The sequence below is a fragment of the Adelges cooleyi genome, unplaced genomic scaffold (genome assembly GCF_023614345.1).
Source record: "Adelges cooleyi isolate 19-005CV unplaced genomic scaffold, UGA_ACOO_1.1 ACOO_flye_CR_arks_rails_tigmint_CR_PRNA_108, whole genome shotgun sequence".
NCBI lineage: Eukaryota > Metazoa > Arthropoda > Insecta > Hemiptera > Adelgidae > Adelges > Adelges cooleyi.
The window spans coordinates 8,217,604-8,498,336 of NW_026095761.1; the positions used below are offsets into that span (position 1 = coordinate 8,217,604).

The window sequence follows — 280,733 nt, forward strand, 5'->3', positions numbered from 1 at the left end:
AAAAATGAATATTATTTACTATCAGATTATTAATATTGTTTATGCTTACTATAATATTGCGTATCATTTGTTTTGTTAAGACCCGGTCATGACCGGTTTTTGCCTAACAAACATAAACACTCACACCCTATAGGGCATAGGCGCAATTAGGAGGGGAGAGTAGAATGTGCTTAGCATTGTTTTGAAATGAGACCCGGGGTTTCAGACCCTTAAAGTGTTTTGTACTTTAAATTTTAGCGAAATTGTGCTAGTAGATCTGTCGTAGAATGGTTTGATTTTGATACAATATGTATGTGTATTTTTTTATAGGACTTTACAATTTCCCATCATATCCGATTTAAACATTTTAATTTTATGTGTTTATTTACTCTACACTCGGAAAATTAAATCATTCTTAACCCGTTAACTATAAAATTGTTAAAGTTATTTTAACAATAAAAAAAAACTTGTTGATGTTGTGTGCATGTAGTGGGTAGAAGCAAGCATAATCAATATTTTATAAAAAATTCGAACTGACCCGACCGTTTTTCGCGAAGATATAGCAAATCAAAGTTGACGGTTGAAAAACCAGTTCATTTTTTTCGGGTTTTCCCGGTTTCGGGGCTGAAGGAGTTGACTTTTTTTCCTTATGACCCACCAAAATATGCATATGAGTATATATAAGTATATAAGTATGTAAGTATCCATCTGCATACGATTCCGGATCTAATAGAGTTGCTACACGAGTAATTCGGTCCCCAGGAAAAAAACATCATTATAAAACCAATAGCTTCTTGTTATCGCATCGAAACTAAAATGTGTTTTTTTTTTTATTTGCGACTTTTTGTCTATACAAATTAATGTCTTTGTTATTTATTTATGCGGTTTGTAATGATTTTCATTATATTTTTAACATCTGTGATCCTGTAGTTTGACGTGACTACTATGTGCCATTTATTAATTACTATAAATTGGATAAATCTATAATGTATAATCAAGTTGGGGAAGGAAAATTTGTCTTTATTTGTCTCTCCAGTCCCCACTATATAAAAGAAAAATAATATGCAACACTAAAATAAAATAAAATTGTCTATTAATTGGTGTTAACCGTTACATAAACGTATCGAAATTGTTCTAGAAAATAATTAAATTTATTTTAGTAAAAATGTATACTTATAATATATTTTTTTAAGATATATCCTGATTTCTCGTCAACGGGGGTTTTCATACAAATCTGTTAAGTAAAAATTGAAGCTTTACATATATTATTATAAAATGTTGCCATAAGTATTTATTATTTATTAAATTATATTACAGTGTAAAATAGGCAATTCACAAAAGGTCTAACGGTTGTTTCGAAGATAGTCTTGAATCGTTCAAAGGATCGAGATCTGCAAATATATCCGACCAATTTAAAGAATTTGCTGGTGCCTGGAAATTAATAAACAATAATATATTAGTGAATATTATAAAAAAAAAAAAAACAATAAAACCGTTTAGCTTATAACTTCAGTATTGCTAAACATTATTTAATTTTCAATCTGAACTGATAAGAAAAGACCATAATAAGTGGTGAAAAAATTCCAAATAGATAAATTCAGAGCTTTTTCTCTATTTATTTTTCGCCGTCCATTAGGTATACTTTATTTCACACCATATAGTATTTTATTATGATCAACAGCTAACTTACTTTGGTGTCTTTATTCGTAGACCCCGGTGAACTGTATAGTAAATCAGACAAAAGTTGGGACGGTAAAAATTCATCTGGATTGTCGTTTTGTTTAAGCTCTGCGTTATCTTCATCTTGTCCGGTTTGAAATGGCGTCGACAAGAAATCACCGTAAGTATCTTTTCCGTCGAACAATGATAAAAGAGTTGACTCTTTATTTTCATCTTCCTGCGGTGCGGACGCCTCGAGACCCAGTTCAATATACGAACCGGAATCGTTATTCTTGTTTTCTGTTTTTGTGCATGGTTTACTTGTATCGGCTCTCAGTTCTTTGATCGTTTTAAAATCGTAATGCTGGTACTCTGTAAAACACAAAACAAAGATTATACAATAATAATTCTTCAATCTGTAAAAATATATCAATAGACTAATAAACATTTTTCTAACTAGATTAGTAATTTTTATTTTGAGTGATGTTTAGTTATAATTTAATTTTTTAATATATTAGTGTAAAAAATAGAAATTTATCTTGTTCTGATCATAATCATTGAAATAACAAAACGAAATAATTAATTTTTAATAAGAAACAGGTTTAATTGCTTATGAATAAGGTATGTGTGCGGTTGTGCCGTCCCAAAGCTTCCCAAAGTTTCACCAGTAATCCTTTAGGTGGTGGCTTTTTTTTTTACATTTATAAATAATGATTTGATTAAAAATTAAAACTCCACCATTCATGTCCCATATCTAATATTGTATGAGTTAATGAAAATTGCCATTGATGTTGGCATAGTTATGTTGGGACAGTTATCATTTAGTTCGGCAGTGCCATATGGAACGATGACTAAACATTACACTCAATAATTCGATTGAAAAAATTGTATCGCAAACAAGAAAATGTTGTATTTTCCAAACACTTTTTTGAGTATTTGAAAATCAAACTGAGAAGAAATAGTTTACTGTATTATGTCAATTATACAGAACAAATTTTTTAAACAAATTTATACTTGCCATTAATTTTTAACTGAGGAAGAGGTAAAACCAAGAATGCTGAATATCACAGAAATGGATAGAGCTATTTATTGTTGTGTAAAAAGTAGGCAATATTTGATCTAGGAAGAATTTCAAGTATGACAATTTATTCATTAAGAGTACACGACAGTTAATTATTGTGCGTTACGTTATTATTAAATTCGTTTTTCTATGAGTTATAGCAAATGTTTCATAAAGTATCACTTTTGTTGAGGTTTCTGGTGTACCTAATAAGCGGACTTCAAAACTCTTTTATGCAGGCTGGAAATTCGATAAAAAATGTATTTTTAATAAATTAATTAAATTTATTAAACACAAACGTTCATAACGCATGTTTCAAAACAAAAATTAAAAATCTACCTTGTATAGTCCCTTATAAGGTAAGATGTAAAGATGTTAAATATTAAACTTAAAAAAAAAAACAAAATATTTTGAAATCGGTCAGGTAAACACTTTAATAAAAGGTTATAGTCTTTATCGAGTCAGACCAAGTTGCTTATTAATTAGTTGACAAATACTTGTACTAACAGTCCGCACTTACGTTGGATGTCTACAGTAGCATGTTCGAACGAGGCCCCTATGGTTTCGGCGAATCGTTGCAAACTTTGTTGATAAAAAATCAGCACGTGCGAGAACATATTGCATCGCGCAGCCGCTAGCAGGTCGACTTTTTGCAGGCAAATTAATTTATGATGATCGAATTGCTTTTTGGACTTCTTGACGTTGTTCTGCACGCTTTTGTATCTGTCCAAATTTGCGTCCGGGTCCAGTTCCTGAGAAATGTCCTTCATCCAATTCAACGCAGCTCTGTAGTCTGTCCGTGCGTTTTCCATGCGCTTTACATCACCGTGGGTGTCTTCCACTGCTCTCAAGCAAAACGTTTCGATTTCCTAAGACCGAAATATTTGAAAATCTACGGCTCAGCTTTTGTGTGTGTTTATCCGCTTACCTGATGCAGTCTTGCTAAAGGCGAACGCAACGTGACTCGCTCTTGGCCAGACATTGTCATACAAGATCCCAGGATTTTTAACATTTCCCCAGCTTTTGTTGTGTCTTTGTTTCCCGCCTTTTTCATGAACACGCCCATTTGGTTTTCTTCATACGCCAAATCTAAATTCAAAAATCGTTCGTTAAACCGTTACTATTACCGAGGGTAAGAGCAAGTGGCAACAAATTCGAGGAACGAACTCGAGGCCTAACTCTGGTCTACAATAAAGCCCCACTTTCCCAAAGTCGAGACGCCCGAGGTAAAAATATATACCGAAAGCAAGCGGTCAATTAAAGGCTATCGTCATTTAGTAATTCCTATTGAACTGGTTCAGGACATCATTTTGGACAATTATGAATAATCATTCAAATACACATAATGTTTTCAATTTTTAAACGTAATTCTTGACGGCTTGAAAACTACCTTTGATGAAAAATTTCCGAATTATTAAACAATAGTAAATACCGAAAGAGTTTTTCGGTGGAAATTTATTAAAATCCAATTTTCTGAAATATTGTCTTTATAACACTCCTTAAAACCCGCCCGCTTACAATCTTGTAGTTGGTAGTCAAAAATTGCTCCTTTAATTTAATTATTTAAAATTTATGCATGTAAGATGAAACGTTTGTTGCATTTTTTTCTACTCGAGTACAATATAAATGTATATATTATGTATATCATAATATTATATATTAGACGTCCTGTAATTTATAGCTAATGATACACAAAACAAAATTAACTTTTGGTAACAGTTAAAACTTCATTCTAACGAGATTTTTTTTAATTTACATATGACCAAAATAGAAACTAACTGTACAACTTTTCGTCGTATTTGTTTACGATCCTCTGCAAATTTTGACAGCTTCCTTTAATCGATTTAAACAGTTCGAGCTTGGCATCGAGTTCCGCATCAGAAGCTACTACAAATTCGTCATCCTTTTTTCCCAATTTTTTACACACTTGTTGCTTGGTCACCCAATATTTATGTTGCATTTTCGATACAGCCGAGCCATTCGAATTGTTTTGCCACCGATTTAATCCAGGAGCGTCGTACGAATTCCTAATAAAATACAATAATTATTATTATTTATAATGTTCAATAAGTATATAAAAATATTATGGTTTAAGTGTAATATATATTTGTGTTTTATTTATAGCAATTACTGTTTTTATTTTATTATGAGATAGACAAATTAATTTAAAACAAAAAAATGGCCGCTTGCAAAGAGACCTATTTATGTACAAAAGGTACGACGAGTGTTTCCGTTTTCCGCCAAAATAAATCAAAATTTGTTACCTTATATTTTTGAAGAACCCCTGAAACTAAATCTATAATATTATTTACTGCTTGTCGATTACAGGCCGAATTAATCATTTTTCTATCTATGATACATCTATCTACAGCACTATGTTCTACTATAAGACTACCCTATATTCAGTATTCTGACGAGTTCATAATTCTTATTTTTTTGTGAACATTTTAGCCTTACATTTTTTGTCGTAGCACCTCCATCGTGTAATGTCATTTTTAGCTGTATACTCGTGGTCAAATTTAAATTTTTTATAAATTAGCATAATATGCTCACGGTTACTCGTAATTACTTAATTTTTTACCAAAATAATAAAAAAAAAGGCACTTCATATTTTAATAATTAATTTTAAAAATCACAATAAACAATCGTGTGACATGTTTATTATTAGGTTGACAAAATAAATATTAGTTTGGGATATTTTTAAAAAATACATAAATTCAATTTAGAATACTAAAAAAAATGTTAATATTATACATTAGATTCAGAGGTTCTTAAAACATACCTACTAGGTAACAAATTTTTATTTTGGAGTATAACATTTGGCGGAAAACGGTGACGCCCGGTACGAAATATTAAAATATTGGTATCGCTGAATTCAAGAAAAATCAAATGTTGTTTGACAGTTGCTTACAGATAAGTGTTTTGCGTCAACTGAAAAATTAGATTTTAGTATACATAGATGTGATTTTCTTTGGATGAGAAGAACTTTTTGTTTAATCATAAATTTAAAATTCGAAATTGTTCATGGTTAGTGGAATAGGTCATTGAAAATACATTTAATAGATAAGACGAAAATCAATACATGAATGGTTATAAATTAGAAGGGATTCAGGTTTATATTTATATATGTCTATTGCTTTTAATTTGAATATAACATTTAGAAAAAGTTTTTTAAAAATGATGCCGGATTACGACAGAATAAAAAATCGTGTGACATAAAAAGGTTACTCAAACTATAATAAAATATTATTATTTATTATCATGATAATTTTTCAAAACATATCGATAATTAAATTAAACATTTTACGTTATAAAGAACACGAAAACAATTAAATATATAATATACATGAATATATAACCAATTATGTATCTACAATTTAGAATTTAGTTGAAGTGGTAGGAAGCATACAAGTGATTTTTTTAAAATTAAAATCGAATTTTTAACATGCGTTTTCAAGGGTGATATTCATTAGTTTTTTCAAGATCTACTTGAAAAATTCACGAAGGAACATTATAAACACGATTACATATACCAAAAGGCATCATTGCCAGTTAATAATGTATGACGGAAATGTTTTTTTATTGGTCACTTGTATGCTTTTTGCTCTCATTACTTGAATTAGTGTATAAATCATACTACTTACCATCCCGATTCCGAAAGACTCATGTCAAAACACCGAAGAAGATCTTGACGAAAATGATATATTAGACTTTTTTTTTAATATTTTCGTACGTGCACTACATAACGAAGTAAGCGAACTCAATGGCGAATAACATTTTATCGTTTTTTTTTGGAATTATGATACGAAACGATTGACGTTAAAGTACAACTTGGTAAATAAAGGTATACTTGTTGTAGACTCTGTACGAATATTTCCACCGTACTCACGTTAACGCGGGTCGACCATTAGAAGAGAAATCAAACAACACGATAATTCTGTTGGGTAAACGGACAAAGTGTCTACGTAGAAAATAAATAAATTTAAGGAGCAATCGCTTTTGAAAAACCCAGTTCTAATACTAGTTGTAAGTGAGCACGTTCGTATAGCACCGTCACAACTCACACAACACTTGTACAAATAGTAACGCCGAGGAAATCAATACTCGTATCTCGTAACCATACGAACATATGCGGGTGGTGTGCAGCTGTTTTAAAATATGTCATGCGCATCGTTTCCAAGCTATAATTTTCATAATAAAAGAAAATTTTGATTTTTTTTATGTAGATATATAACTTTTAAGTCATTGCAGACTTTGGTGTATATAGTTAATTTTTCAGGAAACGAGACTCAATCTCTTTTTTCCCCCTCACCCTCGAAATAATAGGAACACAAGTATGTCATTAATAAGAAGTTGAGAATAATCTACTGAAAATATTATGATAGTCTATCGAAAAATGTATAATATTGTAAAAAAAAACAACGAAACTACAAAATTACTATAAATGTTAATAATGAATCATTGTTAAAATTTCTCAATATTTTTCGTTATAAGTGTAGTCTTCATATCGACGTGCCCAATAAAAGACGTAACTCGATTTATTCGTTTTTGTTATAAAATCTATTCTTTTTTTTTTTTAAAGTTAGGCATAGATGAACTTATGGTAGGGCAAAGAAATATGTATTCCAAAAGTTAAAATATAATTATAAAAAAGCACATCGACGTGTCCAAACAAAGAAGGACGTAACTCGATTTTTAAAAAACAATTGTTAAACTGATAACAGTTGTATTACCGGCGAAAAAGGTAGTTACTCAAATCGACCAAAGAGGTTTTGAATAAAACAATTGAGTTACTACGTTTTTCACCGGTAATACAGAAAACAAGTGTTATCAGTTTAAAAACTGTTTTTCAAAAATCTAGTTACGTCCTTCTTCGTTTGGGCACGTCGATATGCATTTTTAACTATATTTGTAACTTTTGGAATACATATTTCTTTGCCCTACCATAATATGCGGTTCATCTATGCGGTATGCCTAACTTTAAAAAAAAAAGAATAGATTTTATAACAAAAATCAATAAAACCAAATTGATTGTTCTAAGATATTACGAATTCTTTTACTTAATGGTACTTTTCGATTTCCTCCTACGTTTTACATTTCCATTCACCGTCAAAATTATAGTTTTAATACTCCAATGGACCGACATGATGACATGCAATTTGTTGGAGAATATAGAACGAATTTATGCCACACTCATTTAACCCGATTACAAAATTGTTTAAGTTAATTGTCAATAAACTTATACAATTTGGTAATCGGGTTAAATAAGTAATAATTAATTATTGAGTTAATTTTTCTATTGATTTTGTAATTTTCTATTTGTGTAATTTGTCTATTTGCTAATTACCTATTATCATCATTTTACTAATATTCAACGTATTTTACTGTACTCCGTGCTTTGGGCGTTAGTTAAAAAAAAAAAGTTAATCAATATTGTAAAAAATAATGAAGTCAGAACCCCCGAGGGCCTTCCCCTGACAACCGGTTTTTAAATTGATTTTTGTAATAGTATATAATAGATATTAGTTGATACTAATTGCATAAAGTGCAAACAACTATAGTTGTTATTTTAATGAGTACATTAAGTGTGGGTGCCCATATTATAATGTCGATAGAATTTATACATTGTGGACAAACCGTATCAGTTTCAATAGGGCGTCGCTGGTTTCCGCTAGCATGACCTCTCCGTTTCCACCAAAGCAGATAACGCTACTAACTACTTACGTTATTTTATATACAAATGTGAGCGTTTAAAATTCGGAGAATCTCATTTCGATAGAATAGAAAACGGGTAACTTTTTTTCATCAAAACTATAAACGTTAACATTGACACTGGATGAACCGCGTGACAGCTGAGGTGTGTCTACTGCCCACGCCATGACCTGTATTATTTTTTATTTTATACGTACATTTTTTCATAAAAACCACGAAACTATACATTTTGTTTTCAGATTTAAAAAAAAAAAACATTTTCATTACTAAGAAAAAAATAAAAATAAATCTCTGTCCATTCCCGGTATTCAACGAAAAAAAACTGATTTTGATCTCTGATTTAATAATGAAAATTTCAGATATTTAAAACTGGTTTTGTGAAAAATAACTTTACTTCTATTTTAGAGGTAAATATGAGTGATAAAAAAAATTAAGTCTTATATTAAGACTAAAAGAAGTTTAAAACCAAATTTCGAAAAAAATTGAGTTCAGGCCGATGACCGCATGGTTTGACTGAGAATGTTCCATATATGTAAACTTATATGTATTTAACAATTATTGTTTTAAAATAGTAACAAAATATTTAAATATATTTAAAAATAACCTTAACCAAATAATTCTTTCGTGGATATATGAGTTTATTTTAATTATTTCCCTAATAATATGTAATAATAAGACTTCATATGCCCTTTCTACAAATAACAAAGTTTCTTAGAGGACGCCACATCGCCCATTTTTAAGGAGTAAAGTATAGGCAATTTTTTACAAAATCTTAACTTAAAGGTTAAACTGTGATGTGTAACTATGAGTTCAGTAGTTGGGACTCTTTTGTAGTAGTTAAATTATTTTTCGGACTATCACAGCATCCTTGACAGCGATTTAAAAATAAAATTCTGTTGAGTTGAGTTTTACGCGGATTAATTTTTCTCAGGCTTCATATATTTAAGGAAAGAAAATATATATTATATTATATTTATATAAGAATATATTTATATTGAGAAAAGAAATTCATTTATGACAAAATTATCTGTGTTTCATCATCTGTATTTTATCGATATACTTAATACAACCAACGCTATATCATTTTTAAAAAGTCAAAAAAGTCCTCTCTTAATTAATTATTCATTAACTGGTTGAAATTTAAAAAAAAAAGGCGATGGTAGAACACAGACAATGTTGTTGTCTATATTATGTGAAAATTTGGTTTCTTAGTTTTGATTACAGCCTTTGTAAAATTAATCCGCGCAAGGTGGGTTTTTTGAAGAAAATAATGGGTGTGGCGCCCTCTTAAGGCCCCTAGGTACCGACCATTTTTAAGGAGTTTTGTATAGGCAATATTTAAAAAAAAATTGGTTTTAATAAATTTCGACCATGTCAATTAATTTACCGGTTAATTTGTGTATACTTCATAGTTCATGGTATTATTTTTAACTTAAATCATTTTGTCTATGAGTAAAAGTCCATTTTAGTTAATATAATTTACATTTTTTGTTCCATCGCACAGGCTAAACTAGTGGCATAAAAATTAGATCAAATACATTAATGTATTATAAATAACATCAAAATGAACAAAATAATGATTACTTTTTACCAGATATATTTTATTATGGCGCTTCATTTAAAATATCTGGAATAAAAGGCATATTGATCAATCCTTAGTCCGGAAAACGCCATTTTTATCACCGGAATAGTTGTCACAACTTTGCTTGGAGATATCACAAGAACAAAACTTTTTACCTGACATATATATCATTTGACAATTTAATCAAAACTCTCCGGAAAAAGGTCAACCAACGGAGCACTTTGTACAGAGGACACTCCAATTGTCATTTATTAACTTCATCTAGTAATTTTCAAGTTATTAATGTTCAAAATATGAACAATACACAACAGAATAAAATCAAAAGGATAACTAAGGTTTGAAAGATAAAACTAAATTCATATAGTTGTACTTGAAAATAATTTCAAAATTTAATGTTGTAAAGCTATATTGTTCAATTATTATAATTCAAATAAAAAAAGCAGTGTAATTTTAGTACGAGAGGAATTTTAGATGGAATGAATAAAGCATAAGTATAAAAAAAGTTAATTTACAGGATTTCCATTAAAAATAATAGTAACAAAAATTGCATTTTAAAGCTAATTAATACATGTCTAGTTTTCATCAACTTCTTGTTCCTGTTCCTCGTCAAATTCAGCTTCTTCGTCAGCGGTGGCTTCTTGGTATTGTTGGTATTCAGAGACAAGATCGTTCATGTTAGATTCAGCCTCAGTGAATTCCATTTCATCCATACCTTCACCAGTGTACCAATGTAAGAAAGCCTTACGTCTGAACATAGCCGTGAACTGTTCGCTTATCCTCTTGAACAATTCTTGGATGGCGGTCGAGTTACCAATGAAGGTGGCAGACATTTTCAATCCTCTCGGAGGAATGTCACAAACAGCTGTTTTAACGTTGTTGGGAATCCATTCAACGAAGTAGCTAGAATTTTTATTTTGGATGTTCAACATTTGTTCATCGACTTCCTTCATGGACATGCGTCCTCTGAATACAGCTGCTACAGTGAGGTAGCGCCCGTGTCGTGGATCACAAGCCGCCATCATGTTCTTAGCATCGAACATTTGTTGGGTGAGTTCAGGTACAGTCAACGCCCTATATTGTTGGCTGCCGCGAGAGGTAAGAGGAGCAAAACCAGGCATGAAGAAATGTAACCTGGGGAAAGGAACCATGTTGACGGCGAGTTTACGGAGATCAGCATTTAGCTGACCGGGGAACCTGAGACAAGTTGTCACTCCGGACATGGTCAAGGAGACTAAATGGTTTAAGTCTCCGTATGTTGGTGTGGTTAGTTTTAATGTACGGAAACAGATGTCATACAAAGCTTCATTGTCAATACAGTAGGTTTCGTCTGTGTTCTCGACCAATTGGTGAACCGAAAGGGTAGCGTTGTAAGGTTCTACAACAGTGTCAGACACTTTTGGAGATGGAACAACAGAGTATGTGTTCATAATTCTGTCTGGGTATTCTTCACGAATTTTAGAGATCAACAATGTTCCCATACCAGAACCGGTACCACCACCCAACGAGTGAGTCAGTTGGAAACCTTGGAGGCAATCGCAACTTTCGGCTTCTTTCCTAAAATAAATAAAATGAATTCATTAACAAACTAACATTTCTTTTTCAATTTATAAAATATAAGAACAAGTGATGATAAATAAAAAAAAATGCATTTTTTGTTAAGCATCACTATATTAATTTCAGAAAAAATTTGTAACCATGATTGAAATATACAAGGTTATTGCACATAATATACTCTTTCATCAAATATTTGATGATAAAATCTAATGTCAGCATAACGGGCAGCCAATCAAAAACGGTAAAATATATGGTAATAGTAAAGTATATAGTAAAATTGATATCCCGTTGCCGTCATTTTATTTCTGAAGATAACCATTCGAGACGATGTGCAATAACCTGTATTTTCAACCATGTTCACAGCCCAGAATGCATTAGTGTTTTTGTGACTTTATGTGAATGTGACCCGGAGTAATTTTGTGAACATTCCATCCAAACACTAACCAGAAATAACATGACGTTTTTTGTAATTAACCTTTTCAAAACATTAGGAAATTTATTTGTAGTGAGGTCATATAACCAAATAAATAACGGCAGTACCTATGTTCATGTGCAATAATGGTAAATTACATCCTTACCGAAAAAATAAATGTAAACAATTTTTTTTAATTTAATAAGATTTGTTAAAAATTTAGTATCGAGTACCTAAAATAAAAAATACTGCCGAATGTTCAAGATATGCAAGTATTAAACACCAAGTACGGAAAACCTGATTTTTTCTTCACAAAACTGCAAATATAATTTGGTCATGGTAGCAGCGACATCACATGGAGTTAACAATTTATATGTTAAAATATACAAACATATTGTTTTTTTTTATAAATGCAAAACATTTTAAGTGAAAACATTTCACAAGAGTTCAAAGATATTGCAGTTCAGAACATAATATTAAATTAGTTCTTACTACAAAAACTATTTTAAAATAAAATGTATTATTAATCGAATCTCACCTGACTACATCTAACACTGAGTCTACAAGTTCAGCACCTTCAGTGTAATGTCCTTTGGCCCAGTTGTTACCAGCCCCAGACTGTCCAAACACAAAGTTGTCTGGTCTGAAAATCTGTCCAAAAGGTCCAGATCGTACGGAATCCATGGTACCAGGTTCCAAATCAACCAAAATAGCACGAGGTACGTATTTACCACCTTAAGACATGTAAATTATGATACAATTAATATTAATTCATAAAGGAGATTTTTTTTTTTAATTTACTGAACAGATGTTCAGTTATGACTAAACATACCTGACGCTTCATTGTAGTACACATTGATACGTTCAAGCTGGAGATCGGAATCTCCGTGGTATGCTCCAGTTGGGTCAATTCCATGTTCGTCAGAGATGATTTCCCAGAACTATAAAGTAAAGAACAATTAAATTAGTAAATCAATTTAAAAAATAAATATTTTATATACCAATCAAAAATAGCGAATTCTATAATAATATTCACGATCAATAAAATGTGACAAATTACAAATAGATAATAAAAAGAATTTTATAAACATAAAATAAAACCTTTCACTATTAAATGTGTTTAAAAGTTATTAAACTCATAATTATATTCATTAATGAAATCTTTAGCTATATTCATATGTAATTGTAAAATAATAATTAAATTAAATCAAATTATTAAATTATTATTAAATTAAATTATTATTAATTCGTAATAATTGAAATTTAAGAAATTCATTAATACAATTTTACTAAAACAAAGTATTTTAAATGTTTATTTATTATTTTTTTTTACTAAGAAAACATTATTTGGATTAAGTTCCAGCCAAAAATTACACTTGGATCTATATCTAAAAAATCAAAAAATTTGTTCTGATTAAGTTTAATCAAGAAATGCCATCAGAAAAAATAGTTTTTTTTATTGTTAGAAAAAAAAATTCAAGTTGTTGATAAAACAAATTTATTAAAACTATAATAAGTAAAATATACTTTAACGATATATTCAGGCAAAATATGCGATTCAGAAAATGTCTTATATATTATAAACTATAATAAAGTACAAGACAAAAAAAAAACAATCTAGTTGAGCGCTTAAAAGTATATTAGTTTCCCAATATTCCACTTTAGAAATAGTCGACTACATTAGCTTGAAATATTACAAATACTTAAAAAAAAAATTATCTAACGGTTTTCCATTGTTATAGCAAGCGTCATATTGGCGGAAACACCGGACGACCACGCTATCCATAATGTAAATTTGAGTATAAAAGTAGTGGTAAGTCTTTAATAATAGCCTGCACGATTCACGAAAAAATAATAAATCGAAATAAATGAAGAAAATCAAATTCAATGATAGTTAATACTATATTATTTGATTTATTATTCAAAACTAATAAAATTATAACTAACGGGCGCTACTTCACAGATTCGGTCAACAGCCGACCGGCCGGCCGGCCGCCATATTCGAAACGTTTACCGTTTACAAACTGCACACGGTGGTATTGTTTAAATTGAATTGCGATATTACCTTGGCTCCAATCTGGTTTCCACACTGTCCGGCTTGAATGTGAACAATTTCCCTCATGGTTGTGTTTTAATTTAATTTAAATGAAGAAATGTGTAAGTTATAAAATGTGTGTGTAAGTCTTGTTTATTTCGTCAGGAGCACGACGACCGTCTCAAACGATACAGAGAAATAAAATGGCTGCAGCAGGGTTTTTGTCGGATTTGTGGCGTTGGCGATACACCAGCAACGAGTCGGTCGACGCCCTTGCGCCATTTTCATTGGTCCGACACTGGCAGTACAGCCAACTTAACGCTGAAAATAACGATTTTTCGTATATCCGTTGGTTTTATTGTTTTGTTTATTCGATTTTGAATTTGAATAGCCCAATCATTAATCGCGTGCCCGTTAGCCGTTTGGGCGTCGGCCAAAATATCCAACGCCAGTCGCTACGCAGATTGCAGTAGAAAAAAAATGTATATACATAATATAACATGCAAGTTGCAGAACACCATATGGTGGCTTATGAAAATACTTATTACTTGGGAGTTTTAAACAATCAATAATTTTTACTATTTAATATTTATACATATTTTATCTAAACAACTGTGGAAAACGCTTACAATGTATGTACAGAACTGAAAAGTCTTCAATTACTCATAGCTACGGGAAAGACTTATTAACATCTATTTAAACAAAATATTACGACTGTAATGGAAGTTTCAGTTCTAAATTGTTTAAGGGGTAGTTAATTCTAACGTCATGCCGAATCCCAAAAAAAAGTTCCAAACGAGTAAAAATCCAAAACAGTAGAAATCGTTTTGCTTTCATAATTTTTAGATTTAAGCTAATTTTTTTGTTCAAACCGGAAAATAAAAGGATTCAAATAAATATTTCAGAAAATTGGAGTATTATTTTTTTACTCGTTTTAAATAAATTTGCAATGTGTTCCCACCTAAACATTTTCGAAAACCCATATCTGGCCCCTAACCTAACAGGAATATACTATTCGAATAATCACACAAATTTTTAAAAATAAAGTACACTAATCTAAATATTTTATTTGAAATTACAACTATGATGTTATGTAGGCGTTTGTCAATAATATCATTATGCATAATATATATACATAACACAAATATGTCAATACTTTTGTTGTCGACGTACCTATACTACATTTTTATACTCTTTACATTATCCAAAAAGAAACCATTAAAAGTCAACGAACGGGTTTATTTTCGTAGCATTATGTTGACATTTACGTTTTTTTTAATGGGTTTATTCGATTGTGAACTGATATATAAAAACTAGAAATTACTTAGCTAATCGTAATAATATGGGTATTTACTCTGATGAGTCTGATATTCACCTACAAAGGCTACAATACCTATTGGTATATTATTTATTACCTGTAAAGAAAAATTAATTATTAAGCATCATTTTTAAATCGCTATTCAGTTATTTTTTTAGTAATCATTTATTTATGCAAGACCCATTCTTTAATTTAAAAAATATACAAATTAAATTAGAAACCAACCAAATAGTATTAAGTAAAACATATTTTTGAATAGACGATGTACATAATGAACTTTCGTATAGTATAATAGTTATCTTTTTGATTTTATAATAATTAAAGTATGTACATCATATTTAATAATAACACATCGTTGAAAAACGCCAATTAAAAAAATATATTATTATTAAATGCAACGTAATTAGATAAATATTAATTTAATTTACATTAGCTAACATAGAAACAATATCCAAGTTTTATGTGAAATTTTAGCTCAAATGACAGGAACTCAAATACTAATTTATATGATGTATTATATAATATTATATATGTTAATATATAATTGAATTAAACAATGTTCCAGACGATGTATTTTTAAGATATTTTATTATTACATAATTATTTGCTTTATTTATTGAAGTGTGTTATTTCCTTATAATAATTATGATTATTGTTAAAAAAACACACATCGCACTACAGTCTATACTCTTTATGGATCTGCTTTGTATGTTCTATATTAATTCAAAAAATTAATTGAGCGCTGAATAGCGATAACTATTTATTACGTTGATTAATCTGGTCGTTCTTCCTGCAATAACAATGATAAGTGCTGTTTTTATCAAAATACGTTAGAAAACGCGGGATAACCCTATTTTTTGTGAACTGTATTCTGTAGCGTCTCACGTCTGTAATTATCACTGTCCTCTGGGCTCTGGCCTCTGATAATAATTTGTGTTCAAACGGCAGACTAGTAGGTATAATCGGCGGCCATAATAATAATTAACACACAATATCCAGTCCACAGAACAAGTTAAATCTAATAGATCTACCTAATAGATTTAACCTATTTTGTGGCCAGTCCGTCGATATATGTTTTCTTAAACGACATATTCGGTTTATAACATCTGGTAACAAATTGCAGCTCAGATATTTTTTTTTCTTGAAAAATAACCTATGCTAGGCTGTATTTTGTCTGCATCTGTTAATGGATCTAAAAACAACCGATAACAGTTAAGTATAGAAAGATGTTTATGCTCGCCATTATACTCGAGAACAAATTTCGTTTCTTTTTAAGCTCTGTCTGCCCTTAACCACATTTCGGAAACATTATTGAAGTTTAAAACAATTTACTAAAAATGTAACTGGTTCATTTAATTATTATATTTTATTAATTATTATTTTTTATTTATTATACATAATAATATAAAAACCTTAAACCGACATAAAATGTTTTTAAAAAATTGAACTTCAAAATTACAACTATTTTTGAAAAAACATGGCTTACGTTAATTTTTTCAATTTAATAATTGATCACCTTATTTGATTGGATTTTATGTGTAAATAAAATTAAGTATAAACAAAAATAGCAATTAGAACATATCAACAGATAACAATATGTATACAGGCTTATAAGTGTTTTTGATATTAATAATCGTGTTTACAGGTTTTTAGGGTTATTTTAATAAAAAAAGTTTGATTCTAGATTTTTGGCATACAATTTTTTGAGTACGATTTCTAATCCATAGACTTTCTACATGAAATAAGTTCTAAAGTTAAAAATTATCTTTTCAGCTTCGTATCGATTTTAAAAAACATGATATGATGCTATTTCAGTATCTAATATCTGTGTACACGTAAATTATTAGGCATAAGTACATACTATTTTATAACAATTGAATTGTATTGTATTTTATTATTGACGCTAAATGCTGACCATTGTTCTATTTATAAATTGTTTATCAAATAGAAGATAGGTACGTGAAGGATGTCATGAAGAACATATAGTAGTTATCGGTTTCGTTTTTTAGCGAGGCACTCCTTATTCACCACGGAAATTGAACAATTATTTTAACTTATAAGTAGGAGTCAAATCACCGCCTATACAATTCAGAAAACAACTTAAACGTTGTGGGCGAGGACCTTGGTATTCAGATGTTACTTGTTAGCCTGACTCTAAAGTGTTTAATATATACACCATACATTATATTGTACTCGCACCGCACACGTAATATTGTCATTTGCAGTAAATAAAGAATACACGTTATATCACCTTAAATGTTTAAATACAAGTAAAAATTAACAAATAAGTAAATAATTTAACTATATAAATGTATCTGTTGTTATTATTGTATAAAACATGAGAAATTCAATGATTTCTCAGATCAGCAAATGACTAACAAGAATCGAGATATTTTTATAGTTGATAGTTAATCATAGATAAAAAATCATAGATTTAGATTAAAAAAATAATTTTAAAAAGAAGTATATTTAGCTAATGTACTTTCGTAGTCTAATATCTATCTACTTCTCCAGACGCTATTCAAAATAAAAAATTAATAAGAATTGGAAAGTTAAGTCCCACTGTAATTGTATAATAATTAAAGCTACAACTTAGGAGATAATGGTTTGGTTAAAAAAAACTCATATTATTTATTAATTATTTATGAGTAGATACGGTTTATTTGTCTACTCTACGTGAATGATTTTCAACTTTTTTTTAAAAGCAACCAAGATTTTATAAGCTTGCAGCTGTCATTTATCTGTCTAATACCGGATGGCGGTTTGTAGACACTTTTTATATAACCAACAACCATAAAGGCAAGATGTCTATAAAAAAAACACTCCTTTTCTTGTAACGGATATGCAAACCTTAATCCGTAAAAACTTTGTTTCTTGTTCGTCCAATATACAACGTTCTGTCAACGTTGTATTTTTTAGGTCATTGTGTAACACATATGGCATACCTGCTATAGCAATGTACTTTTTCCACTTCAACTAACACATATAATAATTACCCAGAACTGTTGCTACTTACACATGAGTCATAAATTGTTATGCATAGCTCATAATATAAGTCTTATACTGGTATCTTAGTAATTCTTTATCAAAATTAAAAAAGTATTGAAGATATAAATAGAATGCCTATTTTTTTAAAACTTCGGCTAGCAAAGCTATAATCTATCAAAAATCGCCATAAATCATAATTATATTCTTATTATGTCGACAATTATTTTTTGGGTTCTCTTACTAAACTTGTGTGACATGTAATAAGTAGGCACACGCCCATTATATTCGTCCGGAAAATCGATTATAACTTATAACCAAACACTATTATTAACTTACGACTAATTATTTTTTTAATGTTGCCTATATCTACATTGTCGACAAATTGTTATAATCTAGTCATCATTAGGTACAGGTTTTAGTAAGTTACTAATATTATAACAATATTCATTCTTAATACGGCGACGTGCAAAAGTGATTTTTGGTAATTATAATAAGATTATAATTTCCAATAAAAAAAACTTAAGGCGACATATTTTGAAGCTCAAAATTTTAAGTTATAATAAATTAATTTTTAAATATTGGTATGCAAAAACATTTTGAGATAGTGTGAAGGAGTATAGGAGTAAGAAATTCAACTAAAATAACGATGTTCACATATTGGTGCAAAGAATGTTCAACCACAGGGTGATATTGTTACGGGACTTACCTGTACCAAAAATATTATAAAGCCCCCAAATTTGTCAAAAACCTAAAAAAAATTGGAGGTGTTAAGCACATCCAAGTTCTACTCAAATTGCGTCTATGATTATTTACTTATTGCTAATGCACATGTTCATTTATATCTATATAAATAAACCTTGTTAATTTTTTGTGTAAAATGTAAAATGTACGCCATTTTCAATTATACAAATTATGAGGGTAGATTTAAATAGGGGGTAGCGAATGCAATGCTATAAGTAATATACAAATATTATGTTCCCTAATGGCTAACGCGTTTTACGCCATCGCCCATTTGAACTTAATTTCTACACCATAACGACGACATAGTATCTAAATAACTTTTACAATAATAGCGTCCATTAAATAAACCTAAAAATCCGAATAAATGTTCAAAATAAATTTACTGGTATCTGAACCGTACTACATCAAATTTATATTCTAAATTAACAAATATTTGTTATTTGAAAAATGGTTGTTTTAATTCAAACTTGAGTTAACGCCGTTTAATACATTTAAAGCATACCCGTGTAGGCATTATAATTCAATTTTTTTTTTCTTTTATAGAAATTTACCCTGTGCTACATTACTACGGACAGTAGTTTAACGGTACATAATTTTATAGCAACAGCGATAGTCCGGAATAAGAATAATGTAAAAAATTGAAACACGACTGCGCTCTACAGTGTATGTAACCATATAAGGCTACGTTCTCGGCGCTGTTCTATAGCGTCAGCATTATCACATCTGCAGGTAAACGACCTACGCACACAGCCAATTCTGCCCACTTGCCTCCAGCTTTGTCCATATACGTACTGACCGTCATCCTCGGTCTTATTTTCGAAAAATACTTTCGCATTTCGTTGAGCACACACAGTACTATAAGTATATTATATACTTCGTACGTTTGTAATGCATCCAAACCATATCATTTTTAACCGTTGTAATCTCCATCTAGTTTAGTAGTCCATAACCAGCAATGTAAAAAAGTTAGCCTAATAGCTAGTATACTGTATACTGTATAGGATCAGGGCATAGTGGCTAAAGCAATATTATAATAGGAGAGTTTTCAGGAAATATACTATCAAATATGAAAATAACCGAAAGAGATAGAATAATGTTTAAATTAACACTTTTAACAAATTTGGAACTAATTTGACTATTTAAAAAAAAAAAATATTAAAAAAATTGTTGAAAACACATTGTTGTAAAACCAATACCTTTTCCAAAAAGCTCCGAAAAGAGCTAAAATTCAAAATTTAAAACTAATAATAGAATCAACATCTTGTTAATTTGTTGCAATGAGTGTTTATAAAATAAACATAAGTCCAAATCTGAAATGCTGTTTCTAATATTGTTGGTACCTAGTAGCTAGTTGTTATTATACAGTCTACTATCTACTATTAGCAACGCTTAACAAATATTATAAATTAAACACTGCGTTTTCCCTATTTAAATCATACTAAGTTTCAATGATCTTTTTAACAAGGTCTCGTCTTACGAGGTTATGGTTAGCAATTAAAATCCGTTAATGTAGGTATGACACCGATTGTGACGAATGACTAACGGTAAAATGAAAAAAATATTTTAGCTAAACTTAAACTTATTTCCTAGCTCGCCATGAAAAAGAATATAAATATGTACTTACTTTTGTAATAAGCTCCAAGGCTTATCGTTTAGAATTGTAATTATTTTAAGTATGATTGAAAAAAAACGTGTTTCCGGACTTTACAATAATACATTTTAATTATTATAAGTTTTTATAAATAGGCTTAAGCCTTTGTTTTGCACTTTTTAGTTATGAATAATTGGTCTACAAAAAAAACATCAACGGTAATTTTATTAAATCTTAGTAAATATTGTTATTTTTAATTTGGGTGAAAAAATTATTATTCAAGCCTGATGAAAATTATTATTGTACAACCAAATCAGAAGTCAGATACAGTACAGATGCTGTAACAGTTAAACAATACATTTAATAAAATAGAAACATTTTTATTTGTAAATCGAATTATTTAGAAAAAATTGCCTGTATGAAATTCTATACTAAACAGATTTCGTGCGTATTTTAAAATGTTTAATTAGTATTAACTCTGATATTAACTATGTGCATTTTTATAAGTTTTAAATTAATTTTAGTTTTTAATTATTTAACCTACTAGTTAAAGGAGAGAGTTAAAAATATGTTAGGTAGTGTTTAATGATTTTATTTAAAAAGGTCTTATTCAATTAGTCTTGATAATTTTAGGTTAAGTCTAAAATGGAATGAAATTATCGCTTGTTGTTAGTTTCTAAAATATTATTAAGCATAATCTAGGTACGCAACCAATTCCTAATTTGTAATATTGGCAGTAGGTTTATTAGTTGTTAATTTATTATTGACAATAGAATGGTGACATGAATTATAGTACCGTTTACTGGGTACAGGCGTACAGCTTTTATAGCTTTTATAGCTATATATAATTAGGTATGACTTATATTTTATAGAAGCTAATGAGCATGAATAATATACTTTAGGATAATAAAAACTAAGTCGTTTAACTATCAGAAGCATTATGATAGTTTAGGTACTTAGCGTATTAATTTTACAACTCATGCAGATTGGTTAGTTGCTATTTTATTTGGAAACACTAATCATAATAATTGGTAACTAATACTGGACACTAATAAAAATGACAACCTTGTCTAAAAGAAACAAAAAAAAGATTACAATGTATAAAACATTGTATGCTATTAAAATCTATCTAAAATAATATGTTTTTTTATTGTTTGCTCTTCATAAATTTAATACTTAATATTCTCCTTCTCTTGTAACTCCTTACAAGGACACCCGCGACACGTTCTACTGAATTTAAATTTGACGAACAGTGAAAACCATAACCATTGGTTTTAAAATAAATGCTATAACTTATTGTACAAATTATATAACAAAATAATTAAAAACAGCAGCTTTACTCTAATGATTATGAATACGACGTTTTATTTTTTTGTTGAGTCATAGGCAAAATTTGAGAGTAACAAACATTATTCTAACCTTATTATCTTTATTTTGAATAAAGCTAAACTGCCTAGATATCTAATTTCTATATATATATGAAACCTGAAGGTATAGTTTTTATATGATAATTCTACTTGTCTAGTTATTGATTTATTATACTTAAGAAACATATTGATTAGACTTGTTTTTGGAATAAAAAAAATATTACATAAATATACAATATTTGTGCAGTATTGTAAAAAATACTTTTAAAATGTGTTTTAGTAGTGCTTTAAAATACATTTTAAAAATAGTATTCACTACTCATACAATTAAAAGTATTATTCTAGATTTATTTATTTTTTATTAAGTACTTTATTATGCAAAAATAATTTTCAAGTATAATTTTATCATTTCATTAAAAATTAAATATTATTAAACAATTAGCATTTATTCTGGCATTTATTTTTAATAAAATATCTCATAGTCAATCTATCTGTAAAACCTATTTTAAAAAGTATTTTTTAAAAAGCTAGCTACATTTGATACTTAAGAATATAATGTATGTACTCAAATACAGAAATAGGAACTAGACCACACTAAATATTATGTTTGGTAAGCTACATATTAGGTATAACATATGCATAATCAAAACATCATACATATACGTGTCATAGTTTGTAGAACACAATTCGCGTTTCAAACATGTTATACTTCACTTTGGGTGAACTTTATAACATTATCTCTAATCGTGTTCGTATAAAGGTAGCATGCCGCATGCGATATTATTATTTAACCAACACAAGTAGACAGCGGTCGGGACTGTTTATGTCGCAGGGTGAGTCATCGTTTTACAAGTCAACCTATGACTAAGCTTTGTGGTTCCGGTCCAAACGAGTCCTAGCAACAAAAATAAAATCAATAGTTTTTATGTGGCGCCTACGAAAAGCATCAAGTGTAATGTAGGTATATAACTACTGTCTACTACTACTAGTCTACTACTTACTGCAATTGCACATATTACACGAATATTATTAATACGTTTAAATTATTTTTCAAAACCACAATAGCCGCATTTTGAGAGTGTAACAGAAAGACACAATTCACGACCGCTGTATACAATTATTATAATTTATATTATTTTCAAAGCGTGAACGAATACGTAATATGTGTGAATTTTTTATGTGTTTAGAATTGTTGGCGAGTAAAATATTTCAAATGCAGTGAATAGCTTTCAAAACGTCTTTAATGTGCAAAAATAATATTTTAAATACCGCATTTACATATCCAAAAATCTCGCGACACCCTAAATATTTTAAAACTAAACTTAAATTTGTTTAAATAAAATCTGTAAAATAACCCATTTCTTGAAATGTCATTTTGTGTGTCCAATTCACGAAATTGTCTCAAAAGTGCCCATTTCGTGAAAAAGACTTTTATAGTCTTTTTATAAAGGGCACAGTTCATGGACTGGTCAATCTTAATTTTATTTAGATATACTTTATGTTATTAAAACAGTTACTTCTGAAATCTGAGGTATGTTCTCTGCGTCCTCTTAACCATTACTAGTGTTTTTGACTATCTACTAAAATTTAAATATAATTGTCGAATTTATACTTCTTATGTATAATTTAAATACTTGTAGTACTTACTTCACAGTACACTGAAAATATGTGATAAACACATTATTGTACAAATTAAAGTAAGATTGTTTTTAATTGTAATTGTTTATATCTAATAATTTAAATGCATTTAAATTACTTTTTTATTTCCGTCTAATCCACGTAGTGAGCTAAAATAATTGTGAAATTTGGCTGTTTCGAGAATTTATCTAAATTCATCTATCAGATCTTCTAAAAATATATAACTTCGCTGTACTGAAACTGTACATAATTTTACCTATAGTTTGGTTACTAAATATGTTTCTTCAAAATTTTATTTTAAATATTAAAGTAAAATATACAATTCATGTTACTAATTTAATAAGTACCGACTACAGCTGTATGTTGCATGTTATTAAAGTATATAAACGAACATATGGTAAGAGAAAGGCATGAGTATTTTGAAACTCTAACCATGGCCGTTGTTTGGTTTCTTATGTCGACCATATTTTGAGCTTGGAGAAAGTGGTTACAATATATTATTCCAACGGTATTTACTTGAATGTACCTATTAAATTTGTTTTTCCCTCCCACGCAATATGGTGCTGATCCACGTACTCAAATATTATTTTCTTTTTCAATGGCCAATTTATACTTCAGATGTTAGGAGTTTACAATTAAATTTCAACGGAAAGAACAAATAATGCTATTAACACTACCCCCTGTCAATTTTTTTTTTGGTGAAAGTTAATTACAAAATTTGAATTTTCTATAATATTCCGTCTACTACACTATAATTTAAATATTGTTTGTATTTATCTTCTTGTCCACGTAAATATTACTTTTATACCTACCCAAGGCTTAAGGGTCAACAGTATTTGAATAAATTGAGTAATAGGTAATTGGTCATTAATTACTGTTTTAAATGTAGTCTTCAGTTACAAATTACTTTTAAGCCATATAGACTGCTATTAACTATAGATGATTAAAAAATGTACAAAATCTAAGATATTCCATATTGATAACATGAGTGTCATTTTAGGTTTTTAATGTGAAGGGGGAAGTATATTTATTATTAATAAAATAATATTGTACAATACGATTTAGAACATAAAACAAACATGCACTTTTATGCTGTAACCGAACCTGGCCAAAGATATTTTTTGCACAATAAGTTGATTTTAAAATCAAAGTGATTACCTACATAAGTACAACGTTTAATGCAACTTTTGACGTGATCTGTACGTTTTATTCGTTTTATAATTTGTTGAATCCAAAACTAGCCGTGAGAGTTGAGATTTATTTAATGTTTTTTGATTTTATTTTTAATCAAAATGAAATTCTCATTATTATTTTGTAAGTTTTTTACAATTAATAAAAAAAATTGGGAAATGCTAAGAAAAACTCCCAAGACTAGGAAACAAAGGCAATTTTGATGTATAGTATTTCCTATTAATAAAATAAATATATATTAACTAACACTATAAATTCCTTCTCCAGATTTTTTTTTTAAATGAACGCCCTTGGGATCCTAAAGACGTCTGAGGTGTAGGAATTGGTAAGTGTAAGTATGAAATTCTCAATTAAGTAAGAACAATGTTTTTTTTTTTTTTTAAACTAAGCAGGACATGGGCATGACAAACTATGTGAAACAGGACTTCGGTGAGAGGGTGTGCACAATGGACCTGTAGGTCTGAGTGCATGGGCCCATTCTGGGTCCACCAGTTAACTAACTAAAACTAAAACTAAAAAGAACAATGTTTATATACTTGATTATGTTATTTCTTAGTCGCGGGAGTTACTTGTGGCAATTCTATCTACACTTGTGCCTGTTTGGTAATTGTCAAAGAAATTAGAACTTACAATAAGATACCGTGATTTTTTTTTACTACACCTTCTACCACGACTGCCTCAAGGACAATCCTAGTGATAATAGATAAATGATAGCCTGGTTTGATAAAAAAAAAATACTAATAAAATCTACTTCGTGTTGTAATTAACTTTTATTTTTCAGTGGCAACACGATAAACATTAACTTTAAATAATATAGTTTGTTAAAACTATATTGATGTATTGATTGACTTATGGACGTAAACATTTGTTCGTTAAATTATTATATCCGATATAATTGATCCCACGATTTTATTTTATGCAATTTTTATGTTTATACTTACATTTTTACGAAGTATAAAATATTAAAATGGATTTTACTCGAATAGGTGCTAAAAACTCACAAGATGTGTTTGTCTATGAGAATTTTAATATGTAAGCATTTCATAATGTCACAAAAGTACATATTTTTTTCGCAAAGAAGAAGTTTTGATGTTTGAAATTTTGTTTTTAGGTATATCTGTCCGGACAACATTTTTATAGAGCCAGTGCAAAATACTAATGTAGTACTAAGTTTTGACCGTGTAGACTTCACTTGTCAAAAACAAGGTAACTAATTATGATTAACAATTTACAAAAAAAGTAACTACCGTTTTATCCTGCCTTCATTATCAACGAATTAATCAATAAACAATTATTCTTATAATTGTTTAGATATTTGTATAACATAAATGGTTTAAATAGGTAATTTGTAAGATAATATTTTTATTTATAGTAAACAAAGGACAAATACCGAGTAAATGTGGGCATCAGAAAATTGCTGGGATATTAGGTATCGTACGGCTTTTAGTTGGACCATATATTATTATAATTAAAGAAAAACAACTTTTGGGTAAAATAAGTGGTCATGATATTTGGCAGTTGAGAGACATTGATTTGATACCATTACCCAAAACAAAGTTGCATTTAAATGACACACAAGTATTAAACTTTTTGGGAGTTATTTATAAATTATGAATAATTTACTATTAACTATAAATAATTAAAATTTTTACCAGGTACAAATGGATTTGGAATACATGAATATGGTTAAACAAACATTCAGCACGCCATATTACTATTTCTCCTATACATACGATTTAACACATACAATGCAGAGGTTATATAATACATCGCCATCATTTTTAGATGTAAGGGATATTTAATTTCAATAAGCACTTGACTTCTTGACCTAGTCTGACCAAGGTCAACAATTTTATATTTCATAAATTATACTATTAGTTCAATCTACTGTGTTAAGCTGTTATTCAACAGCACAGAGTTAGCTGAGTGGCTCGAGACTCGCAACATTTAAAAGCCAAGATAATGGTCTGGCTGGACTCGAATTGGCCAATACTTGCCTTGGCTTACACCTATTTGATTTATGACTGTTTTTGTGGAAAAGAGCACTTTTTCCCTTTAACTTTTCATGAGTATACCACTCCTATTTTTTAGTCAATTTAATTGTTTTCAGACGCCAATGTATGAGAGAGCCGATATCAGATTTTTATGGAACCATTATTTGTTGACAAATTTTTGTAAAGAAAACTCGGAATTCTGCGTTTCGGTAATTCATGGATGTAAGTTGATCAGATTGTAAAATATATGTATAAAATAATGAGTATTGAAAAGTAAATGAATAGATAATGAATATTATAGATATATGTAGGTACTTAATCTATTAAATACTAGTCAATACTTTGTATTAGAAACACCACTACACCTTGGATAAAGAAGAGCTGAATTGATGTTTTTCGTTTAGCAAATAAAAAACGTGCTGTAATTTTGCTAACAAAGTAAACTTGCTTTTTAAAAAAAAATGTTTCTTTTTTGTTCCAAGTCATTGCTATAAATGAATGCAAATTAAATGGAAAACCTTTTATTTGGACTCTCGTTTCAAGACGATCCCGATATAGACATGGCCCTAGGTTGCTGAAGCGTGGTATAGATCACAATGGAAACGTAGCAAATTTTGTTGAAACTGAAATGATTGTAGAATACAACAATACCCGAAGTTCTTATGTTCAAGTAGTTACTTTATTTTCATACCATTAATTTAAATAATATGTTAAAATTAGACATTTTAATTTTTAGACCCGTGGCTCTATACCTTTGTTTTGGTCTCAATATCCAACTCTGAAGTATAAACCCGTTGTACAGATATCTTCAAATGAAAATCATTTTGATGCTGCTACTCAACATTTTAATGAACAGATATCGTTTTATGGGCAACAAATTTTAATTAACTTGGTAGTTTAAATGAATATATTTATTGTTTTCGTATTCATAATCCATTAAACGTGTATTTTTTACTTATATAAATTAGATTGACCACAGAGGTGCCGAACAAGAATTAGAACGTAAATACCATGACATTGTTAATATGATAGATAATAATAATATTAAATACGAAGCTTTTGATTTTCATTCCGAATGTAAAAAAATGAGATGGGATAGACTTTCTATTCTGGTTAACAGAGTAGCGCATGAACAGGATAATTTAAAATATTTTCTTCTCGGGTCTGACGGAAAACTGTTAATATCACAAAAAGGAATATTTAGGACAAACTGTATCGATTGTCTGGACCGAACAAATGTCGTACAAAGTTTATTAGCCCGAAGAATGTTAACAATTATGTTACAGGTATGTAACAAAATATATATTTTGTTTGGTGAATTTTAATATTAATAATTTATTATATAGGCATTTTTTTTAATTGTTCATTAATACTTCATTTCAGAAATTGGATATATTAAGCTTAGGACAAAAAGTAGAAGACCAGTTTGATTTTGAGGCATTATTCAAAACGGTCTGGGCGGATCATGCCGATACTATATCGATTCAATATTCAGGCACGGGAGCACTAAAAACTGATTTTACCCGAACTGGCAAAAGAACTTATAATGGCATGTTGAGGGATTTAAAAAATTCTTTAATGCGCTACTATAAGAATAATCTACGAGACGGTGTGCGACAAGTAAAAAGAACATTAACTTTTTTTAATTTCTTTTTAGAAAAATTAGGTTTTTAGTTATCAGTGGTGTTGTTATAGGATATTCACTGTGTGTGTACTAACTTTCTATGTATGCAAGACAAGTAGGTATGTCAGCAACTTTTGTCTTAAATTACAATATTGTACAGTATGGTAGTCGGTTTTCTCGGCTTGGTCAAAATTGATAATACTAGTTTCTCACATACCTACTTATTTTGTAATGGGCGTAGTCATAAGTTAAGTATCTGAGTTAACTATTTTCTTTTAACAGGATTGTATTGATCTTGTTTTGGGAAGTTATAAAGTAAATACAGAAGAGAGTGCATCATTACCATGTCCGTTAGAAGTCAAACCTGCATTAAAATACTTTATGGTAATTAATAGTTGATATATTTTTTGGGGTGAATTATTGAGTGTACGGCACTAATGAAATGGGATTGAAGTTTTCTTTTTGGAAACCTTTAGGTAAAAATCATTCTACATTTTACCATTTACAATTTCTGTATGAAAATCTTTTTTTAATCTCAACTTCCACATTTTATTAAAATAAAATACTCAATGAACTTTAATCTGTATGCACTTGTTATTTTCCAAAGTTAGCAATAACTAAATAGTATTTGTTTAAAAAAAAGACTGACTCAAGTTTATTTGGGTTTGCGTAACCCAATCTAACCTATATTCTTGGATAATTACTTTAGCAAACATTTGATGGGCTAAACAAATAAAAGACTAGCTAAGTCTTTTGAGTTTGTGTTCATTTTACCAACTCTATTATTTTCTGTACACCAAAAGTGATATTTGTATTCAACTTGAAAAAATGAAAATAAAGTTTACAGAATAAAAACAGTTAATTGTAAATATTGAAAATTAGTGTCGTTAGTATTAATAAAACACCCAGATAAGATAGAAAAAAAAAATGTCATAATTACTAAAATAATTTTCTTCTATTTTAGTATCCAATTATTTTAATGATTGCACTTGCGATGTTCATGGCCAATGCAGTGTTTACATCAGGTTTGTGTAATAATAATTAATTAAAAATTAATACTTTTTAAGTGATGTTTCTTAAAAAGTATTATATTTAAGTGAAATGTGTAAGAGTTTGAGAAAAATAAACTAGCAGATGTTTGCTACTCTTTCAGCGGTTCTCTGGCAATTAAAAACAAATTTTTATAAAATATTCTAAGAAATAATAGGCAAGTTACGTAAAATATACTTTTTTTATCAATACATTATTAAGTATAAATGAGTTGCAAACCGCGTCAAGATATTAATTTTTGGAGTGATCTAAATATATTAAGTTTTTTTTTTAAAATTGTATTTATTTTTATTCTGCTATGTCTTTTTGGCTATCTTTGCATACTAGCTGCTAACCATAGTAAAGTTAATGGTGAGAAGCTTCGGTTAGCGTTGTAAAGATTAAGTAAGCAATTAATATTTTTTTATTCGGTTTGTCTTTTATTTTTTTAACTGTATTGATAAAAAATTCGTTTTTTATGCAACTTCTATATTAGATAACAAGTAAAATGCTAAGACACTTTTCAATAATACATTTTTATTATAAATTTAATTTAGATTGTAACTAAAAATAATTTTAAAAAATGTAATTATTTTACTCAAGTCAATCGAGTGTAAACTATTAAGTGTTAGGCTTATAACTATAAAGTACACTTATTACTGTTGTCTGTTTAACAATATAAGTGTAAATTTATTATATTGAAATATTTCTATATTTATTGCTTGCAGAGTACAATACAGGAACATACCTTTTCCTACTTTTCTGGGGTACAATGGTAATTTGTGTATTGTCACTAATATTTTACTACGGCAAGGAATTTGTTAATTATCCACGATTGTCTAGTTTTGATAACGGAAAACGTCTACATCACCATCATGAATAATACATTCCTTACCACACACATACATATATATATGTATTACTATTATTAGATGAAATTTTAAAGTTAATATGGTGCATTTGTTATTTTATAAATAAAAAAAATTGTTTTTATATATGATTTTAATTCAAATAATATTTAAAATTTTTATTGTAATATTTTTGTCAAATATCTCTAGGCTGCTGTATAGTGTCTTTTAAGTTTATTAAGGCTTATAGGTAACTGTAGTTAATAAATTATTGTCGTTTTTTTAACCAATAAATATTCCATTTGTTAAAGAATTACAATTTTATTCTTGTGTAATATCTAGTTTGTGTTAATTTATATTTTATTTATTAATAATTTGTACAAAATTACAAATCAATGTTAGGTTAGGTTGTACAAAATGATAAATGATTTATACTTAACAACATATTATAAGAATGTCTATTGTAATCGGTTTTTGTAAAAATAATTTAAAGTACAATTAATGCATGTAAAACCACATAAATTCTACTCACATTAAAATATAAATTGAATTTTGCATTTAAACAATGCAAGGTCAAAAATGTTATTTTATTTTTAAAAAAAAAATTGTCTACAACTTACAAAAATAAATTGTTCTCATAAAGATAAAATATTGGTAAACTAGTGACATGTTTTTTTCTGATCACATTGATTCAATTTCAGACTTATGAAGTATTTTAATTAAACACTGCAACACAATTGCCAAAACAACTTTTTTAATATTCTACCAAAAGTAAATGTAAAAAAAAAGTTTCACTTTTTAAATAAACAAATAACATACTAAGTAGGAAAGTGAAAAATACCACTATATTTTACATATAGTGCCAAACAGCACGTATACATTTTAATTGAAGATATTATTAAAATAAAAATTATGTTAAAAATATTAGATTGTTTGCTAACGAGTATACAATAATAATTTGACCCGTGGTAAAATGTCAACAAATTGATGTACGAATACTGATAATTTTAAACTGACTATTTTAGCATGTTTGTCATGTGAGCTTCTACTCTCCATCTGGCATCTATCTCTTGTACAGATTGTTGAGTATATTTAATGATAAAATGAAAAGTCCTATTTATATCAGTTAGTCGTCGACCTTCGATTGCGCAAAACCTACATCGACGAAGGTTAATTTATCAGGGATGATTTCAAATAACACAAAATATATTATACTTATTATTTAGTTATATTTTTATATTTATTTTATATTAAGAAAAGAAAACAATCAAATTAATTTTATTTATTCATGTACACTTCGTCAAATCGACAAATGGTTAGCAATAAAAGGGTAAAATAAGGTTAGGGTTAAACAAGTAGATACTTGGAATTTGGAATCAAAAACTATTTAGAAATTATTCTAATATCGCTATACTGGCAGTAGGTTATCATCTGATAACGACAGAGTGAGAAAAAGTTCATTAATAGTCTTACATAGGTTGTGTCCTAAATTATCAACTATTATGATTGATTAAAACTATATTATTACTTTTTAGTGAAAATATATACCAATTTGTAATTCGGTACAAATTACTTAAATAATTCAATTATAGCATCTTAAATACTAAGCCCAACTCTGCAGATATAGGTACGTTGAAAAAAGTGAAAAAGAGGGAGTGGGGTTCCTAGGGATGAGCTTATAAATATTTAAGACAACCTAGAAAGTAGTTTTTATATGAGATGCGGTAACGACATGGAAATCAATATTATTCATTTAAGGTAGTTTTGATTTTTGAACTTCGACTTATTACTAATTTGGCGCCAAAAAAATATTTTTGATAAAACGTTCCAGTTGCTGAAGTTAGAAACGTTATATTAACAGGTAAACATATTGATAGAAACGAATAACTAAAATATAAAAAATTATTCCCGGTAAAAAATATTTTATATTTATAAATTAGACTTAAGTAAATAATTACAATTGGTTATTATTTCGACTGATTATATGTAAATTAATATAGTTAAAATTGTGATATACAATGATTATTCTTAAACCATCATGGATTTCTCACAACGGTATGCCGATATTTTCTATCGATATTCATCCGGACGGTACTCGGTTAGCTACCGGGGGACAAGGAAGAGACTCTGGTTTAGTAATGTTGTGGAATACTGCTGCAGTATTAGATGAAAACAAAGAAAATGATGAAAATGTGCCAAAAATTCTGTGCCAAGTATGTTTATTTGAACAAATATATACTTTTGAACTGCACTGGTTTTTTTTAAATGAAATATTTTATTATACTTAGGTGGACAGTCATTTAGCTTGTGTGAACTGTGTTCGTTGGAGCTCATCTGGTAAATATTTAGCTTCTGGCGGAGATGATAAAATTATTATGATATGGTCGTTGACTAAGTATCCTAATAGTGGAAATGTCGTATTCGGTACCAAAAATATTGTAAACATTGAAACATGGAAATGTATGTTTACATTACGATCACATTCAGGTGACATTCTTGACCTGGCTTGGTCGCCTCACGATACATATTTAGCCTCGTGTTCAGTTGATAATACAATTATTATATGGGATGCTCAAAAATTTCCTACCGTTCATAAAGTACTCAATGGTCATACTGGACTGGTTAAAGGTGTATCATGGGATCCGATTGGAAAATATCTTTCATCACAGTCTGATGATAAATCATTGAGAATATGGAGAACATCTGACTGGCAAACGGATACTATTGTCACTACACCTTTTCAAGATTGTGGTGGAAATACAGCCGTGTTAAGACATAGTTGGTCTCCCGATGGCCAATATTTAATATCAGCCCATGCGACAAATAATACAGGTCCAGTCGCTAAAGTTATAGAACGAGATGGTTGGACGTATGAAAAAGATTATGTAGGACATAGAAAAGCTGTAAACTGCGTGCGATTTAGTAATTCAATAATGGAACGTAAGATCGGAAAGAAAATACTTAAAACGTGTTTGTGTGCTTTGGGCTCAAGAGATTCTAATGTATCAGTTTGGCTAACTGGGCTTAGTAGACCTATTGTAGTTCTCGAAAGTTTATTTCAAGGGCCCGTTTTAGACTTGTCTTGGTCAAAAAACGGTTTAAACCTCTATGCTTGTTCATTTGATGGTTCCATAGCAATATTTTTGTTCAACCAAAAAGATATAGGTAAAGCACTAACAGACCACGAAAAAAATTCCATATTCGAAAAAATGTACGGAGTATCTCTGTTTCAACGTCAGAACAACACAGTGTTAATTGAAAACCCGGCAATTTTGAAAATGAATGGTGTTCAGTCTCAAACTGCAACAGAAGAACGTTCATTTATAAAAGAAATTAAATTACCTCCTAAACCATTACCTCCAATACTAAAAAAACAGATTGAAACCCGAACCTCAGACGGTCGTCGACGTATCACTCCAATTTTCATACCACCAACTCCAGATAATACAGAAGAAATCAGTGTTTTACCATTCTCATCGTCCTGTGAAAGCAAAAGTCAAGTAGTCGTTGAAAGGATTGATGACATTATTGAACCTAATATAAGTAACAGTTGTAGTAATTTTAGTAGTCAAGAATCTCAAACACCGAAAATTATTGATTCAACAGTGCTAAAAAATCCACCAACATCAGTATTGCAAATATCTCCTAACAGAAATGATTCCAAAAAAAAATCAGAAACACAAACATCAAATTCAAATGTATTTCCTATCAAGAAAATAAAATTTAATGTTGTTGATGAACAATCTGAAGATGTTCCATTATTCAGATCTGAACCCAATTTTAGTCAATGTAGCGCACAACAACGAAGATTTACTATTTCCAATCAAGGAACCGATAAAGTCATTGTAGAAAATGACAAATGTAGTACGAAAAGTGGTCCGATTTCAAAGATAAAAGTATATGCTAATGCCTCTGTCATTTGGGAAAAAGTATTCAATTCTAATGTAGTTCAATACTGTACTAATAAAACTTTGTCAATATTAATTGTGGCATTACATAATGCTACAATACATTTATTAGAATCAAAAAATGGTATCCCTATATGTCCACCTTACGTATTATCATCACCTGTAACTTCAATAAGTTCAAACAACAATCATTTATTATGTATAACGCAAAATACGATATCCGTTTGGGACATTTGTGAACAAGTATGTATTTTGTACGAAGAAAAACTTAACACTTTAGGCTGTTCTAATAAAAATAAACCAGTTAATGTACAAAAATGTATGTTAACTGAAAACGGAACGTCAGTAATAACATTAACTACAGGCAAATCCTATATGTTTTCTTCAAGGACAAAATGTTGGATGATGATTGGAGACAGTGGAGATCCGATTTATTCTAACTCTGCTCAAAAAAATAAACACAATGAGTTGAATAAAAACAATTCAAAGTACCCGTTAAGCGTTATGCAATCTTATAATTCAAAGTATAAATCCAACTTGGAGTTTAACGATTGCGATGGAATGAGTGCTCTGTGTTCAAAAGCTTTTTTGGAACAACAGATGGCCGCATCTCTAGCTTTGGGCTCTGATAAAGAGTACAAGTATTGGTTATTGGCATTGGTTTCGTTTTTAACTGAAAGAGAAGATGGCGATAGTTTAAGATACTTATGCCAAAGTCTATTAGGAAATTCTCATGGTTATCCGAAACTTAAACAAAATCAGACGGTATTAGGTATGTCTAAACATGAACTATTAAAAGAAGTATTGATAATAGTCGCTGGCTCGAGAAACACTCAAAGAATATTTACTGAATTTCACGATCAACTAGAACAACTTTCTTGATAACATTTAACAAAATAATAAATGTTTCTATTGGCATAAAAAATATATGTATTTTTTATGAAATCAAACTACATTTTTAATATATGAAAATCAGATTATTTTTAATATTTTATGTTACCCCTTCCATAAGTCTAAATATAGTTAAATATAATTATTTAATAAAAATTAACCATGTTTCAATAAGTTTCTATTTATATATAATAAGCATTGTTAAAGGTTTTCAAAATCTACATTACATTGTCGTCTGTTATAAATTTATTATTGTATTTACTTATACTCTTTTCATTTAGACTAAAATAATTGTATTTTACTATATAACTAACTAATTTTTGTATAGCTTATAATACTACAATATATTTTTTTAGGTTTCATCAAGCACTCTATAATATATCAATTACCATAAATTAATCAGTTTTTTTGTTATTAGTACATATAAAAAGAAACCATAAACGAATGTTAAAAATATATTAACTGTCTGGTGTAATATAATATTAAGGTACTAAGAATTTTATTTTGTATTATGTTTATACAAAGAAAAAAATATTATAATGTTAATAATGTGCATATTTTTAAAATAGTGTGATAGTTTTGATATTAACTTGTAAAATGGATCTATCATAATAAATGTTACATATTATGTATATTATTAATAATGTAATGTAATTTATAGAAGTGTATTATTATTTATTAATTTTATGTATGACATGAGGATATTACTTTATTCTTGTACAAATTTAATGTGTTATGTTAAATAAATTCGTATTTTTATTTTATAGTATGAAACTGCTTAATATTCGTTAGCTTAAGTTCATTGGGGGTAAAATGACTAGCGTCAGTACCACCCCCAGTTCGCGATTATATGTAAAAAAAAAAAAACTTCAATTAATTGAATAGTGTTAATCTTGGTCTACAAATCAGTATTGAACCAGTAATGTTAATGTTTCTTTTTACAGCCGGGCTTAGCTTTATGTTTTATGATAATTGTTAAATTAATATTATCTAGTCATTAATTAAAACTAAAATGTTATTCTAAAAAATTAGGGTTTTTAATAACATGGAAAAATTACTTAAATGTTTCAAAAATATAACCATTTGAAGTTTTTTACCTTCAAATAAGTATGTTATACACGTTCCTTAATGGTACTGCAGGGAATCTATAATTTATTACTAAAATAAGGGAGTCTTTTTAGCTCTATCCAAGTGCCGTTTTTACGCTAGGGAATAAGCCATTGGCCACACATGGTAGGTGTAGACCTGGGTAAATTTACTTCTAATTTTTGTATTAGGTGTCTGATCATGTCATAGCTTTTAAAGTATTTTCTTATATTTTTGTTTGAAGATTTTAAATAATGATTGCTCGTATAAACACAAGTTGCAAAACATTTTTTTTTTATTAGTCTCACCATAACAGTAGTATAAATAATATATCTTTTACATTATTATTTGATATAACAAAATTAATTTACTTTAGAAAAAATTAAAAATATAGCTCAGAAATTTTAATAGACTACAAAAGCTAATCATCCCAATCGCCCTCCGTGTCATTGCTTTCATCAACTTCACTTTCAGACTCTGGATCAAGTGGTAACATTTTTGAGGCCATGCGATAAATTACGCCTTCTAAACCACTGTCATTTTGTTTATTGGTACCGGATATCCCTTGTCTACGCATAGCTAATTTTTTATGTAAATCAGCCATTAAACCCTCAGTGGGTGGTACTTCATTATCACTTTTTTCCCTTTCAAATACAGGTCTTAACTTAGCTTTTTGCATTCCTCCAGCGTTTCTTATTTCATCCATAAGTACGCTATGTGTGTTAATATTATTATGATAGTTTGCACTGGGGTTTTGTTCGTTTTTATTTGGTTTAGTATCAATAACTTCTTTATTTTCATCAGTTACTAAAATGTTTGTGGGCTCTTGATTGGAAACAATATTTTCTTCTACGTTAGAAACAGAGCTTTCAGATGTATCATCATTTTTCAAATTATCTAATTCATCAAAAGTAGGAAGATCGACTACAGATGATGGTTCACAAACTACTGGCAAGTCTGTCGTCACATCGATTTCTCTATAATTTATATCACCGGCGATTCCAGGCAAATCTGGTAAATCGGCTGGTACATCAATGGAAGGTATTTCTTCATAAATTGGAGTATAAGAATAATTAAACTGATTTTCAGTTTCATTTAAAGGCAGTGTAAAAACTGGTCTATTTAAATTATTGACATAATCAGTTTTTTCATCAATTAATGTCGTGTTTATATTGCCCAATGGTTTAGATAGATTATAGTTTTTATATAAATTTTCATTTGAGTTAAATAATAATAAAGAATTTATATACTTAGCGTCATCTGGGATACTGCCTATACCTTTTCTGTGTATGATATCTTTGTTTTTAAATGATCTTTTAACTGGCAAATCGATATTGTAAAATTTGAGTTTATTAATTGGATTAGCTGGCTGATACGTATTATGAACAACTTCAATATGGTCCACAACATCAGATTTAATTTCAAAATGATAACTGTAGTTATAATCTTTATGACAATGAGTTGCAGGATATTTAGAACTAGAATAAACCTGAATTGATTTATTAATTTGTGACAAATGTTGCACTTTGTTGGTTATGGTAGACAACTTATTATTCAATTTGTCAATTTCACATTTCTGTGATCTTATATTACCTCGTACGTGGTCATATACAGATTCAACAACTTTATCTAAATAATCCAGTGATTTAATTAATTGTAATAAGGTCTCTTCGTACCCTAAGTCATATGGGATTAGAGGTACATCTGCTGCTATATTAACTTTAACCATTTTTCGAGTATCTACAACAAAAATATTTCAAAAGATTTAATTAATAAAAATACTGATTTTTAATATAATCACGGAAAGTAATAATTATTAAATACTTTCGCTTGTTCACTAAATAATTATTAATTTTCTTTGAACAATGAAATTACTTTGTAATAGTAATATTTAGTATAATTTATAGTTTTTAAACAAGAACTGATAATATGTGATAATTATTATCATTTGAGAGAAAATGTGAGAGATAATGAAATAATTATAATATTGCATGGTACCAACGCCGGTTACCACTTAACAGTGCCGGTTAACGCGTGGGGCTAGCTAACCATAAACACTATTATCTATTACAATTTTGCTTCGTTTGTAAAAATGTGGTTATCAATTATTAGTTATTACTTATTACTCATCAAGATTTTAGTAGGCAAATCAAAGGTACTAGTTTTGATTTAAGTCTTTCTATAAATTGATTTGTACACTTTTAATAACTATAATTTGATATTTATTGAGTTGAAAAAAATTGGTGTATTTCTATAGAATTGACAACGCCGGCTTAATTCCTATACGTCTTCAGCAAACCTAAAAAATGGTAAACATTGTTAAATTTATGCATTTTAGCTTCATTTCTAAAATACAAATCGTATATAAAAAGTTGTTTTCTTAAATTATAAATAGTTTCTATTTACTTGTCAATTTAATACATTTATATAATATGATAACTAAAAAGTAATAATACATTTTGAGATTCACATGTCTTGTCATATTGCATATAACACTTTTGTATTTGTACAGTTCAATTATATAGAAATTAGAGGTACCTACATAATTTATTTTATGTAATTGGACCTTTGTTAAAGTTATTTTATTGTTATTTAAATATTGAGCCTTTATAGCTATTTATCATAAATATAAAACCTAGGTATGAGTTATTGTTATGGTAAAATATAAATAAGTATCTCTCTCTAGCTAATTAATATAATTTTTGGTAGCAATATTATTATTATTTTAAATATTATTTATCAATATAGTTAGATACTATAGACACTAATGGTACAACATATTAACAATTTAAAGGGTTGTTTATGCTCTTTTTATAGCTAATGCATTTAACCCATTTCTGGCCAATGGTGCGTACGGGCACCATAAAATAATTATATCCTTGGCCGGAAATAGGTTAAACAAACAAATTCTTAAATTTTTTATTTATTATATCCACAAATTAGTTATTAGAAAATATTTGCAATAAATTAATATATTAGTAACAAATACAAACAGTAAAACAATGTTAATTTCACTCAGTATATTATACAACACAAAAATTGTAACGGACAGTATCATATATTAGTACCAACAATACTCGATTAGTTAGTTGGACACTGGCCTGATCACTGTCGGACCAGTGTTGCCAATGTTGCTAACATAGTAGATTCATTTTTAATGTTAGGTATTTTTTTTTTAAAACTATAAGGTTTGAAATTAAGTAGCTTAAATCTATTAAGATTTTTACTCTTTTCATCATAGAGATTTTTGTTAAGTTTAAATTTTAATTAAAAATTTACATCTAGGTAAAACATTAATTGAATTTGTGTTTTAATAATGATTTTTATTTTTAGATGTTACAGTTGTGACTGATAGCAAACTATTTTTGAGTTCATAAGGTTATTTGGATAATAACCTCCGTAATGCTTGAACCAGAAAATCATGAGGATGGTATATTAAACCCACCTGGTGAAGAGGTAACCCTTCCTCCAGCTCTTGAGCAAGCTTTGAATTTTAAAGAAGTGAGAGCTAAAGAAGTTGGAACCAGTGATGAACAGGCTGAATTTATACCTGAAAATGGTGTTGAAAACTTGCAGAATATAGTTGAAAATGATGATGATGATGATGATGATGATGACGACGAAGATGAAGAAGAACAACAAATGGTTAAATTGTCATCAAAAGATCGCAAAGTAGCTAAAAGAAGAAAGAAAAAGTATAAGAAAAAAAAGAAGAAACAGTTGAAAAATGAACAAAAAGATAAGGATACGGCTTCATCATCATCAGACAAGGAGAACAAAGCTCAGCCTTTGGATATTGAAGTGGAATATATACAGGAAACTTTAAGCGTTTTTAATCTTGTACCTATGTACAGACAGTATGCTAAAGTATTTGAAAATTTTAAAATTCCAGAACCAGAAAAAAAACCTATAGACCAAGTTGGTACCCAGGAAGCTGCAGTACCTAATTTAGACTTAAAAAAAGTACCTAAACTTCTTGAACAAGAAGATGATGATGATGACGATGATGATAAAAATAAAGATGGAGAACAACAACCAAAAGGTCCAGATAAGTTGTCGAGAAGACAATTTAAAAAAGTAACACGTTTAAGTGTGGCTGAACTTAAACAACTAGTAGCACGACCAGATGTTGTCGAAATGCATGACGTAACCGCGAGAGACCCTCATCTTTTGATACAGTTAAAAGCACACCGTAATACAGTGCCTGTGCCACGCCATTGGTGCTTCAAGCGGAAGTACTTACAAGGTAAACGAGGTATTGAAAAACCTCCATTTGATTTGCCAGATTTTATTAAACGTACTGGTATCATGGAAATGAGAGCTGCTCATCAAGAAAAAGAAGACGAGAAGTCTTTAAAAAATAAAATGAGGGAAAGAGTTCGGCCTAAAATGGGAAAAATTGATATAGATTATAAAAAATTACACGATGCATTCTTTAAATTACAAACAAAGCCGAGATTATCTTTACATGGGGATTTATATTATGAAGGTAAAGAATATGAGACTAAACTCAGAGAAAAGAAACCGGGAGATTTGAGTGCTGAACTACGAACAGCTTTAGGTATGCCAGTGGGCCATAATGCTCAAAAAGTTCCTCCGCCGTGGCTTATTGCAATGCAGCGGTATGGGCCACCTCCTTCTTATCCGGCACTCAAAATACCAGGTCTAAACGCTCCAATTCCGGAAGGGTGTTCTTTTGGCTATCATGCTGGTGGTTGGGGTAAACCTCCTGTTGACGAACGAGGTCGACCACTTTATGGAAACGTATTTGGTACCCCATCTGATTATGACGAATCCCTCGTTGCTGAAGAGCAAATTGATAAATCTATGTGGGGAGAACCAGATTCAGAATCTGATGCAGAAGAAAGTGAAGAAGAGGAAGAGGAAGAAGAGGTAAAGGAAGCTGAAGAGGTAGCTATTGATGCAAGTGGTATTGCTACTCCAGTTGCCGAAGGCTTGGCAACACCTTCTGGTATTATGTCTGGATTGCCGAGTGGTTATGAAACCCCTGAATACATTGAGCTAAGAAAACGAAAGATTGAATCTGAAATGGAAACTAGTGAACAACAACCACTTTATCATGTTTTACCTGAAAAAAAGGTGGATACAGTTCGTGGCTCAATGATGGCATCCACTCATATGTACGACATTCCTACTACTGTTACGAATAAGCCTGGTGAGGTTGAAGTCAGTTTAGACCCATCCGAGTTGGAATTGGCCGGCGATGTTGAAGCTATGGCTGCAAGATATGAGCAAAGGATGAAAGATCAACAAGGCAGTGAAGACGATGGAACAGAATCGGAAAAGAAGAAAGGTCAAAAACGAAAAGTGGCACAAGAGGCCAAAACTAGCAAAAAATATAAGGACTTTAAATTTTAAGAGGATAAAAATAAAGATTGTATTTTACATTATTAAAGATTAAAATTACATATTTATTTTGATTTCAACGTTTTGTAAAAATACCATTAACAGAGAAGCTAAATATTTACCAATAGTTAATACTAAAATAATAATAATAAATTATTTGATTATTATTTTTGAAAATGATAACTTCTTGAAGAATATACATGCACTGAAAAACTTAAATAGAGAATTTTTTTTATCATTTTAACTTTATTTATATTTTTATTAAACCTTGTTTGCAATAAACATTTATGATCTCTCAATTTAATTACCTATCAAATTAAATTAAAATTATAATATTTACTTTTAAACCATTAAAAACTGTAAAGTGATTTGATATGAATATACTACTTATAAACCTATATTTCTTATCTTAAATATAGTAATTACTGGATTTTGAATTTCTAAAACAAAAGAATAATAGAGGTAGACTGAAATGTAGGTTAATTAACAAACGGAGTTAATAAACAAGTTTATGTATGCTGTAAAACTAAGTAGCTCAAGTGCTTATAAAATTAGATAAATTGTATCAAAAATATATAAACTATAATATGGTGTGTATTAAATATACTAATCACGGTACGATCATACAAGCATTTTAATACAAAGCAAAGACTTGAATTTAAGTAACTATGTTTATACGTATAATGCATATCGGGTTGACAAAATAATAAAATTATTATTCTAAAGTATATCTATGGTTATTATTATTTTGAATTTGAATCACAGATATATATAATAAACTAGATTGCTAACTAGCGAGTTATGAATTGAAGCCGACGATCCGCCATTCCGGTGGGATTTATGCGTGTTATCAATGCATATTATATACATCTGTATATATTATTATATCAATATTATATATATCTGTGATTGTTAAAAACATATATTATTCTCACGTGGTAAGGTTCTAATTCCCACCAAGATGGCGGAAAGTGGCTGCTTCAATCTTCTCTATTGGTGGCATGTACAGTCAGCAATCTATAAAAAAAACAACCAACAATAGTGGCAACCGCAGTTGTTCAGTGGTTTTAACCAGATGATAACAGTTATACGTTAACAAATTAACTGTCTAACAAGTTCTCTGCTATCGTATGATAAAATATCTTTTATGGTAGGTAAACCATCATCGGTAAACCGGCTACTTAATGCACATTAAATTAAATGGACTGTTCACGTTAAAGTTAAAAAAACGGGTAATGTTTAAAATTTACACAAGTGATAAGACTTAAGATATAAACACGCTGAAAGAGTTAAAAATTAAGTCATAATAATAGTTTTGCTTTGTCTAATTAAGTTATTGGAAAACTCATTTTATTATTCAAGTAAGTGTATGTTAATTTTGGGTTTTGTTTATAATAGCAATAAGATACCAGTTAGTTAAAACACAGAATAGATTATAAGAATAAAATGCATATTTTTGTTCATCCTCTTTAATGTTTTTTTGTCTTGTCTTAAATAAGTAAGATATATTAAAATGTCGTTACTTAATCATAGTTAAAATCGTAGAGTAACAATGTACATAGATGGTCCACAGACATATACAATACAGCACTGTAATGCAGCGCCTTACATCTCCAACGCTCTATGTAACCCTCTTAAACATGAATCGTGTATCAAGTATGATATTGTGACAGAAACTTTAACCTCTCAACATATTTAATTTATGATCATCAATTATTTTATTTTGATATAACATATATTTGCTTTTTTGATTAAAATATAGATTAATTGTGTTGAATAATTAACACATAATTTTGCCACAAATAATCAATTAATAAACGATTATTTTATTTTGTTTGCTTCATTTAGATAAAAAAAAGTATATGTATAATGCCAAACCCTGACTATAAGCATTAAAAATAAATTAAATATTGTTGACAGATTTTAATTTTTGGTACCGTTTTAAACTACTTCTCTTGTATTGCTCAATTATACTTGCGAATTGCAATTAATGGTAATTTGTATATAAATTTAAAATATAGTTAATATATTCAAACTTTTATCTTTAAATTTGGTTTTACCATTTTAGTAATTTTCTTAAAAAAAAAAACCGAATACCATATATTTGATTAATACTGTTTGAAACTGTTATTTTTTTTAATATTATTTTTAATTTTGTTTTAGAGAAATGGCTACCGATAATCTTTATCTACCGTCTGTTTATAGACAAGTAGTTACTGAACACTTTCAGTCAAATAGTTGGCGAGAAATTCTAATAAATCCTGAAGGGGCTTCAACGACTCTACGAGATGAAAGTACATTACCTCGATCAGGTGGACACCGTTTTAAGGATATTCCTAATCGATTCCTATTTTGGCGAGTTCTGTATGACAAACTGGAGTTGATAGAACATAGTTTGGATTCCAATTTAACTGAAAATCAAGTGCGTATACATTTTCGTGATTCACCAGTTTTAGATAGCGGAATCTCAGTGTACGAGACTTCGGATTCTGTTGTTTTACTAGTACCCACTGCGTGTAGTTGTCACAGGTTTTCATTTTCACGTCCTGTTCGACACAATAATGAAACGCAAAACGAAAATGTATCAATGGACGCATCTATATTTTCAAATTTTAATATCCCTGCGATCGACGATCCAGCTACATTTTACTCGTATAATGCTGAACTCAGTCATCCATATTCTGCTGCGTCTTGTTTAGACCAAAAAAATGACGCCATATTTATTATAGCGTTGCAAAATAACGTAATGCTTTATATACGCTTAGAATATATTTCAGGACTTCCAACTTTAAAAGAAATATGTCAAGAATCCGCTGTACCACGAATGCTGTCGAACATAACAAAAGTGTTTTCGACTCATGTTGAAAACCCAGTTATTAACAGTTTGGCGGTTCATCCGTTCCAACAAGACATATACGTTTATTCTCTTGATGAAGCTTGTGAATTAAAAGTTTGGTCTATTGATAAATCAGTTTATATTTATATAATGGATATGAAAAAATATTACGCAGCTTCGGCTGAAAATGGTTCAAGACCACATATTATTCACAAACGTTTTGACGACCAACTTTTGCTAACAATTTACCTAAGCTTATCAGAAAGCTCAAAATTTGTTGTTTTAGAACCGTGCACCGATCACGGTATGTTCAAACTTCAACAAAAATTTGTCGTTTGTTCGCCAATGAGCCATCGACTAGTCGATATGGCGTTATACGGAGATGATATATGGTGTATTTGGAGAACAGGAAAAGACATCGCGTGTATAAAATCTGTTAATGTGAGAAGTGGCGAATGGAAAAATTGTATATTAGATTCAACTTCGTTTGAACAACCTCTTTCCTATTCATCGAACCCCAAAGAAACATACTTGGATAAAATATTTTCTTCTCCGACATTTTTTACAGAAAATGATTTAAAAAATGCTATAGCTGTTTATGATACTTCGGACAACTGTGAATTAGTTACCGATTATCGTTCTAAAATCAGCAATGCAATTGATACCAAAGTTTCTCAAGAAATGGATAAATATGAATCTACGGATATCGAGTCTCAGTGGCAACTTGTTGAACAGTGCAGTGCTAGTTTCTATAAAAGTTGTTTGGATTATCGGCGTAAAAGATTAGCTCCACTCGGTCTTATATGGCTTGGCCAGTCTTCTAATTTACTCGTAGTCATTACCAATTCGAGTTTCTGTTTTCTACGTCCTACCGATATTATTGAAGACAAGGTATTTTTAGTTCAAACTTCTATGCAAGAAAATGAATTAAACCGCTTGATTAAAGTATTGATGTTGGAAGAAAAAGACAAATCTGGATTACTTTTAGACATAAATATTACTCCGAGTAATTTAATTAATTTAATAAAAGAGTCTTATAAGTTTGACAACAGTAATCCAGACATCACGTTATTTTTAAATGGACGTAATATTGGTGATACAGTTCGTTCATTAATTATAATGCTTTATACAGATGTGGAGAAAACATTTGAAACTTCCATAAACAACAATAGTTTTAAAAGTAAATTAGGCCTTAGTGTTGTGTCTCATAGTTTTCACCAACTGGTCGTAACACGCTTTGATTTATGTTGTCGGCTTTTTGCGTTGATGGAACTAAATACCAGATGTTACGGCCAAACTAGTGAATTTGTCATTGACGCCCGTACTCTTTTATATAGTTACTGGATTTTAGCCGTATTCTCATATGACATTAAACTATGTGAAAAACTGTTTTTTACCTATCATACAAATTTGGCCAAAACGCCTTTTATGGATTGTCTGAATAATTTATTGGAATATACCTGGCCGCTCATTAACGGGTCTACACTGGCGAATTTCTTACTTGATGAGGGACGTTATAATTATATACAGCGTATGTCTCAGTTACTAGATTACAGTAAATGGGATGAAACATTAGTTATGTCATATATGTTAAACAATGAACCAGATAAAGCACTCGATGTGCTTAAAAATGACATTAATAAGGATATTTCCCATTTTCTCAAAACTATTACATTATTTGAAAAGCATAGTTATTATGAGCACGCCATACAACTTGGCAAACACGTTCTAGAAATGTCTATGCATAGTGGCGACGAAAGTATGACGTCCATGTTTCATTCAAATATTTTTCTCAACAATCTGAAAATAAAAGCATATAGCGACGCTTATAACAACATTTTATGCCTGAAAGATCAAGATAGAAAATTGAACTGTTTACACACATTTGTATTGACATTGTTAGAGAATGGAGAAAAGGAAAAATTGCTGAGTTTCAAGTTTTCTGGACTACAGAGCTCTGTAGAAGATATAGTATTGAAAAAAGCCCGTTCTCTGTCCAATGCTGACGCTGAACTGTATTACATGTTTTTGTGTTCCATGCATGACAAGTATGGAAAGTACAAAAAACTTGCTACGACTTTTTATGAATTGTACCTAAGAGCAGACTCATGTATGGCACAAGAACAGTACTTAAGATTGTCTCTCTTGTATTTAGAGAGTTTGAGTCCTGAAAAGGCATGGTTTGTTACAACAAAATTACCTTTTCATTCCAAATCAGACGACTTATATAACAAAAATAATGGCTTGATACAAATAGAAGATTTGAAAAAATATTGTTGGCTGGCTCGTGCTCGTCAACAAATTGAAGAATCCACAACAGATATGGATGTGCTAAGTGTTGTATCCGTTTTGATAATGAAACATAAATACAAAGAAGTAATGCGTTTATCGAAGATGTGGAACCTACCAATGTATTACCCGTTGCGGGAATTGGTGAAAACTTGCTTGACCTTAACTGATCCTAATGAATGCGAAAAAGCTTGGCTATGGTTAGCCGACAACGAAGTCATTGGTAACGGTATAGATAGTGGAAAGATTGCTTGGCAATTTTTAGAAACATTAGTAAACAGATATGAAGAAAAAGATCAAACCTCACTACACTTTCATGTCGCTGATGAAATGTTAATGAATAAAGCGTTTTTGCCTAGTTGGCTTGTCAAAAACTATAAAGAAAGAAACATAGGGGAGTTATTGCAACTTTATTTGAGTTACGGCGAACTAATCAACTGTGCAGATTTGATTTTAGAACTTTTTGAAATTGCTAATCAAGATAACAACTTAAACAATTATTCACTTGGCAAAACTGTACCGACAGATATTATTGAGTGTCTAATTGTTAACCTAAAACACCATAAATTGACACTTGGGGATGAACTTTTAAATAAGTATAGAACATTCTGTGATCAAATTGTTACTCTTGAAAGCAAAAATTATATAGAAGAAAATCAGTTTATGAACTACTAATATATTGTAAATTACCTCTCAATTATTATATTCTCTGCAGTAAATACATTTTATTGTTTATTACATTTTATATATTAAACTATGTGTCCTTTCTTTTGTGTAATATTAAGTAAACTAATAAACATGTTACTTTTTAAGAACCAACACTTGTAATTATTTAATAACATTTTTTAACACACTTTATGAATTACAGAAGTTGTTCCAAGAATGCCGTTGTAGTCTTACGACATTATAAATCATAGTTTGGTGCTCACAATTTTAAGATAAGAGCTAGTTTTTCTAAATGATTTTACCATTTAATGTGTATATAGAGTGTGTTTATTTTCAATAATTGTATTAATAATACTGATGTTATTGATCAATCAAATTATTAAGAGATAGAAACATTGAACTGTTTAGTATTCGTAGAATAGTTTATTGTATGCTTGTAATTGAAATAAATTATGTATAATATAAATATTATAAAATACGTAAAAGTAATTTTTTATGGCTCAATAATGAGCACTAATAGGACGGTTTTATAATTTATCTAACAATGTTATGTATCTCTAAAAAGAACTGTACTATGTAATGACGGATTGGATATAAAGTAACATACATATAGGTTATAGGAATCATTATTTTCTAGAGTGAAATCAATGGCTTCTGTTTTTGTACTTTTTAATGTCAGAAGCCATAACGAAATAAAAATCCAATCAAATTATACTCAGGTAATGTATAATGTGTATAAGAAGCCTTTTAAATATTTAATTCATTGGATTTGTGTAATATTACAATTATTCCGATATACTTTAGTAACACATTTTTAAAGTATAAATCTGTATCATTATCACGGTACTATGTACAGCACAATTTTGAAACAACGACCAAAAGAAATTTATACTTGGTAGTTTTCTTCGCTGATTCTGAAATCTGAATCTGGCCTCAGAATTTATTTAGCACATCTCGTTATTTTTTCAATCCTAAGTTTAAAATAAAACACCTTTTTGTGTTGTGTTCATATTTTCAGTGTGTTCATACGCTTAAATAAGTACCTAATTATATTCCAAATTGAGTTTTTTGTTCTATTTCATATACTATATCTTATGGTACCTATTGTCAATTAATTTAAATGGGAAATTTCTTGAAATTATATATAATTTTAAAAAATTGTTATACTTTTTAGTTTGGTTTGGTTACTGTAAATTGACTTTATAAATTTGTTGAGCGTGTCTTATGTTTAATACTTAGACACACTTTATTTTATCATTCAAATGTTAAAAATTAATATAAATATATAATAAACATTATTGTGTTTATATTTTAGCTTCGATACAGAGCTGAGAAGCTATTATTTTTACAAAGATGCGTTTTTATTTTTGTGCCAATCCACGATATATTTTAAACCGCCGAACCGATTTCTTCGTGTAGACACTCTATAGATCAGAAATCGTACCTAAAAGGCTCTTTCCATGCCAAGTCACCTGATGTGTGTGCGAGTAGATTTTTTTAATGCCTCAAACTTATTTATCCTATGCAAATAGTACCATAAAATCGAAAAAGTGCAAAAAAAAATTTGTTTTGGACTTGAGCGATGCTATATTCTGTAAATTTAAGAACTTGAATAAAAAGATGTTATGCGTAGTCTTAAAATACAAAATTTGAAAAATTCCATTACCAAACTTTTACCAGATGTTTTATGTATATATGAGTAAGTGTTGTACAAATTTCAGAAATTTCTGTTCAAGCCCTCAAAAGTTATAGGCTCTTAAATATTGCACTTTTTAGTAAACTTCCAAACTTTGAAATTTCTTAAACAATATAAAAAAAACATTTTCCAAAAAAAAATTATAAATCAAGTGTAATTAGATGACAAAATAAAAAGCATACAAATTTAGTGAAATGTATAAAATCATGAATTTTTTTTCAATTTTTAACTACTTAAAAATTAAAAAGAAAAGATTGTTTACACGGATATTATGAAAAACAACACTTAAATTAAAATTGTTCAGTGAAAATTCCATTTCGATATCATAATTAGTCATTAAGTAACGTAGTCGTGAACTTAAGGTCTTTTTACAATAACTTTACAGAATATAGCATCACCTAGTCCAAAATAAAAAGGGTTAATATTTTTTCTTCGCTTTTTCGATTTTAGGGAACTATTCGCATAAGATATATAAGTTTGAGGCATTTAGAATCATACATCATTTTGGCATCGATTTGGCATGGAATGAGACAACAATTTTAAAAATTCACTCCTTCCCCTTCAAATTTGAGGGAAACACCCAACAAATATATTTCTTAAAAATATATTTGTAAATGTAACTTAAAATTACGATGCTCTATAACTTTTTTTAAAAATAAATAATAATTCCATTATTCAAAGAACATGATAAATAAATAAAACACACTTTTTGGTGCGTCCTCACAGTGAATTATCGAGGATTATCATTTGATAGGTTGCAACGTTTAATCCGAATTGCGCCCTTTCGATACACGTATGTACCTATATATATATATAATATGTGATGTACATATATATATATATTTATTTATTGATATATGAGCGTATAAAGTTTGTGCGGCTTAAAAATGGCGTGCCTGTTTCGGACGTACAGTGTAGTGTGTTAGTTGTCCGGAACCGCCAACATGTCACCACCAAGAATAATGGACTTCAACCGAACTGTATCCAGACCTTTGCCACTCATACTTAAGTACGCTATATACATGTATAAGTACCTATATATTACCCAGTATTGGCAAAACCCAACGAGAATTTTTTTTAAGCCCAGCGAATGTTTAGTATTTACGCAAAAATGTGTATTTTATTCGGTTTTATTGAGTTTATTATGTACACCTAAAAATACATAACTGGGTCGGTTTTTTATTAATATTCATTTATTGACAACTAATATTAACGAGTGTTAATATATTCAAATTGATGAATAAATTAAAAAAAATTCTAGAATTTTGTTTGTCAAATTACGTGTGTTTTACATTTCAAAATATATTGATATAATTTAAAATTTTAGTTTTGCGGACGGCGATGGTGAGACACGCTCATTGGGATGGAACGTTCCACCCGAAGAACTCGTTTATATACCAGAACACTGGCTGGCATATGAGGATATAAATCCCTATTACCACATTTCATTAGTATTTCTCTATGCATTTCTAATGTTTTTCTCGTTGATCGGAAACGGTTTGGTCTTATGGATATTTAGTTTGTAAGTAAATTGTATTAACATGAATACCATTAATATAGTAGGCATTTTAAGTATAATAACTAATTAAAGGGTATTTTAATTTATGGAAAGCTGACAACTTCTTGGTGCTGTAGAGCTAACTTATGATGTAGTTATTAAATAATTGATTAGATAACCAATAGATGGATAAAAATTAAAAAACAATAGATAATAAAAAGTAAAAAAATGTAAAAGCTATATCTAACTCATGTTTAAAAATCGGCTAATTAGCCCAGGGACAAAAGATGGTAAATCATAAAGATAACGATCATATTTGTTTAAATCGGTTTAAGAGACACCTTGGAAAGTGACTGCCTATAAATCTTCCTTTGTATACAATTTTGTTTATTCTGTTCCCCTTAACGAACAATGAACATCCACATAAGAGGAGCCAAACCTTTTATTTAGGATCGATATTCGATCATTTAAACGATAATATTTATTTTTATTTTTTTAGACCGCTAAGTTAATAATATATTAGGACTGACCTTTTAACTAAGTTCTAAATATTAATACCAGTTACTAATAAAAATATATAATTGCATAATAATCAGTTTAAAATAAAAATATATCTTAATATCTTAAGGCTACTTATACTTATTATTTATTTTAGAAGTAGATTTATTGTTATTGGCAAGTCGGATCCACATTTTCTTCTATTAAGATTTTTGTTGTGCTTATAAGTTCAACTTTACACATCGAAGCTAAACAAGTTTAGTAAAAACTAAAGTTACTGGCCTGTAATTGTACTTAATAAGCCATTATATATTTTTATAACAAAACGAAAATTTTAATAATTACAATACTACATATTAAACAAGTATTTTAAATTTCAAAAACTACCGACGTATATAATAATTTGTCTTCATTAATTGTTTTAACTTCTAGTTCTACGAACAATTTACTTAATATAATAACATATTTTTTTTAATGCTTAATTTCATATCAACTAACAATAATAATTGATTTGTCTCCGTACTCGTTCTGACGAATGAATTGAATTGTACCAGACAAAATGTTTTGACTTAATACACTTTACTCTAAAGTATGAATTAATCATTAATTAAATTCCATATAAAATAGGGTTAAGATATCAAAAAAAAATTCGATTTTGTTATGTAATACTCAAAATATTTGCATAAAAAGTTAAAACTGCATAGGGAAATCTATAAAATTCAACATTGAACAATTTGAATTTCATCAATTTTCTTGTTCACTAAACTTATATAAAAAAAAAAAAATTTTTATTTTATATTAATTTTTATTATTTGTTGTTTGATTTTTAGTACATCGTTTTTATTTTGAACCTGAATTTTGATAGTCCTGCCTCTAAGCTTAAAATTAAAATTTTTTGTTAAAAGAAATTGTAATTAACAAGTATCGTAATTTATGATTCATGAATTACAATATTTTTTTGTTATTTGCAGAGCTAAACCATTACGAACTCCGTCTAATATATTTGTAGTCAATTTGGCATTTTGTGATTTTATGATGTTAACAAAAGCACCACTTTTCATACACAGTACACTTTTTGTTGGATACTTGGAACATGTACATTGCCAGGCTTTTGCAGCAATCGGAGCTATCAGCGGAATTGGAGCAGCGACTACAAACGCTGCAATCGCTTATGATAGATATAAGTATAATGTCTATTATAAATATTATCATTTTTAATATTTGTTCTTGCCAAATAAATGAATACCTAATCTAGTGAGGAGAATTAAGTTAAAACTCGAAGTTTTAAACTCCCTAGAGTAGAAAACTAAATGCTACTGAATAGTAAATTAGGTATGATAAAAAAAATTACCTTTCCGCTTTGTTTTGGTTAACACAAACGTAACTGAAATCTAAATAGATTACTGCTGCAGCCCCCCCCCCCATTTTAAATAAATGTTAGTTATAAATTATAATGTACCTTTTAAATAATTTGAGAGGGTGCTTAAATCTAATCTATGGGCCGTAAAACTCATATCGCTAATACAGCGAGCATAGTTAAGAGAAAATTCACATAATTATTATTAATATTTTGTTTGCGTCAAATTTAACGTTTACATTTCTACTTTTACTTTTTTTGAATTTCCGATAGACATTGTATGACATTATTTGTTTTTATTATTTGTATAGCACTATAGCGAGACCGTTTGATGGACGCATGACCTATGGTAAAGCGTTTTTCATAGTCATTTGCATATGGTGTTATGCCATTCCGTGGATTTACCTTCCTTTGTCGGAAACATGGAGTCGTTATGTACCCGGTTTGTATATAATAATTAAACAATTTAGTTTATGTTTATTGTTTACGTAAGCTGTTAACAGCGTCAACTTTAACTTGAAAAGCCTACAATATATTATATAACAAGAGAGTGGCCAACCAGTTTTATCGCACCTTCACGGGCCGTCATTTTTTATCCAGTTAATAGGAAAATATAGATTTTTAAGATATAGATTTTTACAACAGTTACTACAAACCTAACATTTACAGTGGTATACATATTGAAACGTTTATATATATATATATATATATATATATATATATATACTTGCAAAAAAATGTAATGCAATTATAATCATAGAATCAAGTGAAATAATACAAAGTATTAATTTCATATTCACTACTTAAATTTAAGCTAACCGGGTTCACACGACTCGTCTATTCGCCGAATGTGTAGCATACAACATTTGGCATGTCTTTGACTCGTGTCGCATTTACCTCGAATCCGCGGGAAGAGGACGAATACCAAATATTCGGCGAATAAACGAATCGTGTGACCACGGCTTTAGTCGGTCCTCGAAATTAAGGAGGGTCCTTCATCTTATTCTGGAAATCCAATATTTTATACGTAAAGAAATAATAATGTATAACAAAATTTGAGATTTTTTTTGAGAAAAAAAAATCCAAAATACATAGGTACATTTTTATGGATTTCTTCGGTAAAGCATAAAGTTTATATTTTTATAATATAAATGTGCAAACATTTAAAAGACTCGACGATTGATTATGTTTTAGAGGGATTTTTAACAACTTGTTCGTTCGACTATTTAACACCGACAAACGAAATCAGGACTTTCACTGGAGTGATGTTCGTAGTCTGTTACTGTATACCAATGTCATTTATAATATATTTTTATTCGCAAATCGTCTCCCATGTGTTCAGACACGAAAAAGCTCTCCGGGAACAGGTAATTTCGGTTTGATATTATCATTACCTTTATCTCACGTTTGTACAGCTCGTAACCACTTACTACGTTCACGTGCGATTTTCCAAGTTTTTTTTAAGTAACTATTTTTTAGGCTAAAAAAATGAACGTTGATTCGTTACGGAGCAACCAAGATGCAAACGCTCAATCGGCCGAAGTGAGGATCGCAAAAGCTGCTATTACTATTTGTTTCTTGTTCGTAGCCGCATGGACCCCATATGCAGTAGTAGCTTTGATCGGAGCATTCGGAGATAGGTAAATCCTGTATTTGATTTTAAATTAACACATAACGCCATTAAATTATTTTTCACTTGTATACCATTTATAAAATGTAGGTAATTTATAATATGTTCCGGGTAAACGGCAGAACCATATACGGTTAAAGCTATAAACTATTAGGCGACCCAAGTTCGGTCCTGCTGTTTTATTAAGTACGACTTCAAAATGTCCACTCTTTCTGAGCGATGGAGTAAATGTTTTTTCTCTGTCTAGTATACTAATTATACCCCGACTTGGGCGTTATGGAACTGACCATGTGGTCTAACATATTCTTTAAACAAACGATTTATAAATTACAAATTGTTCGTTACTATCTAAATCTAATCTAGTTTTTAATTTTTATTTGTACAAAGATCCAAATAATAGTCTTTAATATATTTTTTATTTAAACGAATTTAAAGAACAAACATTTATGTAAATACATTTTCTATTTTTATTTTTAACAATTTGTAATTTAAATTGAAAAAATTATTTAAATACAAGTAATAAAATCAGCTAATTAATTCGATTATCTACTTCAAATTTCGTATTTGCATTTGTTATTTAAATAAAAATTGTCCAGATTACATAAGTATGTATAATTTTTAAAAAAATGTATTTTTTATTAATTTAAGGTCATTGTTAACTCCTGGTGTTACAATGATACCGGCAACTTTTTGCAAAACCGTGGCCTGCTTTGACCCATATGTGTACGCGATAAGTCATCCTAAATACAGGCAAGTTTGTTAGAAAAAGATCAAAACACAAAAAATATTATTAATTATTAACTTTTTTTAAACAGGATGGAATTGTCCAAACGAATTCCTTGTCTTGGAATTAAAGAAACTCCTCCAGCGGCAGCTGAGACCCAATCTACGACCACTACTACTGCTTAACGTGTTTAAATATTTAAAGGTTAAAAAAAATGTATTGATGGTATGGTTTTTGTAGAAAAATTACCTAATGTGTGTCTTATACAACAACATCCGAAGTGACTTAAATATAAAATTTATCAGTTGTCTGCTGATCTTTCCTGATATTTTAATATACATGATATAATATTATCCGAATATACAGGTTTTATAAAAAACTAAAATCTTTGTTTGTATTAAATGTTTTAATTAAACGAGCAGATTTTCTATTAAAATGCTTAGCTTGTAGTTCAATATACTTCAAATTATAAAATGTTCAAGAATATTAGATCTAGTTATTATTAATCACATGACAAAAATTAAACTCGACCATAAGGTCTTAATTTTATTTTATTGTAAAAAAGAAAATCGTTTTAAATCTGATATATTAAAAAAAATATTAGCTTTTTAGGGTCAGACTGAAAGTCAACTGCTGTTTATACACAAAATCAATAAAGTTAAGTTATCCACAAAAAACTTCTACCATTTAAATAAATTAATAAATACATTTTAAGTTCAACATTTTAAAATATTATTAATTGAAATGGCACTTGGGGATACATAGTTTGTTATTATCATACATTACTAGAAAATACACAAAAATATTTAACAATACATAATTTATTCATAAATATTTTTTTTCTTTAATCGACAACAAATATACATTATAAAATTACAACATTCATGCTTATTTTACAAAATTTATAAAATAATTAAATAAAAACATAACTAAATAAATTATGTACATATACAGCATTTGTGAAATATTGGACTTCTAGATTTTGAGGCGCCAAATCCCATACAAATAACAAAATGCATTATTCCATTTTAAACAGTAACAATAGTAATTTAAACAAGGTTTTATTTTTCAAGTGATAAGCCTTAATGAAAGTCAATTCCAATAATATTAAATAAGCATAAATTACGTGAAGACAAATTATATAAAGCTCGTATTTGGATACATACTAAAATGAACATACATAGGTCTTTTTATGAAAATTAACTATTTTGATAATAAGTAACAGTAGTTTAATAATTATTTATACTCAGGGTTTAGTATGAGTGCAATTTAAAAAATTATTGTTGCCAAAAAAAATAATAACAATAACAATAATATGTTTAATGAGAAAATAGCTGGAAAATTATTTAAAAAAATACATATATATATATTTATTTATTTAGCATCTTTCACTTTCGATAAAAATACAATAATTTAATTTTAACAGTAAATCTATTATTTCGAACACAGTAGAATAAAAATATATATTATATTACATATAATAATATACATAATTTATTATTTATACTTGTGAACTATACAGGTAACTAATCATCTTTTTGATGTGTCAATTAAAAACAAAAAATTTTCCATTAAATTACCTACATAAAAAAAATACTTTTTTAAATATGTAAATAATAATGATATTTAAAAATTTTAATATTGTAATATTAAGGAAGATACGGTTAAAAAGTAAGGTAATTTGTCAATAATCAAAAGGACTTTTTTATCGACTAAAGACCAGTTCATACGATAGAAACACAATAAACAGTCCTAATCAGTCGATAAATCACAAGAGGAAAAAAATGTCTGCACTGACAGATGATATAAGATACGAGTAAGTCGTTTAGAGCGTATTTGCAACGGGTGCGGTGACTAGAATGGCTAAATTAAAAATACTTTTTATAACACAATTTTTGCTATTATTGCCGATAATAAATAATTAATATTCAACAAACACTAACAGCGTTTTAAATGTTTAAATTCATTGTGGCTAAAAATTCTGTTCAGTTGGAATTAGCCATCCACATCAAATTCCAATTGACATTCTTAAGATTTCTTTGTAGTAGTTATAAAACAAAAAAATAAACCTTTTCAATCATACTTATAATAGTAAGTTAATTCCAAAAATAGTCAAAAAAACTAAAATATCAATTTTTGGTACAAAATGAGCATACAAGAATTTTTTTTAAAAATTTTAAATATCACGGTTAAGCATGCAATTACTGTCAAATCCTGTATGATTTTTCTTCAACACACACACGGATGCTTATAGATTAGCCTTTCTATTCAGTCTTTGTTTGGCAATAAAGTTCTTTTAAAGTTTTTAGTTCTTCAATTAGAGCTTTATTTTGGTTTTCCAAAACGGATACTCGGTTTTCTAAACACTTGATATACTCTTTCTTTTTCCGCCTACATTCTCTTGCGGCCTCCCTAAAAATTAAATTATTTGTTCGTTTTTAATACCGTTGGTTTTTGTTGTAATTACTGTTTTACAAACCTATTTTTTAAGAGCCTCATTTCACGTTTTTTTACTTGGTCTTCAGGTACCAAAGAGTTTGAATTCAGAGTGGAACCTCCTTGGGTGACAACTACAAGTACATTGTAAACAAGCAATTAAGAATAAAAAATAATAATATACACATCATTTTATACAATTACCAGGCACGAAAAATTGTCCGTCTTGACTCGCGTACTGTAAAATGGTACCACCAGTCGATGTCGCATTCGACATTGTTAATGTCGGCATATTGTGCATTTCTCCTTGACTATTTAACTGGATGGTATTAGGTACTGGTAAAACTGATAATATTTTAATTAGTATTGGCCTTTAACACAAACCAAGAGCACAAGAGCTCAATATAAAAATAAAATTGACACTTCTAAATTTAATTTAAGGGAAATAAGTAGTTAACGGGAACGTAATAGTTGAAGTTAAAAAGAAGATAAAAAGGGTAGGTACTTGAAAGTTGTATAAAACTGTTTGTTATATTTAAAAAAAATTGCGTGTAACGAGTACGCGTGGATGAAGTGAAACTTCTTTCAATTCTGATGTTGTTACGATGAACATTAACAAATGAATGGTGGAATATTAGCAAAAATAACCTTAGTGAACTATTGACAAATGTTGACAGTAAATCTATTAAGGGCAGATATTATAAAACTAATTAAACATGAAACATATAATTGTACCTCATAAAAAAAAGTCATGGTGATTATACGGACCGTAATGCTATAACATTTTGATTCAATGTTATTCCCGGGAGCAGAGAAAATAAGTAGGTTTTTTATTTTTTATCATCGGCGTATAAATGAAATTCTTTTATTATTTATTATTTTAATATGAGTGGTTACTAATGTATTTTCATAGCCATACAGGATATATAGTTAGTGTCAATTAACAATAAATAAAAGATATTTGTATTAAAGTAGCTTCATTATTGGAATCTGTCACTATGACTTTAATGCTAAACGTCAAACTAATTACAACAATTATTATTGACTTTGATTTATTAGTTACAACAATATTATTGACATAGTTATATTTATTTTAAGTGTACAAGTACAATCAGATGTGAGATAAATCAAACTTTTACATTTTAAAGAGATTTCCTTAAAAACACATTATGAAGATCGGTGACCAGTATTTGAAAAATAAATGTGTGCACTATCGTACACGGTACATCACTAGTTAAGAGTTAACTCAAAAGATATTAATAGGGTTGACATTTCATAGTGTGATCAAACTGTGATTATTTATATTTTATTTTATTCTACAAACCATTTTATTCACCTGTTTGATAATGAGCAGAGAGAGAATTTGAAGATAATTCACTATCAAGGTTTGAATCACAATCTGAACCCGAAGATTCGACTTTACCACCTAAAACAATTTTAAATTTCAATAAATATGTTGTTAATAAGTTGTTAAGACTAAGTAAAAAAAAAAATAACCTGCAATATCATTTAAGATCTTGCGATATGATGGCCTCCTTGTTAGAGCATCGAGTCGACTTCGTTTTGGGCTATCTTCGTTTGCAGATAAGCTTTCATCGCTCCCAGCTTCCACGACCTTGAAATTATATTTTACATTTAACAACAATACACACGTTCAAATCACAAAGAAAGCATAATGGCATGCAAAAAGTGGTGTTTAAACTTTTGAGTATAATAAACATGTGAAAAATGACAATATAGATTTAGATTTATAAGCAATCCAAGTTGAAACTCGGTCAAGTGTAAATGCTTAAAAAATATACTACTACCTGAAGAGTTTGTAGATTGCCTTGCGTCGTTTGAATGACAGAGTTAGGTTTACTTAAGAGAATGACATTGCCTTTGGTAAGCATAGTGCCGGGGTTTGCAGTCTGTATAACCGACTGTTGGTTTGCTTGAATGACAGAATGCACCTACAATAATTTAAAATAAAAAAAAATTGTTATTATCATTGTTAGATTAAGAAAGCTGTTTCAAAGTATGTACCGAAGTGACAACGATAGGACTGCCGGAACCCTGCGACACGAGCGTATCGACTGAACCGTTGGTTGCATTTTCTTCTACCATGCCGTCCATAGCACGATGGATCGTTTCCGTACCCTGCGCAGTCGTATAATTTTTAAAAAAATACATCTTACAACGTTTGCAGGTATTACGATAAGACTTTCAACACTTTCTGACAACGACTGGCAGAGCATCTGTGTAATCACGGTCAGTGTGCAAACGATCAACTACAGTAACATACGATAGTACACAACTAAGACGATTTTCTTTTAAGATGATTTCGTGTAAATTTTAAACATTAGACGATCATTTTTTTTTTTTTATCGGTCTATGGGCAATTTGATTTGGACGTCCCGCCAAAATAAAGGAAGTAATAAATTAATATATTATTCGAAATGGCGTTTTTTTTTCGAAACAGTTCCTCGCAAGTCCGTTTTCTAGATGTATGTATTGTAATATTTTAGTTTCAAATCGATGATAACAATTTGCAAACTGCACAATGTATAAAAATTTAACCTTTATTTCATTATATTGATACCGAGGCGGGTAAATGAGTCGAACTAAGGAAAAAAAACAATAATAACATAATCTAATCTAATCCAGCATAATCATCATAATATTGTAATGACGTTCGTTAAAAATATTATCCTATAATATCTCAGTTTGGATTTTCGCGGTAAAATCACGACAGTCTATTGTCGCGGTACGCGATCGTCACTGAAAACTGCGGTGGCGACGACATCGATAAGGAAAACGGCGTTTAAAATAATTATTATCCAAGCAATTATTGTTATTGTTATTATTATTATTATTATTATTATAATTCGCGTCCGACATGGTTATTATTTAATAGATTTTTCTTTTTTTTCAAGATACTATCAAAAGTAAAACATTTTTTATTATACTATTGATGTTATTATTAAACAAAATACTGTTTTCGCCTTTGTAATAGTAATGGTATATATAATAATAATAATATTGTACGCAGACAGCGGGACAACAGACAGACAATGACAAGGTAGTGCGCGCCGTAAGCCCGTTACTTACCAGCAGTCACAATGTTACGTCGTATGAGTGCTTGGTCCTGCGATCCGACTGGCTCGAGCGAGTGCTACGTAGAAGCCACGTCAAATGACGTCTGATGGCTGAGTGGGGTTCGGGCCGCGGAATTCTGCGTCATCAAAACAGGAACACGGCCGCACCGCTCCCCGACACCACCACCGCACCTCTCCCGCTACGTATGCCGCCGACGACGACGACGTTGTTGAGGGGCACGCAACGCCGACGATATAATATAATCGACCCGTGACTCTATACGCGCAGTGGTCGCCTCCCTTCCGCCACTCCACTACCTCCTCCATGACCGGTATGACTCGCCACTCCATTCGCATTTTCCACACAAACAAGCTTTACGTAACCGTCCGCCGCCGTTACACACATAATACATTTACTATTATATTTATTTTGTTCAATAATTATCTATTTTATTTTATTCGATGTACATTAAAGGTACAGATGTGCAAATAGGGTTGAATCCAGATTCAGATTCAGTGAAAATAAACTCTACATGAAATTATATAGGTATAATGTAAAATCAGAATTTAATACATAAATAGATTTTTTATTCTAAAAAAAGGTCAACATTTTGTCTTAAAATAATAAAAAATTATAATATTACATATTCTAATTTCACGTCCACTTTTATAATGGAGTTGAAATGATCATTTAAGTTTTTTTCTATTTAAGATTTATTTGACTGACGATCCCTCCCGGTTAGCGAGTCACCGCTATCAGGCGTTTGGCCTTCAAGACCTGTTAAGCTACAAGGTGATTTATTTGATATTTAAAATTTTAAAACAATATAAAAGATATTTGAAGTATGTAAATTATTCCACTAATAATGTTAATAATTGATATATTAATAATTTAATTAGTAAATTTAATATACTATTAATATTGATTTTCTATAATTATTCTGTTATACGATTATAATATAATGGTGCATCTGGCATCTATTTGTACGAATTGCGAGGTAAAAAACGAGCAATCCCACATTCTCATCGCTAATCCAAGATAACGTCAAAATAATAATTTAATAATAGGTATTTATTTAATATCAACTATTAAGTTCAAACTTCAAATGATCAATATTGACTTACTTCAAACAGTTGAACGCAAGAAACAAGTGGAACGAAAATTCGATAATTATTAACTGCAGTTCAAATTAAATTGATCAATCGAAAATCATTTTTCGATAATTAATAGATCAAAACATTTTTAAAGATTACAATACTTATTGTATACAATTTGTTATTAGTTATAACAAACACTTGTAATTGTGATCATAATTAGTATTTTTTAAGGCTGTTTAACAATACTTAAATTTTAGGCTAAACTTAGAGATGAGAAAGAAGTGATTCCTAGAACGAGTTATTTTTGTTGGAGCTAAACTTGGAACTGCATTGTTTTAAAATTAAAATAAATGAGGAACTGAAAATAATTCTTTTATTTGAGAAACATGAACGAAATGTATACATATTTCCTATAAACAATTTGTTTTTATACATATTTTTCATTTTTGTATACATATTTTCTATTACTCACGGCCGTAATAAATAAGTACTATGTATAATTTACAGTAATAAAGTAATAAGTAATATTATTCGTAGTCAATATTTATTTAAATTTGTATTGAGTTCATACGGTTCATAACAGCATCATGACATGAGTCGTGATTATACTTTTATCCTATTAGGTGCTCATCAGTTATGAAGACTGCAATAGTCGCGCCAAATCTATTAGATACACGGCTTATTGTTTTTGTGATAAAACATTCGCGCACACTGTTATCAATTTACCCATTTGTCTATTCCTCAGACTAGGTATAAGGTAGATGACAGTTGGCCGGTAAATTTGTCCATCATTTGGGTTTTAGGTTTAGGACATCACTGTACCTCACAGATACCACGCGATGTATCATCAAAACAGACAACTTTTTATATACATTATACATTATTTATGTCGTTTGTATACAGTGATGTCTTCCAATTGCATTTATATTATTCTTAAATGATATTTCGTTAGGTTAGGTAAGGTAAAATTAGGTTAGACTAGGTCATTTTACTCCAATAGTCGCGTCGTATCTCACAGTTACACACGATATATAAATACCTAATTGTATAAGCAAATGTGTTATGTTGCTAATGATTAATTCAATATATATGCTGTTCAAGTTTTGTGTACTTATCCACTCCAACACTTGAAGTCAGTTACAGGTAATTATAAAAAGTTAATCGTGTATCCCACAGATACTGCGCGACAACCGGTGTTACACCAAATGACGCGACTATTGCAGTGTTTCAGTAACCCCTTTTTTTTAGCTTCGATGTGATAATTTACAAGGTATTGTACTTACAATGATGTGTTATTATTTTTTTTTTGTGTCTGTACCCACGATATCTTTGAAGTGGCTGAACCGATTTCTTCGTGTAGCAGAGCTCTTAAGATCAGAAATTGTACCTGTAATGTACTTTAGAAGACCAAAAATTTAAAAAGTTCATCCCTTCCCCTTCAAAATCGAGAAAATTTTACATTTTTTTCAACTTAAAATTACGGCGCTCCATATCTTTTTTCAAAATAGTCCAATTAGTTTCAAATTTGTATAAAATATTCTCAAGACATAGAACTGCCGACAAACGTCGACAACCTAAACAATTATCGTACACACTTTTTCCTAGAAGGGGTGGATTTTTTTTTCTTTCTTTCGCTTTTTCGTGCAAAATTTTAGGGGTGCTATACAATTTTCTCAAAAATCTGTAGTCGAGCATTTTTTTATTAACCCACCGTTAGTCACGGTTCACCCGGGATAAAAATGTACCCTAGTCACAGCCACACTGTGACTCATGTAAGAAATGTACGCCATCAACACATTTGAGCATGACCGAAAATTGGCTGACAAACGGAAGGTTAAGGATTTTAACGAAATGTTAAGTGAGACACAGCTATGTTTACTAACTACTAGTTAGTAACTAGGTTTCGTCACCGGGAAAATTTGTTGTGAGTAAAAAGATTAAATATGACTAATTCGAAAAAACACTATTTATCCTTTAAATTATATGATATTTGTATTTTATATTAACTCGTCCCTAGTTTATTTCCTTTTTTAAATTTAGCCAAGTTATTTTGGAAATTTTAGTTTTAATAAAGAAAAAAAGCCTATACAGTGAGGTCGGGGCATAGTGGGGATGTAGAGGTCACAGGTAAACAGAAATTATTATAACTAAAAGTGATAACATCATTTTGAAATTAACGCTTTGATGCGAATCTGTGGGTAGTATGTATAAGCCACACGTAGCAACCTAAAAACTGAGACTACGGTCAAAGTGTAATTTTTCCTTAAAGCCGTTTTCAAAATAAAATATATAATTATGTATAAATTGTGTAATTATTAGTCACTGAGTAAATTAGGTTATAAGAACAAATTATAAAATTAAAATAAACAATACCACGAGATATTCTAAAATATCTTCTCAACTCTGCGCTGAAGCTGATAAATTGTATGTTTATAAATGGTAATTTATTGCAATTTGTTTCAACAATAAAACAGTTTTCACCAAGTTTGATGTAGGTATGTGAGTTTGAGACTTATTAATATGACATTGAATGGGCAGTTAAGCTCCTGCGAGCCGTCTCCCTCCTGACTTTACGCAGCATTAAATAGGTTGCCAATAAATACCTATTGTTGTTGTCCTGACTCCTGTTTAAAATTATACCTATGCATGTGAATTATGATGTATCAGGCGATGATTCGACCAAATTACTATTTACAAGTAATATTTTATATTCAGATGACAGATCATTGATCATAATTGTAGCGCTGATACAGTCTGATTACAGAATAACATTATTAACAGTAGTTTATTGGCGGGAAAATTAATGGAATAGTGCGTAGTTTTGGAAAATGAGTTATGTATGAGTTACCTATTGGAAACCAGATATTCATAGTATTGATATTAAGGACAGACATTTATTAAACAAATGAAATGCATTTTTTTTTTTTTATACTTTTTGACTTTTATTGAAAAACATACAATCTGTAAATTATATTTTACAATGAGTATTTTTATAAACTATTTACAATAAACTATACACATGATTAACACGAGGAGGAAAATGTGCATGACTTACAAAATAATGCACTAAAGAGAACAGAAAGACATCACCAACACGGCCGTAGAACAGGTTCAAAATTATCGAATGGGAACTGGATCAAATGATAATGCAATACTTATATAAACTGATGTTGTTTAATATAAACAAAATCAACAAATTGTTTGTTTTATACAATTGTCAATTATGCCAACTGTCTAATAATATGTTATACACATAAAAAATGAATCCTGATAATTAAAATGTAAAATTGTCGATTATTTTATTTTAAAAATCGCATTTGTTTACAATTATTGTTCCTTATGGGACCGAGCGCATTTGACTCTGTATTAGTATTGCATTGAAAATTAACCTAAATCTAAAATATCTATTAATAACACTATACAAAAACTTGAACGTTTTTTTTTGGGAATATAATATTAGAATTGGCGATATTTATTTACACAGTTCGTTTCTTCGTATTAAAATAATCTATTTTATTATTATTGTTATTTTTTTTTTATAGTACAAAAATAGTTAAATTCATGGCCAGATTTTCGACAAGGCTATCTAGGCTATAGCCTAGAGGCGAGCTGGGTCTCAACGATTTTTTTTTTTAATGGCTTCATTACATCTAAAATTTCTCTTTTTACAGGGGGCATTATATTGTTCTTTACTTTCCTAAGTTGCGTTAAATAAATAATTTCGCCTCTGATGTAAAGGACTTTTCTGAAGACCGAAATCGACCTTTGCTTTTGTGCTTGACGTCTACGAGTCCAATGCAGACATTTTCTTGAAACATATCAGCATGAAACCAAATAGAAGTTTAATTACACTTGTTCTTAGAAATAAAAACCAAGTAAATAGCAAACAATTTACTCTTGCTGCCTATGTTATTTAGTATCGGATTATTTGTGTTCATATAGGTTGTATGCTAAAGCGACAAGCCCACGCCAGTGCTACCGAAATAGATTCTCATTATACAATACTGTTCGACAAACGGCAAAGTGGACACAACTCGGAATAAGGAGGGCATCATAAGGATATTTATATTATTTTGATTATCGTTATTTTATTTCGAACGCAGTCGTCCGTCTTTAGAAACCACTATCAGTAGTAGTAATTTTTTTTGCAAATTTTTTAAACTCATATTTTTTTCCGGCTTAAATAAATTATATTAGGGCCTATGTATATGCATGCAGGTACTTGATTTGTATACCGGAATAACTGGATGTGTGCATACAATGAAGCTTACTATCACCACGCGGAAGGTCTTGACTCTTGACTAAAAAAAAACAGTTTTGCTTTAATTTACAATTCAAATAAATAGTTGAGCATTCGAATTTTCTTCGTAAAAAAATACACTTGCATTATTCCAATAAGTTATTTACTATCACGATTTATTGATAACCGTGTTCGGTACCCACGGTCTGATGCTTTATTTTATCTAAGCCTCAAATTAATGTATACATTATACAGTAAATACTAAATAGGTAATATTATATTGAATGGAATCAAAATTTGATCGGGTATTTAATGGATTTATGGTCTGTACAAGCGTTACAGTTATTGTCCCTGCTATTCTACTAGGGACTACTACCATCTCTTACTATCCACTACTGTAAGAGATAACTGTTCTGAATGATTTTTTATAGGTATTTTATCTCATTGGCTCATTCTACCACTATCTCTCTCTCTCTCATATTTTTCTGCTGTTGAAGAATTAAATAAAAGTTCAATCCATTAAGGGGGATTGGTATAGTGGTATGTTTTTTTTAAACATTTTAAACCAAAATGTCGACTACTTATAATGGTCCGATTTTAATGCTGTAAAAGGATACGAGTTCGTTGGCCTCTTTGTTTTTACTTTTCTTTTTTGCTTTTTCAGACTAAAATTTTGCTTAAATATTGAAAATGTAAATTTGTTTTGTTTAGTTGCAAGAATCGGTTTTTTTTAATGAAAATCAATTTATAACAAAACCTAGTAAAGAAGCCAACGATCACCGACCACAAAACCTCTTTATGGAATTGAAATCATAGTTTTGTAAGACATTTTAATCTTAAAACAACGCAAAATACGTCAAAATGCCTTTTCAATTCATAATATAATGTAGCTCTACACTTTTTTAAAAATAATATACTATTATACAAAAACTACATAGATTATAATATATACAATAAAGAAACACAATACCTAAAGTTAAACGAATGAGAATTACTGTATAGTATTTAGTAAACTAAATTGAATAAAACTTAGTAAAAGTAAATGTGTGGGTGACCATAACAAAAAGGTTGGGCAATACTGGTATACAGATATGGCATTTATATATTTTTTTAAATTTTATCAGACAATTTGTTTTTATGCATAGTGTATAATGTAGACAAGGTAAAAAGTGAAAAATATTCCTTATCTTAATTCTTATGAATTATTTAGCGATGTATTCTAAAATAAGCTCTTATTTCTAAAAATGTTGCAAAACTTTTGCCTATACATTAATACTGTCATACTAGCAATATGCTGGCTGCATACACCCATTATGCTGCCCATCACAACTGCTTACATTAGTCAAAGTCAATTTAAAAGTTAAAACTTGTATTGTGCTCGTCCTGTTATAGTACACTTATGTCAGTTACTGCGCAACACACTTCTTAATACAAATTGCGCGCGTGCACTGTAAAATTAAAACATGCTTTAGCAAGTGAACGTTTTAAAGATTACAGCCATAAATTCTATTAGCGCAGATTAATCGACAAATACATATTTAAAACATCCTAAAAGTCATTTGAGCTAACTTAGTGATAAATAACATGTATACATATATAATATATATGTACATATATTGTAGCACCTGGCCTTTTAGTAAGGTCGTCAATTAAATTCAAAAGAAAATGTCTATTGTTTAGCCTCCACTCTGAAATATCTAATGAAATAAAATAATAATAATAATAACCACACAAGTATTGTGTGTATTAGTGTATGTGATGGTATTCCAATGTAAACCTCAAAACGCAGGTTCCTAATTACTAATTCATGTTTTAATTATTCGTAACTAGTTATCGACTAATCATGATGTTCAATACGTTACTCTTGTTTTAAATAGTTAATAAGTAAAATAAATAAACAGGTTACCATTTAAAAAAAGTTGATATTACAAACATGGTCCATTGATATAATAAGTAATTAATTTTAATTATTGATTCGGTTTTGTACAATTTATCTATCTATATTTTTTATCAAGGTCGAAAATTAAATTGAGAAAAACTATACTTAATCTAAACACAAAAATAAACGAAAAAGTCATAAAACTATGTATTCTTGTATTTTATTTAAAGAATAAAAACTTAAAGAATTTCATTAATTTTTCAACAATTATTACCTGTACGGGTTATGATGAGGAGGATATTATAACATATAATATTCCAATATTATATAGTTTTAATTTTCTTAGATTCAGATGGACATTATTATAGCCATTGGAAATCATTCGTGTTTGGCCATGAGTTAGTTTTTTTTTATACTATAAAACATATTGTCATTATCATTTATAAAATACACTTTTAATGAACTTGTTGCAGTTAACAAATAAAAAACAAACTTCTTAATAATCAAAATGCACAAAAGTTATTATTTATTACTTTATACTAGTATTATTTTTATTACTATTAATAATTGTTTAACTTTATTATTTTATTTTGATTACACTTTTTCTTATTTTCATTATTGTATTAGGAATATTATAATGATAAATTAAAAACTGCATTTTTCAGCCAGCTTCTCCGACTTTTTAATGCTATTATGGATAAAAATCACCTTGAACTTATTTGATACGTAGATATATCTACGTATACCTTATTTTAAATGTACAACTATAACGTTATAATTAGTTACGTCATTAATTAATACCATATTTGAGTAGGTAAATAAACAATAGTACCAAGTGAATTAAAACATTATGATTGTTATAACCAAAAGCATAATATGGAGAGAAAAAAACAATTAAATTCGAGAAAACACTATGTAAATTCGACATTACAATAATGATAATAGTATACGATTTTCAAACTAATAAAATTCATAAATATTCAAACAAAATGTACGTTTATTTGGACAAGGACAGTATTTAATAATATAAATTAGCAATGATTATAATATTATAACTTTTACAAAACAATTCGCAGTAAGTACCTATTAGGAAATCATTATTAACACAAAAACGCTTAACTTTTTTATGAATTGTGTGATGCGAAACTCCATACTTTAATACACTTTAATCATTTTAACTACCCCGAGTACTAAAAATCAATTTAATACAATTACAGAAATAAGCCTCTGATAAAATTAACTAACACACGTATGTTTATTAACACCAATTTTCCTTTTAAGTTTAATTATAAATTTCAATGCCTTTAAAATATTTTGTACCTTTTTTTGTATTTAATTTAAATTAATTAGTATATATATATATATATATAAATAAAGTTTAGCATTTTATTAAAAAGTGCTATACTTAAGAGACTATAACTTTTTATGTCACGAACCAAAAATTCTGAAATTTTTACAGCACTTATTTATGTGTATGTAGAACATTTGGTTAAAGTTTTGTAATGGAGACTTTCATTTTTACTAGGAGCTATGAGACTTTGAATATCTCAAATTTCGTATTGTAGAACTATAATGAGTAAGTGCTGTAAAAATGTCAGCATTTTTGGTTCATGTCATAAAAAGTTATAGGTTAAATTTTTTCAAGTATATTATAAAAAAGAACATTAAAATTTAAATTGTTTTTGAGAAAGTCCCATTACGATATCATATTTAATCATTAAGTAACTTGATTGTGAACGGTGAACTTAAGGTGTTTTCACAACAAATTTCCGGGGTATAGCATCGTCTAAGTCCAATTAAAATTGAAAAAAAAATGTTTTCTTCACTTTTTTGGTTTTATGGAACTATTAGCATAGGATATGTAAGTTTGAGGCATTTCAAAAACCCACTCGCACACACATTAGGTGATTTGGCATGGAATGGCCCTTTTACTATTTCTTAAAACAACTTTAGTAGTACAACTTAATTTATTGACAGACTAAAGAAAAGTTGATTTACTCAATAAACTAGAAAAAAAATCATTTTTATTTAGTTATGGTATTTAATGTATAAACTTATGGATCCCGAATGAAGTATCAATTATACTCAAAGCTTTGTGTTAAAGTGAAAAAGAACATAATTTATTTTTAGAATAATGTTGTTCACATTTTTTAGGCTGTGTTCGAGTTGGCCGCTTTCTTATAAGTTAAGTTAGTTACGGTGCTACTTATTTTTTCATATTCGTTTACCAATACCGACATATATTTAAATCTAGTTTGATGGTTTCTTTTTAGTTTATTTAGATTTTGTAATTACAATTGGACCCAGCGATTACATTAGTAAATAGAAATATGAAACAAATTATTTATTAAAATATTAGCATAAACTAAATTTTTATTTATTTCAGCCACGAATTTAATTTCACTAAAATCAAAATTGAATTTGCCCAACTGAAAGTAATATGTTATTGAATAAATATTTTTAGAAACAAGGGATTTCGAGGTACATTAAAATAATACACATTTTAAAATACAATTGGAGTCGGATTAAGTAGGGAATTCAATTTTGTTTAATGCATTATTTTTGTAATGCAGTTACTCTTTGACGTGAACATATTATATAAGAAACAATAATCAAGTACAAATTTCTACATTTCTTAAGTTTTTTAATGCCACCCTCCCCAAAAATTTTTTTTGTTTGATTTACTAACTATAAATATACATATACATATTATAAGACATTTTTTTTAACTAGGGGCTCCAGAATGGGTCAGCTCTGGACCACTAGTTTCATTAATCCTACTCTGGATACAATTATAGTGGTGTCCAAATCTTGTGTTTGTGGTTGTAGAAAAATAATATTTGTTCTGTGATTGGGGCTAAAAATCGATTTTTTTCCCATCCCAACTATAATATGTACCTTGGGTCTAAAATTGCCAAAGTCGATATTTTACAAAATGTTTAGACTACTTTACTTTATTTTAACCAGTGCTATATTTACTAAGTCGGAAGTAGGAAAAAAAAATTCGACTTCCGGCCAAGTAAACTAAATTTTCATTTTTTTCATAACTGGTTTAATATGTAGACAGATTTGTATTTGTTAGCAACAATATATAGTACATATAATATAATATGGTATTTACTTAGTTCCTATATTATATCACGTATTTTAAGGCTTATGTTGAAATACTTATATTTTTTTTTTACTTAGCTACCATTTACACTGAATTAACGAATTGTTTTTGTTGGGATATAATATTCTCGAATTGATTTCATTGTTTTAGAACGTACAATTTTAACAAATAAACAACTCTTCAATAAACATTTAAACATTTTTTTGTATGTAGAATGTATATTTATAAATATATATATTATATATTTTAAAACACTTTAAGCCAGACAATGAAGGGAAAAAATAATATTTTTTGTAGGTAAACCTGCATATATTCTTTAAACATAAATAAATAATGACTAATGTGTATAGTATATTATAATATGGGTTTATATACAGGGTGGTTTTTTTATCATGAACAATCAATATCTCATAGGGTTTAATAAGAAATTAAAATATTTTTTTTCATATTGTTGTTATACAATGTGATCTCAATTTTTCACAAACAATTTTTTTTACCCCCCTTCAATCTTAGTTTTTTTGATACCAACTTTTATAACTAAAATGGTAACATATATATTTTATCAACTTTTTTATTTGAGAATAATGTACTAAACATTTTGACTGGTCGATAAATAGTTTCGGATAACTATTTTTGAAGTTATTTAAGTTTGAAGTTTAGGGCAGGAGGAAAGGTGGAGTGTAGTGTTATTTTTATCTGCGCACATTTCCCAACCGCACTTCCCCTCCCATCCTAACTTGAAAACTCTTATAATTTTAAAAATAGTTATCCGAAACTGGTTATCGAACAGTCAAAATGTTTAGTACAATATTCTCAATATAAAAAGTTAATAAAAATATATACGTTACCATTTAAGTTTCAAAAGTTGGTATCAAAAAAAACTAAGTGGGAGGAGGGTAATATCAAACAAAATTGTGAAAAATTGAGATCACATTGTATAAAAACAATATGAAAAAAAAAATTTTAATTTCTTATTAAACCCTATGAGATATTGAGTGTTTCATGATAAAAGAATAACCCTGTAGTGACTAGTGTGCTGTGTGCATATTGATTTTATAGATTATGTCAATTAAGTATGATAAGTTGTTTCATAAATCAATATTTAGCAATACAAAATGGATTATGTATAAAAATACAAATGTCACCCTTTTTACTTCAATTATTAGGCAAAACTCTCGTACACTTGTTTATTCCTATTTATGATTCATTCAAATCCGCGTTCTACTGATGTGACATCATTTTATTAGGCAATTCATCGAAAATTTGAACTGTAATTTTTTTGGCGGAAAAGGGAAATTACGGTCCTGGCGGAAAAGGGTCATGTCCATATTATAAGTTACCTTAAACCAGCAGTCGGTTCGGGTGCGCAACATTTTCCGGCATTATTTTTTCTCTTACCTATTATAGCTGTTGTATGAGTGTATGACTATTGTACCTACAGCAGATATCTGTCTACGTTTTTTGTATACACACAGAATATCCCGAAAACGTAGCGCAAGTTTTACAGCAAACGGCAGGTAAATGCAACACTTTGTTCCGAATAATAAGTAAAAAGTAAAAAAAAATGCTTCAAGTAATAATGTCAAACGTGGGGAAGAGTATCAAGTATGTTGGTCGCTTACGAATCACGGGATTACGTCATCAGATGACGTCATTCATACAGCCGACTGTGTATATTATACTGTACTACTCACACAGCCGCAGGGGCTCGCTTATGGGTGGAGGACATCATATACATACACGCATAGTAGTATAATCGGCGATACGTGCACAAACACGGTATAAAAGTATTATATAGGTAATGTGTACACTGTGTAAAAGACATATAGGTATATACCTATCATTATCTAAAATATATTATTTATAAGCGCGGGGAGAGGACGTTTTATCGCGGTATTGATCAATTTTCAAAACATCTTTTTATTTACTATAAAGTATAGTAGGTAAATAAACATTACACGTGTATCAAACCATTTTTACAAATTACATGTCACAAGATTATTTTTTGTATTGGTGATTGGCGACTAACAACCCAATAGCGAACAGCCGTTGATGCTTATAAACAATAACAAGAATCATTTTGCTAACCAGAGCTATCACAGAGGAGCACATATACTAAACTTTTGGTATTCCAACTAGAAAACAAAAAAAAAAGAAGCTATGATAATCAGAGATGGGCAGTATCGATAATTGATACTTAGATGTATTTATGATATAAAATAGAAAAATATATCTCTATTAACTATTATGTTAACATAATATGTGTTGTGTAAAATAATTATTACACTACTATTAAAAATAAAACAATAGTACATTTAATTAAATACCTACATAATTAGACAAAAATTACAACTACTTATGTTGTAAAATATATTACAAAATAATACGTCAAACACATAAATAAATAAAATTATTAATTAATGCTGTATTAAAGATATATTTTAAATAGCATTTACTATCATTAATTTTTCGGAAATATCACCTCTCTAACAGCGATGAGGTCATATTTTCAAATAATAAACAGTATTTTAAATACAAAATAGCTTGGACCTCCGACTTATGTATTTAAAATAATAATTTATATCAAATTGTCCCACTCTAAAGATAACACATACCTGAAATACAAACTATAAAATATTTTACCTTAACTACCTAAATACTGGCTATTTACCACACTTGGGTTACTCCGTTTAAATTAAAGCAAAATTTACCCATAGACCCAAATGTGTCTCAAATTTTAAATATTTATTTTAAATACTTACTTACCTAACATATATATTAACATAGTTTTTTAGTTTTGACTCTATCAATGAATTTGTCCGTGTATTGTAGGTATGTTAATTTTTATTTTTACCGTAATAGATTAATTACAAGTAAAACTACCTTCATATTTTCGGTAACAACTCAAAATTGTTGAGATAAAAATTGTATTATCAATTAAAATCAAAAATTAATACTAGCTATGTTGTACACTAAATTTTGAAATTTTACCAATTCAAAAATAATTTTTTTGAATTGGTAAAATAATATATGGTATAATTCTTTTGTGTTCTCTTTCAAAACCAACCGTTAACTTGTAATTTTTAAATATGGACCAATTACTAGGGGGCTAAAAATTCGGTAGCAAATTGACTTCAGCTTTGAATAAATCATAACAGGGGAAGGGAATTAACCCAATCATCCTCGATCTGCGCCTATAATGATAAAAATAATAATTTTTATTTATAGAATAAATCTAAGTACATAATAGTTATAAATTTTACCTATAGAGCAATACATTAAAAAAGTGTAGAAGAAAAAAAATCAGTAAACAATAAAGTAGGTATATACATGTAGGTGTATGTGACTCACTTAAGATATATCATATATGTCAGTATTAGATATATGATATACTACTTTCAGTATAAGTTCATCTACGTTGCTCGTAAGGAAAAATTATGAATAAGTATAAGATATCTATTCATTATTAAAATTATCACAGATTCACTATTTTAAGAAAACATTTTTTTTATAATACAACAAAGCCATCGAACAAGCACAATGAACTATAAGAATACTACATCTCTCGGCCGTATATTATTTGTCAATATTATAATTTATAACGCAGAAAAAATCCACGCGTATATCACTTATTTATAATACAGGTTGAATTTTTCTTACAAGTTCTATGTCTTATATCTTATAACTCTAAAAAAAAGAACCTTTCTCAAATCATATAAATTTCATAAGTATGAATCAGGTACGATGCGTACTTGATTTAAGTATGGTGAAATATTTATCAGTTTTCTGTACGCCTATTTTATATACTTGTATTAACCACATTTTAGTGGCTCCAAGTCTTGAATTTCGAGTTATTCTAGTTAAAACTTAAATCACAATAATCTTGTTGAACAATATTTATTTAAGTGTAATTTTTAGTGACACCACACCCAGTGGTTTTAAAAAACAAATCAAAAGTCTGGTATTAATATACAAATGTAATAAAATGATACATCCAAGGATAGATTAATACGTTTTTGAGTTATTCGCCTCATGTAATTAAGTCAATAAATACATTTTTGTAAAGTATAAAGTAATTAATATGATAAAATAAATATATAAATACTTTTAGTTTGTTTATATTTTTTAGGTTGTGGGGGAAATGTGTAGAAGGTATGTAAAAAACACACCTGAATAAATGAAGAAAAACTTCACCTATTAGCTTGTTTCAGCTCCTTTAGTTGAGAGTTTTCAATGTCTTGTACATATTTATTTTGTTAGGTTTGCACAATAACCTAGTTAACTATGAAACAATTAATTTTGTTAACTTATAGGAAGCGTGATATTCAACCTGTGTTTTAGTTATATTTTATTATATAGACCGATTTATTATTATTTGTTGATTTTCATACGCAAAGAAGGTCGATTTCATTACATCAATATCTTAATTTTTTTTTAACGCGTTTTCTTTAATACCGGAGAAAAAGTTATCTCAATATTGTGCTCATCAGAACCCCTCCTTAGCCAATTCGAGATACTGCCTTTTTTACTGGTAATACAGAAAACACGTGTAAATACATCAGTAACATTTTTTTTTTTATTGAGATACGACCTTTTTATGTTGCGGACTGGGGTAGATATATTAGTTGTATTATTATAATAATAATAAGTAATAATTTAATAATATATTATGTACATTATTATGATATTGTATTATTTATATTTGTATAATTTTTTTAATTTTCCTACAGTTTACCTTTTCAGTTGACCAATGGTAGCTTATTCAAATAAGAAATCCTCAACATTTATGATATATTAACTATTATGAACTATTTATAAATAAAATATGCAAAATGTCGATTAATCAATAGTTTTCATTAAGAATTACATACATCTTAGCCAGCATACTTAAATGTATGTTTTTACTAACTTTTATTTTTAGTAACATACAATTTAAACGCAACATTTTTGAATTGATAATATGAAGTGTTTTACTGTAAATTATCATTATAAATTAACTAGTTTTTTAAAAGGATATCATACACTTGTTAAAACATAAATATATATGTATAATCATCTATTAAAATAATTACAGAAATAAATATTACCTTTTCAACTCCTAACTATATATTACAATAGAATAAGGTAAAGTTTTCTATTTAAAACTACAGGGTTTGGATTTGAATAATTGTTAAGATGATATTTAAGAAAAACGAAACCCCTTAATTTTATTTATACCAATTTTATTTTTATGTACACATATAAAACAAAACGAGCTTAGATCATATTTTGTAGTATAAATATAAAATATAAATTAATTGTACAATATTTTTAATTAAAACTTAGTTTATGTACATATTAAAAAAAAAACACATGCAAGACAGATTTTTTTATCATGCCAGTATTTACAAGCATTTAAATTATAAGTCAGTTTTTGTGTATATTCAGCTCAAACTAAATTCTTGTTCACCAAGTAACGCCACAATAATGTAATTATAAAACAAACAATCAAATCAAGATAAAAACCATTATAGTTGTTTTTGATACTACTATTCAATAAATGGTTATTATTTTTTTTTATAAAACTAATTTTATTATTACCGATAAGATATAATGAATGAAAATCAACATACAATCACTAGTTATATTGTTACCGTTAAGAAGTCAGTTTATAAAAATAATATACAACATAAAATGACTATTTGAAATATACATTTATATTATTTTAAAATTTGAAAAACAAAACAACATTGTTTTGTTAATATTGAATCAGTCACACACAAAAGGTTTAAACATCTTACTTTTTAATACAAAATCTTAAACTATATAAAATCAGTATTATCCAAGAACAAAATAAAGTAGGCATTACTTAACTGAAATAAATATATAACAATATGTTTTTACTATCGAGTTATTCTACAAGATTAGAATATTTGATAATCAAAAAAGTAGTTATTCATGTTACCATTTAATAATAAAAACTGTTATATTATTATATATTTACACTATTTATCCATTTCGAGAGCAGCAAACTGTTCTTCGTCCATTTCGGTTACCATTAAATTACCATCCGGTAATTGTAAAACGACCCTACGCGGACCGCCTACAAGAGGAAAAAGTTAGTCAGTCATTGGTTCCACAATAAAATTAAATAAAAACAATTGATATGAATAAAAACTTACCTCCAGGAGCCGGTTCGCCAGCATCGACTATTTGCGCGACTAACTGATCTTGATCTTCCTGTACTAACTGAGGAGGTTCTTGCGAGAAGTTTTCACTCGGCTGTATGACAACTTGACCACCTTGTTCTGTTGCTGATACAGGAACGTATTGACCAGTTTCGTTATCCTTCATGTACATGTTACCAGCATCGTCAGTTACCAAATTTCCTAAGTCAATCTAAAAAAAAACAACCATTTAATTTTGTTAATTAGTAACATAGTCAAAATATATAACAAATCGTAATTTTAATTTTAAAAAAATTCTCGTACCTGTTGGGGCATAATTTGCCCTACAGAATTGCCGAAATCGTCTAAAGCAATCATTCCTTCTTGATTTGAATTTCCTGTTTGAATTATATTATTTCCGTCTTCTGTAAGGAATACGCACTGTTGTCCGTCGGTCTCACCATTGCCTGCTAAAAGCACAGTTCCACCACTAGCAGCCAATTGCGCAGCAGAAACCTAAATTCATACATTATGTGTCATTTGGGGAGAAAAAAATTATTTTTAAAAATAAATATACGCCTACAAAATAGTACTAATTTGTTTTTTCAACTATCTATCATTTTTTACATAGTGTTTGGAAAGAATATGTTCAGTTTGAAAGTGCTCATGAATGCTTTCTATTTTTGTGAATAATTGCTCTGTGAAAGCATTCACTAAATAGAGATAAAAATGGGTTCAATTTTTGTAGAAGCATGTACACGATTTTAAGGGGGAAAAAATGAAACACAACTGAGAAGCCATTCGTTTTATGAGTTAACGCTCAAACAATGCATTAGCGCTGTTAAATAAAATACATCAAATTAATTTCTTTGAAGAAAAAAAAAACTAAAATTTAAAAATAGACTCTAAGAACAAAACTGTGAGATTTATTATTATGTTCATCTTTTTCTCATTATATTTACTTGATACAGCATGCCATCATCTCCAGTAATGGTTATCATACTATCTGCATCGTCGGCAGATAAAATTAGGCGTCCCGATTCATCAGTTAGAATAGCTTGTTGTCCAGCAAACTGTTGACTGGCTTGTGTCTCTTGCTGCTGCTTTTGCTGAATTTTGCGTGCCGGAACGTTTAATGAACTGTGTGATTTTGAAATACTGGAACTTACGTGCAATGACTTATTTCTGAAACCGATATAAAATAAATTTATATTATTAGGAAGTTATATCCAGTTAACAAAACACACACACACATTGATTTTCTTTGTTTAAAATAGCAGTGAAAACTATTATATATTGACTTTTACTTACGAATTATTTGGTTTTGGATTTGTTTTCTTCATGCGTAGACCTGAGTTAGAAGCGGCTGGAATGTCTTTGTAATTAACATAACTTTGTCTCGATTGAGTTTGTAATTGTGGTTGTGGACGACTGGTGTTAACCTTTTCTGGTTCGCTCATGGACACTATTGAACTTTGATTTCCGATACCACCAGAATTTGGTTCCAACTAGAATGTACAAGTGAGTGTAATTTAAAATAATTCAATCAAGCACATGAAAAATCTACTTACTTTTACAATTGTTGGTAAATTTTCATTTTGCCTATTCATCAGAGATTGATCGTCCATATTCATTAAAGACTTTGGACTTGATGGCGGTGTAGGCTCAGGCGTTTTTTCACCTTCAGCTTTCATAAGTCTTTTCCCAGTGGTGGGGCAGAGAGTCAACGGCCTGTTTGGACTATTTGGTGGTATTGAAATATCTGAAATAATTAACACAAATAAGGAATTTGTTTATTACAGCCATGACAAACTTTTGATGACAAATGTCATGATTATATTTTATACAAAAGTGTTCATTGTTATGATACGGTTCGAACCGCTGCTGTTGTGACCATTATAACGAGTTATTGAAAAAAAAATTATTAATAGTACATATTCACTAGGTATTTTTTTACTTTTTATTTCTGAATCAAGATATAAGTCATCAAAAATCTGTCAAGAACTAAGAAGAAATTTTTTTTTTTTTTTTAAAGAAAATTTAGAACCTTCTGATGGGAAATGGTCCGACAGGCCACCGTCATCGGGGTCGGACGCCGTGTCTTCCCAAAATTCTAACTGCTCTGGGGTGTTATTAGCGTAAGCACCTGGAAAATATTGGCCATGAACAGCAGCGATTAATTTCGCATTTATAAGAATTTATAACCGAAACACCCATAAAAGGCAAAACGTTATATTTAACTTAAATAGGCTAATTAATCAAAATGTGTACATTAGTAATTAATAAAAAAAATTTGTTATTCTATTAAAATTTAGTAAATAACTAAAAATAATATTGTTATACAGACTAGAAAGTTATTTTTTAATAATATAATCATACATCAAGCACAGATTTCAAAATAACCTGGTAATTAGTGACGTGGGAAAAAAGGTAATAGAATTCTTACTATAAACAGTGTGGTACCATTTCATAGCTTAGCACGACAGACAGTAGAATACACATCGGTGCTATCTATGCTATGATCAGGCATCCTACTGTTCACGGTAGATTCCGACGAGAAATCTGTTACAGCTTTTGTTGACGATGATTTGCTTATTATAAAAATACATATAAAATCTTTATGTTTTATACTAACAAAGTTAAAACAAACATCCGTCTGGTGGACAGTCACAACCGTACGTTCATTTGGCCCAGACATTAGTCAAATTTAAATACTTTGTTATATCAACACCTCCAACAAAATAGGTCATAACTCAGTTTAAAAAAAACATTTTTTTTTTAAACTGATAACACTTGTTTTCTGTATTAATGGCGAAAAAGGTAGTACCTCGAATCGACCAAAGAGGCTCTAGATAACACAACTGAGTTACGTCCTTTTTAGTTAGACGTGTTGATATGTTAATAATTAAATATTGAATTCTTTTAAACACAACCCTTTTTACTTATTTTTATTGACTACTTTTTTTTTTTAGTCAAAGCTTTATTTCAACTATTAACAATAAATAACTTTATATGAATGTAGTTATTATATTATTATAAATTAAGTTAACAGAATACAAAAAATTACTACTATTTATATAAGTTTTGTTCATTATCATTTCATGTTTAAAATATTTTTGTAAAAGTACTTTTAAAAAGATTTTACGTGGCAATCGGGTTAAACAAAACTATAAAATTAACCATATATATGAATAAAGATAAACAAATAATTGTTTTGTTATAAATCAATGCTACTATTGGTTTGTTAGTAAAAATACTCATATTTTATTTATAAATAAATAGTAACAGACATTAATTATAGTGAAATCTTTCTTTTTTCAATACTATTACATTAAATTAAATAATGACATATATAAACAAATAGAAGCTTGGTAGCAGTTAGTAAATTTTGATAAGATAAAAATTGACTGGTCTTTAAAATAAATTATGTTAATATGATGATATACATAAGTAAAATAATTACCTTGTTGGACTCTGTTGTTAAGAGTACGCCTAGGAACAAATGCCATATTACTTTGAGGTTTTATTCCGGGAGAACCCTGATGATGTTTCTATAACAAAAATATTGCATTCATAATTATTACATTACATAACTTTTATAAATGTTGAAGCAAAGGCGTTTATTTTTTAAATGTAATTTTGATATTGATACAAAGAATTATTGCCTTAAAATAATATTTAAACCTCTATTTAAAATTTAGAAACGTCAGACCTTTCTGTGTTATAATAATTATATTGTAAAAAAACATTTAAAACACAATTTTTTTTTAATAATTTAAAACAATAACATATTTTTCAATTCTTTGTTTATAATAATACGAGAAAACGTTTTAAACATTTTAAAAGCTTATCATTTGTCTAGTTTTTGATTTAAATATTAGTTTTCATTTCAAAAATTTCACTCGTTATCATTTTATTTTAACTACAGAAAATCAAATTAAAAGTCATTTTAAAGCAATTTTAGATTTATAGACCAAATAATTTATTAATGTTTAGAAAGGAATATTGTTGAGTTTTTATAAGCGCTGCTATATGAATAAGTTAATTAAATTAACTGTTATCGCTTTTTAAAAAATTAACACTTCATTAATGTTCATTTTTAGGCATTGCATGTGAACAAGTTCATAGTTTGAGTGAAATTTTTAACATTTAAATTTTCACCATTCAAAACTAACAAATATGTTATTACCTTCAAATGAGAAGGTATTTTTGCACAAAATCGATGAGAGTATTCATAACAACACCAAATTGTTTTACAAATAATTATTTATAACACAAAAAATAAGTTTAACTATGCAAAATAAAATACCTGAAGTAACGATTTTTCAAATTCAGGATTAGCAGCAGCTACTTTATGTAAAAATGGCCTAGGTTTAACAGCAGCTTGGATTTTCGTAGGAGGAGTAAATGGTCTGAAAAATAATAATAATAAAAAAAATTATCAAAAATTAATTGGTTTGCTGAAACACAATTTATTGGCTTCATCATTTACTTTTTAGCGTAGGATTTCATCAGAGGAGACGATTGGTGCACAGATTCTCTCGCTTTTGCTAAATCGAGAGTTCGTTTTTGTGGTTGAAGAGCTTGAGCCCCATCGGCATAGATGACTTTGCCTTTCTTTGGCTCGTCTCTATGTTTCATCATCATCATCATGCTCTGCGTTTTATCACTGTCGTTTAATCTGGTAAATCCATCGACACCAGAAAATAAATACATTCCCGACTGTGGAACTTGATTTGTTTCAAGTTTAACAAAACCTTTCATAGCTGCTAAAGTAACCTAAAAAAAAAAAAAAAAAGAATACAAATTAAAACATGCAACACATACATACATATATATAAATTACATACTTGTGTTAAATGAGGAGAAATTTGTAGAAGACCGACATCAGAATTTCTGTGCAAGTTATTAAAATGTGATAAATGTGTTTTAATCTTTTTAACACGTTCTTCTCGTTTTAAAACAGGATATACTGATGGTCGAGTAATACTTCTTGAAATATTAAACTTGATACGTTCTTCCATTGATAAATTACCTGAAAATTAAAATGTTATTTATTGTGGAACACAAATCAACCTCTTTAAAAATTAAAATCTTGTAGTTTTTACTTTTTAGATTAAAATGTATTAAAATAAACAACTTTTGAGGAGACCAATTTATAACAATAAAAATATGTAATATTTATTAAATGATTTAAGCGACACAAGATTTTTATGTAAGTTAATAATGTCATGGTAAATTCAAACGTGTTAATCATAATTTTTTATATAAAAAAAAATAGCCTACGACTTACTTCTAGATATTATTTTTCCTGAATTCGGATTGATATCATCATTTTCACTAACAGAAGCATTCAGTTTACTGTGCAACGATGGATCGTCCCAGTCTTCATCTTCAGACTCCGGATGGAAGTACTTTTTCTTTAAAACGGGAGTATCTTCATCTTCAACCTCGTCATCCATCATTACATAATCTCGCTTTAATACATTTTGTTGCGTTTTATTTTCCCCTGGGACTTCTTCGTTAGCTTTCATAGTACCACACCAATACTTCACATTATCCATAGCTTTTTGCTTACTACTACGAACTGGTCTCCTAAATAATATAAAGTAGAAATTGAAAATCTAAAATACATTTTTTTAATTATATATTTGTAGGTATTTAAAATATTTATTTATTGGAACTTTAGGAAATAAAAATGTTCAAAGCTTAAATGAGATAACATGGTCTGACAGTCATAAGTTCCAATAAGATGTTTCATAATAATAAAAAAACATTAGCTTAGTCTCTTGAAAATAGATTAAAGGTCAAACCAAATGTTGTTATCAACTTGTTACCAAATAATCATTTGGTCATGATCATAAATGGCTATCATTATTCTACTATTTTTTGGGATAAATAATACTCTGATAAGTTAGTCGGAATAGATATGTGTGACATTAGCCACTTGTTACTGTTTTCAATAAGTCAATAACAAATAAAAAAAATATAAAAATGTTTTTCCTGTATTAAAAATAATATTGCAAATCTGAATAGATATATATGATTATAAGAAAACTGCGCTTTAAGTCTATTACACAACGCAGTATACTTCAGTAATTATATTCTTCAATATCTTTATTTTATTAAAAAAAAAAAATCTAAGATAATGTTTTCCCTTATAATCAACTAAAATTGAAAATAATATTCTATTACAGTAAAACCTATCCAAGACAGAATAAAATCTTACCCTCCTGGTCCAATTTGCTCAACAATTTGAGGCAATACTTTGGGTTTGATCACACCAATATTTTGAATCTGTTCAATTTTTCGTGGACGTCCTGGGCCGGGTCTCTTCCCTGGTGTTAAAGAAGATCCGTTTTTGACCAAAGATTCTTCATATTGTTTAATGAGGTGTGCACAAGCAGACATATTATCTGCTGGTTCCCAAGTGTTTTGCTCGGGAGGATAACCTTCCCATTTTAATAAATACTCAAATTGTCGTTTCTTTTGATTAAAACGGCGAGCTACAACTCTTTCAACTATAAACTCTTGGCCAGATGGAAATTCTCCACTAGGTTTCATGCTTACAGGTTGTTGTCCTTCAGCCAAACTACCATTTGGAGACAGAGAACTTTGACCTAGCTTGATTATCTTGAGTAAAAAAAAAACACAAATAACATTTTTTGTTTTAAAATTCAATAGTAAAATATTCTTGATAGGTAATATTTACTTTATTAGGAATAGTTTTGGCTAACTCATCGTAGGTGTTTATAGTTTTTCCTGCTTGTATCCAACAATTTTTAACGGTATCCGGCAACAAACACCACATTTGATAAACTTTCCAAGCTTCTTGGTTTTCCGCTAGTAAAAAATTCAAAATATAATACTAATATACTTTTTTTTCTATGAGATTCAGAATTATTTTAAACACATACCAATTGTTTTGGTTTGAGAATTTTTCCATAATAAAAATCCAAGAATTTGGGGTTTGTTATCCTAAAATAATAATAATACAAAATGTATAACTTAAGCAATACATAAAAAAAAATTTTAAAAAAAATATTATTAGTGTAAGTGTATAACTAGGTTACAATTGAAATATTATACAGAAGAAAGGTAAATAATTTATCTACCGAAGTATTTTGGTCCCGAAATGCTGATACTTTTTTGCACGTTCCATTGACTTTGTGGTCTTGGAACTCCTCTACAAAATGAAATCCAACGTGGCATACGCCACATACTAAAACGTCTACATTAGACAACTCTTGTTTAATAGCTATAACAGTTAATAACAAATTTAAAATCAAATTACATTAAATAATTATCCAAAAAATTACCTGTTCCATCTGTTTCAGACTCTTCAATTTTCGTAACTATTGGTTCATCTACTTCTTGGCTCATTATAGAATTTATATCTATTAGTCTATCTTTACATAGAATCAAAAATCTAAAAAATAAAACATACAGTTAAGATATTACCTACATTCTTTAATGAGTTATTAAAAAATAAATTATCATTAAGAAAAATTCTTATCTACATTCATATTTTATTTGTCAGCGACATATTGTCATCCCAACAATTTAAACCAGTTAAATATACAAATTACATTAAACAAATAGAATAGTGTTTTATTATTTTACGCCAACAACTAAATTATGTAACAATAATTTTAGACCTCATAAATATATTTTTTTCTTAATATTAAAGTACACTATAGATGTATTAGTTAATGGCTATATCTACTTAAATTTAATTTTAAATATATTATAACATAATATAACATAACAGCATAGTAAAAACAAAATTAAATATTTTACTGATGCTTATGGAAACGAAAATTATTTTATATGTGTAATTTGTAAGAGTATTATTGACTCTTTTAGAACGACTTGAAAAATGAGTCGTATGTACCTTATCAGTTAATTTTTCATTTTCATATCTAAATTACACACTGGCTATTACCATGTATGAACGATTTGTGTACTAAATAATTTCTAAGGTTTTTGTCGGAAATTTAAAATCGAATGTCTTATCACGGATCATTGATAGTTATAGACAATTGAAAATAACATATTAATTATAGCTCAAAACCTTAAATATGCTGTTGCATTAGCAGTAAACTGGTAATAAAAACAGCAGTACTTTACAAAATTAAAAAACAAGGTATTAAATTTGCGAAAGGTGTTTTGTTGTTCCTAAGCCAAACAACAATACGTCGGTATTTAGACAAATAATGTTCGCCGTTCGTATGCGTATGCACGCAATATAATTAATAGCTAAACGCATAATTACCTTGTCGTGTATGGAATCTTTTGAAAGGGAAAATCAGAAATCACATCCGAGTAACAGAATAGCTTTGTACACAGCGCAAATATGTGATGTAAAATTTCCGTTTAAACTAAACGAATGGCGCCATATTTACAACGGTATAATACACAAACCCAGCGTACGTGCAAATTTTATAAGTGGTGACACATTTTGAAAAACGCGCATAAATCTGTTATCAGAAAGTTCGGAAGTTCGAGGAAAAAAACAAACAAAACAAAAGACAATTATTATTACTAAACAATTTTATAACCTAAATGATATTCCGGACAATATTTTAAAGAAGATACACCGCATACAAAATCGAATAAGAAATGCGCGCACTCACACGCACGCACACGCACATACAACACCAACGCGTCTTTTTCGTTGTGCCTGCTTGCAACTACCGTAAAACGGGACGCTCTGTGCTTAAGTTGGTGCCTACTTGTTTCGTTCGAACGGGGATGAGTAAAAAAATTTACTAGAAAAATAAATTATCGGCCACCTTGGTGGGCTCGAACGTACTTACAAACGTCTACTTACTTATCTGGCAGAAAGCGCAATTTTCGTAGACAAAAATATATTATTTCAAAATTTTCTCTATAATACGAAACCGACGTCAAAATGGTGGACAAGGGCGGTTGCGGTCGTTGTACATAGGTAGCGCCTGAACGCGGAATGCCGTTTGTACGTTTTGACGCTTCCCATTGGCCGGCCGCGGTCACGTGGCTGCTGCATCGATTGCTTCCCACCTCCGACGCCACTCCGCCGACTACCGGCTGCTATCGCAATAACATAATATTGTAATTTATAACTGTAGATTGAAGTACAATATTTATGTTTTATACGAAATTCGTGCCCGTTATTACAGTAATGCTGTAGGGGGTTTAGCATTTTTTCCCCTAGGGGCTTGGGCCTACAAAACCCCTACACGGCCCTTACAGTCAGGGTCCATTAATCGGCAATAAGTCATACCGCACTATAATAGAGCCTAGGTCTAGCCATGTAGGTCATTGCGCGGGAAAAATTATTGACACTAGTCAAAATAAAATTGTTTAAGAGTAAAAAAACAAAATTCCAATGATGATTTTTTTTTACTTAAATTTTATTATGAATAATTACTGTTATTTACTTCTCATAATTCATAACAAAATAATGATTTTGTTACACATTTTATTACTGTTATTAGCTTATAAAAAAAGCACACTTTTATAATATATTATTTTTTACAAACAAATATTGTCTACTGTCTACTTAATCAGCCTCCATTTTTCAAAATTAATAAAGTTATTTCTCCCGTAATGTTATTCATTCAGCTAACGTACGAACAAAACTTAAAATGCTTTTAACAAATATTTTAACAGTCAAAACATTAAAAAAAACACTTAATTTTTCTTATTAAGACCGTTTTTACCAGTTTGGCTCAACATTTTTTATTAGTTAAAAAAATATTAGAATTATGGGCTTAATAAAATATTAGCTAGGCCAAATTTGTGAGAACGGTCATAAGTTTATACATTTTGGACACTTCAAAAACACTTGTATTGCATGAAATCAAATCGACTATATAAGAGTGGAAACATGTGATGGACTGAGTACATCCCCAATAAACGCCTCGCTTCTACCACACATGTTGAGAGTATGTAATTTTCAAATTATAACCTAGGTAGTATACACATTTAAAAAAAAACATCAATTTACTTTTATAAAACTGGCTCATGCTGACGTTGCGTCGCGTATGTTATATGAAGGGTAAACGTTGGCAATATATGATTAAAATCTATTGTTTTGAAAGCAATTTTAACTATGCTAACTTGTTTTAAAAGGACAAAATTATATTAATTTACTTTTATACGATACAACTATATTATGTTTCTTTTTTTCAGAGTAATGGGTTCAATAACCAAACGAGCTAACTCGAAAAATGATCGGAGAAAATACAGTTTTAGTAGGTATCAAGTTACTACGAGCCCAAAAGTCCATACTATGTGTGACTTGGCATAGCCCTCGGCCCACTCTCCTTAATACTTAATAGAGTAAATTAATAATTATTATTTACCTATTTAATAAAATAGTAATAATAAATATGTAAATGAATATTATTAATAAATAATAAAAATAAAATGGTAACACAGGATATCTGATTTATTAAATTTAGTCTATTTTGCGGTAACGTTATTTTAAATATTTTATGATTACAGTTGTTATCAACAATTCCTGATTTTTGAATGATAATAATTGATAATACATCTGGGACGGGGACCGCTATTTGAATTTTGAAACATATTTATTATTTAATATTATTTTCATGACGCCATTTGCAGGACATTAAAGTGGCCGTCGATCTTAAAATTATTTTTTACTAGTAGTTTTTTTAGATTAAAAGGGAAGGAAACTGAAGGAAAGCTGATCATTAATTTTTTCTTGTTCGCAGGTGATCATTGATCGCAATCTACAGCCCACATTGAACTTTATTATTTAATGACAGATGATATCAGCATTCAGCCTATTCTACTTATGTTATTTCATCTTTATTAAAAAATGACCTTCGGCATAGTTATAGCTTCAACATTTTAAGTTAAAAAACTTGTTACTGTGGTAATCGTCAATTTTCGGCGTGACATATTTTTATATTAACAAAATCCTGTTTTGTGTTGTACCTACTATATACATATATTATATACGTTGTTACCTAAGTTACAGCAACTATTTAACATTTTTCAATGATCTTAAAACAAATTTCTTTGTATACTAAGTATATTCTTAATGTTTTTACGCACAATTCGACATTTGACATTTCGAATTTAATGTACATAACACTTTAATTGAAGGGCTGCGGGGAAAAAAGTTCAATGTAATTTTTTTTTTGAAAATGAGATTTTGGTATCAAATTATTTATGTATTGATGTATTGTATCTTTTATGCGCTCGAACCAGGGAAAAAAATAGATTAGTCGAGAGTAACGACCGCCGGAAGTTTAGGCGTACAGGCAAAATGTATAACGTTTTGAAATTAAAAACATGATTTTCTCAGAATGCTAAAAAATTGACATTGATCTTTTTTCCCCGCAGCCCTTCAATTGTATACCTTCTGCGTGGCTAGTAATTAACACTCAATTATTATAATAATATTTGTACTCTCCCCATAAGGGCGTCATTAATAAATAAATAAAACACATATTAAATGATTATTAATATAATGATACCAGTCGTATAATCATTTTTATCGCCTTTATAGAGTAACCGTCGGTTCTTCTTCGCTAATTTACAAATATTATTATTATTAATTATTAAACATTTAATTTATACACTCATGGGTTGTGATTTACCATACCACCTACTTATACGTAATCATTCTGTACCTACTGATACTATTTTATTAAAAAAAATACCGTAATAGCCATATGTAATATATGATTAATTAATTTAATGAGTTAGTATTTATTAGTTAAATCTAATAAAAAATTATCATTACTTAAAAAAAAATTGTTCGTTCAATAATAATTATTCACTAATTAATTATTATTTAACTATTATACTGGTGGTTCTCTTAATAGATTATTAAACCCATCTAACAAGTATACTTATTTCTACGTAGTACATTGTCAGACATATTTAGAAAAGACTTAAATTATTAGTATCAACTAATTAATCTCAGAGCGTTAGAAATTTGAATTTACAAAATGATAAGAAACAATATTTTTTAAGAATAAATTCTGTGATATGTGTTCTGATAAAAACTTTTGTGTTCAATATTATTACATTAGTTAAGACTTAAGATTTACAAGTAGGTATTGTTTTATTTACACGTTCTAAAGAATTTTATTATTTCTAGAGTGAACTGTAGTAATATTTAGTTTTTGTCTCTGTTTTATAGAATTTACTAACAAATCGAAAAAATTATAAAAAAACATTGTAAAACCATTAGCTTAACAGCTTAGCATCGAAGGTAAAATACTTTTTTAATATATTTAAATTATTAGTGCCTTAACTCACTGGTATGGAGTCAGTTTTAAGAGCTGAAGTTTTGCTAGATTTTAACCAACTTTGTACATTTAATTTATGTACAATACACAATTCTTCTTTATTTTTTTATTAGGGTTTTCAATTTTCATACACCACGTAAACAAAATAATAATTTTACGTAGTAGTTTTTTATTATTATTTTACATACCATTAAAAAAAAAAAAATTGTTAATTTGGTATTTATTTATAGTTGGTATATATTAATATTTTACATTAATCGTAAGCATTACTCTAAATATTACATCGATGCAAATAATATAAAAGCTATGTAGTATACATTTTTATAGTTAAATAATTTATATTAAACATAGTAGCATTTTAAAGCATCATGAATGGGATTTTTTTAACTTGTCTACAGCTTCTAGTCTTGCATTTAACGACTGCAAGTTGGAATTCATTTTCGTCATGTTTTCGGCAATATGTGTTTTAATACTTTTTAAAAATACATTATTTTTTTCGATATTTTCTGAGTTCTCTGTGTATTGAGCATCCAGATTACTTATGGTTACAACCAATTTACTAACTGAAATGAATAATATACAGAAATTATAAATTAATTATAAAACAAATGTTTTTATGTAAACGTATTACAATAGTTTATAGTTGTTTTTATTAAAAAGCTACAAAACAATATCTCACCTTTTTGATGAAGAGATTCTAAAGCCACCATTCTTTGTAAGACGTCTGGTAATAAATGAGATTCTTGTTTCGCTTTTAAAATGATTTCATAGAGTTCATTGATTTTTTTGTCTTTTTCAACATCTTGAACATCTAGTTTTGCTGCAGCTTGTTCGAGTTTTGGTAATAAATTGGAAACTCTAGTATCCACAGCGTCGAGTTGAGAAGAATTTAGAACTGAGAGTTGGCCTACTAATAATCGGACAGCTTCAATTAAACCACCGCTTTCACAATAACCCAATCGTTTCTGTGAAACAAACCACAATAAATATTAAACATTAATATACAAAATTATTTTGTAATACAAAAAAAAATTTGCATCTTAAACCTTTGAACGCTTACGTATTATTTTTTTTACTTTGAAAGTACATAATATTTATGTGTACTACTACTTAAGTAGATTCAACAATGAGTCTTGTGCAATAGAAGGTCAACGACTAATTGTTAACAATAAGTTATACGACTTTGTTATTTTATCTTTAAATATACTTAACATTATGTATGAGATAGATGGAGGGTACAAAAGCATACGACAAACATGCAAAAAATAGTATAAATGTATCAGTGTTCGTTGCATCGAGTGGTAAGCGTTCTAGCATTAAGTGAAAAAGGAAAAACTATTAGATGTACAATAGGAAAAAAGCATGACATTTTAATTTTTTTATTTTTATCGAGACAATAAAAAAAAACTGCATAATGAATATGTGCTATTGAGTGAGTTAGAATTTTTTTGAATAAAAAAAAAAAAAATACACGTATATTTTTTTGAACAAAAATTTGTGTCATCAGCCGAAGCTTTAATTGCTATAAAAGATGGCCAAAATGTATAGCAGAATGAAAAAGGCAATACAACTTTTTCAAATGAACAAAAACTTGAAATTACATATCTCATCCAAAAGTTGATAATCTTTAAGCAGCCTGTGCAAAACTTATTATTACTTAATACTGCGTTGATCAAAATATTAAATTGCAGTTTATGCAACTTTTCTATTCTGTCATGTTTCATACCCTACCAATGCCAATCCGCCCGATCCAATGATTGACTCTAATTTTCTTAAACGCTCTTCTAGTCGAGAAATGTGTGACACTTGTTCTAGCTGAGCTTTCTTCGGTCTGATTAAAGCTTGAAAAATTAAAGCTTGCGATGAACTTTCATTTTCATTTTTATTCTTATTTTTGTCTTTTTCATCCGGTAGATTTTTTAACATATCAGTAACTGAAGCAATGTATTGTCTGAAAGTAAGAAAAAGAAATATTAAAATAATTATACCATTGATTTTATAACACACAGATCAACCACTCTAAGCATAAAAACGGGTTCCGATCTCATGTGAATTTTCCACTTTTATCATTTAAGATTTTCTTCGTCGATAGGTTGGTAATTAAACCAACATGAAATCGGTTGCCGTTTTGTGTTTAAATGGTTTATCCGACCTCTGGACTTTAATTAATATATTTTATACTTATAAATTTCAAACTATTTTCATAAATTGTTATTTATTGTATAACTTAAGAGTACAAATGGCTTACTGAATGGCATCTATCTCAGAAGTTCCTAAATTTCCAACTTGTTGTTCAAAAGACTCATCCACGTTTATAGTTGACAGCTTTAGCATAACATCTTGAACTTGAGATCCAATACTAGCACATAACTGTTCATCGGGTTCGTTTTTAATCTCCTAAAGAAAATGACAAGTAGAAAAATAATAACATATATATATAAATAACAATAAATTACACACGACTAACTTTTAATGTATTTATTTCCTGAACTAATTCTTCAGTTTCTAACTTAAGTCTATAATACTTTTCTAAAGGTGTTTCCTTTTCTCCTTGTGCCCCTAACTCCCAATGTTCATTCCTGTAAATATTTAAATCAATAATTAAAACATTATTTAATAAAAAACAAAATATTATAATTTACTTTGATCTATAACCAGTTTTTAATTTCTTTCCCAGTTTGTCTGAAAAATCAATGTTATCTGCACCTACAATTTGATTTTTGAAACGGTCATAAGCTTCAGAAGTATCAATATGTACTCGATCAATATCTTCATTTTCCTATAAAATAATAAAATAATTTTTAAACGCTAACTTTTTTTTGAAGTTAGAAAACTAAAAAGATGGACAATTTGTTGTTACCTCTTCCATATAATCAAGTTGCTGATCATCCTCAGGCAAGTCGGACGTCTCATAGACATCTGGCTGGTCATAAGCCTAGAAAACAAAAATTATAACAGTCAAATTTTGGTCGGTAACAAATGTTTATATTTTTAAATATAAATATTATTAAAAGCTATGGATTTCAAGAAGTTATTTATGCGTGTGAAGTATGTTGGATAAATTGAAAATAAGAACTATTGGACCATAATTATGTATATTTAACAATCATACATTATACCTCCAATCAGTATTTTAAATAGAAGTAGGAGGTTAGAAATGCATTCTGACTAAAATTTACAACTTTGCTATAAACCAAAATTTGTGTTTACACCATTAGAAATAATATGTTCTAAAATAGTTCAACATCTTTTGATCTGTTAAAAATTAAAATTTTACTTTAATAAAAAGACAGTATAATATTTGTTACGTATCAGCAGTTTAAATATATATGGTGGGATTGTCCACCATACGCGAGTGCTATACCGGCACAACTTGTCATTAGTGTAATTTTTACTTTCATACTAAGGTATAACAATATTATTGTATTGTTACAGTTACACAAAATACTAAGATGGTCTTGTATTTTTTTTTAACACAATCACTGCGCGGAAATTATATGATACCACGTTAGATGCATGTTACAATTGATAATCATACGGGAATGGCGGCAACTTTTTTTTTTTGTTTTTCTGTTCAACAAAAACCCAACAATGCTATTTAAAAACAGATTGGACCAAAGTAACAAAGAATTTTTTAAGCAATGCGTGTGTAATAATCAAATTTTTTCCCGCAGTGCGTTAACATTTCATATAATATACTTGATGTCGGATATAGCTGACAGATGCACTCCTGAAATATCTAGGTGTCGGGTATAGCCAACAGGTACAGTGAATGTGTTAATGTCAATAGGTGTTTCTAGTATGGGCAAATTAAGTGTACTATAAAATTACCTATTCAAAACCTATACAAAAATAAGTATAAAATGCTATAATTATTGCTTGACAATCAAACTTCAATAAAATTAATTTTTCATCTCTAAAAATAGCAAGGGTACTCCAATTATTTTGAAATCGGCAAACACATTTTCTTTGTACACCCTGAATCCAAACAATCACTAATAGTTACATTGCATTAGCTTTAAAATACAATATTATTATTTCCCATTGACAAAATATTACGAATAAGATGAAATTGGAATCTAAGTATAATTTATTAATTGAAATACCAAAAATGAACTATCAAGATTGGTAACTAAATTTATCTGACAAATTTCAGTTGCTCAATCGGGTTTTACATTAAAACGCTTGCTAGAAATAAAACAAGGTGTCTTAAAAAGTGTATTAGGTTTAAATAAAAAATGTAGCTATAAACTTACGATACCGCTCAGATGAGCGTATTTGGAATCGACAGTCATCTTAAAAACTGTAAAGCGATGACGAAATTTAAAAAAAGAAAATTTACTATTAAAAATTAGTTGTAAAGTTATAATTTAAATATTAAACAACTTATTTTATTTTAATTAAATTAAAAAAATTTAGTTTAAAATTATTTTTTTATAAAATCGATTATTGAATGTTTTTACTTATTTTTGCCAATCTCTGATAAGTGTAACTGATAAGTAATTTAATACGTTTCATAACATTGGTTCTCAAAATAATTATTTAAAACTGACCTATTGCCAACTAAAATAGATTTATTTAATAATTATTAATATGTATTATTATTAAATAGTACACAATATATAAAATAATATACCGTTTATTAAAATTCAACCATAATTTAGCTGGTTTTAATATATTACGAATAATTTATTAACCAAAAAGTTACATTTAAATTGTGATAATAATAATGTGAAATATCAATATTTTTAAGCAAGTGTAAACAATACACAGCTGCTTCCTATGAAGAAATATAAATGGATCAGTTATCACTTATCACTTTGTAAATTGTAAACTGTAGTTCTATGAGTTCGTGCAAACAATATTTATAAAGGTATTTTTTGTATTAATTTAGTTCTTATTATTTGAAATTCGAAAGATACATATTATTAGTAATGAATACAAATTAATACTTTATAGTATATACTACTAATAATAATTTATTGGTTTTTGTTTGATAATTTTAATACTAGTGTTATAATTTATAAATCTGGATTAGTAGCTTTCATTTTTGGCGCTAATAATTTTGTTTTAAAATTGACAATATCAAAATATGACATTATAGCGATTGACGTAAATAGTAAAAATTTGTGTGATTAAAATATACTAAAAACATCAAATTTATAATTTATTTCATTTTTATTTACAGGAAGGACAGTTTAGTCATTTGGGCGTTAAAATGAGTGGTGGGCGGCAGCGATCATCATTCAACGCTCATTCAAATCAGCCAACAGCTGATTCTGGTATACATGGCCAAGCGTATTTACTCGAAACTCTGACTAATTGTACAGATCCTTTGAAAGCTATTGAAGAATTTCAAGTCGACAATGGCATTCATTTACCCTCACTCCGACAAATGTTGCCGCTTCTTGATCTGCATGGTTATCGACGTCTAGATTTTCATAACTCTATATTAGAAGCCCTTCGTGACAAACTGGTTGCTCACATTGAAGAAATTGGTAAAAAAGAAGGCCGCGATAGAGATCGTAAGCTCAAAGACATGTTAGCTAAAAGTTTTCCTTCTGTTCACATTAAACAACTGAGACCAATAATCATGGCTATATTAAAAAACATTTCTCATATAGACGATAAGTATTTAAATGTTTTAGTTAAGGATACTGAACTATATAAAGATACGGATACCGAAGTAAAACGTCAAATTTGGAAAGACAATCAATCGCTGTTAGTCAACGAAGTTTCTCCCTTACTTACACAATACATTAGAGAAAAAGAAAACATACTGTTTGATCATAATAATTTGACAAACTTGTTCTTTACTCCGTCTCCTAAATTAAGACGTCAAGGAGAAGTTGTGCAAAAGTTAGCTCATATGATTGGTTCAAGCATAAAACTCTATGACATGGTTTTACAATTTTTAAGGACATTATTTTTGCGTACACACAATGTACATTATTGTACACTTAGAGCCGAGCTTTTAATGGCTCTACACGATTTGGAAATCCAAGACATCATATCCATTGATCCCTGTCATAAGTTTACGTGGTGTTTAGACGCTTGTATACGAGAACGTAATGTAGATGTCAAACGGTCACGTGAACTTCAGGGATTTTTGGACAGCATTAAACGGGGTCATGAAACTGTACTCGGAGATCTGTCCATGACATTATGCGACCCTTATGCTATTAACTTTTTAGCGACATCGACTATCCGTATTCTTCATCACCTAATAAACAATGAAAATCTACCTCGAGAAAATCACGTTTTAGTATTACTTTTAAGAATGTTATCCTTAGGACTTAGTGCTTGGGTGATGATTGATACTCAAGACTTTAAAGAACCAAAACTTGATAGTCAAGTAGTGACCAAGTTTATGCCGGCGTTAATGTCATTAATAGTGGACGATCAGGTTAGATCGTTAAATACTAAAATGCCTCTCGATGAAAGAGAATCTGCTATCACAATTATCGAGCATTCTGGACCCGTTCCGGACGCTGTACAAGCATATATTCAAGAAAGCAGTGTTGCTTGTACCGTCGCTATGTACTACACATTGCACGTAGCTAAAGCTAAAGATAGATTAGCGTTAATGAGAATTTTAGGGTCGTTGGCTAGCTGTGATCATGACCGTGCGTTCGAAGATCCGTTCCTTCATTTTCTTGTAGCTTTATTGATACAGCAAGTCGATGAGTTTGCAGCAGAAGACTTTTGTACCGTTATATTTGATGAGTTCTTTTGCACGGGTCTTAACAGAGAAAACGTAGTTAGACACGTTTTAAAATTAGTATGGCATGTTTATCCTAAGTTACCGCCTAGTAGACTGAACACATTGACTAAAGTCTTACAACCGAGTCCTTCGCATGATGAAGCTGTGCACAAGCTGTACAATGATTTTGTCGAGAAGATAACCAGCGATACAGAACCACCACCAGAGCCACCCAGTTTTGACTATTTAGAATCGCCACTGATGAGTGTACCAACGCCTTCACATTACTAAGAATAAACGAATAGAATACGCATAAATATTAAGAAGTTTTAAGTTTTGTACACTAAACAATGTTTTGATATTTATAGATTTTAGCATATGTGCCAACATAAATAAGTATTGTTGATTTTAACTTTAAACATTTAATACAAAATAATAATTCACATACATTTGTAAAGAACGAAAAAAAAAAATATATATATATATAATACTGTTAGGTATTTGATTTTTATTTTATAAATTTATATGAACAAAATATATAATGATTTATGCAATTTCTAAAGTGGTTTTATTTTCTTTTGTATTGAGTTGAACAAGTGATCCGTTTGGAGGTCTTTCTTCATTTTTGATCCATTTTGTAAACAACCTAAAAAGCAAACAAAAATGGTAAACCAAAGCTTTGCAGCAAATCTAAACTATGATTGAAAATGTACTACCATTGAGTATATATTGAGTTCAAAATATATAATATATACTCATTGGCACTATTAATAATTCATAAAATACACACACACATGCGAATTATACTTACTCAGCTACAAATTCTAATGGCGTCCATGTAGATGTATCGGCTTTGGGCATCCACTTTCGATTCATTGGTGTATCTAGAGTAACTGGTAGAATAGAATAAGCTTGTGCTCCAGCAGGTAACCCACCATTGCTATCGGCTAATGACTTCGTTAACTGATGAATTGAAGCTTTAGCCAAACCGTACCCAATCATTCCCGGTGTTGTAGCTAGTGCAGCTTTGGCTCCGGTCAACACTAATATACCACCAGGTTTTAAGTACTTGGATGCAATAGAAGACGCTAATACTGAACTCCAAACACTTTGTTTTAACATAAGATCAGTGTTCTTTACAAAATCTATATTAAATACAAAAACAATTTGAATTATTTTTTTTTAAACTTTATCATGGAGCTAAACAGTAGCACAACTACTCAAGTACTAATATTAATAGTCATATGGAGAACCTTTCAAAAGATAATAATAATTTTTTTAACTACCCCATTTATAAGATATTTAAGAAATTCTTCACTTACCAGCCGAACTGGAGTTGCCACCGGCCCAACCGCCGGCTACACATATTACGGCATCCAATTTTTCTGATCCCAAAACTGAATCAAGACTTTTCAAAATTGAAACCTCCTACAACAATACAATTATATATAGATTATGACTTAAAAAGCAAATAAAACTTTATTTTTTTACTTGTTCGATTAATGAAGCATCACGATCAACTAGTATGTTTGCGTTGGCAAAATCATTTTGTTGTAAGTCAATAGATCCAACCCACTGTAAAAAAAAATGTTGAATATTTTTTATTTCCTCGAGTACTCAAGTACTTAAAACAAATAACCAGTTAGCAAACAAATTTGAATATTTTAATTTATTAATTTATCTAATAAATATTGCTTACAAAATATTATATTAATATTGTATGGCATATGCCAACTAAAACTTACAAATTTTGTAAACTAAAAATGATTCATTAAATGTTTACATTTTTTTTTCAAAAATATAAATTAAAACAATTAAAATTGAACCAGATTTTGTATTAAACTTTATTAGGAACCCAACATTTTTTATTAATACTTGTCTGTTAGTTTAGGCTATTTTACCCCTGTTGGAATTAACCTCTGTTGTTTTATTTATAAAAAACGGTAATATTATTATTTTTTAATAAACATTTTAAACTGTTTTTTAATGTTTTTTTACATTATTAAATCCCAAATAAAAAAAAATTTTCTTTAAAAAATAATATTTTAACTATTGACTATTATAACTTATGAACGATGAAAATAATCAATAAATAAATTATAAACCATGGTCATAGAGGAGGATGCAACATTCAGAGCAAGAAGGGGATGTTTAATGGTATAGTTAATAAGTAAGTTTAAAGTGTTCACAAAGATCTACCTAATTTTAATCTAATTTTAATGACAAAAGTAATAATAACAATTTTATTACAATTTGTTGTACATTTACCAGATTTAGGTAAATAAATAAAAACATACAAGTTTACACCCTTCAGTCGTAATAAAGTTTAACGTTCACAAGAACTTAAAAATATAACTAAAGTAGTCACTGCATGGTTCAATATCCATCAAAATTATAATTTAATTAATAATTTTTGTCAAAACTCTCGTTATATTAAGTTATTAAACAAATATGTACATTTTCTGGTAAATAATAAATAATAATTAGGATTAGAAAATAGTGGAATTTTCACATATGAAGGGTACAGGGAAAAAATCAGCAGTCACTTTTTAAAAATGGCAAATTTGTTGTTATAAAATTCGTTTTGATACAAAACGAATCTGTTCTTTATTTAGAGCACGATTAAAAACGAAAATTTAAAAAAAAAATTTAGCATTACATAAACATGTTTTTCTTAGATTAGAAAAAAGTGACTGCTGGTTTTTTCTCCTGTACACTTCATATTTATAAATAACGTGATAGAAATATGTTAATACTATTTAAATACACCAATTTGAGAATATTAATTTGGTAATATATTGTTAATTTGTAATATAAATTACCATCACAATGTGTTTGTACTTTAAATAGTTTAAAAAAAAACAGGTAATATAACATTATTCATACTTACAAATTTTTGAGAAAGGAATGAAGTAATACACGTCGATCCTAATGCTCCTTTTCCTCCGTACACGAGAATTTTGCCAACAGTAGCAGCCATGTTACTCTTCGGTTTTAATTAACTAACTGCAGCTTACAAAATAACACTTTTACTCTATAATGACAATTACTGGACGGGTAACAATAAACGTCCAGGGTCAGAAGTGCTATAATATGATTTAAATATAATATTATGTAATATTCGAGATTGTAGTGAGGCCCGAGGTAATGGCAAAGTTACTTTGACTCCCGCCAGGTAGCATATAACATATATATATATATATATATATATATATATATATATATATATAATATACATAGGTATATTCCTGGAGATTGGTGAAGGGCCATGGGCGTATGTACACACAACAGGTATTAAGGAATTTTAATGAACTTGTACAGATAACATTAGATCGATCTGCCGTTGGAGTTTTGCCAATAACGATATCTCGCTGGCAAAAGGACCATATTTTAATTCAGGATTGTCATTATTATCAGCGATTCGTATTGAAATTGCCGTAACTTCATACTTTGAAGTCTGTGAACTCATATTGTAATTTTCTATATGTATACGATTTGCACTGTAAGTTAGGTCACGAGTCACGCCATCGAGTATCGGCTTGCATCTAGATTACGATTAAAGAGTAAAGATATTTTAAATAATAAATAGGTATTAAATATTATCTTAATTCGTAATCTGGATGTCAATTACATACAGGTAATTCATGGAAAAATAAACGGGTATATCAGTGACTTGAGTAATCACTATTTTCTCAACATGGCTGCCGGTGACCTCCCGTACCAATACACGGCCGCCCAAAAATGTCGGCAGCTGTTTTGTGGTTATCAAATGCTTCCGACATACCTGTCTTTTTTTCGTTATGTGAGTTACTACACAGAATACAAAAAAATATAATTTCTAACATAAATTTTCTGAGTTTTTATGAGATCCCTGCTGAAACGTACAATATTTATATTGGCGGAAAATTAATTTCAAATTAGGATTTTACATATAGGTAGAAGGTAGATTATTCTAATATATTTAATATTTAATTTTATTTATTCTATGGAACTATATTGTGATAACAGCTAATAAGACAATGACAAGTGTCGACTAATTAATGTCATAGATTAAATATACATAATAGCATGACAAAATAAACTATTTTGTCATGCATAATAGTTAATACCATAGATAATAAATACACACACACCACGGTTAATAATACATAGATATTAATATAGATAAAACTATATGTTATCACTTATCATTCAATCGGACAAAATAATTAATTTTTTTTTATATTCGTCTATATATCATATTTCAAAATATTGTTATTATTTGTAAAAGCTGTAATGGTTTTGTTAGTATAAGTAAATATTATATGTAAATGTAATGTATCATCTATGCTTAAAAAACTTGAGAGGTTTGCCAACTAGGTATTTATAGTGGACATAACAGTTGGGTCAATAATATATTAAAATAACAATTTATAAATAAAATTATAAACATTTAATAATTTCGTGCTAAATGAATATATACACGGGTAAGTCGTTCTAGAAAACAATCTGTATTGTTCGTTTTGTTCATGAATGCTCCAAATATGATATTAAACATTTAAAAAGTATTTGACGGAACTTAAGTGTTCATGAATTATATCATTTGTTTCAGATTATACCAAGAAATGCCCTGATTGCAATAAGAGTTTTCATTCGGCTACATCTCTGTTAATTCATTTCTTTAGTCATGTCAAAGAAGAAAAATCAGATAGCATCAATGTTGACCAAAACGATGTTCTCACGAAAAACACTGATAAGAAAATATATAAAAACGAATCATCTGCACCATTAAACTTAAGTAAATGTGGTACACTTTATCCATGGAAGTATTGTTTGACGACATTTGAAGAAAAGGGTATTGACAACCCAAAAAATGTTTTTATAAAAACTAAGTCTTGCAAAACAAAAGTCAATAAAAATAAAAATTACAAATGCCACTTATGTGGAAAAAAATTTGGTTGGTCCACTGATCTCAAAAGACATATACTAATTCATACAGGTATTTAAATGTATCACTAGATAATTTAACACTTTTTATAATTGTATTTTTGTTTTTTTTTTTAAATGGATGTTACTGAAATAATTGTCTGATATTTTGCTAAATTATTGAGTTTTTTATTCTGATTTAAAATCTTTCAATGAAAATCTGTAAACTATGCTCATGGATATTATTTTTAGTACGAATAATAAAAAAATAAAATTACAATATGAATAATAAACAGTTCTTTATAAAAAAGAATTATAGATGTCTAATTATTATAATTTGCTTTTTTGCGGTTTAACAATAATTTTTACTGTAATAAATAATTTTGTTTGGTTCTTATAGGAGAGAAACCGTTTAAGTGCAGTATTTGTCAAGCAGCTTTTACTAGAAATTTTTTACTGCAGAAGCATTGTGCACGAATTCACAAAACATTGTCAGAAGATGAGTTAAAAAATCTAGAAAATAATGTTTTTGCCAAAGTTGCCGAAATCAAAATGAAAATGGAAGAATTAGAGTGTCAAAAGGAACTTGGTAAGTCTGATTCTGATGAAAAAATAAAATAAATATGTATTCCTCATAATAAATATTTTAATGGTAAGAAATAGCTTATATTTAAAGGGTTTTTTTGTAACTGCAGTCTTCGTTTCTAATCTAATTCCATCTAATCTCTTATTAATAATTTTTTTGTTTTTAAAACTTCACTAACAGTTGACATTTTATTATAAAAAATAAAAAAAAGTTTTAATCAAAATAGTTTATTAACAAAAATTAAATCTTGACTTAGTATTATTTCAATGATTTTTATTTTCTAATATAATAACATGATGAGTGCATAAGGTGGCAGTGTGCAATGCTCACTGTCACAGCACACAAAAAATTGTCTAGTATAAAGCGGTCGACGTGTCCTTTTACGATGACGGATCAACGCCGCCTCATTCAAGAATAATTTAATGTATTCAGAAACCTATTCCTCTAGCGAGGTAATGGTGACCTTTAACAAGCCGCTCGTATAGACAAGTAGATTTATTTACATTTGTTTAAATTACGTCAATTCACTACCTGTGTAATGACAATACTTTTGTATACAATAATAAGGAACAGCTAATTTTTAATGTATATAAAAACTTGTAACCAGACAATAATTTTAATTTTAATTCTTATATAATGTAAGTAAAATAAAGACATTTACAGGTAATCAAATAGTCATTTTAGTAGTAACAATACAGACTTGTGTTGCTGACAATAAAATATATTATTATTGATTTTTAAGACAATATGTAAAACTGATTATTGGATTTGTCAAGTTATTGATAATTTTTCGAAATCTGTATTGTACCTGTTATATCTTTAATTACAAAAATCAACAAACCGTGTATTTCATTATAAAAATTTAAGTGAAATTATATATAATTTATGTATATTAATATAATTTAAGTTTATATAACAGTTGTGTCATAAGTTTGTAGCTTCTCAATGTCGTTTGTTTCAAAACTTTGAAGTACAAACTAAAATGTTTTATTTTTGTTAATTAATATGATAAATATCAATAATATTTATTGCAAACCTGGGCATCATAAAAATATATTTATTTTTTAATATCAATTATAATAAATACAATGTTATTTTTATTTGAACGAATTTAAATAAAAAGTACAAAATTATTTAAACAATATTTAGGTTTTAAATAAATAACTTTTTGTTTAATCAAAATTTAAATAATAAAATCAAACATATTTGTATCAAATCAATTATTTAGAATCATGTTATTTAAAATGTTTTAAAAAATATATTAAAAATACTGTAAATTTAATTAATATCTCATTAATTTTAAATTATTAGCTTTGATGCATGAGAAGGTATTGTTTGTTATATTAAAATAAAAAATACCAGGTTTGATTTTTAATACATTGTAATCATATTTTTTTTTTTTTATAAAGTAATTCAATAACGTGACAATATTTATTTTAAAATTTTTAGAGTAGCCAAATATTATATTGATAATTTAGTAATAATGATGACTATTATTTAAGAAGAGTGAAACAGAAAGACAATATAGTTAATATTATAGTACTGGTTTGCCATTTGTATTTCTTTTATTGGTTATTGAATATGATGTATTCATTATTTTCTATACTTATATATGTTTAATAAATTATACATATATTTACTATTGATTTTACATGTATGCTATTTGTTAATAAGTAATTTTTGAATTTATAATTTAATATCACGACAATAATGTTAGATATGATTAATACTATATTTCAATCTTAGTCTAGTACTTGTACTCTAATTTTTAATTACCATTTACTTAAATAGAAGTTGTACCATTAAGACCAAGACAATTTTTCATTAAATAACGAACAATGATTTACAAAAAATAAATTATTTTAAATAATTACTTATTAAAAACAAAATAGTATTTGATTAAAATTCATTTTTTATTTGCCTGTTTCTAATAACTTTTTATTTAAAATAATTTAATATTTAAATAAATAATTATTTCTATTTGTATTTAAATAAGAAAATATTCGTACCTTAAGTTTATAAGCCTCATATATATCGAGTAAATATATTACTGCAACAATTTGTATTCATTAATTGTTAGTTCATTTTTTATAGTCTCGTATAGTCTTTTTAATATCTAGTCTTTGTGTTAATTTTTTTGTGATTTTAAATTGTGAGTGTTTATGTATAAGACAATAATAATAATAATAATGTAACATTGACAATAAAAATAAAATGTTTTGTTTGCTTAAATAAAGTTTTATTAAAAAAAAATAATATTATAGTGACTAAATTATTTATAATACAAACTCGTTGTTCAACATGATAACACAATATTAAAAAATTATAAATTATTGCAATATTAAGATACTTACACTGAATAATTTGGTATTTGAGGGGTATGCGAGTGTTACCTCGCTAACAAAAATACTAGTTTATCAAATCTACTATAATAATAAACATATATTATATTTCTATATAAAAAAAATCACTATTACATATTGACTTCCCAGAGTTTTAAATTATTGTCCATGACTTCGTGGAACCACGCTCGCTTTTGATCGTCTTTGAACGCTGGTGCCAAAGTTTTGAGTCCAAGTTTTAACAGCGCTTCGTTGCCCAGCATGCCGTTTAGCTCACTCAGTAGCTTCGGGTCTCCGTGCAACTTCAACAAGGAAGCGTACGTAAAAAAATAGAACTTCACCCTAAGCCTGTGTAAAGCCCAATTTTCCACGGTTTCGTTGCCGCTAGCTGACTGAATTTTTCCCACGTGCTCTGCGTACCACGGCGAGAAGTAACCTGTCAATTCTTGGTTAGAGATCTGAGACACTCCTTTTGATTTCAGCCGTTCTTTGATTACCTTGTAAGTATTTGCGTTATACACGTAAACCTTAAACATAAAACAAAATGGGCGGTTATTTTAGATTCATTGCAAGGTTTCCTACAGGGAGGGGCAGGGGGAGACAACTGCTCCCTCTAACTTCTTGGCAAGTTAAAAAAATAATAACATACACTGTACATGTCATCTAATGCATAATATTTAAGTGTATTTAACGCATTTGTTTGCCTGCCTTAACAGGGTTGAATTTAGAATTGTTTTCTAGGAGGGGCACTGTGAGGATAGAACTTAACTTAAAATTTTACGATTTTATAAAGTACTTTAGCTAATATATAAAAAAACACAATTGAAAATTTCTTTAAATCGTATACGACGGGTCTTTTTTGTTGTATATAAATAAATACATACATTTTTTATGTTACACGCATAACGAATTCTTCCAATTTTTTCAGTTATTCATAACCAATATTACTGATTTGTAGTTTCAAACATGAACACCCTTCAATAGACAATAAATGTTAAATCAATTAAATTAATTACGATTTCTTTCTTTTATTGTTTCTTTCAAAAATGTTAAAAGGCAAGAGTTTCTTTAAAAAAATCGTCTTTTTTCAATAAATTACGTTTTTTTTTAAATAACTTTAGCGTTTTCGATGGTAGTACTTTTGTCCAAAACATCTAGTTTCAAACTTTCTAAAATTGTTTTTAAGTGATTCAGGTCGTTAATCAGTTAATACTAATTAAAATGTAACCATAAATAAGGAAAAAAACACGTTTAAATTTTAATAAAAATTGCTGAGTTTTGCGATAAAAATAAAACAATTGAAATATATTTTAACGATATTAACAATATTATAATAGCTATTGAGATTCTGCGAAAATCCGCCTATGCCGTGCCTCTAAAACGGTTTTCGTTGTACTTGTTCGCGCTCTATGATGTTTTTTGAACAAGGTCGTCAACCAAAGGTATATATACACTGAAACACTGTTTAATGCGTTTCTGTTTTTTAGGAATTGTACGGGTAATAACTAAAAACAAATATAAATAAAATACACGATGATTATTGTTGTGCGTGTTTTCGACGACTTTGTCGACACAACGTCGTAGAAAATGGGTAATAAAAAATATTATGCGGTGTATAGATTTTTTTGAAAAAGAAATATATTATTTAGTCATTTTAAATGTGTTGTGTTTTTTTGACACGAGGCATACATAATATTATAATTAGGTACCTGATAAAGAGAATTGCCGGTGATGTATGACGTCACATAATGAGATCCAAAACTTTTGACGAATTCGATGACCGACACACTATCGCCGACATTAACCGAGGCCGCTTGTTTGGCCACCGGTTCGTGAAGGTCACTGTTGTCCATGTCCGTCGCCAGATTAGCTATCTCCCTGTGCCTAGCCACCCTGACGAGCACATAACAATAATCGCCTGTTACGTAAGACATTTCTAAACCTGCAAAAAAAAAAAAAAACGTTTTACGCGTCATGTACTTTTAGTGATGATTAAAAAAAGTAACAATAAATATAACTTTTCGACCATCACCCAATTGGTATTTTCAAGTACATACGGCATACCTACACCATATAGATATATGATATATATATATAAATACATCTTAGGAGTCTAGGTGAAAATGTCCAGAGTAAAAAAAATAATGTTCGAAAATTAATACGACCAAATATGCAAAAGTACCCGAGTCAATTTTAAATTTAATATCCGTTTTTTTGCCAATGCCTATACATAAATCACGTATTTAAATAGTATAAAAATTACAAATGTTTATAAGTGACAATTAATATTGTATATATACTCGTATGTCTTATTTTTATTAGGTTAATAATTACATCAAAATGCTATCGACCGAATTACAAAAAATCGTAACGATAAAAATTAGAACATGATGTTTCAGAATTTCTATAGGTTCTGAAATATATTCTTACTATTCTTATTGCCTGTAGGGCGAGCAGGGGCGGTCATATGCCCGATGTTATGTTCCACACAAAAACCTCAGGACCTCCTGAACACAATGGTGTTATTATTTTTTTTTTTTTGGTACGAATATTAAAAAAGTCGTAGAATTTTCAAAATGTGGCTGCTTTTAGGAATACCCTATATAACGATATTATAGATCTTAACGATAGATATTATTAGATAGATATTAACGATTCATATGCCAGTATATCATAAAATTATAAAACACTGACGTAAAATGTATTATACAAACAAACGAAAACGCCAAGTATTTTGGGCATGTTGTTAATTTTCATTTTTTTAGCAAAGAATTGAGGAGGCCGGTGCAATAAGGGCTTTCAATCAAAAACGGTGTTCTGAGAAAATAGGCTCCAAAGTTTTACTACACGGCGCACTGCACGCCCATTAAAAAATTATGAATAGTATTACAAAACAATCGCAGAAAAAGGTATCATTGACATATTATATTGTATTATTAAAAAGTCGTTTAAGACAAATTATATAACTTGTACCCTTTTGGTTCTCATCGGTTAAACTTTAAGTATAGTTAATATACATGAAACCTGGGCAATTTATAACTAAATAACAAACAATTATTCGCATAATTATTTGGTAAACCACACTTACCGCTTGTACAACATTTTGGAGCAATTTTTAGGAAAACATTAGCGATTCATAAACGTTTATAATACTATTATATACCAACCTAAATTTCTGGCCAAAGTAGATTTCGTCCAGCTTCCGGTAAACGCCAACCACGGCTTATCCAACCTTTCTACCGAAAAGTCTCGAAAATAAGCTTGCATCAGCTGTTTGACATTGTCACAAAATTCCATGTGAAAGTCCCCTTGGAAAACTTGACCTCCGCCGATGCTTCTCTTCAGGCTGTGTATAAAATAAAACCATCAAGTCAGTATATTATTAACAAGGCGCGCAGGCGAACAAAAACTAAATCGGTATATTTATGTGTATATTGTTTACACTCTCAACAGGGTCGATAATTAATTATGACGGTAATTTCACGTTACGTAAATTAACCGCTATTTATCATAATAGAATTAATAACAATAATAATTAATAATAACCCGTTTCCTATTGATTTTGTACAACGTTAACAAAGAACAACGTTAAAAAAAGTTATACATTATTAATATATTTTTTTTTATAAATATGACGAATGCAAAACACCATTATGCTTTTCTTTCTAATATTTTTATTGTTCATAAATCGTAAGGAATAATTTATTAATTTAAAAACATTTTAAAGTTAAATTTAATCTTATATCTAAATATTTCTGCTGAGTGTCAAGTTTATATTGTTTCAAAGTACATAACTTAACTTCAAAATGTTAAAAAAACAAGATTGTTTTATATTTCTTTTAGTGAATGTACGACAAATTTGTCAGAAGGGAATTAGTATTCATTCAACTTGATTCGAGTAAATTAAAGTAAAATTTAAACCGTTATTGTAAATCTTCAAATAAATTTCGTTTCTTTTTTATCACAAACTTCATTTTATTTCGCATATTTTTTACTCTAAAATATATTCTTTAAAATATATATTTAAAACGGGTTTTAACTAATTTTTCATAATTTTGATGACTGGTTTCCTACTGATAAATGCCGTCTGATTTACAAAAAAATAAGTAGAAAGCGTCTCTTGCCTTTGTTTTCCCGCCAAATTCGTGAAAACGTCGACTGTAGGTTCTCTGAATATCCACGAATGGTCCGTGTCGTTCCTGGGGACAACCCTCATACTTATACTGAAGTATCCATAACGGTTGAAGACGTTAATGGCGTTGCCCACTCGAATGTCGGCGTTCGCCTTGTGTTGAAGTCTAAACGCGTACAGTAATAACACGACCACTGCCTTGGCCCCATCGAGGCCCATTGCTCAACCTATAATGGAAACACGACAAACAAAAACAATATATATTTATTAATTATTATTACTTATAATGTTTAATTGCTGCACATTCTCCGTACCTAACTATTGCGCGTCACGTTTTTTGTTAAAAAAAATAATTAAATAAAACCTAGTAAATTCGATCCTTTTGGCTTTTGACACGAACGGATCAATTATTGTTCGACTCATACACAATATAATGATACATACATGTATTTACGTGTAATCTGTACCCACCAAGTCTAAAAATGGAATAATCTCAAGTATTTTCCGTAGGTAATAAAAATTAAGACTATACTAAGAAATAATTGTACGTACAGACGGCTGTGTGTCACGAGGATTAGCCTGCAGCTTGATTATTTATTTATTGAAAATAAATATTTTCTCATTTAGTAGTCAAATTAACCGAAAAACAAGCTAATAACAATTCCAAAATTCATAAATACTTATGAAGATTGGATGCGGTCTGTTTTGTTTTTAAACCAAAAAGCCAGAAAATATTTCGACTACTTAGGATGGTCCGATTTTAATTTTGCAAAGACATACGAGTTCTTTGGCAACTCTAATAGGTAATCTAGTAAACAGATTTTTGATTTGGTGCTTTTTTAATAGAAAAAATTGTATATTTCATTTATTTACTTACAAGAAGCTGACATTTTTAAATGAAAATTGGCTTCCTACATAACATAGTAAAGTTAGGCTAAGAACTCGAATCTCTTAATAGAATTTAAATTGGAACATCCTATATAGTCGAAAATTTGTTTGGCTTTTGGTCTAAAATAAACCAAAATGGCTTTTACTCATAGAAAAAATTATTTAAATTAAAAATACGAGTAATATCTTGAAGCGTATACAAATTAACCGGTAAATAATTTAATATGGTTCAAAATGATTAAAATTTATTTTTTCTTAAATATTGCCTATACAAAACTCCTTAATAACAGACCGCATGCAACTTAAGCAAATTTACTTAAAATATTTTTTTATTTCCAGTAGATTTTTTTCTCATAATTTCAATGGTATTTTTAGATAATTCATGAATAATACTTCCGAGTTAATTTAGTTTCTAGAAATCTTAAATGTGTTTCTGATTTACTAGGTTAAACTGTGATGTGTAATTATTAGTTCAATGACTAGGACTCTATTTTGGTAGTTAATTTATTTTTTGGACTATCACAGCATCCTTGAAAGCGATTTAAAAATGTTTTTTCATCTCAACTTGTTTAAGCAGACTGAAAATAACTCGCTTAATTTTAGTTTTAGAGTAAAAGTACCCATTATAAAATTAAAAGACAACAATATTCCGGAGGGCAAGACGGTGCGTTTATTTCATTATTCTAGGTATAACTCTCAATACATAGTTTAGAAATAACGACTATTTTAACATTTTTAAATGACTGTAACTTTCCAAAAAATTAATTTTTTAAAAAAAACGCACCGTCTTGCCCTCCGGAATATTGTTTTCTTTTAATTTTATAATAGGTACTTTTACTCTACAACCAAAATTAAGCGAGTTATTTTCAGTCTGCTTAAACATGTTTTTACCACTGAAAATCATCGGTGCGACGCCCTCTTAATAAATTATTATTTTCATTTAAATCATATCAGTTTTAACAAAAAAAGATCTTCACATTATACATTTTTGATTTTTCAAATTTTCTACAATTTTTGTAAAAACAAACTGTAAATTTCGTTAAAAAAACGCGAATTATTCAGAATGAAAACATCGCTTATCACCTTCAAACCAACTAGTGATGGTCAACTTTTTATTATTTCTACTATATTTTATTTTTTTTACAACTGATTTAGTACTATTATTAATTATTTGTTTGATATCCATAACCGATGATTTTGTGATTGAACGCACGACATGACACGGTTATTAAATATTAATAGTCTTATTTACTATTATGAACGGAGGCCAGCGAAGGTGTCACGTACATATTACAATAATAATAATATATCACCATAATAATGTCATGGTAAACTGATTATAAAAATATTTGTCACTACTACAATTCCGTATAGTACAGTGTTATAAAAGATGCGCTTTTTTTTGTAGTGAAAATCGTTGACTTGTACATACAGTGGTTAAGGCGATATGGTAGTGAAATTACTAACTTTATTATTTTTCAATGGTTTGAAAAAAAAACTCACACTGTTCAACTATATAATTTTCCACATAGAGTAGTTACAGGTTACTAACTGATATTGTTTTAGCCTGTAGAAAATTAAAATTGCCGCTTATATGAATTATACAACAGTGAAGTTTATTTCAATTTCGCTTTATAAAAACGATTAAAAATATTAGAATATCTAATTTCAAGAATGAATCATTAAATACTTACCGGTTTCGTATGTATGTTATACAAATTAATGGGCTATTTTAAGTAAAATGAATGATGAAGTCTAACCAGATTGCCCATAAAGTGTAAGAAAAGAGGACCCACTTCTTATATTTGATTACCAAGTATGTACTTTCACATAGTATTTATTTACAAGTACACAATTGTCGCTGAATTTAGTTTTACATATTTTAGGAAAATATGTTTAATTATAAATATATGCAATTTTAAAATACTAAAATAAGTTTTATCACTAGGTATAAGTAATTTATAACCGACAGATGATATTTTAAAGATACAATTACCTACATATATAATATATATGTATATTAACTAAAAATTATTACGGTTAACGAAAAACATGTTTAAAGTAATTCAAAGTAAAATAGTTTCAATTCCCGTATTATTTTTTTTATAATTTATTCTTGCACCGTTAAAACAAATTATAAAAAAAAAACAAAACGCCAAAAAATGTATATTTTAAAAATATAACGACACATCTAATCTTACAATTAGATAACACTGGAGAAAATCAGCAATGTCTAAGAAATATATTTTCTTCTACATACATATACACATATAATTTATATTATTACTCTGGGTTTTCTTTACAAGTTTTTCAAGTTGTTTTACATTTCTCAATTATAACTATGATTTAAAAAATACTTTGTAAATACGTGTACTTATCAAACTAACTTTCTAAACTATACAAAATAAAACAGCCAATAGACATTTACGTGTAATCATAATGTAATAAAATCAAAAAAGGAGTTATCTCTCTGCTATATTTTTTTAATTTGAAATTCGTTCATTCCTGCCATAACGACTATTACATTGATTTATTTTATGGTATACAAAGTAATATTATTTTTTTCAATTATTACATTTTAATAAAAATAATTATAAGTAAACATTGGGTTTTTAACAATTTATGGAGTTTGTTAATATTTCTATTAGCGCATTTCATAACAATTGTATAAAACGTGGAATTGTCGTTCCAATATAATAAAATTATATAAAAATCCTCGTTAATAAAAAGTGACAACAATCCATAGTTCCGCAAATAAAATTTCCTTTTTCAAATAGGAATAGTACCTATTCCTAATACCACCTGTGTATTCTTAGTTTTGATGCAAAACGTAAAAAGCCCAAATAAAAATATTTAATATCTGGAAAATATTAAATTATAATTTCCAAATGACATTATTCAACTTTCTAGTATTTCAAAGTCGATTTATATAAAAAAAATAGCTACTATTACATATATTTAATATATTCTAATACATATAATTACAACGTGAACGAATCGCAAATAAATAATACAGGAAACTACTAATCATGCATTCAGTAGCCAGTACTATTTATAAAATATAATGTAAACTTGTTATCAGAACGGATTATTAATTGTGACAGCGCTTAATGACGATATAATTTATATCATGAAATTTGCAGCACTCTCTAAAGCGACTATCTCTCATTATCTTGTCAAAGCGCTGAGAAAAATCTAAACCTAAAAGTACTACAGATGTTTTTTTGTATATTTGACGAGATTTCCGAAAACATAGTTTTCCAAAATTGTTAAAAATAAATATAAATTTAAATGTAGTTTTCAGGGTACAGCCTTGAAATTCGGTTAGCAGACATATTATTATTATGCCATAAGTGCTAGTTATAAATTATAATTTAACAATTCATTTATTCAAATATAATAACAAATTTATTTATTTTATTATATTATAATATTATGTAAATGTCGTTTAACGCTCCAAATACTCGTATATAAACGTTTTTCATGTAGGTATAAGTTATTTAATCACATTTAACTATTTTATTGACCGACAACGATAAACACCCTGACCTCTTATGTAACTCCAAAATTTCACAGTAATTAATTCTTATAGTTTTAACTTTTATTAAATTTTTAAAATACACCTTATTAAGTCTCACATTAATTAATTATTAGTTAACTCTTAAATCCACTACAAAAATTTGAAACGACAATATTTCAATTTTAACATTCATATACAACCTTGGTACTATTTTAATAAAAATTCAAATAATTTTTATACATAAAAATACATTTAAAATAAAACTCAAATAATAACAATCATAATTACAATTTCTAATAAATTTGTACTTAAACAAATTTTTAAAACAAAAAAATTGAAATCATATGTATATTTTAATTTTTAGTTAGTTAAATCAAAGCTTAAAAAAATTAGAAAATAAAATAAATATTTATTTTAAAAAATATTTCAATTAACAGGTTTTTTTGAACAGTCACATAAAAAAATAATATTTAAAACGACATATAAATACGACGTATGAGACTCGTCGGTCGTTAGCGCTGAAGATGACAACATTATTGCAGTAATACGTCTTATACGCGGAGAGTATATAATTTTTTATAAGTTGCTAGAGTTTTTTCCAGACATATAAATTTATTTAAACATATTACAAATTGCATAAATAATTTTTCGAATTATCGTATGCTTATAACCTAATTTTTGGCAAATAATCCTAAGTTACTGAGAAAGGATCAAAACAGAAAATGGTTCATACAACATGCAATTTTGTGTTTTGAAGATTTCTAAGTCATTAAACAGAAAATACCTTAACAATAATTTTTACAGCTATTTTTGTTGTTTCAATATTAATCAAATCAACTAAAAAAATTTATTTTTGAAAATGTGGTAAGAAATATGTTATATATATACATATATAGTATACATACATACATATTACAATGAACATTTATTGTAAAGTTATAACTTGTAAAGCCTGTCTGAGTTTTTTTGACCAGGTATTTCGATTCTAGGTGTGGTAGAAACGACTTTTTAACGTTTGACCTTTTAAAATATCAGCTAAGTACGTATGCCGTATTTTAGAGGCGCTAATCAAAAAATGTTTGTTATAGCCTTTCCTAATATGTATCATGATTAGTACATTTTGAGCGGTACATCTAAGCTATAAAATTATTACCACTATTACAACTGTCTACTATTACTATATTATACAAACGGTGTATTATTACTATTAGGCAATCGAAAAAAACTCAAGGTAATATTAAGTATATTTATACTAGAGGAAAAAAAAAATGTACGAACTTGCATCGTTAACCGGTCGATTTCGAGAATATTATAAATCTAAACTAGTTCCAACATATAACGGAATGATTTTTTATGGGTCAGCTGACCACATTATTAAATGGGTAGCCTACCTACTTCTATTTATCAAAAGTTTTAAAAAAAGTACGTTTAAATTCACGCGGTTAACTTACTTAAGTATGCTCGATGTTGAGTAGGTTAAGTAATTTTATAATATTACAATTTAAAACAATATTATTAAAATCAGCTAGCTTGAGATAATTGTTTTAATTTTTACATCATTTTTAATAAAAAAATCTACCATATAGATAATAAATTTTTAACATTTTTTTAAATCCAAAAAGGATAAATAAATATTGTACAGTTATAGTAAAAAAATTAATATTTTAACCCTTCGCCATAAAAATAATACACTCTATGCGTATACGTATTTCGGCAACAATGTCCTCTTCAGGGCTTAAGTGTATTATTTTTATGGTTAAGGGTTTAAATATTAATTCCTTTACTATGAATATAACCATAAGTTGCTTAAAGTTTTTTATATATTGTACAGTTAACTTAAAAGGGTAAATACTTAACATTATTTATTTATTTGTAAATAAAAAAAAAATGATTTCCTAAATACTTTTGTTTTACATAATAAATAACACATGATAATTATACATTTCTTACATAACAAATAGTATTTAATCGTCTAAAAGTAAAAGCTGTTTTTTAAAATCTATTTTAAGATGTCTAAAAAACGCTGATTTATAGCCAACATAAATATTGTAAAAAAGTAGGTACTAACCTTCTTTTATTCATTTATATTTATTAAAACATCTTAAAAGTCATTAAACAATATTTAAAAACGTAATATGTATATTATATATATATTTTTAATTTTAACTAAGTATAAAGATTAATTAACTGGGCATGTTCCGTATTGTATAATAAGTTATGATAATACAAATAATGTTGGGACGGTAGGTATGTAATGTACTTCTATTTAAATATAATATGCAACTTTAAGTGCTTATAATATAGCTCATTGTCAGTCTTGTATGTACGAGGGGTAAAGACTTAAATAACCACAGTTTTTAAATAGCTATTAAAGAAAAATTGCCTCTTATGTTCTTATACAATTAAACAAATGTTTACGAACCTTGATAAAAATTGCATGTTTTTTTCAACTAATAAATAGGAATTGTAAGAGAGCTCTCATAACAAATAATACTTTTAATACGTAATAAAAAAAACATAATTATTCGCTTCAGAAATGTCTATCTTTTTTAAAATGTTTTTTTTGTTTATTGTCATTATTTTATTAGTACTTTAGGATTCATACAATTAAAAAAACATACAATATATGCATATTGGAAATGTTAAAAACAATTAAAACGTTGAATTTAGATTTTTTTGTGCTGTACTTCAAATTTGAAGCATTCATTTTCCAGTCTTATAGTCATAAGTCTATACAATAATAGTTATACTATTTCCTAGGTAATAGGTTTGTACATTACACCATTGGTTTGTAATTTATTAAATACTAACCAGCATTATAATGTTATTTCTACAGTAAAAATATGATATTATACATAATTTAACAAAAAAAAAAGGTGGTTTAATTACCTAATAAATTATTATAATTTCCATATAATCAAACGATTTAGTAAGTAATAAAATATATTAGTTTATGATGGACAACAGACGATTATGATTCAAATTTCATAAGATACATTGTTTCAAAAGATTAAACAAAGAAGTATCTTCCTGTATACAACTTCTTAAAATTCAGACAATTTTTGTTTGAACAATGAGTGCAAAAAAAGTTTGACCTTAAGAATACGCTACTACTTTTGATAACGTTGTTACTCATTCAAAAGATTGTAGTGCACCCATAAAATACGTTAAGTCACGTAAGTACCTAATGCTTATCGCGTTAAGTTTTAAATTAATGTTATCTTCGCGATTGTTCATACTCTGTTTTATGAAAAATTCCACGCAAACAGCTAAAATGTTTTTATACGAAAATAGTAGCAGCATTTTTGAATTCAGCATTTTTTTTTATTTGTACAGAACGGAAAAAGATAAAAACGTACTTAAATTGTATTAAAAAAGAATACGGCGAATAAAATTTGATAAACCAATAAAGCGTTTAATCTAGCTCAACAAATTATTTCCATAGTCTATAAATTTAGTATCGTATTTTCTATTGAACGCCAATTGAAACGCTTATCTGTAGTTAATAATAACATCAGATGTACTCCTATATTATTAATTTTAGCTATGCAGTGTGAACTATTAATTTTTTTTTTTTTTTTTTGTTTGTTTATATGATAAGGCAGTGTGCTAGTTTATTAGTTTATTTTAATCAGCACTTATATTGGCCAAGAATCGTACAAATTGCAAATGGTATTTGAACAACTATTTGAGAGTTTTTAGAAACTGGCTGTAATTAAAGGAGTGTGTTTAGAACTAAAACTAGGTATCAAAAAGTATTTTTTGCTTTTAATCCTAAATATTTCCAATTTAACTTGTACTTTTACCCAACGAATTATGATAGATTCAGATATAGTCCAGAGGTTAAACATATGCTCATTCCCTCCTCCTAAAATTAAAAAGAAACCTGTAAAATTGACTAGTTGTTTAGAATTTGTTTGGTAATAATTCTTTTGTTTTTTTTTCTAAATAAATAAAAAAAATGTTTTTTTCTCTACAATCAAAAAATTGCATATTAGGGTTTTAGAATAAGTTTCTCAATAATGAAATTAATATTTGGGTCAAATATTATCAAATAATTTCAGTTAATCAATTTATTTCACATTTTATTAATCTTTAGCTATTAACGTATTCAAAGAGTAAATAGTTTTTATCAAATTTCAAATTAAATAAGTAATACTGAAAAGCGTTACATGACAGCGTTTTCAAAGTTACTGATTCTCATGTCTGGTAAAAATCAATACATATTTTTTGAAATTTCAACAAATTACATTCTGGAATTCCTTTTTTTACATATTTTACCACACATTATAACCATGAAAATATTTGCATTTGCTTCTTAAACGCATTATCCTGTAGTCAGCCCCACCAGATTAATTTTTTACGAAAATTGTGTACGAGTAACCTTTTTGGTTCTCACCATTTTAAATATTAAATTATAATTTGTTATCTGGTTATAATATTATAATCTTTTCTACCTTAATAAATTAACTTTTAAGTATAAATAATGTACACCAGATTTCTAGATTAATTCCTTGTTGTTTTAGTATCACAAACGCTGCGTTGTATAACCCAATTGTTTGGTCCGAATTTATAAAGAAAACGTTGTGTCTATTTTTGTTATTTCACGACATACCATGGATGCATCCTCCACTAAAACAGTAGTTATCAGCACTGCCCTCATAAGCAAAAATGTCTTAATTCGGAAAAAAATGTTTTTTGTAAAAAACCGAATAAACAAAGTATAAAGGTTTCTTACTTGGTTTAATCGGCTTTTAAAAAAAAAAAATGTTTTTCGAGTTACGGAATTTTTGCTTAGGATGGCAGTGCACTGGTGTATAATAAATGATTTATTATATTATTTTCAAACAAAAATGTACTATAATTATATTTCAACGCGCCGCATGGGCGTTGCGGAACTAATGAACTAATAACCCGAAGGATTTTTTTCCCCTCAGCGTGTTCATTGATACGAACCGAAAACCATTGGGAATTGTGGTAGAAAAACAATTAAATATCTATACAGTGACATTTCGTCCACCAGTAATGTGCGATGACGCAATAGCTACTCTTAAATAGCAATGATACGGCCGGATGATTTTCGGTCCTGGATCCATGACACACGGTTTATTATAGCAATAAACAAAAAGTAAAGTAAAAAAAAATATTTAACCCGACTACAGCTGCAGTATTGCTACGAATGCTCGGAAATAAATCTTCTTTTCTATATTTTCAATTGCCAAATAATATACATAATACGTTCTTCGAAAACAAAACACACAATAAGACACACCGCCACTGTAAACATAAAACATTGACCCAAAGAAAATAATAATAATAATAATAATAATATGTAAGCCAAGATATTGTAGCGGTTTCGTAATAGACTCGCGGTTCTATTTTAATATTGATAATAATAATATAATATTATGTTTATATTATACAAAGAGAAAACATAGAGATTAGTGTAGTACGTCTATGTATAGTATATACAACAATTAAGTAGGTACAGCCAAGGCTATCGGTACGATTAACAAAGTAAGCACGTGAGTATAATTACAAATTACTCTTATCGTGAATCGTCTGGTTTACACGCCAAATCGCCTAAATTGTAACATAATTCAGTATTAATAATACCTTACACTTCCTAAAATGAGTTTTAAAGTTTTTACTCTTACAAAAATCTGGAATATTCGTAATTCGAATTTTGAGCTTGAATTAATAAACTTGAACCGATTGAAATGTCATCAAATTTCTGATCGATTGTTGTGTTGATCAAAGAAATTTGTCTATAAATCTAAAGTATAATAAAAATTAGTAATTAACTTTATTACTTTGAATGGTAATTTTTTTAAATTACAAATAATATTATCAAATTAAACTAACATTGCAATAATCGAATAATGTCCAACTCTGAGTATGTTATAAGTTATCCTATTTAAAACACAAAATAAGATAATATTATATTATATATTTGTCAAATGAACATTTTTAGAAAATGGAGATTGACCTTTTAGTTTTCATGCTAGTTTGCACTTTGTCGCTGCACACAACAAATTTTATTCATTTTGTATTGCACATTTGGGATTTCGTACTGCATAAAAGTGTTTCATAATGCACGTAAAAATAGCGACAGGACTGTTAAAGAAATGCGTAGAGTAAAAATACAATTCTGGATAGTTAAAATTAATAGATATAGATAACACTGTTTTTACAACACACTAAATAGGCATACAATTTTGTTATATTTTTTTACTATTATAGCTCTACGATAATTTTAAAGTGTAAATGAGGTAACGTTTAATGGGGGCCGTAAGAAATAAACACATTTGTAAACATTATAATTTAAACTTGAACTAGGTCAATTGAATAACGCTAATACTGGGAGCTTAGCTTCCCCAATATCCCCTTAATTACAAATAATATATGGTTTAAATGAAACTAGCATAAAGTACAGTTACACTGCACAACAAGGTTACGACATAAGAAAAATAAGTACATTGATTTTATAGGAATTGTTATTAGCTAAATCTGAATCAAGAGTTGAACAGTAATGTTAGTTTTCTCACTAAATCGCTTCTAAAGGTTTAAAACACCGGTTTATGTTTTTTTTACAAGTTTGTCTATACTGTAAATAAATCAATGAAAGTATGAAACTTGTTTAAAATATGGATCATCAAGATAATTTTTTTTTAAATTAGAACTGGTCTTAAATTGTTTACTTTGGAATTTGGAAGTTAAAAGAATATATGAAAATGTTGGAGTATATTATGAAAGACTGTAGATATTAAAATGTTAATTTACAATTCTACATAGCTAAATATTTATTTTTAGGTGTGTTAAATATCTTCGTTTTTTAAACAAATACTACATTGTAATAATATTATATATATACATTGTAATAATAATTGTATAAGGAATAAAAAATGTACATTTTTTAATACAGTAAATGAAATTCAATAATCAACATTTAAAATAAAAAATATGTACACATATGAAAAAAGTGCATAGCCCGTCAAAACTTAAATAAATAAAAAAATAAATATGTTTTTAATAAAAATAAATAATTCTGGTATATTATGCAGAAACTTCCTCTACTATATTATAATAGAACAATTTTTCACTGCAACCTGATATAAAAAAATCATAAAAGTGCATTCGTTATACTATTACTATCAAAGTTTATGTATAAAAATAAATAAGTACATATTGTTTCTAAATTCTAATGTATATATTAATATATTTTTTAAACTAAAATAATTGTATTGACATCGACAACAAAATATTTATTATTTAATACCACGAATGTTACTGTTTTTTTTTTTAGTTGTAAGTTGTAACCAGTTCACAGTAATTGCGGTCAACAATGAGCAGGTAGATAATATCAACACGAAATTATTACTAAACCGTACGAGGCATCATAGGTACCGCATGATATATCGTACACGAGTAGTAGATTTTAACAGATATGAACTAACACAGAAAAAATATCAAAAACGTAAAACGAATACAATTGTTTTGGTCTAAACAAATAATACCATTAATAAAAGCTGGCCACTTATTATTGTAATGGTTCTTAATTTTTCTTTGATCATGAAAAAGTGACATGTGTGGAAATTACCGTGTTATGAGACTGCACAACTTATTTTTTACGGAATATTAATTGGCTCACGGACGTACTAAACGTCTATATTTACTCAAGAGTTATATTAAAAAGAAAATATTTATAATTTTCTCACTACTATTATACTATTATAATATTATTGATTCTTTGATTTTCAATTTCTCGACATACAACCAAAATCGTATTCGTCGTTGACCTACATATAAAATGGTAAAGCATACATTATTAATTGCAGTTATGATGATTGCCAAATGTTCGTATCGTCACATATTACCCACGTCTCACAAATAAGGTTGTTTTCTACTGTCGGTCTGATGAATATTAAAAAAAAAAAGTTAAGAAACAACCACAACAATAATTATTATTCTTTCGTCCATAAATAATACATGTTTAATGTAAAACCAACTAAATTTATTCATGTGACTTCATAATACGAATGCAAGATCACTAAAGTGTGAACACAACACAAAGTTAAGTATTTACAAAATATTCTCATTAATATCCCAACATTTTTCTATTATCTTTTTGGAGTTTGTAAAAACAAATAAAATAGGTGTAGTTGATAAATTCGCTGTGGTTAGAAGAATGTAAATCCAAATTTCGGTCAGCAAAGAAATGCAAAATACAAGTGTGAATTCGAAAAAAAACTACAAAATACACATCATCAACTTAATTAAATTTATAGTACTTTGTACATCAAATAATACGATTGTTTACCCTTACTTGTAAACAACACCAAGTCCTAACCTAATATATTATAGGGTTTAATGCCAATCACAATTGAATAAAAGCTATTTCGATTTCTTATAATTTCTAATTATTAGCTTTCAGTCACACCCTACTATTTTCCAATTAAGTACTATTGTAACGTCAATAATGTTTGGAATAAAACTATTTAATATTATTATTGTTATCAACACATTTAACATGGCTACAAAATATTGTTAAGAGGGCGTTATTTTATTATTAAATTTTAATATAATGTTATCTATGAAAACATGTGTGTTAAACATAATATAAGCCGATGAAGAAACCATGGAGATATTTGACCTTTTAGTCGAGGACCTATAGTAATGTGATTCAATGGTGACACGTCCATGTAAAGCAATGTTGTAGAATAATTACAATGTCATGTAGGTATACCTCAGTATACTGTATACACCGTGTTAATGTTGTTTTCAGTCCCAATATTTGTTATTTAGTTAATTAGTTGTAACAATAACAAAATAATAAATTACGATCAATGATAACATTTTCTACTACAGTATCCCGTACCTTATATACCGTACCCGTTAATTTTACAAATGCCATTATAAAGTGTACATCATCAAATTATAATATCTTAATATATGAATTTAATTTATTTAAATACCGACAAAAACAATAGTCATTTCCATTCTATTGTTGTAGATATAAAGTATAATATATAATAGCAGGTAATTTTTTAAGAGCCACTCACAAGACACGGTTTACTTCTAAATAACAATTACAAACAGTATAGTTTAGCTTTATTCGGATATTTTTATTTATTTAAATAAATAAATGATAAAATAATTGTAAATAGTTCGAATAGTTATTAGAATTGGGCAAAGTATAATAAAAAAATTAATAGTAGCTATAACAAATCGGATAATGCATTAATTATAAATTTTACTCAAATAATTTTTTTCCTAAAATGTTTAATATAATATTACTAATAGACCACTAACATTATTATTCTAATATATTACAATGATATTTGTAATTTTAACTTTTTACTATTTTAACTTAGGTAATCATGTTATCATAAACTTATAAAAAACATTTATTTTATTTTATTTTAATTATTTAAATAACTTAATTAGAATAGTTGTATTATAAATTAAAAGGTTATCGATTTGTCTTAGTTGCTAATTATCATTTAATTAAATTTTGTCCAACTATGATAATTATATAGATATATAACTATGATTTTTAGATTTTATTGCTTGTATTTGTTGTTATAGTCACAATTCGTTTTGTGAACACCAAAATCAGTGATAGGTATTGCAAAAACGATTATAATGAATAGGGTGACAGATGTTTAGTTGCTTTACCTACTAAGTTATTCTTAAAGTACTTAGTGTGCGTTTCATAAGTAAGAGGTTGTAAACATAAATATGTCTTTCTTTTGAGGTTCGTTCCAAAGAAAAATTTCACCTTTTTAAATGTTCCGGAACACGTACAAAGATATACTTAAAGCACAAGTAAAAATTAAATCGGTAACAGTATGCCATTACATTGTACGTAATTCTTAGACGAGTGACGATTATATTAATATAAACGATTTATTTGGTTTTCAATTGTTTCCATAATTTTATCATATCCTTTTCTAGGATCATCTAATCGTAATAGCTATTCGTATTATTATTTTTTACATACTATCAGCAGTTGCATTGTTAATTATATTGATTAAAGAAATAAGCATTTTACTACGGAAAGGCTTAGGTAAACAAAATAGGTGTATTCCGAGATCGGATTACATACTATAATATATTATTATTATAATAATGCGTACCTATTCTGTGATACTTTTGATTAGATACGGCGTGTTCGGCACGTGTCTGAGTGAACTAAATCCGTTAAATGTTTTGTATTATCAAATGTCAACCTGTATTTTTTTCTTTTATCTAATCACACTGCCAACAAAACGATCAACATATTGGGATCGTTTTTCCGGGTTTCGCATGAAATAGATTACCTAGGAATTAGCTACTAGGTTAAGTATTTAGATGGGTAAGTGTACAAAAACATAAATATAAAAAACAATATACGCATAAATGATAAAAAATATGAAACGTATGTCGTTTGTTAGTATTTTTCTTGTTCATTCATCCTAAGCGACTCTCTATAGTACTATTTTTTATAAATAAACACAGGTAAAACAGCTTATAGGCTTGTCATTATTGCCATCATTTTTTTTGTGAACCGCTTGGCGCTTATTAGGCATATTTTACTTTTTCCTTCCGCCTTAGGGTCAATTATATTATGAATAATAATTTATAAGATTTAATATAATAAAAAAAACCTATCACACCGGTGTAATATTTAGTCGATGCCCACCAAGATTACGATAACAAGAATATAAACTAAGTCAATGACTGTTTTTTTTATTTAACTCTGCCTGAAAGTTCAGAAGTGGAAACAGGTATAACTAAGACCGGTTGAAATGACCATTTCGTGATTTTTCTAAACGTAACGTAAAACGTAAGAAAAGCAATGTTTAAATATTATTGTTACCAAAATCAAAGTAACAGAAAATAAACTATAAATCGATTTTTTTAAATAAATGCAATTTTGAAGTCTGCGATTATTTATAAGTTATAACCGATTATGAGAACCGGAAATAACTAGATTCGCGCAATTGGTTTTATTGAAACCGGTTAAAAAACCTCAATTTATTCGGATAACGTCCTTGTTTAAAACATATTCCTTTTAATTTTTTTTTTCAATTCCCAATGAACTAGACGTGGTAGTTTTACAAATTACACGATTACCGCAGTTTTATAGGTATATTGAATAAGACGTCTAGTTTTACAACTATTTAAATGTATTTAAAAATTGTCTCCTGATCGGTATGTAACCGTAAATAAGACAATACGAGTGCAGTTAACTCTAATACTAGCAAATACAGCGGTTTCTTAATATTAGTATAAATCTTTACAAAAAAAATTGATGTACCAATGAAAAGTGAAATTACGATTGATAAAATGCATAGTTTAATCAACTAATGATTTGTTTATGGTTTAATTTAATGTTTTACATCTCGCGTTATAAGTCGAACAAATTAAAAAAAATTTCTCACTTAAACATTCAGCTGGGTTAATTGATTTTGAAATTATTAGACGTCTGCATCTCTTGAGCGTGTGTATCAATGTTATTCAAACTGGTATTACTTAGAACGGGATTTCTAAATCCGCGCTACACTACGTATTAATAAGTAGTTTTTATAACGTTTTAAGTTGAAATTTGACATGTATTGAAATTACCTAATACAGGTATATTATAATGTAATACTTTTATTGATCACGTCCTAATTTACAACGAAGTAATTACTCAACGATCGTTTTTTCTTTCTTCAAAATGAGACTACCCTCTTGATTAACAACTCGAGGTTGATGGTAATGTTTTTGAACACGAGCTTAAAAATCATAGATAATAACTAATAAGTAAGCTGTTGTACACATATGATTCGTGATACACATAATAATATTAAGTTACACCATTATACGGTAAATAAACAAGAGAATGTGTAAAATCTATACACAGGTACACACCGATGATCGTTTTACAGACGGCGGATAGCACAATAATATTATCATTAACAATTTAAGGTCACGATTATAAAACATATTATACAGATGTTATGTAAAAAAATTAAACACCAGAAATGATGAAAAATTATATTTTCTTAGAAAAAGTTATATTATTTAATTTTATTATTTTAAGATTCCATTCTTTTATTTGTTTTTCGGTGACGATTTGCAAAATACGTATTGGCAATATTATTATACCAACGCCTTTCGGTTTTCAAGGTTATCTCCTTAGCCAGAGGCATTACCTATAATATAGTACCTACACACGTATATACAAAAACAATTATAAAAAATCTAGCCGTAGCACGCATGTTGAGGTTATTATAGTAGGTACTTTTTGATCCAAAATGTTACGATAAAAAATTAAGGTCACTGAAGGCTATTCAGATAGTGTGCACCGGTATATTTTTATGCATATTAATAAATAAAATCGCAACATCTTTAGCAGAAAAAAAATGTTTTTATAATATCATCAGAAAGTTGTTTTAACATTTTATAACAACATTTTGGCTATAAATACAATTTCCTAAAGAAATATTATTTACAAAATGTTACTATAGTATTATTTAAATAATGATAGTTATTAGAATATTCCAGAATGTTTCTAGGTTATTAAATTATTGATAAAAAAGTTATTATAAAATAGGTAATCATTAACCTTAAAAAACTTTTTGGTAACATTATGAAAATATTTAATTTTTCTTCTGTAAGAAAATGTGTTAAAATGTTACACATATGTTGTATTTGATTTTATTCGACACGAAATAAAAAATGTTTAATTAGTTGCAATTAAGCGCAATGTTTAATGTTTTGATGCTCGACATATTTTCAATTAGACTATTTAAGTACAACCTTATAAACCTTATATTGATACTTAATTAATTACCGCTAATCGAAAGGAAAGTTAACTAATTAATTTAATTAGAAAAATAACTAAATTACAAGAAGAGCTATTATATTATTCTAATAAAATCTATGCAAATATATACCAGTTATTGATCAATTGAATATGTTTTTTGGCTATAAGTTTAATATTGTAGCGGTGAGAATCATAAGGGTACATGTGACATATTTTTTCAAAAATAAAGATATTGAAGAGTTTTAGTGTTTTTAGTTTTAATGAACACCGTCCACAAAATACATTGAAAATATTTTCATTTTGCCCTCTTGTAGAAATGTGTAAAAGGTTCCTTACATCATTTTGATAAGGTAGAAAATTACTTTAGGGTGGACAAAATCAAATATAAAGGCAAGTAAAATATAAAATGAAACGTCTAAATAATCGTAATAGTTAATTGTAAACCATTAAAAAACAACCAATACGTGAGATATTATGGTTTTCAATTTCAACACTTCGCAATCAGGTTCGTACGACGTACTCAAAAATTAACTTATGTTAGATAAGAAAAACGTAAGAAAACAATTGGTGATAAGTGATAACTACAAAATAGTAAAACAATCGAAATTCACAAGGAAGTAATGTCACGGGACGTACATTAATAACAACTAACACGAGTGATTTGGTATGTAGGTAATACGACACCCCTTTCATAAAATATACACATTTTTCGGTTCCATTTATAAAAATAAGGACATATCTCAAACATATTGTATTTAACACACACTAGTCATGAAAATTAAAGCGCCACTACCTAAAATATTTTATAATACAGTATGCCATTAAATACATAGAAATAAGAAGCATAGCTTCAATATTCGTATCGCAATATTGTCAACTAACGAAATGACCTCTTTAACGTGTGTCCCTTCAGATTTTGTACCTAAATGTGTTAATGGAAATTTAATAACAACGCCAACGCAGAAGTGCTGCCGTCCCTGACTCAAAATAGAAAACCCTTAGTATATTATTATAATATAACTATACAAAAATTATATCTAAAATTTAATTTTATAGCAATACTTAATCATATTTTTATGTTAATTATTATTGTTCATGGAAATTGTGGCCATCCGCCATTGATTCGTGTTTGGGCCATATTATTATATGGAACTATGGTCCGCTGACTACTTAAAAGCTACACGATTTAATACATTTCATAGTTTTTAAATGTACCTATCTATATATTATAAAACACAGTGAATGGGTTATTTTATTAGTCTTTATATTTAAAAAAACAGCCGGACGTTGAATTTAGGATTAACTATCAATCCCTGTTAAATACTTAAATGGATGATATTGATAATACATTTTTAATAGCTCAGTAACTTATGATAGATGATGGTTTATATTATGTGATAAATGATAATTCTGACAATTTTTAGTTTTACATTTTTATATACTCCGGCTACGAGAGATCATTACCGTTTCGCGCATGTATACTGACGGCAGTAATGGTTAATTTGTATTCGAAAAAAATTCTCAGTACCCAGTTACCAACGTGATAGTTAAAACAAAAAATTTTAAGTTGATAAAAAATACCAAAAAAAAATACTTTAAAAAATGAATGCTCATACAAACACATCCCATCTAACGGCATACAAATGAATAACTGAATTATCGTGCATTTGACTAGCTATTAACTACCCATTAGCTCGCACTATTATCATTGTATGTATACAAATAATAATGTTTATTTATCATAATAATTATTGTGATGCCGAGGGAAACCGACCGGGGGAATGACATATTCTAGCCTAGAAGAGTATAAAGAGGCGCAAGTAACCAAATGTAAACTAACAGAAATCATGGTATAATATGAGTACTATTATTATTTTCTCTATTTTTTTCACGAACACAAAAAAAAATGTATGACATAGCACATCGATAATGCGACTTACAATTAATACCGTTCGCGTAATAACAATAATATTACACATTATTCGCAACAACGAAACTCGCAATTGTACCATCTTCTAAATCCTAGTATATCAACCGGTACTTACCTAATCTACAACATGTACGGATATTTTCTGGTACTCAAAGTAATCCATAAAACTATAATAAATGCGTCGAATTTCGCGGGCACGTACTTACGGCCACCGCCGCGTCCGTTGTAACGATGCAAACCAAATGTTTAAAAAGTGTTAATAATTTAAAAAAAAAATATTAATATTGAAAATAATAAATATATTTATGTATAATCAACGATATTTTTTATTAATATTAAATTATATATTTAAATAAAACTATAACAAATCAACCAACGTGAAACTCAATACCGTTTTGAGAGATAAGAACAAAAATTATTATCAAAAACGGCGTGGGACATCGTGCGGTCCGGTTAAAGCGTTGCGGGCGCGCACAAAAAGTGGTCGACTTGGTTGCTGCACCGTCACTGGACTGCACAAGAGTGGCGCTGAGGCTAATAGGCCAAAAACATGTTTCAATAACGCGGTAACGGCAGAGCGATTCCCTTCCACATCGTGACGATGCGCCGGTCGCTACTCGCGGAAAACCAGTTTTTCTCATGTCAAATTATTGTTAATATTATTATTATGTGTGTGTATTATTTAAATCGCTAATAAACATCAGACAAGACGAGATGACAGTCCTTGGGTCTACACAAATTACAACCAGTCTCCTAAACTAAGTGCATAATATAATATATGTAATAATACTTGTATGGGAAAACGCAATAGTAAACATCGAGCAAGTATTATGTACTTATGTCGTACAGGCCGATTGAGCTGTACAGTTTACTGTATTGTGGCTGTAGGGTCATACGGCTGTAGTGGACCCTTGCCCAGTGGGCCCAAATTTAAAAACGGCCCACAAAATTGAACCGGCCCTCGAGACACGAATATTATAGTATAACACATTACACAAATCGAAGAGATAGAGAACCGAACAAGAAATATAAGACATTCATACAATTTTACAGAGCAAAATAAAAATAAATTTTCTGTCTAACCCTAATTTCCTATTGTAATACCTACACATAATACATTTTATTCGCTTCTTGATTGATTTAATTAGTAGATGACTCTTTGGAATAAAAAATAGTCGATTTACTTTCAAATTTGAATGGGGTAATTATTAGGTTAGATATTATAAATAAATAGTTAGTACTTAGTCATTTTCCAAATGTCTTAAATCCTGCGTCCAGTAGGTTGGTGGAATACTTACTCACGCAGCTAACTTCCCCGTGTGAGAGTTCACGCGCTATATAATTTTCCGTAACGGTTGTTTTTTAAAATAATACAAACAAAAGCCTGGATTTAGGTTGTGATAATAATTAATAACATTATTATAAATACTATGTTTTGTTGTTCAATGTTCACTTAAAGAAATAATATTTCACGCTCTACAAAACTGTAAATATAAGAACCGTTGTCGCCAAACCCATTCCCTTACACAGCTGTTCTTTAGACGAACATTCTATAATGTATAATATACACTACAAACATCTGTCTGTTTTAAAACATTTTAAAAATTATATGTCATTAAAAAAATTCTATTATAACGTTAAATACATTTTATAAATTCCATTCAGAGTAGATTTTGAACATTTGCTGTTCTATGAGGACACACCAAAAACAATATTCATCACTACATTTATGGCCACCAAAAATAAAAGCGAAATCCGAAAAATAACCTAACAAATTAGTACCTTTCAAATCGTTTTTGGGTAATCTGTCACTGCTTGTTACACCGTGTGACGTCTTAGTCCAATCAACACGTGTCTGATCGCCAAACTGTTCTTAGTTCTATATGATATTGTACGTGCCATATGGTGTGCAATTTTTTTCTAGATTTGTGGACCATACTGTGTATAATACTATTAGGTAATATATATATATATTTATAAAGTATTATGAATAATGATTTAAACCCCTATTATAGAGTATAGTCTATAGACCATTTATTTGACAACGTTATTGTCATCAAGAAACGATGTATTATCTTCGATGACTATAAGAAATTTGTGTTTACAAAATTTAAAAAAATAGATTATTCGTCCAAATCTCTTAAAAAGTTTTCTTTACATTTTTAAAAATTAGACTTTTATCACAAATAAATAAAGCAGAAATATAACTTTAGGTAAGGGTAGATCCCATACAAGCTTCTCAAATTATTTATACAATATTTAAATGTAGCCATTTACAGAAAAACATAATATGTGAATTAATCAACAATTGATAATATCTTGATAAACTTGTATGACTTGACTTTTAAAAATTGACTCAAAAGATTGTGTTAAGTCTGGTCGACACTATAAATAGCTGAGAGGATGGGTTGGCTAAGAATAAAAAAAATGTATTTTTATAATTGGTACTTTGGAGAACGATCTAAAGACTGTGCAATACGTGTAAAATAATGGTCCTATAGTTAAAAACCGAGATCTAGACACAAAATTTAAAAAAAAACACTCAATTGTAAGACCAATAGGAATCTACAATATTTCATGGAAGCCATAATTAAACGCTGGCAAAGAAAAATATGTAATATTATATTTGTTATTATTTAAGTATTGTAAAACAAAGGTTAAATCCTATTCATTTGAAAAACTCAATATACAAGTAACGTCCAACTGTGAACACAATTCCGCCACGCATACTCACAATCATACACATTACACATGTAGCTGGACTACATATTTTAATTTATACTTAACATTCAATCTTAGCTTTTTCATTTTTTTTAATTAACTTCTTTTATTATTGTTGTAATATGTTTTCTATGGCTATTGTTATAAGGACCCATCTAATATTTCACACAATGGAATTTATTTATTAAAGAATTCGTTTTATACCACACCCCATCGTGAAAGCGTCATGGTATGATATCTAATGCATTTATCTCAAACGCTCCATAATTGTTGAAATGTTTTTAATACCTTTAATCGACTCTTGTAAATGTTTACACGGTCCTGCCAATTCTGTTCACGCAGACATATTTGAATCAGACTAACCTAAACTATATCAAAACAAAAAGTAAAAATTCTACTAAGACATCAATATAAACAAGTATGCAATGATTTAAACCTCCCAAACTGCGCGCTTCTAATATTATCACTCCAAACTAGTCCTCCTTGGAATAAATATATAATTATACTGTATACAATATAATATACATATAATTTCAAGCGCGCAGTTTGGGAGATTTAAATCACTGCATACTTGTTTTTATTGATGTCATAATGAGAAGTTTTTCTTTTTGCTTTGACATAAGTTAAGACTTAGGTTTACCTGGCTCAAATATGTTTGTGTGAATATAAGAAAATGTAGGATTAATAATAATGCAGTTTTTGTGTATTTGAAGTAAATGTTCGAGTATTAAAAAAAAAAGTAAGTTTTGATGTCAAGTTGAGAAGACCTATTGATTTAAAAATTTAAAAATTGTACAAAAACTCCAAAGTTTTTCTGGAGACTTTTTGCGGATTTTAATTCTGAAGATTTGATTGAAAATAAACCAAATGAATATGTATTTTATAATAATCTTAAAAAATTGTAGTCGCAATTTGATCATTAAAGGAAAATTGCCATATATCAAAAATCGCAAATAATATGTCAGTACAGTGGACTCTTTGTAATCCGGCCATGTGATACGTCTGACACGTCCAGTAATCCGGCACTATTATTTTCGCAATGCCAAGTTTTTTTATAGAAAAATTATGAACAAAAATGATTTTGAGGCTTAATGTTACGACGTTTTCAAGAAAAAGCGATACAAATATAATTTCGCGTGAAAAGGCAACAAAAAATTGATATTTTTTTTAGACGCTGTATAATACAAATATATAATAACACAATTAAGTACAGTATAAACATTGGTTTTGCTATTAAAAATCGTTTTTTTTTTTATGAACCTCCGCTAATCCGGCGTTTTAGTTAATCCTGCAGTAGCTACCCTGGTCTGATATCTGCAAGATCACCGAGAGTCCACTGTACTGACTATAAAAAATGTTATCTTGTTATCGATATTTTTCATTTTTGTTTAAATCAGTTGGCCTTTTTGAGTCAGTCTGACGCTGGATTGTATAACAATTGTATTCGAGAAAACAGCGGTTATACGCGTGTACATGCAAGAAGTGGGTTTAATAAAAAATTGCCTGCCTAAGAAAATTGCTCCACCATGTCCGTAACTCCATCCCCTCCTTAAATGCGTCCCTGACGGCTGACGTAGTGGTTCAGTCTCAATGTGCGTTAACTAAATTCTGCATATTATTTTTCTTTATAAATGTTGTATTTGTTCTGTACCTAACCAACCGTCTATGTGTAAACTGGAGATTGTGTTTTTTTTATTTATCAACGACTTCAAAATGCACATAAAACGCTCAGCACTCGCAGGTATAGTCGAAAAAGAGTATTCATGTTGAAGGTCGCACACTACGATAATTTTACAATGTTTTAGGTAGGTGTATTGGGATTAATGGCTGGTAGTCGTGTTCGACACAAGGGCGTTGTCTTTCTCTTTAAAATATTATGGTCTCTTAAAGTAGATGGATCGCACGATTAAAATGTGACATTAAAAAAAAAATCAAAGGTAAACAAAAAAATCTTTACATTAAATGTTGGATTTTACATAAAAAAAAAATACTACTAAGCACGCTGAAAAAAAACTATTATAATGTATTGTATTTTTTTTCGCATCCCATGACTGACCAAATTAGAGCCGTGTAATATCATCAATTACCTTGAAAGTATTATATTTACAATGTTACCTGTACAATTTACAGGCCAATAACAGGGTAACTATTGTTGGAAGTATACTGATTTGTCTCGTAATTATGATTTTTAAATTATATGAATTATGACGGTTCAGGGCGAGAACAGGTACAGATTCAAACAATGGCGTTGTAATTATATTTATGAGTTATATGTATATAAATGGCCATATTATGTGTACGTTAGAAAAAAATATATAATTTATAAATCAGTAAATTTTATTAGAATTACAATAAGCCTGTCTTTTTTGGAAATTTTTAATGCAATATTAAAATTTAAAACTTGATGGTAGAATATAAACAGTTCAGTACATAGTATTTGTTTTTTTAAGTATTGAAATAAAATATTTAGAATTCCAAAAATACTTCTTCAGCTTTGCCTCTATGTTACAAATGTGTTTGGAATCAGGAATTGGGCGTGAATAGGCAATACACAATATGCAATAGTATACTATAGTTTAACAGGAAATATTCAAAGCGAACCTGTCAATATTTTGGATTTAAGTGGCCAAATCAAACCTTGAAAACATGGTTACTATTTTTTTGTATATGGTCTTTGATAAATTACTGCGTCATTGTAATATCAATAATTCGAGAGACTCGAACTCGTTTTTAAGTAGCTTCGAGAGTCCTAGATAAAATGATTGGTGAACAATATAAGTATTGGGTAAAACTTTTATAGGAACCTTCAGGTCTATATGACCTTAAAAATCCATGTAATCTAAACAAATCATTATATAGTTCAGTCATTATAGTCTATAGCAAACCAGTTAGTTCTTATAATTTATATGACTCATATAGTGTAATGGGTTGGGTACCGATTATTTGTATGTTTTGTTAAAATGTCAAGTCTAATAAACATTTATGGGATATCATAATTCATATTTTATAGGAACTACATATTGAGATTTATGAACCGATTGAATTCAAACGTAAACATATTATACGTAATCAGGAGAGGAATGGGGCAATTGCTTGAACATACACTTACATTAGAAAAATATACTATTTAGCCCCTATCTCAATTATAAATAGTGAAATTGAAGTATAATTTGTATTATTAGTTTAATAATATTATCAAGAAAACTTGTAGGATTATTAGTTTTTAATGTTATCTTCTTCTTACTATATAATCCTTATTATATCTATTGAAAATAATTTGTTTTCTTTATACTTGAATAAAACAGTAACTATTTTAAAAGGCATTTGGCATATTGTGTAGGCGACATTTTGCTTAAATTTTTCTTTCTACGAGTATTTTTATTTTTGTTATTCCATTTAAGATTATCAGGGGTCATCACAAAACTCTTAATAGCACTTTCTTTCAGCTCTCGTTCAAAACCAATTTTTCTTGTAGACTGCAACATTCCAGCTTTAACGGCAGTATTTAATATAATCAAGAAATTTTGAACACCTTAATTATTATTGCTTATTGTTAAATCATAAATAAAAACACAGAATTAAACAAATAATTATTTTACACTTCATAACATTTCAATACAATTAGATAAATTATTACACTCCATCAGTCCTTTAGTGTAATATTTTAAAAATAATTTTTACATAGTAATGTTTTTAATACTAAAAATATAATATTCAAATTTAAATAGTTAAAAATATTTCTGTGTAAATAATTTAGAATGGACACCATAAGAATGTTCTGACATAACATTTTTATTGCTAGCCAACAGAGAAGTAATTGTTATAGAAGTGTCTTGCTGTACTTGACTTTCATCGGGAACAACGGTAGAGGAAATCTGATTCTTTGCTGTTTCCGACGAAGGGTTTGTTACTTTTTCAATGTGAACATTTTTTTGTGAAGCTATTTTTTGAGTATTAGGTTTTTTTTTCTTCAATGGTACAATTGGGTTCTTATCGTCGCTAAATGCGGAATACTCTGAAGTATCTATTCCTTTAGTCAAAAGTTTTTCTTCAGTATCTAGAACTCTCTCTTTGAGTTTCAAATATTTAATTTGGATATCTTGTAAGTCTCGTACAGTAACCATTAGATTTTGAACCCTAGAATTTAACCGCCTGTTTTTCTGGTGTAATGCTTTCATTTTTTTTGCCATTTTCGATGGCACCGAATGCTTGAAGTGCACTTGAGGCATATAAGGCTGAGATATTGAAGGTGTATTAATTTGTGTACTACTGTTAATGTTTTTCTTCATTACACCTATGCCGGTACTTGACTTATTAGTCGTATTAACATTACTCATAAACATATTATTTGGGCCCTTCAGCGGCGTTGATGTTACAAAACTATTAGGTTCAGCCGTCTTTTTATCTTTCTGGACCGCTTTCATCAACTGAACATCATTCGGCAAACCGTTTTGGTCTCTTTTGGTACTGACCAATAAGTACATTTGATTCGGTACCACCGGTCCCGTTTGTTGGCGTACAAACATTTTTGTTGATGTTTGGGGAGCTGTGACTGTGTCATTTAGTTTCGGTTGTATCTTTTTCAATACTTTATGGTTCAAAGGTGGTTTATTAGCACATACCGAAATTGGACCTCTAGAAATTTCCTTGATTATCATACAATCGTCATTATTACTTTTAGTGATGTTATTTAAATTTACCAAAGAGGAAGCATTTGAACCCTGAATATTCACAATGACAGGTAAAGAATCGGATACACTTTTTGCCCAGGTCACGTGTTTAGCATACGGATGATCCATGGAAGATTGACCGGATGACTTTTTATTTGCAGTTTTATTAATGTAATTTTTTGTGGCTGCTTTTTCAACAACACTTTTTTTAAAATTATTTGGAGATTGTTTTGGAAATTTTGAAGGTATAGCTGATTGACGAATACGTACACACCCATCCTTCAGATAATAATCACTTGGTGTAAAATGAGCACTGCATATCATGGTTTGAGTTGTCGGTTCAAAATTTGCTTCATTTCCCATAGCATTCAACCAACTATTAAGTAAGGTTTGATTACTGAGCGGCAACCTAAAAAAAAAAATTTGCTATAATAAGAAATTTGTCTAAAAATAAATGAGCAACAAGTTATAATACCTGTAAAATTTTCTACCGCCGGGTTTAAAAACATTTTCACAAGAACTGACACAGCAAGAATTACAATCCATGTTATTGAAAATATACAATCTAATTAATTGTTTATGAATCTTACTTGTAAAAGCAGTAATTCTTTTGGAAAAATCTGAAAGTTATAATTACGACATAATTAAAATATATGTAAGTACCAAACATAATTTATTTATTTCAAAGAGCATTAAAAACTTGAGTATAATAACATTAGCTAACAATTGCATCATTTAGATACTTTTCATACAAAAAAAATAATAATATTACCCAAAAAAATATGCATAAGTAAAACGGTAAATGTAAACTATAGTATGAATAATAGTAGGAAAATTACCTTATAATATGATATTGACCATAAAGTTGACTTTTCATAGTAAGTATAATACAAGTTAAAATATTTAACTTTTAGTTTTATGGTATTTGTCATCAATCTTAACTCTCCAAGTACTAATATGAATACTGGATATTATTTTGTTCGCACTAGTTGTGTTTATAAATAATAATACTAGTAATCGAATTCGGTATGAAATTAAACAGAATAATTTGCGAGCCAAGAATTATGAGTGATAACAACATTTGATAAAATGATAAAAGAATAACAGTGTAGGCAATTGGTAGAAGTTAAAATATTTACCATGTTTTCATAAAAATAAATATATTAATTTATGGTTTTTTAAGCTAGATCTTATGCTAATAAAAGCCGAAGTTGTAAGTTGTAACTTTTTAGTTTTAAATAATTATCAATTCACAGTTTATTACGTTATTTATGTTATTAAACTATTAGATAGCATATTGTGGGAAATTAGTAATCACATTGATAAAAAATATGACTATAAGTTAATAAATAATATTTTATATTACCTATTTATAGTATAAAATTATAAACAAGTATATTTCTTCTTCGCTTAATGTGATTTTTATACTCCAGTTTTAAAATCTGGTGACCCACTCAACATAATAACTACTGTCCTATTAGCATCTTACCTCATTTGTTTAAGCTCTTTGAAACTAGTAGCGAATTTACGGGGAGGGGGAATAGATCCCCTCCCTTGACCTTTTTTTTTGTAAGACTAGGTAATAGGTATACACAGAATAGATCTTCATTGATTCATCATTATCTGTTAGGTGACCCGTGATATAAGTCGCATCATGGCATTTAGAGCATTTAACAAATTTTTGGGGGACTATAAATAATTTTGGGGTAACTTACCCCCGAAAAACTTGAAAAGTCTATAATACTTTAGGAAAAATTAAGCTAAAAAAAAATACTTCATATCCCCCTCCTCAAGAAACTTTGTTTGAAACCCTAGTCCTTAATTCTAGTTGTCCTTTCCTAAACCACATCCTCGTTGATGAATAAAATAATTGTCGTCTATTTAAAACTATTTATTTGCAAATGTTTTATTTTTAAATAACCTCTGATCTTCGAGTGTTAGCAATAAACAAAACACGTTAATGTTGCAAACATAATGATAATGTGATATAAATTATAAATCATAATAATCATAGCGTAACAAATAATATTACAAATTACAATGAATTTAAACTAATAAATTTAATATTAAACCATAACCGTTATCGATGTTCAATAAATAAAAATTATTAATATAAAATAATGTGTACATTTTTTTTTGCCTATTGAGCCACCCAATTTTTATTTCACCACTAGCTGTGTTACCCCTGCTTCACCCGGCTGTTATCCGACAATGTTATTATCACCATTGTTATTATAGTAAATGCTCTGGCGTAAAAAAATCCGACCATGAAATAAAGTTAAGAATATCCACTCTTCATGCAGATACATCTATAACAAAAGTACAAAAGTCGAGTTTGAGGCCAGCCTTTTCAAAAAATACCATGCCAGAAACCTTCGCGGGAGTGTACTCAACAACTTCCCAAAGTTCCATGCCGATCGGATGAATGGTGTAGTAGTGCATAAAGGACAAGCAGACATACATTTGTTTTTATATTATGTATAGATTATCACACAATAAACGTCTGGTGTTGATAATTATTTCACCGCCACATATTTGATATTATGTTTACTATAGTTTTGTATAGATCACTGATCATCTTAGTGTTAATGTAATAATTAGCATGCTGTATGTAATATAATAGTATTAAATATTTAGTTGATCAGACATGTACGGTATAAGCATGTACTGCTAGAAAAAATCAAATGCAAATATTTACAATCATTAAGATTAAATTAAAAAAGTCAACCAATTGTGAACTTATTAATCTGATCTTATTTTTTTCATACTATTATAATACAAATAGGTATAATAAAAAACAAATAATAGAAACGTTAAAACCCTTTTACAGGATCGGCCGTACTGCGTACATATAAATATATAATTAATAAATATATGTGTTAACCTGTTGTAATATTATGCATATGCACTGCGATCGCACAGAAAACAGATTGGAGTCTAAAGGAAAATGTGGAAATTCTATTAAACATTCATAAGACTAGAAAGTAAGTAATAATATACAGCATAGTTTATTCAATAAAATTAATTCGTGGTTTTTAAATTGACCAACTCGAAGGAGTTAAAAGTAAACAAAATAAATTCTATATAATTTTCGATTATCGATAAATAATTATATACTTATAAGTTATAAGTAATATAATTTTGTCTTGTCTTTTCATTTTTTCGAAGTTATTATTGTAATAAATTCTGAAACATAAATAATTTTTTATTTTAACAAAGTTCTTAGTAATAAATATCGCATTATAACAATGATGTCACAACGTAAATTATGAATTGATTAAATTGTTTAATGAGGCAATTATCCATAGATATATAGATACATAGATATAATAATTAATATATATTACTATATTACATAGACTTCATTTTTTCTATGATTTTTCCATAGAAGCTTGGCGACCATATGCAGTGTGGTCAATGTTTATACGGTGTTATCAATATTTCGTTGCGATATAATAATAGTAATTCACCTTATAGTAGTGTTCCTTATACTAAGTAAACCTTATATCTCATTACCACAATGAAATATTGACCACACGGCATATTATGACCACCAAGCTTCATTTTTGAGAATACATCTAAATACATAGTCGACTATCTATAGTAATATCACCTAAGTTTATTGCTTAAATCCAACTTATTTTTAAATATGGAAATTGTGTAAATATGAATACAACAAAAGCCCCGAAGAGTGTTACAGAAAGCTCTCAAAACATTTATAAATGTTTTTTACTTGAAAAATAATAAAAATTTTAGATTAAGTTTTTCTTTATTATTGCATAAGTATTAAATCTGACATAAGCGTAGTATTTAACATGGAAAAATCATTCGGGATCTTAACTGCATTTATGCTAAACTTTTGCTCAAACAAAGAAAGAAAATAATTTAAAATAAAAATCTCAACAAATTAGAGTATTACTTTTAGTCATTTGAAACCGATTTACAACTTTCCAACACAAAAGTCTCCATAACCCATAATAGTGCATCCTAATGTTTTTAGAGATATTCCAATTTCATGTTACAGTAATTTTGTTTATGAAATAATTGTTTTTTCTAAAAAAGCTTCAAATAAAATCGTGCTCGCGTTAAATAATCAACAATTGTATTTAATAATTAAGTAAAAAATTTTGGTTTAAGTGGTAGTTTTTTCAATAGGAAATTTTCGAATGCATAAAAATCTGCATCATATATTTCTGTTTAAAAAGTAGAGTGATATCAGTTTTGAATAAACACTTTTTGAGATATTAACGATTAATGTGTTACATGAGAAAAATGAAGGGATGAGTGGATGTAATTTATCTTGACCTTCAAAAAGCCGTTGCTCGCGTGAGCTACCCAATACTTTTCTATAACCCTATGTATATAATACATATTTTAAACAGATCGACGTGGATTTTTTTTTAAATACTTGTCATTTTCAATAAAACTCATCATTATTACCTTTATAATCTATTTTTTTGTCGCCGTTGAGATCCGCTTCTTTAATCATGTCTTCGATTTCTTCATCGGTAAGTCGTTCTCCTATACTATACATAACACGTTTCAATTCATCAAATGTTATGAAACCATCGCCATTCTTATCGAAAACGTTAAAAGCGTGATGCATTTCTTCCTCCCCGTCCGCTGACTTTAGTTTTCTAGCCATCATTAGTAGAAATTCGTTAAACTCAATACTGCCGTTTCCATCTTGGTCTACTTCGTTGACCATACCACGTAAATCGGTTTCTTTGAAAATACACATGTAATACATCATTTAAAATGTTGTTTACCATTTAAAACTAGTTTTATTACAAATATTATATAAGTGTAATTTTTGTTTTACAAAGGAGTTCTATCTCTTGAAAAACATGCGTTATAATAAAATATAAATATATAAAAATATAATAAAATAAAAATAAAAAAAATTGGTCGTCATCCAAACAGGTAAAAATATAAACATTAAAATATTATATTCAATATTATATAAGCTACAATTAATGCATTAATTGTTTCTTACTTATGTATACAATTAGTTTGTTACATTAATGTTTTTTAATAAAGGCTTAAAAATAAAGATTGAAACCTATACTGCCCTCTTAAGCAAAAATGCCGTAATAAAAAAAAAAATTGTTTTTTAAAAAACCGATTAAACCAAGTAAGAAACTATGGTATAAATCTACTTTACCGGACACCCTTTTTTTCGATTTTGATAGTATTTTTCACGCTGATTACGAATATGTAAAAATTTTGCGCCGCTCGCACTTAGTTTGGAAGTTACAGAAGTTTAAAGTTTGCCGATATCGACTTATGCGCGCGCCCAGCGCCGCACGTCTACTTGCGGCCGCCGGGTACATCATTCGACGATCGCCGCTCTCGACATAGCGGGCGCGCAACACTGGGCTAGGTTTTGTGTCGTTAGGTCGCTAACCGCTTCCAGGGTAGTTTCAGGTTAGTTTTTTTTATTCCCTTTAGGTGAGCTATTTTTTCCTCTGGGGGTTTGGGGGCGTGAGCCCCCATCCTAACGAAGCGTCCTGAAGGGACTCGAGTCGGCTCCCGGAGCCGGCAGGCGTAGGGAGTTGCTTTATTTAATTATGAGTTTTTTTAATTAAAACTAAGTTGACTTAATTGACTTATTTGATAGAACTTATACTAAATACAAAAAAAAAAAGATTACGACGGGCGGGAGGCAAGTAGACGAGGGGGGTAATTAGTATAACGAACGCCTGCTATATCGAGAGCAGCGATCGTCGAATGATGTACCCGGCGGCCGCAGGTAGACGTGCGGCGCTGGGCGCGCGCGTAAGTCGATATCGGCGAACTTTAAATTTCTGTAATTTCCAAACTAAGTGCGAGCGGCGCAAAATTTTTACATATTCGTAATCAACGTGAAAAATACTATCAAAATCGAAAAAAAGGCTGTCCGGTAAAGTAGATTTGTTCCCAATTAGGAGGGCAGTATAGAAATATAATATGTCAGTTGTTGCATAACATTAATTAGTATTCAAATTATATTATTAGCATGTTTTCTAGTACTATTCATTTGTGGTATATTTTGTGTTATTGAAGCGAATATAGAGTTACAATATATTTTAAGGGAAATAATAATGAAAGAAGTATATTTTTAAGAGAGAATAAGCTACGTAAAAGCGCAATATATCTTATAGAATTAAAATTTAAAGCCCAGCTACATCTTTAATATTATAACATGTATTATAATAATTATTGTTGTTCTAATATTTACTCACGAGTTGGCCTCTGTCCTAAAGATCTCATAACAACTCCAAGTTCTGCTTCGGTAATTTTCCCGTCATGATCTTTGTCGAATAACATAAACGCTTCTTTGAATTCTACATCAAGTTTTAATACACGCATACATAGTATAAACCAATAAACGTTATTACGGTATATATATATATATATATATATATATATATAGTATACAAATTATATTTTATAAAGCAAAGATAATTAAGAATAATGACCTGAAAAAGAGTTAATTAGATAGAAAATAAAGATAATTACCTGCTACTTGATCTTCTGTCAGACCAAACTCATTCTGAAACAAAATATCAAAATCATTTTTTCGTTATTCGTAATATTCAATAACAAAAAAAATATATATATATATATATATATATATATATATTGTGAAGAATTATTTTATTAATTACATCAAAACTAAAACAATAACAATAGTGAATAGAGTATATTATATGGTGTACATTGTACTTACAGAATGTGTCCTAATGTCGTATCTACTTGTCAATTTTCTTATTCTAGAATATTCATTTGTGTAATGATCACTGTTTTCGCTTTTTTTTGTACTCATCGTACGACTGTAAACAATTATATTTTAAAAACTTCTATAATTGTACAATATTTTCGTTCAATTAACAGAGCTGAGTAATATTTAACTATTTAAAATGCACGATAAAACTTAAACAGCACATACACATAAGACGGAATATGTTATTTGGCACTTAACGTCGACTTGGAACTTTATGTATAATAATAATAATAATATTATTATTACATATACTCTCCCACTTTATTATTTCATATTTCAAAATAGTGGAATGTATATTTTTAGACAGAAGCGTTAAACAGCGCAAAACTGAAAATAAGGATTAACGTTGGAAGGGTAAACGGTATCTTATACTTTAACTCATAAGTTATCAACACATTTTAGAGTTCGGTTAAAATTTAAAATATATTAAAGAGTTTTATTTGTTTTCTAACTATTTTTCGTTTAATTGTTGAGATAGTTTAAACATTTATATTATTATACATCTTAATGGTTATAATTTCCTATTGATGTATTTTATCCGTGTTTTTTTTTAAAGTAAAAAGACTTTTTTTTAAATTACTTAGTTGCAAAATGTTGGTATTAATAAATTTTCAAGACTACTTAGATGATGCAAAAAACATTATTGAAACGGAATACAAAATAGAAGTGAACTATTATTTTATTGATAAATTGACAATCATATAACGTGTATTTACGACCATTTTGATTGTTATTAAGATGTAAAATTTTCGAAATCTAATTTTTGGTTCTAAAATAGCAGGTAAATATAGGCAGCATTATATGAGCATAAATAATTATAGTTGTGCAACAGTGTTACATTCATGCACATGTAGTAGTATGATTTTGCGCCTGATAAGGAAATTTTACAAGTGGTTTAAATCCTACAATGAAAAAAAAAAACACCGTTTAATGTTTTTCATCCCAGATTCAACTTTCAGGAACAGAAAGTACAATATATTTAAAAACATATTGTGTATCGATTTTTACAAACTTAAATTAAAAAACACACAAATAAGCATAACTATTAAAATATGTATAATATGTGTAATAAATTACAAATTGTTTATCAATTGCAGCACACTATGTTTTATAGATTAATCCAGATTCCAGTGTAATAATATAACACTATGGGTTTGTCGTTGGTTGTAGTCTGTGGCTTACTCAAGTCACAGTTGTTCGAGAAACGTTGCACTGGACATTTATTTACCATTTAATGTTATCAATAACCAGGTTAAAGGTTGACAATTACCAAATGGTAATCATTTTCACATTTTCATTTTTAGTTTTTACCAAAGCAGAGCACAATATTACCTGTGCAATATAGTTACAATATTTTATACGTTTAAATTTCAATTTCAGTTTATTATTATAAATTGTAAATTATTGAATAAGTTAAAACTTAACTTACGTTAATAATTAAGCGATACGGTAAATCAGTTCGAATATTTTTATTTTTGGGGTTTATTGTTTAGGATAAGATTATATTTGTTGTGGTCCATCGTGTATTTATATAATTTGATTTACATTGTTAAACAATTTTTTTTTTTTTTTTGACTTCGCTTATAAAGGCGAATAAAAATTTGCTAAATGGTATTATTTGCTCGCGTTTTTTTTAGAAACTTTTTACCCGTAAACCCAGGTAAAATGATGCATAACAAATTTTATAAATAAATTGCTGTCGATCGAATTGAACATTTTTATTAGTTTATAGGAAATCGTCGATTCGTCCTTTAATTAACGTACGTACAATGGTGTCCGATCCAATACTCCCACAAAAACATGCGTTGTCTGAAGATGATGAGTCGGTTTCCGCTAAGAAACAGTGTATAGAACCTAGGATCAAAAGGAAGAAATGTGCTATATTGTTGGCATATTCTGGACTAGGATATTTAGGTTTACAAAGGTATATATTCGTGTACTATTCTTAAAAATGTTGTTAACGTGTATAGAAAAAATAAACTATATGAGGCTTTTAATATTCTTAGTGGCAACCCATGGCATGATGGTTTCTAGCTTACTCAGTCAAAATCCATCCCTCAAGCTAATAGTCATAGCTAATGTAGCTTTAACAAAAACCAAAAAAATAATGACTTATTTTTAAAGAGGCTTCTCTAAAAATAATTATAATAATATGTCATGTCTAAACGACATTTACAGATTTTTTTTTCCTTGTATAATAACACTACAATATTTTATTAAAGGAATAAAGGAACAAAGACAGTAGAAGAAGAGTTGTTACTAGCGTTAAAAGTCAATAACTTAATAACTGATGAGGGTTTTGAACAGATTCAAACGATGCAATTTCAACGAGCAGCTAGAACCGATAAAGGAGTTTCAGCCCTGCGTCAAGTAATTTCACTTTTACTACGTAAGATGGTTATTTTATATTAAAAAAAGTATTGGCTTTTCCAACTTAAATTGTAATCAATTTTTTTTTTATAATCGGACAGCTGAAGATGTACAAAAAGAAATGATAAATGCATCTTTACCCGACCAAATTAGAGTACTAGATATAAGAAGAGTAACTAAAGGTTTCAACAGTAAGAATTCATGCGACGGACGAACATATTCATACACATGTCCAACATTTGCATTTGCGCCACCAGAAGCATCGTTAGATCTTAACTATCGTATTGATTCGACTGTTAGTAATAGAATTAATGAGATTGTAAAGAATTTTCTTGGATGTCATAACTATCACAATTATACATCTAAAAAGTAATAAACAAAAAAAAAGTTATTAGAATGTTTGTTTAATAAATGAAGTAAAATCTATTTAAACACTCCCATGTATGATTCGTAGAAAGCCAGGTGATCCCAGTGCTCAAAGATATATGGTTAGTTTTTACTGCGATAAGCCTTTTGAAAAAGATGGTGTTGAATTAATATCTTTATATGTCAGAGGTATTCTTTGTTTATATTATCTCATAACAATATTATTTGTAATCTTATTATCGTATTTATTATTATTATTTTTAGGTCAGAGTTTTATGCTTCATCAAATACGCAAAATGGTTGGAGTTATTATTGCAATTTGTCGAGGCGTGGCCAAGCTTGATGTAATAGAGCGTTCGTGGAATCACGATCGTTTAGATTTACCCATCGCGCCTGGTTTAGGTTTAGTTTTAGAAGAAGTTCACTATGACAAATACAATGAACGATTTGGCAGTGACGGTATACACGACCGGCTAGATTTTGTTGAGCTCAACGAACAAGTTCAACAATTTAGAGAGAAACACATTTTACCTACTATAACAAAAGTAGAAAAAGAAGAAAGCTCGTATCCTTTTGTAATGTTTTTGGCAGTGTTTGTAGACATTTTGACATAAATATCTTAAATGTTTGGAGTATTCGGTCTCTAGGAAAAAGCTTCAGTTATTTTGCAGTTAAAAGTTGTTGTCATACCATTTTATTACGGCTCTAAGTATTTTAAATTATGAAAACATTAAATAAAGTTAGCATTTTACAATTGACGGTCTTGTATTATTTCTTATATTTTAAAACTAAACATATTATTTTATTTAGATGCTTATACTTTTTTTTAAAAATCACTATCAAGTATTCAACTTGTACAGGGGAATGTCCAAAATCCAAAACTAAAAAAAAAAACTAATTCAGTCAGTAAATACATTTTGACAAAATTTTAATTTGTTTTCTCTGAGAATTTATGTTAAATAAACATTTTTAAAATTGTTTATGTTCGACAAGAACAATGTGGTCAAGAGCTTGTTCTTTAAAAAGAACACATTAATAATTTTTAATACTTTCTTTCCAAACACTGTTTTTGTTTGATTTATTTATTTAAATAATATTTGTGTATTATATTATTTTATTTTAATTTGTTTGGAAGTTATTCTGCCTTAATCGTTATTTAAAAGAATGCTGTTATGGTTGGAGCAGCTGCCACTACATACATTTGATTTACGAAATGAACATCGTCACATGAAGTCTGATACTAACAATGACACTAACAGTCCAGGATTGGCGACTTTACAAGCAGCCGCAGAATTAATAGAAAAAGAAGAATTAGACTCGTTAGACACAAGCGGAGACATACCCCCTGACAACCTTTCGACCCTCGCTGATGCCGCACAAGCTCTAAGCTCTGAAAATAAAGTATAAAGTAAATTGGACAATTAAATAATACATTAATATATATCTTTTATAACATGTATATTGGCTTTACATTTTTTTTCTTCTAAATACCTATCTGTAAATGGACTGTACTGTACTCTTTTGTTCCATTTATAAGCATATTATTGCTTTACCTAGTTCCTCATTTATTTACGATAATTGCAAAAACCATACAAAATAGGTATCAATATCTACAAATATAATTACTACTATACTACTGTTTTAACTTTTTTTCTCTAACTATATTCAAATATTGTTGTAATTTCGATAATACATCTTTTAATAAATTGCTTAGGAGTCTTAAATGTTCAAATTGTAATTTCATAGAATTATTTAATTGCCACTCTGTCCCAATGATAAAAAAACATTACTTTTTCATAATATTGGGATTATTAAAACTTGTTTAGGATCATTAAATGGATTGTAATTACGCAATTTTTTTTAAATATTTTATTTGATACAACAAACATGTATATATATAGTATATTAATTAAATATTAGCATATATTTTGACTATTTGTTGTCTGCTTAAAGCAAATAAATAAAAAATAAAATGCTATTCGTTTATAATAACAAAACAAAAATGCTAACAATACAAAGAATCAGTCTCAACAATTGAGCTATTAAGAAATAAATATCACACAATATATTTTTTTAATAAGAAAATAATTTTATGTAAAAAAAAAAATTAGGATTTGAAAAAATAGGCTTGAGTACACAAGATGGAAGATCAAGAAATATTTTTTTGAGAAACTCAAATCAGTCTAAATACTATTAAAGCGCCATTCGTTTTGCCGAAACAACATCCGTAGTATCGGTATAACTTCTCCTCTTTTTAGTCGTCACAAGAACAGGTGATTGGAAACCAGGCGAAGAACTACGATATCCTTCATCCACAGACATATTATATTTACGATGCTGCATAACATTCCTTCTGCAAAGTGGTATTTTTCCATGTATTTCATAATTAGAATTAATTAATTAAGTATATAGTTATTTACCCTAGAAGTGAACAACATTTTACGAGATCTTTTTTCAAATACCCCGTTATGCTACGTAATTTTGCCGTCCAACAAGGTACCATTTCAAGCGTGTGTCTGGTAGTCAGAACAATGCTGGCCGCTACCATAGAAGGATTATATGAAATCAATTTGGTGTCTGCAATAAAAAATATAAGGAAATTAAAAAAAATTACATGAATATATTGATTAATTATTAAGTACTATTTTTAGTGAGGAGATTTAGCACAAAACCAAAATTTTTGAAATTGTTTGTGAACCTGAAATACAACAACTACAGCCTATTGAAACTCTCATGTTATTTAAACGTAAGACTTTGAATCGATTTTGTCACTGGTTAATATTTAGATATAGTTATGAAATGTTGAATATTTTTTACATTTTTTTTCAACATATCAAAAAATATAAATGTATACAATAATAAAATTAAACAAAATACTGACTTTCTAACGATAAATCCTGGTAAAAAAGAATCATGGTCTGAAATTTTTCTTTTATCATATCTGCTGCGGGATGATTGCAAAAATCTCTGTCGGTGTAAAAATATTCTTTATAAATTTCTATAAAATGTGCAACCGTTGGCACAGTGACACTATAGTCGAAGAACATCAGAATTTTCATTTCCACCTTTCGAAAATGCAAATTAGTAACATCTTTACTAATGACATTGCGCATGCTATTCAATTTTGGTATACTTAAACAGTGCTCCTCAATTTTTGCTATCGACAAATGAAACAAAATGTAGGCAATAACAATTTGTGAAATACAATTAAAAACCCACACTTTAGCAATTATCACTTACCGGCTAATGTTAAACAAGCAAACGATACTAACATGATAGTGTCAAATTTTAAATCGTGATGATCCATAAAGAAATCTAATAAGGTAACAGCTAAATGAATACTGACATTTGACATTTCACATCTTTTGGAAATATTTTTTATGGTTTTTAATAATATAGGTCGCATGTGAATCTGAAAAATTGTACAAAGCCTTTATGACTATTTGCGTTTAATTATTATTTCATTACATAAATAATACAATTATAAAACCTACTTTGTAGTAAATGAGGGACCTAAACCAATTGAAAATCATGATTTTCTTAAAAAATATTTTAAAAAACAAATGTAGACACAAAAATGCTTAACTTTTGCCTACAAGTACTTTGTATCATTTTTCGACCCAAAAATATTTTATAGATTTAACAACCGTTAAAACAAATTTTTTTAAAAAATTATAGGTATTGTAGTACATTTAATAAAAAACAAACGTTTGCCCTTTTTCGACTGAATTGTAAGTTAATTGATTGAATACTTTTTTTAGTTAATAAAATAAATTAGATATAATATTATATAAATATAGAAGTATGATTTATATGTTGATTTGACGCTCTTTTTTTTTAAATTTTATAATTGTATTTACCATTTTTAAATCCAGGAACATGTAGGTATTAGAAAGTGTTGCATTATATTAATATCGCCTATGGATAGTATAATATTTAATCTACATGCCAATAATAATATTAAAGCTACAAAATATGGTTGAAATTATAAATTACCTGCGGTGATCTTGCTCCATAGATCATTCTCCATTTTACTTCTCGACATTGAAGGTACGAATGTATATTATAACTATATTCAGTCTCCCACCATTTGTCAGTATGTTTCTGGTGGTTTAATGCCTTGAGTAAAATAATTCAATATAATTAGAACGATAAACAAAAAATATATACTTGTATAAATCATAAATAGTAAATTGTGTTGAAATATGTTCTATCGGATTACCCAACATTAAAAACATTTGTTTAGGGTTAAAGAATTTTTTCAAATTCCTTATTTTTAGCAAAATACTTATAAAAGAATATAATGTGTTGGGGACCGTAATATGGTTAGGTATTCATCACTACACGACTTATTATTACAACTTGCTTGGTATTTCTCAAAAAAAATTTTAAAGACTTTTTTGGCAGTATTATTTGTACAATATTAGTATGTTGAGAGGTAAAAAGTTGTAAAATGGTCAAATAAATAATAAAACTGTCAATTGATAAATGATTGTTAAAATACAAATTTGAAATCACTAGAATATGGAAAAAAAAAATTCACTTATTTCAAAGTAGAGTTGGTCAATACTATGAATGTAATTTAATTATTTAGTTTATTGACAATAAATGCTAACAAAAAATATTATTGGAATTAGTAAATTACTAGTTCCACAGCAAAATAAAAAAAAGTTGATAATGATATTTTTAGCTTTAAAAACGTTTTAAGAAACTGAACAGCACAACCAAACGAAAATTACCTAAAAAATTGTTACATCGAGTTTGCATCATTTTTACACTTTCTTTTATCTAACGTCAGCAAATTGTGTTATTTTGATTTTCCTACTAATGTTTTTTTTTTCTAATAGCTGGTTTATAGTTCAATAAACTATCATTAAGTGTTACCTAGGTGACTTTTGTAAAGGTATATTGTGATTTGTGTCAAGTATACTTTTTATCAGAACTAAAAAAAAAGTGTACGGAAAAATTAATTGATAGAACCGTGCGTGCTCGTTGTTAGCTCTTACCATTACTTCTTGTGTACGTAAGTCGGCCCTGTGCTTGAAACTTCTCTCTTGGCCGTTATTCGAAGTTCAAACGTGCGAAGTGCGATATTAGACGATTAACGGTCGTACTGTTTTGTTTTCAAACGGTTCCCGTGATAAGCGTGTGCACGTTCGGTGGTTTTTAGACGTTTGAAATAATAATAATTAATTCACTAATATAATAATATACTGTTTACGATAATATTTTACCGAGTTTTAACGTGAAAATTATTTCGTTCAAAAGCACACAACCGGGGGACACATCACACAAGTAAACTTAAGCCGTATAATGTAATGTAAGTTGTAACAGGTCTATAATATTATTAACGTTATAGACCCGTCCACCGCTCTGTGACAAGCTAGAAAAATAAATCACAGTATAATTTTTATATTACACATGTAATAATATATATATATATATATATATACACATGTAGTAATGACAATAATAAAACCTACAGTGTTAACCCCCCTTGTCGTATAACCTATCGATTTTCACGGACATTAGATAAATATGTTGAATATAATAACTACTAATATAATTACTATGGGAAATCCTAGGGCCCTGTGCCGACACCTAAAAAATTATCAATTTCATTTCGCTAATCGACTTGCATAAACTTAATATGTAAATAACAATTGTATATAATTAACTGTTTTTAAAGATAATTGTACTAAATAGGTACTATTCAATAGTATGTAAGATAACCTGTAATTTATAGCCAATGGTCCGTGTAACTGAGGCTTTCGATCAATAAATTGTTTTTATATATATATGTAATTACTTATTTCAATTTTACACCACTATCCTTTTTAGATTTTGTTATCGTTAACGATTATTTCCATTTTTCACAGTCAATATCACCTGTGAAGTACCTGCACTAAAAACGACTAGACATTAGACCATCGTCCGTCTTTTCGTGATTTCAGATTTGCGTCGGCACTTGGCTGTAGAAAAAGTTGTTTTTTCTTTATTAAATGTCAAATAAACACATTGGTTATTTATAGATAGTCACACTATAGAAACTACTCTAGCTGTAATATTATTATATTGCCAGTAGCATTGATTTTATAATAATACACAGATAATAAGTGCTATACACAAAAATGGTAACATTTGTATGCGGAATTCCCGCTGGTAAGAGGAGATTCTACCTACGCTCGTCTGTAAACATTGACGAGGGTACCTCTGCTGGCATCAATATTCGGGAAATAGTTTTCTCCAAAGCATGCATGTATAATTAATCTAATTATTATTGTTGTCTATTATTATTATTTTACTACAATAGTCAGACCGCAATTACAATTTTAAAGCACGGTACGCCCAATTTTTACCGTCTTCTTTTAAAATTCTGTTTCTCCGATCTCAACTTCAACTTTTTTCATAATCTTTTTTTCTTCGTTGTTTCATAAACCCTCATGTTATTTCTGACAAGTGTTAATGTTATCCCCCTTATTATTAAACATACTTAAGAGGATTACATGCGATCGGTTTTTTGTAGTTTTAGACCAAAATGCCTAAAACTAAGAAAAAAAAATTCCTTCTCAGATGCCGCATCGAAGCTAAAATGTTGACTACTTGAGATGGTCCGATCTAACCTATCCGAAGATAGTTTCTATTCTGTAAAGATATATCAGTTCTTTGGCAACTTTACTAGGTTTTGTATAAAACGGTTTTTTGATTTTTCTCTTTTTTTTATACAAAAAATTGGGTTTTAATATTCAAAAATGGAAAATATAACTTTTGGTCTAAAATAAGCCAAAATGATTTTTTACTCACAGAAACAATTATACAAATTAAAAATAATAACTTGAAGCTTTTACAAATTAACCAGAAAATTAACTGACATGGTAGAAATTTATTAAAACCTTTTTTTTCTTAAATATTGCCTATTCAAAACTCCTTAAAAAAAGACCGCATGCAATCTCCTAAGGCCTCTGGATACCGACCATTTTTACCAGTTTTATACAGGCAATATTTAAGAAAAAAGTGGTTTTAATAAATTTCGACCATGTTAATTAATTTACCGGTTAATTTGTATAAGCTTCATGGTATTATTTTTAATTTAAATGATTTTGTCTATGAGTAAAAGCCATTTTAGTTAATATAATAATACATTTTTGTCCATCACACAGGCTGAACCAGTGGTCCGATAAGTAATCTGAAAACAGATTTGAATTTATCATGAAGTTTACTTGATGTTACATTTTTTTAATTATGTGTTGTTTTCACAACGAACAAACGCAAATGAATGGTTAATAAATTGATTCAAAATAACTAGCCAAGTGAACGTATTGCCAATAAATAGATTAAGGCCAATTTTTTTCACTAAACTGTTGTCAAACAAAAAAGTCACAGCAATTAAAAAACAACATAAATATAACTTTTTATTTAAAAAAAAAACTTTAAATTCATGATTTGTCATGAACAAATTATATACTATTATCATTAACCAACGTGACCATTTCAGCACCAAAACTAATTGATAAATTAAAAATATAATTATCGATAAAAAAAGTCTCATATTCACTTGTACTGTCTACAGTTTAGTCTTAAAAATAAACACATACAAAGTGTTCTTTACCAATATGTCTAATCCAATCCGTCTAAGTATGGCATTCGTGATATTGATAAAACAAATCATACAAAAATAACCACACTTATACCTATTAAGTGAGCCTAGGATCTTGATATAAATATCACAAAATATTTTCAGTCGTTTGTGTACGTGTCGACGCCATTCGAAAACACTAATCAGCCAGTCAGCAAAGAGATCATCTACGATTGTCACATGCCGGCTGAGACGCTGATAGAAATGGCCGATTCGTTGTCCGTTAAGCTTATGTATTCCAAAACAAAACAGTGTAGTGAAAATTAAAAAAAATTTAAATTCTCATTAGTAGTTTAGATTAATTATCTACCTGTGCAGAGTTCAATAAAATGCATTAATCGTTTTTTAAATGTATTTTAAGTTTTAAATATTTTGGATCATATATTTATTTTATTTTATTGATGTTAATTTTTTAAAAATGTTATCACAATTTACTTTTGCCGTGATACTTGGTTAAACCACGAACTATATAACTATAATATAGTCTATGGTTATAGTTAAACAGTCTAGATATTAAGTCCATATTTTTTTGGGGAAAATAATGGATTTTTTTTTTATATTGCATTTAGGAGCACAAACCTGTTATATTATAACAACTTAAGTATATATTTTTTTTGCGTTATAAAGTTTGTATGTCGCAACAACGACAAAATATTTATAGCAATTAGCTGCTGAAAGCCAGCAACAATGTGGTGCTCTAGAGTAGGTTCTCGTGAGTCTGGTCATTGATTAAGTACAATTAGATGACACACGTCATGTTAAAAGTCCGCCCCTTATAAACGGCAGTCAGAAATTCAGTAGTATGGAAGCCGAACCATAAAAATCACTAAATCTGTAGTTCATTCCATTGAAAAGTAGTCATTGATGGAAAATCATTTCAGGAGGGTTTAGAATACTACCTCCTCCCTCAAATCGCCCTCGTTGCTTTGAGTAATTGAGACTACAATATATTGTTCACCCCCCCCCTCCCCATTTTTTCATTACCAGAAGGTAATTAGATAAAATAAATAACACTACACATTACTGCAACTTCTAACGAAGTGATTACTTGCCCCCCGCGTCTACCTGCCTTTACGCACCCCCCTATAGCCCCTACAGGACGGCCGGTCACAGTGTTTTAGCACTCGCTCGCTTCGCTCTGCTAAACTAAAAATATCCTATGTTTGCGGTCCACACTAAGGCAACATTCATTAGTTGCCACATGTTTCACTTTTTATCAAACATGGAAACAAATGGAAAGCAACATACTGCAACACATTAATGTTGGTCTATGTTACCTTAGTGTGGACCAGACTTTACTCGCCGACCTCGCAGACTTTTGGACATCACAGACATCACAAAATTTGTAAATTTTGATATTTTTTGTTTTTTATCTAAAAAATATACTTCCGTCTACTTAGAAAACGCTTTATTTGATTTAATGACGAGTGAAGTATAGGCAATTTTTTTTTACAAAATCCTTATTTAAAGGTTGAACTGTGACGTGTAATTATTAGTTCTGTAATTAGCACTCTTTTTCGGAAATTATTTTTCAGACTACCACATCTTTGACAGCGATTAAAAAAAAAATTCATACAGAGTTTCGCATATTCTCTTCTATCGACTAAATAATAATCGTAGAACATATTCTTTACATATTTAAAATACCTAATGAGAACTTTATTTAGATTCTCTCGTCGGTTTTTTTATATTTTTAACCCAACATTCACAATTTATAGTTTAATTCTGACATTTTTTTACTATTTTATGTGCTTGTATTTAAGGTAAAATTTAAGATTTCTAAAAAAATCAATGAGAGAACCTATTTCACTTGATTAATAAGACACTCTTATAATTCTCATATTAAATTGTAGGTATTTGGACGTATTAGTCAATATTTAATTAGGTTTAATAAACAAATTTTCACAGTAAAAATATATTTGATATAAATTGACCTTATAACATCTTATGTAATTGAACTTACGATTCAGTTTAGTCAATATATTTTATTATTGATTAAATTATAACAGAAAAGGCAATGTTTAATTGCTATTTTGTCATATGAAAATTTATTTGTTTAAATTAAATGTTTAACAGAGATTAATAACAACCACAGATGTAGTTAAATAATATAATAGAAAAAAAAATTATTAATGGCGTTCGACCGTCCATGCCCGTCTATTATATGGGAGCGTCGAACGCCACCAGAAATTCTTATCTTAATATTGCAGTGTGTGATTAGTGATACACGATATAATCTTTGATCCGGGTCGGCTGTGTTTTCTTCGACACGGCAAAAATAAATAAAAATGTAAATAATTATTATTCTTAAAAATATATTTTCCTTATTAGTTATTTATGAGTTACGTTGGTGTGAATTGAAAATGCATGTATAAACATTGACGTTTTCTTTAAATTTAATTGATGGATATTTTTTTAATACTATAGAATACTATTAAAATAGGTCGTGTTTCCAAAATTGACATTGCCGTGGGCTATTTATTTGTATTTAATCAATGGTCTGGTTAAGACTTCTACACTAAGTGCCTGTTTTACAATAGTAGTTTAAACTCTAATCGGAGTTGAAACCTGGGGCAAATGGAAAATACCGTATTAATATCGACTATCATTGGTTTATACCTTAATCCTATTATTACTATTTTAGTATAGAAGTTTGTTTGGACCGTAATTAAATGTATTTAGCATAATCTATGACATAAATGGTTTATTTATCCATGACATTCTGACCGATATTTTATGATAACAAAAACAGCCGTGACTACCAGCGCGAACTGGAACCAAAACTCGTATTTTTGTGATAAGCTAAGAACATACCTTGTTAGTTATATCATGACTATGCTGATTACGATAAATTTGGTTATTCCATATCAGACATAATGGACACACTGTTCCCATGTGTTCAATTCCATATACGTTTTTCCTATACTTTTTTTTTTATTGATAATATATAACATTGTAATATAATAATTATCTCAGCGGCTGCAATCTGCATGATTCATTTCGATAAAACGCACTCGCCTGTCGCAACGTTTCAGAATATATGTTTTTTTTTCATTTCTATCTGTTTTTAACCTACAGTCAAAATTTCGCCAATTAACAAAATTCAGTTAGGGTGGTGTTCCACTTCTAAGGTAAGCGTTCGTTAATTGTTGTTACCAGTCTAATTACAAACGTGAAAACCTATCGTTGTCTGCGGACGAATGTAAAAAGTTAAATAAATATATATAAAATATCTAGTTAGCACCAGCTTTCTCAGCATTACAATACTTCCTCTACACAAAATGTTATCACACATCGTTTTAATATGTTTACCCTTTAACGATATTAATACTCTTTATGTTAAGCATTTTGCACTACAGATTTGTACAGCTTCTACTAATACTATTTTTAGAATCTGGATTTGGCAGAACTTAACACTATTGTGAGAATTAGAGTTGTGGCCACATTATTGCTTTATGTTACTGTTTAGATACATATTTTCAATTAGTTACTGAGCTGATTAATCTTATCTTTTACAATGAGATTGTAATAAACATATATTTTAATATTTATTATTTATAAGATAATATTTACCTGTCGTATATATTTCTACTGTTTAGATAAAATGTATTGATTATCTGTATTTGCGTAATATATTTGTTAAATTAGTAATTATTATTCTTAAATTGACGTACAATATCTGCATATAGTATAACATACATTTGTATATAAATAATATATATATTTAAAGCCTTTATAATGACAAAAATATTGTAATAAAAAAACAAAATTCAAAATCAATGTAATAAAATCAATTATGGAATTATTTATTGTGTGTAGTTAAGCATAATTAAAGTTATAATGTTATAAAGAATTTTTTATTGTTGCAATAATTTTTTTTAGATATTTTTTTATTTAAAATAACGATAATAAAAACTATAGCACTCTAAACAATAATCTTTATATCTAACGAAGGGAGGATAATCAGGATCTAAAACATTGACATTTTAAATAAAATTATGACAACATTCTAACTAAAAATAAATTTTTTTTTATGTCTTTATTAGGTTTAATTAAATCTAATCATTAGGTAATATGTAATTTAAACAAAACACTTCACCTGTTGATGTGGTTGTTCATAACTTTTGTTTAATTAGTGATATTTGTTTTTACCGTTGAAGTGACTTGTTCTCTATAATATTTATTTTAATTTATCTCGGTACGTGATTAAGATTTATGGTATATATATATATATATTTTACTATAATTAATAGTAAAAAAAGAAAACTACAATTATTTATTTTTTTGAAGAAATATTTTCAATATATTTAAGTTAAAAATAGTAAGATAAATAATTGTAGCACTTTTTTTGGAGAAATTTAAAATATTGAAAATAATATATAGTTAGTTGCTAGATAAAAGTTAGTCTTTGACCTTTTTACACACAAATGATGATAAGATAAATCAATCAAGTTTTTGGGAAAGTATTGATGTATAACACTTGACATTTAACATTTTAACTCTGTCTGCAGACAAAGTTGGTTCTTATTTTGTTTTATATATAAACATAAAACAATTTTATTTAACTATTATGCTATTACCTATTGTATATTATACAATACCTGGGTAGGATATTTTGATTTTCACATCAATAATATAAATACAAATAATTCATTGTTCTCATTATTATTCATTTTACTTATTTAGCTTGTTTAATTTACAGGGACAGTGTCAGCTGGTAAATTGCCTTGCCATAGGAAACGCTTGGCAGTCAGCATTAAACGTAGATCCTCCGTGGTTTTGCTGACATTATTTACGTAATCGACTGCTAAGCTGTTGCCTAAAATAACACTACTAAGCTGCCTCGTAAGTAGTTTTTGTCAATTCTTAATTTAATTTTATATAAAATCGTTTGAATAAATGGTATATTTATACTTTTTAATAATTTGTAGATTATGATGACATAAGCTAATTAGGTTATTTATGTATAATTTATTAAGAGGACGCTACCCACCTGTAATTTGTTGTGTAAAACAGGGTTCGCGCGAATCAATATAACGTAATTTATATGTGTGACGTTACTTCCTGCTTTATATTAAACACTCAAATATTATTATTACATTAAAAATATTTGTACTTTGTACTATAATTTAATCAGGGCGATTTATAACATTCTATATTTTTATATTTAATAAGTGTAATATCAAAACTGTTATATACTATACCATAAAATCAGTCATTATTAGCATTAAAGTCTGCTAATGCTCATGTATTAACAATATTTTGTAATAATTAAAATCAAGTTATTAAAACTTGAGTCATATTATGTTTTTTTTTTGACATACTCAATTATAATTAATTAACATAATTCATAATGTGGTATGGTAAACACCATGGAGAATGTTTTACGGACAGTTTAACCGTTTTCTTGTTTTACAGTTTACCTCTTTGATTTGCTGACTAACAATATTGTAATATATCAAGCATAAGTTGCATTGCGCTAGCAAAATAAGCATGAGAATTTGTGGACTTGAAGAACAAATCCATGTTGTTGATAACAATATTACTGTTGAAGAAATCATTAAAGATATAGTTAGAACAAAGGTTAGTGTTTTACAATATTTTTCCGAATGATTTTTATCTTTTGTTTGTTAACGTGTGTGGTTTATTCTTAGGAAATAGCTGATGCGTTTTTTATATTTGATATTGGTGATCTTGTAAACAAAGTTAAAATATGGAAGAAAAAAATGCCTCGTGTGAAACCTTTTTATGGTAAGGTTTTTTTCAATCAACACTATTAAATATAAGAAATATAATTAATAATTAATGTGAAGAAATCAATCGCTTATGCATTTATCGAATACAATAATAATAAAAAATAAATTATTGTAAAACCAAAAGTAAAGTATGTCATTTATGTGTAAATGAAAATAATAATATATTCAATGGAGTTATTATAGCTCTTATCTTAATTTGTATTTGTAGTATTAAATACTATAGTAAGGTCCACGAAACTAGAAGTGTGATCGTTGTCGCGCGCCTGGTAGCAGATTTTCGTCGGGGTTTCTACATCTAGTTTTCCGCGTAAATTAATTTAAAAAACGTACAAATAATTCTTATATATTATTGGTGTTTATAATTCATAATGATGTTATGTTAATATTTCATAGTTTACCATACACATAATTTAATTATACTACAAAAAATACATATTATCACAGGTATTTACATAATACATGGACAAAATGTATTTTAAACTATATCGACGGTTAGAAGGCTATTTGGCGTAAGCGACTAATTTCTCAAAATTCACTTTTTGTCATTTTGGCGTTAGGGACATTACGACGCATAGATAGCGCTGACTCTGGTGTCGATATATTGAATACAATTCATTTTATCGATGTTTATAAATGTTGAACAACGTAATCTCCCTTAAATGGCTTTTGGGCTCTCCTGAACAATTTGGTTTATGGCGCTTACGGCAAAAAGCCTGCAAACAGTCTATAATATTTAGGTATTAGGTAGTCGAAAACCATTAAATATCTACTTCCAATTAATGATACAAAAATGTGTATGGTAATAAGAAATCTAACCTACGGACTACGATGTACAAATAACAAAAAAAAAAAATTCCACCCGTACATTGATATTATATATATGTATTGTATATTTGTATTAAAAAAATGTTTTTTATAGTATAACATATTATACATTTTTTTTTTTTTTTATAGCCTTTATTGTATAACATACAATAAATATTGCTCATATTGATTATACATATTTATTATATAAAAAATGTGTGCTAACAGTACAAATAAACACTAGATTTTGAACCCCTAGCCCACCAAAATCCTGCCACCAGGCGCGCGACGATCACACTTCTAGTTTTGTGGACCGTACTATAACACATAATTACTTTTAAAGAACTTATACGAATATTGAAAAAATATATTTATAAATTACTTACAGGCTATATGTATTATTCTTGTTGTTTTTGGAATGATTGTTATAATATTGAAATTAATTAAAATCAAAGTTCACCCATAGTTCTAAAACTATTTAAATTTCAATTATTAAAAAGAAAAAAGCCAAACTAACTAAAATCTTTTCGGTTGGTTCATCATAGTTATAAACATTTTTCATATTGAATCCTGGACCACATTGATTTGTATTGAGTTTTTTAAAATTTTGGAATTAGGGATTAACTTTCATAGGAAAATCGGATAAGCAATTTCACCACCGATTGATTTATTATCAATCTTTCCTATTTTAACTTCTAGAATATATTGCCCATCATTAAAAAAGGCCAACAATAATCAATTACAACCTATATAAACATACTCGTACATATCAAAATATGTTATAAATATTTTTACTGCTTATAACTATTATACAGGGGTGTATTCATAAGGATACCTTACAACAATACCACTGATATATATATATATATATATATATATATATATATATAATTATTTATTATTACTAATAATAAACATTTGTACTTATTTAGAACTCAATTAGTGTACTCTAAGTAATAATAAATTAGATAGGTGGCTGTTGCTGCAATACCACTACAGAAAATATGTGCTTTCCTTTCTGTCAAAACTAATATCGTGAATACAAGTAAACAATTAACATGGCCAAAAATATTGAAACATATTAACAACTGTATTTTTTTGGATCTCTATAACACAGTAATGATTGTTAGTAAATAATACATATGAACTAGTAAAGAACTACTCAATAACTATGAATATACTCTTAAAAAAAATATTTATATTAATTTTTCGCAATGTGTATTTGTTATCATTACTTTGTCTTTTATACTTTTTACAGCTGTAAAATGCAACGACAACTCACTTTTATTGGAAACTCTAGCAGCGTTTGGTCTCGGTTTCGACTGTGCTTCAAAAGTAAATGTTTATCGCTTGTGAAATATTTTAAGTGCCTCGTATAAAAAATATAATAATTATTATCAGGTCGAAATAAAGAAAGTAATGGATTTGGGAGTTAATCCATCTAGAATCATATTTGCTAATCCGGCCAAAATGACTTCACATATTAAATACGCTATGAGTCAGTGTGTCAACTTAACAACATTTGACAATGAACTAGAACTCTACAAGATCAAGTCCATTCATCCATCTTGCAAGTATGTCATTTTTGTTATGGTCAAATGAAAAGAAACATTTATGATTATTACTTTTTTATATTCTAGATTAGTCATCCGAATTTGTTGCGATGTGTCTTCATCGCTATATCCACTTGGTGTGAAGTATGGTTGCGATCCTCATACAGAAGCACCAGCACTGTTATCATTGGCTCGAGATTTAGGTTTGTCCGTCGTGGGCGTTAGTTTTCACGTGGGATCTGGCTGCAACGAACCTATTACTTTCCGACGGGCTATTTCCACTTCGGCGTCCATTTTCCGTCTTGCTGAACAACTAGGGTTTTCAAATATGTACATGCTGAATATCGGCGGCGGATTTCCAGGAAACAAGAATACTTCATTAGAAAAAGTGAGTCCAGTTTGTTATTTATCATATGGCGCTTTTAAAATAAATAACTATATTTTATTATGTATAGAAAAAAATATATATATATAATAAATTAAAATAATAATAATGATAAATCATTTAAAGTTTGCCGATATAGTGAATGACGCTCTGAACGAATGGTTTCCGCCTTCAAGTGGTGTGATTATTATCGCAGAACCTGGTAGATATTTTGCGGCATCGGCTTTTACTCTAGCTACCAAAATCCATTCGATCAAGAACCGTCCAAACGAAGAACACATAATGTATTTTATTAACGAAGGGGTTTACGGGTCATTTAACTGTGTTCTTCTCGAGCAGTTAACTTTGGTGCCCAAGCCACTGTTTGTAAGTAAAACAAATTAGATATTAAAATTACATATACTGCACGTTCTCGTTGATATATTTTATGTACTGGAAATTATGTGTTTGATTAGGAAAATTCAGCGAGTCCAGTAATCAAGAGTTCTATATGGGGACCAACTTGCGATGCTTTGGATAAAATAGTCGATTCCGTTAATTTGCCACAGATGCGTATGGGCGATTGGATTACATTTGAGGATATGGGAGCATACACCATATCGCTCGCCTGTACATTTAATGGTTTCCCCATATCCAAAACCTTTGCCGTTGTCAACCGACGAATTTGGTTAGTGTAAATTTGTGTGTTTGGTACCAGACCAATAGTAACGCCCACCGTGTTAACTTTTATAGGCATAAATTAAAAAACCTGATGCCGATATCTGAAGATCACTTCACAACTGTGCCTATCGTTGCTACGATAAAAATGATACAAGCGGAATCAAGCGATGATGATTTATGGGACGACACTGATATCGAACATACCAGACAATATCCTTGTCTTCATTTGAAAAACGTGTTTACCTCTCCAGAAATATAATAATAATTTTGTAGGTTTTTATAAGAAAATTTTGTTAGTTCACTTTTATTGTTGTTTAAAATTAGACTTACATTTTGTTAGCATTAACTAAATTGAGTAAAGAGGCAGCTCCTGGAAATTTTACATTATTATTTTTAATCATTATATTTATGTATTCTCAATTTACTTATAGTATATACGTTTTGTTATTTTCTAAATATAACAATATTTATTGGATTTGCGTTTATTTTAACATAACATAATATAATATTTCGATAACTAATAATTCTTTTGTTCCTATCTTCATTAATTGATCGCAAACTGGTTGGAAAAACAAAACCCTATTATTGGTTTATATATTTTTATAAACAACTATTGTTCCTAAGCCTAGTTGTCTTGAAGTTCTATTTAATAAAAGCCAACAGATGATTTGACGTGAAATGAATTGACTAGTTTTTAATTTTACTATTTTTTATACAACAGCCAATTCTAATTTCTAATTTTTAAATTAAATAAAGAAATTAAAAATAATCGTTTGTATTTATAAAAATAAAATCATATTTTTTAAAATAAACAATATGGGTGATAAGTTAGTAGCTGATATCGTTTGTAAAGTATTTATGAGGTATATTTTTAATACTATTTATATTAAGTATATATTATCTAATACTGGAAAATATACTTTTTTAATAGGTACTAAATTTAAGTACAGGTTTTTTTTTTAATTGCTCATCCATTAAAAGGAAATAACTCAACAAGGCGTTTGCGAGAGGTATTTTTTTTTATAAAAATTAATAATATTGTATGTATAACATAGAACCATTTTATTATAGTAATTGCTGCACAATTACTTACAACTTTTTTTATAATAAAATGTATCTAAATTGTTTGTATTGTACTAATGTTTACAATCAATTAATGTGTGTTGTTTTAATGTTTAATGTCACGCCACTGAAACTTCTAATAATATTTTATTACACGTTAACTGTGTGGTTTAATATAATTTACATTAATTAATATAAATTATAATAGCGAAATTTACATCCTCCGTTCTCGTCGAAAATGTACAATTATTATTTATCATAATATTAGTTTTCATTTCTATGTTGCCACTTAGTACTTACTTATCACTTTGATTGCACAATCTTTAACGTTATCAATAACACGGTACAGGTTGTAGTTGTGGTCGAGTCCAACATAAGAACACGTTTGACATTTTTTTAACACCCTCAAACTTTTAAACCTGAAATCAGTATTCCCAAGACTGACTGTTCAAAGGTACCCAAATTGAAAAATTAAAATGAGATTTAACGGGAGTAAAAAAATGTCTAATCAGTTTCATGTTAAACTCCACCAGATCTACAACACTATAAGGGCTGGTTCACGCGAAGAGCGTTAAAGGCGCGTAGTCAGTACACTTAAAATCTTAAAAGCAATTGCATTGTAGTTGTAAAAGCGCGTTTAACGCTATTCACGTGAACCAGCCCTTATATTTATATAAATAATAATTTTGGTACCTAATAGGCTAATAATAATTATTCTTAACCTAGATGACTATTTAGTCTTTAAACTCTTTATATTTTTAATTATACAGGGTGTATCATAAAGAATGGTGGGGTTTCAAACAGCTGTAGGTTGTGAAGCATTGGACCTACAGCGCTCTGGTAGGACTTAAATGAAAGAAGGAGCTGTCTCGAATGTTTCGAATGACTGCCACTAGATATCTCTGGCACTAGATCTTTCATAGTCGTAACTGAATTACGTTTCGCGAATTCGATCACTTCTCTTGTGAGGACACTCTTGAGTGGCCGGCATGCGACTAAAACCAATACATGGCATGCGACACATAATTTAATATAAAATAATTCTAAGGACACCGCTGAATAGAGATTTAAATTCTAACCCAAAATGATGTGTCATATGTTGGTTTTGGTCACTCGGTGGCCACTCTGTGGACGTATGTGTGGCCAGATACCCAAAAAATCATGTTACGTATCAATTCAACAAGATTTTTTCTCCTGATTTCAAATCTGAAATAATTTTTTTCGCAAGTCAATCTTTTAATGAGAAACGAGTTTAATTTTAAATAGTTTTAAAATTAAAAAAAAAAATGAATACCATTTATTGTACCCATAGAGCATCCTGAATGTCTCATTTGAAACTCGGTAGAACTTTACATTACTACACCCTGTACATATTATTCTTAATTTCAAGTTACAAGAAAAATCTTATCGTAATTTATTTAAAAAGGCAACAACGTCAAATTTTTATACTTAAGCAACTTAGTTTTGGGTCAATTGTCTTGATTTGATGTTTTTTTTTACCAAAGCTAGACATTCTATTTCATTCAAGTAATTCGTTACTGCCCAGCTTTCATTTTTATATTATGATATTTAGAAAAAAATATTTGTATTAAACCTAAGCATAATTACTTGATTTTTTAAAAACCAAGAATATAATAAACAAATGAAAATCATATTTCGATAGATGGGTAATTTTTTTATTTTTACAGGAAGTGTTTTGGTCGCTAATATCAATGGTAAGCGGCAAGTCTGGAGGAAAAAAGGTCCGGATGACATTTTGAAAGTCGGACAAAAGGGTCGAGTATAATAAAATAAATTATACAAAATAATACAAATAGTCATAAATAAATAAATAATGTTAGTCCTAAATAGTATTATATAATATATTATACATAATACATATAGAAATAATTAAAAATAATACAAATATTTTTATAATAAATTATGCGTTCTCAAACGCTATATTAACCAACAATTCTTCTATAGTTACCTCATTATTACTTATTCTAGAACACAAATTTTGTAGCAGATTGTTTTTTTTAGAGCCATGTTTTGTTTTTTTTCTGGCCGGTTCACCTGTCTCCTGTTGTGCTATTTTTGTTTTGTCGACTCCTACTTCTTGTCGCATTTTAACAATGAGCTTCGAAATTGTTGGATGACTATGACCTATCAAATGTGAAAACCGGTTGTTCCAGTTTTTTTTGTGGTGAAAATACATTCGGACTTTTTGTCCGCCATTTAATATCAATATATATATGGTATATAAATTTATGAAATTTGGATAGAAATTTTGTAAAGTTGGTGTAGGTACTACATTAGGAAAATTTAGTTTGAATTGTTAGTAAAACTTTTTTTTAACTTTAGTTATGCATAAAAAAGTTTATTATACCTGTTAATGTAATTTTTTTATATTCTAAAAAAAAAAAATTGAAACGGGATCTCTAATTGCAGTTGTTGAAATGCAATGGCTAAGAGATCTAAGGCTAAGATCCCCGAGTCATCTAAGGCCCCTTCGAGATTTTTAAAATTAAAGTAGTTGGAAAAAAAAATGTTCCCTTATTATGCCAGAGACTTATTAAAACATATGTGTGGAGTGTTGCAACCCATGGATGTGAAACATGGGTAATAAATGATACAGAAAGGAAAAAACTAGAAGCCAGGATAAGTTGGATAGAGCGAAAAACAAACGAAGAAGTACTCAGAACTGTGGCAAAAAACCTACACTCATAGATGCGATTAGAGCAAAGCGTTGGACAATGGTTAGACATGTCCTGAGACACCCAGAAGAGTTGCATAATATAATATTAGAGGATATGATAGAAGGAAAGAAAACTGCAGGACGTCCTCGAAACTCTTATGTAGGCCAAATTAAATGTGACGCAAGAGTCAAAACTTTTAAGGAACATAAAGAAAAGGCGAGCAATCGGTCAGAATGGAAAATTGGAGTTGTAAACCAACCTTCGGTTTGAATAATAAAAAAAATAAAAATTAGGACATTGAGTTAAATTGTTGTATAGGCCAAATCTGCTCAAATAATAATATGTTAAAAAAACAATAAAAATGCAATAGACGTATAAGAAATAAATATAGGTATATAAATATAGTTTTATTATTAATACTTATAAATTTCCTTTGCGTTTAAGGTAGGTATGCCGTATGTATATATGTTTGCTTTTGTACAAAACGAATAAAAATCGTGTCTTTAAAACAATTTTTTCCCTTATCATTTTTAAGTAAGACTGATTTCTTTTTGTATATCTACAAACTATATAGCAGTTACACATATAAAAATTCGCGAATAATCTGTATAGTATATAATAATTATTGTAGCTTGTATATTTTGACGTCGTTGTTTAATATAATTATTAAATATTGCAAATATTTAGAAAATTGCGTTCAGCACAATTAATTATTGTTGTCAAAATCAGTTATCATCAGGTACATAGTTTTCCTCGTCGCGTTTCTGTAACACAAGAACAACAAAATGTAATTAATATTTAGTGTCTTACAACATGATAAAAATTGAACATATACACCACACTTTAATATGTAACAAAAATATTTTATGGCAAACACTTAACGTTAATAAAATCCAGTTGTGTGTAACAATACATCTATTACCAACATCAAAGTCTTTATAAAATAGGTAAACTAAATAAATATGTCTGTACTAACAGGATTTAACCGATTAAAAAAGTTAATAAATAAAGCGCCATCATTATCGCTTTAATACAATGATCGGACCGATTGAAGTTAAATGGGTAGTTTTTTATGGAAAAATTAGCCGGTACCCAATAGCCTTATGGGAATTACATTTATTATTTTGAAAAGTTCGATTATTGAAAATGGGCTTTGGTTTTTAAATTTATTCGAACGTTATTACTGAACTCGATTAGTCAGGGGGTTAAAAATGTTAGTAAGGCTTACTGTTTGAGTGTAAAAGATAGAATAAAAAAAAATATTTAAAGTTTCCATTAATATAAAACAAACGTCAATATCCTAAGACATATTTTTATTTAATCGGTATTATCAAATGGGATACAAAATAGTATGTATGTAATCGAGATCTAGAATAACCGGTTCAAACAAATTCGCATTATATTGGCGACAAATATAGAGTTTCGCTAATAAAATCGATCATTTAAAAACTAGAAAAATTACGAGATGGAGTTAAAAACTATTTAAAGTGAAATTCGCTAACCGATTTAAGACGCAAAAAAATTATCTTACGGAAGTAATATAAAAAACCAAACCGTACTGTACTGTATTAGTAGTGCACTATACACAGTTACTTAATCGAGTTATTTTAAAATAAAAAATCACCATAGCAATTGTTCCAATGGTATTTTAACAAAGGGGAGTAAGACTAAACTATGATTTTGAGATTAAATGTTAAGGGGATAGCATGCTGTCTGTTTTTTTGCAATTTTAGACCAAAAAGCCAGACAAAATTTCGACTACTCGATCTTTGGCAACTTTACTAAGTTACGTAGAAAAAATATTTTTGATTTTTTATGTAAAAAAAAATTAGGTTTTAATTTTCAAAAAATTGCATATTTAGTTTATTTGATTGCATTCGATGAAAATCAGCTTCCTACCTAACATAGTAAAGTAGCCAAAACACCTGAATCTCTTTACAGAATTTAAATTAAACAATTATATTTAGTCGAAAATTTGTCTGGCATTTTGGTCTAAATTTAACCAAAATGGCCTTTACTCGTAGAAAAAAATATTTAAACTAAAAATAATACCTTGAAGCTTATACAAATTAATTGGCATGGTCGAAGTTTATAAAAACTTCATTTCTTCTTAAATATTGCCTACACAAAACTCCTTAAAAACAGACCGCATGCATTCCCCTTAAATAAAAAGAATCTAAATTTTTAGCAAACTCAATTAGTTGTACTAACACATTTTTCATCAAATTATAAGCCAATTGAAAAAAGTACAAACCATATTTTCAAAAGTTTATATCTCATGGACGGCTTAACATGTAGGTATTATGTTTGGAAATCCATATCATTTTTGTTCACGCTTATCGATAAAAAATATAAAAATATAATCTCTTGTCGAGTACCTTGGTAACCTTCTTCCCGTATATCGACCAAAACGTTGCCTTGGCGATTATCCTGTGTCCCGTGTGCTGGTTGAACGTAGAGCACTCTTCGAATGGCGGACAATACAAGTGTAAGCTCACGGCCTTGTCAGTGTGACTCGAATTTTCTACTCGGTGTAAGCCCATCGAATCTATAGATTTAAGGATTTAAAATTTGGGTTTATAATTACAGGTTATCTGTAAACAATCAGAGCTTTAGAGAACAATTAAATACAATTATGTCGTCAGGGGTCATTATCAGTATTAATAGTATAAATATTATAAGGTAAAGCAGCATGGGACAGTTTTATCTCACTTATATTGTCCTTCGGTGAAAATATCCATACAAAATAAAAAGCAATTTTTAACTAATCACTACAATGGGTTTTTATGGGATACATTTATCGGAAGTTGTAGGGATAAAATTAGTATTTGTATAGGTAATATTAATTTTATTTAAAATATGTGTTAATGAAATAAAGTTTGAAAATCAGTTAAAGTTACTTTTAACTTTTATTTTGCAAAGTAGAAATCGGAATAGAATTATTAAAATGTTTAACAGAAAAAAAATCCATAAAAAACAACATTCAACAATAAAAAGAAGCTGATGTATGACCTTTTCGTTAAGTTCAATTTTATAAGTTAGAATTTAGCTTAAGGTTCGGACATTAAAGTCAAATCTTTAATATTTTTTAAAGCTTTTGTTTTTAATTACTGAATTTCTTCCAACTCTTGTACAGACGAGAAAAAAAACCAGGTTTCCATATTGAAGTTAGTCCTTCATAAAACATTTGTATCCTTAAGAAAGTACATCACAAATAAGTATTAATATTATATGTATAAATTAATTTATAATATTCATCATATGTTAGCTGTGTTTTGCGACGCGATTTGTGATAACCAAATTAATAATATTAGTTGTTGTTTGTGTTTAACATTTACAAATGCGTTTTGTATTAGGGATTTTATTATTATTATGACGTAGGTAGGTCATAGGTATTGACGGAGATTAAATATTGCTTTAGCGTACTTCATGACAAATCAAAACAAGTTAACTAAGTGTAAAAATTGAACTATAGGTATTATTATAGACTTAACTCAACATTAGCGTGTATGTTAGATACATATATTTTATAGAATCAAACGTGTGAAAGTACTCCTTGAGAACAAATTTTGCAATTTCGAAAATAATATAATTATTGTTATGAAAACAATTAATTATGTTTTGGAAAGGCGCCAATATTGTTTTTCTAAATTAGAATTATTTTTCAATTGGGTTTAACTAGACATGGACAAAACTTTGCCGTATAAAAAAAAAGTACCAAAATCCCAGAGGTTAATCACTTAAATTTTCTTTAAAATGAAGTTTCTCTAAAGATAATTTTAGCATGTTTGTCTTAGTTTTGTTAAGAAATACATACAAGAATACACTTTGGCATGCGCAGGTTAGATTGTTCTATTAAAAAGTGTTATTTTCTTAGTGATCTATAGACTATATAGTTTTGATATCTTATAGTTTATAAATTGGATAATAAAAAAAAAAATCGTACATAATTGAACAAGTTTTTAGTTCGTTTGCAATACGTGATTAACTGAAGAGCTTTATTTATCTAAATAATGCATTTTGCGACGTTCAAGTCCTAGATAAATATATTTTTTTAAGTTCATCGTTTACGATTGTAGTGCATCTGTGGCAGCTGAACTTTTTATTTTCATTTTAACGACTAATAATTAAAATTGTACTTGACATGTGTGTAGTGTTTATGGTCACAGTATAGGATTAAAACAAATACAGGTCTATAAAGAGTAGATATTAATTAATTATTAACATTCTCATAACAGAGTACCAGTCGTGGGACTACAAAAATTAGAATTTTCACAAAAACGTTTATTCTAACCATATAAAGGTATTTTTAATAGGAATTTTAGATACAATTTGTAGACAGGTACCTATCAAAAATAAAAATATTTACTAAAAGAATTATAAAAAAGCCAAAACTTAAATAAGAAAATTGAAAAAATTAAAAAACTTAAAATAACTTGAATTTTATCGATTTCTCGCTCAGTATTGTCTTCAAAATTGTTTTTGTAATATATTTCTTTAGTTAGTTTATTAGTATTTAATTTTTCAAGATCAAAAAAACAGCAGCAACTATGAGTTTTTTCTAAATATATATTTTAAAAGTCCCACACCCACCCCTTTCCACCATAATATAATGTATCCTACATCCACACTTAGCCCCACTTGACCTAACAAAAATAATCATACTCACCATTTATGTGACACACGCTGTTGGTCTCCAAACATGTCCGGCTGAACTCCATCAACGGCTTTAGGTCGTCGCACGCGGACACATACTGGTCGTCGGCGTCTGCGCCGGTGTCTTTTGGCCACGCGAACCGTACCTCGGACAGCTGGCCGGCCAGGATCTTCATGAAGCAATCCGAATTGGGGTGGTCGTGTATGGACGACCCGTTGCCCTCGCCCCAGCATAACACCATCAGGTTGAACTTGCCATTGCCCGCGTCCACTAGGTTGCGGGTGTACCGGAATTTGTTGAACTTGGCGTACTTGAGCCACTCGCCCGGGTCGCTCTGGTACGACTCCATCAGGTACCGCACGTACTCCACGTTGACGCGGTCCTCGTCAAACACCCGGTACAGCTCGGCGATCAGATCGGCCAGCCGGAACTTGCGGGTGCCCGCCACCGGCCTGTAAACGTCGGACGGCATGTTCCACTGACGGCAGTACCCGCGGATGTCTTCCACGGTTCTGTCGGCGGCGACGGCCAATCGGCCGCATGACGACGATTTCTTCAGCGAACACCGCTCGTCGTCCATCGCCGCTACTTTCGGCTGCCCGCGATCGTCGTTCATCTCGGCACACCGGTCCATGGCGGTCGACTATACCTATACGCGCCATTGGACAGTTACTGTTATTGTTGTGCTAAATGATTATTACATTACATTTTAATACAATGGTCACTGTAACTGGGCGTTTTTGGGATCACTATTTCGTTATTCGTTCAATCAATGATTTTATGGCGTTTTAATTTTTTTTTTTTTTAAAGCCAGCCTTGTTTTTAATTATTACCCATCGAATTATTTTATTTTATTCGCATTTACCTCACTTGACTGTAGTAGCCTTGTTTACATTTTTACTCAAATTAACTTTAATCACAAGTTATTTATTAATATACATGTATTTTTATGCACATTCACGCATACATGAAATGTGTAAGTAGCGTTGAAAATGCTTCTATATTTTAAAAATATTTTACTTTATAGACATTTTTCTTTAAAACAATTATTTCAACTAAATTTTTCAAGTTTCAAACTTCACGTCTAAATATTAATAGTAAACAAATACAAGTTTAAAAACAAATACTTCGTTAATAAAAATTGTATTTCTGAATAATTGAAAACGTTAAATTTTTAATCACGAGAAATTGTATTTGTGATTGACGAATTAAATTGTTTATAATTAATAAATTATTAAAATGAGCTGAAAAAGTAAAACTTTAAGAGTTCAAACATATTTTCATACTCTTTATTAATAATAATTACCAATAACCATACGGAAAAAGTTATTTTTTTTCATACGGTCGTGATATCAGAAATTGTATCAATTCTTTTTTTACTTATTCATTAATCATTTTAAGTACATTCGAGATAGGGACATTTTTCAAATCAAAATTTAGTTTTCCAACCGTATTCGAACGAGATAAAAGTAGGAATATTCCTATTGTTATGCATATAAAAATTGTTTTGGAAAGTGATAAATTTGTGAACTTTACTACTGTTTATGTTTTTGTTTACGGTTATTTGTACTTGAATTTTTGTTTTTTGTTGGGGGACAAGATTATTTGACCGGTAGATCAAGATATTTTGTTGTTGTTATAACGTAGGCCATGGCCGACAACCAATAGTAGGTTCACATAGTTGTGGTAGGACAAAATAATACGATCGCAAGGTAATGATAATAATAATATTGATTTCTCCATCCGTTCTTCAGCAGCACAAACCCAATCAACCACATAATTATTAACATAATATTATGTATGGCTACTATCCGCATCGGACGAGTTTTGCTTTCTCTAGGATGCCATTATAACTTTATCATGTATAATTTAGGTACCTAGTTAATATGTTATTTACTTTCAAAACATCGGTTAACAGTATTTCTTTTTATCAATGCAAAATGTTATCAAGCAAAATCCGTAAACCGTCGAGGGTTCGGAAAAAATTCCGGCGAAAATTTACATTATTTGCTTTAAAAAAAAAACAACTAATATTTAAATGATTTAGAATTTTTTTTTTTCTATCGCTATTTTTCAATCTAGTCTTTAGTTTTAAGTGTATACAGAAATAGTCGTGACATTATAACATTTGCTCTTATAAAATGTAACTAAAACCCAGTGAAGCACGTGAAAGCAAACCCAGTTGGATAATTATGAGTCATAATATGAATTCCAGCAATACTTATTACCTATGTCCTATACCATTTAACAACACATAATAATAATATATATTATTGGAGCTTAGGTGATTATATTATAAAATGCGTAACTCAAATTATGATAAATCTTATGCTGAATAAAAATTAGACCTAAAGTTTTAAATTTGTTGCTAAATTTGTTGCCCGCCATCCTCTACTCGTAAACATCTACTCATCGTTCATCCAAATGCATTTCGTATTATTATAATACGACGATAGATTTGTTTATCTATTTTTCATCTAAATCCTCTATGCCAATTAAACGAGGATCGTATCTTTTCAATGGGTGTAAACAACCGATAACGATTGGCGTCGCTGAGTAGTTCTGAATTTAATCAGGTAACTCAATGAATATAAGAGCTCAACTCTAGACTATTAAAAAAAAAAAATTTAAATATGCATTTACAAATAGTGTTAGCTGATGAGCTAAAATAAGAAAAAAAAAACATTTAATGAGCGGTTTTTTTTAAATATTAAATAAATTAGCTACTTCCTATTATACTTTTGTCTTGCACAGAGCTATAATACAAGAAACCATCTTGAACCTAAGATCAGAGTTGCTGAATGTGCAGTGCACGCACCGATCATGTACCCGATCGTAATGAATGTTTTGTTACAACGTTGTAGATAAGTGATGAAAAAAGTTTTATTTATTACTAGCTACCATTTTTAAGCAATATATTATCTTATTTTTGGCGCCCTTTGACTCTGACAGCGATATATACAAACGGCCGTTGTAATTATTAAATATTGTGCGTTTTTTTTTTACTTAAACAGGTACTAATTAATACCGATGTAATATTGTTTAATAACTAATAATTAACTGACCGCAAAGCTATCCGTGGTGTATTAAAAAAAACAACAGTGAACGCGTTCAAGCATTAATTAGGTATTTAATATTGGATGTGATGCTGCGTTGAGATCATAGGCTGCGCTATGACGTTCAAAATTACTAGCATTACATAAATAATAAATATCTGTTTGGGATAAATTTGATGCTTTACAAAAAAGTTATTAAAAAAAAATATTTTACTACTGAAAGTTCTTACAATTAATATGGCATATCGCCACCCCGGTAGAACTAACTGCAAAATTTGGTAAAATTGGCTAAATGCTTCAATGTGTTTAAATACAACGAACGCATATGGTAGAAAAACGACGTAACTGTAGTTGTAATAATTTTCCAATCATTCCCATTCCATTAAAATTACATCCCATAACACTTTAGTGAAAATAAACTGTTAAAGTTTTTTCGATGTCCTGTAAAATTTCAATTTTTGCAGTTAAGTCATTGTTCTGCCCGGGCGGCAATATTACCTTAAAGCTTATTTTGAATAATTTACTAATATTTGTATCATAAATTAAAAATTCACCATGATATTAATTATTATGTTGATTGGGTGTTTATTTGATAAATGTAAAAATGTGGGATGGTTGATGTTTTTGAACCCAATTTTTATTCCGTGTTATGTTATATTAAAATTGGAATCGTCTTTTGTATGATAAAAATATGTTGTGGTAGATATTTTAATAAGTGATAAAAAACAAAACTAAACGCATCGAAGCTAAAATGTAACAATATTAAAGTTTATTTTAGTATTACAAAAATAATATATATGAACCTCCTTAAAATAACTTAAAACGAGAATGCTTAAAATTTGTAGGATTAATTTAAGAGTTAATGATCATCATAGTCATTTCCGAGTCAAATCTTAAACGTGCCCCTCCTAAAATATACCTACCTCTAGTAGACAAGCAAATGTCAACTGACAACTTAAGACACTTTTGTGCGCTTAATTATCTGGATTGAAGTTAGTGCATTGTCGCAATTTCAGGGATTCTAGAATTATTCATACAGCTTAAACTTAATTAAGTTAAAATAGTCTTAAAAGTCTACATTTTTTAGTGGAAGACTTATTATTACGAACAATTTAATATTACTAATTTAAATTTACAGTTTTGAGTATAGTTAGCACCCCACAAAATTGCGCCAATGGTATTCCATTGCAATTTCTTTTTTAATGGGTTCGCATTAAGTCACCATTTAGGTCCGAGATTCAGTGGCCAATAAAATTACAAGCTACTTGAATTTGTTACCTTACAGAAAAATGGCTCTCCAGAGCCATTATGGTTGGATGAAATTTTGTTTAAGTTCAACGTTACCACCATTATAATCATTTATTGCAATATTTAATATAATATAATATGATATGCAATACACATCACACGTCGCCATTGCTTAATTCACAACTTCGAAAATGAGTTGTGGCTGTTCTAGGCAGATTGCCTTAATATTTAAATATAGAATGTCATTGATAATTTCTACGCTTAAACTATACTTATTTTTTAAGCTAAACCGATCAATAATTCAAAAAAATATTTAATTATAATTTAACATTTTAATTTTTTTTAAATTTACCTTTTCTTCTGATAAATATATATATTATATGTGTATCGTGTGTAGCGTCGCTATTCTCGATCAAACAACAGGTAGGGTTGAATTGTCTCCAAAAGGATAAACGAGTGCACAGCCGTTGAATTTAGTTTCGATTAATTAACTATGTGAGTGGTTTGCGTGCTACTCTTACTACACCTCTACTCATGTGCATACCATGTATCAATCACCCGGCGCAATCATGTTATTATCAAAATCAGTGTACAAACTCGAAATAAATCGTTTTAACTATAAGTACCTTTTGTGCGATTGTGGCCTTTATTATAACAGGTAAGTGGGGTATAGTGGAATTTGATCTTTAGTTGAAATTAAATAATTAAAAAAAAACAGAAGATAAGTTCATACACAATTGTTTAGTATGCGATTTCCATAATAATACATTTACAATCAGATTAAAACGGAATAAGAAAAAAACACAATTTACATAAATTACCGATTACTAAATTTGTATTATTATTTATACAAACCATCGACAATTCATTGTAAGTATATATAGGTCACGGTTTTTACAGCTTATTTTACATTAAGTTTAATTTTAAAAATCATCACTAATAACGTCAAAAGTACCTTCGCCGTTTGGTCGGACTTGCATGACTTTTCCTTTAGTCACTTTTGCCCAGTGTTTGACCTCTTCTCGGTTCAATACTTGCTCAGTCGAAACGGCCACTTCGGATGCGCGTTCAAGTATAAGTCTTTCATCATCTCTGTGTTGTTGTGCTTTTTTTCTATGTGTTCTCAACGTTGGTTGAAAAGTCACATTGTCGATCAACGTTGCCGAACCTTTGAATAAGTGTATTCCTTTTTGTATGTTTTCCGCCGAGCAAGTTTTTTTTTTTTTATGTTTTTTCTCTACAATTTCGCTAAAACATAAAATTACGAGAAAGAAAAACGTAAAACGATTCTTTTAAAAAAAAGACAAATAAAGCAAATACAGTACAGGCAAATTTTTTTTTAAGAAAAAACACACCTTTTTTGTATAAAAAACACACCTTGTAGCGGAAATGGGAATAAATCGAATTCGGGTAATGCAGCCGGTAATGTCTGATATAGGGATGACCAATGATCGAATTGTATAATTTAATTACTTTAGTAGTTTGAATATTTAATATTCGCATATTAAATATTACTGACATACAAATTACTATATCTATACTATATAGAATACAATATAAAATAATGAGTTTTACGGGGAAAGGTAATCGGTTACTCGTTTAAATATAAAGACTGAAAAACTATAAACTATTAAGAAAAATTTTATAACATTTAAAATATTTAATATCGATGACATTTGTGATATTACAGGTGGGGAAGCTAATATTATATAATTACACAGTTTTATTTTAAAATAACAAAATTAAAAAAAAAAACAACCTATGCAGTTCTTGTGGATTTTTTTCCCGATTTTGAATCTGGCTACAGATATTTTTTGGCGCTTAAGTTCACTTTAAAATCGTCTTTAACGCTGTAAAAAAAACCTTGTTTTGTGCCATTTCTTCAGCGTGATCTATACATTTCATTAAATTTTTAGTTTTCAATCAATTTTTTTTTTTTGCTGAACTAGTTTTAATCTTTACATTTATTTACTAGTTTTAAGTTTACATCTTTTGAAGCAAATAGAAATTATTTATATTTTTTTAAGTTTTTTTACATTTTAAAAAATAATCAAAAATTAATAATGGTTTATGTTTGGAACGTAACCCAAATAAATTAAATTTATGGACTTTTTTGTCGCCCAATTCGAATCTAGTCTCCTAGATTATTTTAAACAGACCTGTTTTTGAAATCGCATTCAAACTTTTAAAAAACTTACAAAAAAAATATCAAACCTTTTTTTAATTTTTAATTATAGTAGTATGGAAAAAAATCATAAATAATACTAAAACCAGTCATGCATTCAGCAATGAAAAAACAACTATTTATAATCAAATTGATAATATTATTCATAGGTACAAAATACGCTAAACATACAGTGTTTTTTTAGAGCTTTGGATAGATTTAAACAAATTGACATGCTAGAAAAATGATGTGGCTAAACTCGGATTCAGTAAAAAATTAAAACAAAAACCGTACTGTATTTTTAATTAATATTATTTGTTTCTTGTTCCGAAATTGTGTTATAGGTACAGAGTAATCATTTATGTTTTAGTTTTTTTGCCTACCATTAAAGTTGCATTGGGGGAAATACGAAAGTTGTAATTTATTTTGCAACCTCACAATTAATAATTTATTAAAAAAATGTTGACCTAGTCCGACTAATATTTGCAAAGTTGCGCCAAATCTAAAATTAAATACATTTTTTTTTAATTTTTCAGTTTTTTGTTTATGGGTAGAAAGAGAATGTGATTTAACTTTTTTTAAATTAAAATTTAGAGAATAGATACATTTACGTGGATAAAAAAATTATCAATTAACTGTAATTTAAATGTTATGAAAATTGCATGTGAAAAAATTAGTTTTTCCTAATTTTATTATTCGTTGTTTGTAAAGGCTGTAGACGTTTCTTTTATCACCGATAGATAGAACCGTCTATGCTTAATTTAAATCACGATAAATACAAATAGAAAACTTATTGGATATTAGATAAGTTAAAAAATCATCATTGTTTTGTAATTTTATAAAAAATAGATTGTTGCTTACCTTTCTAAATGTTTGAAGAGATGTTTGGCAACAAAGTTTTGAAATTCAGGTGTCACTTTAATGAAATTATAGTCATGTCCTTCGTCCTCAATAATGTGCCTTAGGGATGGTTTGAATTGTACGGCAGAAACAGTTTTGTCCGCTAAAAGTTAATAATAAAAAACCAATATTAAGGAAATGACACTTGAGACAAAGTCCAGGTGAAGTGGAGGGTCACCGTTCGTATGATGACTGGAATACTTAGATAATAATAAAATCACTTCCATGAAAACGTACTTGTAAACCGTAGAACCCTCAAAGTCAACGCATTTATATAAAAACTTCCAATTATTAAAATAAATACCGATTATGGAGCTTTACTATGATTTGAGTTGGAAATTTGTTCACAAAACAGGTTATACCTATTATTGAAAGTGGACAAATGAAATTTTCTAACAAGTGAATCACTTGTAGCGATTCAAATCTCACCAAAGTAAAGCAAGATTGTCAATAAAAATAAAGCATTTTTGATCATCTATAATATTTCCTCATTAAATATAAATAGTAAAAACCAATTGTCGATTTTTTTTTTAAACACATTTTTCTATTGATCAGAAGTTGTTTTAATTTATTAGTTGGATCTTTAATTGCGAGATAACATTTTTTTTTTATAAATGGCCATTTTTAACCCTTTAATATAGAAAACGATTTAAAAATAACTTTTTTAAATTGTGTACTTCGAGAAAAACAAGATAATATACCAAATTACCGACTTTTATATAAGTTTAACTCATATTATTTTATGTCACACTTTTTCATATGAAAACTAACATAAGGATATATAAATACATACATTTAAGGATGGAAAAAAAAAACATTTAAAAAAATATATTTGTCTGTACGTAAAATTTGTTTTAATCTCAAATTGCCTCCAAAAGATTAATTATTTGTTTTTTATACTTAGATGCGCAACTGAGACTTTATAATCAATTATTATAAATTAAGTTCACTGAATACAATGTGTTATTATTTTTGCAATTAAAATAGTCATAAAAGTGTTATGGTGATCAGCTAATTATTTTGATTACAAATATTTGACGAAACCCTTACGAGCAAATTTACTATACTGAAATAGTTAGTTTTATAAACAAAAATATAATCGTGTATTAACATCTAATACAAAAGGATTGTACAATATCTGTAGAAAAAAACTTGTAAATGCTACAAAATTATAATATTATATGCTGAAATTTACAAAAAAATTATTAAATAATATGTTATTGATACTAACAAAAATAATACTATTCTATATTAGTTGTGTAACATTAAGAAAGCTGCTATTTTACATACCTACAGCTTATTTGGTTTTACTATTTTAATATAATATAATTAATTATTGCACTTAAATTATAATTTAGAAATAATTCTGCGAGATAAAATTCTAATGTTATATTTAATTAAACAAACAAACGTAAGGGTAGGTTGAACAAACACTAACTTGTGTTTTTGATTTTCTGTTTTTTTGAGTTGCTGGTATACATATCATTTGTTAACAAATCATTGTCAATCGAATCTTGAAGTATTCGTTTTGTAATTTCATCTTCAGAAGATGAATCATCTGACATGGTATATTTGTTGTCTAAAAAATGTTTTTAATTTTTAATTTTTTAAATAATAGATAACTACACAGTTGTTTAATTTGAAACACATCTAAGTATCAAAGCTTATAATCTATTAAATTATGTAATTAGTAAAAATGTATAAGTGCAGCACATTCATGAATTTGTAGCTGTTTTAAAAATGTATGAATAAAATGTGTACATACTTGTTAAAATATCTTTTGAATAGAACTAGGCAATTTATATAATTATACTAATTTACTTTTTTGCGCATATTTTTTTTATAAGTATTGGTGAAATTTTAAATTGGACTAAAAAAATGTAGAATACAATATTGATATTTTATGAGCTATATTCGGGTAAGGCACTTACCGTTTTTCACATAAAATATAAATTTGAAAATGTCACTAAAAATGTGTAAAAAACTTAGAACTTCGAAAATGAGATTAACTTTTGAATTTCTATTATTGGCTCGTTGATAAGGGTTATCAAACATGCTGTGGTGATAGTTTTTGCTTCATAATATTTTTAATTATTATCACATCGGCAGCGCACGTGCCGAATGTACACCATAACCATGGTTGAAATTTATAGGTTATTGCACATCTTCTCGAATTGTTATCTTCTTCAGAAATAAAATGACAGCGTAACGGGATAAAATTGTATTATATACCTTACTATAAAAACAAATTGTATATACATCTTTATATACATTATATTACTATATATTTTATTGTGTACTTGAATATTATGTACAATAACCATGTATATTACAATTTTGACCATAACCATGGTTAGCATGTCATTAACAGTGATAATATCAATAAAAATAATAATATCAATATATTATCATTGATTAAAATATACAAATTGTATTTAATCAATGGTAAATCGTAATTCGTAATTAGTAATTACTAATTTGTATTGGAGAAATTAAACTCAAATTTCAAAAGCTAACTATTAGTTTGCCTAACAAATATAACGAGCTTTTTAATATCTCGAACCAACTGTACTAGCTTACATTTAATGAGTATGAACTTACACTGGAGTATTGGTTTTACCGTGACACTGCTATGTGGGTGCGTTGCTGGCGACACAAAAGGCATAGTGTCTTTAGATTCGTTTACATTTGACAAGGTAAATTATTGTTTTGATTTGTTTTATTCCCGTTTTTATTAAAATTAAAACAATGACTAGAACAGTAGTTGGTTTGTTAATTAAAAGGTGTACAACTATTGTATAGTTAAATTAATGTCAAATTTAAAATTGTACAGCAGGCATAAGTATTGGTCTGGTTACCATTTCATAGTATATTGACTATTATTAAATTATAAATATACTAAGAAACTGTATACAATAACCTATAAATTCAATATGTCTATCAATTTGAGTTTTTGGTAAAATTTCAAGTTCATAGATAAGCTATAAAATATAACAAACTTTATAAGTTTGTTATATTTTACAATTAAATTTGATTTAAGAAAAAAATAAGATAACACCCTATGGATTAGAGTATTATGTGTTGAAGTTGAATTTCAAAACAAAAGTAAATTTGATGTGGATATTACCAAATACTTTTTGTAGAAAAAACGGGACCTAATTAGTTCTGACTATCAAATAAACCATCTACTATACTTGATAAATCTCTAATTTACTATTTTTAATGTTATTGGTTAAAACTAAGTCAAAATTGTCATTTTGCAGATTCTATCAAAATTTAAAGTTTCATTAATAAAGTTTGACGTGGCTTATCCATATGGGGAAAAACATGAAGAATTTGCTAAACTTGGATCTGCTTATCATTCTGTTGAAGATTTACTTATCGCCGAAGTACCTGTCAAGGATTATGGTGAAAAAGAAAATGAAGATTTAGCAACTAGGTATGACCATGAAAATAATATTTTCATATCAAATTATTTTTAAACTTTTTTTTTTATATAAAGGTTTGGTGTATCTAAAAAAGATTTTCCAAATGTCAAACTCTTCGTAACTGGCCAGCCGCAACCCTATACTTTTGCTGATGATGAATTTAACATGGACAACTTACAAAAATTCATTGTGAAGCATAGCAAATCGGTTGTGTACATAGGACTTCCTGGAACGTTGGAAAAGTTTGATCAGTTGGCATCAGAATTTTCTTTAGAGAAGTCTGTAGATAAGCGCAAGGATGTCTTATTACGAGCAGAGCGATTATGGGATGAAACTCAGGGTAAACAGAAGCAAAAGTCAGCAGAAGTATATGTAAAAACTATGAGAAAAGCGCTTGAAAAAGGCAATAATTTTTTCAACTCTGAAGCGACTCGTGTGAAAAATTTACTTAAAGGATCATTGACCGATGAAAAGAAAGCGGATATGACTGTTCGTCTGAACATACTGGAGTCATTCAGTGCATGGCACGACGAGTTGTGATTTTGGCTCCTATGATTTTTGTATACTATTTTTATTGATTCCAATACGGTATAACAGGGTTGTGCAATTTTTTAAGGGTCTTTCCTAACACTTATCCAGAGTGAAAAGCAAAATATTTGATTTTTACATATCACCATGTTAAGTCTGGTCGTTAAATGTGAAGTATGTTAATTTATTGTTAATAGGTATATACTATTTTTTATTCATGTATTTACCTATGCATTAGTTTTTCACTATGCACAGTAACACAATTATTACTTAAATATATTGTTGATACAGAAAACTTCTTTTTTTATTTTGAATAAGTATACTTGTCCTTGTAAATGCTATGAACAATTGGTAACAAAATGTCATAGATAATAAAGAAGTATCCTAAATTATTATCTTCAATAGTTACGCAAAATATAGTCTCGGCGGTTTATAATAATGTTAAAATTATCCAATTTTATGACAATATTAATTATAAAACATTAAATATATTTTGTTATTTTAATGTTTTTCTTTATGAGATGAATGAATTAAAAAAAAAAAACTGTTTAACAATAAACTGGTTGTGTTCAAGAGCTTGTTTAGTGAAAAAGAATGTTTTCCTTCCAAACACCAAATATTAATTAATCTATTAGAAAGTTTAGTTAAAAAAAAATACTGTTTAGGCATGGGATTGTTCATCTAAATTACTATAATCAACTTTAAAAACATCACATTACATATTTAATTTAACATAAATTTAATAATCCAACATATTTATATAATAAAATAATAATTACAATAGTAGACACGATCAGGAATATAAAACAAATGTTTTTCTTTTACTATTTGCTTATTTTTTACTCATGAACAAAATGTGGAGTTTTCCTGACAAGGTTTTTTTTTATTGGTTTACTCATATCATGCCAAAACCTTCAGCGTAATTAATAGCTTTCGACAGTCTCTCGTCTAGTTTTTCTTGACTGCTATACTCTGGTAACAAAAGTACGTTGAAACACGTATGAGCAGTAGGAAGTCTGTAAAGATACAACATTATTTATTTGTAGTCGAATAATTACTTAATACCTATAACCAACAAATTACGTAAAACGATTTATATTTTTACTTACCTGTCAGAGTCTGAACCGTTTCTGGTGATAGTTAATTTAAGTTTACCGAGCCCACCAACCGGAACTCTATCGCTGCCAGTGGTAAACTGCAATAATTTTTGTTGTGAGGTACGAGGCAACGCGTGTGCAAAATTCCAAAACCATCTGATTACCGGTGTATTCTTACGATACCCTCCTTCGTACAGCGTGGTTTCTTCCAAGTCGGACATGTCAAAGATCTGTGAACAGTAAAAATAATTTTTGGGTACAATCATAAAGCGCAAGCGTGTGTAAAAATAAATTATCACTCACCTTACTGCCGCAAACAATTTGTTCAAGTTCTTCAGGCCAGAATAAATGTTGTAACGGAGATTCTTCCATAACATTTTGGAAACCGCGATAGAACGCATTGAATTGAACTCCGATTGATTCATTGAGTAAAAAGTCAGCGTATTTATCCACAAATTCCTAAACGATAAGAATAATATTAATTAATGAGAAGTAATAATTATTAATTTGACACGCACTCTTTTATTATTATGATTAACGGTAATTTGATCTCCATTGTCTATGAGATCGTGGTAAACTAATTCGCCAAATGCATCCTTGTAACATATTCTAAATGTCTGCATGAACATTTCCTCTATATCGTCATCTTCATAATCCAATAAATTTTTGAGGCCGTTGTATAACTCCTAAACAACAAGCGTAATGTGTAATGCCAGCAAAGAAGCATAGAAAGACTTGTTCCATTCAACCGTACCTGGTTCCAGTCTTGTAAATCATTGAACGTACAACGTTTTCCCAATAGCTTACGGTAAACAACCATTGGGAAATTTATATTTAATATGACGTTATTGTATATGGCAAGGCCAACGATAAGTCCAATCAGTGTATATTGGGCAGCAGTTTCAAAGGAAAACGAATTGAACCAGTAAGTTGGATTACCAGAGTCAGAATTCATTATTACAAACATACCTAGAAATAAAATACACATGATTAAAGATAGGTCCTCATTGAAAAAAAAAAAAAGACCAAATTGAGCTAAATTAATTTTCTTTTAAAACTAGTTATTTTATTAAGTATACCATTGTAGAAAATAATTTGATTGCAAAGAAGGTTTAGTTTTCAACATTTTAATTTCTTGAGTCATAATAAATGTTTGAATCTTAGATTTTAACATTTTTTGAAGATGTTATTTTTTTATAAAAATAAACTTTGAAATCACTTTAGTAAACACCATCAAAATTAACTTTGCATTGGTCTTTCTTTATATGAAATTGTGGTCTTTCTGTTTTCTTTAATAAGTAATTTGTTAGGATAATAAGATATTAAATCTTAGAACTAACTCTTTGATGCCAATCTTTGAAAAAAAAAAAAAAAATACAAGTGAAAGCTTATACCATAGTCTGGATTGAATATTTCTTCAACAATTAAATGAAAAAATTCTTTGGACACGCCGCCTTCATCGACACCTTGTTCACCATCAAATTCGACCGCCAATTGTTTTTTGAGATCTGACGGATTTTGCATGGCGACCATTTCGAGCTATAAATAACGAGTAGTACATACATTTAAAAATGCAAGATAAAGTGTAACTTTTTAAACAATTTTTAATTACTTCGACTAAAGCATCTTGGACTACATGCTCTCTTCTGACTTTTAGTTTTAAGTAAGGGTGTGTAGGTTGTCCTATAAGCGTTTGGATAAGACAAAAACGCCTGTTTTCATACATGCGTATTCTATTATCGTAATACAATCCTAAAGTTTTGGTAGCCGGGGTGAGAATAAATGAGTGAGTCATAAATGAAAACTTCTCGTTGCCGTTTTCTCTCCATGTCTGATAGTCGTCATCCATCTCGAGGGCGTCACTCAATAACTCATTGTAAAATTTTGATATTGGTATAAGAGGTGCACGACACGATAATATATTTATCTAAAATATAATATAATATTATTTGTAGTAAATACTTTTTATTAGCCTAACAAATAGTGTTAGGCAGGCAGTGTTAATACTTTTATTTTATAGAAAAAATATAGTAAAATATAAATTAATATAATATGAAATACATTAAAATAAATAAATTCTTAATGAAACTTCTAGTTACTTCCGTTTGTTGGAAATCAATAAGAAACAGATAGTTTAATTAAATACATTTTTTATATGGGCAACAATTTTGCTATCATTTTTTTGAGGTTTGGCAACAACTCACGTTCAAAATTTCAGCAAGAGGATCATTTTTATTTGTTTTACTCTTTGTTTGTACATTGACCAAAATATCTTCGAGTAGGTTTTCATCTCTGACATCTTCTGATTTTTTTTCTACTTTTTCACTTGGTTTAATTTCTGTTTTATCAGTTATCTTATCGCATTCACCAGCCATTATACTTGCATAGTATAAAATCTAATAAACAAATAACAACCGTTTGGGTAATATTTATACTTAGGTATTTATTTATTTGTGCACAATACTTTCATGGTTTTTGTGGTTGACGCCACTGTAGTCTCCTCTTGAAAAGTCACATCGTATTCAGCCGATATCAATTGAAATGTCACTACTTCCTGGAGACTGTGCAATATTCGTCTTAAAGTGTTTTCCGAAGACTCTTCGCACCAAAACCTTGCGATTTTTGCTTGTTCAACGACAGGAAGAACACAAGTAGCCGCGACAAGTCTAGGAACAATTCTTTCTACGAATAAGAAGTCGTCCAAAAATGGCATCTCGTAGATGACCTTAAGCGAATGAACCACATCCTCTAAATATTTGTCACTGATCGGGTACGCTTTGGATTTGAGAAATTGTAACTCAACAGTTACTTTTGCTAAAAATGAACAAAATTGTTTGCTGTTGTTGAAAAAATAAATTATAACAAATTACTGATGATTTAGTGTAAAAGACCACAACTACTCTTTAAGACTAATTTATTTAATCAATTATGAAAAGAATAAATAACTAATGTTTTTGGTAAAATTTCATCTTGGGTCTCATAAAAACTTAGCAAATTTATAGCACATCAAAAATGAATTCAGATTGTTATTTAACTGATTTTTAACATTTTTTTTTGCTACACATAAGTATGAAAAGTATATTTTTTTATTGAAAAATTACATTGGATTCAGATTTAATAAAATAGCTGTTAGTCATGTATCATAGTTTTTAAAACATATAATTATATATGTAGATAAGCTAAGCTTTTCTTGGCCCAGTGGGCAAATTCAAAGTTGATATGGGAAATTACAATTTTATTTATTATGAAACTGACACAAATATGTACAAAGTATCGGTTCCATAATTTATTAATTTAATATATTAGCGGCCCACTAACAGTAGCAATGTGTAATTAAGAAAAATAACTAGTCAAACCTGAGGAATTTGTATTTGAATAATAAAAAATAATTTGCTACTTGATAATAACCTAGGCATATTTAAATACATTTTATGTTTAAAATAAAAGATTATTTTAAACAGTTTATAAAAATGTAAAAAAAAAACTCATTGTTTTTAAACAATTATTTTATTTTCAAATGAAAATATGCCCAGGTTTGTTTGAAATACATTGAGTAATTTGTCAAGAAAACTTTATTAATAATAATAAAAAACTATTTATAAAAAATAAATTAAAATACAATTGTATTTGTTATTATATTCAAATTTATTTGAACTATCATTTCTTTTTTGTTAAAATAAAAATCAAATTCTACTTTTTATTTCAGTTCTTTATTTAAATACATTTTTACTTTTAATATTTATTTAAATAATGCCCCAATTTGATTGTTTCATATGTACATACAGGGTGATCAACTTATCATTAACCACTCAATATCTCACTGGATTTAATAAGAAATTTAACTCTTTCTTTACATAGTGTTTTTATGCATTGTGATCTCAATTTTTCACAATTTTTTTTTGTTTTTACCTACCTCCCAATTTAGTTACTTTGATATCAACTTTTGAAACTTAAATGGTATTGCATACATTACATTAACTTTTTAAATTGAGAATAATGTACTAAACATTTTGGCTGGTCGATAATCAGTTTTGGATTACTATTTTTGAAGTTATTGAAGTTTCAAGTTCAGAGCAGGAGGAAAGGTGGAGTGTAGTATTATTTTTATCTGCACGTACTTTCCAACCGCACTTCCCCTCCCATCCTAACTTTTTAACTCTTACAACTTTAAAAATAGTAATCCAAAACTGGTTATCGACCAGTCAAAATTTGTAGTACATTGTTCTCAATTTAAAAAGTTAATGTAATGTATGCAATACCATTTAAGTTTCAAAAGTTGATATCAAAGAAACTAAATTGGGAGGTAGGTAAAAACAAAAAAAAATTGTGAGAAATTGAGATCATATTGTACAAAATTATTATGAAAAATTCTATTATTAATTAAACCCAGTGAGATATTGAGTAACCCTGTACATATATATAATAAGGTTTTTAAATAATTGTTTTTATACTCACTACACAAGGAACTAATGGCTAATACTAGAATGTCTTTGTAAAATCCATCATTTTTAGAAGAGCATAATTCTTGATAAGCGTTCGCCAGCCCATCAATGTCCAACTGTCGTTCACAGCCTTCTTCTTCCTCTTCTTCATTACTACTATTATCATCCAATTCTTTTTCTATTTCCATTTCACATACCTGCAATGAGATTATAAGAAACATTTTAGATATTTTCGATACAAAAAAGTAATGTAAAAGCAAACTAACATTTTCTTTGGTCATATTTGGGAAAGCATTTACAGCCCGATTATACAATTTAAGTATATTCTTGTTACGCTTTTGACGTTTTCTGATAAAACTCTTGCCCAATGCTTCTGGCGACGAAAATATGTGATAAAGAGCACATACTAATTCATCATTGTTTTTAAAAGGATCAGCGTTTCTACAGCGATTCACTAACTCAATCATATTGGTCTCATTAAAATATTTTACATCTGAAATCAATAAATAAATTTTTTTTTTTTATTCAAAAATAATATTTTTTACACAAATTAAACACATATAAACGACCTTATTAAAATAAGTCATCTTTAAAAAATTGATAAATTACAATCAAGTTTATAAATTGTTCAAGACAAAGATACAAAGAAATCTATGAAATTCTTTGTTGCCAAATTTTGTAAAATAACACGCTAAATAACTGACACGCATGTCTTGGAAACTTGCCAGACAGTGAAAGGACCTTCAATATTTATAAACAAATGGTTTTTTGCATTTTTGATTTTTTTTTATAAGTAAAATTTGATGAGCATTAGTTATTAAATAGTTTTGACAAACAATAATTAATACATTTTATGCTAATAATAAAATATGAAAAATAAAAAATAACATTTTGATAGTCGAGTTTTGAAAAGATGGTTTTACTATAGGCTAACACAACTACTGACATTATGCCAGCCTATGCTATAAAAAGATTGTCTCTTGACCTTTTGTGTATTTTTTAAAAAAAATATATTTATTCAAACAAAGAAATTTAACCATAATATAAAATTAAGAAAGTAAAAAAAAATTAACGCTCATAAAATGTATTAACCCTTGATTGGTTACACTTTCAAAGAGGGCTATTAGAAACGTCAAAGGGGTTTATTACACCCAGCATGACCACACAAAGATTAAATTACCATATACTAATAAATAATAATAATATCAAAATAGAAATTACCAGATTGACAAGATGTAATATGTCTCAACGGTTCTTTCATAGCATCGAAATTTTTTAAATCAACTGAATCGGGCATGCTCAATGAAGCTACATCTAGATGGTCTAGAATATCTTTGACCGACGAATGAATCCCGTTTTGTTCGCATGGCTTAGTAGGAGTTTGTTCTTCTAAAGTTTTAGAAGTGTCATTTTGTATATCATCATCTTTAACTTCAACCGAAGTGCTCTCGTCTTTCTGCGCCATTGATTCGACTCGGATGATAGACGGTGCCTCTTTAGACCTGGGTTCTGCATTAACAATTTTGAACGGAGACGTATTATTCTCGCTGTCTATTGACGACCAAGGAATAGTGGTTTGAGTAATTTGAGTATCGGATAACGATCTGGACAGATCTGTCGTGTGTACAGGATTTACTTGGTATACGGTACACGAATTTGTTTGAACACATGCATCTTGAGATAAACGGCGGATATCATGGGCGCTACTGCTGCAAGCAAGCGAAGTCGTTGCTTCATGCAAGGTATTGCCGGATATAGACGGATGATCAGTAGTGCGTGCTACTTTGATAGGATGCTGGTCACATAGCCTGGCATCAAGACGAAAGAGACGAATAGCAAGAGCAGCTGCATCATTAGCAGAAACTTTAGAAGACTAGAAAAAAAAAAAAAAGTTTACTTTTAATATACTGTTTATAAATTAAAAAAAAAAAATTGCTAAATATAAACAACAGATTTTATGTACTGCCTAACAATTGAAATTTTTTAAAACCGTAATCTTTAACTTTGAATAGTTATTATACATTGGAAATAAATAATATTAATATATACTTATTTCCTACAATACATTTGCTGTCAATAAAGAGATTTAAATCATAGTATCATTTAATTTATACAACTGAATTTAGGTACTAAAACATCAAAATGTGATAAAAAATTACCTAACAGTGTGCAATGACAACTGTTGATGGTCCACATAGAATGATACACTAATTACAATTAGAGGAATACATGTTTCACGAGGTAAAGACAGACTTATTATAATATACAAGGATAACAAAAAAAACAATACAAAGGAGGTATAAAAATAGCAAACAAGTTATTAGAACATCAATTGTATTATTATCTTATAACTGTTTTGTTTGCATACGATTATAAAGCCTACAGTTTGTATTGATATCGGATATACATATATTTTTAATTACTATAATAAAATAATATTAAAATTTAAAATTTAATCAATTTTAAAAATATTTTGTTTAGAAAAAATGTATGGTATGATTGTTTATTTGGTAAAACTCAAAAATTACATGTTATACATTTTTGATTAGTCATCCTCCTTTTTGCACTGAAGCAATGCAATTTTTAGCCTACAAGATTTGTTGTATGCAACTGTTTGATTATTAAATTTGATACTAGTATTATAGTTTAATACAATAAAGGTATAACAATTAAACGAGTACCTTTTGGCTGGAAGCACAGTAATCATTCTTGCATTGCTCATTTCCACAGCCTTCAGTGATCAGATAGAAATAACGTTCTATCAATTTTTTAGCAGAATCCCTTTTCATGTTGACATTCGGTAAATATACTATTATTGTGTAACGCTATCTGACAAAAAAAAAAAAAAACGATAACATTAGTTTGATGAATAATGAAATATTGTGCAATATTAACAACAAATATATATTACCTATATTTACAACAAAACTTTATGTCTGTTCTGCACCAGCAAGTTGTACCTATTAATAATATTATTATGTTGAGATATATTAATTCTGATCTGATAAATCTGAGGATCTTCTACTTTATTAACTGCGACAATAATAATTTCCGTGACATCTTTAAATAAGTTTTTGATATCATTTGCGAGTAATTTCTTTGGTTTTTCTTATTATAACTAATACCGACACCGCAAAGACAAATTAATACTAGTAAGAGCGTGTGCGTAAGTGTATGTATAATCACATTTCTCAAAGTAGGTACAAAACAAAGAGGAGAATTTATATATTATTATACTACTACTAGTGTACTATATTGACGTTAAAAAAACGACACATACGGACAGGTCGGACACCCGTCAATGAGAATATCACGAAGAAAAGCACAACAGATTTCGGTCGACTGTCGAGTATCGTCTAATGACTATTGTGCGAGGGACCGCGATAAAAAAATTGGTATGTCGGCAAGCGTGTTATCAATTTTACCGATACGGCTGCCCGAAAGAATTACTCGGCCGGCAGCCATTTTGCGCTTATCACGATTTGCGGACAAACCTATGTGCTTTTATGTCACGCGAGAGACGAAGGTCGGTCGAGCGCCATGTGTGCGAGTGCAACAACCAGTGTCGGTCGTGCCAACGTCATGGAATAAAAAACCAAACGATCCCCGATATGACATATTTTCGTCGAAAGAACTGTTGTGTGAAATATCTAATAACTGCAGAATATATTTTGTACGCGAAATTTGCAAAACGATTTTTTACGTCCTCGAGGTAAAAAGTGGAACAATTTCGGACTCGACGGTGTTGTTTTTTTTTTGTTCCATTGAACCGCCCGTCCGGTTGTCTTTCTCTTTTCACCGCGGTTTGGTTATCGCCGCTGGTTCGGTTAGCGCTCATTCGCGAGACCCAAATATATCGGGGCACGACGCGACGTGGTGGCCTCCGTTTATCCATTCAAAAGTAAAACAGCTGTTTCTGCCGTCGTCTGTAGTGCGTATGTGTATGACAACAACAATCGCATTGTTCCGTACAGGACGTGTATTGCGCTGGTGCTAATCGGCCGGTATTAATAATATTATGTTACGCAGTGAGACGCGCAATAAATACTATAGGAAATAATATATTGCCGTGTGGTCTTGGTCGTCGGGCGCCGCCGACAGGTCAATGGTTATTACATCGGTTTTTTAAAGTTTTGGCATGCTATCATTTGAAAATATACACTATGCCGCTCATTTCTAAGGAGTAAAGTATAGGCAATTTTTCGCAGAATCCCAATTTAGATAGTGTTATACTTATTAATAAATAATACAGCGGGTGACGTGTATTGGATTTAATTTCAGGGGCGTTATAAAATAAGAATACATTTAATTAATATTATAAATTAAATTATATTTTGATAATTATCATAACTATAACAGTATAACGCCTTATTATGTGTCTTAAATTAAAGAATAAAATCTTAATTTAAGATTAAATGAATTCGCGCGTACCAACCATTAAATTGGGGCGGGGGAAGGAGGGGGTTGAACCCCTAAAACTCTTTCCTATATACACCACTGCATACAGTAATAAAGATTCTTTATTGACTGTCAATTTTTTTTGTCTGACTATATCACAGTTATTTCTATTGGATAAATTACAATTTTTTCCCATCATAACTGCTAACTGCTTTGCGCGGGACAAGTATGTGAGGCCAGTTATTCATTTATTTTAATCGTGGTATGTTTCATATAATTACAATGTAAAATTATTTTTGAAACGGACAATTGCTTAAAATATGTGTTTGTCTTGCGTTTGACATGCTGTAAATCTATAGTTTATGCATGTGAAGAAACAGAATCTACACATGTTCAGCGATAACAAAATCTAGACATGTTGGCAAATAATTCACAAAATACTACATTAAAAACACACAATTCGTCTAAAATTTAACTGTTAGTACGTTGTGTAAGCTTTTGAAAAACTTTTTTTTTTAACTATAACATTCTATTTTAAAAGTTGTAGTTTTAATATTTATTTAAATAAAGTATTAAGGCTATTGGGTACCGGCCATTTTTTCCGTAAAATATTAAATCTTTTTGTAGTGTTTAAAAAAATATTATTAACCGAAAAATTGGCCTGACCGATCTCAAGTAGACTTCACGCTGAACTCAAATTAATTTTCAGAAGTGTTATCGCATCAATACAACGATTGGACTGATTGAAGTAAAATTAGTAGTTTTTGCAGCACAAACGCGTAACAGAGAAAAAACAGAAATTGCCTACCTACAACTCCTTAATTAAGGCCGGTACCCAATATATGATTGAATCATTTTTAACGCAAATTATAATTTATCCCAATTTGTTTTCCGATATTTAACAGATTTTTTCTGTTTTTTTTTTTCGTACATTAAATTAACAGCCCTGATTATAACTGTTTAAGATGAATCAAAGTAATAATAATTAAGTAGAGTCCAATAAGTAAGCGACTTCGCATGCGTGTAGTGGTCGTAGGTCGCGGTGACAACGTTTGTCGGTCCCCGGGGGACGCCGCCACGTTGATCAGAACGACTGCCGATCGCGCACGCCAGTAATGCGTGTTGCATACGACAAACCGGTCACGGCGCTCCGCTGTTGTCGGGAAACGTGCGAGTTCGTTATTTTTGCCGCGGTAAAAAAAAAAAATAATAATAAAAATAGTTTTTAATTACAACAAATCCGGTCCGGAAATATTATGTTTGACGCCCCGAGTATTCGAATTGTACGGAGAACACGACACGTAAGTCGTTATAAAAATAATATGTATACTATACATAATAAATTAATAAAAGCATAATATGTATTGTATAATAATTGTTATTATTCATTCGAGATTTATATTTTTGCACGATTTTGTTACCGAATTTAGCGTGTTCATTTTGTTTATTTTTTACCGCTTTTGATTTCCCATAAAGTACAGGGTACGGGAAAAAGATATGCATCGGTTTCGAAGGGCTGTAGAAAAAAAACTATTCAACTTAGAAAAATGACATTTACACTGTTCGATTCAGTAGACAATCTTGTTTTTTACATCAAGTTTTAAAGGTTACATCACTAAAATAGTGACCGTGAGCGCGCAAACCACCCCGCGTATCCCCTCGGAGAGACCAGGCGCTCGGGGACCATTTGTCTCAATTTCAGACCTGCGCGCTCACCAGATTTGACCATTTTGGTGTTTTTTCTTAGGGGATACCTAAAGGAAAACGTTTTTAAACATCGTCCATACAATCTCGAAGAACTTAAGAAGATAATTAGGGAGCAAATAATGGCCATACCCATTCGAATGTGCCGACAACTTGTGTTGAAAACTTCAGAAATCGCCTTCAAGAGTGTATCGTTGCTGACGGTCGCCATTTTAGTGATGTAATCATTAAAACTTTGTGTAAAAAAAAAAATTGTCTACTGAATCGAACAATATAAATCTCATTTCTCTAAGTTGAATGGTTTTTTTTCTGCAGCCCTTCAAAACCGATGCATATCTTTTGCCCCACCCTGTATATTATACAATATGTATCAGCGTCCCATTAATATTGCGGGATTAATATTATTTTAAGTTGGTTTTAAAAAGGGTTTCCGGGAAAATCCCTAAAGTCGAGTAGGTACGAAGGTCTCGTTCGATACGTAAACGAATTTCGTTCAAACGGATTAAGTAGAAAATCGAAAAATACCGTTTTGACGGTAGTTAATTGAAAATTTGCATCTTTACAGTAAAAAATATGTTCTATGTTTGTTTAAATTGGTCGATGGCTAAAGACAAGTTTATCTCCCGAGTGAATTTTTTTTCAATTTTCATTATAAAATTTACTATGTAATTTCAGATGATGGTAAATTCGGATTTCGTCGGTCGGACTTACTTAGTAAGTCGCTCTTAGAAGTTATAAACATAAAGTTATTAATTATATTTTTTAAAAATGCAATTATCACTTCTGATTTTATTAAAACATTGAAAATAAATCACTTAAGGGTGTCGGTGCCGATCATTTATTAAGGAGTAAAGTATTTTTTACAAAATCTTAACTTAAAGGTTAAACTGTGATATGTAATTATTAGTTCAGTAGTTAGGACTCTTTTTTTGGTAGTGGAATTATTCAACGATATCAATCAAAATTAAATAGCTCTATTTAAATGAATAAAAATGCTTTTACAGGAAATACTTTCACGCCTTGGAGACATGTCGGATTTTAATCATTTTTTTCTTTATTTGAAAGGGGAAAACTTTTTGCAGGCCGAATAGAAGCCTTAATTTTTATAACATCAAATAGGGCTAAAAAAATAACAAATATTGGCATAATTCAAATGCACATTATAGCTTCTATAATAAGAATTTTGAAATCGGGCTTCTATCCGACCTACAAAAAGTTTTCCCCTTTCAAATAAACAAAAGTGATTAAAATCCGGCTATTCTACAGTACGTTAGAGTTTTTCCTGTGAGACATGTTTTTGTACTATAAACGTACCGGCTCCGACAGCCTTAATAGAAAATATATTTTTTTTTTATAATATAGTATTTAAATGTATTAAGAGCACGTCACACACCCGTTATTTTCTTCAAAAAACCCGCCTTGCGCGGATTAATTTTACAAAGGCTATAATCGAAACTAAGAAACCAAATTTTTACATAATATAGACAACAACATTTTCTGTGTTCTACGATCGCCCTTTTTTTAATATTTCAACCAGTTAATGAATAATTAATTAATTAAGAAAGGACTTTTTTAATAATGATATAGCGTTGGTTGTATTAGGTATATCGAAAAAAATACGGATAATGGAACACAGATAATTTTGTCTTAAGAGGACGCTACCCACCCGTAATTTATCCGCAAAAAATGGCTTTGCGGGGGACAACAATGTAAAGGCGGTATTTACAGTAGCCGTATACATTTTTTACAATGGATAGAGAAGAACTTTATTTACGGGGTAGCGATTTTAGTTTTTTGATAACTTAATCACAATTAAAATTATTTCTTCGTGAAGATTCTATTTTTTTTTCATTTTTCATTTGCTTATAAAAAAATCTTAAGTATAGATATCAAACAAATAAAATCGTTACCACGTAGATAAAGTTCTTCTCTATACATTGTGAAAATTTGGTAAATCTACTGTTAATACTGCCCTCACATTCTTGTCCCGCGCAAAGCAGTTTTGATGGGGAAAAAATTGTAATTTATCCTATAGAAGTGACTGTGATAGTCTGACGAAAAAAATGGCAATCAATAAAGTATCCTCATTACTGTATTAATAAGTATATAATACAGTTCAAACTCTAATTTAAGATTTTTCGAAAAATTGCCTATACTTTACTTCTTAGAAATGGCCGGTGTGGCATCCTCTTAACTGTCATTCCTTTCAGGAGTTTCAGTTTTCTTTTACTTTAAGTCGTTTTGGTATAAGTCATAAAATAATTTTCAAAATCGTCTGGTACCTAAAAAATATAGATTATATGAATGGATAGAACTTTTGACTTTACCGAAAACTTGCAAAAATAATAAATATCTCTTTTCGTTTACATTTTTGTTTTGTACAATTATAATTCTGTGTTGATACTTCTTGGTAATATTTTCATCAAAAGTACCCAAATTTTTGACTATGATTTGGCCACCTCTTACCTCGCCACTGGATTTAAGTGATTATTTGTATAACATCTCAGTGCATACTAAAAATGGACATTTTTTCTCTGAAAAACAACGGCGTTATTGTTATGGGACGCTGTCAAATGTCGCAGACTCGCTACCGTAGTTGGTTGTAATATCAGTAAACGCAAAACCTGTACATAGTTTGTTCTAAATTATGCGTTTTAATTATCATTTTGGAATTTGCAACTAAATAGTAACATCTTCCAAACCGATATCGGGTAAGTTATTACAAAAATATAAATGAACTTTAAAACGTTATAACCTGTAGGTGTGTTAATTTTGAACGAACGGTTAAATTTTCTATGATTTTGTGCAACCCAGTATTAATTACTTGTTAGTGTATTTATTTTTTTATCCTCGAATTTTATGTTTAAAAAATGAGCATCGACTAAATAGTATTCAAATAGAAGCACGAGGAAACTAACTATTTTTAATCGTTATTAATATCAACTGCAAAAAATCAAAGATTTTGTAAGTTTTCCAAAAGAATGAATACCACATTGACGTATTGCCTGGGTCTATGATTGATGAGAGACTATAAAAGGTTATTAAGGTGTCTGGAAAAAAGATGGTTGTATTGTTAATCGTGTAGAAGGCCTATATGTGTAAATTCGGAAATAATAAAAACCAATACACAATTGTCAAGGTATATCTAATATCGTGTAATATTAATCTGAAGTATCATTTAAAAAAAAAAAAGTTACATTAACACAACCCATTGAATTGAAATATAATTAATAAGTAAACTTCATAATCTAAAAATACTACATAATATGTTAAGATAATCTAAATAATGGCATTTTATTTTTATTTTTGTATAATACATACTTATTCTTGTTTGTATTATAATAATTAATATTTTTATTTATTTGAACTTGGAAGTTATTTTTGTTAATTAATGAGTCTCACCGGAAATATACATACACAAGCTGCTAATATTATTTAAAATTTAAATATATTCAAGCTTGAGCCTTGATTATGTACACACTTAATGTGATATAATTATTTATGTGTGAAAATTGTTAAAAATACGATTTTCTCAACATAGGTAGTAAATAAAGCTGTGAAATAAAATTTAATAATCATTGTTTTTTATGTCGGTAGCCTTGTGAATTTTTAAAATTGACCTTCGCACACAGCCGGAAAAACTTAAGTTAAGCTACTGCATGAAAATAAGAGCTTAATTAACTATTATAATGTCTAGGGAAAACGAATAATTAAAATAATTTACCGGGTATAATGGTATATATTTTTGTAATTATTCTGAATTTTTATTAATTTGAAGATCATAGGGTCATAAGTAATTTTAATAAAATTTTACAAGAGAACACAACAAAAGTTATATTTTTGTTATTTTCATATGGGGGATGTTAAATTGTTTTCTTCAATAACTATTGATAAAAAAATATAAAATAAATACAGATAGATATAGATCTCGTTGATAAATGCTTAATAATAAATAGCTTTTGGTAACCAAACTCTTTTGGTTCTCATCGCTTCAATTCTGTTTGCATTACTACTATTCGTATATGTCGGAAAAATGAGCCTCTCTGGCTACATATATTAATTCGTATACATCATAATTTGTCATAAATTACTTTACAGTATTAATTTTAACATGTTACAACATTTTCACGTTACATTCCACATTATCGTGTTTTCTGCTTGTCGTCAGCCTTAATCAATTAACCAACTCCCAAGTTAAAATATAAGAAGATTAAGTTAATAATCAGTAAGAGTAATTACATATTTAATAATATTTAAAGTGTTATTATGCCAACATTTTTATTAGATGGAAAAAAAAAGCTTTAGGAATAAGATAACGGACAATATTAAATAGTACGAATTATTACCACGATAGCCGCCAATTTGCTTGAATTTTGAATGGAGTGAAATACATTTTTTATAATTTTTAACTCTTAAGTTACCAGTTGAATCAAATTTCTGATCGTCTGACGTGCTATTCGAGTAAAATGCGGTCCAGTGGTTACAGTGCGGAAAGACAAAAAGTAACACATTGTAAAATCAATACTTTCTCATAACTTTGTATCGAAGCTATAATATATTTTAATCCTATTTCGTGTGTTATTTTTCATTGAACAATTTCGGTGAAATGCGAATGATTGGGTTAAGAATTTGAATAAAACTAGAATACGAAAATCGAAGAAAAATAAAATCCAAGGTCATTGCAATTAGTAGGTGATAATACATTTAAATACGTTAAAATCGTATAAAAGAAATAAAGCACTGTATTGTTTATGGATGATTATGGTTAGTGTTAGAAACATTAAGGTAGGTAATTTATTCTAGAGTATTTCATGTTCTGCTATCTGGTAAATACTGTTGACCTTTGGATGTTTTTTTTTAAAAAAAGAAAGGAAAAACATATTTTAAATTTTTTTAACAAAATACACGTACTTGTAAATGTGAGTATTATTATAATGTTTTTAATAAATAATATAATTTAACTACAAATCCGGATCAGTGCAGTGAGAGTGGAAGGCGACTTCTGTTTGGGGATGTGAATCTGTCATATTTGGTTACTGTTAATAACCGGAAAATTAATCTGCGGTGACGAAAAACTGACAAAAGTTGATATGTCACTTACATTAGTTGTTTTGGGATAGTCGCGTTAATTTTTTTAGTAAAAACTTGAATCGTATTGTTTCTGATGTTTATTGTTTAATATCTAGTAGGTACCATACATAATATATAGTAAAAAATCGGTGGCGCTAGTAAGTCAAATTCACTGAACTATAGACAATAATTAATTTCTAAATAATAAACACTGTATCTAAAACGATAATAACCACCATAAACAACTCTAATGAGTATGTTTTGTAATAATTCATTTTTAAGTATCACAAACAAAAAGGTATGTTGTTTATTTTCTCTAGCGAACTCATTTCGTTAGTCAAATACGCGTGAACTACAAATATTTTACTACGGTAATACTATACTATTACAGACTACAGTTTACCTAACCTTTAGTGTACTTTATTCATTGCGCCATTAGTCTAGTTTCCGACATCGCCGACCTAATTAGATTGTGTCAACTCTGAAAATATGTTTAATAAATACTGTGATCTTTGAATAGTTATCGAACGGCGTTTTCTGTGTCCTGGCTATATCGTATCACTTTTGGCCTAGATAATTTTAATTATGATATATACATAAAGAAAAACCCTACAGTCCACCTTTGTTAAGTTTATTTAACTTAAATGAACTACTATTTAATCGAAAAACTCCGGATCCACCATTGTCCGAGTTATAGGGTTAATTATTATTTTCTCGGGTTAGTAGTATACTATACAACATGATTTTTGAACACCAAATAAAATAAGTGTATTTATTTGGATTTTTTCCCCCGCTAAATCCAGCCTCGGAATTACTCTAACAAGTTTTGTTATGCATTTTGCATAACAAAACTTGTTAGGGTAATTTAGTTAGGCTATTTCAATAATTTTTAGTAATAAAACGTCACCCTTTTAGCCGAAAAAATTAAAAATCGGTTTCCACGTTCCATAAAAAAAGGCTTTTTACATACCTAATTATACTTCATCAAATAAACCTAGTTATTACTGAGGGCTGAATATAAATATTTATCCGCGTGTATGATGTATTTAACGGCGGATCACGTTGTATGTAGATCCTATCCACCTTGTTTCAAAAGGGTAAAACAACATGGGTTCCGTTGCATAACATGATTGGCTAATGATTCGGAGAGCTTAGCTTAATAAATACATAGAAACTTTCTGTAGCTTTCCTGCAAAATTATATAATTTAATAATAAGCTCGAAACCTTATATTGGTATCATATATTGTAATAGTTTATTGCACTACCAATATTTTTCACGTTAAAGGTTACATATTCGTATGTATACGTAAGGATAGTAATTACTAAACAGTAAACAATAAACATATTATAACAAAATTTAAGAAGCTGATGAAGTTTAATACAGCAATCAAAATTATTTAATTTTAATCAATATTTGTCGTGTAAAATAACATAATACAACTCTGCAGTAGAGTTGGGCATCATTCGAATAACATTAGAAAAAAATTACACATTTCATAACTAAAAAAATGTCCATACATAGTTTTTAACAGAGGCACAAGTATAAAAAAATATCAGTGGGGACTTAAGCCTTACAGACATAATTATAACTCCCTTACCTCAATAAAACGGTGTCGCAAACATGCTGGATAATTTAGTTCCAGCTTTATACGAGCTATAGTCATTATGTTTTATAATAAATAAAATGTACACTATGAAAATCAATTTTTTATGAATTCTTAGTAGTGTCAAGCAGGTACCTGCTATAATATAAATATTTAAAATAAAACATTAAAAGTTATTCCTTTTTACCGACATAAAATGGCCATTACATGTTTTCGCTATGTAGTATTACTACGTGAAATTTCTCTTGCATAATGCACAGGTCCTATCTTCATTACACTCTACTTTTCGTTTAACCTATTTCTCTTCCGAGTTTTTACTTGCCTCTATGCATGATCCCTTTGAATATTTAATTTGTATTACAAGTATAAATACATATTCTAAAACATAAGGGTAGTAATAATAGTTACTAATAAAAAAAAATAAAGAAGAAATATTGGTATTTGAAATTGTCAAACTAAAAATATTTGACTATTAAACATATAATTTTGATCACCTGTATAAGTGTATACTATATTTTATGCAATTTGTCTTGCCATTGTGTTTAGTTACTCTAAGGCGCTGCTGGTCATTTGTCAAACGCGTATAATGATTCCTATACAAAAGTATCCAAGTGAAAAATAATCGTGCATTTTAACTATCGTACTTAAACTTTTTAACAAAACTGAACTAGAATATCGATGAAAATCTAATTATTCGTATTTAATAGATTTTCTTTATTAGTTTGACTTTTGAAAACTTTTTCAATAGACAGGTATATTTTATTAAGATACAAGTCTACAACTTGTATCTGAAATAAGTTTAATACAATGTTTGCAAGGTTAGATTAAGAAATTGTTTTTATTTTGAACCCATGAATTAAAGGCATCATTATGTAATACTAATGTATGACTTTGAATATAGATTTCTGATATTCACACTTGTAAGTGAACCGTTTAAAAAAAATACACTTAAACCGGGCTGTCACATACTCAGTAAAGGAGGCCACTTTTGCCAAATAGCTACATCTATTAACTCTGTCTGGTACTTGGGATGAATATTCAGAGCAATTAGAGAGGTTTTAAAATCAACACGCGCTAAGTCATGGCAAATTAGTTTTGTTAAGTATTCACCGTGTCTGCTCTCGAAATTCAAGTGAGTGACGCTGTCTGGGTTTCGCCATTACAATCGGCGAGCAATTTGCATTTTGGCTATTGCACTAGTAATTTTCATATAATTCTTACAATCGATCATACCACATGCTGAGTTGGGCAATTCGATTGAAAAAATAATAGATTATTCGAATAGTACATAATATGTACTACCATTGATTAAACTTATTATAATATTATTATACATAATATAATATGGGTAATAACAGTTCGATAAAATAACGGTTGAAGTACCTAAACCCGTTGAGAGCCTCTTACGTATATATAGTTAATACATGAATTTCATTTTAAGGAGGTTTGAGAGCTAAGGCACCTTAGACATAGTTAAGCATTTACTATCCTAAAGGCACTGTAGTTGTTCCGATTTAAACTGAATGAATATATTTTCACGAATAAACAAAAGTTTTTTTGCTTAATAATTTAAACTGTTAATTAAAGATTCTTGTGGCAGCACACTTTGGTTAAATAAAACTTTACAACCGCACTGTACACATAGTGTATTTACAACTATATTTTAAACCATCAATTGTGTAATTTTACGTCAGATTGTCTTTTGAACTTATGTTCAATTAATATTTAAAATTCAACTGATTACTTTATAAACTATAGACAAATAACGCAACTCACGTAGGGTAAAAACTGACAAATATCAATTAGTGTTTTTAATATTTGACAAAATATACGATACTAATTCATTAAACATTTTTGAAGTAATTCGTTTTTGAATTCGATGAACATTTTATAATAGTTTTCTGAGGTGGCTGTGAATTAGTTGCAGTCAATAATAATATGTTGTTACATAAGTACATTTACAAGAATAAGATATCTTAAAAATAATACATTTCAAATTTTGTTAAAAGTAAAACAACGTTGTACTATTAAATAAAATTAAAATATAAATAATAATAATAGTATAATATAACAAAAAATGTTATGATCATACAGTATACAAAAAAACAATTTTTTTTTTGCGTAAACAAGGAAAATTACTGGATACATTACTAATTATAAATAATACGTTATATTATGGCCTGTAAAATTAATTTTTTACATTCATGCGCAGTTTTCTTTTAAGCAATTTAATTACCATAATACATAACCACCAAATATTACAGTAGCATAATATATTATATAAACGACAAAAATGTTTTATTCGTATTCTAAAAAAATAATAATAAAATTGAATTAAAATAATTGTAATAATATTATTAATAGTATTATTATTTCTGTTCTTTAAAAACGTGGCTTACTATTGATTTTGGTCACTTGGAATATTGGGTAAGATCAATCAACTATAACATATATTTCAGTAAATATTTCTAAATTATCTATGCAAACAATTATTCAATCTTAAATGTCCATTTTTTTTTTAGATTAATGTATAATATTGTACTAGGATTAAAAGTCAAATTTAGTTTTAAAAATATTTGATATTTCCTAAATCCGATGGTATAGTATAATTATATATATTTCATAGAGGTGTTATTTGTTTAATAACATTGATTATAAATATTTTACATAAATATAGGATCGCAATCGGCATATTTTTGGATTTAGTTTGTATAACAATATTTTTAAATTTATTCTTGTAACATGAACTAAAATACATCTATTTTATTGGATTTTGTTGAATCCGAATAATGCGGTCTTCGAATTTATCTAGCACGTCTAGTTATTTCTTAATTTACATCAGCTCTAAATTAGCAAAAAAAGAACCCTATATTGTAGTATTTTCAGGGCGTTTTATTTGATTGTTTTCTAAAATCTATTTCAATTAGAGATTTTTGTAGTATTTTTGTTTTCTGATTTTAGAACTAGTCTCAGAGTAAGTATAGATATCGTTTTGATTTCTTATACTTTAGAGATAATTTTACGAATTAATCGTCTTGCTAGAGCAATTTTGAGATCAGATTCAGATTTAGCAAATAAAAGCCTATACAATTTTTTTTTTTTTTTTTGAGGGGGGTTCGTTTAAAATAATAGTTAACTATCGTTACTGACGTATTCTAATACAATAAAATTTATATAATTTGTCTTTAATTGATTTTATTGTACAACAAAATTTCGCATTTTATTTAAAACCTAATACTATTTATTGACTTTATTAATTCAGATTTTTTTATTTTGGGAAAAAAAACTAAAAATCCTACATGAAATCCCCAAATTCGGATTCATCGCAAACAAATTTATATATTTATTTGTTTTTCAAAATCGTGTTGTTAAGTAACCAGTGTTAATTAGTTTTTTCTATTTACAAGGAATAATAAGTACCATTTCCACAGATCTAAAGAGCTTGTATTATTATGTCTAATACCCTAGCCCAGTGCGCTGGACACAATATATACGATAAGATATTATTAAAAAAATAAATTAACTGCACGTTGACTTGTTTTTTGCTAGATGACGGTCGATAGGTTATGTTATTGAAATTTTATATTGGCCTCGGTCAACCAGACGGTTCGGTTAATCGGTTTAAGGTCTTAATAATTACTAGCTAATACGTTCAAAAAATAGTCAATAATTGATGGATACCAAGTACCTACAGCTTCATTTTTTTAAACGTTACTTGATTTTTCGAAAATGATGTAGTAATCATTTTCTAAAAAAAGAATATTAAAAAAAAAAAAAAAGACATTGCAATATTATCAGTATATAATATATTAGTTATGTGCTTTTTATTTTAGATTACCAATTTGTAATAATTTAATGAACTTACATAAGTTTTTGCTAAATAATATATTATACTAAGTAATTGAGTAACCGTATAACAGTAGATAAATTAATTTCTAGAACAAAAAAAATGATAACGATTTTTTCAAGCATGCTTAATACATTTTACAATTCTCTGTACTCGACATTTTTTACATGGAATTACCAGTTTCTTTTTAAATGACTTTAAATAAGGAGATTACTTTATAAACACACATAAATTACTATTTTTTCCCTTTTAAATAAGTTATAACTATGTGCCGATTTTACATTTTAATTGTTTTTGTTAAACTAAGTAATAGCTAGTGAAACTAATCTTGACAACTGTATATTGATTGCATTATTTCATATTCATTGCATAGATTTGTTTGTCAATATAATCTTTATATACTAATTTACTGACACTATTAATGACTTTCTCAATTGCTTATTTGTTGATTTATTTTAACTTTGCACAAAGTTTATAATAATTTTCAGTTTATTATTAAGTTTAAAGTTGAAATATTTTGCTTCAGATATCTTGGAGGAACAATACGATTTTCTCAATTTTGTCATGGTTATGTCTAATGGTTGAGGGCAGAGTTGTGGAAATTCTTATTCGAATAAAGCGTTATTCAAATAATTATTCCACAATTTATTGGAATAAAAAATTGTCTTCTTATATATACTGGTTTTATATATTTTTTCTAAATGTAATAAGTATGTATAGTATAATGTAGTAAGTATTAGATGTATACGAAATAATGTTTTAAAATGTAATTACTTGAAAAAAACACTTACAAACTATTTAAATAATATTTAAAAAAATTATTTGAATAATTATTTTTGAAGTTCTTCAAATAAAAAATGATTTAAATAACTTTTACTTGAAGAATGTGTTATCTAGATGTTTATTTAGATAAAGTTTTATTCGAATGATGTACAACTCTAATATAATCCGGTTAATAATTTTTTATGATAAAAAAAAGTTATATTTTTGCAAAAAAACATATAATTAACTAGTACATGCATTTTATGCATTAACATGTATTTCATGCTTTATTTTCTATTTTAACAATTATTTATGTCTTTTAAATAGAACAATTAACTCGAAAGTTATTGAGTTAATCTATCTAATAAAAAGTGAATTTTTGATTAAGTCAACTATACCAAAATTACCACAGTTATTTAAAATTAATTTTTAAATTAACAACTTATTAATGCATAAAGCTTAACTTTACTTAGTTATTTTCTCCTAAAACGCCTTGGTTGTTAAACTAAAAAATATTCTAAACGTATTGCCAATAAAAGGGTTTTAGTCTAGGATTCAAAATATATTATATAGACTGTTTTCCATAGTGTTTTTTTCTAATCTTCAAACGGGGTTTGTTCGATCAGAAAGTTTTTTCTTTCAAATGTAATTCTAGTACTTAAACCGTTAACTTGTTTTCTGCGAAAAACTTTAAACTCTTCGCAACAAAAAAAAAAGTTTACTACCGAACACTGCGTTACCCAATATTCCATCTATACAATCTTTTGTCGGCTATTAATTTCTCTGTATTCTTTACGAACAATTTGAACAATGTTAAGCGAATTTCGATACAGCCAACCAATAACTATATACAAAACGACTTGTCAAAAAAAAAAAAAAGCTGTTATACCAGCTCAAAATTATTGTATGATATAGCTTATGAATATTTGTATAATAAAAAAGCACTGATGCTATAATAATATATTGTACTACTATCATCACTACATTATACAGATATGAATGATTGCATAATAATTTTGTTGGATAATGGTTTATACCAAATATAGGTACGAACAGGTGGTTAAAAAAAAAAGTCTAAATCTACACGATTTTTTAATTGTTTTAAATGTTATTTACATTATAGTTGTTTACATCTTGTTAAACTCTCATCTCGAGATTTATGTTTTTAAATACACACAAATTTTGATATTTTAGAACTTACATCAGTACCTCAAAGCACTCAAGTGCTGTGTGTCTATATCTACTTTTTATCAATTTTGAAGTATACAGTTTAACACTTGAGCTCTTAAAAAAAAATCCACCAAGTCCATGGAATTTCACGTTTATTTGTAGTCGAACAATTATTTATGCTCTTTGGACATATCACTGATGTTCATTCGGTTCAGTTTTTTACCACGAATTCAGGGATATCCAAAATCACGATTTAAAAAATATTAACATAGCACTTGTATGCTTTAAGGTATCGATATAGTCACAATTATTTAAAATCAAACGCCATAAAACAGCTTTAAAGTTATTCATTACTCAGTAACACGGACCGGTCGATTTAAGAGTGGCGGTGGTTAACATTTTTTTTGTGGGGGTTACATTTTACCATACGTCATTACATGTGGAATCATTTCAATTTTTTATAGAAGGTATTGATTATTTTAGACATATCTAGCACTTTAATAAAAAAACTATTTAATGAATGCGGTATCTCATTGTCTTAGAAAAATATTGATTGTTTTTATTTTTCATTTCATATTGTAATATTTGAAATTGTTTACCGATAGCTTCGTGGTAAACGGTTATATACGTTTATGTATTTCTTAATTTCCTGCAGATCATTTGAATTTTGAACGTTTTATTTGGGTTTTGTTTTTTATGTACATATTTAATATTATCGATGCTTTAATTATTATATTTATCGTTTTTCTAGGGTTTTACTTAAAATAAGGTTAACTAATTTTTTTTTACAACGAATAAAAGTTCCAGAAAAATTTGGTAAATTTATGTAAAATAAGACATTTGTATTTAATAGACTCACCAATTCAGTGATAAAAATACAATATTGTTGACGTTAGACTTATGACAAGTATTATTTTCTCTAGAGACGGTGACTTTTAGAGTTTAAAAGTAGTCTAAATTGGATAACAATAGTGTAGCAAGACTTCTGAATTGTTACATAGTATAACAGTCAGTTGGCCTAAAGGTACATTTACAGTTAATCGATATTTCTTTTTGACTATATAATACACACTGTGCTCGTATGTGCATTATTAGAGTACACCTGTGTACACTGAAACACCTTTTTCTCTTACCTTACATACGCCATACGTCTTGATACGATCAAATAAACTAAAATTATTATTAAAAACATAATACCAGTTTTGTCGTAGGTATACCGATTGTGGTTGAGGTGAACCGGTTTCCAAGTAGACACTGTTACATTATTTAGTATATAACATTTTAGTAACGAATCATTTTTACCCAAAAACGAAAATAGCAAGCGAAATATCGATAGCGGTGGGTTTATATTATCAAATCTTAGGTATGTTACTTATATTGTAATTTGTAATGTGGTAAATGTACTTTGCTCGTTACGTTACTAGTTATCGCCATAGTAGTTAAAAACTACTTTTTGGATATTTAACATTTTTTGCCGCTTAATTACTTTACTTGTTACAACAATAAAAGTAATAAAATTGCTTTGACGTTACTATTTAAAGAAACTTAAAATTTTTATCGTTATTATTAGCTAAGTAGTTAAAAGTCAAAGCTGATTTTTTTAAAAATCGATCGCCGCTGTACTATAACGCAATAAACTATAACGAATACGCGTTTTCTTACTCGATTTACTGAAAAACATATTTTTTGAAACGTTTTCAAATCAACTATAAAAATGAGTAAAACTTGTTTTTGTAAATTGTTTGTTTTTGCGTCACTAAAATATATTAGTCTCTTACAGCGTTACTTGTTATTATCACTACAAGTATAATGTATAGTTGCTTACAATACCTTTAGAATATATTATTAATTATTATTCATTATTGATGCGCCGAGGTCAATCTCTCTGAATATTCCTCAATCTCTCTTAATGTGTCTGCTTCACTCTATTTCTCTCTCTCTATGTTTCACGCACTAGGTCGTCGCCGGAGATAAGATTAATGTAAGAGAGCAACAACTTAATGAGATCATACGTGCGCGCAAACACACTCGTTATTATTCAGGTAATTTTTCTGTATTGTTTTCAGTGTGCCGCTCGCGTTCTTAATAACAGGTTCGTATAATATGTAGACGTACCACCTATGTACAATCTATTTTATTAAAATATATTATACAAAAAAAAAACCGGTATAAGTACTTGCTCGCGCAAGCCGTAGAGGTACGTTGAACAACAATACAAATAATAGTAATACGTATCACCACTCGCCTAATCTATTGTCGATTGTTAATTATTATTCGTTATCGTCGCGATACTCTACTACGACAATAGTAGTAGAAAAGCGTTTTTAAAAAAAAACGAGCAAACAGATTTTTTTTTTTAACTTCTGTAAGTAAACGTTTGGACGCAAACCAGTTGCCGGCGCCGTCGCCGTAACCTTGTACTTGACTCGACGTTAAGTAATATCATTACGATATTTATATACTATTATTATTACTATTACCTACTACTGAGGTTATATTTTGTTGTGTGTGTGTGTGTGTATGTATATATTTTTTTGTCATTCCCCCAACTCGTCCGATTTTCCTGTCGGTTCGGTCGCCGGCGTTCTTCGAAACGCACACACGCGGTTCGGTTCCCATTCAGTGTTTTTCCGGTTTGTGCGATCGCCGTACCGTACGCGCTCCACTCCCGTGACAATAAATTGTAATTGTGTGTGTGTGAAATTTTCTCGGGGTAAAAAAAAATATACATATATATATATAAAATATTATATACCTAACACGATGTGCTGTTCGTCGTAACCGCGTCGTCGTGATACTGATGATGATGCCGTGTATTATCATTGTTTTACCCGTACACGACGGTTACGGTTGTCGTCGTTGTCTGTGACGGTGTGCCGGCGGTGGTCGCGGTTGAAGCAGCTGTTGTGGCCCGGTGAACGCGGTCGAGAGCGGTTGGGCCGCGGTCGCGCGCGCCGAACGCGACCATGTTGGACGCGGTGCGGACGTGTTTCGCATGTTCTTCCCGAAAAAAACGGTAAGACAAATACACTGTGTACGCAATACCCGGTAAATGGGTGGGAAAAAAAATCCCTCCGTTCCCGGATTGTGCCCGAAATACAAAAGCGGAAAACGAATCGTATTCTGCCCTACGGGTCTCTAACCGCCTTCGCTGTGTATAGGTACATACCATCCTGGAGTTTAAGTGTGGTAGTCGGCCGGCATGGCTTAATATCCGCCCCGAAAACCACCCTTGCCGAATATTAACACTGTGTAACGTGTGGAAAATGTAACTAACTGGCCTATGAGTTGCCATTGGGAAACATGTAACTAGTTTAGTTATTTGGTGGGGAAAAAATTATTAGTATCTTACAAGCTAGCATTAGTAGGAACTATTTTTTTTTTTTATAATAGTTAAATATTCTAGTGGAAAGAAAATTACTGGTTAACATACATGCTAGTGATGGAGGAAAAATCACTAATTATTTTCCAAACTATATTATGTGGGGAAAAGTAAGTTAAATATAACTATTGGGAAAGAAAAAGTTACGTAAAAGTTTTCTAATTTTTTTTTCTAATTTTTAAAATTTCCAATTGGTTATCGTCTAGCTTTTTGAGCGATCTAGGTGTCAGATCATCTTAAAACCAATACTTTCTAAGCTTCGCATCGAAGTTAAGAACATGGTTTGTTAATTATTAATATTCAAAATGTTGTACAATTTCAAGAAACATAATTCGTTATATCAAAACAAATAACTCGTTACATTTCTAATTGCTATCCAGAAAAAGTAATGTAACCCACGTCAAAACTTTGGAACTTATTCGAAACTTTGTAATAAGTCAATAAACGTGATTCCTTCACGCAATCTATGAAATAAAATAATTAATAATAATCCTAGTAGCTACCTTAATCCCCGTCAATAAAAAAAATCTCAAAAAAACCATTTAACGTTATTTAAACGTCTATGTTTATTTTTATTAAATTTTATATAGTTTTAGGCAATAGACTTAAAATTATTTACACTTATCTTGCGTCTACTTCACCGTTACCCCATGCCACCATTAGTTTTTTTAAACGTTTTTATGAACTCACAATCTTTTTTATCTTGTATTTGTTTTTCATTTATTTACTTTGGAAGGTGACGGTTAAGAACTTACAATGCACACGTATTACTAAATTTATATAAATTGTAAACTATTGTACGTTTCAAATTAAGAAACATTTGAAATAATTAAGACTTCTGGTTGTACCTATTTTTATTTTAAGGAATCAATATCGCTTCAAACATTACTTTTATTAACTTCGAGTTTATTTTTTTCTCAACAGTTTAATCCTAACTCAGATTACAGTTTGTTTTTTAAATTTATCAAATTAAATCGATTAATCGATTTATTGTGATTAAAAAAAACCTAAGTAGGAATAATACTTAATATTAATAGGTAAAATTATGTGATTTCATCGAGCGTTGTTTATTACATATTTATAATTTTACCTCCAATGCCACAGTTTTAACAATTCTTCAGTAGGTACTTAAAGAGTTTTTATTAAAAACGGATTGTAAGCATTTTTTAATTATTATATAGTGGCTCTCAATCGGTTAATAACAATAAACTCACTAACCGATTGTTTTACTCAATATTCCCATAACGCTAATTGTTAAACACAATGATGATGAATTGTGACCTTACTAATAATTATTATAATTTTACATATTAACAATTCGATAACATTTTATTTTATACAGCAAAAAAAAAAGAAATAATAATATAAAAATAAAGAAATAAGTATTGACAATACCTAATTTGTAATTATTATAATTAACTGAATAATTATTGCGTTACATATATTATTTATAAATTGAATACGTTATGGAAGAAAAAAATACAATACATCAGTGTTCATTCTATCTCAAAAATTGTTTTAATAATTATATAATTATCATCATATTCCGTGATTTACTGAATGGTTTACTAATTACAAGCCAACCAATATTTCTATAGTCTCCAATAACTCTCTAGGTTTAATTAATTTAAATTATATATTCTTTATACTTTTCGTCACGAATAAATATCAATTTTATTAAAATACAACTATCGCCGTATAAAATACATCAACTTCAAAAATGTCGAAAAAATTAACAATTCACTTTAAAGTATGAGCGTTAGTCAGTTAGATAATAGCAACAACATTTTGTGATGACACACAGTTATTTTATATATTTAGTTTTATTTTTTTCTAAAAAAATTGTATGACGATACAAACTTTTACTAAAAATTTAAAAAAAAACAAGGATGGCTTATTAGAAAAATATATTTTAAGTGTTTATTACTTGAAGTGTATTTCACATAAGAAATTAAAATAAGAAAATAATAAAGAATAATAAGAATTAAAATACCAATCTGTAACCAATTTTAATTACAAAATATGAACACGTTATATTTAAAAAACGTGCCTATTTTTCGAATATTATAATGCTGTCCATCGTTGTAATCAAATACTGTAATAATATTTCGAAAAAATTCACAATTTGGAATAATACATTTTTGATGATTATAATAATATTATGTTGATTGCTGTGTTTGTACAAAAGAAAAAGTACAAACTTTTTTTATTTATTTATTATTATTTTAATCCTCGCAAGACGTACTGTGTTGTTTACCGACGAGCACTTATTATGAAATATAATAATATGTATATTTCAGAAAATATAACGATAGGACGATCGTTAACAGTATAAGTAAAATCCGTAGGAAAATTTTCATCAGTCGCAACTCTGTGTTTTTTTATTAATATCAAAAAAAGAATAATATTCAACAAATTGTGACAACGTCTTGAACGAGTGGCTTAAGCTTATAATAACAAACACTATTTGTGTATTAGGCACAAACAAGACGAAAAAAAAATCGACTTAAGCTATCCGTGAATACAAATTATACTGTGATCCGTGACGAAGAAAAATATACAACATTAGTTTATTTTATTTATATTATATATAAAAGAATGGAATCGAATTTCCAAAGGGGTTTTTTATAGCCCGTTTTGCTCCTCCCCAGTATACGCTTTACTGTGTGGTTATTTCTTTGTCCCCCTACCTCTTTTTCTTAACCCTACACTGCACTACGGTGGCGTTATAAATGGAAACATAATAAAACCTGACAAAAACGCGTTTATCCCGTTGACTGACAGCGGGCACAAAGGAAAAAAAAAGAGTAGCCGTAAGGAAACGTTTCACGTTGAAATGATAAACGGTCAAGTGGATATTTTTTTAGCGCCTCCCAAACGTGTGCACATGATTGTATACGATTGTCGGGGCACTTGTTTGGGCTTTTTTGTACAGAGATTTTCGTGGCCCGGATTTCGAATGGATCTTTTGACGTAAAGCCGTTTTGCGGTGGCCAATTTACGAGGTTTGAGCGTTACATTACGAACAGTTTTTTACTTCTTCGTGGTTGTTTTTTGGGGAGAAAAAAAAAAAGACTTAACAACCAACAATACGATACACTGCGGTCTCGTTAACGTGTCGTGTATGTTCATTTGCGCCGACAAACTGCGGTACTTAACGTACAATATTATAACACAATTGACAATGTACTTTTCGCTTTCACGCTGGCTATACAATGTATAATATTTTATATTATTGTATTTAAAAAACAAATTACAGTAGTTAAGTTCACAACTTTCCCGACGGCGCACGAGAACTAAGATTGACGAAAAACGCATTTTGTTTTCAATAGGCCGCCGAGTGATTTATCCATTAGTAATGCAAGGGTTTTCCCCGTGGGGTCGGGGATTAGAATAGACCCGCAGTAACTCCTGCTTATTGTAAAAGGCGATTAAAAGGAGGTGGCGGAGGGCACAGCAGTAACCGCTACTACCGACCATTGGCGAGTTTTGCAGCAAAACTAACGGCAATGGGAAGATTTGACGAAGAGGCCGTTTGGACATATTTCAAGTACTGGCTCGTCAACAGCACGAAGAGAGAAAAATGGCCAGTAACACAAAGAGTGGAGGGAGTATGGAAGAATGCTATATTATAAACAACCTTAAGGGTTGATTACTAAAGAAAGAAGAATGCAAGGGTACCGTGCAAAAATCGAAATAGGTTTTTCATCGAAAAATTATCTGACATTTTAGTGCATCAAACAGTGAAATCAGACCATAACTTAAAAATATATTACAAAACGCATTTCCTTCTCGCCAGCTATAGTAAATGATTTGGTTCATGCAAAAGGGTCCTTAACGCCATTTCTGGCAAAAACAAGTTAACCGCGAATTTTTACTGTTAGGGGGTAGATTCAACGTTTTACGCTAAAAAAACCTTATTCAGACATTCCCTGGTCTAGAAAACGGCTTGTTCATTTTCCGATTTATACCTTATTCCTGCACTAAGGTCCCTTTCACACGAATTTACTAAATTTCAATTGTTGTATCTCGTCTGCTTTATCACTTATCTTTTATCTCGTCTGTCTAATTATCATGTAGTGTTATTCTACTATCAATTGATGTTTTTTTTGTATTATTATTACTTGATATAAAAAAATTATATATACTATAATAATATAACAATAGTATAATAATGATATTTGCTACTATTGTTATTTACGTTTTCCATGTAAATTACATTATTTTGACAAGAAATTGACTTTTTTTATCATACACGCAAATAGGGACCTTAATCCAATTCATTTTTATTATTTTAACTATAATATCTAGAGTCAAAAGCAATTTGCGTTATTGACACACATGTTCTATGTGAACACTAAAAAAAAAAATATTAAAAAATCTTAAATTCACAAAGAATTAGGAAGTTTTTTTTAATTTTATCGAAATGAAATAAAAGTGATAAGGACCCTTTTTGCATGAGCCAAATCAAATACGAAAAATAATTTTTCATCATCTTGAAAATTTTCAAAACATGAAGCTGTCTTGTTTTGGAAATTTTGCCGTTCAATTTTATTTATTGTTTCCAGTTAGATGTTATGGGCTTTGATTTATATTATTCAAATATTTGGAACAATTTTATTTGAAAGTTATTTAAATAAGCTATGAAAAAGCTCACCGGAATACATTTGTTTTCCGATAAAAATGTGCAGAAATGTAGTACTACGTGAACACTTACCAGGAATTTGTCTGACCCGGATATGTTATATTTAATTGAATTTCACGGTTCGTTAACTAAAACTGTTGTGGTCTACAACTCCGTCATTTGAAGTCGATAGTAAAACTGAAAAGTGCAAACACAGTTTTTTTCAAAACATTTCCCTATTAACCGAGTTAATCTGACTAGCCACTTTAATCTTTATAATATATTATTAGCAGGACCTAATGTTTAATCTTAAAAGTAATAGTTGTAGTCTGTATAAAACATCGGTTATCTGGTGGATGAAAACCTTGAAAACAAACTTCTTATTCCCTTAAAAAATCGTAGAAATCCCTTTAAAATATTGCCAATTCTCAAGTTTTGACAATGACTCGCTATAAATTCTTCAAACATTGTCAGATCGAGTTAAAATTCGTACGGCACATTTTTATTTATACAAGTTCCTATCTAATACTAGCCCGAACTCCTCTGCTCACAAGGGTTGGTGAAAGTATTTTACTCTATTGGTATTTTATGTGCTCGGTGTTTTTTTTAAATGAATTACTACATTTTTAAGTGATTTATCTTATTTTTTTTTATTAGGTTAGTTTCTGATTTCGTATTGTATATGTAGTTTATACGAATATGCGACGTTGAAGATCTATGTAATTTTTCGAGTGGTTCGAACAAACGTAATGCATTTTTTTGTTTAATGAAAATACGAATCGTTTGTATCGAAACACTTAAAAAAAAAAATGTCTTTTCAGAATCTACCGTTTTTTACATTCAAATATGTATGTACATTCGTTCTCACTAAATTATACCAACTCGATTTTGTGTGTTCGCAATAGTGCATTTCAATTGGACGGATATCCAACGAAAGAAACGGACTCGACCGTCTATTGACAATAGCGAAGAATAGATTCGCGTGTGAATTGGACCATCTGCTCAACTTGTATAGCTAGTCTAAGAGCTGTCTCCAGAGTCGTCTGCGACCATACCGACTGTCGTCATTATCGTTGGACAGTGCGAGAATGGTCCGAAAACCCATTCCGGGCTACGTTATCAGAATCGCAATTATATTATATAATATATATTATATCCAGAGTGGTGTATATTGTGTTTGTCCACATTGTTCTTTATTATAATACACGTTATTAATCATTCCGTCGAACCCACGCAATGATCTTTTGTACCTATATAGAGAACAGACCTAATGCGATGTACAAGCGTCTAAAGCTGCAGACATAACCTAACCTACCTTAATCCTAACACTAAACACATACTCGTTGGAGTGAACATATTAATCTCGAACAAAGCAATTTGTAACATACTACTTATAGGCTTTTATTTAGTGTTTTCCCGCAGTTACTAACCGAAATACTAAACGACTACTATTAAATTTTTGAAGATGGCTTAAAAACTTAAACTATATTATCGAATCTTCTAAATCTTCGAATCTTCGATTGCTGTGACGAAGTAGAAGGAAAAATCAGGATGAAGTCTAACTTAGTGTTGTAATTATGTGCAAAAGCTTAATTTTTGTACATTTTTTTGAAATTAAATAACTTTATAAAAATTGGTTATACGTGTATTTTTTAATTGAATTGTCAGTTTTTTTAATTTTTTCAATTTTTGAATGAGAAAAGTACGATTATATTTTTAGTAGAAATTAGTTATTGATTTAATTACAAACGTGATAGGCCTGTGTAACGTATTTCGATACTGTAAAATGATTTTAAAAAAAATCATTCCTACAAGACGTGCTCTTGCATTAACTTGAAATTATAATACTAGGTACAAATAAATTATATTCGTATGAAGTACGAGTATGAAAACAATTACTGTTATAATGTTTATGCTTAAAGGCAAATAAACAACGACATATAAAACATATATACATATATAACAAACATACTCATGATTAAGCCGCCCTACTAAAAAAAAAAGGACCAAAACAAAGAAATAAAATTAAAGATACAGATCAGAAGAAAATATTATTAAAACGGTTGAATGTAGAATAATGTATCAAAGCTTAACATAAACATTTACAGAGGCGCTGGGATAATCCCAATTTCATGTTAGCTTTAGTTCATTTTTGAAATTCAAATTGCAACCGATATGTTAAATATGCTCAGGGAATACTGATGGTCGTCTGCTGTAGATTATTCTTTAATTAAAGAGTTGGTAAAATATGTGGGGGCTCGTTTGAATTTCAATAGTAAATAGAACGCACATAGGACAAAATAAACCTTTTGAAAAAGATAATTAATAACTTCAAAATAAATAATAACAAAATATAAAATATTTCAAAAATGAAAAGTAATGAATAATGACATATCGTAATAGTTTTCAAAGAAAACTAGCTTTATAATCGTTCAAGCATACACTAATCCGGTATCCGGCGAGGTTCAAGGTTTTTTTTCCTCTCAAAATTAAATTAGTTCTTTGATTTGATATATTAGTAAGTCTGAACTTTGGAAGTTTGCCTTGGCGCAATTACATCAACTGGATCGTTGCTCAGAGTTCATTTCTTTTCCGGGTCAAGTGACTAAGTTGTGAAATTAATAATACTTAAAGAACACTTGCATACCTAATTGAGGTATTTAGCGTAGGAAACTTAACCTTTTTTCCGGCAATAAATTAAAGTATAATAAAATATAAACGTCTCTATCAGAATGTTTTCATCCAAACCAGTAACCTAGGCGGTTCTTGCTCTGTCATTGGATTACGATAGGTTTTTGTTTTTTGTATATTATATTGTCATCAGTGTTCAAATACGATTGTGACACAACTAATAGTTTGGGCTGATAATAATCATTAACTGTTATACCGTTGTCCTAATTATCTGATTTGCGGTTATTTTAAGGTACAATATGTTATGTTTGCTTACTGTATGCGCTGGAAATAATTTTTCAAGGCCGATTTGTTGAATGTATTCTAAGTGTAATCATTTTGTTTAAATTGTCATTGTTCCTAAGTACATCTGGCTGTTTATTATAAAAACTTGTTTTGAAATATGTTACATTTTTGTTTGCATTTGCTTTGTGCAAAGGGGCCATGTGTTACATAAGTAATATGAAAATTACATACAATTTTAGTGAGACCAGCATTGAAGTGTAACAGTGAGTGATGAAAAAGCAGATTAAAACTTTTAATGAAAATACATAAAATATTATCTTTTTATTTCAATTAATACGTTATTCGATTTGTTTCAGTTGATATTCGTTATTTAATTTAATGTTATCCAACTTGAATGCTAATTATCGTACGGTAAATTTGAATCTTTTATTTATTGATAAAAAGTGAGGTCAACCGCCATTCGCTAATGAATCACATTCGGCACGGCCAAAAGTATCTATATCGAGTATAAACTAATGCACTTTTGTCTAACACCATAATCAGAATTAAACCAAATGAAAATCCGTCCAACTCTGAGAAAACATTATAACCAGGACCGGCTTGGGAAATGGCGAGGCAAAATGTAACTATTTCGCGAGACCCATTATTATTTATTATAAGGCAATTACAAATGGAATAGGGCAATTCCTTAAAAGAGTTTCAGAAGTGTAACACATTTTAATAATTGTATGACATAAAATTATAACATACTTTAAAGTTGTGAATCTTAAGTACGTCTCGTTTTACTCAAATAGTGTTGTAGAATTGTCCAATCGTTAAATTACACTATAAATCCTATTTTAGCATATTCTTTTGGCAATCAGTAATTTTGGTCTTATAAATTATTCACGCATTTGATTTATTAGTGTGGACATTAACATATTATTCCAATGAACAAATTATGAACTGGAGCATTAACTACAGCTGATAGCTCATTTTGACCACTTTGTGTAAAGACGTTGTGCGTAGCACAAAAGAAACGGACATTATGCGGTTAAATGTCAAATTTCATAAAAAGGCCCAATTTTAAATTAAATAAACGCATCAATTTGTTGGCAAACAAATTTTAATATTTTTTTATCAGAAATTGTCTTAGAAACATTTTGTAAACAATCAACTGCATTTGTTAGACATTTCATTTCTGAACAAAAATTAATAATGACATATTAAAAAATGTGTTAACATATTTTAATTTATTTGCCAAAAGTCATGTATCGCTTATTTGGTAACTTTTACGTATACCACCAACTGCAATCTTTCGATCCGGCTCTCTTGTTATATAGCAATGTATACTATAAAACAATTCAAATTGTTGATTTTAATAATATTATTTACTTAGATTTGGGAATAATACCGGACGGTTAATTGTTATAGATTATTTGTTTGTAATTTATCATTATTATCGTTATTAATGAGTTTCACGCATTAGACCAAAGTCACAATAATTAACCGCCGCTGTGCCCTTGACCTGCATCAAGTTTACCTTCGCACATAATATTTTTTTATTATTATTCAACAATGACGGTACATCCGTAACATCAAGCAAGTGCTCAGAAAACCGGTTTTTAACGTTAGGCTAAAAATATTTTCAATGGTACGCGAAACTGTTCTTATGTATAATACTTCATATAAATAGGACTTTTCCTGAGTAATCTGTCATTGGGAGCTCGACGTGGGAAAGAGAAAATTATTAACCCTTGAGATGAGGTACTAACGTTCACCGTATGTTCTATACATAATATATTGTTTAATTGTCGCAAAGTTGTAGGAAAAGCACAGTAAATAACCAACAGATAGAATGAACATAGTTTAATGTGCGCGACGAAGGTCTTCGCCGAACTCCAATGCTCTAATGTGTTGACAACAGTAGAATATCTCTATTAGGACTTCCTAACCAGTTTTCCAAACAAATCATTAAAATGGCGGGACACTAGAAAACGACAGTAAAATTAATTGTCTCCAAAGCCCAAACAAGACTATAATCTATAAACCAATAAGATAGTATTGCTAACCTTGACCTGGTAACACGGTGAACAGAAATAGTCACGTAATAATATTATATTTTAATTAAGTAATTTTGTTAATTCTATTTGTAAACATATTATTACCTTTAACCCTATAATAATATACTTAGGTATTTTATATTTTCTAACCGTCCATATTATTACACAATATTATGTTATATCACGCCTATTATTGTAATAATATGTTGTCTAATATTATATTATGTTTAGGGAATTGTTTTTTTTTAATATTCCAAAATTGTGTTTAATAGGTATTTCTTCTATTCGAGTAAATAAGTATTCTTTAATATGGTCGGTAAATCAATACAATTACCATATATCACCAACTCTCTGGACTTTAGACCAATTTATTACTTTTACATTAAATTATATTCTATAGATTTTATACTTTAATTGCCTTGTTCTAGATACCACTAAGCACTAGTAACTTATTTATTTATAAATATGTTATAGATTATAAAGGCCCAAAAAATAGCAATTTTTATTAAAAAAATAAATAAAATGTCCAACCATTCAAATCATTTATTATTTCTCAGTAAACATATTATAATAAAAAATAAATATATTTCTCATTCATTTTACTGTTAGTAAGTTAAAATGTATACATTAAGTTTTTTTTTTTTTTTTTTTTTTTTTTTTATTTATTAAAGAGTATTTACAATCTATGCTGCAAGGCATAATAAGCAAATAGTTACATTGTTATATATACAGAGAGAGGGAAAAAAAAATAAACAAATAGAAACGGTGATTTGATATGAGGAGGGAGGCTATCCAGTAATAGAACCCAACGTGATTTTTGTTCTAATTATTTTTAATTAGATTAATTTGAATTATTGTATTAACAGATCTCGACACCAATGTCTTCGGAGTCGGCGAGGTGGATTTCCGGGGAGTGAATTAGAAGCAAGTTGAGATATTAAAGGGTTAGAATGAGTGTGTAATTTGGAATGAAATTTTTTGTAGTGTTTTATGGCTAAGTGGTTTATTGGTTCTATTTTAAAGTCATTTTGAAGTGTGCAGTTTGATACATACCATGGGGCAGAAGAGATAATACGTAGAGTGATAGATTGGAAAGCTTGTAAGGTACGAAGTTGGGATGGTTTTGCACATCCCCAAATTTGGATTGCATATGCCCAAATAGGCCTTAATAGGGATTTGTATATAATAATTTTATTGTGGAATGGTAATTTTGATTTGAGGATTGGACGTAGTAAATGGAGTCTGCTGTTGAGAATTTTTCTTTTAGATTTAATGTGGGAGCCCCAAGTTAATCGTTTGTCGAGTGTGACACCAAGATATTTGACTTCCGAGGATATTGGAATAAGTATTCCTTGGAATTGGGGAGGGGGTGGAACAGATTTTTTTAGTGTGAAGGGAACGTACACAGATTTATCTGGATTAATTTTAATTCTCCAATTAGATGACCAGGAATCAATTAGATTTAAGTGAGTTTGAAGGAAATTGGAAGTAACTTCTGGATCATTTCCTGGGGAGAGTATTGCAGTGTCGTCTGCATAAGTAGCCATAATAGTGTTTGGTGTTTTTGGAATGTCAGCCGTAAAAACATTAAATAGATCAGGGGAGAGGTCACTGCCCTGGGGCACTCCTGCTTTAATTTGGTGGTATGGTGAAAAGGAATTACCATATCTGACTCTATAACTTCTATTTTCTAAGTAAGAACGAATTATTAAGTAATATGGGGCAGGTAGAAACAATTTGAGTTTGAAGAGTAGGCCTTCATGCCATACACGGTCAAAGGCCTGGGCCACATCCAAAAATACCCCTGGACAATATTGTTTTTTTTTCAAAAGAAGAACAAATTTGATCTGTTAGTCTGTGAATTTGGTGAACAGTCGAGTGATTGGATCTAAAGCCAAATTGGGAATTAGGAATTATACATTAAGTTATAAATGAAACTTTGAGATAATTTTCCAATTAGTTCATTAAAGCTGTTAATACGTCTATGATGAACTTAATGCGTTAGATTATGTTTATTTGATAAAAAAACAGTTTTATATCCCATTTTTAACTCCTAAAATATGGTATGACTGGGTGTTTTCATTATCAAGATGCGATTGCTAATATGGGATCTAATATTTAAAAATACGATTTGCTGATGTGACAAAATAAATAGTTTGATTTGATGTCTAAAATTATAATATTTATAGAAATAACAAATCAATTGTTATAATTTTAGTATCAATTAACAACTAAAAAAGTGATGCATCCACTTGTGCCAACCTGTCACAGTTGTGTTCTAATATAATTATAGAACATTATAACATACCATTATACTATACCCGTTCATTATTTTTATTATTATTTTTGCATTTTAAACATACATCAGAGTCTATAGATACAGGTTTTTTTTCTTATAAAACTATTTATTGTGTTCAAGGATAGATACTGTCATGTTTGTATCATCCGCCGAAGAAAGAGAAAAAAACAATTTAGATTACGTAGGAGACTTTTTAGAGTTACTTCCTAAGAATGACGTGTTCTGTCAGATTAAGTCGACTAATCTTCTTTTTGTTGCGAAAAGCCGCACCGGATTTTTTTTAACGGCCAAACAGCACAAGATAATATATTTTTCAGCGCCGTTTTTTTATGTATATATATATATATAACAAACTAAAACGTATATAATTTAATAATAAAACTGAACCCGTGAGATGTGCATTGCAATCTTTTATTCTCAGTTTTCGTGTTCAGCATACAATTGACCATTCACCGCGGTGTTGATGACATCATAAAACACTTTGAGGTCTACGACCCTTATTTGTATTGCTCGCACACGCCTATTGAAATATAATTGTGACGGTTGGTCGTAGCACAGTATTAATAAATTATACATTAAATAATATAGTAGGTATAATAGATAATATGTTACCGTTCGCAATAGTACAAGAAGATTTGTATTCTTCTCGCTGAATCCAAATCAGATTTCGTGCAGCGCGTTTTTTTGTTTTCTGAAACAGCTTTTAAGTTGTGAAAAATTCGGTTTTGTACTATTTGCAACAAATTGTGGCGACTGCTTAAAATAAAAATTGTAATTATTTTTTTTAGCTTTTACCTCGTAGCTATCTAGCTACGAGGTAATATTATTGCGGCCATCAGCCTGTTAAATGTATATAGAATTATTATTTATTGGTTAAGGTGCGCCCTACATATTTTTCGGATTATTTCGGACAAGACATGTGAAACTTTTGAATTACTACTACCGCAACACCTCTGTACGACCGGAAGATTAATGATTCTGCGATTAGTGTGTTGAGTAACTGTGTTGTTATTTCTAATGATTTTGACCGACTCATTGAGTATCGCTCCTGGTAGGGGTTGTAGAATATAATATTTTTCTCCACCAGTGCCACCTGACCAGAAAAACGAGATTAGAGATAAAACATTCGATATCAAAAAGCACCTATATATAATACCTATATAATTAAGTCTAAATCTGAAATCAAAATAGAATTTCATGGCGTAAATAAAATATTAAACATGTATGATGCATTAAAAAAAATATGTGTCGCGACTTCTAAGACTTTTTAAAACCAGCTTAGATTTTTTTAAAGAGCCTATCACGCTACATTAAAATAAAATATTGGAGGCTAAAACGTTACAATTACTCATTAGTTTGCGACATTCTTGGTATTGTAACTGGAATTAACAAACAATTGAGTTACATATTATTAATCTTTTTCGTCGCCGGGGTTCGCGAAAGGTTGTAACTTGTGTGGTAATTTAAAAATAATAGTTTAGTATTGTTTCACTGGAAATTTATTTGACGAACAAAACAGGTGATGAAAAAACCTTACAGCTTATGGAAAATTCGTTTATTAACGTTGAAATGTTTAATTTTCTCAACTCATTTAATATTTTTTAATTAACCTATTTTTTTTAACGCGTTATCAATTGCTGGCATAACGCTGGGCCGTAAAGACTGATCGCCGTGTTATTAAAAAAGGACTCGTGGGAAATGATGATGAGTAATATAATAAAATATAATTTTTAAGTCAGAACGGTGTAACCTGCTTTCATGCTACTTTTTATGGCATTGCGCGTTATTCATTTGTCGGTATAAAGCTACTATTGTTAGGTACCAAAATTAATGATAAGTATAAAAAAATGACCACAATTCGATTGTACTAAACCAAAAAAAAAAAAACAAAAATTATAAAAAGTTTGCTTAGTTACGATTTTTCTCATAATAATTGCACAATATTCAAGCTCATACTGAAAATTACTAATTATTTAGGAAATGTTTAAAATACAAATATTCTTCTTGTACTATTAGGTAAGTATTTTTGCTGGATTCCGGTTGATAATACAAAAATGAGCATTTAAAATTATATTCAAGATATAATAATATAAGCGTAATGGAGGTCGTTTTTAGTTATTACTAATACCTTATGCTACTCAATTGGTTTTTAAAGCAGTTTTATGAAGGTTTCTGAGATATTTTATTAAAAAATTAAAAAAAAAAACCGTAATACATTGTCGACATTGAAACGTATCTTTGACAAATACTTTGCTCATAAATATTAAAAATGTTGTAAAAAAAATTATACTTCTTGCATTTATATATTAATAGGATATTGTAATATGGCGTTAATTGTAAATGTATTCACACAGCTCTTAATGTTTATAGTTGTATTAAAGCATTATTATTTTTCCTTTTGAATAATATTATTAAATACTTATTGTTAATACAGCATTAGGAATTTTAATGAGAGTTTGAAATGTTAATTTTTAGTTTATTATATTTATGCATATAATAATAATTTTATATTTTATAATCAAAAACAAAAAAATTTACAACAATAATAATATGAGTAATTTATTAAAATGTTCATTGTTTCAAGAGTGGCGGCGTTTAACGAATGGAAAACTGTGCATGTTTATTATTTACGATGATCTGTCATTTTCAAAAAGTACACATCGCGTGCGTGATGATACATTATACTTGCACTGTTGTAGTACTTAACCATACAGCGAGACACTTCATAATACGAATGTATGCTCTAAGAATGTCCAAATGAAATGATATCCATTTGAAATTAATACAGCGCGAGTGGTTACATAATATTTATGATACTATTTGCTATAGCAATAAATAATATTTTAAATCTCGAATTTGTAATCCCAAATTCTATGTAGTCTATAGAAATACCGAGTACTCTAAGAGTACTTTTGCACGGAAATCAAAAGAAAGATTTATTCAACATGAATACAATTTATCTAATTATTATATCATTATAATTATTTCTAGTCTATAGCCAATAACAATATGGTAAAATGTTTGAGATATCGGTTAAAACGTATTGGCCATCAAACGAGAGTAGTTTTATTAAACTTTATTCGATTTGTTTTAATTGATGCTCGTTGTGTAATTTAATTTTGCCAAATCTGCTATCAATTTAAAAATTAGATACGGCTTAATCGTTCATACAGTTGACAGTTAAACAAAAGCGTCCTAAATCGTAATTACATTTTTTTAACTTGTTTCTGAATGTACCCACTTGAAGTTGTCTCTAGTTTCACTCTGAGATACAACATAAGATTACGAAGTGTTTTACGGTGAGTGTTTTTGTCACGTGTTCGGTATAAAAAAAAAATGTTATTTTCAGTGAAATTAGGTTAGGTTAGATTAGAAAATATTTTGTTTATAGAACAATAACGCCTAAATGTTGTGGGAGTATTTGTTATTTTTATGAGGCCAAAGAGCTTTCGAAAGAACATTAAACACACACAATGGTTGTTTCAAATTTGGTTTATTTTGTATCTATCAATGTAAAAACAACCATTACAATTCTGGCCGTTAAAACGGAAATAATATAGTGTACTTATTGTTTAGGATGTGATTTTAATTTCAATGTCCGTCGCTGGATATTCATATAAAAAGTCAGTTAAGTTGTTGTTAGAAAACGTGGTTTTCTGCGGCTGCAACTAGCTTACTTGGAAGTTTATGTGCAGTCGGTTTTGATTTAACTAGATAAACCTCGAACAATTTCTGTTAGAGATTTTGTTTGTGTCTTTTTCCGATAAGTAAATCATAAATTATTTTCACCATTAAAGACATTCAGAAATTAATTGAACATTCTGTGTATTAAAAACAGTATAAATAGTCTACACTCTACATCATCGTCATGATAAAATTAATGTTATTACTTACCTAAGTAAATTATGTACTTTCACACTATTCATGCAAACATCACATAGGGTGTCCAACAACCGAAACACCTCAAGGCCATGCAGCTTTTTAAATTTGGGTTTTAAAGTATACACTTAATTTTTATTACTAAAATTATTTGTGTCTTTTGCTGCGCCCCCTGTGCAGTCACAGTAATTCCGACTTAAGTTTCAAAAGTGAATCCTTGTGTTTGACTTCAACGATTAGTAAAAAAACAGAAGTTTGTAGTTTGTCGAACTATTCAAATATTTATTTTGTTATGTTATTCTTTTGTGTTTAAATGGTCTCGATGCAAACAATATCCTCATCATATGGTAGTAAACTGCCAAAAATCATCCTACACCAAAACCCAAAAACCGTTTAGTCTATAATTATAACATATTATAATAACACCTCTACCATAGTACCGTATAATAATTGTTTTTGCACAGACTTTTTTTTTGTTTTTTATGTATGTATAAACGCAACAATTATTTATACTTACTTTTTGGAACAAAAAAATAAACCGAAATACATCTATTTTGTTGAAAAATATTTTCGCTGAACTCAAACAATATGTTTTAGCACGTAAAATTAATTTTTTAAATTTGTAAAGCCATAATAGTTATGAACAACTTAAAAAAACAAACATTAAAATTTTCGCATTTTTTTTTGTGTATGACGTATGTAATTAAAAATTTCACATAAGTTCTGAAATCAAATTAACTAAATAAAAAAAAAAATTATTCACACTTACAGAACATGCAGAAAATCCCCCAAAAATTGTGTTTTTAGCTGGTTGCGGAACATTGAGGTTGGAAAATATATATATTTGAATTCCTGTTCATAAATCGTGTTGTGTAGTACAATCGTAGTAAAGGAACACAACTATTTTCTTTCATCGATTATTAGTTAACATGTAAAATACAACATCCAGGTTTAAAAGCTTGTTTTTTTATTAACTCAACCGAGTAGGCTATTTTAATACTATAAGCTTTCGTAAAGCTCGTTGGTTAACCTATATTATGTGATTCCTGTTGCGGTTATAACTGTATACAGTATACTATATGAATAGGCATGTCCTTGCTTACTCCCTATATCCTTATTTATAATGCAACAATGCCGATATTTCTTATTCATGATATTATATACGTTACGTTTGCATGTTAAATCTGAATGATCGCCTGATGCTTGCACAGTTTGAACACAACAGCGAAGGCATAAATCCCCCATTGGACGTCAAGGCGATGATTTGTCTGGGATTTTAGATTTCCATTGCGTGACGGGGGTGGGGGGGATGAACGTTATACATGTTTGAACTTACAATGATATAATAGTAATATCAGTGTATACATGTATATTTATAAGTATAAAGAACTATAGTGTTGCACACATATGCAATTTATTTTACCATCTCGTGACATAACGGAAACGCGCTTGGCCGCCTCGTTTTATTGCCGGCGTAGTCCGTTTCGAGGCCAAACTTGGTATTATGTTTATGGATAGGTATAATGGCATAATACCTGTTCAATATAATAATAATAATAATAATAATATCAACAAAAAAAGTATAAATAATTCGTTGAAAACAGTGCAGCGTAATTAATATAATTAATTTTATAATATTAAAATTCCGAGAGGATTTTATTTAGACCCAACCCCAATTTTTATTACTGGTGGTTATGCTATAGTCTAAACATTACATTCAGGGCTAATTAAAAATTTGACGGGTAAACATTTTCGTGAATGATACATTTAGAAAATGTATCATTTACCAATTTTCACGTAAAAAACACTTACTTGTAAATTGAAATATATAGGTTAGCTTCATTAATAACCTATGTACAGTAAAGGGTAAATTGACTTTGCTTTTCATTCAATAAGAAAATAAATAATAATTACTCTTGTGGGTATCATCTTTTTTCGAGTTATGTCGACGACTTGATAAAGATTTATATGTTCCAACTATCTTTATATAAAGACTCAGAATCCGAGAGGATTTAGCTCATTACTCGTTGGTGCATTCTCTATTGCTTCTGTTAGTCAGTATTGCATACAAATATGTCCGCGCAAAGACCATTAATATATATACTTTTTACGGGACAGAATCTGCACTCGTCTAACTTAATTTCACTAGAAATTGCATATTTTATATCTCTTGGCTTCTATGGTCTCCAATTTAAATGCCAAATTTTGGGTTTATTCCTATCAAGATCGTCTACTGAATATACAATCTACGACGCAATCACGCTATCATTTTATGCCATTTATAGGCAGACACAGTATGTACCTTGAAAGCCTACTTTGTTCGCGGATATAAAAACATACAATCTATTGACTGTACAAACAGATTGTATGACGTATGTATCTAATTAATTTCAGAATATTTGAAAATAAACCCTAGCGAAAATAGGGTTGACAGCGACTATATATAATAATGTTATCTGAAGACGGATCTTACGTTTGAACCGACCAAAAGTTTGTAATTAATTCAATTTAATTTAAGATTATCTTCACGCTCGTCTTTTTGAAACTTATTATAAATCACTGAAAATTGGTTTATTAATCATTTATTGTCTAAACTAGGAACTATTATTAATATTTGTGTAATTTTAATTGTGTTAATGAAATATGTTTTTTAATAAAATAACATAATAAAACATCAACGATGAGCCAACACCGAAAAAATATTAAATTTTTCTTATGAATGTATCAAAACTTTCATAGATTGAATTATTAGTTTAATCATTTTCGGATCTAGCCATGTTGTAAAATTTTCTTGTTGGTTGGTTATAAAACGTGGCTTTTTTTCTTTTTAGATAAGAGCTGTTTATGACGGAAAATAAAATAATAATTCTTAACTAATTAATTTGTTAAAATGTAGTTTGTGTTTGAAACTCAAGCTGATCCGAAATATTTTTTAAAAATACATTGAAAATATTTAAGAAATTAGTTAGATATCTTTTAAAAACTATTAAAAATAAGTAAAGGTATATAACTCGTCTATAACTCGCAGCTATAACTATTGTATAAGCTAAAGTATTGAAAGGAAAACATTTCTTTAACTAGTACAGTTTTCTTGAATAATTATTATTAAATTTGATGTGATGTTTAAATTAGTATGATTAATGAGTCAAATAAAAATCCTAGCGAATTCGCAATATAGAATTCGAGAAAGCAAACTTCTTTTTTTTTGTATTTTTAAACTATCCGTTATGAATGAATCACCCAACAAAGTAAAACGTACACACATTGTTGCAATAAATGATTCAACAGTGATCAGTTAAGTATAGTATAAGTACGTTATGAGCGACCTCCGACGAAAGGGCCAGGTCATTTTTCAAATTTTCGTCAAGGTCCAAGTGGTTATTATGTACATTGTACATAAAATCAATATTGTAAGTAAATTCCAAGATGACTCATATAAACAGTTTTGTTCAAATGTATTATTGTCTAACTGAAAAATATAGTTTTTACAAACTTTATTTCAGGTACAAGGCATTAGTTCTCAGCAATGGAGAGTTGAAAAATTAAATCTAAAACAAATCTTACTACCTAATTTAATATGATTTTTATGTTTTGAAATTGGATAATTTTAGATAATAAAATCCAATTATTTTTAGACAAATCAATGTACTATTATAATATTATGTGTATTTCGAGTGTCACAATATAGCATAAAATGGCAAAGATTTTTTATTTTTTTTTTGGCAATCTTTGAGTAGCTTTTGTTGTAATCAAATTAATCAACCGGTCAGTTTGAATATATCTATTGGTTACAGTCGTAGTAGTGTAACGTTATTGGACTGTTGGAAACAATATGTTATGTACATACAACAGACGCAGTACCGAACTAACTCCATTACCGCACAATTCTGAGACATTTATTTTGGCATTTGAGTGGATACTGTAGCACTTCGGTAAGTAGACCAAGTCCTTGCGAATCCTCAAGTTCGTTTAATGTCCTGTTATAATTCGTCTATCATCTTAGTGCTCGGGCTATGCCTCGGATTGAATTATATAAACTTTCGACCTTTGAAAATGTATTGGAGTTGAAGTTTAAAAGCTCTTATAGTGTTTTTAATTGTTCTTTTTTTTTATCTCACTCTCTCTTTTAATTTATAGAAAAGTTTACTACCCGTTTATGGTTTCGCACGAATTTCGGTAATTTTATTAAATCCGCTGACAGCAAACACCCGGTTTCGCTGTTATACCCTCTCCACTTTCCTCCCTTCCCGAAACATCCATCATTTATAAGTATTTTCTAAAAACATTATATTGAAATAGCATTAACTACACGGCAGTATCCACTATTCATTCGACGGAAATGATGCTGCCTTCATTTGTCATTGTCGCGTGATTCGACTCTTATTATGATACAATGATGTTGAATCATATTGAATATCTCATGAACCTCTTAATATACATAAATACTGAAAAAGTAAAACGATTTTCTTTTATGCGAAAAGGGTAATGGTTATTTAATAATAATGCGATTCATGGTTATCCTTGTAACAGTATAATACATTGGCAATAATCGGTTTTTAAATGTTTTTCGTCAAAAATATTATTTAACTACATTCTGTTCATCTCTCCCCTCGCCTATTGACTTTCAATTCAGTTATTCGAGCTGGATTGACTATGGCTCTTTTCTCTTCTCCTCTGCTTCTTTATGTCACCGGAAAAGACCTAATGCAACTTTAGCTTCCTGTCTACGATCGATTATAGGCGTTTTCCCGTCTACGCCTTGAAATTGAATGTTGCAGTCCACCCACGGAAACTAGAAAGCGCCGTTTAGCAGATAAACTTCTTTTTTTTAATTTCTCGCCTCTTTTTTTTTTTGCTCATCGCAGTGGTCAATATGAATATATTTTTGTTACCTCAAAACGTTAGTGCAACTTTCAAAATATATTTTTAATGCCAGATTACTAGATATTTGGAGAAGAAGTTATTTAGGTCTAGTTGTTAAGAATAAAGGAGAAATGTGGAAATCTTTGAAGTGAAAAATGAATGAGTCACACAATGAAGATTTAAGCAAAATGCAAAAGTAGTGGAGGAAAGGTCGAGGGCTGAAACAGGGGTATCGTAAAATCAAATTGGATTTATCCCAATGCTCTCATTTTACAATCTCATGTTACAATGGAGCCAAAATTTCGTATGGGCGATTAATTGAGAATAACTTAAGCATGGGTTTTATAGATTTAGAGAATTTCGTAACGATAAAATTTTAGATTAGTAGGTAGAAAATGTGTTGAATACGTCGAATAAGTAGTAAATGGAGTAGAAATATTTTCAAAACATCGACAAAAGAATAATGAAAAACCAAACAAATTTAATTGCCAATCGGTTTGTAAAAATCCATGAGGGACCTCAAGATGAATATATGTGCCTAAAGGGAAATCCTGATTTCAAGTTGGCTATTTTACAAAGAAAAATATTATTGTTGAAATTTCATTGTTGTAAAGTTTGCGAAATTATCTCTGTTACCAGTTCACCTTTTGACATGATTGTGATTATACCAGTTAAACAAAGAGCTGAAGAAGTTTTACAACAATATTTATTAAGTATAATATGAACTGACGTCTTAACACGATAATAGAATTTTAAATCAATTGGTAATTCTAAAATTAAAAACTCTTTTGTGTTTTGAAGTATATACTGTAATAAACAATTATTAGAACATTATAAATCATCTTATGTAATAGAACTGAAATTTCATGAATTGATTTTTTTGCGATTTGTACTTTGTTCTCTTTCGGCCATCACTAATACTTGGAAGATGTTATTATGATAGGTAATACCTTATAATCCTTTGAAATCATTATTAACTAAAAAAATCATAAGTATAAAAGTAATTATTATTATGTACTATACCAATGTTTCTTTTATCATAATATTATTTTCCTACATTCAATGAACCAGTTTGTTTGTCATTTCAAAACTGGACACTTGTTTGATGTTCGTACAGTATTTTATGTACTAGTTTATCTATTTATTCGGGTTTTAATTAATATTATAGAAAAATCACAATGCTGTAGAACATTTGAACCATGACGATGGTGTTCGATCTGTTTACAACCGGTATAAATAATTTACTAGAATTTCTAGGTATTTTTTACATTTCAGACGTATTTAACTTCATGTTTTATTTTATTACCATACTAATTAATAGCACTAATGCGCTTTTTTTATGAATGTGGTTTTATAACTTGGGTTTTTCATTACCTACCTTTAATAAAAGGTTATGCTGTTTTTTATAATATATATTTTTCACGTTTTTAATCGTTATTTTTATATTAATATTTTTTTGTTATAATGATAGTAATATCTAATTATTTTTTTAGTGATATACAAACATAATATCCTTATTAAAGGAAAATATTGAAATATTCTAACATTTTTACTAGGGGTAAAAATATTAAATATAATATTAGTTATTTATATTTTCAAATGGCAATGATAAACATTCAAAAAGTAGTAATCTATATTCGTTTATTGAGTTTGTATTGCGTACAAAATATTATCATCTGCCACTATCACAGCACGTTTTGACGCGAAAGATTTTATAAAAAAGTTTATAAAATGGGTCTCGAAGTTAATTTTTGTATGAATTAAAAAAAAAATTAATTAATTATTGTTTGTATTCTAAAACTTTTTTTTTATGGTAGCCTTTAAAAAAGGTTTTTTAGAAGTGATTTTAGAGTCACTGGTTTCAAAATAACATAGGTACAGTTATAATTATTATTAATGGTATTAAAAAAAAAGTATGCGTATGCAGTTAGTAAGAAAAAAATACAATTTTGTTAGTGTGTATTATTTGATTAAGAAAAAAAAAAAAATAACAGTTGTAACTGTAAACATATTTTGCACTTCGCGATGCAGTTAAAATGCATACTAGTATTTTTATTATAATGATTTGCAGTTTATGAGAACCACTGTTTGTGTAATACAAAACGTACATGCTTGTTAAAGTTGATATTTTTTAATCGTTCTAAAGTGTATATTTTTAATGGTAAAGCTAACTTTTTTTTATTCATTGTTATTTGAAAATTATTAGCATAAAGTATCTGACAAGAATAATATAAAATAATTTATATTTGTTCATATTATTATGTGTATAATGACCATTCATTTCGATACATAGTACCAATAGTATTTTTAATTCTAGTCTAGTGGATTATATATATATATAGGCAATAAGTATTTCTTTTATAGTATGCCATATAGACTCTAAGTACGTATACTCGCATTGTATTCGTTTTAGTGATTTTTTTTCTGGCAACTGTCAGTGTGAGAGATAAAACGACCAAAATATTATATTATATGATCGAATTAAAAATAAGTAAAATATAGTACGCTGATTAGTCATAGTCCAATGATAATTGTTCTGAAAATTTTACAGAAGTTAAATTATTTTAATTGTGTGCGATAAACACCATGAAATGATGTAAAGGTCGAATAACTTGATATTATTTTTACAAACATGGTGTCTGGTTTTTTTCTATACACGTTATTTATATATATATTTAAATGTATATTCTTGCTGTGACGCGATGGTTATATAATGTTAGTGTAAAACAACTTTTTGCTAAAAATTATTCATTTACAGCCTGAAAACAGACTAACTAGTCATGATTTTACCTTAGCACATTATTGACATGCTAATTAAATAAAAATTATTATTATAATCAGGTTTATTCATCATGACCTTTATAGCGTCCGCCACGCAATTAAAATTATCAGAGGTCAAGCGTTGTTTAAACGTGTTATTGCGATGATTAAAGCCATAATAGCAGTAAAACTGTTAGGACGACACAATATTTTCGATACTTGTCATCGAATCAAATCGAAATTCTAGGATCAAGGGGTATAAAACCCTCGATAAGCTGTTTAAATACTACCGTTAAAGTGATGTTACATACATTACAATGTTTGTAGTAATTTCGTATTTCTTATACCATATGCATTACCTCTAACAAAGCTATAAGTATATTTACCTTATACAGCTTTAGGTTAATTTATTATTAAAACCTAAATTACATTTCCCCCAAATCTGCTTGTATGTCCCTTGTGAGTTCATTTATTAGTTACAAGTAAGGAAACAAACATGGGTTCACAAAAGTTACTCTCCAAGCATCTAAATTTTAAAAAGAAATCATTACATTAGATTATCCTAAATAACTTGGATGAGGTTACTATTACAATAATTAAAGACCTCGTAATAATATAAAAATTCGCTCTGTAGCTAAACTGCATTATCTATTACAATCCTTTTTGGAAGTTATTAAAATATTAAAAAGGATTAAGCCTACTCAACCTATATCCGCTATGTCAGTTTCCGGGTAATTATTTTATTACTGGTTTCGCTTTTAAAACGAATTGGTTGTAATTGAAACTGACAATCGTTGTTAGCTCAATTGATAAGAAACTCTGTGCACAATAAAAACACTTTACACGGACACGCGTATAAACGGGTTTCTTATTAATTAAAATATTAATCCACAAGTGACTCTAAATTAAATTGTTTATTAACTTCAATGTAAAAGACAATTTTGGGCCGCAACAGTGTAGGTGCGGGCAGTGTTAGTCTTTGTCCAAAATTAAGCTCCTCTAAATTATCTAGTCAGACATTTTTAACGAGAAAAATAAAACTATCGGATGTAGTTTTTTCCCTGCAGTATCGTTGATGTGAAAACAAATATACAGGACGTGTAAAACCGCACAGCTACGCGATTTGTGATCAAATAAGAAGTGATGCGGTCTAGTAGTTTCGGAGAGAATAAAATTTCCCAAGATACAAAAACAAAAACTCCACTCGGATTGTATAATACCATTAACTGCGCCTTTCCGCTTACACGTCGACGTTTTAAACACATGGCTGTAATTCAGGAAGTCAATATACATTTGACGGGAACTCTCGATAATGGAACGGTTTCGTTTAAAAAATAAAAACGCCAAAACGAACAGACAAACTCATTTGGGCTTTTCGAGTTTTCTCATTAGCGGACTGAAATAGGATTAAATATGCGACAACGGTAACCGATTTTAATTTATGCAAGATGATACCGGCAAATAGATAATGGAAGACTGTGTATAAATACACTTTGTCGGGTATACAACGCGTGCTCGGCTGTGCTCGGCCCGGCGAGTATATTAGCACATTGAATTGGGGATGGAAGTGAACACTAAAAACACAAGTCTAATAGTAATCATATTTGTTCATAATGTAGAGTTTAGAACAAAACATATTTATGAGATTTAGGCATCTGGCGGTAACGTGACGTTTTGCTAGGCATCATCAACACGCGTACATTCAGTACGTTGGTGTGTTACCAATCTTGTTGTTACCACTCGTGTTTATATTAGCGATGAGAATCCGAAAATTCGGATTTAAAAAAAAAAACAAATGCTTTTTATGCCCCTTGAAAATTGTATAAGTATTAAATGTTACTACAATATAAAGCTGTGTACTCGAGTCAAATGTTTTGATGAAAAAACGCTTGACTTTGACAATAAATTGCTTTCGGATTGAGGATTCTCGGATTTCAACAAATCCAGAAATCCAAAAGCAATTAATCTTTTCGGTGTTTTATTTTATTTTTATCGGAAATATTTTACTTAGGCACACAGCTTTACATTGTAATAGTATTTAATAAATAATTAATAATTATAGCTTAAATAGCGTTTTATTTAAAGCCTCCTCCCTTGTTTCTGGTCCTCGTAATAATGTTGAACTATTATTGGTTAACGGTGTCCCTTGTATTTGATATTTATTTTAAAAAATTGACTACAATATCGTATTTATGTATCTAAATTGAGTAGCTGTAGTAATTCTGTAGTTGTAGTAGTCTAATTACTTCTAATATTTTGTGCGAGATATTCTTAAAGTATATTACTACTGATATACAGTAAAAATGCAAGGAAATGTTATGAACCCTTTTCCTCAGAATGGGTAAACATTTTTCCTTTATTTTTATTTTTAAATGTAGTTTTAGAACTTTAGGTCAGAAATTAGACTGAAGGTAGATTTTAAGTGGGACTATAACTTAATATACAACTTTCTCAAACATCTCTTATTTTAAGTGTAAAACCAAACTTATTTTACATCATACCGAATTAAATGTTGTATGAATGAATTAACCGGTATTAGAAAAATCGTTTTCCTAGGTATATTGCTAATTAAGATGCTTGGGAATAACGCCAACGAATTATTAGGATAGACAGACGATCAACTTTAAGCGCGACCACACTAATACTAAATATACAAATTTAAGCACATTAATGTCTTAACGATGGTTTTATAGCTAACCGTCTATAAACTCGCACCTTTTTTTAGTGATTTTATTACTCTCAGTTATAACAATCCCTGTGTAGTCCTGTGACATCATCGACTCTACTTAGCTGGCTTTTAATTCAATTGCTATTAACATAATATTATGTTGTTTTTAATGCGTGTAAAATTCCACTTATTAAGTACACGCTTTATAACGTTATTATTATCATTGCTTTTTAGCCCCACGTCTGAGACGCGTTCTTCCCGGTAGGACGTTGGATTTGGACAATATTATTATAGTTTACATCTATATAATATATACGTATATGTTATACTACTACTAATAATAGTAATAATAGTCTTAGCAGAGCCATTTACATTTGCGCGGTCACATTAAAAACACTTTGACCGCAGACTGCTAAATAACGAGAGCCACGAGCTCCGATGAGTATTGTTTTTGGGACGCTTTCTAATCATTGCCGTCCGTGTCGTGCATCCGAGATTAGTTAGCATGTGCGGTTTTTTTTTTTTGTGTAGATTGTTTACTATGCTTTGGACATTAGTTTTTTTTTTTGCTCGTCCTTTCATTCGTCGGCTATTGTCTTACGCTGCCTGTGTGCATTAGCTTGTGTCCGCGCGTCGTATGAATGAAATAGATAGTTTTTTTTTTTGTTGGCTAGATTTTTTACTCGCGTCGGCTCACGTGTGTGTGTTTGTGTGTGTATGATACTAACCTTTGGCGTTTAGCCGTCTTGAGCGAAGTGTCTGTTGGTTTTTGCAGTGATCCTAAATGTTGCCGGTCATCAGGGTGGTGGAATGCGAAGACGTCGAGCCTCCGCCGTTGGAATCTTCTTCCGACCCGTTTTTGCTTCCGGTGTCCGGCAAGAGGTAAGCTGGTTAACGAAAGATCTATATATATGTAGGTACAAAACAGCCAGTGTTGAGCAAATTTTATTAACACGAAAAATAATCAATGAATTTTATTTTATAATAAACGTGTACAAAATTAATGATTTTTATCGGTTAATCAATATTAAAATAAAGTTCATTACTTATAAGTCAAATGTATTTAAATAACTATGTCATTCGAATAATATCATTTAATAATATATAATTCACGAATAAAATCGCAATAGAAAATAATAATGAGAATATTTAATTAAACAATAAATGTTTTTAATAGTCACAGCATGTTGTTTTATTTTATAAATGGTAATACTATAGTATAATTTTGTTTAACTGGAAAATATTAACTTGATAATGAATTTATAGTAAATAATGTATAGAATTATTCTCCTAAAAAAAATAATAATCCAATAAAGAATAAACTCTTATTAAAACTTTAAGCTTATTTAGAAAACGTTTTATTCGACTGATGCCTAGCTCTTAACAATATCGTTTTACTTGTTTTGCCTTGGAAACTATTTAGACCTATTCTATTTATGTATGAAGAATTACCAAAAGTCCTGTGTTACCCAAAGTACTCTACATTTAAATTTACTTATTATAGCTGATACTCGTTTTTACCAGCTGTAAGCCGTATTAACTTTAACTTGGTCATCTATTTTGAAAATTATATCCAATTCAGATTGTCTTTTAGCCAGATTTCTGGCCTATTCTATCTTTTTGTTTTGAAGTTAAGTTTTAAATACTTAAGATGTTGTTTATATACTTGGGACATACCGTAGATTTGTCTGTACTTTGGGAATACAGCTCACTGTCAGGTCTGGTCAAGTAAATGACTTACATTAATCGTTTTACTTTAAGTTACTTCGAGTATAAGATATAACTAATTTAAAGTTAGTCTTTAATTAAGGTTTCGATTAAAACTCAGTCAAGTTCAAAAACTGGCACCGACATAATGGTTTTAATTAAGTTAATTTGAAAAATGTAGTATGACCCCGTGTTTCCCGACTTCGAGTTCAGTTTAATTAATTTAGTGATTTTTTTTCTTTTTTGAGGTAATAAGGTTAGGCTTGCCTTATGAAAAATGAGTTAGTTATTTATTAAAAGTTCGTCCAGTAACTTAATGTTATGTATGTAATAATTGTAGGAGAGTCTAGATTGCTTAGAGTAATGTTATAACTTTTAAGTGGAGTACAATAAAATTATAAGTATAGGTAAAACGGCAAACTCAAAGTCATGCTATTTTTTATGCAAGATAATTCCGAATTTTGAAAATTATGTCTCTACCTGTTGATATTTGGTCAACAGTTAACCGTTAGCGGTGTTAGGGTAAAAAGCGCTAGTCCTGTGTTATAAAGAAATAATGTAATTATTCGGTAGAGTGTTTCCTCCTTCCAAAAATCGTGTCGAATAGCTTGTTCTGTTCTATATATAAGTATAAACCCTCGGAAATGTCTAAAACGTGTCACCTTCAATACGTGTCAACCACACGTTGACCATTATTGTTATTGTACATTTTTTCTCTACAATCTAGTGTTTAGTTTATTTTACCCCGCGAAGTGTGTTTATTTAGCATAAACTACTGTTTTTTGAGGTTTTACCTGATCAGTGCGATATGATAGCTAAAAATAATATGTTATACTCAGACGAATTAATCCTTAGTGGATTGGTAAAATCTGAAATAATGCTTTTGATATACTGATTATTTATTTATTCCTTAGAACTTTCAACTGGCTATCATAATATATATTAATTCATAACTGAATAATAAATGCCGTAAGTTCAAGCTGTCAACTTTCTTGACAATTTTGACCGTATCACAATATAATAACTATAAAAAAAAACTAGGACATTTAAAAAGAAATTAAAAAAAAAAAAAACCATTTAACGCTGTATATTATGTCGTTGAAGTATTATGAATAATTTAAATGAAAAGTAACCTTGAAGTTGGAATTTAAATACTATACTAATTTTTATTTTCGACAAGGGACGATTCAGCGAAACAAGTAAAAGCATATTATTGATTTTCGCAACGTCTGTAAGTGCAGTGACATAAAACAAAAAATTGAAGCTTTATATTTTAGAGGTGCGAATTCGATACATACAATTGTGGTTGTACTATCGTATGTGTATTGGGTTTAAGAGATCTATGAGAATCGCTATTTTTATTTTCTTCATGTGGCCAGACACCGTAAAAGATACCTAATTGGCTTAAAAACATGATTTTAATAACACCACAACTGGACTTACGCGGGGGCGGTTTATTTTAGTCGAGACGGTCTACCAACCATGCGATCAAACTGATTAGGCTCATTATTTTTTATGATATAATTAGAAATCTACAGTAGAAGTACATAGTAATTCATTCTTACATTTATTTTTAATTAGCTTTACATGTATTTATGTACAATTTATTGGGTTTTTGTTTTTTAGATAACCAAGGTGGTATAATTTAATTAAATCTATTTCAATAAAAAAATTGTTTTATAGACCTGACTACATTGAGGCATTGGGCATGTCTTGGGATGTATTATAGTATAGACGATATGGTGTCGACTCCAAAGCTAAAAAATATAATTTTACTTATCTAATTTCCAAAAAATAGACTAAGTATTTTTGTCAACAAAAATTTCAAAGTTACCCTGTTTCGTAGCTTTGTAAATCAAGTTCTCCTTTAATATCCATACGTATAAAATAAAAATAAATTATTAAAAAAGACAGACATAAGACAAGTCACATACCATGCAGAATTTGGAAAAACGTATGCACCTGATACCATAATATTAGCCAATTCGGATGGCGTGATTTAAATGGAAACCATTTCCAGTTCACAAAATGTTTTCCGTGTTTTCTACGAAGGCTCGGTAGTGGTTGGAGTATGTCTACGAGTCTACAAAATTCGCTTTTAACGCATTTGAGTCGGCGGGTCTAGTCAGACGGTTTTCGTTTACCTCCTAATCTAAAACGAAATTTTCCAGCTTGTGAATACTGCCGGTGCGAGTAGTCCAATACTCTGTAAAGAATTTTGACAGATAAGTTCAACAGTTCGAATTGGCTTTCGGTAGTCGAGGATCCGTTGTCTGTGTGACACCCTGATCCAGGCTTAAGTTTTCAAGAAAGATTTAACGTGTTCCTCTACCCGGATCTATTGAAATCCGTCGGAGGTCCGACTATTTTCTATTATAATTACCACACGGAACCTATGTGCAATAAATACTTCAACGGGCACCAGGCGTATGACCGGTCCACTCAGATAATAGACATATTTACGATGGACTACGTGACCGTTTAAGACGTAGTCTTTATAGAACCATTATTATTATTATCTATGAAAATGTCACACGTCCGAAAATTCATGGGTTGTAGTTTAAATATCATCAATGTATGTTTTATTGTTAAAATTCAATTTTGTAATTATTTGTCCATTATATATTATAACAGTGAACCATTTCCAATAATCATTCTTCACATCTTTACATTCTATAAGTCTCGTTACCCTTAAATTCTTTCTTATCCCGTCCCTCCCTAAACTCAAACAGTTATAGCGAAAATCAACAGTTGTTTTTATTGTGGGTTTGTAGCTCACACTATGCTTTTTTGAAAATATTCAAAAAAGTTATCCCCGTTCTCCAAAAATTGCATTTAACCAAATGTAATCAAATATATTAACTAGTAGCGCAACAAAACGGTTTAGTGGACTTTTAAATGTTGTATTCTCGCACGTCACCTTGTTATTGTGTATCTTAGTGTTCATTTCCCAAACGGTCGATGAGTTTGTTTTCGGATGAAAATATCCAACGACGGTTATTAGATTCGCAAAACACTACATTAACGCCATTCTTAAAATTATACGAAAAATATGAGTTTTCGAGAACGTACTTGAGGTTCGTCATTATTATACTTGGGACAAATTGACAAAGACGTTTGAACGTAAAAAAAATTCGTTTTGTTCTAGAATATAGCTCACGGATGTTTTGGCAAGAGTTTAAAAAATAAATCTAAACAATGCTGAATGTTTGTTGTCGAGACTTCCATTACACAAAGTGATAGGTCCTAAGATGATTTGAAAACTTGCGATGGAATAGCTTGTAATACATTTAGAGAATAGTGTCAAATTCTCGGTTTAGTGGAAAATGATAAACCGATGTAAAATCCATTTCGTATGATTCAAAGCTTAAACAAGCTTCATCGTTTTACCAAAGTATAAATTGTGAGGAATTTTGGAAGCATTATTTTTACACCGTTCGTTTGGTTTTTAGTATGATTTCTTCTAAAGCCGATTTTCACTATAGTGTTTACAACGGAAAAAATGCTTTTCTCTTTAACATTGTTCTAATGTGCTTTGCGTCAATCAGTTTATATTTGTGAAACTTACAAGCGACCCTGACAGTAGGGCTTACTAACATTTCTGGCCTCAGTAATACATGGCATTAATAAGCATGCCGGATCTTGGAACTCCAAGAAACTGGGGTAGGAAATTTATAAAACGAATTTCATATCGTTAAATTCCACCAAATGGTCAGTTTTGCCATACATTCGACGGTATAAAAATGGTTTTCCTTTACCAAACTAATACACTACTTACAATTAGTTAACCGAACAAAAAAATACCTTGTTCGGACATTATACGCAAACGTTTGTCGCCGGTCGGTTTTTTGAATGGAAAATCTGTTTTCCTTAAACATCTTATGTTCAATTAATTAATTTGTATTTTCCATGAGATTCGCCGGTTCATGACCGTTAAGACAACACATATTGATTAAAACGCCCGACGGGTATGTGAGGAATTCATCTGCGATTAAGTGCTTAGTTCCGAAGCGAACCTCGAGCTAAATATGAATACGCAATATGTAAATTTAAACATACTCGTTTGTTCCGGATAAAATTAAAAATGTATTTATTTAACTATTTCCCCGAGTTATGCCATCGTCATTCGTCAAAATAACGGACAAATCATGAGTCCATCGTTATATCGCTGTATTTTATAAGACCCTTATAAGTGATTAACTCTAAGAATCGCTAAACCATTGATGACCGTTTTAGTAACTTGGAATGAAGAAATAAAATATTTATTTACTTGGGAAATCATGTTAGTACCTAGCCATGTTATTTCGGTTCGTTACCTACTTGTACATAAATTTGTAATCGATTTTGTTAACGATTGTTTTGACCGAGTGTTTGTTTATTTAATACGTGTAATACGTTTCCAAGTTCCTAAGAACCATTAAAACTTTTTGTTAAAAGGTTCAGCGAGACTTAAGTGTTTTAGTACCGAGGTGACCGGAAAGAAAGTACTAGATTGTCAACGCGCTGTTTTTTTTTTTTTTTTTTGTATTGAAGTTTATGTTGTCGTTGATAGATGAGGATCCTAAAAGATAAACGGCATACGATCAGTCAAGTCATTCATAACAATTATTCAAGTCGGCGGTATTTGTTATACATCAATGATCGTTATGAAATTATTTGGAAACAATTGGCTCTCTCGATCGACAATCCACGGTGAATATTTTAATGGATTCTCATAAAGTTCATTAATTATATAATCACAAAACAATATTATTAAATACAATTATTAACTGATTCAACTCGCTATTTAGTTTTTATTATTTAATTTAACTTTGGCTTTTAGGATTTTTTACTTAACATGAACACAACAGTTGCGGCGTAGGGTCTTTTGTACAAAATGGTAAACTTTAGAAAGCTCGAATTATTTTTAATGTACAAGATTAACAAAGGTTAAAGAGCCGACAATCGAGTCCAAATAAAACGACGCCGTACAAAATTCTATTCCTGTTTTTTAGTTTAATTGCTAATTTATGAAAATGACTTCCTGTACAAATAATACATTGTGTCTTTATAACATTCAAAATAAAGCAACCACTGTAGAGCAAACTGCAAAGTACACTTGCCGTAGGTAAACCAATAAATAACTTTTTAATTATGTTAAGACACTTCCTAAAGACATTTCGCTAAGAGAATATTTGCATGACAATATATTATACGGCGTAAGTATAAATGCACAATACTGTACGTCTTATAATAGTGGGGAAACAGCATAAGAAGTAAAATTGTTATGCTGTATAGTTCATATTATATGGAAGAATAATCATTATAGTGCGTTTACCTATATAGAAAATTTTACTATATTTATATATTCTACCCTGATAAGTAAAAGTGCTGTAACTCAAACATTTTTTTTTTTTGTAAAAAAACCTATTAAACATTTTACTTGGCTTAATCGGTTCTTTAAATTTTTTTCGATTTACGGCATTTTTGCTTAGGAGGGTAGTATTATTACAAAATTAAATCAAAGAAAGCCTCTCAGCAATATTACAAGTGGACTTAATTATTTACACTTTATTAAGTGACTTGCAAAGTCTGGTGCCGAGTGATATACCATTCAAATTTCTACAAAAGAATCAACGTAAGGTAGCATTTAATATACATTCATATATTTTTATATAATACTATAGTTCAGTATTAGAAGTAACACTTTGTACTGATATTTTTCATAAGCAAATTGAGTGCTCCTTTTTAATCTTACATGCATAATACAGTTGAAATCGAACAATCATAATACATTTTTAAAGTTTTAAACAGTAAAAAATAAAAAAAATTCATGGAATATAGTTTATATTTTTTAATCACTTATCATTTAACTATAAATATGGCCCAAGAAAATATGCAAAGTTAGACATTTTTATGTTCCACAATTTTATTTTACAATTCAGGAAAAAACAAATTTGTATTCTTTAGTGTCTCCAGTAAAGGGGATTCGAAACTAACTTTTTTTTTATGCTAAAAAGAAATAATTTATCTATATCTAATTACGCGATAAGGTTTGGATACCTCATCATGTCTTCTTTAGATTATACGAACAACTTTTAATAAATTTGGACTTTATCACTAAAATGTATCATTATTAAACATGGATTATTACGGTTCTTCAAAAAAATAAATTGGAAAAAGTTGTTCGTAGGATCCAAAGTAAACATAATCGGATCGATCGGTATGATGGAATGGAAATTTACATTTTTTTGCATCAAAGTTTCACCGTAACTTAAAGAAAAATAACTTCAAAAGTTGCATAACTAGAAAAAAATTAATATTTGTTCCCCTTACAATTAGTCGGCATATTAAAAACGGCTACTTGGTCATTTTTTGTTAAATATTGCCTATTCTTTACCCATTAGTAAATAGCTCTTTCTAATCCCCTTAAGACCTAACATATAATTTTTAAAAAGGAAACTGTAGTACTACGACAATAAGCATATGGCAATATAAAAGATTAAATCGAGGTATTAGGACATTAAGGAAATTGGAGCAATTTTGTGTAGTCTATAAATTTAACATCGATTCGACATGATTTATATAACTTACTCGAACTAATCGACATAATACATTATAAGTTGTCAGTGAAAAATGCATTACGTATATAATATAACGACGGAGGAGACAAAAATCTATTATCTGGTAACTTTCCACGAAAATAAATCAACTTTTCTTATATTTATTTCCGATAGAGAGGTCATTGGTTTTGAATTGAATTAAATTTTCTTACATAAAGTTGTGTAGTTTTGAAGAAATTTATGGTTTTTGAAAATAATTATTTTACAAAGTCTGATAGGATTTGGATAGGTTTAATAATTGATTTTTATACAAAAGTTGTATCTTTCTACAGAAGTTTGGTCAACTTTTAAAGCTTCAATAACTCATTCTTCTGTAGTTTCATATCAACATGACTACGAACTGTATTTTATCATTGAACGCATGGTTGTCATTATAATTGTTTACAGCTTATTAACAAAATACTTATTTTTATTTTTCATAGTTAAGGGGATTGAATGCTGCCTGGTTTTTGCACGTTTTAGACCAAAAAGCTAGATAAAATTACGTCTACTTAGGCTGGTCCGATTTAAATTCTGTAAAGAGATTAAAGTTCTTTGGCTATTTAATAGTTAATGTAGGAAACGGATTTTTTGCTTTTTATGTCGCAAAAAATTGGTTTTTAATATGGAAAAATTTAGAAGGTTAATTTAGTTAAATACATGAAACTAAATTTTTTAAATGAAAATCGGACCACTCTAAGTTGACGTAATTGTGTCATTTAATTTAGGTAATTTGGTATTGACACATTTTGATAGTTCCGCGATGTTTATTTTCATGAGGAGATTAAGTTTTTTTTTATTTTACAATATTTGTTTAATGATTTTTTATGCTAACCAATCACGGTTTTGGTCTTAAGTGTTTTTGTGATAGTGGAATACCTAATAATATATTATAAGTAATAACGTTACTAATGGTCGTTTGCACAGACTATGCTTAAAATGTATAGGTAATATAGCAATATTGTATCTATAATATACAGATTCTATATAAGTAAAACGGCTGAAAATGTACTAACGGCTATAAGATACCGGATCTATCCGTTGATCATGTCTAACACTAATCCGTATAGGCAACGAGGACAATTATATCGATTGGCTGGCGAATAAGAAACAAAAAGGATTTCAGATAAACACGCCATACCGCGTTTAAAATATTGGATAATATTTTCGTTTGATATACTATTATATAAGCGCGATATCGTTGTATTGTTTCAAAACATGCAGGCCTATCTTAGTTGGTATCTATATATTTGTTGGTTATACAATCAATGTTTTACTGTTTACTTACAATCGTTTGCGATGCGACTCGTTTTGAACTAGTTTTTTAACAGAAAACAAATATGTGTTTTTATTCCTAACATTGATAACTTATTAAACAAACACTCATAACAATTTAATAGTGTCTTCGTTTCTTGGAACGCGGATGTGTTGTCAAATAGGTCGACTGTAACAAAAAATATGGAGTGCGTTGCTAAAAAAATAATTTTCTATATAATATCATCTGGTATTTGCTTTTAATTAAGAAAAAAATATTGAATTAATCATGGGTGAGCATTTAATCATGGATATATATTTGGTTTAGCCATAATTAAAAATGTATCATATATAAGTACTTAATTAAATCATGATTGTAAATGATGAATCATGGATAAAAAGTTAATTTCATCACGATTTAATAAATGGATAAAAAAAAAATTAGAATAGCAGTTAATTTTTTATTCGTGAATGTATTTAAACCTTAGACCTCTCTATAATCTATTTAATTTAAATTTAACATCGATAAGAAAGTTTAAAGTTAAAGTCAAATCAAATGTTCAATTATAAAACAAACATCAACTTATAGTTGTGTCGTATTCCATGCCTTAAACGTGTATTTAATTTTAGTTTAGTTTATTTCAGTAAAATTGATCAGGATAGATTAACAGATTAAAACAAAAATATTTAGACATTTATTATAAGCCAATGTTTTTAGTTGCTAAACATTTGAGGTTATGATCAAGTTAACTATGACCAAAAACCCAATAGCAAATTAGATTCAAGTAGTTCCCACGTGTCCGTCAGTTGAGTAATGGTATTTATTTTCTGTATCAACTTCTTACAATCCATAGCTAAGTCGAACTTACAGCTTTACTGCGGGTTTGATACCGTTTTAATCACCATCGCTTCGGGTGTTGGTACACGAATATAAGTATATTATTTGTCATGGCGGTAAGTATAGCTTACATTGGCAAAGTTAGAACGATAAAGTCGTCTGGGAACTCGGGATTGACTTTCGTTTGCACCTGTATTAAGTACAAGTGAGTACGTGCAGAGCTTAGCGATGGCACCCCGAGGCAGTTGCAAAATTATTATTACAACTTTAGCGACGCATAATAATATTATTACTATGCGAACAGTGATCAATCGGTATCGTTGCCGGGAAAATAGCTTTTCCTTGTATCGCCTTTTAATTTGTCCAATTCGGTTATGCTACAGTGCACGCTTATTTACATTTTCAGTTTTGGCAACCTATGGACACACACATACACCTAGCCAAGAAATAAATTTATTCCAAACCGTGCAAGACCCGTCAACAAAATTTAATCGACTACCGAAAAGGGGACAAACGTACCGACCTGTGTGCGGTCTATCGATTAAAATCTCTAATTACTCAGATACTCGAAAATATTATTTTCTGAGGCTTCTCACACAGACTTATTGTAACGTCAAGCTACAAGGTGATAATTATTTCACTCGTCCCTTTGCTTGCATATAGGACAGCGGTCGATACCGCAAACGTTTGTCTAATAACAGTGCATGACACTACAGCTTTTGTTATGGAATTTGTGGTGAAAACCGTTTGAGGGCCGCGGAGAATTTTCCGGCTGTATATCTGTCTCGGCTGTAAATCGTTTACCACGTAATTGGAAAAGTCGAAGACCCGAGATTTCAAAAAAATGATGCGGACACCCAATCTCGGATCAAAAGAATATTGTCGGAATTTCGTTAAATCCCTATTTGACTTTGATAAAATATCGGACAGGATAATCCGCCGTCGGATTTATAAAATTATTTTTATTTATTCTATTTGTCGACCCATTTCATTATTTTCACCCGGTCAGTCGCGACGACGGACTTTGCGGTGGTGTTATCGTATCCACACATTACTGTGCATCGATGATTTGATGCGTCGCCACCGTTGCCACAACCTCTTAAGGAAATTACATAGAAATCAAACGGGGGAAAATCGACAAAGGGACTCTAGAAGAAACGACGCGGCAAACACAACATACACAGAGTGTAACATATAGCTATAGGTATGTGTCTAGTCCGTGATGCTCAAACTCGTTAAAATGTGTAAATGGGCATGTTTCTGTCTTTTTTTAAGCTCTAAGCAAATAGAACACGTACCAGACTATTTTTCGCGAAATTCTCGTACAAATCCTCAATTTCAAATCATTTTTCAAGACATCCCCATTAGGTGAGTTAATTGGTATATCTCTGTGGCATAGCATTCTGTATGAGAATTATACTGAAAATTCGATGGGGTTAATATTTTCTAATTGATAGTATTGTAAATTACAAAAAAAAAAAAAAAAACAGTAATTCAGCGTCGAGTAAATTAAGTACAAGATGACTAATTGTAGAATTGTTACTTTTTTCATTAAGACATTTTCGGGGAAAATAATTGGATTTCGTTTTGAAATTAAGAAAAACACATTTTCATAACGAACCCCATACAATTTGCTGAGAAATTCTCGTGAGAAATGAGATGCTCCATCATTATTTAAAATTATTTCTCATAACTAACCAGCTGGTAAAAAACTGACGTGGCCTTACAATTCGTATGATCATTTTTAAATAAATCGAGTGGTAATGGTAATGGCTTATTTTTTATTTTGATCATTTTTTTTAACCAATTATTTTGGAACCCTTAAATTTGATACTTTAATAATATTGAAAAAATCCCATTTTTCATTATTTTACATTTATAATATACATAGGTGTGTATGTGTACCTAAGTCTTAACCATTATTAAGATTATAAAGTCTACGAATACCACATTGGTGGTGTACCTATTATAGTGGTATAGTGGTATATTGTAATAATTTCCTTTTTATCTATTTATTTTTATTTTTTTAAAGAACCACGCATGTTCAAGTTTCGTTTTTTTCTCTTCGCACGCCACCGTCGCCCGCCCTCCCTCGACATGTGTGCAAAGAAACCGCATACACTTACTGTGTGTTGTATATTATTGTGTACAGACCGGACGAAGCACTTTGTGTAAATATACAAACAAAAATATTATACAGGTAATGTTGCGTGCGTTTTATACAAACATTATTGCGTACAACTACTTACACGATACCGACCTTATTTCCTTTGAATTAAAAAAAAAATCCACAATCGATCGCTTTGATTTTCGGGTGTGCAATGAGTTATACCTGGTTGCACTATTTGCCGACCTATCCGGTTGTTCTCCAAGAATGTCCGCAGACGACGACCGAGGCGATCACGACAACCACCAACAGGTAACGCGTTAGTCATTAACAACAATTAACAAAAAAATATCTTTAAGCGTCTTCGGAACGATAAGTTTTTTATTTTTTATTTTGAGTAATTTGTATCTAAGTATGCGACGGATAACAACCGTTTACAACGCGCATATATCAACAGCTAAACTAACGTGTCGACCGCATAATATAATACAATGTAAATCATTTTTCCGTGTCTGAGGTTCAAGTACGTCATACGGCGTATAAATGTAAATTTTTGAAAAAATATGACAAATTTCGATAGAACCGTAACAAATTTTCCAACCGTTTTGTTTGTACTTGCATAAACGTCAATTAAGAAAAAGTATTTTCAATAGTAAAACGCTACGACGGGTTCGAAAAAAAACGATTTATTGTGATTCTGTTTTTTTTTTTATAATTCAACGACGTTTGTACAACTTTAGGAAAATTAACAATAAAATTCGTGGAATAAAAATAGCCCATCAAAAATAACAATAAAAATAATTTTGTTCTTGTTAATGTTTTCATAATAAAATTGTAAGATTTATTTTATTATAACTGTTTCTTTATTATTTTCTATTGTAAAATAATTAGCATAAACGTTTGCTAAACATTAGTTTAGGCGCCTAATAAACTATGCCTTATAGAATATCAGGTTTCTGTGAGTTAACACTGTGGTAACCTGCATGTTTTGATTGTGTTAGATAATCATCATAGATAGCTAAAAAATAAAATCTTGATTTCTCCATGAACCATAACGGATATAAAAAATTTACATCTTGCCGCGGTTACAAATAACATAAACGATGATAACATGTTATAATCATATTAATAACCGATTACTTTAATATGATAATTAACTGATGTCACATTATATTTTTGGTAACCAGAACTAAATGTACTTGGTTTTCAGTAAAGAAAAATAACTTTCGTGCCAAAACGTATATCTAACTCTATTTTTATATACCAATAAAATTAACATATTTTTAGTTGAGAGGTTTTAACCTTAAAAAAGTATTTATGAAAATTATAGTAACAATTAAATATTTTTTAATTCTATGATTTCAGATTTAAATTGAAATTAAAACGATATAATATGGTATAAACTATTTATACGGATTACAATACTTTATAATATACATTTTTTTTAATCTATATATGTCATTTATAATTTGAAAATATTATTTTTAAGACAACGTTACGTTTATATTGAGTAAACATTTTGATTTTACTTAATTGTAACATGTTTGACAGTACTTTTGGCAACGATATCGATTTAGTTTTACTTTTTTGGGTCAAAATAAAAAGTAAATCATTCTGTACAAATAAAACAATATTTGTTTACATATTCTAGATTTTCATTTTTTTAACTACGTGTAATAACAAAGTCATAACTTATAAATCAACCGGTTAATCTGTATAGGTTTGTTTTACAATTGTATTGTTAGTTTGTATAACATTATTGGCTCAGCACACATACACACACAGGCACAAGCACAATGAATGTTTTATGTTAAAAATTACAGCGTTGCACGTCAATAAACGGATACAAGTATTCTGAGCTACTCGAATTAACCAGCTTTAAGTTTTAAAAGAACTTTGAAAACTAGTACTCAAATGCTGTAAAAAGTGATCTGTTAACAACCCACGACATTACCGGTTGACCATGAGCAAATGTACCTATTCGATACAGCCATGTTTTTTGAAATAATTATGCGTTTATTTAATGCGCTACCGTGTTTACAAACAGCGAATATTGTTATTGAGTTCATATCGTTTTCATCGAAACAAAAATATGAACACAATGCTTTGATTTATTTAACACGTTAGGCACATACATTATCATGCAGTATACGTTTTGGATGTCTGAAAATCATGACTTAAAATATGAACCAAAGTGTCTTGTAGAGACTTTTTGGTAATCGACACATAATATCGCGGGATTGGAATTATTCAAATTGATCCATTAAATACATTTAACATATTTTAATATACCTCAAGGTCAACTATTATGACTAACCTAGGCGAATACAGTTGTATAGTTTGTAATCAAATTACAAATTACTATAATATATCAGGTATAAAGATTATATTGAATTACACAATTTCACATATTTTTTGAACAAAAAGAAAATTATATTACAATGCGCATCAGATTGTTTTTACTTAGTCAGTTTCTGGTCTCAGATTTCCTCTAACAATAATTATACGAAACGGACATATTTTGGTTATGGTTCTAAAATCGCATTGTACAGTGTTTTTAGTCTTAGTAAAATGCGTAGTAGTTTATGCGATTTCAAACATAAGCTTTGTCACAGACCAACAATTACTATATTTCTATTCTCAACTAGTAAACTGTACAGCGTTAAAAAAAAAACTTCGAAATATTCTTTGTAAAATAATTTCTAGTTAAGATATTTGTTTAGGTATTCGATATAAATCTCCTTTGCTCACTTAAATATTGTATATTAATGTTGAAAGGATTTGATCTTGTTTTCGCGATTCAACTTTTGAACCGCATCGGTTTGTGTTATTCTGTTAATTAAATAAGTTTCTATACTGATAAAAAAGCTGCATGCTTACAAGCGTGTTTAAAAAAAAAACAGCGTGTCTGCTCCGAAGTCGAAAAAGTGTTTGTATGTAAAAAAAAAGTTTAAAATATTTGCGCGTTGAATTATTTTAGAAATTTCTATAGATAAAACATAGTGAATAGTATTATAAATTATGAATATGAATGGAATTAAATGCATTTTTAAATCTACCTTGTGTTAATGCAATGAAAGTGTCAAAACAAAAACTCATGTCTGGTCACATGAATAATAATTAAGAGTGTACCAAATCTTAGGAAAAAACGTTTATACTTTGTAGTACTTTCTGAAACGTAAGAGTTCGGTAATTGGCTTACATATTAAACCTGAGGTAATACAGTAGAATATATTTAATATGTTTTGTGGTTAGTATACGAGTATTAAAGTTACGATTACTTTATCTTTAGGTGTCTAAATTTTTTATTACGAATGACGAGTCAAATTTACTTTTCAGTAACTAATAAAAATACAATAATGTAACCTCAGCAATTTTACCTAATGTATGACATTTTTAACCATACTTATTTCGTTTATAATTTAAGACTGATGTTATTAAATACAAGATACAACTGTTACATTATACAAGTATTATTAACAAATAACTTTCCAAAATGTATTTTTTTAAATAAAGTTGAGATGTCGTTTAAAACATATAGTTATCTAAGTGAGGAAGACTACAACTTACTTTGTCTATTGAAGAAAAACTAGTTGTTATTATCAGTAATTTTTCCAGAAGAATAGATTTAAACATTATTTTAAATACATAATATATTATATTAATAGTTTTTTCTTGTAATCGCAGCAAAGTTTAGCCGTTATCAATTGAAGGGCTGCGGGGAAAAAAGATCATTGTCAATTTTCTTTCATTCTGAGAAAAACATGTTTTTAATTTCAAAACGTATTACATTTTGCCTGTATGCCTAAACTTCCGGCGGTCGTTACTCTCGACTAATCTGTTTTTCCCTGGTTCGAGCGCATAAAAGACACAATACAAATAATTTGATACCAAAATCTTATTTTCAAAAAAAAAAATGGACATAGATCTTTTTTCCCCGCGGCCCTACGATTTTACACACTCGATGCCTGATTAAAAAATGAATAATTTTCTTAATTTTTATTTAAATTTTGATAGCAAATCCGCACATGTTTTCATTTGTTATATTATATGTCTGTCTCTGCAGCTCTCTCTTGCGTTCTAGCTAGAAGGGACTCCCTTCTTATTAATTGCATTTCTCTAGTTTAAAATACTCCGTTTGAAGTGAAGAAAAATTTTCAAATTTAAGTAGGCATCATTACGCGTCTTCGGCCGCCTCCTCTAAACACATCACCGCCTGTTAATGTGACAATTATTAGTCACAGCTGTAATGTGTTTATTAAATGTGTATTTTGCACATTTTGAAGCACGTCGGCCAGTCTTCACCTCGGCAAACCGAATAAAAACTTATTTTACCTGCAATATTTAGATATATATTTTTTTTTTTGTCAGCGATAGTAGTACTTTGTATGTACATATAATACAAATTGTACATATACCTTGTGGTCGATTGATATAAGCGTCGAGTTTCAAAACTCCGCACTGAATGTGTTCATTAGACGTTTAAAGTTTAGGTATTCATTCCTAAATCAACACTAAACGCCCACTGAAGTTCACGTGTTCTCCAAAAGTTTACATACGCTCTCACACGTGCTAAATTATGCGCTCAATTTATTATAAGGAATTTTCGTTTAACGACGTTTGTGTACCGCATATCGGTGTTTGCTCGCATAACCGACAAAACATAACTCGTGTACGTTTTCAAGGTTTTAACTTGTCACGAATTATTATTAATATGTGTATTATGCGCTTTTCTAATCGCCCAAGGAAAACCGTCCATCTTTAAAACGACTCCGACCAATCAACGAAATTCGTTTAAATATATATAGCTAAATTGACCTCTATGTCTAAATGGGCCAAATAGATAACTTTTGAGAGACGAGTTTTGTGGTTCTTTATTAAATTGTACAAAAAACTCTCCGTGGTTGACACAGGCTTTATTTTAAATAATTTTTTTTTAAATAAACATGTTGTTTTATTAAAAAAAAAAATGGAATAAACCCTGATAATTTGCCAATTCCGGATTTAAATATGTATATATTTCAAAAATCCGGAGTTTAGCTCCATCCCTAGTTTTACATTTTAAGTACTTAGCACTAAGTACCTAGAAAAAATGAACAAACTATTTTTTTTCCCAATTAATTCTTATGTATTTTTAAATTCCTATAAATTACTCTCTTGAAAATACATTAAAAAAAATCCTGACTTGTGTCCTACGAGTCTGTATACAATACGTCACATATAGGTTGTTTTACATATTGGTGGTTTAACGAATTTTGGCGAAAAATTGGCTCTATTAGACCTTAGCAATGGGCATATTATAATAATATGTCTAGAGTGGATTATTCTGTGCTTTATGTAACCTGATAACAAAAACGTCAATTTGTCGAATTGGGAACCCAGTTGAACTACAACCGCACGACATTAGCTTATTGACACATGACATTGATATTGAATCCTGGTGGTAATGTTAATCGTGTAAGGTAGATACCGTCTTTGACAGATGTTCAGCGAAATACCGATCTGACAAATGTACCGACTATGTGAGGGTCGCCATTAGCTTGATCCAACTATAAGCTTGAATCTTGATTGAACAAGACTAATGGTTCACCATCCAACATGCATTCTAAACGCTTATGTTTTCTCATTTGTGCTGTCGTTATTTTTTTGCGGCTTACACTTTTCAAGATCACATATCAACAATTTAGTTTTATGACAATTCTTCCATAACTTAACATTTTTTAATTACAGAAGCTGTCGGTTATAAAACTTCCCCGTTGGGGTAAAAACAAATGTGTAAATCAAACAAAATTACTTTCAACATAAGTTAACATAATAACTTAACCGAAAAGTATTGCGGTCCCAATTATTAAAAATAACATAATACAATATATTGATTAATATTATATATTTTTGCCAAAAATGACAGCAATCGATAATCGTTGATTAATTTCAAATTAAACTTCTAACAAGGACGGTGCTAAAAAATACTGACATATTTTCTCGACTTACGGTATTTACTGGAATTTGTATTTTGCGTTTTTTAAGATATGCGATTTCAACTTATCAGAACTTAGGTCAGCCAGTACACATTTCAACACTGAAAACCACAGACATACATCGGTAACAAACTAAATTGCTAACTATAATGTGCTGGCAAGTGTAAACTAAGAGAAGACGCTGTAGTGGCCATCTCGCGTAACAGTGATGGTAGTTCCAAGCTAAGTTCCACGCGAGATTTAAATATTACATTAAAAACCTTTTTATAATTATTATAACATAATTATAAACTTTACTGATATTTTGTGTCCTCTTAAGTTTCCACGAACAAATATCGTACAGTAGATTCTTTTTATAGGAGAAGCATTTTTATAGAGCTCAGTTTAAGCACTGGTTACACATCGTTACGGTATAGTTTATGTAATAAAAAAAAAATATATATTACCGTAGCTTTTATGTGTTACTACTGTGTGATTCGTAGAAAACGGCTTTTTTAAAAAATATAATGGGCATTTTTCCGGAACGTTGCAAGACGTACATCGTTTATAATATAAAAGGTGGGCGTCGATACATAATAGTAAATACAAAGTACATCCATTAATTTTAACGTACCTATAAAGTTGCATCTATTGATAGAAGTATTTATAGATTGCTTTTACTATGAAAATACTTGTGTTCTATAAATAATTCCGATTATTGTCCATTATTATGGATATTTATAGAATTGATGATACTCTGATACTTTTTGTATGTGATAATATCTCCGCATATTTTTCTAAGACGATACTACCGCCGTTCGCCAAACAAGAAATTACTTAGGAGTATGATTATTTTCTAAATGTTTTCATAAGGTTCTGGGCAAAATAGTCAGTATTAGGTAACATTCAAATGTCGTATGAGGCTTTGAAAATAATTCATATATAATAATTTAATTTGTAATGTTAAGGTTTTCAGTCGATAACAAATAGGAATTCTTGTAAATTATTTTATTTCTTTAAAGCTGAAAGTCTGTAGAAATATTATATCATTCGTGTGTGGGATATTGTCACGTTTTTTTAGTATATTATGTACAAAACGTTTACCGTCGCAAGCGGTTCGGTTGTCGATTTCTGGTAAATAAGTTTATTGTGTTTTTTTTTTTTAAAAACCATTTCTAAAGAGGTCAATCAGCTGTTGTAAGTCCGTTTTCCATTATGCCTCCGTATAGTAATTATAGGTGTTGTGACACGATCGATCGACCGGTATGATTTTGTTAATCGCAAAGCGTGATGCGAATTTGAATGACAATATCAAAAACCAAAGTAATATAATAACGGATGGTAATACCTTGGCAATTGGTCAAGAGAATATTATTCGTGTGTCACTGTTAAATTTATACTGTGCTCGAGGCAACAATACCGATTTATGCAACCGCCAAAGGTTGTTTCAACAGCGTGATTGTGAATCAAGGAAATCAAACTCGTTGTATATATTTATCAAAAACCAATGATATCCCCTTACGCTGCCATTTTGTGCATTGATAATATAATAAAGTGGGGATATGCAATAATAAGAAAATGCCATGACGGTATAGAATACATCTTTCCCCATCCTCAAACATAATATATTATGTAAGTGTTATTGAGAGTGGACCAAGTGAATTTACAGATACAGAAAGGAAAATGAAACGTTAAAAACAAAAACCAATCCCCTTATATAGGAAGAAAACGACATAGAACAATATTAAGTATCGTTTGTAACCCATGGAAACCGTTCAGCTGTGTATACAGTTCCCGAGTAAAAAAGAATTATATCATATCAGTTTTAACTAGAACGGAAAAATAAATTACGTTGTTCCTAACTAGTTTAGAAACGTTTCGGAGAGATTCGTTTTCGTTATTATATGTTGGTTTTTTTTGTTCATTTTGGTATTCTTAAAGAAGAAATATATATTTATGTCGCTTCTAGCTACTAATTTATAGTTCATAAGAGAAATGGGGGGAAAACGACCATGGATTTTGTATAGCTTCAGCTTTTTATATTTTCGTGTATATTCTTTCATATTCTTATAAATTGCAGACAGTATTCTGTATTTTATTAAATAAATTAACAAGTCATTTGAATGTATTATAGTCGAATGCATAGATCTTGTTTTTTATTCTTAAAAGGTCGATTACAGCACATTGCATTCTGCACGACTTATTGTTAAACCATAGGTTTTACAACATGTTATTATGCCAGAATTTTGGAATTTATCAAAAGAGCTTTTTAGCATGTTGATTATCTGTATTATGTGTACTTGCAAGCCTTGGAAACGAAATTCTAGACATTTTTCGGAAATAAGCGGGTTTTTCTTGAATATTAATTATTGAAATTAATTTGAGGGATTCAAAAAAATTCATTTCTAAGACAATATGATTTGAAAAAAGAATAAAAGTAATTTAAAAAAAAATATATTTGAACCGTATTTATAATTTCACTGAATGCTGAGACATTATAATTATTGGTCACTTGTTTTTATTCATAATAACATTTCACTAATAAATACCGCTTTTAGAATTTCTTCTCTTTTATTTTACCGTAAAACGTGTTTTTTATAAACAATTATTTTTTTTAATTATTATTTTTTGTTTAAGTTACAATTTGCAAATCAGGAACTAAGAAGATGATTTTCTTTCACTTATCTTGTTTAATAAAAAACCAAAATATTTACTAAAATAAATTGCTATACTGATTTATTGGCAGATATAATATGATAAATCCTGCGCGTTTTTTTTTTATTAGTCTGTTCATTCATGAAGAGTACAAACGAATACCACTGGAACCAATGGACCGTTTTTTTTATACACAGTCTTTGTATCGATCATTGAGCATGTCCAGTTATTGTTTAACTGCTATACTACATGATGTGTAAGATAAAAATGAAGAAGTCTAAATAAAATAATTATCTTCGAAATCAAAACACCTTCCAATACAATAACATTAACAACGGTTTGTTTTTTTCTTTTATTTTAAATGTAAACAGGTAGCCGGTGTATAGTTTGTATCTGGTCAATATAATTTCACCCGCAAAAGTTATCATATATGTATGATAACTAATACATATATGCCTATAATTGTATTTGTATTGATTGAAAAAATATTTTGTAAAATAGATGTATTTTGGTTCTTTATGTGTAATTATTTTTGTACATTAATACTGGTAGTTCGCTTGTTTGTTTTTTGTCAGTCGGGACTCAACTGTCATAAACACAAAAATACCTTGTTAGAAGACAATTCTACTTTTAAAATGATTTTGACATTTACATTGTCTGTCGTTAAAATTCGAACGTGTACCGAATTCGAAATGTATGTATGCTAATAAATACCTATACGACCATCCATCAGCGGTTATAGTTCAAGGCTGACCTCTAATTAGGTATCATTTACTTTACCATTTTAATTAATAATAATCGATAAAAAAAAAAATCACTGTATGCGACGTTTTGTCAACCTTAATTTGTTTATTGCAAAAAAAAACAACTTGTAGGTATAGTTTTTTAATGCGACGTTACACCGTCCATTTCTAAACAGTAAAGTTTATGCAACTTTTCAAAAAAACTTAATTTTAAAGTTGAATTTCAGTAATAAGGATTCTTTATTTTTATTTTTCAGTCAATAGATTAACCGTCTTTTTACTCATTAAAAAACTGTTTAGGTAGTATTACGTTTTATTTTTCTCGACCAAAAATGTGTTGATGTTTTTATTTTCCTAAAAAACAACATTTAATTATAATATTATACTTACTCTTACATTTTTATTGTAGAATTTTAGTATCATAGACAATTTTTTAATCCTTTGAAAAAAACCATGTGCCAAAATATTGTTTTGATAGGTTTAAATATTGGGAAGTTCCTCGGTGTTTACTTCTAGTGCCATAATGTACTATTGTTCCCTGGCGCATTGTGTAAACATAAAAAGTTCAATAAATTTGACATCGTCTTGTGAATAAGAAATTGCCAATAATAACCAGTCGACTGACATCTCAGGGGAGTCAGTCTTAAGTATATTATATTATAGTCGACGTGATGTAAATAGTATAACGAAATATCTCAATTGTATTTGTGTGAAAAATTCAACGCAATTCACCATACCAATAAAAACCTAAACTTTTTGAAATTCCCAAAGAAATATTACTGCATATTACTTGATATTTACATTAACCTTTGAACAGGTTTTTATATGAAGTTCAGTTTAAATTAACTGAGTTGTTTTCGAATGATTAAAAGTGCTTATGGATTAATTAAATGTTGCAATGTTAATAAACAACAGTTGTTTGTATACGTTTCAAAATACTCAATTCATAACAATGATATCTTACAAATTTTAGTAGTTTTGTACATTTTACCATGCATTTAATTTGCTAACAATCATTAATTGTTTACATAGTTTATTATTTTAAGGTTTATTAATTACAGACCTTTATATGATTATTTTTACATAGATTACAATTATTAGCTTATAAGATATTTTGTCAAAATACATAACGGGTTAAACTAAAATCAAAAATTTCTATAAAAATTAGAAATTTCCAACTTTAAGCTTCTGAATCGAACTTAAATTATGGGCACTAACTACTATAGAAAACACAAAAATCAACTTTAAAAAAAAACACAACTATACAGTTTGTACAACTTAACTTGCAATTTGTGGTGCCATCTACCGACTGCCGAAACTTAAAATTCAACACGGCCGTTGGGTTACTACAAAGTTCACAGACAGATGGAGCTACTGTTATATTAAAGCTGTCTTTCAAAAAATCTCATTTTTTTCCATAAAATGTTCACTTATAAATTAACTATCTATTTTTGTTAAGCTTTATAGAATTTGTATACATTTTGTTTTGACGAAGGTACGTAGTTGTCATAATATAGAAGCCAGAACGATATAATGTATTAATATTTAAAATTCATAACTGCGAAAAAAATATTTCTAGCAAAGTATACAACTTTCTTCTGTTCTAATAATGTACCTATACGAAAACTCCATGAAACTACCATTTGTTTTTATGTTGGCTTAATTATTAATAAAACGTACAGCTTTTTCACACCTTTTTATAGATTTTTTAAAAAATTATTTAAATGCCGATTATTATTTAAAAAAATAAGATGAAGTGGAAGAACTAAAACTTAAAAAAATAACACCCGTATCTGAGCTTACTGAAAACTGCAAACAAATTTTCTTTTGCAAATTTCTCAATTTGACTCATATTATATGAGTACTGCACTCTATAAGTAGTTAAAAATGTTGAACTTATGCGAAAGCAACTAGTAGTCTACATTTTTCCTCTAGATGGAGCGATCACATAACATTTAAAACAATTACAAGCATTTTAGGCGTTACCACAATGTTAATATTATTGTACTTGATAATCACTGGTTTATTGCCTACGTTTTGTCCAATTGTAGTTTAAGGTTATTTAGGTGCCAACTATGGGCGGTTTTACACAAAGGGTTATTAATTCTCGAAAAATGGTATGTCTAAGAGTAATGAATAACGTAATCTTACTTTTTAGCATTGTGATTTTTTTTTAGTTGGAGGACTTAAAAGTTGGATGGGCATTAACCTTTTTGTTAGAGATATGGACCCGCCTTCGGTACAAACTAGATATGCGATTTCTGATCAACAGCGATGGTGATAATAAAGTAATCGTCCCACCGTTTTCAATAAGTTATCGCGGTTATAGAATAAAAACAACTAAGTGTCAAGCTAGACAAAAAAAAAAATTACATTATGCTAAGCGCGCTCGATCATCTTTCGATTCGGATTTAAAAAATAAATTTAGTTAATCTTATTGCATTTGCACGTGAGTTCCCACAGTGGTTGGATTAATGACAACCGGTCGAGGAGGAGTGTTAAATTAACATACTGTACAATTATATAGGTGTGTGGTGTATATATTTTATTTGTGTGTATGGCATTGCGTTCGACCCTTAGTAACGCCCCGAACCAATGTTCAGACGTCCAGAAAACACTTTAACATGACATTTCTAAGGCTTTGATCTCTGTAATCCAATAATTTTTGTTAGACCAGTTGCCGTATAAGGATTCTTCTAGAGCCGAACCGAGGTGGCTTTGACCGATGTGTACTGTAGAGTGAACCCATTTACGTTTCGCTACCGTCGTGGTACCTAACCCTCCCGTTACCGTAATTTGTCTAAACATTTTTTAATTGTTTATTTCCCTATTGACGTGGTCAAGCTGGGAACTTCGGCGAGCTCGGCAATGCCTCCAGATGGGTAAATATATTCATTAAAAATCGCATCGTCATTTTCCACCCACAGCGAATTATCAGAACACATAGTGATTTTTGAGCTGGCTCCACGGCGTTTTTTACCTATTTTATATAGCTATGCATTTATTGCTTTCTACCAGTCCCATAGGTATACACAACAGTTATCTATTGTTGCTGTTATATTGGACCTGTAAACCGCACTTTATATTCTCGAACAATCGCGGTAAGCTTTTAAAAGCTTTTGAATAAAGCATCAGTCTTTTTAGCAGTCACTTCCAATAATTTATCAATGAGATTTTTTTCATTCGGATCCGACAGTCAAGACGAAACGAGCGAATTTGTTTGGTTGTCGACCTGATAATATTATTTTATTTTATTTTTGTTGTTGTTAGAGGAGCACCTGGATTATATTTAACAGATAGGAATATCTGTTAAATATAATATGATGTATTTATGCCAGGTTCATAAGAATTGTGCAAGTTAATTCAATTGGACGTACATATACATCTGTTTCCGTCGATAGAATTAAGATTGGGGTTGAATTATAATAATAATCTAATATTTATACAAAATTCTTAGGTGACATAGTTTTATTGGATGACAATAAGGGTACGGCTTTGTTATCAAATATCTAAAAATTTGAAATAGCTTTACACAGTATTGTATTAACATATGAATCCTCAAACGAAACAAATTAATTCACTAGCAGAAAAATCAAAATAAAGTGCAACAAATAATCAATTAATTTAGTTTGAAGTATTTAGTACAATATTTTTTTTTAATTTTCATTTATATTTCTCTGGATATTTAATGTTTTCTTTAATGCATGACATTGCAGAAGTACATTTTCTCCAAAATTGCACCGACCTGGCCACATAAAGTTTCACTGAGAAATTTATTTGTGTTATCCTATTGATAGAGCATTGGACAGACTTACATGGATTTTTTTTAATATACATCTGTGGCTTACTCACCGCATTAATGAACCGAAGGTCCGCTTTTTATATAAAACTAGTATCTTAATGGGCTAAACACGTATGACTTTTCCTATATTAAGCGTTTAAACGCACAGCCATTGGTTGGTTAACGTTTGGAAAGGAGTGACGTAAACAGGCGCTTGTTTAGGTTGTTTTATGTGGGTAAAGGGCGACAATAAAAACCCATAGAAGTGATCAATATTACTATGTATATGCAACGAAAAGAACATAATATTTACACACGAGTAAATTTACATTTTATAGCTTCGAGCATAAGACTAAGATTTGATTGAAAATATGTTTTTTTGTCTTTGTAAAGTGTATTGTGTAAACACTTCGTTTTTTTAGCCAGCGATTCAATTTCTCTATTGATCAGAAATCATAATATAAGCAATCGCAAGTCTGTTTAGGGTTTTTTTTTAACGGTTAAGTAAGTTTGAAAATATCCTGATTCTATCTCTCAATAACAGAACACCCCTAATAAATCAAACTAAAAAATCTACTACTCAATCGTTTACTGTCTCTTAGTTCAGAGTGACCAAAACATATTTTTGGTACATTTAGGATATGTTTTAATTTTGTTTTCTAAACGAAACTTGCAAGTAACTTGAAAACATTTCTCTTACTTACAATAAAAATAATATAAATAGATACATTTTGTTTAAATGAATTTGTTTTTTATGTTTAAAATAATATGCTAGAAGAAATGCTCGTTATAATATTATCTTGACTTATACATATTTTTTGGCTAAATAATTGAATGAATAATTTAATGTTTCTTAGAATAAAAAAAATGAAACGTTATTAATTCTGTAAATAACATTAGTAAACGTTTTATTTTGAGCGTACCTAAATAACGTGATCGGTTTCAAACATTTTTTGGGCTATGTAACGATTTAAACGCCTGAACTTGAATAATAGTTCTAAAACAACAGCAGCATAATAAAAAAATCTGTATTTTTCAAGTTTTATTTTAACGTTTATTATAAAAAAAAATTATTATTTTTTTAGTTCTGATCGACAGAATGTCGCTGTGGCTATTATTTAAGACAATTATTTTGATGTTATGCATGAACAACGATAATTAATTAAGTACATGATCAATTTAAGTGAGAAATATACTCATGCAGGGTTGTAGAAAAAATTGACAAATCCTTTAAATCATAAAGTTTACCATTCGACAAACCTTCAATGAATGCTTATAGAACTTGACATTAATGTTAGCAACTCAATTTTTTAAATATAGTTATGATGAATTCGAACGTTGTGATGTCGAAATTGAAAATCTAATCCGATTAAATAATATTATAACCTTCTTCTTCTTCTTTTGTGCATCAAAACTTTTCAAGAGTTTTACCGCTACTCCCACTGCCTTCCACTCTTCTCTATCGTGTACTCTTTCCTGCCAATTTAGTATCTCTAACTTCTTTACTCCATCAACCCATCGCTTCTATAGATGTGCCAGTTGGTTGCCACTCTACCGTCACTTTTAGGTTGGCTGAGTTGGCCTCCTCATAACGTGTCCGAACCATTGGATTCTCTGTTATTTCACACAAGTAGTGTTAAATATTTAACTAAATATTATTTAGTTGAATATGTTTTACTATACCGAGTTTATATTTCTTCGAATCGAGTGCAATTATTATCTAAGCGGAATATTGAGATTAGTTATTTTCGTTTTTTAAATAGTATCCTTTCAACATTTCCTCTTTATGGTAAATGTCAATTCTTATCAAAGAGTTTTAGTGAAATATTTTTTATAATAAAAGTTTAAACGTATATCAACTGTAAAACAACTACAATTACAGGATAACAAATATTTTTTATATATATATATATATATCATAATAATAAAATAAAAAAAAATTTCGCAATTGTATTTGTAACTGTTTATGCAATACAATAATAGTATACTTACCTGCCTATCAGCTATACTTTCTTATTTTTAGAACCCTATAGGTACAATCGCATAATATATTATACATAAGAAAATTATTTTCATACAATAAAAAATAGCAAATATAATTTTATTCTAAACATTCGTATTATAGTTTTTTTTTTATATATTATCAGCTATCACAAATACTTGATTCCTCGAGATTATAATAAGTGTATAGTGTTCGGATAAAGTGGTCTCGTTGAGCTGGGATAAAAAAGAACTATAGTGCAACATAGGACGTAAATCATAGAGTTAAGAAAAAGAAAACTATTTGAGTGGAATAATCTTTCACGATCATATTGTATGATATATTATACGTCAATACAAAAATAAGCTTAGCACACACGTTGTATATACACATGACAATAATATATAGATATTATAAATATTATATACATCTTTGTAAAAATATAGCAATTTGTATCTAATTTTTGTACGACCATAAGATATATGTAGCCATGTAGGCGTTTTAAAAGCTTTAGTTTTAAATACAAAATATTTGTAGTAAATAAATTAAAAATAAAGCCAGTTAAAGCTCATATTGCAAGACATTTAAAAAACAACAAATGATTAGTAACTTTAATTAGTATGTATGTAAAATAATGTTGTACTCGGTTCTCAAATCCTACTTTGATAAATTCCTCTTTAAATTACAAAGTGGTACAGAAATGACAGAATATATACATCATTTATTGTTATTGTTGTTGATAAATGTATACTAATAAACTCTTTTGTTTGTTTCAGGTATGTACTATTATAAATTTAATTCAGTTTTCATAGGCCGGGTAAGTTTTTTTGTAAATATTTAAATTGATACTAATCAAACGTAGGTATATATTATCTGGTACTATCTCAAATAGTAAACATTGATTTTGGTAACAATAAATTATTATTAATAACTGAAACAGCATATTTGTTGAAATATTTGATTGTTTTTTACATTTCTAAATAAATAATGTTTATGAGTTATCGCACAACACGTACGAAATGAATAATTGGTTAAGTTAATTAAGTGTATTCGTTATAATGTATTAGGTATGTAGCTTAGGCGTGTAATAATACTATTATTACAGGTACTGAATGTATTTTATATGAAAGAACGCCAACATCCATTCAACATTCTGGCGGCACCCTATTAGAAGTATATTTATAGTACTTCGGTTTTTGGGCTTAAATTTGAAATGGTTACATATTATAATATTTCAACGACGGTGAACCTTATACACAGACAAGGGGCATGTAGGGGAAAGTTAAGGGGATGGTGACTTTCAACTGATGTGACGTCAGCGCAGTCGATTTCCATGGCAACCCGCATGACATACGTGTTGGCTCCTTATCCTGCGACAGTCCGGTTTTTGTGTGTTTCTCCACGATATCATTATCATTATCACCCGAGTGTTTAGTTGATATAATTAAACGTCTGTCGATTCGGCCAGAAGTGTTTTCGTTTACCTGTTGCCAGTGTGTCTTCGGCCAGGACGTCAACGAGAGACACGAGTGCGTAAATAAACCGTCTCTCTCTATCTATCTCTCTCTTCCTGTCTCCCTATCTCTCTATACATAATGTATAATATACATGAACATATCTATACGACAGCCGTACCATTTCACTTTAACAGCAATTCCTTTCCGAGTTGCCCATTAGCCCTTCGCCGCATTATTAAACTGATGTAATATTTTATTAGCTATCGCTCGCATTGTCTACCCCGAAAATAACATTATTATTTTCCTTTTAAAGGCTGTGTATTCTGCCTCCCCCCCCCCCCAAAACAATATATGTTAAATTAGTATGAAAAGTGTTGCTGTCGCTATTCATATTACTCGTTTCGATCCCAACGAACGGTTGGACGGCACAATGCACGGATTTGGGCAAATTTTAAATAAGAATTAAGATAATGAATATTATATGATATTTACGATGAAAAAAATATATATTTACGAATAGTAGACAATTTTTATCCGTCGAATAGTTTATATATTCGTAAATAAACACACAAAGTATATTGCATGTATTTATTATTAATAGATAAAATAATATCTTAGATAATTATACATTACAAAATATGAAAAGATAAGGATTTTTTTAATTTCAAATAAAACAATAATCTTATATAACTTTTTTTTAAATAAAATTTACTATCTTAAATATTTTTTTTTATCAGATAACTTTTATATTCAAACATTAATTTACTTATTTAACAAATAGATATAAAAATATTTTTTTTCTATCATTATGTTTTATACTTAAGTATAAATATTAATAATTTAAATAACCGTTTTTAGTATTGTTTTGGAAAAAAGTATCACTACACATTTGTATGTGCAAATGTTATAGGGTCACACTAGATTTACCATCAGTCTTATTTTTAGACATATGTCTTAAAACAACACCTAAAAACGTGGAATAATGAAAAAGTTTTTACCCTAGGGTAGGTAAATGGAAAGAATAATGGTATTTTTTTAGGTTTTTTCCTGCATTGCTATTCCTAAAGAATATCCCACACAGGTTTAGTAATAATTCAACTATTTATCTAAAAGTTATAGCGCGCTTTAGTTATTGAGTAGACAGATTTACACATTTTTAAATATTGGTATATTAAAGTTATATGGTACATAATTTGAGTATGTATTATTCGTATTTATATTAAGTTTATTAATCTTACTCATTCCAATTATTTCTGACTAAAAATCTTACGAACAACCAATACTTAGCACACTATTTTTTTTACACTGAAAAAAATTATGTATAATTTATTACCCCCATTTATTTTTTACACAATGTAAACGGCCGTTTGAAACTAATAAACGTAAAGAAAGTTCCAACCTTTGAGTATTGTAAAGAAAAAAAATGAAGACAATTTCCTGATGTCAGATCGTCACCTATCGATTTCTGAAATGCGCCGCCAGCCACGAGGTAATAAAAAGTTTTTGTTCATAATTGAAATCAAGTCTTTTTCGGCGTATTTCTTGTTGATATTATAATGGTCCGTTTGAAGTTAAAAAACAATATATATTTTGAATGAAAAATAAAACATCTAATAAAGTATACTATTTATAGCGCCAAACGTATAACAAAAAGTTGGATGGGTGACTGACTGAATTATAGTGGTTCTCTTAGATCAACTTTTTTGGAAATTCGTTTTAGAAAGTTTTTAATAATAACAATAATATTGTTGTTATTATTATTAATCAAGGGTTCGGGCGAAAATCACATTTTTCTCGCTAAATAAAAAAAAATATGTTCACCAATTCACGTGTGTTTTCCAGAATTAGACAATCATTTTACACATTACAAAAAAAAAAGGTTAAAACAATATTTAATTATTATTTGATGAGATGTTCCAGATGTCATTTTTGACCGGAACTTTATCCGGATCTTGATAATGTTATTTGCACATAATTTTTAACATGAAGCATTATCTTTATATATTAAATAAAATCCAAGCAAATACAACCATAAATCTACTGCTAGCCGGTAGGTTCATTAAATAGATGGGGACATGTCTTTAAAGGGGCAAAGAGGAAGCGGAAATTAATATTATCACCACAAGAAGAAGGGACGAGAGTCAAACACGTTTTTGATTGGTTTGAAGGAGGAAACAGGCTTAGGGTGTAGAAAATAAGCCTGTAGTCACGAGGAAGACAATATATTTTAAGGATAATAAGATAAAGCTGAGAAATTTTAATTCCCGTTAAGCTTCTTCTATCTGGTAGCCTTTTCCTCCGCAACAAATAGATTCTGAAACGACCGAAACGAGGCATTTACATATGTGCAAAGTATTCATGGTGACTTTATATCATAAGGAAGAGGAGAAATTGAAATCACAAACAAGGCTTTATCCCACACATATATTTTGTGAAATATTTGTTGACAAATAACGAATATTACAAGTACCGGTTTTTAAGAAAAACAATTGTACCCCAATAAGATATTCATGATATTTTGTCACGGTTTATAAAGAACAAGAGCATTTGTATAAAGGAACTAGTAAAAATTTGATGTTAAAAAAAACCAGTACAGTGGGGACGGAGAGGTCACAGGTTTACAGGAATTTTTAAATCTGAAAAAACACTTCGATGCAAATCGGTAGTTAGTAATTTCAAGCCAGTACAGTCCAAACCAAGCACAGTGTAAACCAGCAAAGTTAGAAAGTATTACTTTGAGGTTCTGTATTTACAAATAAGTATTAAAGCGTTAATTTGAAAGTGATTTTATCCGAGATGACTAGTACAGTAGAGTATAGGCATAATGGAATCAAAGTAACGAGGCGACGGAGAGGTCACAGGTATACAGGAATAGGAATTATTATAAATAAAAGTGATAAAATTGAATAAAATCACTTTCAAATAAAGCTTTGATGCTTATTTGTAAATACAGAACCGCAATTAAATACTTTCTAACTTTGCTGGTTTATACTGTACTTGGTTTGGACTGTACTGGCTTGAAAATACTAACTACCGATTTGCATCGAAGCGTTTTTTTGAAAGTGATTATCTAAATGTCCTTTGTAAAGATAAAATGTTTATAAGTTTTTTTCTCTTCTATAATATCATTAAATCCGACAATAAAGACGTGCTTTGTATTAAGATTATTATTTCTTTATCTATTTTGAAATCACAATAGTTGTACAAACGTCATGGTTTTTTTTTGTGCTGCTAGAGGGAGAAGATATATATTATTTGGCTGAAATTTATTCGAAAATATTAACGAGTAAAAAACTACAAATATAAATTATCAAGATAATATCCACCAATAAAATAGTCTTGAAGGGTAAATATACAATTTCACAAATCCATATCACGTAACCTGTCTGGGAAATATATATATTATAAGTTATAATAATAAAAAGTTAAATTTTATATGACATTAATATTCGGTGATTTTTTTCTGGGGCATGTTCATAATATAAATTATTGTCATACCAATGTCAGGGTGTGCTATATTTTTTTCGAAAAATAAATTTGATTTAATATATTATACTGTGTTTTTCTATTTTATTCGTTTTGTAATGTAAACGCAACCTATATTGTATCTTTTTTTAACCAACTATATTTTGTCATGTTTTGAATACACGTATGTACCTAAGGAAGTAAAAAAAAAAACTAACCCTTATAACCGTGTGCTCATTTTTTATACTTCTTATTTAAAACCCTCTTCAGGATTTAGGATTTCAGTCTGCTAAAGAAATAAATAATGTTTTATAATCTAGATTTATACGCGGGTTTCGTTGCCATATGAAACTGTTTGCCAAATAAATGGTCATTGTTATTACAACCTCTAGTTTTTATTAAACTGTATTCTCATATATATTTTTTAAATAAATAAAACTTTTAACAAAAAAACAATGACGGTGTTTGTAATATGTTCTTATCGAAACCGATTTTTTTTTAATAACTTTTTTTCCAAATGTTTTTATATGATAAATAACATTCGTAAATTGTAGTGGCATGACATAATTATACAACAAATATGTTATCACATTTTTCGGTTGTAAACTATTGATAATTAGTTTTCCGAGATATGCTATAAAACATAATAATATGTATGTTTTTTATACATATTGTTATTGTTTTCGTCTCACTTGACTCCTCAAACTATTTCTCATAATATAAAGTAATGGACAGGCACTATTCCGGAAAATCTAGGAATAATTAATGTTTGACGTCACAAGTTCACTTTGAGCTTAACTCACTAAAGCGCTCCAAATCGTTTGTGAATACTTGTACTGTATTTCGGTGTGTTTGTTCATCGACTATATTATGTATATTTACTTATGCAATTAAATTACAGCATTTCATTGGCATTCATTTTGGTATAAAACAATTTGAATTGCGTACTTCCCCTCCCCCTCTATGAGTATATTGACTAACCAAAAATTACTATTTACGGTTAAAATTAAGTTGTAGAGAGAATACTTATAATTAAAATAAATTAGAAATATATTTTAATCACACGCTGTTTTAACGATTATGTCAGTTAGGCAATTCATAAATTAAACTAGTTATAAAAACATATTATTTATATATATATATATATATATATATATATATATATTTAATTATTTAGACCACAACGAAATAATTATGATATATGTATGTATTTATGTGTTAATTGCGCACAATATAACTTCAACCCCTACCTAAATATACACATACTATGTGTATAGCCATTAGTCATAATTAAGGCTTGCAAGTTAACACGGTTGCCTCTGCTTTTTACAGTGAGCTAAATTGTTTAGGCGTGCGTTAATAATACCAGACACAATATATTAATCCCACAACACTTCTCGGATGTAGCCGGTGTATGTATTTGATAACATTAAGTTTGTATTAGTTCATTATTAAACATCAATTATAATAATATATGAAACGCGTTAATAAAATTTATTAATTTAACGGCTTTGTGCTGTATTTTAATTAATTTGCATTGATTTTGCAATTATTTAAAAATTCTAGTTCAGTATAAATCGAGCACAGTAAGAACAAGCCCGTTGAGCAGTTTTTTTAGTCAAGCGAAGTCGAGACATTTACTAAATTTGTAGGTTCTTACTTTATGGAGAAATATGTTTGTATATGTATTTCGTATTTAATTGTAATTAAATAAATACATATTTGTTTCAACTATAGTACAATAAATAATATAATAACATATTGTACTGCAGTTAGTTATCCTTGCACTTTCTAGATGGGTCCTTGATCAATGATTACTGGCCGTGTTGTAATTGTTGCAGTTCATACTTGTGTATAGTGCATGAAATAAAAAAAAATTGCACGCTGTAAAAGAATATGGGTTGTGATTTATTTTGAAAAAAAAAACGATCGATACTCGCCATCAAAAACAGTATTCTTTGCACAATTGAATTGTACCCTTTTTTTTCTGACGTTTTAAGTTTTCTATTGATAAAATATCTCACGTTATATTTTTTTTAAAGATTAAACAGAAGCATAACACTCGGAAAGAGAAAACCACTTTTGATCTCTCCAAAGACCAAAAAGTATCGATATCGTGACAGGCGGTATACAATAAAAGTGTTGTGTCGGATCTTCAGGGATTTCCGAGCACTTCTGCGTGGAACGCTTTTTCGGAAAATTGACAGAGCTGCCGCGCAGGTTTAGACGGCATATACTTATATATATACATGTATAGACTTTATAGTGGACTCGAGAAAAAAATACAGTTGAACTCGACTGTGTTGTATGTGGAAGAAGAAATAATGATATTTAAAAAGAAAAAAAAAACCCCGAGGGCAACCGTTATGGTGGGCAGTACTTGGAATACATCTTAGACGTTGAATATCATTATGATTCAAAAAATGCACTCCTTTCGCTGACGGGCGGTGTAGGCGTTAAGATTATTTTATCATTGTTGTTGTGTTGTATAGAATGTTAAGGGCGTCCCAGAAACGATTCTTTTTTATGTATTCCGCAGAACGGTTATCCGATACGTTCTTAATACACCCCCCCCCCCTTTCGCCTCCCCTAACAAAGAGGTACGTACTTTCCGTTGTACGCTCGCTAGATCCACATAATGTTGTTGTCTTTATATAATTTTAAATAACAAAGAAAACCAAAAGCGTCGTCGAATTCCGATTATATTGTAAATTATTCAATTATAAACTATTATACGTTTGCTGTTTAAATAAATATGTAATAAAATTATTTCGCGACAACACGCGGAAACGAAAAAAATGTATATCTTAAAGTGTAGATTTAAAGGGCGATTGACAAAAGTCAAACTACAACATGCATATTTTAATTACCCACGTGAAAAGCAGAATGATGTACCTAATGGAAATATTGACTGATCGATAACCAGTTTTGAGTTATCAGCATTTAAAATTTAGGCGTGGAAAGAAGTGGAGGTCACAACTTAAAGGCGCGTGTGGATATAAAATTTTTACATTCAAGTACAAATACCTCATCCCCAATCTGTATATTTAAATGCTAATAACTTAAGAGTCATTGATCGGAAACTGGTTACCGACCAATCAATTATTTTTATACATCATTATACTTTTTAAAGGTAAATCTTATACACGCGAGTTACTATTTGACTTTCAAAAATTGCTTCATATTATTTTAAACTAAATTATTTATTAAACTTTTTGAACTTAAAGAATTATTACATTGGACAAACTTCCGTAATGTGAAATTTCAAAAACCCTGTAAATGTATTATGTATATACAAACAGTTAATAGTATACATAAAAACCGAATTCGATGATGATTACTGAGTATATCTTTTGACTGTATATATTATATAAAGTATTGGTAGGTACATAGACCAAGCACGCGGATTACATTGTGAAACGATTAAAGTTAACCCATTAAAAAAAAAAATCAGCTACTACAATAACATGGATTTACCCTTAGGCGGCGTATATAGAATAATGCATTTTATGCAACAATGATGTAAATTACCTGCTAATGTGATACATTATTGTTATAACGATGATTAAAAAAAAAAGGTCAAGGATAATTTATTATAATGCTATATAGGTTAATGGTAATATCGTATTTCGAGTACACTACTTTAAAACCGCAGACCAGTAATATGATTTTTTTAAAAAATATGTTCAAATGTTGAAAAGTATATAAAAACAAATTGCAATTCTAAAATTTGAAACCGAAACGAACAGTGTGAAAGCAATTCCCTTAAGTATAAGTCGGGCAACCATTTATCAGAGTTAGGAAAAATTATATGATAGGAGATCTAGAGTTAGTGATAAAGATATCAGATGATAAATATACCAGCCATTATAATTAATAGATACAGTACATGTACTTACATTTAACGTGCTGAGGTTCATATTTTATGTTTTAGACAAAATTCAAACAAAAATAATGCGATGAAATGAGTTAATTTATAATTTTATAAAATGTATAAATAATTTGAGTTTGCTTAAATATTGACAGAAAATATTAATCAAATATAAGCTGTAAACCAAAAAGTGAGTACAAATTTAAATATAAAATAACGAGTATAGTTAATAAAGTAAAACGAATCAATAGTATATGAAAGTTTAAATAAGATGTTCTCAAGTTATTAATTGTTGCACGAAGTCGTAGTGAAAGTAATTGTATTGTAGAGCATGTATATAACAACTATAAACCGTTCTCAAAATATCTCGAGTATTATATATAATAATAGTATTCTTATACTCCGCATGCGATAAATCGTTAAATTGGTGTAACACATGTATGGTTTTATATGGAACAATATTTTTAATTTTTGAATAAACATACCAAATCATAATTTTAATTTCAGTGTATTTATGATTTTAATGTTAAGTGAATTATAGAAAACATTTTTTTTTACACGTTTATTACACTTAATTATATTACCTTTATTTTTTTTTGTTTACCAAAAAGAATTAAATTTATAATTTTTTTTTTCGTTTTGACAATTAGAAATGACAACAACACTAATTAATATGATGTAACGCATATCATATATTTTGATCGTTTATTTTTTCTAATAAATCCGGAAATACGGCACTTCGGTTATGCAATATTGATACACGTATCCTTTATTTGTGTAATATAATAATAAGTTCATACCTACAAATAGTATGGCCTAACCTTACTGACCAGATACTTTGCAGACTTCTACATAATCAATATTATTGGTCTCCGGCTCCATATAACATCAGTGTTATAGCGCAAAACGGCTGTAGAAGATTATTGTTAAAAAGTCAATCAACATCCTGTGGCCATGACCGATAAACTAACAAATCGTTTCTTGGATATCGGTCCGGAGTTAAATTTTCTATAATTACTTTTGACCGAGACAAACAACAAAATGTATTATGTATATACATATACAAAACGTGGTTTGCTGATGGAGCATTTATAGAACGCGACTTTATCAAATTTCATTTAAGGATAAGTGCCATGTTTGCTTGCAACCCCAGTTTCAATGGCCTCCAAAACCGCCATTACTCTAACCACGATGCTATTTCCTCGTACCGGCTATATAATATTAATAATTTTATTATCATTGTACTTTTACACTTGTTTGCGATACTCTACCCGCAGCGCCGGCCTTAATTTATTGTATTTTCATAAACCGCCTAAACAAATGTAGATAATCTAAGTTGTCGCGATAACTAGTATTATCTCATTGCACCGCTAATCTGTTATGAATTTGTTTAATCTTGGTAATACCCAGATGATTTTATGTTTATCGATATTGTACACACAACAGCTCTAAAATGAAAATGATGACCCTATTTATATTTTTGTACTTCCTTTTAGTTTTTATTGAACGCTCATTTATTTATTAGAAGTCTATAAAAAACTACATTTTTTCAAGTTTTATGTAAAAAAAAAAAAAAAACTTTGCACAATTCTTAGAGACAGAACCATAATTTAGTCAGGGGTCCCTTGATATATATATCAGTGACAACTGGTTCTAAGACAACGACTAATAACACACTCAAATAGCTTTTAATCGAAAATGGGAAAGTTAAAATTAATTTTGAAGGGAAATACTTAGAATCAAATAACCGTAGTAATCGGTGGTTGGAAATCATTTGCAATTTTCGTTTCTTTACAATAATACAAAATGTAAATTTTCAGTAAATTGTTTTTTTTTAATATTATCACATTCCTTGTTATTTATTTTTATAGTCTTTATTAGTTATTATATAAGTGTTAATAAAAATATACAACATATACTATATTTGATTATATGATATCGTTATACCCGGGCACCAAAAATAAATAGTTTTTAAAACAGTTAAAATAATTCAAAATGGTTTTCAAAAATGACTTTGGCATGATATTGAACGTTTTAAAAATGTAGTTAAATATTTTATTGAAATATGCGTCAATATTTTAATAATATTTGTCATTGCTTATATTAGAAAAATACTAGTTTAATGAAAATCTGACGTTAGTTGAAATGTTATTTCTTAAATATTTCTATCAATCATTTGCTTCTTAGAATAGTATGGAAAAATAGTATTATTTTCCATTGGTCTAATAGAAAAAGAAGTATTATTTTCAGTACTCTATTGATTTTCGGGTCATTTCAATGAGTTCATTGGCACATTAATATAAATGTGAATTTATTTATTCATACAAACGAAACTGAAGTTTATTAACGTTATTGAGTATTTTATTGTAAAACGATTTATTGTACAAATTTTCTGACCGTTAGCGTGTAAACAAAGTCGCTCTGTTTTATTATGTGATAAACCAGTTTATGCATTTACATAATATACTACACGGAACGGTGTCGCATATGTACGTCTGTGTACAATACGCAATGATCATAAATCATATTTAATAACGTTTTGGTGCGTGTAATAGCATAATTCGGTTTCATTGTGTACACCTCGCAGTTGGCGCACACCATATACGGTGCTTTGGAACGAAACACAAAATAGATATACTATATAAAACACAGAATAATTAATAAACCGTGTGACATTTTTAGTCGTCTGATAACAGTGTAATCAAAGTAAATGGAATTGTCTCTCTCTCTCTCTCACTTCTCTCTCTCTACTTTTCCATCCTATTTTGTTATGTGCCATCCTAATGAACAAAATTATGTTCCAATTGTATACAGTTTAAGATGAAGTTCTAACTGTGAGTGGACTCCGAACGCGTTGTGAATCGTTCTGGAAGCAGGTTTGTACTTGGAGATATTAAAAGCTTTCTCTCTTTTTTTCTAATAACTCATTACGATTGTCCATTACGTCGCAGGCCTTTAAACCGAGTTCTATGCTTGTTGTTGTTTAATCAACTTTGATCACAAAATTATCGGCACTGGACCTGCCATGTTATCATTTAGAATAACAATTTAGAGTTAAATGAACACGTATACAATACTTGTTCTTGAGATTTTCTTCAGAGATAACGGAGAGGGATTACCTATATACATATTTACGAACCTTATCGAGCTTTAAATTTTATATATTGCTCTAACGATTATTAAATTACAAGTTACAATTAAAGTTGTATAAATAAAATTCTAAAGTTTAGATAACACGTGTTTTTTTTAAATTCTTGTTTGTGTTTCCAAAAAAAATTAAAATATTTTAAATATCTATATAATTTTTATTGATTTACTTGTAAATATTACAATTTTGCTTTATTGTTAACGGAATTATAAATGTGTATTTACATATAAATCACTGTAGTTCGTTGCACGTATTTGCTTAAATTCAAAAGAAAAATGATTTGAATTTTTTTTCTCTGTCGTAGAAAATCAATATTTTTGAAATATATTATATTTTTTAATATAAATCAAGAAAATATTGAATTAATAGTCTACATTAATAATATATAATAACTATTGTATTTACAATACCCATTTAGTTTATCAAAAAATGTATAATAACTAATAAGATTTTTTTTTTTCAGGTAAGTCAAATTGTGTATTAAAGTTTGTTGTTTGAATACGTGAGTATGCCACTTTTTCCACGAAAAATATAATATAAATCATATAATATAGTTAAATATGGCTATGATTGATATAATATATAACAATACCGATTAACAATCACGCACAGTTGTGTATACCGACAAAAAATTTAAGTCTTTGACACTAATAATACAAATTGCAATGGCAACAGAATATGTTGTATTGGCTTAAGGATTTTGATTGTTTGACAGCTGTTTACACGCGTCTAAGTCAACTATTACCGATTGTTTTTATATTGTACAATACGTCACATATTATAATACAGGGTAACCACGAAAACCCTTTACAATTAAAAAAAAAGGAAAATAATGTCCTCTCCCGACCTAAACATATGCGATTTTTTTATGTGGGGTCATTAAAAGGAGAAAGTTTTTCAACATAAACCCCGTATTTTGGATGATTTTAAAGCGGAAATTTATATAGAGGTGGCAATAATCACGAGGGAGACACTAAAACAAGTGTGAAAGAATCGAAAATTGCCTCATGGAAGACGAAAATCACCTTCCTGACCTCATTTTTGCTACTTGAAGGTAATAGCGTACACCCACAAAAATATTACTTAAGTTAAATACATTTTTTTTTCTCGAAAATTGCCGTAAAATAAATGGCATACCCCCACAAACATATTACATAAGTTAAATCAATTTTTTTTTGAAAAATTAATATTATTTTGTCTTTTTTTAAATGTAAATGGTTTTCGTGGCCACCCTGTATTATGGTAGCACTACAATCTGATGTGATTTACAAAAATCCAAAACAAGTGGTACCAGTTTTAAGAATTGAAATTATTGCGTTACCGGTGACAATTGTTTTCAATGTAGTACCTACAATAATAACTGTAAATAATCATTAATAATAGTTGTAAAATTTAATTATACCAATTATAAAATATGGGAAAATAGTTATGTACAGAAAAAACATACCTCGTGGCAAATATTTTTGAGACAACGTAATAATAATTATGTTATTATTATTTTCCCCCTTTTTTTATGTGTATTTTAAAGCGCAATAAATAATTGTATTATACAGACTTTAAAGATCTTGTTTGGACTTAATTTGGCTAACTTACTAATTAGTTGTATTTGTATACGACGTTTATATTTTAAATTTTCATTGTTTTGCATAATTTTACAAAGCTGTATAATAAAGCTACTCTATAGTACTACACACATTGTTATATTTGAATAATGTTTTATTCTGTATTTTTGTCCAACTTAAGTACCTAAATTGTATTAATGATAAATAATATATTTTGTTGTGTATATTTTTTGTCATTTTATATCTATGCTATGGCTATATGTTTTACTGTGCATAATAAATACACATTACTCTAAAACCACGATAATAAAAAATGTTAAAACCCAATTTAAAAAAAAAATTTATTTTTATTTTCCTAACATTTGGATTTTCGATAAATTTATGCTCAAATAAGTCATTTTATCGCTATATGTATGTTTTTATTATAAAATTCTATAAAGAATTATTCTTTAAGACATAAGTTTTTTTAATAGGTAAACATAATATCAGTATGTACAAGGCCTGTATACTCGTATTATTATTACATAATATGGAGTTTTAAATCTATAAAAACTAATTCGAACTGTTACTTTCTTGTCATATTTGTAATAAGACCTTTATTAACTGTTTTTTGTGTTGCAAAGCTAAAAACCGTCTTCTCTGAACATTTTGAACAATTTGACTTTCCACCTTATTTGTTTTTGTTATTTTCATATATAATAATAACAGTATATTAATAGTACAAAAACAAAGTCAGAACTGCTAACAACTTTAGTACACATTTTAATAAGTATTGGAAAAATAATATAGGCTGAGCCAAATGTAGAGAAACTATACAAATAATCGATTATACAATAACATTTTTCTTTTTCTAATAGCATAGAATAGGTTTGAAATAACATATTATACAAAATTGTATGCATATTATTTATATATTTATATAACGGGCCTTATGCGGATACAAATCGGGTGAATCTGGCCGATGTGAAATGGAAACCTTTATTATAACTTCAGCGAACTGTAAGTTCATTAATGAACAAAGTTCACCTGCGCCAGCACCATGCACCGTGCTCTTTGCCATTAACCCTTACCTTTTAGTAATAAATGTTCTGGTATATTCGGCTCATTAGTTATAATGAGAAATTGCTCAGGCGGTGCACCGGTCGTTTCTCAATTAAAGAGCTTGCATAACTATACTAGTTGTTTTCATTGACCTCTGTAGTGTGTGCTTAAGCCCGCTATACAAGTTTGTTTTCATGTTTTTATTCGCCGACCAACAATTATTTAAAAACAAGCTTTTACAGGTGTATATATGTTATGTACCGCTTCCTAAGGGTGACATACTGTTAAATGTGACCTTACCCAGTGTTTTTGGTAAATGTTTATCACAGCATAACGTACTTAAGACCATTATACTGTTAAATTTCCACTAAAGGCTACCGAAAATTATTACCCACATCAAATACTTGATGAACGCGTGTTATTATTAAACAATTCAACAGAGCAAAACTTCTAAGTATAATAATATGTGATATTAATAAAACATATTGTAAATTTTTAAAAACAGTAGGACTTACATGTATTTCATCCACCACATCTTGACCTATCATAATGTACATTTAGTTCTAAAAAAATGGTATAGGAATTATTTTCTGTATGACCTCATTGCTAGTCCAATTATTATAATTTTTCATGAATAAAATATCGCTTGAATACATAATTATCGCATTTTCCGGAAAACATATTACAAATACATAATTCATAACTGTATGAAAATAAGTTGCATCGAGTATTTTTGCTTTGTCTATGGAATAATTAAAGTTGAGTACTAAGAAAAGAATATAATGCATACGTACAATAGACCGACATTAGAGGACGCTACCCAGGCTGTGATCATTAGTACTAGAATCACCAAATTTTTGTATAAAAAAAAAAGAGGAGAATATTATCTGTGTTTAAGGGTGTAACCGCATTAGCGCAAAATTTAAGCGTTTGGTAAAACAATCAATTCATTCTCTTAATCGACTTTTTTTTATTAGTATAATTTATTTTTATTTATTTATTTGATTAAACATTTAATTTAGCACACCTCAATTCGATTAAATTATAAATTATAATATACTATGAAACGTGTGACACTTATCGTGTGATTATGCAATTTTCATGCGTGACACTCTTCACATTATTCATAAACACTTATATTCCTAATATTTAATTTAATTTTACAAATCACTATTTTATTACTATATTAAACTAGAATACCGCGTTTTAAATTATATTATTTTATTATTGTATTTTATATTGTATATTATGTGATTTATTTTTATTGTTTATGTATTCTATATTTTGAGTAGTCTAACAAATATGTCTTAATGTTTATACTGTGTCATGTAGGCAACCCGACCGTCGGGCAGTCCGCTTTTAATAAAGATTGTTTCTTTCAACGAAGTAATGTCTCTTTGGGAACTGTGTTAAGATCACTGTCTAGAAATGTTTAATACAATTGTTTTTGAAATTATTAAAAAAAGTAGTATAACTTCCAATGTTGTTAAAGTTTCCCACGAGTTTGTTTTTTCAAACACATACCTATCAGTACTATAATACATTAATATACATTATGATTATTCAGTGATACTTAGATGTTCTTTGCTATTGTTCCATAATGGACCATCTATTAAAATATATATTTTTAACACTAGTACCATTTTATTTTTGATTATTTTGTCGGTGAACTAAGGTTGCGAAATTCCATTGAAAAGTACAAAGTAGTTGTGGCTTTTTTTTACTCAGTGAAACAATTTATTATTATACCTTATTGTCGGTTTGCCAATGAATGAATAATAATATGCATCGTTCATAAAATTATGTTGGCTGTTGAATGAAAAATTAATTTCTATTTTATATCTATGTAGTTAATTGAAACGATTCATCCGAAATATTATTTTCGCCTTTATTATTATTATTATTATTATTATATATTCCATTATTTGTATACCATTTATCGTTTTGACTCGTGAATAAATCAATTTTTTTGGTTGATTCGGCATGCGTTTGCCTGTGTTAAAAATACTCTTCTTATAAACATTTCTATTGGTATTATACACATGTATAACGTACAAGTGAAAAGCGTTTACTTTTTAATTTAATTTGTCTATAAATATATTAGTATGGTTGAACTTCCAATTTACAAGTTACTTGAATATTGTTAACTTACAATTTTTAGCTTGGTAAATTCAAAATACTTGTATTTTAACTATTTTAATATTAGCAAGGTGTAATTAATACAAGTTATTTCTTTATAAACCAAAATAGAAGTTAAAATTATGACATTTGATAACACATCTGAATTTCTTATTCAGCCAATTTAATACATTTTTATTGAGAATATATTTTTACAAATAATTGTAAAAAGTTTTACACATAATATTTTTGCAGGAAATCCGACATTAAAAACGCACATGTGTTAATAGTTTTTCCTAAATTATTTTCTTCAAAAATCCATAACACTTCAATTAAATTAAATTTATACAAATGTATATATTATGTATAAGTTAAAAAAGGTTTAATTAAACAAAACAGTGGAGTTTATTATGTTAAATATTTTTTTTAATGTCCGTTGAATAATAAGTATAATCCCTGCAAATGAAATTACCGTTCAAGATAACGTCAAAGTTAGGCTGCATACACAAGTGGTATTAAAATGTTAAATAGGAGTTTGGGTCTGGTGTCGTAAAATGGTTGTTATAAAATGGATATTAGGGAACATGATTACATACTAAATTATTTATGTATAATACCCATTACTTAACTTCCAGACACCGGTGAGTATTATTAATTTGTATCTAATTCGGATCAGTTGTCCTACATTACATTTATTTGTAGCCTATATTAGTAATACTATAGTAGTATCATGCCTATTATATTGTGTAATGACCAGATTAATTGACTTTGTACTATGTTAATATCTACAGGTCTAGTGACTTCAAACACATTAGAATATACTAATACAAAAATAAAATGCGTCGCTCGATAGGAGGGATCATTAGCCGTTTTGGATAATACGGTTTTATCGTTTTTTTTTTTTAATGCGCTCTAGCTCGGATGACCTAGATTGGCTGTTGTATTAGTACACAATATTATGCCTTTGTCCACAGTAAAGATTGACAGGTGACAAGACTTCACTGCGCAGCAACCGCTCGCGTTAAATCTAGTTTTCTAGTATTGAAATCGAATTATTTTAATGTAACGCGTCGCAACGAAAGACATTATTTTCATAAATATTTTTTAAATATAAAAATCCGTAGCAGTGTTGTTGTAGTGAGCTGTGATAGTACGGTTCCTGGGGAAGTACCGTTGAGTATAAAGTATGCCTAGTGATATTTGGTTTGGATTGCTTAAATTTTAAAAGCATAATTCAACTGGCCCGAAAAATCAAATTACTTGAAAAACGATTCGACCAATATAACAAAAATGCAAATATAATATCTTGTTTTCGGGGTTAAAGGAAAACACGTGTATTTTATAAATAAATTACAAAGTACCCAAAAGTACAACTGAAGCTAGCTAAAGGTGCTTGTAAAAGTCTCAGTTTTTGATTTTCATAATTGTCAGTATTCGCTAATTCGTCTTAAGTAATAATATTGTCGTTATTGTTAATAACTGTTCATGTAAATTATTTGTCTTAAATGCTTACATATTAACAATGTATCGACGGAGAAACTAAATTGTATTCGATTTACCACTTACTTCCAATAAGGTGTACTGTATTCAGCCTTGAGCTTTTGGCGGGAACATAACTTGTATAGTGTGTCTCCGGTGTAGGTAATTCAGCGTTTCCTCCTAATTACCCTAGTTGTGCACAAGTAGTATGAAGAGAGTTTGTTACTAATTGCCTTCTGAAATAATTGTTACACCTATACAGGCTGTTATATTGCACAAACTTTCTTATAATTTATAATATTGTCAATCGAGTGCGTTACATTATTGATGTATTTAAGTAAAAAAAAAAAATAGAAATGAAAGTATCACCTTATGAAACATAGTATTGGTTATTCGCGTCCACGACCAATGCGAACAAATTTGAAATTCAGTTTTCATTTTTTTTTATTATATTAAAAAATCCGCGTACATGTATATATTATAGCGAAGAAATAATATTATATTTTATTTCATGCCGCGTTTGCAAAACAAACCGCTTTTCTATTTTACTGTGCGCATGTTGTTTGTTCGATTCGATTGGACCTAATGTCGAAAAACCAATTAAATTGTCTGTCGGCCATGATCGAGAGAGTTTAAGTCCAAGTGTTCGGTTATCGATTCCGTTAAGGTCACGGTAGATTATTTTTTTTTTTGGAATTCGCGTAAGTGTCAACAGGTGTCCGCTGATCTCGTGCCGGCGAGGTTTTCGGTTTCCCTCCGTACACCTCGTTTAACTTCATACAGATTACCCTCTCCATTTGTGTAAATAAAACAATATTACCCGTTATCAATGTCGACTTATCTGCAAAAACGATTACGGCAAATGCAACCTTATTACAATTTTTTTCTTCTTTAAAAACGTACTCAATATTGAGACCCAGTAATATGTTGACTTGGTCAGTACGGTTTGTGCAGTACACCTGAGTACAATACAGCTGAGCGATCTTCTATGGATGGTCGACCAAACGGAACGTCTCCCGTTGCCATAGTATGAAATTTTAACTTAATGTGACTTTTACTGATATTTTACGCGGATAATTCTACATTCGTCGTGAGAACAGATCTGAAATCAACAAAGTTAAAGACTAAAAAACTCTTTTTTTTTAATACATTTCAGACAACTATTCACTCGTACAGGATACGCTAAAAAAAAAAAAAGGAATTGCGAACCCGGGTTTCG

The 280,733-nt window shown here is 29.0% G+C and overlaps 24 protein-coding genes and 1 long non-coding RNA gene across 43 annotated transcripts; 10 read left to right on the forward strand and 15 right to left on the reverse strand.

Annotated features, from left to right (window-relative positions):
- Nucleotides 1-1,151: 1,151 nt before the first annotated feature.
- Nucleotides 1,152-6,820, reverse strand: LOC126842881 (islet cell autoantigen 1). The gene is made up of 6 exons (XM_050580096.1): nt 6,343-6,820; nt 4,478-4,725; nt 3,627-3,787; nt 3,219-3,567; nt 1,670-2,010; nt 1,152-1,410 (listed from the first exon to the last, which is right to left on the reverse strand). The coding sequence occupies exons 1-6, from the start codon at nt 6,363-6,365 to the stop codon at nt 1,312-1,314; spliced, it is 1,221 nt and encodes a 406-aa protein (XP_050436053.1). The 5' UTR covers nt 6,366-6,820; the 3' UTR covers nt 1,152-1,311.
- Nucleotides 6,821-10,351: 3,531 nt separating this feature from the next.
- LOC126847410 (tubulin beta-1 chain) lies at nt 10,352-14,211 on the reverse strand. The gene is made up of 4 exons (XM_050587617.1): nt 14,024-14,211; nt 12,791-12,899; nt 12,497-12,692; nt 10,352-11,546 (listed from the first exon to the last, which is right to left on the reverse strand). Exons 1-4 carry the CDS (start codon nt 14,078-14,080, stop codon nt 10,565-10,567), a joined length of 1,344 nt encoding a protein of 447 aa, XP_050443574.1. The 5' UTR covers nt 14,081-14,211; the 3' UTR covers nt 10,352-10,564.
- An 11,370-nt stretch (nt 14,212-25,581) lies between these two features.
- Nucleotides 25,582-30,657, forward strand: LOC126846624 (phosphatidylinositol-3-phosphatase SAC1). Its single transcript, XM_050586318.1, has 12 exons — nt 25,582-25,859; nt 25,939-26,033; nt 26,200-26,405; nt 26,483-26,614; nt 26,938-27,043; nt 27,304-27,491; nt 27,558-27,713; nt 27,790-28,107; nt 28,205-28,441; nt 28,728-28,829; nt 29,410-29,470; nt 30,203-30,657. The coding sequence occupies exons 1-12, from the start codon at nt 25,795-25,797 to the stop codon at nt 30,355-30,357; spliced, it is 1,821 nt and encodes a 606-aa protein (XP_050442275.1). The 5' UTR covers nt 25,582-25,794; the 3' UTR covers nt 30,358-30,657.
- A 1,558-nt stretch (nt 30,658-32,215) lies between these two features.
- Nucleotides 32,216-35,416, forward strand: LOC126837699 (protein HIRA homolog). Its single transcript, XM_050571649.1, has 2 exons — nt 32,216-32,535; nt 32,611-35,416. The coding sequence occupies exons 1-2, from the start codon at nt 32,341-32,343 to the stop codon at nt 35,110-35,112; spliced, it is 2,697 nt and encodes an 898-aa protein (XP_050427606.1). The 5' UTR covers nt 32,216-32,340; the 3' UTR covers nt 35,113-35,416.
- A 1,068-nt stretch (nt 35,417-36,484) lies between these two features.
- LOC126837721 (WASH complex subunit 1) lies at nt 36,485-42,528 on the reverse strand. 2 transcript variants are annotated; one of them, XM_050571678.1, is made up of 2 exons: nt 42,510-42,528; nt 36,485-37,947 (listed from the first exon to the last, which is right to left on the reverse strand). In XM_050571678.1, exon 2 carries the CDS (start codon nt 37,934-37,936, stop codon nt 36,629-36,631), a length of 1,308 nt encoding a protein of 435 aa, XP_050427635.1. In that variant the 5' UTR covers nt 37,937-37,947; nt 42,510-42,528; the 3' UTR covers nt 36,485-36,628. The 2 variants fall into 2 exon arrangements, with proteins under 2 accessions (XP_050427635.1, XP_050427628.1); XM_050571671.1 differs by lacking the exon at nt 42,510-42,528 and adding an exon at nt 38,032-38,143.
- On the forward strand, nt 38,309-41,791 carry LOC126837710 (splicing factor 3B subunit 2). The gene is made up of 2 exons (XM_050571660.1): nt 38,309-38,516; nt 39,541-41,791. Exon 2 carries the CDS (start codon nt 39,610-39,612, stop codon nt 41,584-41,586), a length of 1,977 nt encoding a protein of 658 aa, XP_050427617.1. The 5' UTR covers nt 38,309-38,516; nt 39,541-39,609; the 3' UTR covers nt 41,587-41,791.
- A 184-nt stretch (nt 42,529-42,712) lies between the features above and the next one.
- On the forward strand, nt 42,713-47,764 carry LOC126837691 (uncharacterized). Its single transcript, XM_050571638.1, has 2 exons — nt 42,713-42,935; nt 43,738-47,764. The coding sequence occupies exon 2, from the start codon at nt 43,742-43,744 to the stop codon at nt 47,372-47,374; it is 3,633 nt and encodes a 1,210-aa protein (XP_050427595.1). The 5' UTR covers nt 42,713-42,935; nt 43,738-43,741; the 3' UTR covers nt 47,375-47,764.
- Nucleotides 47,765-49,934: 2,170 nt separating this feature from the next.
- LOC126837738 (opsin, ultraviolet-sensitive-like) lies at nt 49,935-55,184 on the forward strand. 2 transcript variants are annotated; one of them, XM_050571688.1, is made up of 8 exons: nt 49,935-50,070; nt 50,389-50,583; nt 52,029-52,241; nt 52,726-52,856; nt 53,609-53,781; nt 53,894-54,054; nt 54,693-54,794; nt 54,860-55,170. In XM_050571688.1, the coding sequence occupies exons 1-8, from the start codon at nt 50,006-50,008 to the stop codon at nt 54,951-54,953; spliced, it is 1,134 nt and encodes a 377-aa protein (XP_050427645.1). In that variant the 5' UTR covers nt 49,935-50,005; the 3' UTR covers nt 54,954-55,170. The 2 variants fall into 2 exon arrangements, with proteins under 2 accessions (XP_050427645.1, XP_050427653.1); XM_050571696.1 differs by lacking the exon at nt 50,389-50,583 and having other exon boundaries at nt 49,937-50,070; nt 54,860-55,184.
- Nucleotides 55,185-55,573: 389 nt separating this feature from the next.
- On the reverse strand, nt 55,574-60,487 carry LOC126837756 (cyclic AMP-responsive element-binding protein 1). Of its 3 annotated transcripts, XM_050571722.1 has the most exons (8): nt 60,295-60,487; nt 59,230-59,343; nt 59,010-59,156; nt 58,702-58,819; nt 58,541-58,630; nt 57,409-57,549; nt 57,248-57,338; nt 55,574-57,180 (listed from the first exon to the last, which is right to left on the reverse strand). In XM_050571722.1, exons 2-8 carry the CDS (start codon nt 59,317-59,319, stop codon nt 57,033-57,035), a joined length of 825 nt encoding a protein of 274 aa, XP_050427679.1. In that variant the 5' UTR covers nt 59,320-59,343; nt 60,295-60,487; the 3' UTR covers nt 55,574-57,032. The 3 variants fall into 3 exon arrangements, with proteins under 3 accessions (XP_050427679.1, XP_050427664.1, XP_050427672.1); XM_050571707.1 differs by lacking the exon at nt 60,295-60,487 and having other exon boundaries at nt 59,230-60,263; XM_050571715.1 differs by lacking the exon at nt 60,295-60,487 and having other exon boundaries at nt 59,013-59,156; nt 59,230-60,262.
- A 15,370-nt stretch (nt 60,488-75,857) lies between these two features.
- Nucleotides 75,858-85,708, reverse strand: LOC126845274 (uncharacterized). Of its 3 annotated transcripts, none has more exons than XM_050583932.1 (18): nt 85,590-85,708; nt 84,076-84,185; nt 83,872-84,014; nt 83,674-83,734; nt 83,469-83,599; nt 82,986-83,389; nt 82,050-82,351; nt 81,607-81,791; nt 81,249-81,535; nt 81,066-81,168; nt 80,220-80,307; nt 78,804-78,902; nt 78,328-78,518; nt 78,068-78,264; nt 77,719-77,941; nt 77,081-77,272; nt 76,772-76,988; nt 75,858-76,692 (listed from the first exon to the last, which is right to left on the reverse strand). In XM_050583932.1, the coding sequence occupies exons 2-18, from the start codon at nt 84,137-84,139 to the stop codon at nt 76,595-76,597; spliced, it is 2,985 nt and encodes a 994-aa protein (XP_050439889.1). In that variant the 5' UTR covers nt 84,140-84,185; nt 85,590-85,708; the 3' UTR covers nt 75,858-76,594. The 3 variants fall into 3 exon arrangements, with proteins under 3 accessions (XP_050439889.1, XP_050439884.1, XP_050439895.1); XM_050583927.1 differs by lacking the exon at nt 85,590-85,708 and adding an exon at nt 85,032-85,386; XM_050583938.1 differs by lacking the exons at nt 78,804-78,902; nt 85,590-85,708 and adding an exon at nt 85,032-85,384 and having other exon boundaries at nt 75,860-76,692.
- A 3,265-nt stretch (nt 85,709-88,973) lies between these two features.
- On the forward strand, nt 88,974-96,265 carry LOC126845295 (negative elongation factor B). 4 transcript variants are annotated; one of them, XM_050583967.1, is made up of 2 exons: nt 88,974-88,994; nt 94,220-96,265. In XM_050583967.1, the coding sequence occupies exon 2, from the start codon at nt 94,250-94,252 to the stop codon at nt 96,023-96,025; it is 1,776 nt and encodes a 591-aa protein (XP_050439924.1). In that variant the 5' UTR covers nt 88,974-88,994; nt 94,220-94,249; the 3' UTR covers nt 96,026-96,265. The 4 variants fall into 4 exon arrangements, with proteins under 4 accessions (XP_050439924.1, XP_050439911.1, XP_050439916.1 ...); XM_050583954.1 differs by lacking the exon at nt 88,974-88,994 and adding an exon at nt 93,845-93,904 and having other exon boundaries at nt 94,220-96,264; XM_050583959.1 differs by lacking the exon at nt 88,974-88,994 and adding an exon at nt 93,931-94,150.
- LOC126845343 (dynactin subunit 2) lies at nt 89,237-93,498 on the reverse strand. The gene is made up of 8 exons (XM_050584007.1): nt 93,288-93,498; nt 91,892-91,966; nt 91,674-91,810; nt 91,499-91,610; nt 91,280-91,428; nt 90,763-90,982; nt 89,711-89,996; nt 89,237-89,594 (listed from the first exon to the last, which is right to left on the reverse strand). The coding sequence occupies exons 1-8, from the start codon at nt 93,324-93,326 to the stop codon at nt 89,398-89,400; spliced, it is 1,215 nt and encodes a 404-aa protein (XP_050439964.1). The 5' UTR covers nt 93,327-93,498; the 3' UTR covers nt 89,237-89,397.
- Nucleotides 96,223-98,924, reverse strand: LOC126845382 (dihydropteridine reductase). Its single transcript, XM_050584040.1, has 5 exons — nt 98,625-98,924; nt 97,226-97,309; nt 97,057-97,162; nt 96,546-96,879; nt 96,223-96,380 (listed from the first exon to the last, which is right to left on the reverse strand). The coding sequence occupies exons 1-5, from the start codon at nt 98,712-98,714 to the stop codon at nt 96,281-96,283; spliced, it is 714 nt and encodes a 237-aa protein (XP_050439997.1). The 5' UTR covers nt 98,715-98,924; the 3' UTR covers nt 96,223-96,280.
- A 518-nt stretch (nt 98,925-99,442) lies between these two features.
- LOC126845393 (zinc finger protein 254-like) lies at nt 99,443-102,130 on the forward strand. Of its 4 annotated transcripts, none has more exons than XM_050584050.1 (4): nt 99,443-99,536; nt 100,326-100,712; nt 101,040-101,228; nt 101,889-102,130. In XM_050584050.1, the coding sequence occupies exons 1-4, from the start codon at nt 99,476-99,478 to the stop codon at nt 101,957-101,959; spliced, it is 708 nt and encodes a 235-aa protein (XP_050440007.1). In that variant the 5' UTR covers nt 99,443-99,475; the 3' UTR covers nt 101,960-102,130. The 4 variants fall into 4 exon arrangements, with proteins under 4 accessions (XP_050440007.1, XP_050440013.1, XP_050440018.1 ...); XM_050584056.1 differs by having other exon boundaries at nt 99,445-99,536; nt 101,535-101,957; XM_050584061.1 differs by lacking the exon at nt 99,443-99,536 and adding an exon at nt 99,900-100,200 and having other exon boundaries at nt 101,889-102,096.
- Nucleotides 102,131-103,424: 1,294 nt separating this feature from the next.
- Nucleotides 103,425-127,340, reverse strand: LOC126845354 (torso-like protein). Of its 2 annotated transcripts, XM_050584017.1 has the most exons (5): nt 126,949-127,340; nt 107,692-107,926; nt 106,735-106,913; nt 105,277-105,509; nt 103,426-104,094 (listed from the first exon to the last, which is right to left on the reverse strand). In XM_050584017.1, exons 2-5 carry the CDS (start codon nt 107,916-107,918, stop codon nt 103,699-103,701), a joined length of 1,035 nt encoding a protein of 344 aa, XP_050439974.1. In that variant the 5' UTR covers nt 107,919-107,926; nt 126,949-127,340; the 3' UTR covers nt 103,426-103,698. The 2 variants fall into 2 exon arrangements, with proteins under 2 accessions (XP_050439979.1, XP_050439974.1); XM_050584022.1 differs by lacking the exon at nt 126,949-127,340 and having other exon boundaries at nt 103,425-104,094; nt 107,692-107,924.
- Nucleotides 127,341-133,132: 5,792 nt separating this feature from the next.
- On the reverse strand, nt 133,133-135,250 carry LOC126845323 (THAP domain-containing protein 5-like). Its single transcript, XM_050583976.1, has 3 exons — nt 135,064-135,250; nt 134,700-134,844; nt 133,133-134,633 (listed from the first exon to the last, which is right to left on the reverse strand). The coding sequence occupies exons 2-3, from the start codon at nt 134,768-134,770 to the stop codon at nt 133,283-133,285; spliced, it is 1,422 nt and encodes a 473-aa protein (XP_050439933.1). The 5' UTR covers nt 134,771-134,844; nt 135,064-135,250; the 3' UTR covers nt 133,133-133,282.
- A 1,959-nt stretch (nt 135,251-137,209) lies between these two features.
- LOC126845417 (calmodulin-A-like) lies at nt 137,210-141,178 on the reverse strand. Its single transcript, XM_050584075.1, has 5 exons — nt 140,937-141,178; nt 140,726-140,759; nt 140,449-140,550; nt 138,665-138,949; nt 137,210-137,410 (listed from the first exon to the last, which is right to left on the reverse strand). The coding sequence occupies exons 1-5, from the start codon at nt 141,030-141,032 to the stop codon at nt 137,379-137,381; spliced, it is 549 nt and encodes a 182-aa protein (XP_050440032.1). The 5' UTR covers nt 141,033-141,178; the 3' UTR covers nt 137,210-137,378.
- A 1,120-nt stretch (nt 141,179-142,298) lies between these two features.
- LOC126845334 (pseudouridylate synthase 1 homolog) lies at nt 142,299-145,185 on the forward strand. Of its 2 annotated transcripts, none has more exons than XM_050583986.1 (7): nt 142,299-142,650; nt 142,716-142,914; nt 143,213-143,379; nt 143,462-143,729; nt 143,815-143,915; nt 143,991-144,291; nt 144,890-145,185. In XM_050583986.1, exons 1-7 carry the CDS (start codon nt 142,599-142,601, stop codon nt 145,131-145,133), a joined length of 1,332 nt encoding a protein of 443 aa, XP_050439943.1. In that variant the 5' UTR covers nt 142,299-142,598; the 3' UTR covers nt 145,134-145,185. The 2 variants fall into 2 exon arrangements, with proteins under 2 accessions (XP_050439943.1, XP_050439951.1); XM_050583994.1 differs by having other exon boundaries at nt 142,300-142,650; nt 142,723-142,914.
- Nucleotides 145,186-145,741: 556 nt separating this feature from the next.
- LOC126845370 (cyclin-J) lies at nt 145,742-149,677 on the reverse strand. Its single transcript, XM_050584032.1, has 7 exons — nt 149,460-149,677; nt 148,733-149,109; nt 147,723-147,845; nt 146,967-147,138; nt 146,608-146,883; nt 146,147-146,303; nt 145,742-146,079 (listed from the first exon to the last, which is right to left on the reverse strand). The coding sequence occupies exons 2-7, from the start codon at nt 148,733-148,735 to the stop codon at nt 145,920-145,922; spliced, it is 891 nt and encodes a 296-aa protein (XP_050439989.1). The 5' UTR covers nt 148,736-149,109; nt 149,460-149,677; the 3' UTR covers nt 145,742-145,919.
- Nucleotides 149,678-154,321: 4,644 nt separating this feature from the next.
- Nucleotides 154,322-160,995, forward strand: LOC126844322 (ornithine decarboxylase 1-like). Of its 2 annotated transcripts, none has more exons than XM_050582445.1 (10): nt 154,322-154,493; nt 156,065-156,207; nt 156,781-156,945; nt 157,017-157,113; nt 159,181-159,257; nt 159,324-159,496; nt 159,563-159,863; nt 159,987-160,226; nt 160,316-160,527; nt 160,593-160,995. In XM_050582445.1, exons 3-10 carry the CDS (start codon nt 156,856-156,858, stop codon nt 160,777-160,779), a joined length of 1,377 nt encoding a protein of 458 aa, XP_050438402.1. In that variant the 5' UTR covers nt 154,322-154,493; nt 156,065-156,207; nt 156,781-156,855; the 3' UTR covers nt 160,780-160,995. The 2 variants fall into 2 exon arrangements, with proteins under 2 accessions (XP_050438402.1, XP_050438411.1); XM_050582454.1 differs by lacking the exon at nt 154,322-154,493 and adding an exon at nt 155,855-155,967.
- Nucleotides 160,996-164,635: 3,640 nt separating this feature from the next.
- On the reverse strand, nt 164,636-173,822 carry LOC126838778 (cysteine dioxygenase type 1). The gene is made up of 4 exons (XM_050573481.1): nt 173,574-173,822; nt 168,930-169,566; nt 166,639-166,808; nt 164,636-165,024 (listed from the first exon to the last, which is right to left on the reverse strand). Exons 2-4 carry the CDS (start codon nt 169,549-169,551, stop codon nt 164,986-164,988), a joined length of 831 nt encoding a protein of 276 aa, XP_050429438.1. The 5' UTR covers nt 169,552-169,566; nt 173,574-173,822; the 3' UTR covers nt 164,636-164,985.
- Nucleotides 173,823-173,943: 121 nt separating this feature from the next.
- On the reverse strand, nt 173,944-178,313 carry LOC126838785 (protein CUSTOS-like). Of its 2 annotated transcripts, none has more exons than XM_050573501.1 (4): nt 178,217-178,313; nt 177,724-177,864; nt 176,247-176,388; nt 173,944-174,469 (listed from the first exon to the last, which is right to left on the reverse strand). In XM_050573501.1, exons 2-4 carry the CDS (start codon nt 177,848-177,850, stop codon nt 174,145-174,147), a joined length of 594 nt encoding a protein of 197 aa, XP_050429458.1. In that variant the 5' UTR covers nt 177,851-177,864; nt 178,217-178,313; the 3' UTR covers nt 173,944-174,144. The 2 variants fall into 2 exon arrangements, with proteins under 2 accessions (XP_050429458.1, XP_050429450.1); XM_050573493.1 differs by lacking the exon at nt 178,217-178,313 and adding an exon at nt 178,051-178,196.
- Nucleotides 178,314-178,709: 396 nt separating this feature from the next.
- On the forward strand, nt 178,710-180,529 carry LOC126843117 (endoplasmic reticulum resident protein 29). Its single transcript, XM_050580460.1, has 3 exons — nt 178,710-178,981; nt 179,549-179,724; nt 179,788-180,529. The coding sequence occupies exons 1-3, from the start codon at nt 178,871-178,873 to the stop codon at nt 180,251-180,253; spliced, it is 753 nt and encodes a 250-aa protein (XP_050436417.1). The 5' UTR covers nt 178,710-178,870; the 3' UTR covers nt 180,254-180,529.
- Nucleotides 180,530-180,914: 385 nt separating this feature from the next.
- LOC126845260 (ubiquitin-protein ligase E3A) lies at nt 180,915-189,123 on the reverse strand. 3 transcript variants are annotated; one of them, XM_050583916.1, is made up of 15 exons: nt 188,806-189,123; nt 188,692-188,740; nt 188,462-188,605; nt 187,002-187,653; nt 186,047-186,273; nt 185,794-185,977; nt 183,803-184,152; nt 183,543-183,734; nt 182,951-183,265; nt 182,733-182,877; nt 182,093-182,307; nt 181,857-182,024; nt 181,642-181,797; nt 181,351-181,568; nt 180,915-181,257 (listed from the first exon to the last, which is right to left on the reverse strand). In XM_050583916.1, exons 3-15 carry the CDS (start codon nt 188,567-188,569, stop codon nt 181,137-181,139), a joined length of 3,051 nt encoding a protein of 1,016 aa, XP_050439873.1. In that variant the 5' UTR covers nt 188,570-188,605; nt 188,692-188,740; nt 188,806-189,123; the 3' UTR covers nt 180,915-181,136. The 3 variants fall into 3 exon arrangements, with proteins under 3 accessions (XP_050439873.1, XP_050439868.1, XP_050439857.1); XM_050583911.1 differs by having other exon boundaries at nt 188,462-188,609; XM_050583900.1 differs by having other exon boundaries at nt 188,692-189,123.
- Nucleotides 189,124-219,398: 30,275 nt separating this feature from the next.
- Nucleotides 219,399-223,812, reverse strand: LOC126837808 (uncharacterized). Its single transcript, XR_007685607.1, has 3 exons — nt 223,494-223,812; nt 220,212-220,290; nt 219,399-220,119 (listed from the first exon to the last, which is right to left on the reverse strand). It is a non-coding gene; the product is annotated as an uncharacterized LOC126837808 (long non-coding RNA).
- Between the last annotated feature and the right edge of the window lie 56,921 nt (nt 223,813-280,733).

Bases quoted from the DNA above. Each gene is read 5' to 3' on its own strand.
- LOC126842881 (XM_050580096.1), bottom strand. From the start codon at position 6,365: ATGAGTCTTTCGGAATCGGGATG. The intron at 4,726-6,342 runs GTAAGTAGTATG...GTATTTTATTAG, and splicing joins AGTCTTTCGGAATCGGGATG to GAATTCGTACGACGCTCCTG. The intron at 1,411-1,669 runs GTAAGTTAGCTG...ATTAATTTCCAG, and splicing joins CTACGAATAAAGACACCAAA to GCACCAGCAAATTCTTTAAA.
- LOC126847410 (XM_050587617.1), bottom strand. From the start codon at position 14,080: ATGAGGGAAATTGTTCACATTCAAGCCGGACAGTGTGGAAACCAGATT. The intron at 12,693-12,790 runs GTATGTTTAGTC...ACATGTCTTAAG, and splicing joins GTACTACAATGAAGCGTCAG to GTGGTAAATACGTACCTCGT. The intron at 11,547-12,496 runs GTGAGATTCGAT...TATTTATTTTAG, and splicing joins TCAGTGTTAGATGTAGTCAG to GAAAGAAGCCGAAAGTTGCG.
- LOC126846624 (XM_050586318.1), top strand. From the start codon at position 25,795: ATGGATTTTACTCGAATAGGTGCTAAAAACTCACAAGATGTGTTTGTC. The intron at 27,714-27,789 runs GTAGTTTAAATG...TATATAAATTAG, and splicing joins AACAAATTTTAATTAACTTG to ATTGACCACAGAGGTGCCGA. The intron at 28,830-29,409 runs GTAATTAATAGT...CTTCTATTTTAG, and splicing joins CTGCATTAAAATACTTTATG to TATCCAATTATTTTAATGAT.
- LOC126837699 (XM_050571649.1), top strand. From the start codon at position 32,341: ATGATTATTCTTAAACCATCATGGATTTCTCACAACGGTATGCCGATA. The intron at 32,536-32,610 runs GTATGTTTATTT...TATTATACTTAG, and splicing joins TGCCAAAAATTCTGTGCCAA to GTGGACAGTCATTTAGCTTG.
- LOC126837721 (XM_050571678.1), bottom strand. From the start codon at position 37,936: ATGGTTAAAGTTAATATAGCAGCAGATGTACCTCTAATCCCATATGAC.
- LOC126837710 (XM_050571660.1), top strand. From the start codon at position 39,610: ATGCTTGAACCAGAAAATCATGAGGATGGTATATTAAACCCACCTGGT.
- LOC126837691 (XM_050571638.1), top strand. From the start codon at position 43,742: ATGGCTACCGATAATCTTTATCTACCGTCTGTTTATAGACAAGTAGTT.
- LOC126837738 (XM_050571688.1), top strand. From the start codon at position 50,006: ATGTCACCACCAAGAATAATGGACTTCAACCGAACTGTATCCAGACCT. The intron at 52,242-52,725 runs GTATAATGTCTA...TTATTTGTATAG, and splicing joins ATCGCTTATGATAGATATAA to CACTATAGCGAGACCGTTTG. The intron at 52,857-53,608 runs GTTTGTATATAA...ATTATGTTTTAG, and splicing joins ATGGAGTCGTTATGTACCCG to AGGGATTTTTAACAACTTGT.
- LOC126837756 (XM_050571707.1), bottom strand. From the start codon at position 59,376: ATGTATTTTTTTAAAAATTATACGACTGCGCAGGGTACGGAAACGATC. The intron at 57,550-58,540 runs GTGAATAAAATG...AAATATTATCAG, and splicing joins CTCTGCTCATTATCAAACAG to TTTTACCAGTACCTAATACC. The intron at 57,339-57,408 runs GTAATTGTATAA...ATGTACTTGTAG, and splicing joins CGGACAATTTTTCGTGCCTG to TTGTCACCCAAGGAGGTTCC.
- LOC126845274 (XM_050583932.1), bottom strand. From the start codon at position 84,139: ATGAGCCAAGAAGTAGATGAACCAATAGTTACGAAAATTGAAGAGTCT. The intron at 78,903-80,219 runs GTAATTATTTTA...AATATTTTCCAG, and splicing joins TAACAACAGAGTCCAACAAG to GTGCTTACGCTAATAACACC. The intron at 77,273-77,718 runs GTAAATATAATG...GTATGAATTTAG, and splicing joins ATGATGGCATGCTGTATCAA to GTTTCTGCTGCGCAATTGGC.
- LOC126845343 (XM_050584007.1), bottom strand. From the start codon at position 93,326: ATGACTGTCGATTCCAAATACGCTCATCTGAGCGGTATC. The intron at 91,967-93,287 runs GTAAGTTTATAG...TTTGTTTTCTAG, and splicing joins ACGCTCATCTGAGCGGTATC to GCTTATGACCAGCCAGATGT. The intron at 89,595-89,710 runs GTGAGATATTGT...TATTCATTTCAG, and splicing joins AGAATCTCTTCATCAAAAAG to TTAGTAAATTGGTTGTAACC.
- LOC126845295 (XM_050583967.1), top strand. From the start codon at position 94,250: ATGAGTGGTGGGCGGCAGCGATCATCATTCAACGCTCATTCAAATCAG.
- LOC126845382 (XM_050584040.1), bottom strand. From the start codon at position 98,714: ATGGCTGCTACTGTTGGCAAAATTCTCGTGTACGGAGGAAAAGGAGCA. The intron at 97,310-98,624 runs GTAAGTATGAAT...TTTTTTTTACAG, and splicing joins CATTCCTTTCTCAAAAATTT to TGGGTTGGATCTATTGACTT. The intron at 97,163-97,225 runs GTAAAAAAATAA...GTATTGTTGTAG, and splicing joins ATGCTTCATTAATCGAACAA to GAGGTTTCAATTTTGAAAAG.
- LOC126845393 (XM_050584050.1), top strand. From the start codon at position 99,476: ATGTCGGCAGCTGTTTTGTGGTTATCAAATGCTTCCGACATACCTGTC. The intron at 99,537-100,325 runs GTGAGTTACTAC...CATTTGTTTCAG, and splicing joins ACCTGTCTTTTTTTCGTTAT to ATTATACCAAGAAATGCCCT. The intron at 101,229-101,888 runs GTAAGTCTGATT...AGACATTTACAG, and splicing joins AGAGTGTCAAAAGGAACTTG to GTAATCAAATAGTCATTTTA.
- LOC126845354 (XM_050584022.1), bottom strand. From the start codon at position 107,918: ATGGGCCTCGATGGGGCCAAGGCAGTGGTCGTGTTATTACTGTACGCG. The intron at 105,510-106,734 runs GTTGGTATATAA...TTTTTTTTGCAG, and splicing joins TACTTTGGCCAGAAATTTAG to GTTTAGAAATGTCTTACGTA. The intron at 104,095-105,276 runs GTACCTAATTAT...TTTATGTTTAAG, and splicing joins CCGGCAATTCTCTTTATCAG to GTTTACGTGTATAACGCAAA.
- LOC126845323 (XM_050583976.1), bottom strand. From the start codon at position 134,770: ATGGATTGTAATTCTTGCTGTGTCAGTTCTTGTGAAAATGTTTTTAAA. The intron at 134,634-134,699 runs GTATTATAACTT...TTTTTTTTTTAG, and splicing joins GGCGGTAGAAAATTTTACAG to GTTGCCGCTCAGTAATCAAA.
- LOC126845417 (XM_050584075.1), bottom strand. From the start codon at position 141,032: ATGAGTACAAAAAAAAGCGAAAACAGTGATCATTACACAAATGAATAT. The intron at 140,551-140,725 runs GTAATTATCTTT...AACTTGATGTAG, and splicing joins GACAGAAGATCAAGTAGCAG to AATTCAAAGAAGCGTTTATG. The intron at 138,950-140,448 runs GTGAGTAAATAT...GTATTTTCAAAG, and splicing joins TTTAGGACAGAGGCCAACTC to AAACCGATTTACGTGGTATG.
- LOC126845334 (XM_050583986.1), top strand. From the start codon at position 142,599: ATGGTATTATTTGCTCGCGTTTTTTTTAGAAACTTTTTACCCGTAAAC. The intron at 142,651-142,715 runs GTAAAATGATGC...CATTTTTATTAG, and splicing joins CTTTTTACCCGTAAACCCAG to TTTATAGGAAATCGTCGATT. The intron at 142,915-143,212 runs GTATATATTCGT...ATTTTATTAAAG, and splicing joins GGATATTTAGGTTTACAAAG to GAATAAAGGAACAAAGACAG.
- LOC126845370 (XM_050584032.1), bottom strand. The intron at 147,139-147,722 runs GTAATTTATAAT...ACAATTTTTCAG, and splicing joins ATGGAGCAAGATCACCGCAG to ATTCACATGCGACCTATATT. The intron at 146,080-146,146 runs GTAAATAACTAT...ACCACTTTGCAG, and splicing joins AAATGTTGTTCACTTCTAGG to AAGGAATGTTATGCAGCATC.
- LOC126844322 (XM_050582445.1), top strand. From the start codon at position 156,856: ATGAGAATTTGTGGACTTGAAGAACAAATCCATGTTGTTGATAACAAT. The intron at 156,946-157,016 runs GTTAGTGTTTTA...GTTTATTCTTAG, and splicing joins AAGATATAGTTAGAACAAAG to GAAATAGCTGATGCGTTTTT. The intron at 157,114-159,180 runs GTAAGGTTTTTT...TACTTTTTACAG, and splicing joins TCGTGTGAAACCTTTTTATG to CTGTAAAATGCAACGACAAC.
- LOC126838778 (XM_050573481.1), bottom strand. From the start codon at position 169,551: ATGGACCGGTGTGCCGAGATGAACGACGATCGCGGGCAGCCGAAAGTA. The intron at 166,809-168,929 runs GTGAGTATGATT...TTAAATCTATAG, and splicing joins CAGCGTGTGTCACATAAATG to ATTCGATGGGCTTACACCGA. The intron at 165,025-166,638 runs GTACTCGACAAG...CTTGTGTTACAG, and splicing joins ACGGGAAGAAGGTTACCAAG to AAACGCGACGAGGAAAACTA.
- LOC126838785 (XM_050573501.1), bottom strand. From the start codon at position 177,850: ATGTCAGATGATTCATCTTCTGAAGATGAAATTACAAAACGAATACTT. The intron at 176,389-177,723 runs GTTAGTGTTTGT...ATTAACTTTTAG, and splicing joins ACAGAAAATCAAAAACACAA to CGGACAAAACTGTTTCTGCC. The intron at 174,470-176,246 runs GTAAGCAACAAT...TTTATGTTTTAG, and splicing joins CTCTTCAAACATTTAGAAAG to CGAAATTGTAGAGAAAAAAC.
- LOC126843117 (XM_050580460.1), top strand. From the start codon at position 178,871: ATGAGTATGAACTTACACTGGAGTATTGGTTTTACCGTGACACTGCTA. The intron at 178,982-179,548 runs GTAAATTATTGT...GTCATTTTGCAG, and splicing joins ATTCGTTTACATTTGACAAG to ATTCTATCAAAATTTAAAGT. The intron at 179,725-179,787 runs GTATGACCATGA...TTTTATATAAAG, and splicing joins AATGAAGATTTAGCAACTAG to GTTTGGTGTATCTAAAAAAG.
- LOC126845260 (XM_050583916.1), bottom strand. From the start codon at position 188,569: ATGAAAAGGGATTCTGCTAAAAAATTGATAGAACGTTATTTCTATCTG. The intron at 185,978-186,046 runs GTTAGTTTGCTT...ATCTCATTGCAG, and splicing joins CAAATATGACCAAAGAAAAT to GTATGTGAAATGGAAATAGA. The intron at 184,153-185,793 runs GTGAGTATAAAA...GTTCATTTTTAG, and splicing joins AGCCATTAGTTCCTTGTGTA to CAAAAGTAACTGTTGAGTTA.